This window comes from Budorcas taxicolor, chromosome 9 (assembly GCF_023091745.1).
Source record: "Budorcas taxicolor isolate Tak-1 chromosome 9, Takin1.1, whole genome shotgun sequence".
NCBI lineage: Eukaryota > Metazoa > Chordata > Mammalia > Artiodactyla > Bovidae > Budorcas > Budorcas taxicolor.
The window spans coordinates 8,935,781-9,224,138 of record NC_068918.1 but is presented as its reverse complement, the minus strand read 5'-3'; the positions used below and the strand labels follow the sequence as shown (position 1 = coordinate 9,224,138).

The window sequence follows — 288,358 nt, the reverse complement described above, 5'->3', positions numbered from 1 at the left end:
AATGTCTAGTTGCTAAATAGTTAATTCAATCAGTGAAAAATGAGTATTTTATTAAACTCTATTCTACATAAATACCTTTCTGTGCCTTAGTGTGTCTGTGATGTGTGTAAATGTGTGTGTATACTAAGTAGAGAATATATAAAGATATATACATATTTTATATGTACATGATGAATCTGGGAGAAATATCAATAACCTCAGATATGGAGATGACACCACCCTTATGGGCAAAAGTGAAGAATTAAAGAGCTTCTTGATGAAAATGAAAGAGGAGAGTGAAAATTTTGATTTTCACTCAACATTCAGAAAACTAAGATCATGGCATCTGGTCCCATCACTTCATGGGAAATAGATGAGGAAACAGTGGAAACAGTGGCTGACTTTATTTTTCTGGGCTCCAAAATCACTGCAGATGGTGATTGCAGCCATGAAATTAAAAGATGCCTGCTCCTTGGAAGAAAAGCTATGACCAACCTAGATAGGATACTAAAAAGCAGAGACATTACTTTGCCAACAAAGGTTCATCTAGTCAAAGCTATGGTTTTTCCAGTAGTCATATATGGATGTGAGAGTTGGACCATAAAGAAAGCTGAGCACCAAAGAATTGATGGTTTTGAACTGTGGTGTTGGAGAAGACTCTTGAGAGTCCCTTGGACTGCAAGGAGATCCAACCAGTCCATCCTAAAGGAAATCAGTCCTGAATATTCACTAGAAGGACTGATGCTGAAGCTGAAACTCCAATACTTCGGCCCCTTGATGTGAATAACTGACTCATTGGAAAAGACCCTGATGCTGGGAAAGAGTGAAGGTGGGAGGAGAAGGGGATGGCAGAGGATGAGATGGTTGGATGGCATCACCGACTCAATGGACACGAGTTTGGGTAAACTCCAGGAGTTGGTGATGGGCAGGGAGGCCTGGCCTGCTGCAGTCCATGGGGTCACAAAGAGTTGAACACGACTGAATGACTGAATTGATACATATACTAAGAAGAAGAGAGAATTCTCATGTCCACAAGTCTCTTGCATTTTAGACATCTTGCAATTTGCCCCTTTTCCCTGAACTCTTTTCTTTTCAAGGATGTCTATATAATAAAAATCCTTTAACGGCAGAAAAATTAACTTTGGACAAATGCAGGCTGGTGTACAGCCTTGGAAGATAGAGATAGTGTGACCTCCAGAGCAAAGGACTGGCCTGCTGTCTGTATGAAAGGTTCATATTCACTGAGCTCAGGGTTGCTCTTCTGTAAAGCAGTCTGTTGTGTGTGCCCATGTCGCCAGAGGCACACCACTGTGGAAATTAAGTGACATGCTGATGCTCTGAGCACTAAGATTGGGGCAAAGAAGGCCCTTGTCTCTGACCCAGCTGTCTTGTGTCTTTTACCAGCACCAACAAAACTGTGACAGGCTAACTCATTAGCTTACAAATGAGGTAAACCCTCAAACTTTTCTTAGGTTCTTTCCTGCTGTCTGATACAAAAATATGTCTCTTTTCTGATCTTTCTTAAGGTTCAAAAAGTAGCAACATTCTCTTATTGATACTTTTATTACTCCTTTTATTTCTATTAAATAGTGGAAAAGGCAGATGGAGGGGAACATAAAAGAGGGATGCAACAAACAAAGGGCTCAAGGAACGACAACTTGGTCAAACAGACGCAGAAGCACAGACTTGGTGACTCTGTTTCGGATGTCTTACTCTGTATTACCACTCTGGGAGCATTTAGGACTGACTAACCTGTTAACAAGCTTCCCTGGTGACTCAGTGCTAAAGAACCCACTTGCCCGTGCAGGAGATGCAAGAGACATGGGTTTTATCCCTGGGCCAGGAATATCCCCTGGAGAGAGAAATGGCAACCCACTGCAGTATTCTTGCCTGGAGAATCCCATGGACAGAGGAACCTGGTGGGTTACAGTCCATGGGGTCGCAAAGATTCACACATGACTTAGCCACTGAACAACAACAAATCTGTTAACAAGACCCATTTTCCCCTGAAAAGCACATATATCCCACCTTTCCACTTTAATCAGACCCTAAATATTTCTCCAATAAAGCATAAGCTGCCAGCATGGATATAATTTGGTAATACAAAAACAGCCCTTTAAAAGAGCTGTTCTGTTGAAAGATAGCAGTTCCCTCAAAACCAGGTAACAAATACTAACTCCCCTTTATGGCAAATGAAATTGATCTCCTTCTTAAACCCTTTCTTTCATAATACTAGATGTCTAGAAAATGATACTCCTAACAGCAATTGCTATTTTTAGGTTTATAACTATAACAGGTGCCTTCTCTGATCATGTAAATATTATTTTACTTCCACAAAAAAATCACTGATTTTTAAGGGTGATAACAATATTTAAAGATAATACTAAAAATACTTAGATCTATTTAGCTGTAGGAAACTGATCTTTAAAACATCTAGGAAAATTCAATAGTAACTTTCATGTTTTTTTATTTAGATCTGAATCAACTGGTTTATTTTGGGTTTGTTTGCATGGGTTGATTTAACTGTTTTAATTAAAGGCCAGCGCTCAAATGTTTTGTACCTTCTCACACTGAGATTAACAATGACTTGTGAAACAGTTTCTTCTTTTTCTGGAGCCCTAGGTAAAGTAGGGTAACACTTGTTTTAACAAGCCAGCACAGACGTTTCAGTTCCTTAGTACAGCAAATATTTATTTTTCAGTGATATAAGGACCTGTGCAGGTGATTTTGGTTGGTGGGGTAGAGCATTCTACTCCATAAAGCCATTCAGGGATCCAGAATACTGGAAGTTATACCATCATCAACCAGGTAGCACTATTGGTAAAGAACCCGCCTGCCAATGCAGTAGGTGTAGGAGACAAGGGTTCAGTCCTGGGTTGGGAAGATCCCCTGGAGGAAGGAACAGCAACTCACTGCAGTGCTCTTGCCTGGAGAATCCCCAGAGACAGAGGACCCTAGCGGGCTACAGCCCACAGGGTCGCAAAGAACTGGACACAACTGAAGTGACTGAGCACGCACAGCACCATCATCAACACATGTCTTCTAAATTCATCACAGACTGATATTCAGCTGGCGGAGAGAGACAGCAAAAATGCAAAACTATTCCCATCTCAAAATTACCTTGAACTAAAGTATCATATACCACAACTGTTCCACTGGCAGGAATTAACTGCAAGGCCCTACTGAGTTGTAAGGGTGACCGGCAAGTAGAATCCATGGCAAGGCAGTCGCTTATTAAAAATAACTTCAAACTACTGAAGTGGGTTATGAATATTGGATAGAAGAGCAGTCCCCACTCTTAGCAATTACTTCAGTTCAGTTCAGTTCAGTTCAGTCGCTCAGTTGTGTCCGACTCTTTGCAACCCCATGAATTGCAGCACACCAGGTCTCCCTGTCCATCACCAACTCCCGGAGTTCACTCAAATTCACGTCCATTGAGTCGGTGATGCCATCCAGCCAATCATCCTCTGCCATCCCCTTCTCCTCCCTCCCCCAATCTCTCCCAGAATCAGAGTCTTTTCCAATAAGTCAACTCTTCTCATGAGGTTGCCAAAGTATTGGAGTTTCAGCTTTAGCATCAATCCTTCCTAAGAACACCCAGCACTAATGTCCTTTAGAATGGACTGGTTGGATCTCCTGGCAGTCCAAGGGACTCTCAAGACTCTTCTCCAACACCACAGTTCAAAAGCATCAATTCTTCGGTGCTCAGCTTTCTTCGCAGTCCAACCCTCACATCCATACATGACTACTGGAAAAAATATAGCCTTGACTAGATGGACCTTTGTTGGCAAAGTAGTGTCTCTGCTATTTAATATGCTATCTAGGTTGCTCATAATTTTCCTTCCAAGGAGTAAGCGTCTTTTAATTTCATGGCTGAAATCAACATCTGCAGTGATTTTGGAAACCCAAAAATAAAGTCTGACACTGTTTCCACTGTTTCCCCATCTATTTGCCATGAAGTGATGGGACCAGATGCCATGATCTTAGTTTTCTGAATGTTGACCTTTAAGTCAACTTTTTCACTCTCCTCTTTCACTTTCATCAAGAGGCTTTTGAGTTCCTCTTCACTTTCTGCCATAATAGTGGTGTCATCTGCATATCCGAGGTTATTGATATTTCTCCCAATCTTGATTCCAGTTTGTGCTTCTTCTAGCCCAGCGTTTCTCATGATGTACTCTGCATGTAAGTTAAATAAGCAGGGTGACAATATACAACCTTGACATACTCCTTTTCCTATTTGGAGCCAGTCTGTTGTTCCATGCCCAGTTCTAACTGCTGATTCCTGACCTGCAAATAGATTTCTCAAGAAGCAGGCCAGGTAGTCTGCTATTCCCATCTCATTGAGAATTTCCCACAGTTTATTATGATCCACACAGTCAAAGGCTTTAGCATAGTCAATAAAGCAGAAATAGATGTTTTTCTGGAACTCCCTTGCTTTTTTGATAATCCAGGGGATGTTGGCAATTTGATCTCTGATTCCTCTGCCTTTTCTAAAACCAGCTTGAACATCAGGAAGTTCACGGTTCACATATTGCTGAAGCCTAGCTTGGAGAATTTTGAGCATTACTTTACTAGCATGTGAGATGAGTGCAATTGTGTGGTAGTTTGAGCATTCTTTGGCATTGCCTTTCTTTGGGATTGGAATGAAAACTGACTCTTTCTAGTCCTGTGGCCACTGCTGAGTTCTCCAAATTTGCTGGCATCGTGAGTGCAGCACTTTCATAGCATCCTCTTTCAGGATTTGAAGTAGCTCAACTGGAATTCCATCACCTCCACTAGCTTTGATCATAGTGATGCTTTCTAAGGCCCACTTGACTTCACACTCCAGGATGTCTGGTGAGTGAGCACACCGTCGTGATTATCTTGGTCGTGAAGCTCTTTTTTGTACAGTTCTTCTGTGTATTCTTGCCACCTCTTTTTAATATCTTCTGCTTCTGTTAGGTCCATACCATTTCTGTCCTTTATGGAGCCCATCTTTGCATGAAATATTCCCTTGGTATCTCTAATTTTCTTGAAGAAATCTCTAGTCTTTCCCATTCTATTGTTTTCCTCTCTTTCTTTGCATTGATCACTGAAGAAGGCTTTCTTATCTCTCCTTGCTATCTTTGGAACTCTGCATTCAGATGCTTATATCTTCCCTTTTTTCCTTTGCTTTTCACTTTCCTTCTTTTCACAGCTATTTGTAAGGCCTCCTCAGACAGCCATTTTGCTTTTTTGCATTTCTTTTCCATGGGGATGGTCTTGATCTCTGTCTCCTGTACAATGTATGAACCTCCATCCATAGTTCATCAGGCACTCTATCTATCAGATCTAGGCCCTTAAATCTATTTCTCACTTCCACTGTGTAATCATAAGGGATTTGATTTAGGTCATACCTGAATGGTCTAGTGGTTTTCCCTACTTTCTTCAATTTAAGTCTGAATTTGGCAATAAGGAGTTCATGATCTGAGCCACAGTCAGCTCCTGGTCTTCTTTTTGTTGACTGTATAGAGCTTTTCCATCTTTGGCTGCAAAGAATATACTCAATCTGATTTCGGTGTTGACCATCTGTTGATGTCCATGTGTAGAGTCTTCTCTTGTGTTGTTGGAAGAGGGTGCTTGCTATGACCAGTGTGTTCTCTTGGCAAAATTCCATTAGCCTTTGCCCTGCTTCATTCCGCATTCCAAGGCCAAATTTGCCTGTTACTCCAGGTGTTTCTTGACTTCCCACTTTTGCATTCCAGTCCCCTAGAATGAAAGGGACATCTTTTTTGAGTGTTAGTTCTAAAAGGTCTTGTAGGTCTTCATAGAACCGTTCAACTTCACCTTCTTCAGGATTACTGGTTGGGGCATAGACTTGGATTACTGTGATATTGAATGGTTTGCCTTGTAATCGGACAGAGATCACTCTGTCATTTTTGAGATTGCATCCAAGTACTGCATTTTGGACTCTTTTGTTGATCATGATGGCTACTCCATATCTTCTAAGGGATTCCTGCCCACAGTAGTAGATATAATGGTCATCTGAGTTAAATTCACCCATTCCAGTCCATTTTAGTTCACTGATTCCTAGAATGTTGACGTTCACTCTTGCCATCTCTTGTTTGACTACTTCGAATTTGCCTTGATTCCTGGACCTAACATTCCAGGTTCTTATGCAATATTGCTCTTTACAGCATCAGACCTTGCTTCTATGATTGGTCACATCCACAACTTGGTATTGGTTTTGCTTTGGCTCCATCCCTTCATTGTTTCTGGAGTTATTTCTCCACTGATCTACAGTAGCATATTGGGCACTTACTGACCTGGGGAATTCCTCTTTCATTATCCTATCTTTTTGCCTTTTCATACTATTCATGGGATTCTCAAGGCAAGAATACTGAAGTGGTTTGCCATTCCCTTTCCAGTGGACCACATTCTGTCAGACTTCTCCACCATGACCCGCCCATCTTGGGTGGCCCCACATGGCATGGCCTAGTTTCATTGATTTAGACCAGGCTGTGGTCCATGTGATCAGACTGACTAGTTTTCTGTGATTATGGTTTCAGTGTGTCTCCTCTGATGCCCTCCTGCAACATCTACTGTTACCAAGCCATGTTTAGAGACCTCTCAATATTTTAATAATGTATTCACGTTATTCTTATGAAATATGTGAATGAGCTTGTAGATCATCCTGTAGAAACACTGATTCATTATGCTACAAATAAAGTATAAACTTTCACAGGCTTAACACTGGTTATGATCAATACAGTCACAAAGGAGCAATCTGCACAAAATATCAGATATATGACACTAGTTTCATGTACCCGTGCTTATTGTAAGCATGATTTGTAGCCCAGGAGATAAACATGCACTGCTAACCCTTTTAATGTAATAGATACTTCTCTAAAACATAACTATTCTAAAAAATATCCCTTTCAGTTATCAATCTATTGTTTTTGAATGATAAGCTAATACACAATTTCAACAAAAGAGACATAATCAAGAGAGCATATTCATTCATAGAAAAACATAATTCAGCTCTCAAGATATATAGTTATTAACTAATGAATGAATCCATTACGTTTTACAGATGGGAGTTCAAAAACTATTGTCCGTTATCATGCCACCTAGGGTAAAATAAGATCTGAGTATCATCTCTTCCTACCCTCTGTTTCCTCTGAAACCAGCTGACATCTTAGGCAGGTTAAGGTTGTCTGGAGCTGCTGTGGTGGAACCCTGAGCTTTACTCTATGGCTACCTCTGAGTGTCTTTATTGTAAGCTGCAATGAATTAGAGTACCATTGGCTATGAGGATTAAAAATAATGCATTGGTTTGGTCTGGGGAAGTGTTTTAGTTGTTCATCTTCTTTCTTGCTATTCAACAAAATCTGTTTTAAAAAATGAAGAGGGTCAAACTCACAAGAGAAGAGAAAAAATATTTTCTAGATAGTCAACACCATATTCAAGTTAACACAATAGCAATGGTTCCCATTTTTTGAAGTTCGGGGGCTTCCCTGGTGTCTCAGATGGTAAAGAATCCTCCTGCAATGCAGGAGACCCGGGTTTGATCCTTGGGTTGGGAAGATCCCCTGGAGAAATAAATGGCAGCCCCCTCCAGTATTCTTGCCTGGAGGATCCCATGGACAGAGGAAACTGGAAGGGTACAGTCTATGGGGTCACAAGAGTCGGACACGACTGAGCGACTAACACACATTGGACCAGGAGGTGCTTTGCATAATGTTCTCTCAAGGAATCATCAAATAATCTTTTGCAGTACATACTGTCAGCACATATTACCTATTTTACAGATGAGAAGATGAGTAACTGAGTACATAAGGGGCAGAGTTGGGCATTCGTATTGAGGAATGTCTCACTCCAAGTCAGTCTCTCTCCCATGCTCATGCTTGACTCTCATAAATTTCAGAAGAGGACATGCAGCTAATCTGGTGTATAGTACTATTGGCGGGAGACTTGAGGTATATTGCAACAATGATTGCTACACATGCAATTAAATTTTTGGTGCTGAGGCTTGAAACACCCATTTAAATACCTAAAACATTGAAAAGATTGTGTTTCAGGAGGTGCCCTTTGATTGTCCATATGTGGTAACATGTAGGTACAAGGAAATCTTTAGAACAAGCCTGTTTAAGCAGATAGAAGTGAGATTCAATCAATATGTTCATTTACATAAGAGAGCTTTCCTGAAGGCACAATGACACTTCAAAAATTAATTTTTAGAGAAGATTTAGAGTAAAACAAATATACAGCATGAAAATGATATCCATCAGAATTCAATTTTGGGGAAACTAAGAATTGTCACTATGATCTTGAGAATAACACCCTTTGGCCAGTACCTTTATTTCCTACTTACATTAGCTATTATCCTTTTAACTATCTGTCTATTATCTGTGTGCCCAGATAGACTGTAAGCTGCAAGAGGACAGCACCCAAGTCAGTGTTAGTTATCAAGATCTCTGAACCTAGCCCAGTTTCTTCTTCATTAAGTTGGCTCTTAATAATACCTTTTAGGGATTTTCCTGGCAGTCCAGTGGTTAAGACTCCATGCTTTCAGTGCAAGGGATGCAGTTTGATCCCTGGTTGGGGAACTAAGAGCCCACATAGTACTTGGTGTGCACAAAATAATAATACCTGTTAAATGAATTGGTGTATGAGGTACAGAAAGTCATTAAAAGTATTTAAATAAATTAATACAAGCTAATGGCAAAATTCAAGCAGCACAGAAAGGTATAACATACTTCCTACCGGCCTCTATCACACTTTTGAATTCCCCAGAAGAACACCTGTTCATCATTTCTTATGAAATTTTCCAAATTTTTATAAGCATGTATTTACTTTGGAGTAGAGCATAATGATTCAGCCATTTTTCACATTATACTCCACTAAAAGCTTTAAAAGAAAAGGGCTATAATTTCCTGTGCTAGATAATATGTCAAAGGGAGACAAAAACTGTACGATATTACTTGTTTGTGGAATCTAGAAAATAAATGAATGTATATAGTAACATAGAAACAACTCACAGATACAAAAGAAAAAAACACAAGTGGTTACCAGTGGAGAGAGGGAAGGGGCAAGATGGGGGTATACATTAAGAGATACAAACTACGGTGCATAAAATAGATAAACTATGACATACAGTACAATACAGGGAATATGGTCCACATTTTGTAATAACTGTAAATGGCATATAACCTTTACAAATTCTGAATCACTATGCCATATGCCTGAAACATATATCATACATCAACTATACTTCAATTTAAAAAAGAAATACATATAAATAAAAAAGGTATATAGAACAAAGATATAATGTGTTTACTTCTTGGTACACTTAACTACCAGCTAAATATATTAACATACAATGTAAATATATTTATTTGTTTATATAGGATCAAATCAACAAGCAATTATCTGGACAAAAAAAGAGTAGTTTGGTTGAATTATTCCAGTCCCTAATAGGCCATATTCTATATATTTCTGAAAATGAAATCCTTATATCAACTCACTTGTTTGTGACTTATCTCTTTCTTATAACCTGGAGTAGGAAATGGCAACCCACTCCAGTATTCTTGCCTGGAAAATTCCATGGACAGAGGTGCCTGGTGGGCTACAGTCCTCCGGGTCCCAAAGAGTCAGACAAGTAGTAAGCTGAAGGCAGACCAAAACAACTCCGTTTCAACATCAGTTGAGTTCTCAGGTGTTTGGAGTCAGGAGAAATAACAATAGACATAAGATTTTATACACAGATTTCAGCAGAGGTTCTTGATCGCAATTCTTCGACAGTTTTATCAATGAGCAAGAAATTTGTTCTGAGTCATGCAGGCATAAATGTTAGTTCACTTAGCTAACAAGGAACCCGGTAGATGCAAACAACCCTGGCCAAAGGAGCCACAGGAGGGCGCTCTGACATTGCACAGATCTTAGGAGACAATTAAGTTTAACATCATTTGCTACTGGGTGATTAAATGCTTTGTTGTGTAGGAATAGTTTATGAATTATGACTTAAAATAATAGGACGATCAGTTATGACCCGGAAATTTTTGTCCTGTATTGGTATACCGTCGTATGGAATTATTTTAGAAGAAGCTAAACTACAGGTATAGAATTGGTAAAGACACTACTGAGTGACTTCACTTTCACTTTTCACTTTCATGCATTGGAGAAGGAAATGGAAACCCGCTCCAGTATTCTTGCCTGGAGAATCCCAGGGACGGGGGAGCCTGGTGGGCTGCCGTCTATGGGGTCACACAGAGTCAGACACGACTGAAGTGACTTAGCAGTAGCAGCAGATAGGTAAAACTATATGTAGAAAAACTAAACATAGTTTAAGTTTCTTATGAATATATATCTGGAATCACAGTAGAATTCATCTTATAGCATAGTGAAGGTCATTTATAATCTATAGAAGTTGTACACATAAGCAATGTCATGTAATGACCCATCAATCCTAAAGGAAATCAGTCCTGAATATTCATTAGAAGGATTGATACTGAAGCTGAAGTTCTAATACTTTGGTCACCTGATTCCAACAAAGGGCTGACTCATTGGAAAAGACCCTGATGGTGGGAAAGAGTGAAGTCAGGAGGAGAAGGGGATGAAAGAGGATGAGATAGTTGGATGGCATCACTGACTCAGTGGATATGAGTCTGAGCAAGTTCTGGGAGTTGATGATGGACAGGGAAGCCTGGAGTGCTGCAGTCCATGGGGTCGCAGAGTTGGACACAAATGAGTGACTGAACTCAACTGAACTGTACACATAACTTTCTTTCATGCACACCCAGATCTAAATCATGCTGGTCTCTATTTTACATACTATTTAAAAAAATTTTATTTTGTTATATGTGGCATTTCGAAGGACTGCTCCTATTTTCATTCAAAATTTATGTTTTTTTTTCAAAAATATTTTCCTAAACCCATAATAATGGAATATGTCTTAACCTGTTTGGGTAATTTGCCTGCATCCTAAGTGACTTCAGTCATGTCCAATTCTTTGTGATACTATGGACTGTAGCCCGCCAGGCTCCTCCATCCAAGGGATTCGTCAGGCAAGAATACTGGAGTGGGTTGCCACACCCTTCTCCAGGGAACCTTTCCAACCCAGGAATCATATCCTTATCTCTTGTGTCTCCTGCATTGGCAGGCGGGTTCTTTACCATCAGCGCCAGCTGGGATACCCACTGGGTAGTTTAACTTGTGTCTTTTTGCTGTCTGCTCTATATCTATGAGTTTCTCTGGTGGCTCAGTTGGTAAAGAATCTGTCTGCAATGCCGGAGACCTGGGTTCAATCCCTGGACTGGGAAGATTCCTTGGAGAAGGAAATGGCAACCCACTCCAGTATTCTGCCCTGGAGAATCCCATGGACAGAGGAGCCTTGCGGGCTACAGACCATGGGGTCACAAAGAGTTGGACACAACTGAGCGACTAAGCCCAGCACACAGTTCAGTTCAGTTCAGTCGCTCGTCATGTCTGACTCTTTGCGACCTCATGAATCGCAGCACACCAGGCCTCCCTGTCCATCACCAACTCCTGGAGTTCACTCAGACTCACGTCCATCAAGTCAGTTATGCCATCCAGCCATCTCATCCTCTGTCGTCCCCTTCTCCTCCTGCCCCCAATCCCTCCCAGCATCAAAGTCTTTTCCAGTGAGTCAACTGTTCGCATGAGGTGGCCAAAGTACTGGAGTTTCAGCTTCTGCATCATTCCTTCCAAAGAATACCCAGGACTGATCTCCTTCAGAATGGACTAGTTGGATCTCCTTGCAGTCCAAGGGACTCTCAAGAGCCTTCTCCAACACCACAGTTCAAAAGCATCAATTCTTCGGCGCTCAGCCTTCTTCACAGTCCAATTCTCACATCCATACATGACTACTGGAAAAACCATAGCCTTGACTAGATGGACCTTAGTCGGCAAAGTAATGTCTCTGCTTTTCAATATGCTATCAGGTTGATGATAACTTTTCTTCCAAGGAGTAAGCATCTTTTAATTTCATGGCTGCAATCACCATCTGCAGTGATTTTGGAGCCCAAAAAATTAAAGTCTGACACTGTTTCCACTGTTTCTCAATCTATTTCCCATGGAGTGATGGGACCGGATGCCATGATCTTCGTTTTCTGAATGTTGAGCTTTAAGGCAACTTTTTCACTCTCCTCTTTCACTTTCATCAAGAGGCTTTTTAGTTCCTCTTTAGTTTCTTCCATAAGGGTGGTGTCATCTGCATATCTGAGGTTCGAGGTTGGTCATAACTTTTCTTCCAAGGAGTAAGCGTCTTTTAATTTCATGGCTGCAATCACCATCTGCAGTGATTTTGGAGCCCAAAAAATTAAAGTCTGACACTGTTTCCACTATTTCTCCATCTATTTCCCATGAAGTGATGGGACCAGATGCCATGATCTTCATTCTGAATGCTGAGCTTTAAGGCAACTTTTTCACTCTCCTCTTTCACTTTCATCACAAGGCTTTTGAGTTCCTTTTCGCTTTCTGCCATAAGGGTGGTGTCATCTGTATATCTGAGGTTATTGATATTTCTCCTGGCAATCTTGATTTCAGCTTGTGTTTCTTCCAGTCCAGTGTTTCTCATGATGTACTCTGCATATAAGTTAAATAAGCAGGGTGACAATATATAGCCTTGACATACTCCTTTTCCTATTTGAAACCAGTCTGTTGTTCCATGTCCAGGTCTGTTGCTTCCTGACATGCATACAGATTTCTCAAGAGGCAGGTTGGGTGGTCTGGTATTCCCATCTCTTTCAGAATTTTCCACAGTTTATTGTGATCCACACAGTCAAAGGCTTTGGCATAGTCAATAAAGCAGAAATAGATGTTTTTCTGGAACTCTCTTGTTTTCTCCATGATCCAGCAGATGTAGGCAATTTGATCTCTGGTTCCTCTGCCTTTTTGAAAACCAGCTTGAACATCTGGAAGTTCATGGTTCATGTATTGCTGAAGCCTGGCTTGGAGAATTTTGAGCATTACTTTACTAGCATGTGAGATGAGTGCAATTGTGCGGTAGTTCGAGCATTCTTTGGCGTTGCCTTTCTTTGGGATTGGAATGAAACTGACCTTTTTCAGTCCTGTGGCCACTGCTGAGTTTTCCAAATTTGCTGGCATAGTGAGTGCAGCACTTTCACAGCATCATCTTTCAGGATTTGAAATAGCTCTACTGGAATTCCATCACCTCCACTAGCTTTGATCATAGTGATGCTTTCTAATGCCCACTTGACTTCACACTCCAGGATGTCTGGCTCTACGTGAGTGATCACATGATCGTGATTTTCTGGGTCATGAAACTCTTTTTTGTACAGTTCTTCTGTGTATTCTTGCCACCTCTTCTTAATATCTTCTGCTTCTGTTAGCTCCATACCATTTCTGTCCTTTATGGAGCCCATCTCTGCATGAAATGTTCCCTTGGTATCTCTAATTTTCTTGAAGAAATCTCTAGTCTTTCCCATTCTGTTGTTCTCCTCTATTTCTTTGCAATGATAGCTGAAGAAGGCTTTCTTATCTCTTCTTGCTATTCTTTGGAACTCTGCATTCAGATGCTTATATCTTTCTTTTTCTCCATTGTTTTCCACCTCTCTTCTTTTCATAGCTATTTGTAAGGCCTCCCCAGACAGCCATTTTGCTTTTTTGCATTTCTTTTCCATGGGGATGGTCTTGATTCCTGTCTCCTGTACAATGTCACGATCTATGACCAACTAGCAGTTGTTTTTGAAATGGTTCCCAAAGTAACAAACAGCATCAACACTGCCTATTATCTTGTTATGAGTTCAGAATTTCTTATCTCACCCTGACTTGTTAAACGAGTATCCACATTTTTAACATGGTTCTCAGTTTGATTAAATATACATTAAAGTTTGAGATGTGTTGCTGCCCGTATATCACTACTTATCGACACCTAAAGAACTCCTTGGTTTGGGGTAGAGTTGGTCATGCCTTTTCCTGGAAACACAGAGATGGCATGTGACCCAACCTTGGCCAATCAGAGAACTACCACTTTAAGACCTGCTGGTTTGATTCAGAGTTGATTAGGTGACCCAACTCATGCAGATCAACATCTTCCAAGAAACTGTCAGCAAAGCTCTCAAAAGCAGCTCTCTTTGTATTGTTTACTCAGTTTTCAAAATCGAGTTCCATAATTCTGATGGCTAATATTCACTATAGAGATAGAGCCTCCTAAGAATGAAGACAACCCAGAAGAAATGAAAGCCAAGAGAAGAGGAAGGAGCAATGGGAGAGAGAGAAAGGAGAAACAGGGGAAGAGAAGAGGTGAGGAGAGAGAAGAGAGAAGAGAGGAGGAGAAGAGTGAAAGAAATGAAGGAGCAGACAGAAGGAGAAATATCATGAAACCCCTGAAACTATCTGTGCCTTAAATTAGCACACCTAGGGGATGTCTCAATTACCTAAGTCATTAAATTCCATTTCTTACGTTAGAGTTGGCTTTCTGACACTTGCAAATGAAAGTGTCCTAATTGTACCGATGATAGAAGTGTTTCTATGAGGAATTCAATTATTGAACTACTAGTCAGCAGTCTCGTCCTGTGCCTTACATTTAGAAACATGCTTTAATTGTCGGCCTTAGCCTAATTTACTCTCTAATGTATTCGACAAAGCAAGATCATGTTTTACATTCCTGAATCTCAAAACATGTGCTTTATCTTGAATAATTAAAAATGCAGTTACTAGTGATCTGGTTCTAATGGCTGCCTTGGAAAGGGCTGATGAAAATGCCAGGGATTAGTGTTTTTACTTGGCTATTAAAGATTCTGAGCCTGAACTATTTATTACCATCATGAATTTTCATTCTCTTCATGCTTTCTGAAAAGCTGTTTAATGACATTGACATACTTAAGTAAGCAGACTTAAGAAAACAGATTGAAAAAACAAATCTTCCTTCCCTTTCCAAACTTCCTATATTTTGCTTTCTTCCTCAGCCTGATTCTCATCCCCTCATTCTTCACCTTCACCCTTTCTTTCTCTATTTTTATTCATGGGCCAAGTAGTGGGCATCATCAAAGACCAAATTCTATCTTTTTAATCAAATTATAATTCAAGTTTTTCATTTTTCCCATGCTATGAAATTCTAGCCATCCAATTGTCCAGGAGATGTTAGACATTACATGTCCTCTTCAGGGGAATGTTCAAATAGACAAAACAGTGCAAAAAAGAGACTAGTGCTAATTAAATATGTTTGCATCACTGAATCAATGTATTCATTTAAAAATTATATATATATATATATTATAATAAAACACATATACATTTTCCTTAATAAAATACATATATATATATATAACCATAGCAAGTCAGACTTTTGAGCGTTGAGTCAGCCTAATGGCAATATTAATTCTCAAAGCTACAGGGAGAAGGTACCCTTACCTATATCCTATAAATCCATTTTAAGTTAGAAATATATTCTCTACAGAAAGAACAAAGGTTATTTTTCATTGAGTTAGTCAAGAAGCATCTACTGAACATTGCAATGTTTCTCAGTTTTGTGATTAGAGCGAGGAGCAGCAAGACGGTTAAGTCACTGTTCTTTCTTCTAACACAATGTGATATGTTAGGGGAGTAGTAGGCGATGGAGGGATCTGGGAGGGGATGCCTCAAAAATTTTACTGGGGATTTGTATCAAAATATCCAGAAGACTGGATTTTCTCCTTTCTAACCCCAACCTAAAGATGTATCAAAATTTGGAGTGGTCTTCCTGAAAAAGTTTTCTAAGGCCTGCTTCCTTCCAATATACTCCAACACTTACCAGGATTCTCACCTATCTGCAAGCAACTGATGGTGTTTCCAAGGTGTTCTAGGAGCAGAGAATGAGACAGCAGATAGAGGGTGCCCCCAAGTGTAAAGTGATTGGAGATTCATTCGATGTGGACTAATACTTCAAGATGAGAATAGCGGGTCAATTGAGAGAGAAGCTTGGGCCCTGCCCAGATAGAAGAGACCACATGTTTCTCATTCTTGAAGTCAGGAGACCTCTCTGACTATACATGCACAGAAATGCTCCTTGGAAGTCAAAGGGGTGATTCTAACTGATGCTCTTTACCCACAGGCCTTTTCGATGGAATCCATCTTGGTTAAGAGATGAGTGCCCATACACGGGATGATCCTGAAATATTCCAAATATGGACTCTAAACCAGGCACACCAAAATGATTGTCCAAAGGAAAACCAGAAGAAATGGCCCATAAAAGTAATTCAAAACCATGAGGGAGTGACTCTCTCTGAGTCTGCCTGTGTGTCTATCCACATGTACTCTACTCTTTTTTTCCTAATAAATACTAATTTCACTACTTTCCATCTCTGTGGAAATTATTTTTACGCAAAGCTGAAGGTCCAGGGCCTTGTCACTGATCACTGGTCTAGTGACTAAGATTCAGCTCTCACTGCTGCAACCTGACCTCAATCTCTGGTCAGGAACTGAAGCCCTCCATCAAGCTGTGGCAGGTTGAAGCCATCTGAAATCAAGAAAGGGCAATTAGTTCTGTGCAGGGGGGACTTGGAGAACTTGGGAGTTTCTAAAGGCTGTTATTATTATTACTTTTGTGTTTGAAGTAGGCCTTGAAGGATTAGAACAATGAAAATAGTTGGAGATATAAAGGAAAGAACATTTCCACTGGTGGAAAGGGAGATGTGACAGTTATTAAGCTTTTTAAAGCTTTTTCCATTTGCCACAGACACTCTTCAGGTCATAGACAAGAAGATAAGGGACAGAGATGATGTGATTTTCCTAGGGTTTCATAGGAAATGAAAGATGGTGCTGGCATGTGAAATCCAACTTTCCTGTCAAAAAAGTATGTTCTAAACCTCCACACCTGGTTTCATAGAAGTTTATTGCACCAAGGTCACTCCTCAGGGTGGTTTATTTCTTCCCTGGCTTTTGTGTGCCTTATAAGAGACATCTGGGGCGATGAAAATTGACTCAGTAGCATAGCAAAGTATCAAGCTCCTAATATATTAATGTTTATTTTTGCTCTTTCAGAGCCTACTGTCTAAAGAACTTTCCTCAAAAATCTATTTCTTTGGTATGCCATATTTCTTCCTCATAATGATTTCATGTATGTTTGTGTGTGTGCGTGACTTTGTGCATATACATACAAAAGTATATATGTATGCATGTGTGGACTGTGGATAGGATCTCTACAGCTTTGATGCCAACACTCTGGCTGCTTCTGTCTGGATATATTCTATCACCAGGCAGGTGGTGTGTTATTGATGGAGCACTTGCCATGGTCTAACGCATGGACAGATGCTTAGCAGTTTGTTGAACTGGGGTTGGATGAACACCAATGAAATAATCCTTCAGGATGAACATTTCTTTTGGAACAGAAATTGGGTAATTTGGTTTTTAAAAGATTTTGATACACAATATCTACTCTGTAGAGAAAATAAATATCTGGCCTCAACATGTTGTTTTGCATGTGAAAGTCATGTCAAGGAATATTTCTTTGCTCCCATTCTTCATAAGCCACTCTGTGCCCATTCAGTCGTGTCCAATTCTTTGCAACTGCAGGGACCCACCAGAATCCTCTGTCCATGGGATTTTTCAGGCAAGAATACTGGCATCGGTTGTCATTTCCTTCTCCAGGGGATCTCCCCAAACCAGGGACCAAAACCATATCTCTTGCATTTCCTGCATTGGCAGGCAGATTCTTTACCACTGAGCCATCTGGGAAGCATAAGCCACTTTACTCAGTCCCAAATTCATTATCAAAATCTTTTGACTTTTTGTTATCCATCCCTTGATTTTATTGTAAACTTGAAGGGACAGAGGAAATTTCAAATATGAATAGAAAAAGAGTATGTGGTGGCCACATTAGACCAGACACCTTATCTAGCCCTCTGTGTGAATTTCTACCTCACAGCTCACTGAGACTTACAAAGAGGCAGATTTCACCCAGTTGGAAAATTCCACAGTCTGCCTTTATAGCCCATCCCCTCCTCTGTCAAAGATGGCTCTAAATGCAATAAGATTACGATTTAAAGGAGTGCACAGTGATATTTTAAAAGATTTTTAACAACTGAAAATAATCTGTATATTTATTGTAACAAAATATTACATTTGGCTCATTCAAAATAATTCTAGTTGGAAAAATATACTCTATAATGTATGCTAAGGTCAATGAGATACAGGAGAAATCCTCAGTAAATGTTAGTTATATAAAGTGAGGTTATTTGTACAGCTTTCATTTACTTGCACTTCCATTCCCATGATGAAAACATTTGATATCATAAGTAAGTTTAACCTTTCCATTTTAATCAGGTTTTCTTTGGGGGGCAGGCTTGTCTTATATTTTCACGTCCTGCTTGGTTATTATGTTATCTTTACAGAATTCACATGAGAAAAAGGATTGTTTTGTCTAAGTTGACTTTAAAAAGGTATTTTGTCCTGCTTTCCCATTCACATGTCATTAAAGGCCAAGCTATTTCAAGTAAAGAAGCAAGGAAGCTTGCTTCCTTGGGAAGCAAAATACCAGTGGGAAGACGAAATATTTCAGTGGAAGTAGTTTATTAGTATTCCCCATAAATATGATCATTAAGTGAGATTAGATCTGTTAAGATATGCATTTAAAAATTCTGCATGTGCAATTTCTTTCATTTGCTTCCACAATATATTTTCTTTTGGAAATAGATCTGTAGTCCAGTGAGTATGTTTTCTGTTTATAGAATTCTGCTTTCTCATGTAAATGGCTTGCACTAATGAAAAGCAAGGCAATTCTACTTCTATGCAGTAGAGAAATGGGAAACTTTTTAGGGACAGGACAAAGAATGAGAAGCCGAATAGGGAGGTGGAATTATTCTTTTCATTTGTTTATTTTCAAAATTTATTTTTTATGGAAGGGTAGTTGATTTACAACATTGTATGTTTCTGGAGTGCAGTAAGAGTGTTTCAGTTTTGTATGTATATATATGTATATATATACATATATATTCTTCTCCATATGGTTTATTACAGGATATTGAGTATAGTACCCCGTGCTATACAGTAGGAACTTATTGTCTATTTTATATATAATAGTTTGCATCTGCTAATCTCAAACTCCCTATCTCTCCCCCACCACACACACATTCACCCCTTCTCCCTTGGCAACAATAAGCCTTTTCTAAATAGACATTTCTCTAAAAAAGACATACAGATGATCCACGGGCACATGAAAAGATGCTCAATATTGCTAATTATTTGAGAAATACAAATCAAAACTATAGTAAGGTACCACCTCAGATCAATCAGAATCGTCATCATTAAAAAGTCCACAAAGAACAAATGATGGAGAGAGTGTGGAGAAAAGGTAACCTTCCTCCACTGTTGGATGGAACGTAAATTGGTGCAACCACTATGGAAAACAGTATGCAGGTTCCTCAAAAAAACTAAAAATAGAGTTACCACACCATCCAGCTCTTGGGTATATATCCAGACCAAACTAATTTTAAAATGTATACGCACCCCAATATTCAGAGAAGCACTGTCTACAATCACTGAGACACAGAAGCAACCTAAGTGTCCATCAACAGATTAATGGATGAAGAAGAAAACAACAGAATACTACTCAGTCATAAAAAAGGATGAAATTAACACCATTTGCAGCAACATGTGTGGACTTAGAGATTACCATGCTAAAAAAACCAGACAAAGAAAGATAAATAATACATATTACTTATATGTGGAATCTAAAATGTGACCCAAATGAATTTATTTATGAAACAGGAACAGACTCAGATGTAGGGAATCATTCTAATTGTGGCCAATCTTAATAGAATTAGAGAAGCTGCTACAAGGAAGTGAAGTCCTTCCACCTCTCAGGATCAGACATTTCATTTTCCACCAGGAACTTGCAGAGTATAGAAATAGTGCTTATATTTGTTGGGAAGTCAGAACTGAAAAAATATACTATTTTAGGCATGTATAGATTTGACAAGCTGACACTCACAATTTTTCATTTATTCTTGACAAAAACATTTTCATGGGCTTTGAGAGCTGTGCTGTCATCAATTATTCCAACAAATTGACCACAGTTCTCTTAGTAGATGAAATCCTCGAGAATCCTATTCACACTGCCCATCTGTAGCTATGTTACCTTGTTATTTAATCAAACTATTCTCTCAAGGTATTGACCATTTACATATGCAGAAATAAATATGAGAATTATTAGGTCCAGTCCCTCCATACATGTGTTCAATCTTAAAGACTTACCCTGTAACAGGGAAGAGCCAACTTTGGCTCCCTGTTGAATCTGTTCCTGGGACTTGAACATTTGCTGTTCACTGCTTTTGATACTATAACCATACATAATGGACTGTCTCAGAGAACTCTGCCTCTCTGCCTGACTGTTCAACTAAAGGGCCTTTCTTTAACTCACAGGGAGATAATCACACCCTGTGAAAAGAAGAGATTAACACATACTTTCTAAAGACTGACCATTCCTGGAGATATTTTGCAAGACAGGTGGCCCTTTTTACTTTACTTCCCCATTACCACTCCCTCTTTATTCTGCCTTTTCACTTTACTTCCCCACTACCTCTCTTTCTGGTTCTACAAAAGAACCTGGTCTCCAGACCACAGGAAGATGGTCATTTTGAGACATTAGTCTGCTATCTTCTTGGTCAGCTGGCTTCCAAATAAAGTCATATTCCTGCCTCAACACGTTGTCTCTTGGATTCACTGGCGTTTCATGCAGTGAGCAGAGTGAACTTGAACTCTGTAACAGTGCAACTTTAAATTGAATTCTTTTTCAACCATACAACTGAAGACTTTAGTAAAACATCAATAAATAATATAAACACAGAAGGAGAGATTAAGGTAGAAGAGAGGGATTGCAGAAAACTTCTTCAGTGTTTCTTCAAAATAGACTTTTTATTTTAGAATATTTTAGATTTACAGAAAAATTGTGAGGCAAGTACAAGGAGTTCCTGTATAGCCTACACCTGCGTTCCTCTGCTGTCAACACTTCTTATTACTGTAGTTTATCATTTGTCACAACTAATGAATTGATACCATTGTTGTTGTCCAGTCACTCAGTGATATCCAACTCTTTAATGGCCCCATGGAGTGCAGCATGCCAGGCCTCCCTGTCCCTCACAATCTCCTAGAGCCTGCTCAAACTAATGTCCGCTGAGTCAGTGACGCTAGCCAACCATCTCATCCTCTGTCATCTCCCTCTCCTCCTGCCTTCAGTTTTTCCCAGCATCAGGGTCTTTTTTAATGAGTCAGTTCTTCGAATCAGGTGGCCAAAGTATTGGTGCTTCAGCTTCAGCTTCAGTCCTTCCAATGCATATTCAGGATTCATTTTCTTTAGAATTGATCTCCTTGCAGTCCAAGGGACTCTCAAGAATCTTATCCAGCACCGTAGTTCTAAAGCATCAGCTCTTTGGCACTCAGCTTTCTTTATGATCCAACACTCACATCCATACATGACTAGTGGGCAAACCATAACTTCAACTAGATGGACCTTTGTCTGCAAAGTAATGTCTCTGTTTTTAATATGCTGAATTAAAAAATATACTGTATTAAATATGCTGGTTATAGCTTTTCTCCCAAGGAACAAGCATCTTTTAATTTCATGGCTGCAGTCACAATCTGCAGTGATTTTGGAGCCCAAGAAAATAAATTCTGTCACTGTTTCCATTGTTTCCCCATTTGTTTGTCATGAAATGATGAAACTGGACGCCATGATCTTCGTTTTTAGAATGTTGAGTTTTAAGCTAGCTTTTCCACTCTCCTCTTTCACTTTCATCAAGAGGCTCTTTAGTTCATCTTCACTTTCTTCCATAAAGGTGGTGTCATCTGCATATATCTGAGGTTATTAATGTTTCTTCTGATGTCATTACATTGTTTTTTTTTTGGCTTTAAAAAATTTTTTAATATAAATTTATTTATTTTAATTGGAGGCTAGTTACTTTACAATATTGTATTGATTTTGCCATATATTGACATGAATCTGCCACGAGTGTACATGTGTTCCCCATCCTGAACCCCCCTCTCACCTCCCTCCTCATACCATCCCTCTGGATCATCCCAGTGCACCAGTCCCAAGCATTCTGCATCATGCATCAAACCTGGACTGGAGATTCATTTTGCATATGATATTATACATGTTTCAGTGCCATTCTCCCAAATCATCCCACCCTCACTCTCTCCCACAGAGTCCAAAAGATTGTTCTATACATCTGTGTCTCTTTTGCTGTCTCACATACAAGTTACCATCTTTCTAAATTCCATATATATGCATTAGTATACTGTATTGGTGTTTTTCTTTCTGGCTTACTTCACTCTGTATCATCGGCTCCAGTTTCATCCACCTCATTAGAACTGATTCAAATGTATTCTTTTTAATGGCTGAGTATGGGATCCAAAATCACTGCAGATGGTGACTGTAGCCATGAAATTAAAAGACACTTACTCCTTGGAAGAAAAGTTATGACCAACCTAGATAGCATATTCAAAAGCAGAGACATTACTTTGCCGACTAAGGTCCGTCTAGTCAAGGCTATGGTTTTTCCAGTGGTCATGTATGGATGTGCGAGTTGGACTGTGAAGAAGGCTGAGTGCCAAAGAATTGATGCTTTTGAAGTGTGGTGTTGGAGAAGACTCTTGAGAGTCCCTTGGACTGCAAGGAGATCCAACCAGTCCATTCTGAAGGAGATCAGCCCTGGGATTTCTTTGGAAGGAATGATGCAGAAGCTGAAACTCCAGTACTTTGGCCACCTCATGGGAAGAGTTGACTCATTGGAAAAGACTCTGATGCTGGGAGGGATTGGGGGCAGGGGGAGAAGGGGACGACCGAGGATGAGATGGCTGGATGGCATCACTGACTCCATGGACGTGAGTCTGAGTGAACTCCGGGTGTTGGTGATGGACAGGGAGGCCTGGTGTGCTGCGATTTATGGAGTCACAAAGAGTCAGACACGACTGAGCGACTGAACTGAACTGAACTGAATACTCCATTGTGTATATGTACCACAGCTTTCTTATCCATTTGTTCCATGTCCTGGCTATTATAAACAGTGCTGTGATGAACATTGGGGTACACGTGTCTCTTTCAATTCTGGTTTCCTCAGTGTGTGTGCTAGAGTGCTCACATTTTTCAGATTTCCTTTTTCTATTCCGGGATCCCATTCGGGCTATCACACTGCATGTAGCTGTGATGTCTCCACACCTCCTCTAGGCTGTGCTAGTTTCTCACTTTTCCTGGCAGGATTAGATTGCAATGATGGGTTTTGGGGAGATGGGTTATGGTCAGGCCACTCAGGATGGCTCTTGTCTTGCTCTCTGTACATCCCTTGCCTAACCAGTGCCTGCTTCTCCTACCCTCTAGGCACAAAACAGACCTTCCTAACTTTCTTGCCCCAGGCCCCATCTAATGATTTTTCTTTTCAAAGGGACTGTGAGGGGTGTGCCCTTCTCCTGGCTTCCCTGGTAAATAATGAGCCCTGATATTATTTCCTTATAACAAGTACTCTCCTCCTTCCCCCAGCCACCATGTCCTTCCCAGTGTGTCCACTGCACATTGCAGAGTGCCTCTCATACCTGTAAGCTCCCCCGTCCACTAAACTACTGACATTCTGTTGCTAACTCCACATTCCGAATTTGGTCTTGACTGAGCAACAAGGAGACGGAGGAAACTCCTGCGAGTAATGAGACATCAGGAAATATGACAGGGAATGAAAAGTGGCAGGGGCTATCCACTATCATGTGGGGCTTGAAAGTTCCAGAGGCGATCCTGAAAGCAGCAGGAGAAATCCCAGGGTGGCCATCCAGAAGCATCGGGGGCCTTGCGCTGGCTGTCCTTGATTAATGGGAGCTGCCAAGAGATCTGAACAATGGCCTCTAATGGTTCTGCTATTGTATCAAAGTAAGACTATCATGATTGGTTAAGCTGGCTTTCTAGAAGGAATTGTTATTTCTCTTGTGCCTTTCAGATGTACATGATTTCTCTGGCATTTCTAGAACTTTAATCTTATGTGATTTGTAACAGTAAAGGAGAAAAAAAAAAGCTTTCAGGTAAACTCTATAGAAATAACTATGTTTTGGAAATCTCTGTCTTAAATAATCTCTCCAGATTTTGGTAACTTGAAGCTAACAAAGTTAAAGGGAGAAAATTCACTGACTCAGGAATCTCAATATTTTGGGGAGTTCTAGATGAGAAAAATCCACCAAGGCAGAGCCTGATAGTAGGCCTTTGGGCTGGCTGTCTTGGCCTTGAGAAGTCTTTTGGGAATTCAGTCTGAGACATCTCCCTCTGCCAGTGTGGAGGAACCTATGTGCTCAATTGACAGGACTTATTTTGCAAAAAGTTAGTTTTAACTTGGCTATGTTTGGTAAAGATGTGAGTAATTTTAGAAAGAATGATATTATGTTTCAGTGCAGTTCAATTCAGTCACCCAGTCGTGTCCGACTCTTTTCGACCCTGTGAACCGCAGCAGGCCAGGCCTCCTTGTCCATCACCAACTCCTGGAATTTACCCAAACCCATGTCCATTGAGTCAGTGATGCCATCCAACCATCTCATCCTCTGTCGTCCCCTTCTCCTCCTGCCCTCAATCTTTCCCAGCATCAGAGTCTTCTAATGAGTCAGCATCAGGTGGCCAAAGTATTGAAGTTTCAGCTTCAACATCAGCCCTTCCAATGAACACTCAGGACTGATCCTTTCAGTGGATGTGAAATTCTAGTTCTGTTAACTGAGGTCTGTGTTTATTTCCCTGATGCTCTCACAGAAAGAAAGTTATCTAGTACAATTGTCACAGAGTATAAATACTATGAAGTGACACTGCTTTAAGTCTGCTGCTAAAAGCACATGTGCAATGCTTGTGTGACAATTGGGTATAAGTGATAAAATGCATAGCACATGAAGTGTTTCCCCATTAACACCTGTGAGCGCATTCAGGAAATCTGGTTAGTTTTCCCCCAAGGTGAATGACTGCTGCTGCTAAGTCGCTTCAGTCGTGTCTGACTCTGTGTGACCCCATAGACAGCAGCCCACCAGGCTCCCCCGCCCTGGGATTCTCCAGGCAAGAACACGGGAGTGGGTTGCCATTTCCTTCTCTAATGCATGAAAGTGAAAAGGGAAAGTGAAGTCGCTCAGTCGTGTCTGACTCTTAGCGACCCCATGGACTGCAGCCCACCAGGCTCCTCCGTCCATGGGATTTTCCAGGCAAGAGTGCTGGAGCGGGTGCCATTGCCGTCTCTGAGGTGCATGACTAGGTGAATATAAAGGAGGCCCAGCACCTCAGGACATCATGTGAACCTGGGATAAGAACTAGCACTCCAGCACGTAGTGATGGATATTTTGATCATCAATACTTTCAACTGAAAGATTTGCAATCAAAAAGGGAAATGATGGAGACATCTGCATGTAGTAAGGCATGGGGAAGTTATTCTTCTTTATACATAGTTTAACTTAAATTTTACTGACGAGAGCAGCCTGTTTTGTGGTTTTTCAGACAAGCAGTGTGCATTTGCTTTGGCCATTGAGGACAGAAAGGCATTTGACAGTCAAAATGGAGTAGCTATCGTTCAAACTCCCGAGGTATGAAACTAGGCGGCCATTGTATACTTGATTTTGGACATGCTCTTGTATTACTGAAAACGTGAGTTTTTTTAAACTGTGTTGCGTTCTCACTTGCTCAGTCATTGCTGACCCATTGCAGCCCCATGGACTATAGCCCACCAGACTCCTCTGCCCATGGGATTTTCCAGACAAGAATACTGGAGTGGGGTGCCATTTCCATCTCCAGGGGATCTTCCCAACCCAGGGATTGAACCTGGGTCTCCCGCACTACAGGTAGATTCTTTACCACTGAGCTACCAGGGAATCTCAAACTGTATTGCAGACCAAGACAAAAAACACAGGTGAGTGTAATATTATCCCTGAACGTGGCTCATATTTTGCTTATTTGTCATGATCTCCCCTGTACTGTGCCTGTTAAATGTCTTATATTTTGTCCATAGCCTGCGAGGAGGAAACCTATTTGAGGGCTGAGCAGCAACACTGGCCTCAGTGCTGCTGCTGCTGCTGCTAAGTTGCTTCAGTCATGTCCAACTCTGTGCGACCCCATAGACAGCCTCCAACCAGGCTCCCCTGTCCCTGGGATTCTCCAGGCAAGAACACTGGAGTGGGTTGCCATTGCCTTCTCCAATGCAGGGAAGTGAAAAGTGAAAGTGAACTTGCTAGATGAGTCTAATTGCTGGTTCCACGGTGAGAGGCCATTGTCGTCCTCCTCTGGACTCCATGAAAAGTTGAGCCGGCTACTGTGGCTATGTGGAGACTACTGACAACGGTGGGAAAGATTCACCATCTTCCTGCCCCATGTGCCAATACGTCAGAAAGACCCAAAACGTTACTGTACAACTGACTGCCCAGAGCGCCCTGGACTAATTGGATTAATACTTACCATATTTGAAAGTCTTTTTATTCATTGTATTTATCTCCCCCCCACCCTTTCTGTCTTACTTCTCTGGCTTTAATTGATAATTTTATATCATTTATCTCCTATCTTAGTATATTGACTATATTAAAACTCCAGTAGTTGCCCTACAATTTGCGACTTACATTTTTATCTACTTTAAGTCCATTTTCAAACACTATACTCTTACATGTAGTATAGGTACCTTGTAAGAAAGTATTCTCAATTTCTCCCTGTTTCCCCTGTGACATTGCTGTCGCTCATTTCACCCATTAATAATTACTTAACGCTGCTGCTGCTAAGTCACTGCAGTCGTGTCCAACTCTTTGCAACCCTATGGACCCTTGCCCACCAGGCTCCTCTGTCCTTGGGATTCTCTAGGCAAGAAATCTGGAGTGGGTTGCCATGCTCTCCCCTCAGGGATCTTCCTGACCCAGGGATCCATCGAACCCACATCTCTTATGTCTCCTGTATTGGCAGGCAGATTCTTTACCCCTAGCACCACCTGCAAAGCCCAATCACCTAATGAATTGTTCTTATAAAGTTATCTTTTAGATCAAATAAGAATTTGAAAAAAAATTATTTGACTTTAATTTATTCTTTTTTCAGTGCTTTCCTTTCTTTATGTAGATTTGTTTCTGACATTTATCAGCTTCCTTCTCTCTGGATGACTCTTAATATTTCTTGCAGAGCAGTTTGCCTGGTGATGAATTCCAGCTCTTGGTTTTTAAAAATTTCTCCTTCACTTTCAAAGGATAACTTTAATAGATACAGATTTTTAGGTTGATTTACAATTTTTTTTTCAACATTAACTTACTTTCTTCTTGCTTTCCCGTTCTCTGGTTAAGAGGTCAACTATAATTCTCATCCTTGTTCTTAAATATGGGTTTTCCTGCCTCTCTTTTCTCTTTACAATTTCTCTTCTTTTCCTCCTCCTCCTCCTTCTTCTCTTTCTTGTTCTTTTCTCATCCTTCTTCATTCCTGTGCTTTGAATATGACCTACCTAAATGTAATTATTACAACCACATTGAAAGGAATATAGACCCTCTTGTTGCAAGAGTACGTCATTTGCTGAATAAATATTTGAGTAGACATGTACCTATGGAAACTACTTTGTACAATTCTTGAAAGTGATGCTCACGTGGAATGTTATGAGATCACATTTCCTGGACCTGTGGCAGCTCTGAGAAGATATGACTCATTTTCCCCAGAAATAAAACTTAGGAAGAAAAGCAAAAAAGTGGAAAGGTCATAAGCTTTGGAGTAGGATAGTCTCATGTTCAGTCTCACCCTGGATCTTATATTGATGAATCCTCAGGAGAGTCTTTTCTTCTCTGCAAGCTGTATCTCATTGTCTGGGAAATCATACTCAATACTCACGGTTATTTTGAAGGTCATAATACTATATAACATACTGAAAATAAAGCATCTGGTGCATAGCATTGATTAAAAAAAATTTAGGTTTCTCTTGTCCTCCCCGCCTCCTCCCCTTTCTCTTCATTCTAGCCTTCCTTCTTTTCTTACCCCTCCATCTCTTCCCTCTCCTACTCCCCTTCCTCTTCCTCCTCCTCTGTTCCTCCTGTTTTCTTTTGCCTCTTCTCCATCTCCTTCCCTTTATCCCTTTATCCTCTTCTTTCTTTTCTTTCTCCGTTTCCTACTTCTCCTCCTCTTCCTTCTCCTTCTGTTCTTTCTTCTCCTGTAAACTAAAGCACGGAATCTTCTTATCTGGGATTTTACTAGGAAGATAGTAAGGAGAGTAGCAAGAGATCTGATGTGCCAAGACCGTGCAGTCACCATGTAGGGGGTAGGTAGAGTAGAGGCAAATGAAAGAAATGATATTTACAACCTGTGCCTGGACTGGAAGATTGGAGCGTAATTGTCTCAAGGCAGTGGGTAGATTGGAACAAGCATGGCCGATAATCTGACTGTGGCATAGAGTTTTGAATTTTGTCAGCATGTCTGGTATTACATTCTTTGGCTCATCCTTTACTGACTTACTGTTATTCCTTCTGAGAGTTCCAGATTGCTTCTGAAGAGAACGGACATGGATCTAAGCCAGAGTGCTAGAAATGGGATCAGGGCAGTGCTCTTCTGGGCCCAAACAGGTGGCACTGGCATTATAGTGAAAAATAGCACAGCTTTATGGAGGATGTAAGTCTCAGGGTGGCAAAGTCAGAGCTGTTTAGCGTCCTACAGATTATTTTACATCTGGTAGTTTTAGGAGGCTGTGTTTTGTTTGTAATGAGCAATCCCTTTCAGGAAGTGGGTAACGCTACCACAACTCCACATCTAAATTCTGGATCCCTAAATGGCACTTGTATGCCTTCTGAAATCACAGATGGAAAAAACGAGAGAGCTTCTAATAGGGTTGTGACTTGAAAACAAGCATCTTCGGAGAATGACAGGCATGTTTACTTTGTCTCTAACTTATTTACTCAGCTATTAATATGCTCCAGTGACGTCATTTCATAGAACCTTCTTGCCTGACACTGGCACTCTCAACTTTAGTATATATTTGTATATCCTGAGAAACTCTTTAAAAAATACCAATTTTTAGGCTGACCATTTTTTTGAGGCATTGGTAGTTTTCTAAAGCTCCCACGTGAACCAATATACACCTAAGGTTGTAAACTCCTGCCTTACATACTTAGTAATATCTTCCTATGTTTATACTGGAATTTTATCCCATGGTCTTTTGGTTTGTCCTTTGTGGCAATGAAGGACGTCTGGTCACTGGTATACTAGGCCAGTTCTACAAATGTTTGAAAAAAAAAAATCCACCCCTCAGGCTTGCCTGAGCTCTATCAACCTAGAGCCTTTACTTTACTTCTTAGAAGACTTTCTACCCTTTTCATTATTTTTCTAATTCTCATGAGGAATTCTTGCAACTTTAAATCTCTTGAAAGGCAAAAGATAAAAGTTTAGAGAAAAGAATAGGCTTTACTTTAATTATAGTGGTAAAATTTATTACCAGCATTTACCCATTATTTCCTGGTCAAAACATTCTTAAAGTGTATTCATAGTTTCTATTTTTGAAATAGGCATTGCCTATTGAACACTAATGATTGGTGTCCAGCTTGCAATCTGATATAATTCCATTTTCCCCCAAACTTATGTTAGAGATTTCCCTAGTATTTTGGAGTTTTCTTGAGAAGAGACTACTTATACATTACATAAAATTTGGGAGGATAATAGAAGACACTGTTAAACAATAAGTCTCAAGGAAAGATTCTGTGAGAAGCCCGTTTCTATCTTATTACAGCAATGTTTAGGTATATTGGATTCCTGCTTTAAATTCTGCCTGAAGCTTGTCAAATGGAAGTAAAAGCAAGAGGGAAAAAGTACCTTAAATTTCAACTACTGAGTAAAAAGTAAAAATTTTCCCAAAGCAATGAACCATTTAATTTCTACCAATGTTATCTGAGGGAAAAAATATTACTAGAAGAAACTTAGAAACCAGAATACACACTCAGTCTTCAGAGACACCAAAAATTCTGGTTCAAGGGAATCAGCATAGAAATCTTATAATATAAACTTGATTGAATTTTTGGCTCTTATTTACAAATTAATTTGGCAGAAAATTGACAAGGACATATATCTCTTTTGGGAATTCAAAATCTGCTCCGAGGCCAGCATAGCACTATGTAAGCTGGACAAGCTTTGTACTGTAAAAGGGTAAGGAGACTTATCCTAAAATAAAGAGTGGATGATATTTTAAGATATCCAAATAAATGGCAGTGAAAACTTACTATACTTGCTGATGTTAGGTTTTAGGCAAGAGATCAAATAAACAATTCCTGCCTATGGGTATGCAAACTACATACTTGAAATAATAAATAAACAATAATGGTAAGACAAAGTGGATTGAAGAATCACAGTAAAATTTTTCACAATTAATTTAAAAATAACTAGTCACAAAAGACATTACTGATCACATAACAAAAAATATTTAAATGCATCCATATCTATATCTGTCAAGGAAATTTTATCTATGTTGGGCCCTTTGGGGCTTCCCTGGTGGCTCAGACAGTAAAAAAAAATCTACCTGCATTGCAGATAGACCTGGGTTTGATTCCTGGGTCAAGAAGATCCCCTGGAATAGGAAATGGCAACCCACTCCAGTTTTCTTGCCTGCAGAATCCTGTGGACAGAGGAGCGTGGCAGGCTATAGTCCACCAGGTCACAAAGAGTTGGACACGACTGAGGGACGAACACACATACACACACTGGGCTCTTTGAGGCAGATTGAACTGGAAGAGGATTCTATTTAATGCAGGGTCTGAGTTTCATGGGGGAAAGCATATAAATCAATTTGCATGATCCATAAAATTGTTATAAAAGTACTGAGATCAGTGTTGACTGAACAGATAGTATTTTGAGGATCATCTAAAATTAATTACTAAGTCAAGAACCTGCCACTTAAAAAAAAAAAAAGAATTATTGACTTTAATGTTGGTGATTAAAGAACCAAAAAAGTATCATCTACCTAGAATGCTCTCCACTGTGTGATGCCAAACTGGTGTTAATGTCAAATCTGCTGTGTTTGGTGCCTTGGAATTGAAAGTTTTAGCAGATGCTCTGGAGGAGCTGTTCTTGACCTTTTCACTGTCAACAGTTTTCCAGTCCTAATGGTGGGTCCACATTGCCCTGGTTCTCTGGAAACATCAATTGTCCCTGACGCACACATGGTCAGTCATACTTACCTCAGGAATATGAATCAAGGCACAGAACCTGGGGCTTGCATGCTGAGTCAAGTTAACGACAATACTCTAGGGAAAGACCCTCAAACTCAGGTGCTGCAAGCCCTGGATCCAGTCCCATCCTTTCTTAAGAGTTGCTTCTTTGATATTTAAAATATTTTGTCAAATATCTAATATTCTTCTCATGAATTTCCTTTTGATACTGAAAATTTCTCAGGCTGTATCTATCTTTTTGTTGTTGTTGTTTTTATTGCTCTGTCAGACTCTTTGTGACTCCATGGACTGCAGCAGGCCAGGCTTCCCTGTCCTTTACCATCTCCTGGAGTTTGCTCAAACTCACGTCCATCGAGTCAGTGATGCCATCCAACCATCTCATCCTCTGTTGTCTCCTTCTTCTCCTGCCTTCAATCTTTCCCAGCATCAGGGTCTTTTCCAATGAGTAGGCTCTTCCCATCAGTTGACCAAAGTTTTGGAGCTTCAGCTTCAGCATCAGTCCTTCCAATTGGTACTTATGGTTGATTTCCTTTAGGATTGACTGGTTTGATCTCTTTGCTGTCCAAGGGATTCTCAAGAGCACCACAATTCAAAAGCATCAGTTCTTTGGCACTTAGGCTTCTTTATGGTCCAACTCTCAATCTGTACTACTAGAAAAAACATAGCTTTGACTATATGAACTTGGCTCGGCAAACCGATTTTTTTTAAAGGATTTCTTTACTAAGTAAGCAATCATAGCAGTAGAGCTGAGGAAAGGCTTCAGGTAACCAGCTAGTTAGGAGATCCTTCATTGCATATGAAGAAACTGACTCTGTTTGAGTCCATTGTTTTTTCTTTTAATATTTATTTATTTGGCTGCATTGAGTCTAGTAGAATCTTCAGTGCATTATGCAGGATCTTTTGTTGCTGTGCATAAATTCTAGTTGTTGTTCACAGGTCCTGGAATACATGTGCTTAGCTGCCCCATTGCATGTGGGATCTTAGTTCCCTGACCAGGGATTGAACTCATGTCCCCTGCATTGCAAAGCAGATTCTTAACCATTGGACCACCAGGGAAGTCCCTGTTTGAGTCAGTTCTAACATCTACAAGAAGCAGAACTGAGGGATGATAACCTGGTTGCTACTTTCACTGGGTGTTCCATTCTAGCTCCCATGGTTTACCTCGGTTACAGCAAAGGGTCATGGAGTACAAGCCTCTTGGTCCACATATTATGTTCCCTTTTCCTTATGATAAATTTCTCACTTTTCATATTTCTGAATTTTTTCATTTTGAAGCAAAAGGACCAAAGATTTTCACAAATGCTCTATCTTGGTGAAACCCCAAGTTAAGCCTCATAGATTAATATTCATATACAGAATGCATTTGGATATGGAGAATTAAAAATTACAAATTAATCAATTAATTTTAAAATATTTTTCTTCCCTGTTATGTTGCCCTCTGTGCTTCCAAGGTTCAACATCACTCATTATCAGAGAAATGCAAATCAAAACCACAATGAGGTACCATTTCACACCAGTCAGAATGGCTGCGATCCAAAAGTCTACAAGCAATAAATGCTGGAGAGGGTGTGGAGAAAAGGGAACCCTCTTACACTGTTGGTGGGAATGCAAACTAGTACAGCCACGATGGAGAACAGTGTGGAGATTACTTAAAAAACTGCAAATAGAACTGCTTTATGACCCAGCAATCCCACTGCTGGGCATACACACCGAGGAAACCAGAATTGAAAGAGACACATGTACCCCAATGTTCATTGCAGCACTGTTTATAATAGCCAGGACATGGAAGCAACCTAGATGTCCATCAGCAGATGAATGGATAAGGAAGCTGTGGTACATATACACAATGGAGTATTACTCAGCCATTAAAAAAGAATACATTTGAATCAGTTCTAATGAGGTGGATGAAACTGGAGCCTATTATACAGAGTGAAGTAAGCCAGAAAGAAAAACACCAATACAGTATACTAACACATATATATGGAATTTAGAAAGATGGTAATGATGACCCTGTATGCGAGACAGCAAAAGAGACACAGATGTGTAGAACAGTCTTTTGGACTCTGAGGGAGAGGGAGAGGGTGGGATGATTTGGGAGAATGGCATCAAAACATGTATACTATCATGTAAGAAATGAATCCCCAGTCTATGTTCGATGCAGGATACAGGATGCTTGGGGCTGGTGCACGGGGAAGATCCAGAGGGATGATACGGGGTGGAAGGTGGGAGGGGGGCTCAGGATTGGGAACGCATGTACACCTGTGGCGGATTCATGTCAATGTATGGCAAAACCAATACAGTATTGTAAAGCAAAATGAAGTAAAAATAAAAATTTTTTAAAAAAAGAAAAACAATTTTTTTATATGTTTACTGTGTGCCAGGCAATATTCTAGTGTCTATGAGATACAGTAGCAAACATAGATAAATCCCTGCCCTCTTGGAGCTTCTATTTTAGTAGGGAAAATGACAGCTAAGATATGTATATAAAAGATAAAGACTATTGCATTGGAGTGAATACCAAGAAGTAAAATATATCAGGGAAGGGAGGTAGGTATGTGTGATGTGGTACTGTAATTTTAGAAGGGTGACCTCACTTGGAGGATGACACTTCAATAAATGCTCATAGAAGTAAAGCAACAAGTGACCTGGAAACAAGCAAACCAGAAACATAGAACAGCATATGCAAAGGCCCTGAGGCAAGAGTACCTCTGATTGGTGCCAGAGACATCAAAGAGGCTGGTATTGCTGATGCAGAGTGAATAAAGGGGAAGGTCATAGGAGATGAGGTTAAGATAAAGGTGTCTCGGAGACACAGATCGCGTAGAGCCTTATATTCTACTGACTTTTTTGTTTTACCCTGATGCAATGCCATTGTGGGAATTCAGGAGAAGAGAGAGGTCTTTATAACTGTCTCCCTGTGGCTGCTGAAGTCAGAAGCAGGGAGACAAGCTAGAAAACGGCAATAATCCAGAAGAAATAGTGATGGCAACAGAAGGGCAAGAAGTAGGACGATTCTGGGTGTATTTTACAGATAGAGCTGATAGGATTTATTGATGAATTAGATGCAGAGCATGGGCTTCCCTGGTGGCTCAGAGAGTCAAGAATCTGCCCAGCAATGCAAGAGATCTGGGTTTGACCCTTGGGGTGGGAAGATCCCTTGGAGAAGGGAATGGCTACCCACTCCAGTATTCTTGTCTGGAAAATTCTATGGACAGAGGAGTCTGGCAGGCTATAGTCCACAGGGTTGCAAAGAGTCAGACATAACTGAGTGACTAAAACATGTGAGATAAAGAGCAATTAAGGAGCCTTCCAACGTGTCTACCTAAACAACTCAAAATAGAATTGTCATTTACCAACAAATACCCAAAGATTAAAAAAGATTCTATAAAAATGAGACTGTGATGTAGGGTGCCTGCAATTAAGGATATTCCAAGTAGAATTTTTTTTAATGTCTATCACATGCTCAGGCACCACTGAGTGTGTCCTGTAAGCCGATGTCTGAATATGGATATGTTTTTATCCGAAATTCTCAGAGACATTACCATTTACAATTACTCATCTTTCTAGACAAGGTGAATTGCATGCTTTGGTTGTTTTTGAATTTACAAAATAGTCAAGTGACTCAGACACAGAAACACTGCCCATTTTTCCTGATTTTCCTGTCCAAAGCATTGGTTTATAAGTGAAACTTATTGTTCGAATGTTAAACTTTTTGTGGCAGGGCCTCAACCATGGTTGTTAAATGAAGTCCCAAACACAATCTTATTACAAATGCTTCTTGCATGATCAATCATTGTATTTAGAACTAAAGTTTATTATTTACTGTTATTTCACCAAATATAGCAGAAAAGCATTTAACTAATAGTTAACAGAAAACATAAGGAATCAGAGAAATTGATTTAAATTCAACATGTTCTCATTTTTGTGCCAACTTCAAGTACATCTGTGAAAGTGAAAATTTTCTTCCCAAATTAAACTAATTTCAGATGAGAGATTTATCTTGTTTTCCTCTATTCCAATAATGGACCATCTGCTCAATGGCCTTGACTTTCTATAAGCCCAGAAGAGCACAGTGCCACCCACGAAGAGAGAAAGAAGAATTATTTTTCTCTTGTTTAGATACAGTGCCCACTTCCAATAAATGTGAGCTATTCTTTCTTCCTGTTTCCTTTAACCCTTAAAAACAACTGGTCAGTTTTTACAGAATGAAGCCTTCTTCATGGCTGCACATTTATTTCTGGTGTTGGAACACAAGTAGACTCAGCGTTTTCAATTTCCTAATTAAAAAAAAAAATTGTTCCTTTCACTAAAAAAAGAAGGAAGTTTTTTCTTTTTGTATTGCTGTTTGGAAAGAGGAATGCATTCCCATCTGAGTTTCTTTTAACTAGATTCCAGAATCATCATATTCATTGTTTATTTACTCAATCCTTCTCTCACTCCTTCCTTCCTTCACTAAGCACTTATTAAACATCTAGTAAATGTCAGGCATTTGCTGGATTCTGACAATAAAAAATGAATAAATCGGGGTCCACCTTTAAACAATTTACAGTTAAAAAAAAAAAAAAGATAAGCAACTGAATACAAAATAGAAAGTGAAGTCGCTCAGTCGTGTCCGACTCTTTGTGACCCCATGGACTGTAGCCCACCAGGCTCCTCTGCCCATGGGATTCTCCAGCCAAGAATACTGGAGTGGGTTGCCATTTCCTTCTCCAGGGGATCTTCCCAACCCAGGGATCGAACCCAGGTCTCCTGCATTGCAGGCAGACGCTTTAACCTCTGAGCCACCAGGGAAGTGAATACAAAATAAGTGACACTGTTTCTCAGCAGGACTGATCTCCCCATGAACTTGCTACTTCCACAGACTCCAGCCTCTTCTGGTCCCTCCAGACTCTTCTCTATGCAACAGACACATTAATCTAGCAAAGAAAGATTAGATCGTGTAATTCTCATGTTTGGGAACTTTCTTTGGCCTCTTGTCACACTTAAATTCTGAAGCCCTTGGTGAGGTCACACATGACTTGGCTCAACTATCTCTCTGACTGCCTCCCCCACCATCACGGTGCTCAGAACACACTGACCTACTTGCTCTTTTTAGAGCTCCCAAACATGTTTCCACCACAGGGCCTTTGTACATGTTTCTGCATGCAAACTATGCCTTCAAGTATCTGCTCAAATGCCATCTCCTCAGCATCCTTCCTTGACTACCCAAGTCCTTTCTGTATAAAAGCTGGGGAAGGATTTTAATGCTATTGCACCACTTTATTTTAAATACCATTTATCACCTCTTGACAACATGTTTCTTTATCTCATAATCCATGTTCCAGATTTTAAGTATCATGCAGGGAGGAATTTTCTTTCTGTTTTGTGTGTTTTACATTCTTAGCTTTTGGAAATAGGCCTGACATAGAAGAAGCACTGAACTAATACAGGTAAATGATTTCACAGATTATGGAGGCACAGATGAGTAGGTGGCATGAGTGGCAAGCTAGAGAATCCAGGGAGTAATTCACTGAAGTAACATGTGAATAAGATATAAGAGATGAACAGGAATTTGATTGAGGGGGAAGGAAAGAAAGGAAATTTCATGAAAAATATATGTGTACAAGGCAATGATGTGATGACCAGCCCAGGGCATGGTGTGCTTGGGGGAAACTGTGTATGTAGAAGATGTCAATATGGTGGTCATTACTGTTAGAGAAGTGATTTAGAAGAGTGGAGTTTCTCTGAGGTTAAGCTTCAGGGAAAACCAAGAGAGATTCTAACTCCGGATAATGCCTTGAACTTCTCATTGGTGACAAATATCTCCATGAAGAATTTGCATTCAACTTTAATGAGTTTATGGTCATTAGTGGTTTTTAAGGAATGAGCCTTTTGCCATTCTCTTATTAAAATTATCCATGAATAGACAGGTATACTCTCTGTTCCTGCAGGCTTGAAATTACATCCTCTTTATCTTTCCTTCCCTCCTAGCTCCAAGCACAGTGCCTGACACATGATTAGGAGCTCAGTAGGTAATAACTAGAGAAGTTCTAAATTTTTTATTTCAAATCCAAATATTTTAAATGAGTCAGGAGCACTGTTTAGCGCATCTCTACAGTGCTTTTATAAAAGGAATAACCATCTTCATTTATCCACCTGATGGAAGCATTTAAAGGGGGCTGCTTCTGGCCAGTCCGAATGCCTAGTCATCATGTTCGCAGTGGCTTCATGTCACTGCCAGCCTTCAGTGACCAGGAGAGAGGCCATCTCCTCTGAGAGGGGCATTTTGCTTTCAACCGCTGGAGCTCTAAGATTCCTCAGCACCACTTTGGTACAAGCCACCCAACTTTTTCTAAGAGCTGAGATTTATAAGTGTGTGTTATTGACATTTCTTCTGCCACCCACCCATACTTGGAGTTCCTCAAGGGTGGGAATAGCCATTCATGATTAACTATATCTCAAGTATCTACCAAACTGTCTTTCACTTATTCAACTAACACTTATTTCTGAGGTCTTCGTAAGTTAGGCACTGTTCGTTGTGCTTTATTTAGGGTGCAAGACAATGAACCAAAAGACAAAACCCCTAGTGTTTTATATCCTAGTGGATGTAGGAAATAGAAAATTTATAACATATGTGGTGTGTGAGAAGTTGATAAATATTTAGAATATTAAAGCATGGAAGAAAGTTAGTGATGTTGTCAAGAAGAAGCCTGCAAGTTAACATAGGGTGGTCTGAGCAGCCTCAGAGAGAAGATGGCACTTATGAATAGACCTCAAGAAAGCGAGGGTAAGGACTTCCCTGGTGGTCCAGTGGTTAAGAATCCTCCTTTCAATGCAGGGGGATGTGGGTTCGATCCTTGGTCTGGGAACTAAGATCCCACATGTGCTGTGCTGTGCTTTGTCGCTCAGTTGTGTCCATCTCTTTGCCACCCCATGGACTGGGTAGCCTGCCAGACTCCTCTGTCCACACTGTGGAGCAACTAAGCCTGCACATCAAAACTAGAGAGAAGCCTGAGCGGCCAAAAAAAAAAAAGAATGTGAGGTTGAATGCTTGTCTCTAGCAATTTTCAGCTGCCTTGATACAGATGGTTATTTAGAGGGAGGGACTTCTTCAGTTATGGAAAACAACAAGTTAGAGAAGATCTGTGGTGAGGGTATGGCTGGAATGTTCTAGAATAATGAGGGCTGAGTGGCTGCAGCAGAGGAAGTGGGGAGAAGGAAAGGAAACAGATCAGACAGACAACGGGTTTTCAACAAGTAGAGCATCTTGTAAGGGATGGAAGGATTCTGATGCTTATTAGAGTCTATCTGGGTCACCAGAGGATTTTGAGCAGAGGAATGACACTATTTCACTTGCGAGACTACTCTGGCTTTTGCATCGAGGATCAGGTGCAGGTGGGTGAGGCAGGACTTCAAATAGGAGGTGCTCATGGGATGCTGATCAAGCCAGTTCTTCACCAGAGATGGGAAACGAACTGAGCATGAGAGGAGGCTTTTTATGGGCTCTTGAGTTCCAGAACTCCTTTAACTTTAGTCGTCTGGACACTTAGTTGCTTGCCCTTTCAAATCACCAAAGCCTTTAACCTATCCTGAGCTTCCTCTCTTGAAAGCTGAATCCTGGCAAGTTTCACTTCATACTTTTTTTTTTTTTTTTTTTACTTTACATGTTTTCCCTTTGAGTGTGGGCAAGGCACACCACTGATTAGCGAATTAAAATGTACTAATTGTACATGAGCTCTTCTAAGGAAAACAGATGGTTGTGTTATAAAAGAATGATTTTAGAAAAATATCCAATTGTGAATGAAAATGTGTCTGGAGATAATGCAATGCCAAGGTAGGGCCTTATTTACAATTGTGAAACTGTCAAAGTTTCCCTGGAGCTCCTGTGCCCTCATTTTTCATGCTCTCTCCTTTTCCAGGTAGCCTCCTGGATGCTCAGGGCTTGCATCCAGAATACCTCCACCTTCCTCACACTTACAGAAATTCACACATTACAGCCTATTCTTTACCCCTTGTGTTTTGCTAAGTGCCTAAGGGTTGAGATAATTTTCTCATGAGATATGGCTAAGGAAGGATTATTACCATCCTCAAACAATATCACAGTTAAAATGACTAGTATATATTTGAGGAGGTTGAGCACAGGTAGTTTTGATTTAGAAAAGTGGTTGACACCTTTCAAACCACCTAGAATGGAAATACCTACTTGGACCAAATGAATGACCATTAGTATCCTTGGGAACACTGCAACCTGGGATAAATGTAGGGCTTGTTATTAAAGAGGAAGCCAACAGATCAGGGGATGTTTGCCCTTGAAAATATAGATTATTAAAGTCACAGAGGAGAGAGGCATCACAGGGGGGACATGTAGGGAAGAAGTGGGGTTGGAGAGGAGGCTAAGGGAGAGGGAAATACAAGGACAATAGCCTTTCCTGTGGTTTCCAAAGGACAGAATGGGCGAACAGAGGAAGCATCTTCAGGCTTGGCTGGCTTGGAACATTTTAGCAGCCTCTGGGGTCCAGGGACTATTCCTACTTATCTGGCACATGGCCCTGGAGTGATTAAGGCAGGTGGATGGCACCCAGAATGTGAGAGGCCTGTGAGAGCCCGAAATGAAGTGTTGGGATGTGGGCTCTGGATCAGTTGGTTTACATATGAAGGCTGTGCACTCAGCCCAGTATTTCCCTACCTTGAGGAATTAGCTAGCCTTGGCAGGAGCAGTCTCTCAGGGACCAATAAAGAACCAGAGCAAGGGATTGGAGATTCAGAGGCACATGGTAAATACAGACACTGAGGTATATGTCTGTCTCCAAAAGAGCAGCTCCTGGACATAGTGACACACATCTGAGAACTCCCAGCAGAAAAAATATGAAGTGGATCCTCCCTGAGTTTAAACCATGATAAGCAAAATAGATGTATGGATTAGGTTTGAAATTTCCATTACAGTTCACCACCAGAGAGAATTTCCAAGGTTTCAGATTATAATTACACTACCTTGGAACTGGCCAGGCTGCAAACCTCTCTATTTGAAATAAAATCCTCAAAAGGATCTTTGAGCCGCTCATGAGGGTAGACACACAGCATGTGCGTGTGTGTGTGCTCTCATGTCTGACTCTTTGCGACCTTGTGGACTGTAGCCCGCCTGACTCCTCTGTCCGTGGAATTTTCCAGGCATGAATACTAAAGTGGGTTGCCATTTCCTATTCCAGGGGATCATCCCCACCCAGGGATCAAACTCCTGTCTCTTGCGTCTCCTGTACTGGCAGGCAGATTCTTTACTACTCTGCCACCTGGGAAGTCTAGACACACAGTTTTGTCCACAATAAAGGTCTAAGCAATTTCTGACTCATATTTGCACGTAAAAGTTGTATGTCTTCTAAAAAATCTCTTCATATAGAAAAAATAGTTGTTGTAGCTCATACTTTAATTACACCAAAGTGCTCTTTAAAAATGTGCCAGAAGACCACACTGCAACCGCATTTTAAGTCCTCCCCCTTGCTGTTTGCTGAGCTGCTTGTTATTTCTTTGTTTCACTGAACAATATCCAGGCAGCTTCAAGAGGAAATCCATTAATGCCTTCAAATTTGCATTTGTATAGCAGCTTTTCTCAATTCTTTAAACGGTATGGAGGAACACATTATGACAGCTCTCAAGCACCCCTAAAGAAACACTAAGTTGGAAACTAAGAGAGGTCTGCGGATGACCTGGAGCCACTTGAAAAAATCAGCTGAAGGACCTGCCAGACTGCTGCTAGCTATGGGAGACATGGTGCTCATTAAAAAACCCCATTGGCTCATGATTTATTGATTGCAGACCAAATGCCCTGGAGGACTCATAAATTACTCTTTAAATGGGCTTTTAAACCCCTCTCCTACATCCCACCAATGGATTAAGCTTCAGACACATTTGCACCTGATTTAATCTATATGAAAATTTATCTGTTCTTCCTATCTCATTAGTTAAATTGTTTTATAAAAAGATTATGTAGCTGGAATATATTTAAACAACAGGTTTCATTTAACAAGATATTATCAGTCCTATTAAATTCTAAAAACAATTTTCAGATAGACGTTATTTCAAATCTAGGCTTTAATATTTGAGTGACTTGCTAAAATACTTTCTGGATGTAGGGGTTAGGGCATTCAGATGGATCAAACTATGAATATATTTATTCTAAAATAGTTTTTCTTTCATTTGGAGGAGAAAAAGATCAAAGTATCAAAGTATCAGAATTTTCTCTATCTCCCCAGATATGAAGGGTATTTAATAGTTTCTCTGAATGCTTGAATCCAAAAAAACTCTCAGCATTCCGTGCATGAGGTATGAGACTTAAACAAACCAACCCTGCGTTTCCAAACAATTTAGATTTAAAGTAAAATGATTCCAAGCAAACAACAAGCTGAATATAAGTAGAAAAATAAAACAAAATAAAGAACAGATGGGCAAACAACATGAGGCAAATAACAAACAACCGAGTAATTTTTAAAACTACAAAGCTAAATAAACGCTGGACATATTTAGGTAGAACAACTAAAAACCAGAAGAAGATAAAGCATCTTCTAAGTGTTATTCATTCATTTATTCAACTACAAACTCTCATTCCAAATGGTACTACTGATGGCCTTGTTGTGTTAGATGCTGAAGAAAACAAACAAGCCAATGTTTTCTTCATCATGGAATGTAAAGACTATTTTGAGAAAACAAATGCCCGAGAATATATAAGAAAAGGAGAGCATGCGTGAACATTAAGTATAAACTACTTTGGAAGAATATAACTGCTCTGGAGGATCCAGGGATGAAGGCTTATTTCCTGAGACGATAGTGTTTAAGCAGAGATGTATAGGGTACAGGGTTTCCCTGGTGACTCAGACAGTGAAGAATCCTTCTGCAATGCAAGAGACTCGGGTTTGATCCTTGGGTCAGGAAGTCCCCTGGAGAAGGAAATGGCAACCCACTCCAGGATTCTTTCCTGGAGAAGTCCATAGACAGAGGAGACTGATGGGCTACAGTCCATGGGGTCGCAAGAGACGGACACAACTGAGTGACTAAGTACACACGCATGCTTGTAGAAGGTGCAAGGGCATTAGAGAGTGAGTGATGTCACAAGCCAGAGGCAGAACCTTAAAGTTTTCAGTCAGGAATCTCAGCTTTACACTGAGAGAAAGGAGAAGGCATGGATGGGTTTCATTGAAGAGGTTTTATATCTGGGCTTTCCTGGTGGCTCAGATGGTAAAGAATCTGCCTGCAATACAGGAGACCCAGGTTCAATCCCTGGTTCAGGAAGATCCCTTGGGGAAGGGAATGGCAATCCACTCCAGTACTCTTGCCTGGAGAATTCCATGGACAGAGGAGCCTGGCGGGCTACACTCCATGGGGTAGCAAAGAGTTGGACACGACTGAGCAACTAACACTCACACTCACTTTAAATCTATACTTAAAACCAAACAAATCAATGAAAGAAACATGTTGGCAGTAGCATGGAGCTGGGTTGTTAGGAAGTGATCACTGTGGGTACTATGTATGAGGCTACTTATGTAAGAGATGATGGCTTTTTGGACTGGAAGTGGTTCAGGACTAGAGAAACATAGAGGAAGTGAAAACCATAGCACCTGGACATTGATAGCATGTGAGTAATAGGAGATAGGAAGAATCAGGAAAGATCCTTAAGTTTTTAAATTCACCAATTATATGGTTCTTAGGGCCTTCCCTGGTGGCTCAGATGGTAAAGAATCTGCCTGCAATGCAGGAGACCTGGGTTTGATCCCTGGGTTGGGAAGATTCCCTGGAGAAGGGAAAGGTTACCTACTCCAGCATTCTTTCCTGGAGAATTCCAATGACAAAAGAGCCTGGAAGGCTACAGTCCAAAGAGTCGGACACAACTGAGTGACTTTCACACATTTCACATGGTTGTTAGAGGATGTATTGAGGCAGGAAACACTGGAGGAAGAAGAATTTATGTAAGAGTGCATGCATTCTATTTTGGACATGTTGAATTTGAAGTGTTATATGACAGCCCTGTGCCATGACTTGCAACATGTTAGGTGCATATAGTATAAAAGGTGCACGCAAAAGAGGTCTGGGCTTCTGTCAGCCAGTATGAGCTGGATTGTGTCACAGCAAAATTTCAGGAAAGTAGAATAAATTTTGTTTCTTGCTTTTGCTACACATCCATTGCAGATCGAGAAGGGAGCTTTTTCAGATTATTTGCTCAGACACCCAGGCTGATTGAAGTCTTACCTGGTTCTGACGCTGCTACCTTTATTGGGGGCTTCAGTGTTGGCCATGGCAAGGAAGATGTAGCAGGCATATCAGCTAAACAGTGTCCTGACCTCAAGTGACACCTGCCATTCCCATTTGCGTTGCATCAGCCAAGGCAAATTACATGACCCCTGTTGCAGTTTCCAATTGTTTTCTAGGAAGAGGAAGAGAGCCATACATTTAAAAAATAAATGCTTGTAATATCCACCACAGAATGGATAACATCGTTTCAGCTGATCTTAACATACGGCCCTTGTGGTGAGTGGTTGTCATGGGTGATGCCCCAATATATTCCCTAAATTTTGGTAATTCCTCACAATGGTAATCTGTCTTTCCAAGACAGAGGACAGAATATGTATATTCCAGGCTCTCTTGCAGTTTTACATGAAGCTATGAGACTAGATTTCTCCAGTCATTCGCGCCCACTTGAGATTTGCCTTTGAAAGTTAGAATTGTGAAAAGATGACCGTGAAAGGAGGAATGCACACTCTGGCACGTGTGACGACAGAGAGTTTGGTTCTTTCTGGGTGAGGAGGGGAGGAAGGCAGTGGAGCACCAGGCATCCAGTTGTGAGGGCAGTCAGTCCCCAGTGGCATGGCCATGGTATTTCCTCCAGAGGAGCCTCTTGGGTGTAGTTCATTGCTTCTTGATGAGTAGTAATGTTATGGAATGAGTAACAATGCTAACTAATTTATTGCTGCTCATCCTATTACTAACGGATGAGTAGCAATAAATTACGGAACCTCTAACTGTTTTGTAATTTATATGAGCTCTATGATACCCCTCAGAGAAGGCAATGGCAACCCACTCCAGTACTCTTGCCTGGAGAATCCCAGGGATGGCGGAGCCTGGAGGGCTGCCGTCTATAGGGTTGCACAGAGTCGGATACAACTGAAGCAACTTAGCAGCAGCAGCATGATACCCCTTTAAAAATTATTTTTCTCCTTACATAAATCAGAATATTTTATAATGTTTGCAAATATAAACCATATCAATATGGTATTTGATCCCAGGAAAGGCAACAAGGCCTCAAGGAAATGGGAATCAGTGAATGGGTTATTTAACCTGGTTAGGTTCTTAGGCATTGAAGATCTAGTTAGTAGGGAACTGGGAACTCCAGTGGCTAATGGCAGAACATGTGAAAAATTACATTCTCCTCCACAATGAAATGCCTATGGAAGACAAGACTTTGGAAAAACATATAGCTGTTGATAAAGAATGAGTAGGTGGGGAGGATTAAGGATTATAAAGAAGACTGACTGCTTCTAGCTGTATTGTGGAGCTTGAAAGAAAATGATAAGATCAAAGTTTTAAATTCTTGGCTCAAGGCAGAGAAAGAAAACTGGGGACTCACTGTGTCTCTCAAAAGCATTTTTTGCAACAGCGAAACTGACATAGCTAAGGATAAAACATCAGGCCTGATGCTCTGGGTGGCTGAATATCAGATTAGCTCGAATTCACCTCTTTGTCAGATTCTTTAGTAGTAGCATATTGAATGGAAAAAGAGTCGGACACCAGAGTCATAAAGAAGGTATTTAGGAGAATCCTAAACACCCAGACGTTATGGATTGCCTTGCAGGCAAAACAGAACCTCTTTTTCAGTCTCTTTAGGCCTCAAGACCCCTAAGATAAGAGTCCTGCAAGCAGGGCCAATTTTCCATATGCACCTTCTTGTCACTCCTTATTATCTGTAGTCTATAGTTAGAGTCAATCAGAAATTTTAATTGCTTCCTCATTTGGTTGTTTATAAGGGTAACCTGTGCTGAATGAAGTAAAGAGAGTATAAAATTCTGTGAGTTAAAGCAGAAAATCAATCTGGTAAATTATGGACATTTTTGGAGTGAATTTATCATGGGTGACTCTAACTCCCAAATTGGTTTCCTGAGAGGACCCCGAAGACTGCAATGCAGCTAGTGGTAGAAATGCATTGGGAAGGAGAGACTCAGTCTCACTGAAAAGTAGGGTGGTGGCTGTCTTTGGTAGTCTTCAAAGTCCTTTGGGACACACCTTTTGAAATGAGCTCCTGAGTTCAATAGAGTATATACAATCACTGGAGAGAGTGATTAAGTAAATTGATACATGAAAAGCACTTAGAAATGTCTTGCACAAATTAAACAATCAATAAACCTTAGCTGAGTTCCCCAATGGCGTTAATGGTAAAGAACCTGCCAGCCAATGCAGGAGACCTGAGAAGAGGGTTCAGTCCCTGAGTTGGGAAGAGCCCCTGGGGGAGGGCATGGCAGCCCACTCCAGCATTCTTGCCTGGAGAATCCCATGGACAGAGGAGCCTGGTGGGATACAGGCCATGGGGTCACACAGAGTCAGACATGACTGAAGTGACTTAGCACAAGCACAAACTTTAGCTCTTGCTACTCTTCCATTAAGGGATCTGCACCATTTATGAGGCAAACCATACAAAACAAGGAGAAATATCCAGTTTGTTGAGTTTTGGATACCAACTCCAAGTGTATACTACTGGCTGAGCCAATTCTGTAATTCACTAAAAAAACAGGGCTTATTGGATGTTCCCTGACTAATGGGTATCTTAGGCAACTTGGTCTAAAAGTGGAAGTGTTAGTCACTCAGTTGTGTCCGACTTTGCAACCCCAAGGACTACAGCTAGCCAGGCTCCTCTATCCATGGAATTCTCCAGGCAAGGATACTGGAGTGACTTGCCATTTCCTTCTCCAGGGGATCTTCCGGACCCAGGGCTCAAACTCTCGTCTCCTATATTGCAGGCAGGTTCTTTACTGTTTAAGCCACCAGGGAAGTCCATGTGCAGTATACTATAACAAAATACCACTGACTGAGTGGCTTAAACAACTGATTTTGTTCTCCCAGTTCTGGAGGCTGGGCTGTTCAAGAACAAGACACTAGTATAGTCAGCCCACTCTCATGATCTCATCTGAACATAATTCACTCCCAAAGCCTCCACCTCCAAATACCATCACACTGGGGTTTAAGGCTCCAATTCATGGACATAATCCATCACAAGGGAGGTTTTCCATGAAAATATTTCAAAGTAGACCCTGTGGGTTTGCAAACATCCTGTTGCTATTTCTATAGTTCCTTCTGAGAGTTGGAATAGTTACAATCAGTAACTGGCATGAGCCACAGATTGGATTCATAACTAATGGAGCAAACTCTACTCTGACAGGCTAAATGGAAGTTACTGGATCTTTTCTTTGTCTTTAAATTTAAAAACCAAAGTGTTATCATGTCTCAGGTGGAATTAAAGGATTTCTATTCCCACCAAAGGAGTAGTTGACACTAAACTTTCCTACATTTAATTAGGTGCTAATTCTAATTTCAACTGATCTTCTAAATTCAGCCTTATTTCATGTGGGAAATTAGAAAACAGGCTGACCATAGCACCGGGAATGCAGCTATCAACATGGTAGAGAGCAACGGAAACAGTTTGCTTTGACCTGGTGCAAACAGGTGACTATCTTCTCTCAGAACTACATTACATCTATGCCTCTGTACCATAATCTATTGTCGGAGGAACTTGATATTCTCATAATGTTAGAGAGTGTCAGCCAAGTTCAGATCATTGACAGCATCATGAGAAAAGGAATTTGAAAGGAGTACGAGAGGGCTGTCTATCTGTTTAATCCATATGCTGAGTACATCATGAGAAATGCCCGGCTGGATGAGTTACAAGCTGGAATCAAGATAGGCAGGAGAAACATTAACAAGCTCAGATATGCAGATGATACCACTCCCATGGAAGAAAGCAAAGAGGAACTGAAGAGCCTCTTGATGAGGGTGAAGGAAGAGAGTGAAAGAGCCAGATTAAAATTAAATACTAAAAAAACTAAGATCATGGCATCCAGCCCCTTTCAGTTCAGTTCAGTCACTCAGTTGTGTCCGACTTTTTGCGACCCCATGAATCACAGCACGCCAGGCCTCCCTGTCCATCATTAACTCCCGGCGTTCACTCAGACTCACGCCCGTCGAGTCAATGATGCCATCCAGCCATCTCATCCTCTGTCGTCCCCTTCTCCTCCTACCCCCAATCCCTCCCAGCATCACAGTCTTTTCCAATGAGTCAACTCTTTACTTGAGGTGGCCAAAGTACTGGAGTTTCAGCTTTAGCATTACTTCATGGCAAATAGAGGGGTGAAAAGTGGAAGAAGTGAAAGATTTCATCTTCTTGGGCTCTAACATCACTACGGATGGTGACAGCAGCCATGGAATCAGCAGATGCTTGCTTCTTGGCAGGAAAGCTATGACAAACCTAGACAGCGTGTTGAAAAGCAGAGACATTACTTTGCCAACAAAGGTCCATATAGTCAAGGCTATGGTCTTCCCAGTGGTCATGTATGGATGTGAGAGCTGGACTGTAAAAAAGGCAGAGTGCCAAAGAATTGATGCCTTCAAACTATGGTGCTGGAGAAGACTCCTGAGAGTCCCTCGGACTGCAAGATCGAACCAGTTAATCCTGAGGGAAATTAACCCTGAATACTCATTGGAAGGACTGATGCTGAAGCTGAAGTTCCAATATTTTGGTCATCTGATTCTAACAGCTGACTCATTGGAAAAGTCCCTGATCCTGGGAATGATTGAGGGCAGAAGGAGAAGAGGGTGTCAGAGGATGAGATGGCTGGATGGCATCACTGATGCAGTGGACATGAACTTGGGCAAACTTCGGGAGATGGTGAGGGACAGAGAGATCTGGTATTCTGCAGTCCATGAGGTTGCAGAGAGTCGGACACAACTGGGAGACCGAACAACAACAGCAGCAAAGGAAGGCTTTTTAGTTGTACCAGACCCAGTGAAAGCAACCTGCTTGTGAGCCCTATGAGAACTAATCCAACTTGCCAAAAGTTACCTGTGGCAGAAAGAGATGCTGTATAAAGCCTGTGTCAGATCTTAATAGGAGAATCATAGTATAGGCACCCAAGGTTATGAAGCAAAATTTTAGACCTTTTTGCAAGTAACTCTTTCCTTACAATTAACAATTTCTGGGCTTCTAATAAAAACAAGATTATAGTAGGTACAGAAGAGCTAGCAATAGAGCACCAAATGACCTGCTCCTAGATTCATGAATTTGGTGTTACCTACTAGTCCAAGCTATATAATTGATTATGCCCAGTAATAGCCCATCAATTAGAAATCACATATACATGTTTAACCTCAAGCAGGTCCCCAAAGATGAATAAGTTGCAGAAGCAACTTTGTCAATGAAAAATAAAACAATCTAGAAATTGAGGTGTGGCCAAGATGGCAGAGTAGGAATTCCCTGGCCTTACTTCCTTCCATGAGTATACCAAAATTACAACTATTTACAGAGCAACTATCTATGAGAACAATAAGACCAAAAAAGATTTTCCACAACCGAAGGTATTAATACAAAGAAGAAACCATAAAAGATGGGTTAGCAGGGTGGAAATGCAATACAGTCAAGACCTGTGCAACTGTTTCACCTTTTTGTATAGCAGGAATTAGCACAACATTGTAAACAATTACACTCCAATAAATACATTTAAAAAATGGACAACCAACGGGGACCTACTATATAGCACAGGAATTCTGCTCAATATTATGTAACAACCTAAATGGGATGAAGAATTCAAAAAGGAATAGATACATGTGTGTGCATACCTAAATCACTTTGCTGTAACCTGAAACTAACACAACATTGCTAATCAACCATACTCCAATATAAAATAAAAAGTTCTTTTTTAAATAAATAACTAAATTAGATAAATAATAAGAACCTACCATATAGCACAGGGAACTCCATTCAATTCTCTGTAATGACCTGTACTGTAATAGAATCTAAAAGACTGGAAAAAAAAAAAACCCCACAAAACTACACATTACCCAGTGTAAGTGTACGAATGGTAGCATAATCACAAGGAGTGAGGCGTCAGAGCTTCCCAGCATGGGGGCCTGCACCAGGAAGTTGAGTCCTCAGAATGTTTGACCTTGAAGGCACAGTGACTTGCATACTGGAGAGCAATCCCTATCAAAATACCAGTGGCATTTTTCACATAACTAAAAAATGTCAATTATTTTATTTTTAAAAGGGTATCAAATAGAGCCACAAAAAGACAAAAAAATAAATAAAACTGGACAGTAAAGTGAAAAAAGTCAGTTTTTAGGCCATATACCATATAATGCAGCATAATTATTGCAGTAGGGAAGGAAGTTCAAGGTAAGCTAAACTCAACTTCAGTTTTTACAAATGTGACTAGGCAGAAGAGCAGAATGCGGGAGTGCAGTGGGGGCCTGAAGAAGGCTTGAGCAAAGCAGGGAAGTGAAAAAACTACAAAGATCTGGTCATATGCACTTACGCCAGCTGTGTCTGTTAGCTGGCAATTGTTAAAGTCAGGATTCTTTCCTACCACAGAGATTGGGTGACAGTGGCACCATTATTCCTAATGATAATTAGACTTCAAAGGAATGAACTTTCAGGACCTTGAGGAGACATTCCTGAGTTGTAGGAGATACTGGTCTATCTCAGAGGAATAAGGGAAGGATTCACCATTGTAAACACATTTTTTAGTAAATACTCTAAGAAAGGCATCTACTCAGTGGCTCCGTGGGTAAGGAACTTGCCTACCAATGCAGAAGCCATAAGAGATGCTGGTTTGATCCCCGGGTTGAGAAGATGCTCTGGAAAAGGAAATGGCAACCCACTCCAGTATTCTTGCTTGGAGAATCCCATGGACAGAGGAGTCTGGCGGGTCCATAGAGTTGTAAAGAGTTGGACACTACTGAGCAGGAACACGTGCTAAGAAAGAAAGGTCAAAGGTCAACCTGATGTGGTTTTGGCTAGAACAAACAGTATATTCTTTGGGCAGCCTGGAATTTTCTTTCATCCTAGGGGTTAGGGTCATCCTCAGGATGCATCGCTGAGCTGTTAGAAATTATGCTAGTGCTGCTCAGGTCTTTTACTGTGTGTGTGTGTGTGTGTTTAGGAGACAAACAAATAATTAGTGCTTGGTGTCTTCAGTCCTTTTGGTTGAAGTTGAGGCTTTGTCAAGGAGAGCTATCATAGGAGACTGATTAGATTTTGGTTGAGGAAAGAACATTTTTAACTTCATAATTCCTGTGCCCTACTGATTTTCTCCTATCATTCCCACATAAATTTACTTTCATAACTCATGAGGAAGTCCTATACTACATAGGTCCCCACCCCCTTGGGCCACAGACTGGTACCAGTTCATGGCCTGTGAGGAACTGGGCCACACAGCTGGAGGTGGGCGGTGGGCATGTGAGTGAAGCTTCATCCGCATTTACAGCCCCTCCCTGTCACTCACATTCATGCCTGAGCTCTGCTTCCTGTCAGATCAGCAGCAGTGTTAGATTCTCATAGGCTGGTGAGCCCTACTGTGAACTGTGCATGAGAGGGATCTAGTTGCACACTCCTGATGAGGATCTCCCTGAAATCACACCCCCACCCCAAACCATGGAAATACTGTCTTCCACGAAACCAGTCCCTGCTACCAAATGACTTGAGCTTCATTCCCGTGGTGTGGCCTTGCTGGTACTAATCAGAATGGGACTGCTGTCACATTAAACCCATTCAGAGGTGGCCATGATGAAAAGGAATATCCTCTCCAAATACTGAAGTTAAAGTGACATATTTTGTGTTCTGCTCAGTCTAGAGAATGAAAAATGGAAAGCAAAAGTCTCTCTGTAGTGTCCGACTCTTTGTGACCCCATGGACTATGCAGTTCATGGAGTTCTCCAGGCCAGAATGCTGGAGTGGGTAACCTTTTCCTTTTCCAGGGGATCTTTCCAACCCAGGGATCGAACCCAGGTCTCCTGCATCGCAGGCGGATTCTTTATCAGTTGAGCCACAAGGGAAGTCCCAGTCTAGAGAGAGAGAGAGATGGTAAAGGCTGGCTCTATGCTGACTCATGAGTAATAAGCAATAATTTGACTAGTTGGCCTGACATTTGATGGGAGAAACTTGAAATTTTGGTTAAAAGGAGATTTGGGGTTAGATTTATGGACTTATTTCTCACATGTATCCCTAGTGAATACTCTCTGAAAGGTCCACACCATGAAACCAACTCTCAGTAATCAGTTGGACAGAATGACCCACCTAGTGGATAAAAGTCTGACCCCTTCATAACCACCCTAGAATCTGCCCAGTAGACTTAGGATAAAGTGTCCATGGTCCCAAGGACAGTGCCTTTCGATGTATTTCCACACAACAAGGCTGATCCAGACACCACAGCTGCTGATTACCTGATTTATCTGCAGCAGGAAACAATCTTAAGCCCCACTAGGGTTCTATACCCCAAAGAAACTTATCCAGTCTTTTGTGGTAACTCAATTACACAGGGCTGCTCCCACTATGGCATAGAAATTTGTCCTTAGTAGGATAAATGCTGAATTTGGATTTATTTTTGCTCCCCTGCTCATTCTCCTTCCTTCAGCACTCCATTCACAGAGTTTATGGAATGTCATGCTTACAGTTCAGATTTCTCACACAGCAGTTCTGCCTTTTTTTGCAAACTCATTATTCAGTAAAAGTAATAAATCAGTGGGCCAACTGTCATGAAACTCAGTGGTCCTATGAATACTATGATTGATGAAATGTTTTTTTCCTTCTGAAGAAGGTGACAATATATTTGTTTATGGGTAGTAGCAATGGGACAAGTGGTGGCATGTTGCATTTGGATGATTAATTTTGAAAGAAGGATATTAATGTCAGGTCAGTAAGCGTGGGCTGCCTTTGCCATCTCTTTGCCATTTCTGGTCACCTAATGTCTTAGAACACTCTCCTTATTTTCTATAATCTCCATACTCTGAACCCTATCCTGCTAAAAGAACAAAACAAAACAAACTCTCAAACGTGTTGACTCTTTGCAGTCTGAGTGGGGACAGCCACAGACGTGTGATCTAAGTTTCCCCAGTCAGACACAATTTGAGAGACTTGGATGCATACATGAGAAATGTGAGGAGCTTGCTGTGTAGGGGAAGCTTAGAGACAGAGCTGTCCTATTCTTCAGAGGTGGCACTAGCGTTTTCACTAATACGTCTTTCTAGTGGGGGTATTCTTTCTGGAATTAGCTTTACAGCCTGTCTGTCTGATTTTGTGAGCATTCTAACGTGAATAAATTCCTTTACTGCTGAAGATATTTGAGGTGCAGCTGTTTTCAATTAGGTCCTCTGACTCATAGAGCAAAATTACAGTTACTGAAACAATGGTGACAAATGTTTCTCCTAGAGAGAGACTGTATAAAGCAAAAAGAAATCCTGAGAGTAGACCCCCGAGGATCTTCACATGGACTCATCGTGTGGAGGAATCAAAGCCAATGAAAGAGAAGGATACGGAAGTGTCAGGGAGGTGGGGACACCACACAAAGAGCACAGGTCTGAGCACCTTGCCCCCAGCCTTGTGCTAACTTGAAGTTAGCATCATTCTAAATCCTTTTTAATTATCCACTAAACTTCCTTTTATATAGTTTATAATATCTATATGCATTCATGAAAATATATTTTTTAAAAATCATTTTTAATTCTGTAGAAAAGTTTTCATGTTGCATGTCATCTTTGGGACTGATTAACTTTTACTTTCATTCATACTGCTAAATATCATTATAGTTCCTTTGTTTCAATTGATGGACAGTGTTCTATTGAGTGAAGATATAATTTACTCACCCACTTTCTAATTATGAGAATTTGGGATTTGATGTTACAAGCAATGACACTATGAACACTCTTAAATTAAGAAATGTTCCCTTTTACACATGTGGAGAGGTCTCTTCTGTATATGGACTTAGAAGTGCAACTGCTTTATCAGAGGATATTTGTTTATAATTTCTCAGTATTTGTCAGGCTTTAGTTTTTAGGATTTAAAACTAAACTGAGCTAAAATAAAACAGTGAAGAAATAGGAAGACCATTTCTTCTTTAACGGTGCTTTGAAAATATATGATCTTTATGTGACTTGAAAGATTTCAAAGTAAATGAACATAGAAAAAATTATGGATGGGCTTGCTTGTACTTTGAGAAGCTCATGTGCTCATGGTGCTCTTTGTTTCTTTGTAGTCACTGAGAAGAAATTCACCTTAATTATAAATCAAGTATCATGTGACAGTTATAACCCAACTGCCGGAAGCCAGCACGGGAGATCCCACCCATGGCAAAGGTCATGTGGAAGAGAACTGTTAAGCAAGGCTTCAGGACTCAAGGGGCTCCCTAGGCTTTCTCAAGCATCTACCCCAAAACCAGTATCTGTCTGTTTTACTATTTCATGACTTTCACCAACTCCTCTGACACCAACAGGGGGCTATCCCCGACCACCTTTCTCTGGAGAAAATCAACTTAGGGCTATAGCTAATAAGTCTCCTGGACATGAGAAGAATATTTAGAATCAAACCCCCTCTGTTAGCATTCTAGCTTGCTTGGCAGGTATATCCAGACTCTTGCAGCTACGCATATGATTATTCACAGCCTCCCAACTGTGAGAGGCATGGGAAGCCTAAAACATAGGGCCTTTCAAAGAGTTAAAAGTTATTAGAGTATCCACCCCACTCCAGCACTCTTGCCTGGAGAATCCCATGGACGGAGGAGCCTGGTGGGCTGCAGTCCATGGGATCGTGAAGATTTGGACACAACTGAGTGACTTCATTTTCACTTTTCACTTTCATGCGTTGGAGAAGGAAATGGCAACCCACTCCACTGTTCTTGCCTGGAGAATCCCAGGGACAGGGGATCCTGGTGGGCTGCCGTTTATGGGGTCGCACAGAGTCAGACACAACTGAAGCGACTTAGCAGCAGCAGCAGCAGCAGCAGCAGCAGAGTATCATTATTGGGCCAATGCTTGTTGCTAAGTTCCCATATCTCTTATCCACTGTGCACCTGGGCGTGTATTAGTTAACATAGTTGGAATGTAAGAAAAACAAGTGTAGCCTTGAAATTAACCACATCAGACTTTTGAGCTAATTGGTTCTTTCTTGTAACTCACTGCACCTTTGCTCCGTGAGAAAGGAGGCTGACATAGATTAGAAATATAAAGAAAAAACATTTCAAGGGAAAATAAGTTTTCTGGTTGAGCAGCCTTTATCAAAAGAGGGTCATAAAATGTCCACAGGACTCCAAGGCCAGAAGATAATGTACACAACATTGTCTATGGGAAAGGTTTGCAGAAAAAATCCTGGTTTCGATAAAGACAAAACAGATGTAATGTTTGGGCTGACTCTGTATGACTTTGCATCTTTCATTTCCCTTTATGTTCAAGTAAAGGTATAAAAAACCCTTTTGAAAATAAAAATAATGGGCCTCACTCGAAGAAGCTTGGTCACCCCCATGTCAATCATTCTCTCACCTTCTCCCTTTCTTTTTTCAGGCTGATCCCTTGGAGGATAGAGGCTCCCTGCGTTCACTTATCTGCTCAGGTTTCTAAGACCTGAACGGGAAGACATTCTGCGTCTTCACTCCCTCGGGAGACCTGGAGGGCACCTGTGGCCTCCGTGAACAGGGCAAATTTCTTGTCTTGGAGTTTTATTGGCTTTCTATGTAAACCAAGGAATATCAGCCTCTTTCTCTCCTCTATTTTCTTATCTACAATATTCTTTCCTTATCTCTCTCTAAATCATCCGCCGATGCCGTTTTTCCTTCAGGTTCCCCTGGATCCTGAGGGGGCTGGACCCCGGCACCCAACATTCTGCAGGTATATGATGCTGTAAGAAGACAGGCAAGGAGGAATTATATCTGGAAATATTTAAAATATTTACTCCATTATAAAGACAATTTTCAGGAAAGATCTTCTGTAATCATTACTGTATCACTTCTTGCCTCATTTTAGCATTTTACATTTTCAATATTTTTCTAAAATGTGGTTTACTAAATGCTTCTGCATTATCTCTCCCTGATTAATCACTGCCACAATAGCTAGGATCTTCTTGCAGTGGGGATCCAAGCTAGTACTTGTTATGTAATTGCCTGTTCAGACGTGGACTTTACTTGTAAACACTGCCTTTACAGTAGATGCTTTTTGACATCCTAATGGATTTTCCATATTCCCTCTGAGCAGCAGCTTGACTTGATGAGTGTCCTTCAGACTATTAATAAATCCTGCCATCATTCTGCCATAATTGATCACATTTACAACTATGCTTCCCTTTCCCCATTTTGAGAAAAAAAGAGATAAAATATTTTCCCATATAATCCCTTCGAATGCACATTAACATTTGCTATGAATTACCCTTTGTCCTGTCAGCAGAAGTATCCAGGAGCAAGAAAGGAATTATCTGTTCTTTGAATGATTATAGGTTTAAAGCAGCCACAGTAAACATCAATTATAAGTGAAGCAAAAGTAAACTAAGCCTTTCTTTCAAACTTATGATTTTCATCCCCATTTGGTATCCCCTTCTTTCTCTTGAGCTGGCAAGAGAGGGCCCTCACGTAGTTTCCAAAGTGTAGACTAATGTAGCAACCCATGCTGGAGTGTATTGGCCGTCTGGTCCTTCTCTCCTACAACCAAATCAATAAGAAAACGTTATAAAAATATTATAAAACCAACAGAAAAAGCCCATAATATTTATTCATTCATTTATTCAAGTCAATCACAATATTATAAACCCCACATGAAAATCCTAGGTCCTTCTTTCCACTATGTTTGAGCAATACACATAAATTACTTTAAGATAAGATATTCTTTAGATGGTATTTTCTTTTAGGCATAAAGGTAAATAAATATGATACTTTGGTCACTGATGGTTATATAACTCCTGATGCACAGCTGTTCTTTTTTATTAATTTTTATTGGAATATAGTTTATAATGTTGTATTAGCTTCTGCTGTACAGCAGAATGAGTCATTTATACATGTTAACTGATATATATACATATATATATAAAATAACTTTTTAGATTCTATTCCCGTATAGGTCATTACAGAGCATTGAGTTGAGCTCCCTGAGCTACACAGGGCTCTTATTAATTATCTAATACATATTACTGTGTATATGGGGCTTCCCTGGTAGCTCAGCTGGTAAAGAATCTTCCTGTAATGCAGGAGACCTTGATTCAATTCCTGAATTGTAAAGATCCCCTGGGGAAGGTATAGGCTACCCACTCCAATATTCTTGGGCCTCCATGGTGGCTCAGAGGGTAAAGAATCTGCCTGAAATGTGGGAGACCTGGTTCAATCCCTGGGCTGGGAAGACCCCCTGGAGAAGGGAACAGCTACCCACTCCAGTATTCTTGCCTGGAGAATTCATGGACAGAGGAGCCTGGCAGGCTATAGGCCATGGAGTTTCAAAGAGTCAGACATGAGTGAGTGACTTTCACTCACTTACTGTGTATATGCCAATTCCAACTTCCCAATTTATTTTCCCCCCACCCTTTCCCCCTTGGTAACCTTAAATTTGTTTTCTACACCTGTGACTTTATTTCTGCTTTGTAAATAAGTTCATTGTACCGTTTTTTAGATTCCACATACAAGCAATATCATATGATCTCTCTCTTTTTATGACTTGTTTCACTCAGTATGACAATATCTAAGTCATTCTTGTTGCTGTAAATGACATTATTTTGTTCTTTTTCAAGGCTGAGTACTATTTCATTGCGTATACGTACCACATCTTCTTTATCCATTCCTCCACTGATGGACACTTAGGTTGCTTCCATGTTCAGTGCAAACCTGTTGTTTAGTAATCTACTTAAAAACAATAAAAAGTCATGGTTGTCAAGAGAGGAAAAGCTTTGAAGTTTCTATTGACAGTCTATATATAACATCCTGGCAGTCTGTACCTTAAATGAGTTGGGACACAAGAGTTCATTTATAAAGAGGCTAACTGGAAAGTGGAATATATTTTACATAAAAATTCTATCACATATTGTGAGACAAGATTTTTCACCAGGACCCGAAGTCAACTTACTCTAAGAGTCACCTAGTGTACTTTGTACTGTGAGTTGACCTGTAATTATTCACAATTGGTAATATTACTTTTTTCCCTGAGGAACTCACTTTCTGATTTTCAGCTCATTCTCTACCTAGCAAGTAGCATTTAGAAACAAGATTTCTACATAATAGAATATATCTGCTCCATTTCTAGATTTGCAGACCTGTATTAGGTTACTGTCTCTGAAAGTGAAGGAAAGAACAGCTGTTTAGCCTGTGGGTGCCTTGGTTACATAGTCACCCACCTACTTGTGTGTAGATCCTCCATAATTTGAGAAACAGATTGCCACTGCAGAATATGCTGCAAAGCTTCTAACTCTAATGTATGCGAATGAGGAAATGATTGTTCATTTATAAATTAATACAATAATGTAGTCACTAATTATTGATAAATTACCACGTATAGTACATAATTGTACTAAACATCAGGATCTAAGTTTAGAAAGACTCTTCTAAAGTGTTCAAAGTATAGAAGACAATATCAAGCCTACCTATGTTAATTAAAAAAAAATATCAGTGGTTTTAGCTCAGCCAGTCAACTAATTGTGTGACTTGGGCTTGCTGCTTAGTTTTTTGGCATATGTTTGTCATATATAAAATGAAGGCAATGAACTAAATGATACTGAAGTCCTTTTAAAGTTAAAGATATTTGGACATTTAAAAATATTCACAAAAGTATGAATGGTGGCTCCTCGAAGTGAATGGGGCATTTCTGTCATAAGCTCTTACATGTTATTAGATTGCAAGATTCCTGGGTGTGAGGCAGTGCACCTGATACCTATTCACAGCAGAGGAGTGAACCTGCAGTTAAGCTGTCAGCATCTGGAATCACAAGGTCCCACAGGCAGAGAGAATTTGAGCTCCATCCAGGCAGAGCAGACTGGGAGATGGTGGATCATGGTGGCTTATGCAAACTGGAGTGCTGGTCTTTAGCGTAAGGTCACTGATCAAGTTACAGGGCACACAGATTCTGGTGTGGTTGGGGCAAGTCTCAGCTCCAAGTGCTGATGGATGCTGGTAGAACCGTAGGAGGAAATACTGAAAGTGTGGTCCTGCCACGTTCTAGAGGGCGCTCATAGGAACAAACAAGCAACAGGACTGCAACCCATGGGCTTATTAGTAAGGGATCAGCAGTTCTAAGCTACAGAAATTGTCTCTGGGTAACGTAAACAGAAAATTAATGCCATTGAAGAACATCTGGTAGGTGATCAGTTTTAGAAAAAGCAGAAAGCGGGCGGCCGTGGGAATCTAGTAGTGAAAACTGTTCCACCACCTCATCACTGCGCTGCAGCTGTTGGTAAGTGAGCTACAGCTGGTTTCAGTGAGTCTGCACGGGACTCAGGTTTAGAGAGGGGTTTTCCACATGGCTCGGCTTGTGTCACGCAAACTCCTTTCAGCTAGGAAAAAAGGCTTCTTAGCTTTTCAGTATTCAATAAAGATTGTACACAATGGAACAAAGAAATTCACAAAAGGAAATGAAGATGTTCTTTCCAAAAGCAGGGGAACTAATGTCCACTTTCTTGATAGCATTTAGGACCAGGATTCAGATTCAATAGAAAACTGGAATGAAAATCAGAAATCAGTGCAGGAAGCCTGGTGTGTGAACCACACACGAAGAAGAATTGTCTGTCCAGGTTGCAGGCATGTGAAACCCAGAGTCCCTGGTTGACAGGAAAGCAAACTCCTAAATAATCCACTATTTTGGAATTTCACAGACTTCAGACTCCTGAAGGACTGATTTATTTATGGCAGGTCAGCAAATTAAATTAGAGAATATAATAAAGCATGATGCAGTTTCCAGCATGCATAAATTATGGTTAACATTTATTAATTATCATCAATATAACTGGAAGAGATTCAGGCAGAGAGTTTCATGACGGCTCAACTATGAGTCCACTTAGAATTTATGTGGAACATAAGGAATAAAAAGAGATAGGAATATAAATAAAGTTTGTTTAATATTGTCACATTCTGTGTGACTCTGGAAAGTTCTTAAACTCTGTGTGTCTGTTTCTTCATTTGTAAAATGGGGCTAATAGAGGTAGTAGTGTTGACCTGTTTTAGATGGTTGCTATGAAGGTTAAATGAGCAAATATATATAAAGTGTCTGGTGCATAATAAACACTATACATGTCTTAGCTCATCTACTTCTATTATTTTACTGTTCACAAAGTATTTTTCAAAGACGTTATTTCATTTCATTCACACAAACAATCCTATGGTTTTTGAACTTGCTCTTTTAAAAAAGTCAACAATGAAGAAACGGCGTTTTCATTTATATGAAAGGATAGAGCCAGGCCTTACCTTTAACTCCACGCACTAGACTTCGTTGCTGGTGTAAAAGTAGGTGTCACGGGAAGACCTCCCTGAAGAGAGGAGAGACACAAAACTGCTGCTGCTGGGCAGCCACACTTATTAGGAAGGAGTAGCTACACTGAACAATTTCAGTCTAATCATTTATGCAAGCATTCAGAAGAAACACGTTTCCCGAGCAGAAGTACAGACACTCTTCGTTCTCTCTCTTGTAAAACTGAAACACAGATGCTCTACATGACAGAGAGAAATTCAGAGTGTTAAATAACTTGTCCCGAGTCATGAGATGGCTGGGCCATGGAAGGCCCCTCTGTTCTCTGTCCTTCCATCCACCCCACAGCCCACCCCCCCTCTCAGCTGTGAATCTGCAGTGTCTTCCCTTCTGCGCTTCATTGCTGTCTCATGTGAGAAAAACAGAAAAGCTCTCAGATGAAACCAGATGCAGTGCAAGCTGATTGACAGGACCGAGTGCCAGTCAAGGTCCTTACATCTCTTTTCCCAGATCAAAGAAAAATGAGTCAACAAGCGCTGCCTAAACTTTTGGGGGGAACATGCCACTGAGGTGCTTTAAATTATTTTCTATGTCTTTTTCCCGAGATGTAATGAGGTATAAAGACATTTTCTTTCTACCTCATAAGATAGTTTAGAAATGTCAGCTGGATCATATCCACAAACTGCAAACATGAAATAGAGACATTTTTCTATACTTAAAACAGAAAAACATGATTGTAGAGCCAATATAGAGAAATTGTGCTTCACATGTATTATGCCTTCTCTGTCTAAGACTTAGGAATTAACTGTAATCCATACATGGTTGTCTGATCTTGATCCTCACATTTTGAAAGATTTAACTTCCTTTATCCTCAGAAAGTGTTATTCACACTGGCTTACAAAACATCAGATACAGAAAAGAACTTTTATCTACTTCATTTAAATATACTGTGTGCTCAGTTGTGTCCGACTCTTTGCGACCCCGTGGACTGAAGCCCACCAGGCTCCCTGTCCATGGAATTTTCTAGGCAAGAATACTGGAGTGGATTGCCATTCCCTTCTCCAACTTCATTTACATAAATGTCACAAATTGGATATCTCTGGGTCTTACTGAAGTTCTTTTATTCTTCCAAATACAAAGGGCTATTTTGATTATCCCCATCTTACTTCAGTTCGGTTCAGTTCAGTCGCTCAGTCGTGTCTGACTCTTTGCAATCCCATGAATCGCAGCACGCCAGACCTCCCTGTCCATCACCAACTCCCGAAGTTCACTCAAACTCACGTCCATCGAGTCGGTGATGCCATTCAGCCATCTCATCCTCTGTCATCCCCTTCTCCTCCTGCCCCCAATCCCTCCCAGCATCAGAGTCTTTTCCAATGAGTTAACTCTTCACATGAGGAGGCCAAAGCATTGGAGTTTCAGCTTTAGCATCAGTCCTTCCAAGGAACACCCAGGGCTGATCTCCTTTAGGATGGACTGGTTGGATCTCCTTGCAGTCCAAGGGACTCTCAAGAGTCTTCTCCAACACCACAGTTCAAAAGCATCAATTCTTTGGCACTCAGCCTTCTTCACAGTCCAACTCTCACATCCATACATGACTACTGGAAAAACCATAGCCTTGACTAGACGGACCTTGGTCGGCAAAGTCATGTCTCTGCTTTTGAATATGCTATCTAGGTTGGTCATAACTTTCCTTCCAAGGAGTAAGCATCTTTTAATTTCATGGCTGCAGTCACCATCTGCAGTGATTTTGGAGCCCAGAAAAATAAAGTCTGACACTGTTTTCACTGTTTTCCCATCTATTTGCCATGAAGTGATGGGACTGGATGCCATGATCTTTGTTTTCTGAATGTTGAGCTTTAAGCCACCTTTTTCACTCTCCTCTTTTACTTTCATCAAGATGCTTTTTAGTTCCTCTTCACTTTCTGCTGTATGTGTGGTGTCATCTGCATATCTGAGGTGATTGATACTTAATGGAGTGTAAATTTCCCACCACTGTAATTGTCACAAACATGTGCTGGGTGTGTCTAAAATGAATTCCTAAAAAAAGTATACACTGGAGTTTTACTGTCAGGGTAACTTTATTCTGTACACTTAAGTTTCCACTTTTGCAGAGATAGGACATGGCAGCTACAAGTAGCTAAGTGCTCAGAGTGCAGTTTTTGTTTTGTGTTATTTTAAACTCAGGTTTAGTTGCTTTACAATGTTGTGTTAGTTTCTACTGCATAGCAAAGCAAATCAATTATACATGCACATATATTCCCCCTTTTTTGGATTTCCTTCCCATTTATGTCACCACAGAACACTGACTAGAGTTCCCAGTAGGTTCTCATTAGTTATTTATTTTATACATTGTAGTGTATATGTCGGAGAAGGCGATGGCACCCCACTCCAGTACTCTTGCCTGGAAAACCCCATGGATGGAGGAGCCTGGTAGGCTGCAGACCATGGGGTTGCTAAGAGTTGGATACGACTGAGCATCTTCACTTTCACTTTTCACTTTCATGCATTGGAGAAGGAAATGGCAACCCACTCGTGTTCTTGCCTGGAGAATCCCAGGGACGGGGGAGCCTCGTGGGCTGTCGTCTGTGGGGTCGCATGGAGTCGGACACGACTGAAGCAACTTAGCAGTAGCAGCAGTGTAGATGTCAATTTCCACCTCCCAATTCACCTCAATCCCTTTCCCCTGCTTGATGTCCTTATGTTTGTTCTCCCCGTCTGTGTCTCTATTTTGAGTGCAGACTCTTGACTCAGTTGTTCATTGCCTCTTTGGATCTTGGCTCTGATTTTTGTTTCCAGCTTTGTTGACCATGAGCTAATTACTTACATGCTCTGTGCTTGCTTCCTCATCCAACTGGGCTAATAATACTTATCTCATAAGGTTGTTAGAAGGATTAAGCAAAATAACAAATGTCAAGAACTGAGTGAAGTGTCTAGCACATACCAAACTAAATGCTGAGTATTATGACCAGACTTAATAAATGATGGTACAAAGGCACATGGGTTAGCTATTACGTGTGGAAGAGACTCTATTTAAAAGGAAAGTAGGTCATAAGCCAAGGTCATACTAGCCTCAGAAATTTTTAACTTTTCACATAGAAATAATATCAATACATCAATTTGGAGCTGGAGACATTCTAACATTTATATAATTACTTCTAGCTTTTTTCTTTTTGGTATAATCAGAATTCCTGTATTTTCTCTGTCTAGTCTCTGGAACTCTTTCGTAGACTTTGTCAAGTTGCTTGATGAGATGCCTAGTCAGCTATGGCAAGCTAACTTCTTGGTCACGTGCCACTGTGGAAAGGGACAAACCACATGTGTTAATGGACTGTGGTTACTCCTCCCAGGAGAGTGACTTGGCCCTCGAGTCCTCTAGAAACTGCACTCTGTCCTCAATACAAGTTAGCTTTCAACGCTTAAGGACGACGAGGTATGTTTTATCAAATGAGAGACAGTATTGAGAGGTTTGGATCTCTTTTTACGGAAGGAATGTTGAAGTCAAGTGTGAGTCTGAAAGAGAAAGAAGAACAAATACATCCTCTTCCGTGCTGGTGGAGTGTCTGGTGTTTCGAGTGTTCCTGAAACGACTAGTCATTCGTGAGAACGTCTTAGCAAGTTGTTAAAGCTAAAAGCAGTGACGGTTCTGTTCCCTCATCGCATCAGGGGTGCTGTCCTTGGGTCACTCTGGAGATCATGGTAACTTGAGAAAGACTCAAAAAGTGGTGAAAATAAATTAAGCACAACCGTTGAGAACAGGCCATTGTTTACCAATTATTCATTTATAACTCACCATATTCCAGAAGGAGCGAAAGAAGATAGAATTTCAACTCCAGGGTTGAGAAACAACCATGTAACTAAGCTATGCTTATTGTACGTATAAAAACAGATCTCCTGGAATAAAAGAAATATTCTGATACTATTTGGGATGCTTAATATCTCATCTTATAAGCAACATCCTGTCTGCATCTCTGCCTCTTACTCCATACTAAGACTAATACAGAAAGCTATAATTAGTTTATATCTCTTAAACTCAGATGATAATAACATTTTAAAATACCACCAACAGAAAGTAATTATTTTAGTAAAGGAACTAAAAGTGTAAAGATGTTCATTTTTAAAGTGCTATTCAGGTTGATGTTTATAAAACTGCTACTCATTTTAAGTAAATCATGAACAATTTAGTTTTCCCAAATCCTCCTTTGGAATTTTAAGGCACTCACTGCTGCTGCTGCTGCTGCTAAGTTGCTTCAGTCGTGTCCGACTCTGTGCGACCCCACAGACGGCAGCCCACCAGGCGCCCCCGTCCCTGGATTCTCCAGGCAAGAACACTGGGTTCTTGAGTGAGTGAGTTGGGTTACCATTTCCTTCTCCAGTGCATGAAAGTGAAAAGTGAAAGTGAAGTCGCTCAGTCGTGTCCGACTCTTAGCGACCTCATGGACTGCAGCCTGCCAGGCTCCTCCGTCCATGGGATTTTCCAAGCAAGTGTACTGGAGTGGGGTGCCATTGCCTTCTCCAAGGCACTCACTAGGGAAGTTTAAAAATTCAGTAATTTGGGATGACTGAATTTCTACTTTCTGAATGATTTTGTATGTAACAAGCCCTCCTGTTTTTACAAATTTGGGGCTCCACCCTAGCCTTTCTGTTCCTAAAGCAAGTCTGGTGTGGGGCCCTAGAACTTGTATTCCTAATAGGTTCTCAAGTGTTGCTGATGCTGCTGTCCTGGGGCCCACATTTCAGAACCACTGCTTTATGCCAGAGATAACTCAGGTTAGTGTTATCTCTGTAAATCTTGATGCTAAAATGGATTCGCTGTGAGAGGGGATTTGCTATGAGAGGGAAATGGTAACCCACTCCAGTAGTCTTTCCTAGAAAATTCCATGGACAATAGGCGCCTGGCAGAGTGTAGTCATGGGGTCCTAAAGAATAGGATATGACTGAACATGTGTGTGTGTGACACACACAGAGAATACAACTATGGACTAAAATACATCAGAAGTTCACCACTGGTTAAATAGCTACAACATAAATTAGATTAAAATATCAAAACAAAGTATTACAAATTCAGAACATGGATCATTATAAAATCAATTTTGATGTCTTTAATGTTAGACTAATTTTTTTTTCCAAGTCTTGCTTCCTATTAGTAGTTGACTCTTAAAACAACGTAGGACACATTTGTATTAAATGAAAGACAAGAGACCAAGGTTATTTCCTATGTATCCATCATATTCTATGGTATTTAGACAATTTTTAAAAGAGTAGCCCATTTATTGGCCAGATAAATTGAGTGTTGTCCAATACTATCAATAATTTTAAAATAATGAATTGACTTTCAAAAATAATAAAAATCCTATCTATTTTTCAGTATTAGGTAAATATCATCATCCTAATAATCTCCTTCACCAAACTATTGATGTTGTTGGGTTATTATACTGTTAAAAGAAATTTGTTTTATAAATATGATAAAGGATACAATTTAGTATGCTTATTTTTCATACATACAAGTAATTCATTATCACAAAGTTGGTGCTTAATAGTTGTTGAATAAATGAAACCACATTTTCACAAATCAAAGCTGTCAATATTTTTTAAAAAATCTGCAAATATACACAAAAATCTGGAAATGTGAAAGGCTTTTTTGTTTGCCTCTTTTAGAAATATGCTGTGAAGGACCTAAGCTACTCCATTTTGTTAAAGAAGACTCCATTTTGTAAAAATTCCCGGAAAAGAGCTTTTTGGAAATCCCTTAACCTCACCCCACCACCCTGGGGCCAATCAGAACCCATGGCAAGCCTGGGAAATGGCAACCAATCAGAACCCAACACCTAACCCTTCCATAGAAGGTAACCAGTTAGACGTCTCCTAACCCGGAAACTCCTGTTTTTCAAATTTTTTGCGTGAGAATACCCTATATAAACAATGAAACCCAGAGCTCGGAGCTCCTCCCTATAGCTGCTGCATCGGTATCAGTGGGAGCCCCAGCTCAAGCTTGGTAATAAAAACTCTCTTGCTTTTGCATCAGATATCAGCTCCCTGGTGGTCATTGGGAGATTTCGAGACTTGGGCATAACAACTGCCCTTATTTATAGGATGGCAACAAACATGATTAAAAAGTACAGCAACTTGTGAAAGAACTGTATCTCTTTATAAGTCCAAGAACAAAACAATCAGATGTGTTTTCTCTCCTCACTGAGCTGAGCACAGCATGCTGATGGTCCACCTACTCTGTCTTTAGAGAGAGATTTGCAGTTTTAGAACATTATTCTTGAAAGATGCTCTATAACACATCTAAGGAGTCTTGACTATAGTAAAATGTTACAATCCAGAGAATGACAGCTGCTCAGTACAGGTTTAAGAATCCAAAATAAGCTAACAATGGACCACCATCCTAGATGAAGGCTTATCAAGCTTCAGTGACAATTACAAAGGTATTTGTGAGTTTCCTGAATTGCCAGGACAGCTGTTAAGGAGAGTGGACTGCAAAGACAAAATTCCTGGGGGCAAAACCTAAGTGGTTCCTTCCTGGTTTGTCTGAGTTCTTCATCTCTAAAATGGACAGAATAACACTACCTCTCACATAGGGTTGTTGGGAGAATCAAATGAGTAAATATACGTAAAATGCTTAGATCAGTGTATCTGTTTATTACAAATATATGTATTTCATATATAATAAATACTATATGAGTGTAACACTTAACACTTTTATGATTTCCTCCATTTTCAGTAGTCTTCTCTGTCCTCTTTATTTCCCATCCTATCCTACATCCAATTTCATTGCTGAAGGTGACTGCCAACTCTTCATTGCTACAACATTCCTAAATACTGTTAATTCTAGCTTACACCATTCTTTTTACCATTTTATTGAAACATATGTTTCTCATTTGATCATCTTTTCACTAGCAAGAGATTTAGACCTCAATACTAAATATACTGCACAATTAACAGTGTTACAGACAGAAACACAAGATAATGAAGGATTAAGCATCCGGTCTCATCACTTCATGGGAAATAGATGGGGAAACAGTGGAAACAGTGTCAGACTTTATTTTTTTGGGCTCCAAAATCACTGCAGATGGTGACTGCAGCCATGAAATCAAAAGACGTTTACTCCTTGGAAGAAAAGTTATGATCAACCTAGATAGCATATTCAAAAGCAGAGACATTACTTTGCCAACTAAGGTCCATCTAGTCAAGGGTATGGTTTTTCCTGTGGTCATGTATGGATGTGAGAGTTGGACTGTGAAGAAGGCTGAGCGCCAAAGAATTGATGCTTTTGAACTGTGGTGTTGGAGAAGACTCTTGAGAGTCCCTTGGACTGCAAGGAGATCCAACCAGTCCATTCTGAAGGAGATCAGCCCTGGGATTTCTTTGGAAGGAATGATGCTGAAGCTGAAGCTCCAGTACTTTGGCCCCCTCATGTGAAGAGTTGACTCATTGGAAAAGACTCTGATGCTGGGAGGGATTGGGGGCAGGAGGAGAAGGGGACGACCGAGGATGAGATGGCTGGATGGCATCACGGACTTGATGGACGTGAGTCTGAGTGAACTCTGGGAGATGGTGATGGACAGGGAGGCCTGGCATGCTGTGATTCATGGGGTCGCAAAGAGTCGAACACGACTGAGTGACTGAACTGAACTGAAGTATTGTAGAAATGACTGAAGTTGTTTTTACATAAAAGTGAAAAGTGTTAGTCACTCAGTCATGTCCAATTCTTTTTGACCCCATGGAATGTAACCCACCAGGCTCCTCTGCGCATGGAATTCTCCAGGCAAGAATACTGGAGTGGGTCACCATTCCCTTCTCCAGGGCTCTTCCCAACCCAGTGACTGAACACAGGTCTCCCACATTGCAGGCAGATTCTTTACCAACTGAGCCACCAGGGAAGCCCAATACCGAATGGAAATCAAATGTATCTCCATATTGTACACTGATGATGACTCCAAAATCTTATCTTTTCTTTTGTAATAAGTCTACATTTTTAGGCTAATTTTCAGGCCATGAAGCTGTGAAGACTACTGGAATTATTCTTAGGGTCATTATGTTACTGACTTTAAGCTCACTCTGCTTGCCACAAAACAGGCCAATAAGTTGGAGATGAAGTGTTGGGGAAACGAATAATGACTATTTGGAAAGCTGGCAGATCAAGAAGATGGCAGATTAATGTCTCAGCATAACCATCTTATTGGGGTCTGGATGTCAGGTTCTTTTATAGAGTCAGAGAGAGAGTGGGGTGAGGAAGCAAAGTAAAAAGGTCACAAGTCTTAGAAATATCTCCTGGAATGGCCAGACTCAGAGAGGGAATGGATGTGTTAATTTCTTCCCTCCTGTAGCCATCCACAAGTGGGCAGGGTCAGGATGTTTCCTGAAACAAAGGTACTTTGGTTTAATATTCAGACAGAAGGGCAGGGTTCATTGAGGCAGGCCATTATGTACACACAGTATCCTTTTACTGAACAAAAGCAAAAGGAAGCAAAGGTTAAAGTAAGAGAAACATCCCAACAGGGACTCAGATTTTTGTTCTTCCCTGTAACAATCATGTTGGCTGATTGCAGTGGGAAAAGGGCCACTGCTGTTGCTGGTGTATTTACCAACCTCTTCTAATTATTACGGAAGAAAGGGGATGGGGTGATGTCATGGGATTTATACAGATCTTCAGAGTTGCTCCCAGGAATTCAATACTAAAAAAAATTCCTTCTAATTTAGGATCTAAAATATCCCTCTAACGTTCAACTAGTATGTGAGGTGGAACAAATTATTTGCCCTAATTCTCCACCTTCTCATGGATCCACTGCCAACTGTCATGTAACTGCAAATATTCCTACTTAAGGCAGAGGGTACTTACCTGTCCTTTTCCCCTGGGCTTGACCCCTTGATGTACCTGGTCCATACATGTGGGCGGAAGTAACAAGTGTACAGTTTCTCAGCCTAGCCCTTTCCCTCTCGCCTATCTGCCACTACCATAGCAGATCTTCTCTCTGCTTCCACCTGGGACCCAGAATAAGCACATGTGGACGAAAACAAAGCCCTGTATACAACACAGAGTCTAACCCAGTGGGATCTGCTGACGGCAGAGAGTTTTCAGCAGGCGCAGATGAACTGATCCCCACGTGACCCACAGACATCTGAGAAAGCAACTTTTATTGCTGTATACCATTAAGACTTAGTGGTTCTTTGTTATATAACAAAGTTGACTGATAAGATTTTGTTTCAGTATTACAAAAAAAGGTTTTATCTTTTGTAGAAAGATAGAATAACTCCACAAATATGTAATAGGTAATAATAATGATTTTGTAAAATACCAATGACATTCAGGAAAGGTAATTAACTTATGAAACGATATCATATATAATTAATAAAGCAAATTTGTATTTGCTGTATTTGCTACATTGCACTACACAAAAGTATATAATGTATGCTAATTAAGTTAGTTGGTTATAATTTTAATGGAAGTGTGTAACTGAGAAATCCAACCAATACTTTAAATAAGTATAAATATACTGTTAATAAATATAAAGTATATTTCTAGACAGATGTTGGAATTTGTGAAAACGTCCTTAATGTCTTAATTACATATAATAACTACATTTTAACAGTAACAGGAATATTTTATATAATCAACAGACTCAAAACAAACATTTGTTGAAAAACAAATGGAACATTTTAAATGATTAGTATTTTCAAAAGGACTTGACAAATATGTTGATTATGTGAAATTATGTTGATTATATGAAATTAAAGCTTTACAAATGCTAACAACTTTTCTGAGAAATCCAACCAATACTTTAAATAAGTATAAATATACTTTTAATAAAGTATATTTCTAGACTGACGTTGGAATTTGTGAAAATGTCCTTAATGTCTTAATTACATATAATAACTACATTTTAACAGTAACAGGAATATTTTATATAATCAGCAGACTCAAAACAAACATTTGTTGAAAAACAAATGGAACATTTTAAATGATTAGTATTTTCAAAAGGACTTGACAAATATATTGATTATATGAAATTATATGAAATTAAAGCTTTGCAAATGCTAACAACTTTTCTGTTTCTACATGAACCCTATCTAAGACAATAGAGTAAGTGAAACTAAGAAAAAAAGTTGAAAAAAATCTTATTTATAACCACTTATTTTAAATGCTCTGTTGATTAAAGTAACAAAACATAAGACATCTTCTGTTACCTTTTAGCACCTAGTAAATGAAAATCTTTTAAAATGCAATTTTTTAATAAGAAAGACAACTAATGGTCCATTTTAGAGAATAACAGAGCTAGATTGCATTGAGTAAACATATTGCAATATACGGTTCCATAGGACTGGGGGGGGGGGCATTCTCAACTGAAACTGGCTGATTTTAGTAAAGAAATATGACTCATAATCTTTTTATACACAGTTTAAGATTATTAAATTCAATTAATGATTGTCTTTAGGGATCCATTTAAAATGATCATTTAAGAGTATTCCTGAAAACATTTAAGCACAAGATCTTCATATATTCAACTTTAGTATGCTTCTGATTATTTGGTAAACTGCTAAGGAAGTGAGTCATTTCCAACAGTTCCTATTTCTACTGAGTTCAAGAGAATGCCCAGTCTCCACAAATAAAAAGTAAATAAAGGAAATGCATCAGAGAGTTTGAAAACAGTTTCATCATGTTTCTGAAGAAATTTCTTGATTTCCTGATCCTCATGCCCCATTCTTGAAGAGTTGTCTTCTTTGTTTTCCTTTTGAAGAAGTTGCTCCAGAACCCAGAGCACAGAGAACATATTTTCATAGCGTGCCACATCATAATTGGCTTGTACCTACAGAAAAACAACAAACTCCTTTTAAAAAATACTGCAGTAGCTTAGCTCAGAAAAAGCCAAATAAAGGGATCAAATATATTTTTAACAAAAAGTAAAACACTTGACTTATTTAACACCTTCTGTCTTCCTGTTCCTTTGATTGGGGTTGGGAGAGAAAGAAAAAAAGAGAAAAAAATTTCCAAAACCTTTATGATCTTGGTGCATGAGTGTCTTTCGTTACATTTACAGAGTTCTCTACATTGTTGCTATAATTTGTTACTGAGATGAACCTGAGACCACATAGAGTTCTCTTGGCAAAGAGTCTTACACTCACCAAGTCTTATGTGTTGAATTCAACCTCTCCCCAAAGACTTTCAAAGCCTGATACTTCTGTCAATGATAATATCAGGATCTTTGTTGGCTGGATTCTAGGAACACATTTCAAAATATCAATATAACACAGTTCTAAAGCACTTAGGGTTATGACCTGTAAGCAACCAGATGTAATCTCATCCTGAGGCTATACAAGCCAGGAGGGAGTATGATTAAATTTGAATCAGATACATGGTCATGAGAAAAAACTGTGTATGTTTCTTGTAAAAATTATTATTTGGTTTAGGTGGCTGAAAGTGAGATAAATCAAAGGAAGCCCTAAAAAGTGCACAAAGGAAAACAGAAGAAAGGGAATACAAGAAGAATGTATCTTCAACAAGGCTGTCTGATAAAGAAACAAGTATATACAGATAACTGTTACTTTCTATTTTTAATTGAGGTATAATTGACATAACATCATATTAGTTTCCTGTATAAAACATACTGATACAATATTTGTATATACAGCAAAATGATTTCCACAGGAAGTCCAGTTAACACCAGCACAGTTACAAAATTTTCCCGTGCTAATAAATTTCAAGACTGATTTTCCTAGCCACTTTAAAATATGCAATACAGGGTTATTAACTATAGTCACCATGCTGTACATCCGCATTCAACCCTTTTTCATTTTACAACTGGAAGTCTGCACCTTTGACTCCCCTGACCCATTCTGTACCAGAATCTCACCTCAGTTCACTTCAGTTCAGTTGCTCAGTCATGTCTGACACTTTGTGACCCTATGGACTGCAGCACGCCAGGCCTTTCTGTCCATCACCAACTCCTGGAGCCTACCCAAACTCATGTCCATTGAGTCGGTGATGCCATCCAATCATCTCATCCTCTGTCATCCCCTTCTCCTCCTGCCCTCAATGTACGCCAGCATCAGGGTCTTTTCCAATGAGTCAGCTCTTCAAATCAGGTGGCCAAAGTACTGGAGATTCAGCTTCAACATCAGTCCTTCCAATGAACATCCAGGACTGATCTCTTGTAGGATGGACTGGCTGGATCTCCTTGCAGTCTAAGGACTCTCAAGAGTCTTCTCCAACACCATAGTTCAAAAGCATCAATTCTTTGGTGCAAAGCTTTCTTTATAGTCCAACTCTCATATCCACACATGACTACAGGAAAAACTACAGCCTGGACTAGACAGAGCTTTGTCAGCAAAGTAATGTCTCTGCTTTTGAATATGCTGTCTAGGTTGGTCATAACTTTCCTTCCAAGCAGTAAGTGTCTTTTAGTTTCATGGCTGCAATTACCATCCACAGTGATTTTGGAGCCCAGAAAAACAAAGTCTGACACTGTTCTCACTGTTTCCCCATCTACTGGCCATGAAGTGATGGGACTGGATGCCATGATCTTAGTTTTCTGAATGTTGTGCTTTAAGCCAACTTTTTCACTCTCCTCTTTCACTTTCATCAAGAGGCTCTTTAGTTCTTCTTCATTTTGTCATAAGGGAGGTGTCATCTGGATATCTGAGGTTATTGATATTTATCCCAGCAATCTTGATTCCAGCTTGTGCTTCATCCAGCCCAGCATTTCTCATGATGTACTCTGCATAGAAGTTAAATAAGCAGGGGGACAATATATAGCCTTGAAGTACTCCTTTTCCTATCTGGAACCAGTCTGCTGTTCCATGTCCAGTTCTAACTGTTGCTTCCTGACTTGTACAGAGGTTTCTTAAGAGGCAGGTCAGGTGGTCTAATGTTCCTTTATCTTTCAGAATTTTCCACAGTTTATTGTGATCCACACAGTCAAAGGCTTTGGCATAGTCAATGAAGCAGAAATAGATGTTTTTCTTGAACTCTCCTGCTTTCTTGATGATTCAACAGATGTTGGAATTTGATCTCTGGTTTCTCTGCCTTTTCTGAAGTTCACGGTTCATGTATTGCTAAAGCCTGGCTTGGAGAATTTTGAGCATTACTTTACTAGTATGTGAGCTGAGTGCAATTGAGCAATAGTTTGAACATTCTTTGGCATTTCCTTTCTTTGGGATTGGAATGAAAACTGACAGTTTCTAGTCCTGTGGCCACTGCTGAGTTTTCCAAAATTGCTGACATATTGAGTGGAGCACTTATACAGCATCACCTTTTAAGATTTGAATACCCCAACTGGAATTCCATCACCTCCCCTAGCTTTGTTCGTAGTGATGCTTCCTAAGGCCCACTTGACTTCACATTCCAGGATCTCGTGCTAGGTGAGTGATCACACTATCGTGATTAACTGGGTCATGAAGATATTTCAGTACTGTTCTCCTGTGCATTCTTGCCACCTCTTCTTAATATCTTCTGCTTCTATCAGGTCCCTACCATTTCTGTCCTTTATTGAGCCCATCTTTGCATGAAATATTCCCTTGGTATCTCTTAATTTTCTTGAAGAGATCTCTAGTCTTTCCCATTCTATTGTTTTTCTTCTATTTCTTTGCAATGATCGCTGAGAAAGGCTTTCTTATCTCTCCTTTGCTATTCTTTGGAACTCTGCATTCAAATGGGTATATCTTTCTTTTTCTCCTTTGCTTTTCACTCGTCTTCAGTTCAGTTTGGTTCAGTCGCTCAGTCGTGTCTTCACTCTTTGCGACCCCATAAATCACAGCACGCCAGGCCTCCCTGTCCATCACCAACTCCCAGAGTTCACTCAAACTCACATCCATCGAGTCGGTGATGCCATCCAGCCATCTCATCCTCAGTCGTCCCCTTCTCCTCCTGCCCCTAATCCCTCCCAGCATCAGAGTCTTTTCCAGTGAGACAACTCTTCGCATGAGGTGGCCAAAGTACTGGAATTTCAGCTTTGACATCATTCCTTCCAAAGAACACCCAGGGCTGATCTCCTTTAGAATGGACTTGTTGGATCTCCTGGCAGTTCAAGGGACTCTCAAGAGTCTTCTCCAACAACAGTTGAAAAGCATCAATTCTTCAGTGCTCAGCTTTCTTCATAGACCAACTCTCACATCCACACACGACTACTGGAAAAACCATAGCCTTGACTAGGCGGACCTTTGTTGGCAAAGTAGTGTCTCTGCTTTTGAATATGCTATCTAGGTTGGTCATAACTTTCCTTCCAAGGAGTAAGTGTCTTTCAGTTTCATGGCTGAAATCACTTCACTGCTATTTGTAAGGCCTCCTCAGACAGCCATTTTGCTTTTTGCATTTCTTTCCCATGGGGATGGTCTTGATCCCTGTCTCCTGTACAATGTCATGAATCTCCATCCATAGTTCATCAGGCACTCTATCAGATTTATTCCCTTAAATCTATTTCTCACTTCTACTGTATAATCATAAGGAGTTTGATTTAGGTCATACTTGAATGGTCTAGTGGTTTTCCCCACTTTCTTCAATTTAAGTCTGAATTTGGCAATAAGGAATTCATCATCTGAGCCACAGTCCACTCCTGATCTTGTTTTTGCTGCCTGTATAAAGCTTCTCCATCTTTGGCTGCAAAGAATATAATCAATCTGATTTTGTAGTTGGCCAGCTGGTGATGTCCATGTGTAGTGTCTTCTCTTGTGTTGTTAGAAGAGGTTGTTTGCTATGATCAACGTGTTCTCTTGGCAAAACTCTATTAGCCTTTGCCCTGCTTCATTCTGTACTCCAAGGCCAAATTTTCCTGTTACTCCAGGTGTTTCTTTCTACTTTTGCATTCCAGTCCCATATAATGAAAAGGACATCTTTTTTGGGTGTTCATTCTAAAAGGTCTTATGAGTCTTCATAGAACTGTTCAACTTCAGCTTCTTCGGCATTAGTACTTGGGGCATAGGATTGGAAACCGTGATATTGAATGGTTTGCCTTGGAAACGGATAGAGATCACTCTGTTTTTGAGATTGCATCCAAGTACTGCATTTTGGACTCTTTTGTTGACCATGATGGCTACTCCATTTCTTCTGAGGGATTCCTGCCCACAGTAGTAGATATAGTGGCCATCTGAATTAAATTCCCTCATTCCAGTCTATTTTAGTTTGCTGATTCCTAGAATGTCGATGTTCACTCTTGCCATCTCCTGCTTGACCACTCCAGTTTGCCTTGATTCCTGCACCTAACATTCCAGGTTCCTATGCAATACTGCTCTTTACAGCATCGGACCTTGCTTCTATCACCAGTCACATCCACAGCTGGGTGTGGTTTTTCTTTGGCTCCATCCCTTCTTTCTTTCTGAATTTATATCTCCACTGATCTCCAGTAGCATACTGGGCACCTAATGACCTGGGGAGTTCATCTTTCAGTGTCCTGTCTTTTTGCCTTTTCATACTCTTCATGGGGTTCTCAAGGCAAGAATACTGAAGTGGTTTGCCATTCCTTTCTCCAGTGGACCACATTCTGTCAGATCTCTCCACCATGATCCGTCCGTCTTGCTGGCTCCACATGGCACGGCCTAGTTTCACTGAGGCTGTCGTCCGTGTAATAAGAGGGCTAGCAGTCTGCTTCGTGGTTTCAGTCTGTCTGCCCTCTGATGGTCTCTCTCAGTGCCTACCATCTTACTTGGGTTTCTCTTACCTTGGACGTGGGGTGTCTCTCACCTCAGGACACCACAAATCTGTTTTGTATTTGGAGCTCCGTTGTTTGTCTGGTTTTTGGTTCTACATATAAAAGGGACCATACAGTGTTTATCTTTTACTATCTGACTTATTTCTTTTAGCATAATGCCTAAGGTCCATTTACGTTGTTGCGAACAGAACAATACCTTTATTTTTTTACGGCTGAATAACAGTCAAATTCATACATGTATATGTACCCAATCTTTATTTATTCATCCATGGATGGCATTTAGGTTGTTTCCGTGTCTTGGCTATTTGGCTATTGTAAATAATGCTGCAACGGACGTAGGGGTGCACATACCTTTTTAAATTGGTGTTTCAAGTTAGTTCACACTAATACTCAGGAGTGGGAACTGTTGGATCACATAGTAGTTCTATTTTTAAGGTTTTGAGGAAACTCCAGATTGTTTTCCATAGTGGCTGCACCAGTTGAGGTTCACATCAGCAGTGCACAAGGGTTCCCTTTTTCTCCACATCCTCACCATCATTTGTCTTTTGATACTCTGGGAGTTAGTGATGGACAGGGAGGCCTGGCGTGCTGGGGTCGCAAAGAGTCGGACACGACTGAGTGACTGGACTGAACTGAACTGAATAACCATTCTAACAAGTGTAAGGTGATATCTCACTATGGTTTTAAGTTTCATTTTTCTGATGGTTAGTGATGTTGAGTATCTTCTCATGTACCTGTTGGCCATGTTTATGTCTTTGGAAAAATGTCTATTCAGCTCTTCTCCTATTTTTTAACTGAACTGATTTTTGATACTGAGATATATAAATTCTTTATGTATTTTGGATATTAGCCTCTTAACAGGTATATTCATTGGAAGCCGCCAGTTTCCCTGGTGCCTCAGATGGTAAAGAGTCTGCCTACATTGCGGGAGACCTGGGTTCAATCCCTGGGTTGAGAAGATCTCCTGGAGAATGAAATGGTAACCCACTCCAGTATTCTTGCCTGGAAAATCCCATGGATGGAGGATCCTGGTAGGCTACCGTCCATGGGGTCGCTAAGAGTTGGACACAACTGAGCGACTTCACTTCACTTCACTTCATTGGAAGGACTGATGCTGAAGCTCCAATACTTTGGCCACCTGATGCAAAGAGCCGACTCACTGGAAAGGACCTCAATGCTGGGAAAGATTGGGGGCAGGAAGAGAAGGAGGTGACAGAGGATGAGACGGCTGAATGGTATCCCTGTCTCAATGGACATGAGCTTGAGCAAACTCTGGGAAATAGTGAAGGACAGAGAAGCCTGGCGTGCTACAGTACATGGGTTCACAAGGAATCAGCCAACAATACGATTTGCAAAGATTTTCTCTTTGTTAATTTTCTTTGCTTTGCTGAAGCTTGCCCCATAATGATTTCTGATTTTGGTATGAACCTCAGAAAATAGCTGCCGAGACTAATGCCAGGGAGCTCACTTCCTATGTTTCTTCCAGGAGTTATAAGGGTGTAAAGCAAGCAGAGTGTGTCTGGGTTCCGTTCTACCTGCTTTGAGAATCTCTCTTTGGGCATGGCTAGTTCTGCTTCAAGGTGGGCTGGGGTCCCCTGAAGTGTCCCACTTTTCTATGCTGTTGTGGACTTTACTTTTACCAGAATTTGTCTGCTTTGGGTGGTTCCACTTTTACCCTAAATGCTCATTCTTATAATAATTAAATGGATGAACTCTTGCTCCAAGATGTTTACGTCACATAAAACATTAACTTGACATTAACTCCTCTCTTTGGAGAGTATATATTTAACTTACAAGCTGCAGTAGCCTTCCTGCTCAACGTGACTAAGATGGCATCTCTGAGAGGGGAGGTCTTTCCTATAGTTCCCAAATTTTATCACATTGGCAGCTGCCCACTCTGCCTAATCATATGTTCAGAAGCTTTCTGAATTAGTGCATAAGCTGAATAAAAAGTAAAATAACTGGTATTAACGTAACAGTTGATACCCTTCTACTGTATTTTGGGGTAACTTTTACATTCTTGGTGTCAAATTAGACTGAACCACACCAACACAGGAAAATCCCCAACAGAGATAAAATATAGTCACCTGGAAAATGCTTAAGTGCTCTGCCTGAACACATACCAGGAAGGTAGAAGGAAACCCAGAACACAAGCACGATGGCTCTGCACATTCTACAGAAGGCGATCAGCTTGTCTCTCTATCTCAGTCTTTTAAAACTGAAGGAAAGTTGAGAGGCAGCTTCTATAGTCCCATGACTGCTTATTACGCTCCCATTTCGTAAACTAGGGGGCCTTCAGAAGAGGAAATACTTCTCCAGTAGGAAAATCATCATATATTTTTGTAGGTTACTTTCAGAATTAAACATGTCTTATGTCTATTTTTCTATTTCTGAGTTGGGCCTGTGTAAGTCAAAGTGTACTAACATTTATTTGGGTAGTAAAGAAATATTAACATTTCTTTACATGCTGCAGAATGTAACTTACATTATGAAATTCATGCTACAGACAAATGGTGCCTGTTTCCTAACTGTTGTTTCAGTTGAAATTCAGTCTAGGTTAACTTGACATTTTTGTAAACATTTATTATCTTTAAAGCAGATAAAGCTACTTGTTTACCCTCTTCCCATTCCTCCCTCCTTTGTCACCAACAGAACCTCAGTTTTGTTCAGAATGACAATGGATCAACTAAAAATGTCTATTTTCCAGTCTCTCTTAAGGCTAATTCTGGTCAAACAGATGTAAATATAAGTGGCTGGGTAGGGCTTCTGGGAAAGCTCTTTAATAGCAGGAAAACCCAGTGGAAGCCCTTTTGCTTTCTCTCTTCACCACTGTTCCTGCTTGAAAGAAAAGCTGCAATACTTGGAGGTTTAGCAGCCGTGTTGTGAACATGAGGATGAAGGCTGCCCATGGATCAGTAGCAAACGCCAGATTCTAGAAGAAGGCACTGTGTAGCTCGATTTACCCATGAAGGATGACTGTATCTTGCTGCACTGTGCCGGGGTTCCCTTCTTCTGTTTTTGTCTTTTAAAATCATAACCTTGAGACTTCATCTAGGCAGGAAGGAAATTAAATTTCCTTTGTCTCAGAAAGGTGCTGTCTGCTGTCTCCGACACAGAAGGACAGAGCTGCCTAAAAGGACAAAGCTAGGCACCCCTTGGCAGCCATCACATAACAAAAGTTACTGTACATTGAGCTGTGGCTCACAGTTTACTGCTGAAAACTGAGAATGTAACAGTTCATTACATTCAACAGTCTGATAATTTATGTGGGCTAGCCAAGAGCACACAGAAGTACAGTCCGACACTTTCAGAAATAAGCATGCAGCTACGGAAAGGATGAAAACGCAACATGACATCATTCTAACCGCTACAAATGCAAGAGATGAAGGAGAAAGCTGGATCATTACAGGGCAGGAGGCAAATCAAAGAGTCTAGGTGCCTAATCTAAACGTTACATTAACTGTTCACGGAATATAATATGCCACTGGCTCCCTATCCCACATGCCAGACTTTATTAGACGAGGCAATAAGTAAGATGCAATTATAATAAGTCGTTTCTAAGAGAATGAATTCAACACAATACTATAAAGGAAAAGGTCAGTTGTCACCGTGATGATTAAGTGAAAAACATACCCCTCAGTTTTAAAAACTCAGCCTTTTTTAACCATGAGAAGGCAGTAGATTTCAGTCAAGGAGCTGAGGAGGATGAAGTTAACTCTCTGTCAGCTACTTACTATGCACCTTTAGCTTCTGAAGCACAGGAAAAGGCAGTGAGAGAGCCCAGCACGATACTGCACGCGGCCCAGGTACCAACAGTGCCTGAGAACACAGAAGAACCACGTGCATAACACACACACATATCACACACACACACACACGACACACACACACATGACACAGACAATCAATGAACTTATGTTCGCAGCAGAATTCTACAACCTTGGTGCCAGATCCATACTGAGGGAGCAGAAGGCAAAGGCTGATCAGAGCTGAGTAGTTAATTACGGAAGATTTCTTAGAGATGAATTGGGAGCCAAGGTTCAAAGGGAGTGAAGGATAGAGACTGGTCAATGACCTTTTGATCAAAGTGCCAAGTCAAAAAGAATAAAAAGGATTCAATGGGCATTAATCCGTCTTGCTTCATCCAGATAATGGCATAGTTAATCTGCCTAAAACGCTGCATTCCGGAGACTGGTTCCAAGGGGCTTATGTCTAATTTGTAGGTAACTTAGTTTAAAACTTCTAAACTATTAAAGGGGCTAGCATTTGGGATCTTGACATTTTGCCATGTTTCCAATAGGAAGTAGTTTAATAAGTGTGAAACATGTATACATAAAAATATCAATTAAAGGGATATATATGACATAATTAAAAATCTGTCTTCATTAGCCTTGTTTAAAAAATGATGGTTTTCTCATTAACCAACTTTACCTATTTCTCCAAAATCTGTTTCTTGAGGCTCAATACTAAAGACAGCACAGGATCACAAACTTTCAAGTAAGTATTACCTATCATCATCATCGTCACTATGTTTTTTACCCAAAATGAAAAAGTTATCACGTTTTCCATAAGGTTCTCTGAAGCTAGAGGAAAGCTACTGGTATTACTCAAGTACTGTACCATGGTCAACTGTTGGGAGCATTTCAAGCTCATTGTGAACTATTCCTGTAGAGGTGTGTAAGAGTCTGATGATGCACCTTTATCTTCTTTCCTCTACCAAGGAAACCCTTCATAGATAGCAGTCAGCCAGCAGACAATTCCTTTTAGCACAGAAGCATCATAAGTGTTAGTCATTTAGTCATGTCCATAACAAGAAACCTAAATGTACAATTATTTTAACATCTTTCTGATATTAGAAGGACCAGGGACGAGGAGTATGATTGGGTTAAACACAGCATTTTCAAGGAAATATAAAAAAGGTCCAGTTATTTGACTTGTGTGAGATGGATCAAACTGTCCAAGTCTCATTGTTGTTGTTCGGTCACTAAGAGGTGTCTGAGTCTTGTGACCTCATCAGCATGCCAGGCTTCGCTGCCCTTTTCTACCTTCAGGAGTTTGCTTAAACTCATGTCCACTGTGTCCATGATGCCATCCAGCCATCTTATCCTCTGTTGCTCCCTTTTCCTCCTGCCCTCAGTCTTTCCCAGCATAAGGATCTTTCCCAATGGGTCCGCTCTTTGCATCAGGTGGCCAAAGTACTGGAGTTTCAGCTTCAGCATCAGTCCTTTCAGTGGATTTTCAGGGTTGATTTCCTTTCAGATTGACTCCTTGATCTCCTTTGATCTCCTTGCAGTCCAAGGGACTCTCAAGAGTCTTTCCAGCACCACGGTTCAAAAGCATAAATTCTTTGTGCTCAACCTTCTTTACAGTCCAACTCTCACATCCATACATGACTACTGGAAAAATCACAGCTGATGAGGGTGAAAGAAGAGAGTGAAAAAGTTGACTCAAACTCAACATTCAAACAACTAAGCTCCTAGCATCCAGTCCTATCACTTCACGGCAAACAGATGGGGAGAAAGTGGAAGTAGTGACAGATTTTATTTTCCTGGGCTCCAAAATCACCAGGGACAGTGACTGCAGCCATGAAATTAAAACAGGCTTGCTCCTTAGAAAGAAAGCTATGACAGATCTAGGAAGCGTATTAAAAACCAGAGACATCAGTTTGTCACAAAGGTCCATATAGTTAAAGGCATAGGTTTTGCGTTAGTCATGTATGTGAGAGTCAGACCACAAAGCAAGCTGAGAGCCAAAAAAATTCATGCTTTCAAACTGTGGTGTTGGAGAAGATTCTTGAGAGTCCCTTGGACAGCAAGGAGATCAAACCAGTCAATCCTAAAGGAAATCAGTCCTGAATATTCATTGGAAGGACTGATGGCTGAAGCTTAAGCTCCATTACTGTTGGGAAGAGCTGACTCATTTGAAAAGACCCTGAGGCTGGAAAAGATTGAAGGCACCAGGAGAAAGGGGCAGCAGAGGATTAGATGGTTAGATAACATTACTGACTCAATGTACAGGTATCTGAGTAAACTCTGGGAGACAGTGCAGGACACAGGTTCCTGGTGTGCTAGAGTCCATGGAGTCCCAAAGTCAGTCATAAATGACTCAGAGGCTGAATGAGCAACCATTCCATTCTGAGAAAACTTTTTTACTATTTTATAACACAATGTTAAACTTAGTCTCAGGCTGGAAATGGCTTCCAAGCATTTTGAGAAGCAAATAGATAATTTATTTGTCTGGACTTCCATCACAGTAGTTCTTGACAAAGTGGTATAAGCCAGATGACTTAGTTATTACCACAAGAATGTATTAACTGAGAGAACAGGGCTCACAGACAGGAATGAAAGCAGGGACGCTCAGGTTTCTGTCTGCCTCACACGCCACTTCTCACCCTTCAATCCTATGGCAAACACAGGCTGGGTACCTTCCTGTGCCAGACCCCACGAAGTCTGGGCGTTCAAAGAGTAGGACTGGATCGCTATCTATACTAGGAGAACTCTTTGTATGCATCTAAGGAGACAAAGAGTTCTCCCAGTATAGATAAGGATCCAGTCCTACTCTTTGAATGCCCAGACTTAGTGGGGTCTGGCACAGGAAGGTACCCAGTCTGACATGACTTAGCAGCAGCACCAGCTGCAGGGAGAGACACGACTGAGTGACACACACACACACACGGAGACAAAGAAGTAAAAAATAATGGCAATGCAGAGTACGTGCCTGCTCTAAGGGCTATCAGTTCAGTTTAGTTCAGTCACTCAGTCGTGTCTGACTCTTTGTGACCCGTTGGACTGCAGCACACCAGGCCTCCCTGTCCATCATCAACTCCCAGAGCTTGCTCAAACTCATGTCCATTGAGTTGGTGATGCCATCCAGCCATCTTATCCTCTGTCGTCCCCTTCTCCGCCTTCCTTCAATCTTTCCCAGTATCAGGGTCTTTTCCAATGAATCAGTTCTTCGCATCAGGTGGCCAAAGTATTGCAGTTTCAGCTTCAGCATCAGTCCTTCCAGTGAAAATTCAGGACTGATTTCCTTTAGGATGCACTGGCTGGATCTCCTTGCAGTCCAAGGGACTCTCAAGACTCTTCTCCAACACCACAGGTCAAAAGCATCGATTCTTTGGCTATCAATTCTAAAGGGCTACGGGGGCTCTAAAGAGAGCTGACTCTTGTGGTGTGAGAAGACACAGAAGGGCAGGAAGTGAGCCAGTAGTGGATGATGACCCTGCGGGCTCACTGCCTCCTTGGTTCTTTTGGAGAGATGACTTGAACGTTACTGTCACCACAAGCTAAGCACCTGGTGGGCTATGGCCGCAGGGCCCTCGGTGCCTGGTGGATCGGCTGCCTGAGGCACACGGAGAGGCAGGGAGCTTAAAGGAGGCGGGGGGTGATCTTGGCAATCTCTGAAACAACTCACTGGGCAGAGAGCCCGCCCCTCCAACTGCTCTAAGGTCGTGCAACCAGACTCATCTGACTGGCGCATGCAGTCAAAGGCCAAATCAGGTCTATGTGTTAAAATCTCAAAGACTGTGTTTGGTTCTATAGGGTCTGCTGCTGTTTTTAGTAGCTAAATCGGGTCCAGCGCTTTTGTGAACCTATGGACTATAGCCTGCCAGGCTCCTCTGTTCCTGTGATTCTCCAGGCAAGAAAACTGGAGTGGGGTTGCCATTTCCTTCTCCATGGGATAGTCCCGACCCAGGGATTGATCCCACATCTCCTGCATTGGCAGGCAGATTCTTTACTGTTGAGTCAACAGGGAAGCCCACATGAGGTCTATGGTCTCTTGAATGTCTGATGCTTATCTTCCTGAAGGAGAAGGCAAAGAGAACAAGAGAAATCATGAAAGTAGAACTGGGAGAGGATATAGTGCTTCACTAAGTGAGGCCACCCCTACCACATAATTCAGACAGAGCATGAGCACAAGAAACAGGAGCTGGTAAAATGTCTGGTGTATATTAGAAACAGAGATCCACACAGCCATTATTTATGGCAAACATGTGTCCAAAGAGCCAGTGGGGATAAAATCAACAAGCAATCTTCTTCTTTAGGACTGTAAAGATTATCCAAGACAGCATCAAAACCCACCTAACCAGGCAGAATGCAGGCACCAGATTTGCTGGAATAGAATCAATGACCACCCAGGCCAGAAAACACTCTCCTAGAGGCTGCTTAGTTACGCTTTGACCAGTCTGCCAAAGTAGTAAGAAAAGAAGATATATTTTTAAGAGCACTTTATCCAAAGCCCAGGATTAGTGACAGTAAGGGGGTGGACTCATAAGTGACCAGATCCTTTCTAATACTTTTGTTTGGAAACGGAAAGATAAATTTGGCCCCAGATAAACTCACTGATTAACTCACAAAGCACAACAAAATGGGGTTGTATTTACAGAAATTAAAAGCTTCAACACATTTATCCCTTTTTTACCCGTTTTCAATATCTGTCACCAATGATTGAATTAAACCAGTTTACCAGAACTTGCTTTCAAAGGTTAAGTGAAGCTGCACAACAACACAGAAAAGTTTGGAAACACAAGAGAAAAAATGTATGTGTTCTCATGAACATTTTATCTTACTACTGACATAGAGACTGGTATATAGCAAAGTGAGCACTACATTTCTTGTTCTTTTGTTTTTTTTAAAAATCAACTAACCACCATCTCTTCTTTAAAAATCAAGTTTTTCTGAGACATAATTTGACATATGGTAAAATTACCCCTTTTCAGTTTTTATTATCATGAATTTGGTAAGTTACTTTTAAGAACAAGGAAACGGCATAATAGAAACAATCTTTGAATAAGGAAACGGCATAATAGAAACAATCTTTGAATAAAAGAAAAAGCAATAATGCTATAATCATGTGATATTGTTTAACAACATTTTAAATGTTTTGCTGCCTTCTAGTTGATTTTTATTAAATATATGTATAAATTTAGTGGGTATTTTTTACTACTATATGAAGTACTTATATAACTGTAACTATAATAACTACAATTTTTACCTGAAGGTACTCTAGCAAATTTTTAAAAAATGAAAGATCCAAATGGAATGCAGAAAATTTAGAAGAAGGAACTAGACTTCAAACTATGAAAAAGTTAATCTGGTTTGACTTTTTTTATTACCTTTGTGCGGAGAAGCTGTTGGGGAAATGCATCTATTACAAAAGCGCTAAGTGGTCCTAAGGAAACCTTTGGTATCTAGAGCTGATGAAAGTCTCTACCTGATGGCAAATGTAAAGACAGGAGCACAGAAACAGAGGACCTAGCCTTGCACACTCTCCTTCAAAGAACGTCTCAGTAGGTACTGCCAACGGTATCAGCGTGCGTACATGCTGAGATGGAAACTACACAACAATGACAAGAAGCATGGCTTCATACTGGAGAAGGAAACGGCAGCCCACTCCAGTATTCCTGCCTGGGAAATCCTGTGGACAAAGGAGCCTGGCGGGCTAGAGTCCATGGGGTGTTAAAGAGCTGGGCACAACTAGCAACTGAGCACATGGCTTCAATATACTTTAAACGTCACAGGTTCAAGGTGGAATTACATACGTGAATAATTATACTCTAAGAGTCTTATTGTATTGGCATTGCTCCTGGATGAAAGTGAAAAGTGAAAGTGAAGTCACTCAGTCGTGTCCGACTCTTTGCGACCCCATGGACTATAGCTTACCAGGCTCCTTGGTCCATGGAATTTTCCAGGCAAGAGTACTGGAGTGGGTTGCCATTTCCTTCTCCAGGGGATCTTCCCAACCCAGGGATTGAACCCGGGTATCCCGCATTGCAGGCAGACGCTTTACCATCTGAGCCACCAATGTGCTCAGCACATAATCTCAATGGAGAATGCTGAGTACCTGTTTTAAACTAGCAATGGCTTATAAAGAAAATAAAATAAATTATGGGAAATGAAGTTAATTTAAATGCGTTGAATATGAAAAATCAGAACAACTCGGTATACATATATTAATACACAGGTTATAAAAGTGCTTCTCAACTTTTTTCATATATGCACTGCAAAACAAAAAATCAAGTGTTCTGAGGCGTACTCACATTTGTAAAACAGATCAGTTAGTTCATTTAACCAGTACTATATGTACTTGGTTATATGTTTATAAGAAATTATTTTCAGAAAAAAAAATAATGTTCCCAAGTAAGTTGATTATCACTGTTTAATTTCAAAGAAGTTTTTAAAATAAACACTGAACACACTTTAAATGTAACTATATTTGTTTCTTAATTTCAATCTGAAATTACAATAAATTTTACCTTTTTTTTAGAAACTAAACTATGCTGCTAACATTAGAAAACTGATTGATTCTTTATTGAAATTCAACCCCAAAATGTAATATCTGGATCTGTTATAAAAATGACATTAAATGCTTTAAAATGATACATTCACTAATACAACCAAAAACTCTCCAAATACTTCAAGAAAGCGGTTTCAGCAATTAAAAAAACATGAATATCTTACTCAAAAACATTTTCATACTTGAATTCAAAATGTAAAGAAATGCAGCCATTTCTTGTCAAATGTTCCACTCTAGGAGAATAAAGTCCACTTCTCTGGATGTCTAACTTCCAGACATCAACTATCTTTGGAATTTGCAGACCCTGAGACAGAAATGGCCACCAGGAGACTGTTTATGGTGGACTGTGCATGTGACTGCAGTAGGGTCACTGAGGGTAACTACGGACAAGGACTATGAGTGTAGTCCTCAGTCAAACCCTCGGAATTCCCCTCAGGAACGCATTCTGATGGTAACAAGGACAGAGGAGAGAGTGCTGCTCCACAAGAGGGAAAGTGAGAACGGACAGCAAAGGAAAGACTAGAAAACCCAGACTGGGTCTTCCAGAATGGAAAAGGAGTTCCAGATGCTTCAGTGTGCCTCTAAGGACATAACTGAGGCAGCACAGTTCAACAGCAGGTGCTGGTTCTTAAAAATGTATAAATGATACTTGATACATTCAGTTTAATAAACTGAATTTACTATAGCATTCCAATAACACGTTAAAGTTTAAAAAGTAACTTTTTCATGTGGAAAATTTTCTTATGCAGAATAGTTAATTTTTGTAGTGATCTTAGAGGATGTGATGTACCATCAGAAACATTATTTATTTTAGCATAACTAATAAGTCCCTGGGCATTATCCATAGAAATTTACTACAAAATAGTTATTCTTGGCAGTACACTAGAAAGTTTAGTAGCAGTGTCTTTTCAAAGATATATTTGGGTTTTAAGAAAACTCAGAGAAAAAGTACCCAAACTAGATACACAAATTATTTTAGAAAAAGGTATACACACATATACAGATACACACACACACATTTATATATATCTGTGTATACAACTGCATATAATTAATATGGACATAATTACTTCCTTTTAGGATTCATGAGTATGCATATAATATTTCAGCAACAATAATGTTTTAAATACATAGTCTTGAATCAGTTATGGAAAAACCTGCACAGCCTTCCATGAAATAAGAACTCTGGTTTAAAGCTATATTATTTTTCATAAAAGTGTAGGAAAAAGAAATTCAGTAAGCACGTATTGTATAATGAAGCATTTGTCTCAACTTTGTCCTTGGAATTTCCCGAGTGAAAGGAGTGTCTTGTGATTCATGGTGGGGTCCTTGGCCGTAACACCAACCATGTAATTAGAAGACTGAGGCCTGAGTCAGCCTGACCTCAGGGAAGGTGGGGACTGAAGACTGAGTTCAATCAGGTGGTCATTCATTCACTCAATCATGTCTACGTAAGAAACTCCAATAAAAACCCTGGCGAATGACGCTGTGTAGAACTTTCTGATTGGTGGACACACTGGTACACCCTGAGGACGCTGCATCCTGATCCCAGGAGAGGAGGTCGTATAAGTTCTATGCTTAGGACTCCCTTGAACCTCCCATTGTATCTCTCTCCATCTGGCTGACCCTCACTGGTATGTTATAATAAAATAAATATAATACTTTCCTGAACTGTGACTCATTCTAGTAAATTATGAAGCCCAAGGGAGTTAGCAGAAATGTCCCCTTCCCCCACATTTGTAGCTAGTTAGTTGGAGGCACAGACCCCTACCCCCGTAGTCGCTGGCATGGGAAGTGAGGGCAGTCTTACTGGAGACCACGCCTTGACTCTGTAGGGTCTGCACTAAGTCCAGGTAACTGGCATCAGAACTTAACTGAACTGGAACCCAGTAGTCTGTCTTGAAGCAGAGGCGAGTTACACAAAAGTATTCAAAAGATCTAAGGAGTCACAAAAATGTAAGATAAATTTCAAAAGATGTCCCCCTCAGCTTTCACACTTGTTTTTACTGAGATATAATAACACACAATGTTCTATTAGTTTTAGTTGTACAACATGATTCAATATCTGTAAGTATGGGAAATGGTCCCCATAGTAAGTCTAATTAACATACATCACCACCATAGAGTTACAAATATTTTTTCTTGTAATGAGGACTTTTAGCATTTGTTGTTTTAGCAACTTTAAAACATACGGTGCAGCTATTATTAACTAGTTACCATGCTGTACACTGGAGAAGGAAATGGTAACCCACTCCAGTACTCATACCTGGAAAATTCCATGGACTGAGGAGCCTGGTAGGTCCATGGGGTCACAAAGAGTCGGACATGACTGAGCGACTTCACTCACTCACTCATACTATACATTACATCCTCATGATTTACGTGTTTTGTAACTGGAAGTCTGGACCTGCTAACCGTCTTAATCAGTATCATCCACACCAGCCCCCTGACCTGTCATTTCTATGAGCTTGTGGTTTTCTGTTTGCTTCATTTTGGTCACCATCCATCACCACAGAGTTGATCCCTTTTACACATTTTGCCACTTCTTGTCTCATTCCTCTCTGATAACCACTAATCTGATCTGCTTTTGTGGTTTATTTTTGATTCCAAACACAATGAAATTATACAGTATTTGTCTTTCTCCATGTGACATGTTGCATTTAATATAATACCTTTAACTTACATCTGCACAGTACATCATGTGAAATGTCAGGGTGGATGATGCACAAGCTGGAGTCAAGATTGCTGAGAGAAATATAAATAACCTCAGATACGCAGATGATACTAGTTTAATGGCAGGAGGTGAAGAGGAACTAAAGAGCCTCATGATGAGGGTGAAAGAGGCGAGTGAAAAAGCTGACTTAAAACTCAAAATTGGAAAAAGCTTAAGATCATGGCATCTGGTCTCATCACTTTAAGGAAAATACATGGGGAAAAGTGGAAGCAGTGACAGACTTTATTTCCTTGGGCTCCAAGATCACCGTGGATGTTGACTACAGCCATGAAATTAAAATACACTTGCTCCTTGGAAGGAAAGCTATGACAAACCTAGGCAGCGTATTAAAAAGCAGAGACATCACTTTGTCAATGACAGTCTGTGCTGCACTCAATAGGCCACCAAATCTGGAAAACTCAGCAGTGGCCACAGGACTGGGAAAGGTCAGTTTTCATTCCAATCCCAAAGAGAGGCAATGCCAAAGAATGTTCAAACTACTGCACAATTGTACTCATCTCACACGCTAGTAAAGTAATGCTCAAAATTCTACAAGCCAGGTTTTAGCACTACGTGAACCGGGAACTTCCAGATGTTCAAGCTGGTTTTAGAAAAGGCAGAGGAACCAGAGATCAAATTGCCAACATCCACTGGTTCATCAAAAAAGCAAGAGAGTTCCAGGAAAACATCCATTTCTGCTTTATTGACTATGCCAAAGCCTTTGACTGTGTGGATCACAACAAACTGTAGAAAATTCTGAAGGAGATGGGAATACCAGACCACCTGACCTGCCTCTTGAGAAACCTATATGCAGGTCAGGAAGCAACCGTTAAAAATGGATATGGACTTTTGGACTCTGAGGGAGAGGGAAAAGGAGAGGGTGGGATGATTTGGGAGAATGGCATTGAAACATGTATACTATCATGTAAGAAACGAATCACCAGTCTATGTCCGATGCAGGATACAGGATACTTGGGGCTGGTGCATGGGGATGACCCAGGGAGATGCTATAGGGAGGGAGGTGGGAGGGGGGTTCAGGTTTGGGAACACATATACTCCTGTGGTGGATTCATGTCAATGTATGGCAAAACCAATACAGTACTGTAAAGTAAAATAAAGTAAAAATAAAAATTAAAAAAAATGGATATGGAACAACAGACTGGTTCCAAATAGGAAAAGGAGTACGTCAAGGCTGTATATTGTCATCCTGCTTATTTAACTTATATGCAGAGTACATCATGAGAAATGCTGGGCTGGAAGAAGCACAAGCTGGAATCAACATTGGCAGGAGAAATATCTATAACCTCAGATATGCAGATGACACCACCCTTATGGCAGAAAGTGAAGAGGAACTAAAAAGCCTCTCTATGAAAGTAAAAGAGGAGAGTGAAAAAGTTGGCTAAAGTTCAACATTCAGAAAACAAAGATCATGGCATCTGGCCCCATCACTTCATGGGAAATAGATGGGGAAACAGTGGAAACAGAGTCAGACTATTTTTTTGGGCTCCAAAATCACTGCAGATGGTGACTGCAGCCATGAAATTAAAAGATGCTTACTCCTTGGAAGGAAAGTTATGACCAACCTAGATAGCATATTGAAAAGCAGAGACATTACTTTGCCAACAAAAGTCCATCTAGTCAAGGCTACAGTTTTTCCAGTAGTCATGTATGGATCTTAGATTTGGACTATGAAGAAAGCTGAGCGCCGAAGAATTGATGCTTTTGAAATGTGGTTTTGGAGAAGACTCCTGAGAGTCCCTTGGACTGCAAGGAGATCCAACCAGTCCATTCTGAAGGAGATCAGTCCTGGGTATTCTTTGGAAGGAATGATGCTGAAGCTGAAACTCCAGTACTCTGGCCACCTCATGTGAAGAGTTGACTCATTAGAAAAGACTGTGATGGTGGGAGGCATTGAGGGCAGGAGAAGAAGGGGACGACAGAGGATGAGATGGCTGAATGGCATTACCGACTTGATGGATGTGAGTCTGAGTGAACTCCGGGAGTTGGTGATGGACAGGGAGACCTGGCGTGCTGAGATTCATGGGGTCACAAAGTGTTGGACGTGACTGAGCAACCAAACTGAACTGAGCTGATAGTCAAAGCTATGGTTTTTCCGATGGTCATGAACTGATGTTAGAAATAGAGGAAAACAACAGAATGGGAAGAATGGGGCTCTCTTCAAGAAAATTAGAGACACCAAGGGAACATTTCATGCAATGATGGGCACAATAAAGGTCAGAAATGGTATGGACCTAACAGAAGCAGAAGATATTAAGAAAAGGTGGCAAGATTATACAGAACTATACAAAAAAGATCTTCATGACCCTGATAACCATGATGGTGTGATCACTCACCTACAGCCAGACATCCTGGAGTGTGAAGTCAAGTGGGTCTTAGGAAGCATCACTACAAACAAAGCTAATGGAGGCGATAGGATTCCAGTAGAGCTATTTCAAATCCTAATGATGATGCTGCTAAAGTGTTGCACTCAATATGCCAGCACATTTGGAAAACTCAGCAGTGGCCAGAGGACTGAAAAAGGTCAGTTTTCATTCCAATTCCAAAGAAGGGCAATGCCAAAGAATGTTCAAACTATCGCTCAATTGCACTCATCTCACATGCTAGCACCGAGAAGGAAATGGCAACTCACTCCAGTATTCTTGCCTGGAGAATCCCATGGACAAAGGATCCTGGTGGGCTACAGGCCATGGGGTCACAAAGAGTTGGACATGACTAAGTGACTAACACATACAAACGTGCTAGCAAAGTAATGCTCAAAATTCTCTAAGCCAGGCTTTAACAGTATGTAAACTGTGAACTTCTAGATGTTCAAGCTGGCTTTAGAAAAGGCAAAGGAATGAGATCAACTTGACAACATCCTCTGGATCATTGAAAAAGCAAGAGAATACCAGAAAAACATCTACTTCTGCTTTATTGACTACGCCAAAGCCTTTGACTGTATAGATCAAAACAAACTGTGGAAAATAGAGATGGTAATATTAGACCACATGACCCCCCTCCTGAGAAATCTGTATGCAGGTCAGGAAGCAACAGTTAGAACTGGACATGGAACAACAGACTGGTTCCAAATTGGGAAAGAAGTACATCAAGGCTGTATATTGTCACCCTATTATTTAACTTATATGCAGACTACATCATGAGAAATGCTGGGCTGGAAGAAGCACAAGCTGGAGTCAAGATTGCCAGCAGAAATATCAATAACCTCAGATATGCAGATGACACCATCTTTATGGCAGAAAGTGAAGAGCAACTAAAAAGCCTCCTGATGAAAGTGAAAGAGGAGAATGAAAAAAGTTGGCTTAAAGCTCGACATTCAGAAAATGAAGATCATGGCATCTGGTCCCATCAGTTCATGGGAAATAGATGGGGAAACAGTGGAAACAGTGGCTGACTTTATTTTTCTGGGCTCCAAAATCACTGCAGATGGTGACTGCACCCATGAAATTAAAAGACGCTTACTCCTTAGAAGGAAAGTTATGACCAACCTAGATAGCATATTCAAAAGCAGAGACATTACTTTGTCAACAAAGGTCCATCTAGTCAAGGCTTTGGTTTTTCCAGTGGTCATGTATGGATGTGAGAGTTGGACTATAAAGAAAGTTGAGCGCTGAAGAATTGATGCTTTTGAACTGTGGTGTTGTAGAAGACTCTTGAGAGTCCCTTGGACTGCAAGGAGATCCAACCAGTCCATTCTGAAGGAGATCAGTCCTGGGTGTTCACTGGAAGGACTGATCCTGAAGCTGAAACTCCAATACTTTGGCCACCTGATGTGAAGAACTGACTCACTGGCAAAGACCCTGATGCTGGAAAATATTGAAGGTGGGAGGAGAAGGGGACGACAGAACATGAGATGCTTGGATGGCATCACTGACTCAATGGACATGAGTTTGAGCAAGCTCTGTGCGTTGGTGATGGACAGGGAGGACTGGTATGCTGCAGTCCATGGGGTGTCAAAAAGTTGGACACGACTGAGCTACTAAACTGAACTGATGAACTGATGTGAGACCTGGACCAGAAGGAATGCTAAGTGCCACGGAACTGATGCTTTCAAACTGTGGTGCTGGAGAAGACTCATGTGAATCCCTTGGATAGCAAGGAGATCAAACCAGTCAATCCTAAAGGAAATAAACCTTGAATATTCATTGGAAGGACAGATGCTGCAATTGAAGCTCTGATACTTTGACCATGAAAGCTCTGATACTTTGACCTGATATGAAGAGCTGACTCACTTGAAAACACTATGATGCTGGGAAAGACTGAAGGTAAGAGGAGAAGAGGACGACAGAGGATAAGATGGTTGAATGGCATCACTGTCTCAATTGACAGAAGTAGAGTAACTAGATCATTCTTCATTTTTTGAGGAATCGCCATACTCTTTTCCATATTTGCTGTATCAATTTACAGTCCTTCCAAAATGCACAAGGATTCCGTTTTCTTCACCCCCTCATCAACATTTGTAATTTCTTCTTTTTGATGACAGTCATTCTAGCAAATATGAAGTGATTTCACTGTAGTTTTGATTTGCATTTTCCCAATAATTGGTGATGTTGGGCATCTGTTCATGTACCTGCTGGCCATGTGTGTACCATTTTTGAAAAAAAAAAAAAAGTTCTATTCTGATTCTCTGTCCTTTTAAATTGTTTTTACTGTGTTGTATAAATTCTAGATATTTTGGATACTAATCCCTTAATGGATATATAATTCATAAATATTTCTCTGATTCAGCTGGTTGTTTTTAATTTTAATTATGGTTTCTTTCACTGTGCAGAATCCTATTAGTTTGGTGGAAACCCATTTGTTTGTTTTTGCTTTTGTTTCCCTTAGGTTTGGAGCTAGATCCACAGAAACATTGCCAAGACAATATAAATGGGTTACTGCCTATATTTTCCTCTAGAAATTCTATCGTTTCTGATCTGACACTTAAGTTTTTAATTCATTTTGATTTAATTTTTATGGATAGTGTAAGATAGTGGTCTAGTTTCATTCTTGCAAGTATGTCTGTCAATTTTCCCAACATTTACTGATGAGATTCTCCTTTCTTCATTGTATGCTCTTTGTTCTTTTGTCATAAAATAATTGTTCATACACGTGTCGGTTTATTTCTGGGCTCTCTGCTCTGTCCCATTAATCTGTGTTTGTGTGTGTATGTTTGCGTGTGTGTTTGCACCAGTACAATGCTATTTTTATTACTGTATCTTTGTATTACCTTGAAAATCATGCAGTGTTATACCTCCAATTTTATTTTTTAATTTTAATATAAATTTATTTTACTTTATTTATTTATTTTTTTAATTTTTATTTTTACTTTATAATACTGTACTGGTTTTGCCATACATTGACATGAATCTGCCATGGGTATGCATGTGTTCCCCATCTTAAACCCCTCTCCCACCTCCCTTCCCATCCCATCCCTCTAGGTCATCCCAGTGCACCAGCCCTGAGCATCCTGTATCATGCATTGAACCAGGACTGGCGATTCGTTTCACATATGATAATATACTTGTTTCAATGCCATTTTCCCAAGTCATCCCACCCTCACCCTGTCCCACAGAGTCCAAAAGACTGTTCTAGACATCTGTGTCTCTTTTTCTGTCTCACATACAGGGTTATCATTACCATCTTTCTAAATTCCATATATATGCATTAGCATACTGTATTGTTTTTCTTTCTGGCTTACTTCACTCTGTATAATAGGCTCCAGTTTCATCCACCTCTTTAGAACTGATTCCAATTTTGTTCTTTTTTTTCTCAAGAATGTTTTGGCTATGCAGGGTCTTTTGTGGTTCCACACAAATTTTAGGATTATTTGTTCTAGTTCTGTGAAATACACCATTGGAATTATGATAGGTATTCAACTGAATCTGTAGATTGCTTTGGGCAGTATGGGCAACATTTTAACAGGACTAATTCATCTAATCGAAGAATATGGAGTATCTTTCCATCTGCTTGTATCTTCTTCACTTTCTTTCATTAGTGTCATATTTTCAATATATAGTTCTTTCATCTCCTTAGTTAAATTTATTTCTAGGTATTATACTCTTTAATGCCATTATAAATGAGATTTCCTTAAGTTTTCATCCTGATAGTTCATTATTAGTGTACAGAAACACAATGATTTACATATGCAGATTTCATATCCTGTGACTTTCCTGAATTCATTTATTAGTTCTAACAGATTTTGGGTGGTGTCCTAAGGGTTTTCTATATGTAGTATCATGTCACCGTCAAATAGTGAGTTTTACTTCTTTTCTGGTTTGGATGCAGTTTAATCCTTTCTCTTACATAATTACGGTAGCTAAGACTTCCAAAACTATACTGAATAAAATTGATGGAAGTGGGCATCCTTGTCTTGTTTCTGATCTCAGAGGAAATGCTTTCAGCTTTTCACCATTAAGTATGTTAGCTATTGGTTTTTCATATATGGTTTTTATTTTGTTGAGATACATTTCCTCTATGCCCAGTTTGTTAATGCTTACTATGACAAATGGATACTGAATTTTCTCATATCCTTTTTTTTTGCAGTTATTGAGATAATTTTTATTCTTTATTTTGTTAATTTGATAGATTATGAAGACTGGTTTATAGGCACTGAACCATCCCTGTATCCCTGGAGTAAATTCCACTTGATCATGTTGTTTGAGCCTTTTAACGTACTATTGGATTGTTTGCTAATATTTTATTGAGAATTTTTGCGTCAGTGTTCATCAGGAATATTGGGCTGGTTTTTGTTCTAAGTCATAAGAATACATATAAATTTTGCAAAAACTTTCCCTCATATCTCATATTTTAGTGACCTGACACAATTTAATTAGATGCCCCTTGCTTTATAAAATCCTTTCCTATCTGTTAGATGTTTCTTCCTTCTGCTCAAAAATTCCTTAAATTTGAACCAACTATGGCATATGCAGTACAAAAGGTAAATATAACTAACAAAGGAGTTAGGAATGGAGAGATAAAACTAACAGATCAAGACTACCCTCGAATAGATCTACTTGCTGTTCCTATTAAAACCAAGGTGTAAGAGCAGCAGCATAAAGCTCCCAATGTTGAGAAATTAAGTTAGCAGTGTGTTTTTACAAATTTGATCTATGCTATCACTCAAAGTATTCAATGAGTTAGAAGTCATTAGAAAAAATTTGATTTCCATTTGCCATGATTTTAGATAATAAAATTTTAAAATTTAGTTTATGTCTCAAGTGTCTTTTGCTAAACACTAGACCCAGAAAGTCGCTCAGTCATGTCTGACTCTTTGCGACCCCATGGACTGTAGCCTACCAGGCTCTTCCATCCATGGGATTTTCCAGGCAAGAATACTGGAGTGGTTGCCATTTCCTTCTCCAGGGGATCTTCCCGACCCAGATAAAGTGTCTGCCTACAATGCAGAAGACCTGGGTTCAACCCCTGGGTTGGGAAGATTCCCCTGGAGAAGGAAATGGCAATCCACTCCAGTACTATTGCTTGGAAAATCCCACAGACAGAGGAGCGTGGTAGGCTACAGTCTGTGTGGGGTTGCAAAGAATCGGACACGACTGAGCAACTACACTTACACTTTAGACCCAGAAAGAATTCTATGATTGGAAAATTTGGAAAATAGTACATACTACAATTTTCCTCTCCTAATTGATATTGGCACTTTCAGAAAGTTTCAGCAAATTAATCAGTTTAATATAGCATTTTGAGCATAGAACATTTTTTTTAATATATTCATGGAGAATAAGCATTCTGCAGAAAATACTGTTGATATTGCTAAACAACAATAAATGTCCAAACAGTCTTTAAAATACAGTGATGTAATCACAGGAAAAAAAAAATTCAAATGCTGAAAATATGGGATCATATTGATGATCATCTAATAATATCATAAATATATTTATTCCAAAACTGAGAAACCATTTCCACAGGCTGCATATTTAATTTTAATGAAAAACTTAACCTACAGTCAATGCGATTTTCTAAGAGTAGAATCTAGCCATTTCCTTCCCCAAGTATTTTCTAGTGCAAGCTAAAAGGCCACTTCACTAAGGTGAACAACTCAGAAAGGAAAATTTCTATCCATTTTCCCAGAATTGTTTTTTTGTTTTTGTTTTTTTAAGAGAAATACATTTGTTAGTTTCCAAGCATTTTCTTTATGCTTCAGAAAGACATTTACCTTCCCCCAGCACCAGCCTGGTTCTGAAGTGTATGGAGCGGGGATGGGTGGTGTCTTCTTCGTAAGTAGCGTCACTCAGAAGGTCAAGAGCACTCTGCTAAGTTCTTTGCAGATTCTTTCAAAGTAAGCAAACAGAGAAGTGGCATGCTTTTCTTTTTGTTCATACTTTTTATGTTTAATATAAGTCTTCTGGAAGTGTGGAAATTTTCTATTAATTCTCCCCCAAAAAGTTATAATTATTAAAACACATTCTTCATGTAAAAAATGGCAGAAATACAAAGTTGTATAAATAATTTTAAAATGAACATCCACAATAATGTCCACAAGAGAAACACACACAGCTCTTGCCATGATAGTCATTGTACTCTAGCAAAGTAGACACAGATATTTAATGAGGGAATTACCTCAAGAATTTATCATTCCAGTTGTGTTCAGAGTTGCAATGGAAAAATGTAATTCTCTGAAAGTAGAAAGAGCTCCACTTATTTCTACAGTATTTACGTCTGTTTGTTGTTCTGCTTCTCAGTAGTTTGTTTTTCATCAATAATAAAATCTATGTCATTCTAAAGCACAGATGCCCCTCCAGAATAGACTGTTCTGAGAGAGCTGAAGTACATCGAATAGTGTCTGTTCTCCTTGCTCTGGGTTTGCTCTAGACACTTCAGGAAACAAATTTGGATTTGGAGCGACAGAATGTGACGTCTCAACTAGTGAGGGAAGTGTGCGTGTGTGCTAAGCCACTTCAGTTGTGTCTGACTCTGTGCGACCCTGTCCACAAGGATACTCTGTTCATGGGATTCTCCAGGCCAGAAGAAGGGAGTGGCTGGCCAAGGCCTTCTCCAGGAGATCTTTCTGACTCAGGGATCGAACCTACGTCTCTCAAGTCTGCTGCACTGGTAGGCAGGTTCTCTACCACTAGACAACCTGGAGGCTTGTTTGTTAAAACAGACTGTGGCCCTCACTCTCATGTACTTCCCCAGATCATTTCTATCATGGCATATCCTCACTGTACAGATGGAATTGAACTGCGCTTCTAAAGCAGCAGCACAAGTCTATACTGCAGATGACTTCAAAGGTCACAGGTAGCAGGGGATTCTTCCCCAGCCCAGGCATGGGGCAGTTGCAGAATGGAGACGAGGACTTCCCAATCTGTATATGAGACAAGGGTGCTGTTTGCTGTATGATGGGTGTGAAAGATGTAAGTTTGTGTGCTCTATGTGGTCTAAACTCAGCCTTTTGTACAGCTTCAGAGAATACCTAAAATTCAATTTAAAGAGGGAATAAAACACATAATTAATTTCTAGTTTGGTTGAATTTAAGCCTTGTGATTTGGTGTTTTAACTTGTTGATGTGCCTGGTATTGTCTACATAAAATGCAAGTTAATTCCAATGTCTTCTAATTCCATTTACCTTTCATGTCTTCATTTTCTAATTCTAATAACTGCTTGACTCAGTTTTAGAGACACAAAAGTAGACAGCTTGTACTGACACTCTGAAAACTTTTATAGCCCTAAATACAAAACAACATTACATTTTGTGTAAAATATTTATATGAGGAAATGCCGTATACACATTTTTATCTTAAATTAAAAAAAAATATTTTGTGTGTGTTTCCTTATTCATTTTGGTTCATTTGTTTCACCAGGTTACTTAGGTTTAGAGAGACATCATAGCTTTGCCATACCAAAGGAATATCCAGTCTCCTGAACAATTCTACTCTCAGTATCATTGAATAAATTTGGGTTCTGATTGTTTTTAAGTATTGACAATTGTAGAACAGATACTTGGGTCAGTGACTATAAGATGCTCATGAGGCTTCAAATGCTTTCCACCTTAAGTGTCTATATATTATCATATCATACATGTTTTTACACAAAAACCTGGAGTATAACCTAAGTTTTAGGAAGTCCATACCTAGACCTAGACCCCTGTTGTATTAGGTTAAACCACATAAAATTTTCTGTATTTGACTGTTGTGACCCATAAACCAGCAACTTTATATGGTTCCATGTAATACTATATGTATCTTTATACCAGAAAATAAAATTTACTTTAATGGTTCATTTGATTAAAAACAATATGAAACAGAACAAAACAACAAACCTCTGAACAAATATCTGTAGGTCATTTGAAATCAAATCATCCATTATAAAGTGGGTATTTATGACTTGGCTAGCTAATGGTCAACCATCAGTTGCAACATTTTCTAAGTTTTTTTAAATTGTAGACTATTTTTAAAGTTTTTTAAAATTTATTACAATATTGTTTCTGTTTTATATTTTGTTTTTTGACTGCAAGGTTTATGTGATCTTAGCTCTCTGACCAGGGATTGAACTCACATGCCCTGCCTAGTCTTAACTACTGCACAGCTAGAGAAGTCCCACAACTTTTAAAAAGATTGCTATCTAAAGATTTCGGGCTTCCCGGGTGGCTCAGATGGTAAAGAATCCGCCTGCAATGCAGGAGACCTGGGTTCGATCCCTGTGTTGGGAAGATCCCCTGGAGGAGGGCATGGCAACCCACTCCACTGTTCTTGTCTGTAGAATCCCCGTGGACAGAGGAGTCTGGCAGGATACAGTCCATGGGGTTGCAAAGAGTTGGACATGACTAAGTGACTAAGCATATCTAAAGATTTCACCATGTCTCTTAAAAATGCATTATAATGCTTATCTTTTCTGAAGACTTATATACTTGACTCGACCTATTAATTGTGAACTTTAGCCAAAAACCTATTTCATATCATTTACAATATTCATTAGGAAAAGTCCTGAGTGGATTATTCACTGTTGAACACTTCAAGTTAGGAAGACTGACAATCAATGGTACTTAATTTGGGTACTTCATAATTAATTCTTTATTTGTCAGCTACAGGTAGTCAGGCTTTCACACCAGGGGGCTATTTATTTATTCCAGAAGTATGTATATGTGTTGGGGGGCTGGGGAGAGAGAGAACTATAAATGACAAAACACAGGCAGAAGCCCATTGGATCACCTCTTTCCCACTGAGTGATACAAACACTACTGCCCCAGTGACCTTCAGGGCTTGGTGCAAAGAAGTCTTTCAAAAGTGGTCACAGCAAAAAAATTGCTTGCTTGCTGCATTTTATTGCTAATTTGCTATATTAAATTTTAATTATTAAAGATGGAACATCATTAAATATTCTCTTCCCACTTACTTTCATCAGGTTCAACATAATCTGATTTCACCACCTCCGTTTCACTGTGGAAAATATCAACAGCAATGCCGTTTTCAAAAAACTCATATCATGCATTATCTTTTTCCGATTGTCACTTAAATCTCTTTGTTTTCAGTTGTGTTTCAACAGGAATAAGAGACCTCTGAGAGAAGGGAGAACCACACTTTCCAGTGCCTCTTCCAGTGCTCCTTACCCAGCGAGCTTTCCAGAAAAGGGAACTGACTACTCAGTTTCTGGAGCATTACTTTTTTGTCTCCAAATCAAAACCAGCCAGGGGACAGATTGAGTCAATCCGCCCCTCAGTCACAGAAACTGGTATTTCAAAACACTCACTTTTCAAGTGGCTAGATTTGACATTTCTAATAATCAATATTTAAGATGGTTATTCAAGTCCGACCTAGGAGCCATCTACTTGAGTATGTATGTGAATTAAAAAGGCTGACAGATTTCAGCGTGTGAGGGAATCTTCTCTCATCAGCCATCAATTGGATGACACTTAGGGAAAATGGCATAATTCCTCTTCCTTTTGAATGCTGGCATTTCAGCTGTCAAAAGATTATCTTCTGAAATATTTGGCCATGGAAATCTGAGCAGTGCCATTGGTGAACTGGATCTTATCAACACTACTTGGAAGAATAGGGAATTATCTTCTATTGAAGCTAGTAACATTAAGAGTTATATATGTATATATATAATTACTTGTTTAGCAGTTAAATTCAAAGTGGGTATTTCTAGGATTTCCATCAGAATGTACTTTAAAACTCAATTTTTTCTTAATGTTTAATAAATATTCCACATTCTATCCTAAGCCTTAAATCTGTGGCTGCTTCATAAGTGGTATTCACTCTACAAAAGATGAACAGAACTCTTGTACTAATGGAGCCTAACATGAGCCTGACATTTGAAAATTTCACTGTGCCTTTCCTTTTCTTTCTCTTCTCTTCCTCTCTCTAGGTCAATTTTTTTCCTACTATTTCTCTTTCTAATTTTAGAAGCACTGTCTGGGACAGTTTGTCAGTGAAATTGTTATGGTCTGTTGCCTCATATTTTGCTAACTCAAGATGATTTATATTTTTATTTGCTTTAACTGATCAATAAACAGATTGTCTTGGCAGCAACAATATGGGGTTGCTACTACTGGACATATTATGAGGAGAGGTCATATTCAGAAGAAGGCAGATTCATTGTCAGGCTAGAGAACTGACATACAAATTTTTATTTAAACCATAATGGGTCAGGTAGGAGATCTATTTTTATAGATCAAGAAACAGTGAAGCTGACCTCGGTCATCAGGTAGCTATGATTTTCTCCAGGCCTCTATGGCTCTGAAGTCTGTGTTCTTTTCTATCCTAAACTCCAGTACCTCATGGTGTGACCACGATCTTTACCATCACATTTCAGAAAAAAAGATTTGAAGTAGATAAATTACCTAATCCCTCTGGATTACAAACTGTCAAAAACTGAGGATTACTCATTTTTCAATTATCTCTTGTATACTGTGGTTTGAGAACTTTTGAAACGTGCCCCGATTATATGACATATGCATCTCTTGTGCTGTATGCTTGGCATTTTGCCATGAAATGCGTATTTCAATACAATTCTTAATTCGTTGCACAGTCTTGGAATAGAAGGAACATACCTCAATATAATAAAAGCTATATATGACAAACCCACAGCAAACATTATCCTCAATGGTGAAAAATTGAAAGCATTTCCCCTTAATTCTCACCACTACTATTCAACATAGTTTTGGAAGTTTTGGCCACAGCAATCAGAGCAGAAAAAGAAATAAAAGGAATCCAAATTGGAAAAGAAGTAAAACTATCACTGTTTGCAGATGACATGATCCTCCACATAGAAAATCCTAAAGACTACTAGAAAATTACTAGAGCTAATCAATAAATATAGTAAAGTTGCAGGATAGAAAATCAACACACAGAAATCCCTTGCATTCCTATACATTAATAATGAGAAAACAGAGAAATTAAGGAAACAATTCCATTCACCATTTCAATGAAAAGAATAAAATACTTAGGAATATATCTACCTAAAGAAACAAAAGACATATATAGAAAACTATAAAACAGTGGTAAAAGAAATTAGTCAGTCAGTCAGTTCAGTCGCACAGTCGTGTCCCACTCTTTGCGACCCCATGAATCGCAGCACGCCAGGCCTCCTTGTCCATCACCAGCTCTCGGAGTTCACTCAGACTCACATCCATCAAGTCAGTGATGCCATCCAGCCATCTCATCCCTGTCGTCCCCTTCTACTCCTGCCCCCAATCCCTTCCAGCATCAGAGTCTTTTCCAATGAGTCAACTCTTCGCATGAGATGGCCAAAGTACTGGAGTTTCAGCTTTAGTATCATTCCTTCCAAAGAACACCTAGGGCTGATCTCCTTGAGAATGGACTGGCTGGATCTCCTTGCAGTCCAAGGGACTCTCAAGAGTCTTCTCCAACACCACAGTTCAAAAGCATCAATTCTTCGGCACTCAGCCTTCTTCACAGTCCAACTCTCACATCCATACATGACCACAAGAAAAACCATAGCCTTGACTAGATGGACCTTGGTCGGCAAAGTAATGTCTCTGCTTTTGAATATGCTATCTAGGTTGGTCATAACTTTTCTTCCAAGGAGGACCCTAATAGACGGAGAAATATACTGTGGTCATGGATCGGAAGAATCAATATAGTGAAAGTGAGTATACTATCCAAAGCAATCTATCAGAGAAGGCAATGGCACCCCACTCCAGTACTCTTGCCTGGAAAATCCCATGGATGGAGGAGCCTGGTGGGCTGTAGTCCACGGGGTTGCTAAGAGTCGGACACGACTGAGTGACTTCACTTTCACTTTTCACTTTCACGCACTGGAGAAGGAAATGGCAACCCACTTCAGTGTTCCTGCCTGGAGAATCCCAGGGATGGGGGAGCCTGGTGGGCTGCTGTCTATGGGGTTGCTAGAGTCGGACATGACTGAAGCGACTTAGCAATAGCAGAAGCAGAACAAATAATTTCACAGTTTGTATGGAAATACAAAAAACTTTGCATAGCCAAAGCAATCAGGAGAAAGAAGAATGGAACTGGAGAAATCAACCTGCCTGACTTCAGGCTCTACTACAAAGCCACAGTCATCAAGACAGTATGGTACTAGCACAAAGACAGAAATATAGATCAATGGAACAAAACAGAAATCCCAGAGATAAATCCATGCACCTATGGACACCTTATCTTTGACAAAGGAGGCAAGAATATACAATGGAGAAAAGACAATCTCTTTAACAAATGGTGCCGGGAAAACTGGTCAACCACGTGTAAAAGAATGAAACTAGAACACTTTCTAACACCACACACAAAAATAAACTCAAAATGGATTAAAGATCTAAACCTAAGACCAGAAACTATAAAACTACTAGAGGAGAACATAGGCAAAACACTCTCTGACATACATCACAGCAGGATCCTCTATGACCCACCTCCCAGAATTCTGGAAATAAAAGCAAAAATAAACAAATGGGATCTAATTAAAATTAAAAGCTTCTGCACAACAAAGGAAACTATAAGCAAGGTGAAAAGACAGCCTTCAGAAAGGGAGAAAATAACAGCAAATGAAGCAACTGACAAAGAATGAATCTCAAAAATATACAAGCAACTCTTGCAGCTCAATTCCAGAAAAATAAATGACCGAATCAAAAAATGGGCCAAAGACTAAACAGACATTTCTCCAAAGAAGACATACGGATGGTTAACAAACACATGAAAAGATGCTCAATATCACTCATTATCAGAAAATGCAAATCAAAACCACAGTGAGGTACCATTTCACGCCAGTAAGAATGGCTGCTATCCAAAAGTCTACAAGCAATAAATGCTGGAGAGGGTGTGGAGAAAAGGGAACCCTCTTACACTGTTGGTGGGAATGCAAACTAGTACAACCACGATGGAGAACAGTGTGGAGATTCCTTAAAAAATTTCAAATAGAACTGCCATATGACCCAGCAATCCCAATGCTGGACATGCACACTGAGGAAACCAGAATTGAAAGAGACACATGTACCCCAATGTTCATCGCAGCACTGTTATAATAGCCAGGACATGGAAGCAACTTAGATGTCCATCAGCAGATGAATGGATAAGAAAGCTGTGGTACATATACACAATGGAGTATTACTCACCCATTAAAAAGAATACACTTGAGTCAGTTCTAATGAGGTGGATGAAACTGGAACTGATTATACAGAGTGAAGTAAGCCAGAAAGAAAAACACCAATACAGTACAATAATATATATACATGGAATTTAGAAAGATGGTAACAATAACCCTGTATGCGAGACTGCAAAAGAGACAGATGTATAGAGCAGTATTTTCGACTTTGTGGGAAAGGGCGAGGGTGGGATAATTTGGGAGAATGACATTGAAACATGAATATTATCATATGTGAAATGAATCACCAGTCCAGGTTTGATGAATGATACAGAATGCTCGGGGCTGGTGCACTGGGATGACCCAGAGGGATGGGATGGGGAGGGAGGTGTGAGGGGGGTTCAAGATGGGGAAAACATGTACACCCATGGCAGATTCATGTCAATGTATGGCAAAACCAATACAATATTGTAAAGTAAAATAAAAAAAAAAATTTCTTTTTCCAACTCAAAAAAAAATTTTTTGTACAGTCTTAAGATCTGTTAAATTCTGTTGCCACAGTACAGTATTCAGACATTTGTTTAGTAAAAAACAATATGGATCAGTATTAACTCAGAGCTTGCCATTTAATACAGAAACCCCATTCCCAGACTGAATTTCTGATCTATTAAAAGACATGGACAATGGCTAAAATTACTCTCTGTCCAGTCTGCAGACCCTTTTCAAGGCTTGTTTCACAATTTCAGAGCTATATAATGTGATTATATAATGGGAAAGACTAGAGATCTCTTCACGACTATTAAGAGATACCAAGGGAAGGTTTCATGCAAGGATGGGCATGACGAAGGACACAAAAGGTAAGGAACTGACAGAAGCAGAAGAGATTAAAAAGAGGTGGCAAGAATACACAGAAGAACTACACAAAAAAGGTCTTAATGACCCAGATAACCATGATGGTGTGGTCACTCACCTACAGCCAGACATCCTCGAGTGTGAAGTCAAGTGGGTCTTAGGAAGTGTCACTACAAACAAAGCTACTGGAGGTGATGGAATTTCAGCTAAGCTATTTCAAATCCTAAAAGATTATGCTGTTAGAGTGCTGCATTCAATATGTAGGGAAATTTAGAAAAAACAGCAGTGGCCACAGAACTGGAAAAGGTCAGTTTTCATTGCAAACTCAAAGAAGGGCAGTGCCAAAGATGTACAAATTAACAAACAATTGCACTCATTTCGAATGCTAGTAAGGTTATGCTCAAAACCATTCAAGCTAGACTTCAGCAGCACATGAACTGAGAACTTCCAGATGTAAAAGCTGGGTTTAGAAAAGGCAGAGGAATCAGATATCAAATTGCCAACATTTGCAGGATCATAGAGAAAGTAAGGGAATTCCACAAAAACATCTACTTTTGCTTCACCTGACTACGCTAAAGCCTTTGACTATGGACCACAACAAACTGTGGAAAATTCTTAAGAGATGGGAATAAAGATCACCTTAGCTGTCTCCTGAGAAACCTGTAGGCAGGTCAAGAAGCTTACATGGAGCAATTGACTGCTTCAAAACTGGGAAAGGTGTATGTCAAGACTGTATATTGTCACCCTGCTTATTTAACTTCTATGTAGAGTACATCATGCGAAATGCCAGGCTGGATGAATTGCAAGGTAGAATCAAGATTGTCATGGAGTATTACTCAGACATTAAAAATAATACCTTTGAATCAGTTCTAATGAGGTGGATGAAACTGGAGCCAATTATACAGAGTGAAGTAAGCCAGAAAGAAAAACACCAGTACAGTATACTAACACATATATATGGAATTTATTTTTTTGGGCTCCAAAATCACTGCAGATGGTGACTGCAGCCATGAAATTAAAAGACGCTTACTCCTTGGAAGAAAAGTTATGACCAACCTAGATAGCATATTGAAAAGCAGAGACATTACTTTGCCGACTAAGGTCCGTCTAGTCAAGGCTATGGTTTTTTCTGTGGTCATGTATGGATGTGAGAGTTGGACTGTGAAGAAGGCTGAGTGCCGAAGAATTGATGCTTTTGAACTGTGGTGTTGGAGAAGACTCTTGAGAGTCCCTTGGACTGCAAGGATATCCAACCAGTCCATTCTGAAGATCAGCCCTGGGATTTCTTTGGAAGGAATGATGCTAAAGCTGAAACTCCAGTACTTTGGCCACCTCATGCAAAGAGTTGACTCACTGGAAAAGACTCTGATGCCGGGGGGGGGGGGATTGGGGGCAGGAGGAAAAGGGGACGACAGAAGATGAGATGGCTGGATGGCATCACTGACTTGATGGATGTGAGTCTGAGTGAACTCCAGGAGTTGGTGATGGACAGGGAGACCTGGGGTGCTGAGATTCATGCGGTCGCAAAGAGTCGGACATGACTGAGTGACTGAACTGAACTGAACTGATATATGGAATTTAGAGAGATGGTAATGATAACTCTGTATGCGAGACAGCAGAAGAGACACAGATGTATAGAACAGACTTTTGGACTCTGTGGGAGAGGGAGAGGGTAGGATGATTCGGGAGAATGGCATTGAAACATGTATACGATCATGTAAGAAACGAACTGCCAGTCTAGGTTTGATACAGGATACAGGATGCTAGGGGTTGGTTCACTGAGATGACCCAGAGAGATGATATGGGGAGGGTGGTGGGAGGGGCATTCAGGATTGGGAACTCATGTACACCCATGGTGGATTCATGTCAATGTATGGCAAAACCAATACAGTATTGTAAGTAAAATTTTAAAAAAAATTAAAAAAAAATAAAATAAAATTAGAAAAAAAAAAGATTGTCAGGAGAGAAATCAACAGCCTCAGATATGCAGATGATACCATTCTAATGGCAGAAATTGAGGAGGAACTAAAGAGCCTCCTGATGAGGGTGAAAGAGAGGAGTGGAAAAGCTTAAAACACATTTCAAAAAACTACGATCATGGCATCCAGTCTCATCACTTCATGGCAAAAAGAAGGGGGAAAAGTGGAAAACAAATAGGATGCTGTGCAGATCAACTCAGGAGATGAGGGGTTTCCCATGATGGGACCAGCAGGGGAAGAGAGACTCTGGAGAGGCCACCTTTGGGAACCAAGGAGGCAGAGCCCTCCAGTAAGATGAACTGGGCTGAGTGACTGGGTCCATGTACAACCCAGACAAGCTGAACCGCCACCCTTCAGTCATGAGCATTTATAACAAACAAACAAAACAGGTACCTCCCTGCTTTCTTCAGGGCTCACAAAAGACAATTTTGCTTCTCTAAATAAACATTTGTCCTGAACGGAACTTTTTATGTTATAGTGTACCATGTGTATCTAAATCTACAAAATTAAACTGAATTTAAAATGAGTATCTTACAGCATGATTATAATTTCACAAGTTTCTTTTTTTTAATGGACTTACAGTTCTTTCTTGTGTGTGTGTGTGTGTGTGTGTGTGTGTGTTTTCTCTTCTTTTTCTAAACAGGACAACAGTGCACTGCATGTCGAAAGCTTCCAATTCTAGTCCTGGCTTTGTCACTTGCTCTGGAAACGTTCTCACTCTCTCCTGAGTCTTATCTCTTCATTTGTTAAAAAGACTGGCTGTGAAGTACGGAAGTACTTTAACCATCTTCAGCTGTAAAATTCTATGGTGATCAAAAAAAAGGTAAGGCTCTATCTGAACATTAAGAAATCCAACTCCTGGCACTAAGTCTACAAATATGAAAATATGTGTGGGAGATGTATTATTCTTGGTATAGAAGTCTTCTTTAAACATGATTCATAAGCATTTGCCAAAAATGATAAATTAACTGATGGGATCTCCTTCGAAGGAAACCTACAGTTTTAAACCTAATCTAAAGCAATGGTATTGTGGTAGTTAATTTAAAAGGAAGAACAAGCTTTAATAATTTATTATCAGAAAGCATTATGCTAAACAGATATTCACTACAAATTTAGGACACGTTTTAGAAACTACATCCTCTGTTGTAAAAAAGAACTTTTAATAATGCAATTACCTGATGAAAACTAGCATATCATAGCTTCCCTCAGAGTATAATTATAGTTTGGCTGGCTGTGTAACATTCAGGTTCCTAGACAGCTTGGATGGCATGTAATTAGCTGTTTTCTCCTAAATCTCTCCATGAACCTCTCTGTTAATGCTAAAAAAAAAGGTTCTGAAATTAAAGAAAGCCCTATCAAGGCTATATCCACTTAACTTTACAGTTTGGACATAATGCTTTATGAAGTAAAGCGCTATTCAGCAGAGCTCACTCTACACTTAGCTGGTGGCTCTTTTGTTCACTCCCATTGGCATTCTAAACGTGGGTAAAACACGCATCGTTAAAATGCTTACATTTGAAGGGAGCCACTTGGCCCGGGTCCTTTCTGCCGCCCCTTCATCCCAGCTGCTCTTCTGCCTGAAGTCCGGCACACACTTCAGTCCTGCCCACTTGCTCTCCAGCAGATGGTGGGCTCGCCCTCTGAAGTCTCAGAAGCATCACGCTGTCCAGCCTGACCTCTGGTGCCCTGATCCGACGGAGTGCCCAGCGTGGGGAGAGTAGGTAGGCGCTCCACCCAGCCCATATCTCCCGATTCAACAAGCATGCGCTGCATACCCACGTCCACCCACGTGACCAGCCATGCACGGACTCACCAAATCCTCTTCCCCAGTGTCTACAGCCAGACAACCTCTTGTGCTCGCTGCCTTCCTCCGTGATCCTCTCGTCACAAGTATTCAGAGCCCACTCCTTCCCCGGCTGGTGTTCAAATGTCACATCTGCGGAGAGGTCCACCCTTCCTGAAGCCATGGCCATCTCCTCACTGTGACTTACTTTTATTCATAGAACTTATTACTTGACATTATCTATATGTATCTTTTTTTTTCTTTTTCTGGTTTCTTCCACCAGCATGTAAGGTCCAGGAGGCACTTTGTTTGGCTCACTGCGTATTTCCACCATGTACGCCGGTCTCTGGCACAGAGTCACCATTCAGTATATAAATGCTGAAGGGGTGAGTGACTTTTCTGAGGACCTCCTCTGCCTAAGGCACTGGGCTAGGCCAAGAAGGAGATACAGCCAAGAAGAAGCCACATCCCAACAGCAGGGGAGCAGACTCCAAACAAGGACACCGCTGCACTAAACATAGGGCTGCTCTCCAGTTGCAAATCCCTGCCTTTCCACCCCCGGGGGGGGGAAGGGGGGCGGGCATGCTGTGCTTCATCTGGGGATCAGGGGTGATCACAGAATCTGCCCTGTGACTGCCTACTCCATATACAGCCAAGATGCTTTTCCAGTCTTATATTCATTCTCTGGAGAGTTTGTTCAGTACCTTTTTCTGTCTTCTGACCTCAAAGACAGGGGCCAAGAGGTTAAGAAGTAGGCTCTTATCTTCCTTTCTTTCTCATTACCTTCAACATCTGTATTTTTTCTACTTTCAAACAGAAATCACATAACAATTCTTTAGGAGAAACAAGGGGGCATGGAGAGGACAGTGCTCTAGACTGTGCTTTTAATAAGGCTTGCTTGTTTAATTCTGCAAAGTAAAAAACTATGGTTTTAAATATATATACGTATATGCATGGAAGATTTTATTTACATGTATACTACTGCTGGTGTATAACGGCTTAAAATACCCACATTTTTTCCTTTCTTTTTAAGTATAGGTACTGCTGATTTGTTCACAGAGATGCTGTAGTCTTATTGACAAAAGCACATAACATCAGTCTGAATATACACCAGGGAAAGCAAAGCAAACTAATACATATTCTATATTCTGAGCTTTCTTATACAACCTAACAATTCAGAACTACTGTATTTACTTTTATAACTAATGAAATCAGTATAAGACCTGTAACCAGCTCCACTTATCAACTGCTTACCTGTCCTGCTATTCGCACTTTTCTCTTTCACTTTTTTCCTGCGCATGTACCTCGGCTTCTGAAACTCACTGGCCACAGAGTGGTGTCAGAGTGGTGTTTCCCAAACTGTGTTTGATGAAAAGATGTTTCATAAAAAGATTTCATGGTCAATAAGTTCAGAAATATTCATAGTAAAGGACCTGATAGGCTCTGCAGTGAATACATATGAATAAATTTATTTAAGCCAACGCTTCCTATACCTTCATTTTGAATGTCTTGTTCACAGAGTGAGAGCTAGTGAGACAGTGACTGGGGAAATGCTAGTTTCCAGCCTTTTGGATCATATTCCTCTTTTGTCATCATTCCCCGCCTTTCCTTCTTCCTAGTCTCTTCCCCCGTGATGACACTGCTCATCACTCAAAGCCCACTGCAAGCCCTCTCCTGGGGGATGACCCTGTGTTCCTGCCTCCATCCTCCCTGACCTTCCTTCCAATCTTTTCCCATATCGACTATGTAGCAGACTCTGTGCTTGGTTCCCAGGATGGAAGGCCAAGAGACTCATTAAGGACTTAAGTCCTCATTAAGTCCTCATTAAGTCCTCATTAAGTCCCCACCCTTGAGGACTACTGGGGATGTGGAGGAATACATTTTTTCCTTTCTTTTTAAGTATAGGTACTGCTGATTTGTTCACAGAGATGCTGTAGTCTTATTGACAAAAGCACATAACATCAGTCTGAACATACACCAAAGCAAAGCAAACTAATATATATTCTATATCCTGAGCTAAGCTAAGTGGATAACTGGGCTGAACTAGGAATAGTTAAGGAAGTGATCCAGATATGAGGGAATATAGGATTGTATATGTGTGTGCCTGGAGGAGTCATTGGGGGAGGGTTATTTAATATACGTGACACATTATGTGCAAACACAGTTTAATGTATAAGAGTCTTCCGATTTCCCTGCCTTCTCTAGAACCCAGGGAGAAAGAACAGAGGTGGAGTGTAAAGTGAGAATTAGTGTGGGGAGAGGTAAGACTTAGCATGATCATGGAGGGCTTTGCACATTAAGCATATTGAATTTATCCTTTAAGCCAGAGGTTCTCAACCTAAACTGCGCTTTTGCATAACCTGGAGCTTTTAAAAAATGCCCACAGATGCACCCAGCATCAATTTAGGAGGCACTGCTTAATGCTCTAGAGTTTGTCTTTAATTGCTTGTTTAATTTTGCAAAATTAGAAAAAAAAGGTTCTATATATCTTTTCTGGCATGGAAGACTTCTTTTATTTACAAGTATTAATATATTATTGTTGGTGTATAACGATTTAACATGCCCAAGATCTTCCTTTCAAGTATCTGTATTGATTCTCTGTTCATAGAGGCCCTGAAGTCTAATCGCCAAAAGCACAAAATATCAATGTCTGGAGTAGGGCCTTTTTTTTTTTTTTAAACTTCACAGTGATTTAATATGCAGCCAGTGTTGAAACCGCTGCTGGATTCCTTGGAAACTTTTTGAAGGGTACTGAAAGATTCTGAAAAGTATGAAACATGATCAGGTTCTATTTTAGAGATATCACTTTAGAGGAAAACAAAAGATACACATGATTACAGAATGATGTTTAGTCCTGAGAATCCCTGGCACTCACAAACTATCCCAGAAATATTTTGTGAAAGAATAAATTGGAACCAAACAAAACATGTGTGGCAGACACTGCAGACCTGGCTTCTCAGGCAGACAAAGGGAGGAGAGGCAGCAACAGGGGCAGAGCCCTCTAACAGGAGGGAGAGCCACACAGTGCCGCCTCATCTCACCTCTCGCCTCTTCCGGCAGCACCCTCGCTGTGGACTGTCTGGCACACAGATTAGGGGCGTGAGACTGGAATTAAACAGACCTGGTTGCTAATGCCCATCTGATACGTGCAACTGTTTACTTTGGGATAAGTTATTTATTCCCATTAAGCCTCAGCCTTGGTATCTGTAAGATGGGGATGATAACAAGAGAGATGAGGTAATGGTTAAGAGCCACTAGTCTGATGCTTGATATAGAAAGAAAACTCACTATTAAGTGTTCATGGATAAACCTTTACAACTGACATGCACCTCCTGGGAATTAGTCAAGGTATGTCTCTCCCATTTCTGTTCTCTGTTTGGCCATCAAACACACTAACTATAAAGAAAAGTTTCACCTACAAAGTATAGCTGTAAGCACACCACAGGCATATGGACAGTCTCTTTTAAAGCAATGCCAATACAGCAACATAAAAACGTACATAGCTCAAAACGTCACTCAAATGCACTTCCAAGTGAACCGTGAATGAGCAGCATGATGAAGAGGGACTGTGAAAGGTCAGAAAATAGTGTGGCATACTGCACGACCAAGTACCAAAGGGCCCCAAAGAAAGAAAGCTATAGAGAATACAGTGACTGTTTTAATAGTACTAAAATGTCAAGCCTTACAGAAAATATAATATTTAACTGTCAATCAAATATTCACAAAAGGTGATCATATATAGATGATTCAATATATACAGTAAACCCTAAAACACACAGACCACACCATCTAACCAGAACACAACATAAGTTGAAATTAATAATACAAATATAAATAATAACCAAAATATAATAATTAAGATTAGCTAAAGAGAACAAATTCTGCCTTGGGCATTTTACGTGTTTTTGCTAATTTAATGCTGGCAAACACCCCTTGAAGTATTTAGACTGTCTGCATATTACAGATGGAGCTTTAAAAAGATGCATGACTTGTTCAGCTAATTAGAGGTGAAAACCAGCACTGAAATTCAAGAAGTCATCTGTCAAAACTTTAACTACTATTCTGCACTGCCTCTCAAACTCTCAGAAAATAAATTTTATTTCTCAGAGTGAAAATTTAAAACACAGTTCAAAAAAAAAAAAAGAAAGGCAATTCATGAAAGAAGAAAAACTTAATGAAGTCAAAGTAGAAATTAATGATTAATGATTGATAACCAATATATATACTAAAGATTCATATTATTTATTTTTAATTTGTTTAGTTTTTAATTGAAGGATAATTGCTTTTCAGAATTTTGGTGTTTTCTGTCAGACCTCATGAGGGCGATCTGGTTGTGACACCTGTCACCCCACTGATCGCCAGGGTGGATTCTGCTGATCTGGCTGGCTAGGTGGGTGTCCCCTTCTTCCCTCACATGCCACGTGCTTCCCTCCTGAGGTTATGCACTTGGTTGAAGAGGACGACCATTCCCAATAAAGGAGGACAGGTCTTCGGTCAAGGGTATAGGACCAGCTCCACTCCCCTGCTAGAACCTCCAAACAAACTCTGAAGATTCACTTTTTATTTTAAAGGTGTGTACAATAATAACAAATGACCACACAGTCTAATAAGAAATACAGTTAGCCATATCACTTCTAGTAGGAAGAGCAGTAACAATGTAACAGCCTGCTGTTATGCAGAATTTACTATGTACCAGGCACAGAGGTAAGCACTTCAATTTGTATTACATCAATTAATCCTCACAATAAACTTTTATAACAAATGCCCTACATGCATGCCCAGTTGCTCAGTCTTGTCTGACTCTTTGTGATGCTGTGGGCTGCAGTCTGACAGATGCCTCTGTCTGTGGGATTCTCCAAACAAGAATACTGGAGTGGGTTGCCATTTCCTTCTCTAGGGGATCTTCCTGACCCAGGGATCAAACTCATATCTCCTGTGTCTCCTGCACTGGAAGGTAGATTCTTTACCACTGAGCCACCTAGGAAGCTTGATAAATACTCTAGCAACACTCAAATTATAAGGAAACTGAGTCTCAGAGAATTTAATTAACTTGTTTAAGTTCACCTCATTACTAAGTGCCTGCATCAGGTTTTGAACTCATGGCCTCTTGACTCCAGAACCCAAACTTGTATTATATTGTACATGTAAACAAATATCTAAAATTAAGAACAAGAAAGTACATGTAACACAGTAAGTGAACAATATTACAGTTTATTAGAGAATGTTAGGATACATTTTGTGGCACAGAAGTTAAAATCTCTATTAAATGACTGATTTTACCTGGAAAATGGAATTGATCCAAGTTGATATATGAATTCATTTAAAAATGCATAACCATAAAAAAAATTGGAGCTGCTGTTTTAAAATAAAGCAAAAATCTTTCAATGAAAGAACAGGTCTAGATCATTTTATAGGTAAGTGTCATCAAGCTTTAGGAAGTAGATAATTCCATTAACATGTAAACCTTTGCAACCCACCAAAAGGGCACGAGAGACCAAGACAGACAAACGGGGATGGCATTCAGAGGGTGAGGCAGACGATAAACTAACTGCTACCATGAAGAATGACAACTTCAGATAAGCTCTATGCGTTTGATGGGGTAGAGAGGAATTCTGCTTCAGATGACTGCCAGCCCTCTCTGAGAACGGGACACTTATGGGAGCAATGATGTGACAGGCTAGAAGCAGCTAGATGGGATAAGACAGGCAGAGAGCTGCATTCAAGGGAACAACAAAGAGAGTAACATGGAAAAACACCCAGAGGCAGGAGTGCAAGGAACACGCGCAGGAAATAGAAAAGAAGACAAAACAAAATATTAGCCGTGAAGAGGGAGAAGGGGAGGAAGGTCATTTTGGAGATGCGATGTCAAGCATCCAAGTGGCAGACGGCAGTAATGGGGGAGATGGTGACGTGGAACGTTGCGACTTGTCTTTTGGAGGTGGTGGCATTCAACATACATGCGTAATATGTTATATATATTGTACATGTATTGTACACACACATATATTTATTTTACTCTTAATATGATCAGGGAGGCATAATAAAATGCAAAATGAAAACTCTTCTAGAAGTGGTTTCATGTAACAAAACAAAATGTAATAAAAGAAACTGAGGTTGGACAGATGGATGAGGTTTATTAATAATAAAAAGATGCTGATACAAAATCATCCTACGAAATCATTTCAATCCATCTTGATGATCCCTGTTAATACCTCTTTGAGTGTGAACAGATCTTCTAGTAAAGTATGCTGACCAAAATGCTTGCTGAATCTTTCTAAACTATATTACAGCCCCCTTTTCCACTGGAATCATAAACCAGCTAAATAATAGGCTTAGGTACTGGCAGCTTTGACCAGTTTTCCAGAGATCTAGGTGGTGGGTGGTTTCAGGAAGATTCAAGGGCATTATATTTATTGTGTGCTTTATTTCTATTAGTATTACACCAGCTCTACCTCAGATCATCAGGCATTAGATCCCAGAAGTGGGATGTGGGGTTCTCTAAATCTTGCAGTTCAAGTGGATCTCTGAGTACATGAAACCAAAACCTCAGCTGAAACCAAGAGATTGTCTTCTCCATGATTTAATTTTCATATTGTTCAACTGATAAATCATGTCCATGAACATGCAGCTCGCCAGGCCTCCCTGTCCACCACGATCTCTCAGAATTTGCTCAAACTCACATTCATTGAGTTGTGTGGGTTGCTTCAATAAAAATTCTTTCCTCACCAAAGTCTACTAAAATCCTACTTATTTCTCACTAGAAGTATTTAAGAATTCAGAACACTTGATTAAAAGAGATTACTGGAAACTTAAACTTTATCCTGTTTAAACTGTATCCATTCATATGAATTGTAGGCAACTCCTTTCCAGCAGGCAGGAAGAAAGGTACTATCAGAAACTCAAAAATAACATACAATGGAAATACATAGAAGGGACTTAAAAATAACTAACTATGCTGCAGTCCAAACTGTTCTAGCTAGCCAGAGATGTTACTTCTTTCTGAGGTCTATGTAGACTTTTTAAGATTCTCATATTCAGTAAACGTGTCTTCCTAACTGTAGTTCATTAAAAGCTTTCTTAACTGTCTTTAAAAAAGCAACTGTTGTTCTTGAACACTGTAATTACTCAATTAATGTTATGGAAATCTGATCTAGCAGGATCATTTTAACTAAAAGAAGGAGAAAATTTTCTGGTGATGAACATGTAATTTATTGCTTTAAATAGAAAAACTGCTATGTTATAGCAAACAAATTAAATTCACTAATAATATTTGATCATTCTGGCATTGAAGTTATTTTTGCAATCAATATTGTTAAAGTGCATATTAATTTAAACTGTTCTGGACAACTGAACATGCCTCTGACCATTAGTAACTATATTCATTTTTGGGAAAGTGTTAATGTGTATCAAAGACCAAGTGCATTTATTAGGTGACTTACTTTTAATATACATTGATGGTTAAAAAAAGTCTCAATCTTTTGTCCAAACATAACAATGGAAACCAGTCTCATCAATTCTTATACAAGAACATTTCTTTACAACTGATTAAACAAAAATTCCTAAACTGCTCTGTTAGTAACTAAAGCAAATTTATCATTTTAGACAGAAACAATCATGTTCTGTCTACGTGACTAATAAAACTATCCTTGAAAGTGATTCTTTTCATAATTTTAGGCATTATTTTCTAATATGAAAATATGGCATTTCTGTATTGCACAAAATGCTAAAAAATACATATACAAACGCTATTGTTCCCTATGTGGTTTACTTAGCAGTGACTATTATTAGCACTGTCTCCCACTCTGCACAGTGTTCCCTCTAAATATGGCTAAAATGTGGTTACATCAGAAGGAATTTTGCATTTTAAAAATGAAGAAATTCTTTATCAACTGTAGCATTTTCATATCATTTTAGAAAAGAAATTCACTTGGTAAAATTATTTTATGGAGAGAGAGGAAAAAAAAAACAAAACCTGATTCAAAAACTTTGAAAAGGAACTTGAGGCAACTGAGACTAGTAAATTTTGCAGCTGGGATAAGCATTCTGGATTATGTGGTCACAGTGGCCGCAATGCCAAACGTGACAAGGTCAGATGGGCCAGAAAGACAGATAAATACTAGGTAACCCGTGAGGAGGGCTAATTTCATCACAACTCATCTAAACATATGACTTTGTTTTAAAGGGGGAAAAAATAGGCAACAAACTATGCCATGGAATCTTCAAAACTGAGAATTCTAGGGAATCGTCAAGAGTACCTTCAAATTATTATCTGTGTAATCAGATAATTTGTATCAAATCAACAGGAATCATTCTATGGTGAAGTCAACATCCTACTCCTTTGAACAATGCTTTGTTCAATCAATTTATCAGTGACAACCTTTTGCTCCTTTCTTCCAAATACTAAATAGCAACCAACATTAAAATATATCCCTATTTTTAAAATATTCTCCTCTGTAAGTCTTTTACGGTCAGTGATTACCAACATGAGAAATTCTGTCCTGAAAATGAATCACTGTACTATAATTTCACAATATATAGATGTTCCATATTATCACAATATAATCTGAAATTTCGCTCATAAGAATCTAAAAGAATTGCTTGATGATGTGCTTCAGCAAATGGAAAAAAGGATCTAAAAAACTGTAGATATAAAAACAGAATACACACACACTCAGACATTTATACAGACAACCAACCAATCAAGCCCAAATTGTGGTGAGCAAGGAGACAAGCACAACGCAGTATTTAGTCCAAATAATTGAAACATATGATGCAAAGTACTGAATATATGAAACTAAGATCTTATTTGGGTTCAATATGAGGGTAACAATCAGTGCTCAAGGTAGCAGCAGGTGGGAAGAATGTGAATGTTTAGGCCCTTTTTCTTTTGGGGGAAATGATTAACTGTAGTCACTGACTCAAAAATTATACATTTCAACATATTTATAAATAGAATGTATAATTTCAACACTAGTAGAAGGAAAAATACCCTCTATGTGTTAACAAAAATGAATATCAAATTATGATGATAAATAGAAAAAGTTAAAAGATGTCAGCTTTAAACTCTTCCCCTTAGCACACTTTGCAGATATTGCGTGTGTTTAACAAATCAAGTTTGTGGTAATCCTGCATGAAGTGAGTTCTGTTGGAGTCATTTTTATAACAGCATGTGCTCACTTTGTGTTTCTGTCACATTTTGGTAGTTCTCACAATATTCCTTTTTCATTATTATATTTGGGAGGGTGATCTGTGGTCAGTGATCTTTGATACTACTACTACAGCTCGAGCAAGGTTCAGATGACAGTATTTTTCAGCAATAAAATAGTTTTAATCAGGGTATGTACATTGTTTTTAAGACCTAATGCTATTGTACACTTAATAGACCACAGTATAGTGCAAACATAACTGTTATATGCACTGAGAAATCAAAAAACCTGTGTGACCGGCTTTACTCTGGTGGTCTGGAATTGAACCTGCAGTGTCTCTGAGGCCTGCCTGGGCCTAACGGTAAGGCACAAGGCAACACATCACTGTTCACCTTATTTAACCTGATCTCCAGTTAGAGCCCCAACTGCTCTCTTCATGAGGCTTATCAAAATGTGTTATTCTTTTATTCTTTATTCTTCAGGTCTCCCTGTCACCATGTTCCACTAGAATGTAAGCACCTCAAGGGAAGGAATTAACACCTTTTCATTCACTAGTATATCCTTAGTAACTTGCACAGTGGTATATGCCACTTAGGTAAGCATGAAATCAAACTTAGCAAAGAAAAGTGCAAAAAGACTGGTTGGAACACAGATACAATGGGATAACGCTAATAAAAATCAGGCAAGCATGGACATACAATAGGCAAAATAGAGCCAAGATGAAAAGTACTGAATAACATACGAAAATATTTTTTTTGTAATGAGAAAAACTGTAATTCACTACAATGATATACTGATCATTTACCAACATAGCTGCAAAAAATGACCAAACATAAAAACCTGCCCCAAATAGAAGCAACATATGCGTCTACAACCGTAGTAGAATAATTTAACATTTCTAAGGTCGTGAAAGATGAAGGCAGACATAATTAAGCCTATAAATAATTTGGCCAGATGACTATCACACATGGCACTTGTTACCAAACAGAGAAAGCAAAGCCAGTGCTTGCATTCCTGGACGCCACATCTGTGGATTCAGCCAGCTGTTGGTTCAACCAGCTGTACGTGCAGAGCTGGCAGATGTGGAAGGCCAGCTGTACTGCACCTGTGGATATTAGTATCTGGGGTGGGGGGGAAGGGTCTTGGAACCAGCCCCCCTGGATACTGAGGGGTGACTGTATATTCTTTTGAAATAATCCTGAAATAGTGTTTTTAAGTCATGTATTAGGTTATAAAGAAATTACAAAACACACCAAAAAGTGTAAGTCATAAAGCCCATACTAGACTATAATGCAATTAAATTGGAATTTAAAATGAAAAGTATAGCAACAGTGCCCGCAACTAATTCAAACCACTTGGAAATAAAGATACATGGCATGTGGCTGGAAGAAAAGAAAATTGTGGAAGAATGGATTATCTTTATATTAAACTGGAGAATCACTGCAGTACCAGTGAAAATCCTAAGGGGATACTTTAATGATTTCACCAGGTTGGTTGTAAAGTTCACTAGGAAGAGAAAATCAAAGTTATTAATAAATAGTTAAATAAAATTAAAAAAAAGGAAGCATATTCACACAAATGCAGAGTGCTACAAAGCCTCATGTTAGCCATCAGATACATGGCAAATCAGCTGTATTGAAGAGGCCACACACCATTTAAGATTCAGTTTGAGACAACTTTATAAAAGCAGTTACAGTATCTACCAGTTGGTGGTAGAAGTTAAAATTTTTAAGTATTCTAAAAATATAAAAATTAGTAATTTCTTTGAATTCTATATAACCTGATTAAATAACATGTCCATTAATTTCCTGAATTTTCATTATTCGTCAGGTATTTTCTCCTTAATACAAAATGACCTTCATCAGAGTCATACTGCAGTTTCCAGTGTTTTTTTTTTCCACATACCTGATTTTAACATCTGTGTGCAATAGGTACATTAGTATCACCCTGCTTCATAGATAAACCCACAGCCCCAAAGTTTAGTTTGCTCAGTCTAAGTGGCTGTGACACAGGCCTAAGCCTAGCTCTTGCACTCCATACGCTGCAGCCCTGAAGAGGCCAAAGGAGACCCTGATACGTGGCTGGAGATGGAAGGACATTCCTGCAACCACGTGACACGCTCCTGAGCTCACGTCCCTAAATGGGTTACATGAGTTTGCTTCCCTTCTCCATGTCTCCATTTCTCGAATAGTTATCAAGGTTAATGTCATGAAGCCTGTCCTCCCTGATATATCTGAGCAACCTTTCAAGTACAATGGCATACACAGATGGGATTTCATGGGAACATAAGACAGGGGTACCCAATTGAGCGAGAGTCAGGTAGGCACGTGAACTGAAGAATGAGTCAGTAAAGAGAAAGAAGGCTGGACTTAGGCAACAATCTCCTAGTGAGGGAGCATCAGCCAAGGCAAGCATGTCAGAAAGACAAAACTGCCTGGACACCCTGTGCCCAACGAGGCTGGAAAGGCAGATGGGGCCAGTTCATATAGCAGTTTGTCTATCACACAACAGAGCTTGGATTTAGCCTTGGAACTAATGAGGTGCTGGGGAATGGATGCAGGTGGAAGAGAAGTACTGCTGACAGAGCCCTGTGGAAGCTGGGTGAAGAACTGATGCCCGGGGTAAGATCATCAAATCAGCTGGCAAAGAATCTGCCTGCAATGAGGAGATCCCGGTTTGATTCCTGGGTCAGGAAGATTCCCTGGAGAAGGGAGAGGTTACCCACTCCAGTATTCTTGGGTCTTCCCTGGTGGTTCAGCTGGTTAAGAAAACACCTGCAATGTGGGAGACCTGGGTTTGATCACTGGGTTGTGGGAAGATCCCCTGGAGAAGGGAACAGCTACCCACTTCAGTATTCTGGCCTGGAGAATTCCATGGACTGTACAGTTCATGGGGTCGCAAAGAGTTGGACACGACTAAGCAACTTTCACTTTCACTTTCAGGGAAATCCTATTAGGAGAGAAACAGCAAATTCTTCTCACAAGAATGCACAGCACTTATTTTGAATTCTAATTCTTTGTTAAAGTTCTACTAAGCCAAATGACTCAATTACAACTCCCGATTCTACTGAGATGAATAAACCATCACAGTTATCTTTCCTCGATAATGTGATTTCTTTTGGAATGTGGAGACTTTTTTGAAACTATCTTTTAATGGCAGAGTGCTCCACTGTATTTTAGCAAAGTCTTTTAAATCTATGTGCTTTGTTCCTCTTCAAAGAATTGAGCATATTATCTAATGGCCTAGAGTTTGGAGTCAGACAGACTAGAGCCTTAGTAACCAGGTGACCTAGAACAGTTTATCCACCCTCTCTGAACCTCAATTCCAGAGTGGTAATGTAAAAAGAATATATATCTCAAGGGGGTTGTAATGTTTAAATGCAGTAATTTTAGTAAGTATCTAGCATAGGTCCCACAAATACAAAGGGATCAAAAAATAGTATTAAAAGCAGCCATCACCACCCTTATGAGGCAGCACAGATTGATATTTAAAATCACGGGGCTTTGTAACCAGTAAGGTTTGAATTCCAGCTCAGATACTAGTTTCTGATCTCAAAAATTATCTACCATCTTATCTACATAATTTTAAAAAAATGGTACCTTCACCAGAGGTGTTCTGAGGACTGAATGAGACAATGTAAGTCAAGTGTGTATCTCTGGGCTGGCATCCGGCAAGCAGTCAGGGCATGTTTACACCACCGTGGTTATCACCACGACCACTACCCCCACCCCCATCAATGTCAGTAACCTCTCCTGGGCTCAGTTATAAGGGTAACAGGCCAGACACAAATGTCAGTCTTCACATGTATAAAGTCTTCACATAAAATATGCAAACATGTATTTTAACTAAAATTACTTTCTTCCTTATCTTTTTTACAACAATCATGTTTTAGTCTTCAAATAAAAATGATACTTCTTTTTGTCCTTCTTAAAAAAGATATACCACATGATCAATGAGATAAATACTTGATAAGCTAGACTTTATTAAAATGAAAACCTCAGCTCTGTGAAAGACATTGTCAAGAAAAGAAGGTAGGCCACAGAGGCAAAGAAAATATTTACAATAGACGCATCTGATAAAGGACTATTACCCAAGATATACAAAAACTCTTAAAACTCACCAAGTATGAAAAAACTCAATTAAAAAAAAAAAGGGGCCAAAGATTTTAACAGACACTTGACCAAAGAAGGTACACAGGTGACCAGGTAAGCACATGAAAAGATAATAACATCCTATGTCATGAGGAAAATGAATAAGACAACAAGAGATCACCATGCACCTACAAAAATGGCTAAAATCTAGAACACAACAACATTAAGCACTTGTGAGAATGTGGAGCAACGGGAATTCTCATTCATTACTGGTGAACAGTGGTAGAGATACTTTGCAAGACAGTTTGGTGGTTTCTTGCAAAACTAAACACATCCTTATCACATGTTCCAGCAATTGTGCTTCTTGACATTTACCCAATGGAGTTTAAAATGTATCTACACAAAAACCTGTAAAAAGATATTTAGTGCAGCTTTATTCATAATAGCCAAAACCCGGAACCATCCAAGATGTTCTTTAGCGAATGAGTGGACAAATAACCTGGAACAGCTAGACTATGGAATACTATTCAGCACTAAAAAGAAACTGTCTAGCAAGCCACAAAGAGATGTGGAGGAACCTAAATGCAAATTACTAAGTGAAGAAACTCAGTTTGAAAAGGCTAAATACTGTGTAATTCCAACTGTATGACATTCTGGACGTGCCAAGATTATGGAGACAGTAAAAAGATCAGTGGATGGCAGTGGTTTGGGAAGGGGAAGGGATAAAGTAGCAGCACACATAAAATTTTTAGATCCTGAAACTACATTTTATGATGCTATTATTGCAATGGTGGATACATGTCATTATACATTTCTCTAAACATATAGAAGGCACAAAACCAACAGTAAACCCTAATGTTAACTATGGACTCTGGGTAATCATGACATGTCAATGTACGTTCATCAACTGTAACAGATGTACTACTCTGGTGCCAGATGTTGACATTCGGGGAGGCTACATATGAATGGAAACAAGAGGGGACATGGGAAATCTGTGTACCTTCACCTCAATTTTGCTCTAAAAAGAAAGTCTATTAAAAAAAGGTACATGTATGGTATAATGGGAATTTAGACAATGTCGATTAACAAAGAATAAATAAAAACCATTAATCTACCATTCTACAATTACTGCTGATATTATTTTTTAATCTGTTTCTGTTTTTTTTTTTTTTAAAATAATATTTCTTGATAAAAGTCTTATATTGAGCCCAATGGCCAATGCTTTAATCTCAAACACTGAAGCAAAAGTTGCAGGTCAGTGACTGCATCTCTTGCTCAGACTTAAAGGGTACAATAACTAGCATGTCTTTAATAGAGCAAATTCTCAAATACAAACCTTAACCAGAATCCAAATGATTCAGAAACCTCAATTAACTCATTCCCCACCTCCATGTTGTACTTTTAGAAGAAACATGAAAATAAGAATAAGAAAAAAAACATATATTTTTAAAATAGTTTATGGTCACATAGAATTACTATTAATGCAGTCTCTCTAGTTCAGCTGAAGCCCAAGGACTAGAAAATATGTAATTATGCTGAACTTATTCTTAGTTAAATATAAAACCCAATTAACAAAGATAGTCCATTACTTGGATATTCCAATAAAATATTACAGTTTTTGAAGAACAAGAATCATCAAAAACCGATGTTCTCAACATAGTTACCTTTTAGATTGTACTTTCTATGGCTCTGTTTTATTTGCGAATCTTCTAACAGAAGCTAATTGATTGATTACTTTTTTGACTTTTTTTTTTCTTTTAGCTTACAGGATCTTAGTTCTCCAACCAGGGATGGGACCCATGCCCCCTGCAGTGGAAACATGGAGCCCTAACCTCTGGACGGCCAGAGAATCCCTTAACAGAATCTACTTTAGATCCTGATACAGAAAATATGCGAGACATGTGTGCAAGGACTCAGGCAGGGCTTTGAATTTAACTCTTCCAAAGAGACTGAGCTTTAGTATTAGTACTTTGACAGAGAATCTATGGATTCTGCAGACCTTGATCTGTCAGTTTCAATACAGTTTTCAAAGCACTCAGATACACACTGTCTCATAGGCCTTTCATGGCCATTTAAGTATGTGGTGTAGATATTGTTAACTTTGACTTAGAGAAAAGAAACAGAGATTCAAAAGTATTAAATGACTTTCTTCCTATGGCTCAAAACACTGAAGCTGTAAAGTTTGCACAGCATTCTTGTTTTGGCTACTGTAAGAATAAACAACCTTGAGCAAGTCACAGAACCTCACTGGAGTTCTTTCACTAGTAAAATGCAGGGATCAGTCCAGATGATCTTTCCTTTCCCACCCAGCTCTACTACTCTAAGAGTTGTGGCTTTCTACTGCACAATGCTCTTAGGCCCTAACACTTGGTAAGTTACAGGAAATCTTATTTTGCTGAAATTAACTCATCGTATTGGCTTTATTACTTTACTAGCGTGTGAGATGAGTACAACTGAGCAGTAGTTTGAGCATTCTTTGGCATTGCCTTTCTTTGGGATTGGAATGAAAACTGACCTTTTTCTGATCTCTGGCAGAGGAACCAGAAATCAAATTGCCAACATCCGATGGATCATGGAAAAAGCAAGAGAGTTCCAGGAAAACACCTATTTCTGCTTTATGGACTATGCCAAAGCCTTTGACTGTGTGGATCACAAGAAACTGAGGAAAATCCTGAAAGACATTGGAATACCAGACCACCTGACCTGCCTCTTGAGAAACCTATATGCAGGTCAGGAAGCAACAGTTAGAACTGGACATGGAACAACAGACTGGTTCCAAACAGGAAAAGGAGTATGTCAAGGCTGTATATTGTCATCCTGCTTATTTAACTTCTATGCAGAGTACATCATGAGAAACGCTGGGCTGGAAGAAGCACAAGCTGGAATCAAGATTGCCGGGAGAAATATCAATAACCTCATATATGCAGATGACAACACCCTTATGGCAGAAAGTAAAAAGTTGGCTTAAAGCTCAACATTCAGAAAACTAAGATCATGGCATCTGGTCCCATCACTACATGGGAAATAGATACGGAAACAGTGAAAACAGTGTCAGACTTTATTTTTGGGGGCTCCAAAATCACTGCAGATGGTGACTGCAGCCATGAAATTAAAAGACACTTACTCCTTGGAAGAAATGTTATGAGCAACCTAGATAGCATATTGAAAACCAGAGACATTATTTTGTCAACAAAGGTCCGTCTAGTCAAGTCTATGGTTTTTCCTGTGGTCATGTATGGATGTGAGAGTTGGACTGTGAAGAAAGCTGAGCGCTGAAGAACTGATGCTTTTGAACTGTGGTGTTGGAGAAGACTCTTGAGAGTCCCTCAGACTGCAGGGAGGTCCAACCAGTCCATGCCAGGACATGGAAACAACCTAGATGTCCGTCAGCAGATGAATGGATAAGAAAGCTGTGGTACATATACACAATGGAGTATTACTCAGCCGTTAAAAAGAGTTCATTTGAATCAGTTCTGATGAGATGGATGCAACTGGAGCCGATTATACAGAGTGAAGTAAGCCAGAAAGAAAAACACCAATACGGTATACTAACACATATATATGGAATTTAGAAAGATGGCAATGATGACCCTGTATGCAAGACAGGAAAAAAGACACAGATGTGTATAACGGACTTTTGGACTCAGAGGGAGAGGGAGAGGGTGGGATGATTTGGGAGAATGGCATTCTAACATGTATACTATCATGTAAGAATTGAATCGCCAGTCTATGTCTGACGCAGGATACAGCATGCTTGGGGCTGGTGCATGGGGATGACCCACAGAGATGTTATGGGGAGGGAGGTGGGAGGGGGGTTCATGTTTGGGAACGCATGTAAGAATTAAAGATTTTAAAATTAAAAAAATAAAAAACTAAAAAAAAAATAAAATAAAATAAAGGAGATCAGTCCTTGGTGTTCTTTGGAAGGAATGATGCTAAAGCTGAAACTCCAGTACTTTGGCCACCTCATGCAAAGAGGTGACTCATTTGAAAAGACTCTGATGCTGGGGGGGATTGGGGGCAGCAGGAAAGAGGACGACAGAGGATGAGATGGCTCGACGGCATCACCGACTCGACAGATCTGAGTGTGAGTGAACTCCGGGAGATGGTGATGGACAGGGTGGCCTAGAGTGCTGCAATTCATGGGGTTGCAAAGAGTCAGACATGACTGAGCAACTGAACTGAACTGAACCCTTTATCAGAAATATGATGTGCAAATATTTTCTCCCATTCCATGGGTTGCCTTTTCATTTTCCTGATGTTTTCTATGCAGGAAGCTTGCTAATTTGGTGTAGTATCAGTTTATTTTTAACTGTCTTATTTTTGTTTTTGGTGTCAAATTCATTCCTTTCTATTTCTTCTATAGGTACTTTATAAAATACCAAATATGTGCTTCACAGTAAAATACAGAGAGCCACAGATCAGCCTTTCACCTGAAATCATTCTTTTTACATATTCAAAGGATTACTGCACAACGTGAGGAGATCTAGCTTCTAATATTCTTTTCTTTCCTTTTTAATTTTGAGTGAATCAGAGTTTAGAAAGTAGTGTGTTTTAAGGTCAGTGAGAGTTGTTGATTATGGGTTGATTTCTCTCTACTTAAAGTGAAAAAATTCTGATTTGAGCAACACATTCTTTTCCATAGGTGAGATATAGAGAGAAGACAATGGATAAGGCATTTTTGCTAGCTTCAGTGCATTAGAAAAAAAAGACAGATAAATGATACTTGATTATAGTTATTTCTAGTAAAACAAATTAATATCTATCATACAGAGGTAGGACTGGGAAGGATTTGGGTGCCTTTGCTTATGGTAATCAAATATGACTGGTAAGAAGGTGTTAGGTTTCAACTGCATCACAAAATTGTTCAGAACAAACAAAAGTTTACTTGCCAGAGGGAGCAAAAAAATCAGGAAAGGATCCATTATTGAAATATACTCGGATTTTCTCATGACACTGAAATGACTCTGATAATCTCTTTTCAGTACTGACAGACCTCAATCTGACAGCTGTGGCAGCAATACGTTCTCTCACTTAGAGGAAAAAAGTAAGAATTAACCATGTATAATTGACATTTTATTGCCAGCCTAGCCAGATACAGCAGAAATAATTGGCTTTATTTTCTATACTTACTGAAAGCCTCTTGAATTAATTATACTTTAAGGCACAGAACTGTTGTGACAGCCGCTGTACACCTGGTCCCCCTGCAACTGTTTGCTCCTGTATGAGACAAATGACTCTATACTCCTCCTCAGAACTTGTAGAGAAATCACCACTGATTCTTTTATTTAAGCACAGTTAATTTTTTTAAAATTAACTCTCAAAATAAATTAATAAGGAAATGTTCCCTCTCTCCTTTCAATTCCGAGTAAGGACACAGAACCCTTAAAAAGTGATAGAGATTCTTGCTACAAATGACTTCCCCTAAGAGTCCTCCAACTTGGCACTAACGAATCTGTGAGGGTAAAAGAAACTCTATGTGAGAAGCTGAGGAAGGTGAAGACAGAAACATAATCCATAACCTTCCTGCAAATTTTTCTGTCCATGCCAAACGACAGGCTGGGGGTCAGGGAGCACCACTGCATGGCGAGAGGTGCAGAAGCCAGGGACGCAGCTGGCGCTGAGCAAGCCAGTCCTGCTTTCTGGTAAGGGTATCAGAGTGGCCCAGGGTCTCACAGTCCATGCTGGGTCAGCAGAAAGCAATGGGCATGAGTGCCACAATCTGCTCCCCTGGACAGGGTTGAGAGAGGGGCTTCTCCTGTCACCCAAGTGAGTGCCCTCACCAGGGACAAATGACACAGGCATCTGTGGGAAAATCTCAGGCAGATCCAATGACAAGTTCCTCATAAGAAGATGAGGAAAAATGCAAACAAACCAAAATGCAGATTCCATGAGAAACACTGAGAGGAGACACAAGAAAAGGCAAAGAACCCAAATATTAATACAAGGAGGAAGAACATGAAGAAAAAGACTTACTGAGGAGGCGCAGAGTAAACAGAGGGAAGCTCTGAGAAAGGAAAGGACGCATGCCAGTTATGAAGGGGAGAAGCCAAGAGGAGATGAAAAGGCAAGAGGACTTAATTATAGAGAGCATATAAAAATGAAATAAAATGGAATGTGGTGGCATGCGCCAAATTTATGGGAACTCAAATTCCAAAAGGAAAGCTGAAATCTGTGCTGAAGACAATAAACCTAACAAGCACTATTACAGAAAAATCAAATAAATGACAAAGGAAGAACTTGAGAATTTTTAGTTGACATAAAATAAGAAAATATGATACATATAGAGAACATCAGCTATAAGCTACAATGATTGGTCTTTTTGAAGACGTAATTTTTAAAAACATTTCCTCAAAAAAATCTCAATGAAAACCTACGTAGTTTTATTTTTGAACTTGAAAAAGTTATTGTCAAGGCAATTTAGGAATATGAACAGGAAGAATAATTAATGAAAAGTAGCTGTAACAACTGTATATTAAAATATGTACTAAATCTACAGTAACTAAATTAGTGTAGTAGTAGTGTGGGAATCCACAGGTGAGATTAATGAATAAACTCTATATGTGAAAACAAAGTATATACTAAAGGAAGCATCATAAACCACAGGAAAGGCCCTAGCCTTATTCAACACATAACAGGAAAGTTGAATTCTTTTCCACTTAGAGCCTCAATTCACTCCATGCATCAATATATTTTCCAAATATATTAAATAAACATAGAAATCCAAGACAAAAGATGAATCAATTTCCAACAATATGATGGACCAGGTGACCAAATTTACCCTCATGCTATGAATATCTAAAAGCATTAAATGAACACTTTCTCCCTCCCACACTCATTGGTCGTTGTCGTTGTGCAGTCTGTCCACAGGATTTCCCAGGCAAGAATACTGGAGTGGGCTGCCATTTCCTTCTTCAGGGGAATCTTCCTGACCCAGGGATCAAACCTGGGTCTCCTCCATTGGCAGGTGGATTCTTTTACCACTCAGGCACCAGGGATGTCCCAAAGAATTTTTCATATTGTGATTTAAAAAGCTATGGGCAATGACGGTGACAAGAAAAAGACAAACACAGATTCATGGGTCATTCTAATGAGCATCAGCGCTTAGCTGTGCTTTGTGTGGGCATCTGCTCTTTATAAGCCTTGAGATGCTCTCCAAGCTAAAATGGCAAAACGGCCAGAAAAGTGGAGTGATTATGACGCAGTCCGTCTGAAGAGTACCCATAAACCACATGGTGGGTTGGCTGCCACTCTAAGACTCTGATTCGACTGACTGAGGACAAAACAAACAAACAAAAAAACATACTTCTCACCAAACAGCAACTGCATCCGATTTTAGAATTAGGCTTGGAAGAGTGGATTTTCCAAAGCCACTAAACTAGTTATTGATGCAGTCAGAACAAAAAGTGGCTCCCCGCTAGCACTCGGCTCTGTCCCCATATTTCCACAATTCTATCAGATCTCTGTCTTCATACATGATCAGACTGTAAGTAAATCCACGATTATTTTAAAACATCAGTGCATCAATTCTAATAACTCATTTTCATATTTTGAGAGGCCATTATAAGCAATCATTCATCCTGGTCTTTTATCGTACATTGATTATGCCCTCTAGCACGAACTAGACAGAAATTCAAGTGCTTATTTTGAACAATGTTTTCTTTAATAGGTTAAGGAAGTCTGACTATATCTTTATAGTTTTCCCGTTGGTTGTTTTTTCTCACCAGGCCTATAACTCTAAATTTAAATAGAATAAGGGTGCAATTAAAATTACCAAACACTTTGAAACTATTTTGGTTAACAGAGATTTTGCAAAATAAGACAACTTATACATAGACCAGAAGAAATTTTACTTTTAGGCAAAGATAAAACAAAACATCCATTTATTTATCCAGTGTTCAGTGAACTGTGGTGTTGGAGAAGACTCTTGAGAGTCCCTTGGACTGCAAGGAGATCCAACCAGTCTACGCTAAAGGAGATCAGTCCTGGGTGTTCACTGGAAGGTCTGGTGTTGAAGCTGAAACTCCAATACTTTGGCCACCTGATGAGAAGAGCTGACTCAGTGGAAAAGACCCTGATGCTGGGAAAGATTGAAGGCAGGAGGAGAAGGGGATGACACAGGATGAGATGGCTGGATGGCATTACTGACTCAATGGACATGGGTTTGGGTGGGCTCCGGGAGTTGGTGATGGACAGAAAGGCCTGACGTGCTGTGGTTCATGGGGTCACAGACAGTCGGACACGACTGATAACCGAACTGAACTGCAGTTCTCAGTCTATCATCTGAGTGGAAGTTGTACTCTGCAGAAATACTGTAATGGTGTTCTACTTTAAAATGTTATCATCTACATGCCATGCGACTATAAAGCATGCATTTGAAGTAAGCACGGTGTCCGAAACTTCACCAGGTTTCTAAAAGGCTAAGTAAATATTTTTAAAATCAACATCAATAGCACACCACCCCACAAACTTACAACAGTCAAATCTGTAAAAGCAATTTTGGAAACAGAGAACACATCACATGATACCTAACGTCTCTCCCAGACACAATCAGGATTTTCACTGCTCCCCTCATCTCCCCCGACGTCCGTGCTCTCCGCTCTCCTAGTCTCATTTCTCACTGCTTTCTGCCATACACTGGGCTTCTTTCAGTTTTAACCATTCATGCTATCAGCGCATGTTGACATGACCGTGATCATGATGGAAGGCACGGGAGAGACAGCAGATACAAAAACAGACACCTCCAGGATTCCTTCCACAGTCTCCAGCTCCTCAAGGGCCTGCTCTCAGTGCTGGCTGAAGATGATTTTGCCCAAGCTTCTGGGAAGATGCTGTCCTAAAACACAGCCTCCTCCTTCCTCTCTTTCTCCCCATTCCACCTCTTCTCACCATAATACAATTTATTTGTTGAAGAAAATAAGTTGTTTTTCCTATACAGTCTAGATTTTTACCAAAGGCATCCTCATGGTTAACTTAAAAATCCTCTGCATTGCCTGTAAGTTTGTAATTCATTATAGAGCCTTCAAATTTGTTAACAAGACAGAGTACTCCAGAAGTCATATGGCATTTAAATTTTTTGAAAAAATTTTTAATTGGAAAATAATTGCTTTACAATATTCTGTTGGTTTCTGCCATATATCAACATGAATCAGTCACAGGTATATGGCTGTCCCCTTACTCTTGAACCTCCCACCCACCTTCCACCCCATGGCACTGATGAACCTATATGCAGGGCAGCTAAAATGGGGCTCCCCTGATGGCTCAGTGGGTAAAAAATCTGCTTGCCAATGTAGGAGACTCAGGAGATTTGGGTTTGATCCCTGGGTCAGGAAGATCCCCTGGAGGAGGGCATGGCAGCCCACTCCGGTATTCTTGCCTGAAAAATCCCATGGACAGAGGAGCCTGGGGGGCTACAATCTAAAGGGCTCCAGAGTCAGACACGACTGGGGCCACGTGGCATTTTAATCAGGCATCTGATTCAAAGGCTAGGCTCTTGGCCAAAATGACTGAGCTTACCTTTGGAGACATCTCCTAAAAATATCAAGCCTCCATGCGGCAAATGCTCAAGCTAATTTTCATCTCCATTGTCAGCTGAGCTCACAGATAGAAGTTTTATCTTAATAAGAAGTAACACTGAAACATATATGTTACCATATATAAAACAGCCAGTGGGAACTGGCTATATGACGCAGGAAGCTCAAATCTGTGCTCCGTGATAACCTAGAGGGGACAGATGGAATGGGAGGTGGGAGGGAGGCTCAAGAGGGAGGGGACAGAGATATACTTATGGCTGATACATGTTGATACATGGCAGAAACCAACACAATATTGTAAAGCAGTTATCCTCCAATTAAAAATAAACTAATTCATTAATTTAAAAAAGTTAGCTATAAAAATGCATTCAGTGATGTGGAAGTGTTTAGGCCCATAGTACATTCTGATAACTTTTAAGCCTTATTTCATCCTTACCTGGTAATTAAATAGCTACTTGCATAAACAACACTGGTAAAGACAAAACTGCCCTGATCTGAAATAGAGCTCATGGTTGAGAATTTCTAAGTCCTGGTTAATCAATTCAAAATTAAAAGGGAAAAGCCATGCTGAGGAACCCTAATCCCGATAGTGTCCACTTGAGCATAATTTGATGCAATATCTATTCTTCCCGATGGACTGACTGCCGACTGCACCAGGCTTCCCAGATCTTAGACAAGATCAAAATATGCATAATTGCAGAAAATAATATGGTTCCTCTCTCAGCTGAAATAGGTCAGCTGTTTCTGGCTCTGAGCTATGATTATTTTTTCTTTTTATTTTATTAAAAATGCTTATTTTGTTGCTATATTTTGCACTGATGTAAAAAACTAGTTTACTTTGAAGAAAGTATGCATAAACTCATTCCATATTCAGAATCTTTAATTTGTATGTTCTATTTTTATAAATGAGTTGCTTAGCTTTGATTTAACAAGTTAAATAGACATCTGAAATGTAAAAATGCCTCCTGATGTAAACAACCAAGTTTTTACTTTTCTTCTGCTAATAAGCTTTACTTCTGCTAACAGGATTTACTTACAATTAAAAAATCTATTTTCATGCAGAAATTTCATTTACTGTGTAAACATTAGACTTAAAAAGTATTTAACATGAGTATGCATATAATATTCTAAATTCAGATTTCACCCTAACCATAGCACTATTCTAAAAGCATAGTCATTTTTAATAGCTTGGTCACTATACCTCAAAACATGCTGAGAATTATGAACTATTAATACATCAAAGGAGAAAACATTTCTGTAAAAAAGCCATTAAAAATTAAGGTTTAATTTGAAATGAATATAGTTCTGATACCCAAGGAGACTCTTTATTTTAGAATCTATTTTATATTTTTAGCTCTGAAATATTTTTTCAACATAAAAATATTTCACAATGCAAAAAGCATAGATCTGGAGTACACAAATTATATATTTTCAATACTCATTAACATTTTCTTACATTTATTTCAGATTTTGTATTTGTAAAAGAAAAGTTAAAAGTATGAATATACTGGAGACATGTTTTACGTGTGTGGTGTATGTTAAAGTCTTGTAAATAAAACTGTCAAGACTGGTATATTTGGGTCTCTTTCCTTCTTAAATACTTCCTTCTTCCCTGCAAATCAAAATTATGTTTCAAAGTGTATCAGTGTTGATACATGAAGACTTAATTTATTCATTTTAACTGCTACAGAATATTCATGTTTGCCCTACCACACCCAGCCATCTTTTGACAATGGACACTGTTATTTCCAATTTTCAGCTATGACAAAAATGCTAACACACACACATCCCTGCAGTGTCCTTTGTACAATATACACAGTTGTATGTGTGTGTGTGTGTATTTGACTTTACCAGGTGATGAACTCCACTTTCCCACACAATCATTAACACCTGATATTGTTGTCAAATTAAGTTTTTTAAGTTAATGTCAATACAGTCAGTATGAAACAAACTGCTTTTTTCTAGACTTGCATTTCCTGGCACTGCTGAGGTCGAACATCATTCACTCATGTTAGTTTTCCTTTCGTGTTTCCTCTCTATTAAACTGCCTTTTCATATTGTTAGCTCACTTATCCTTTCTACTGAATTACTTACCTCTTCCTATTGGAATATAGTTTATTGTATAATATATAAAATTATATAATTATAATTATAAATTGTACAGCTTCTTTGAATGAAATACCATAACCCTGTTGACTTTCAAATAACTGAAATATACCTTTATAAAATTCTTTTCTTTCTCAGTTGACTCTGTTCCATAAACAATTCTAGCACAGAGAGGCTCCAGGAACTTGACAGCCAGCTGGGAGGAAGAAGATAAAGCTGCTGGTACTTACTGGGGATATGCCCTGAGAGAAAGAAAATAAATTGATGACCAGGCCTATCTCCTCCTCAAGTGGATCTCCTGGCATTTGTTATTAGAAGGAAATTTTATCTAGTGAATGTCCTTAGTGGGGAGTTCCTAGCAAAATATTACTTAGCTAAGCTGACTCAGAATCTATGAGACACAGCTCCTTGAAGGCAGCCGTTTGAGCTGTAAAATTCTCCAGGCTATAAAACGGAAACGTTTAACAACATAAAGCTCCCTCTGTGTGAGATCCCCACACAATCTCACCTGGGGACCTCATCTATTGTTGGAGGCTAGAGAGACATGTCTCACAACAAGGATCTTAGGAAACGTACAGAATGTCCAACGTCTCTTTCTGCTTCACCTGTGCCCTTGCCTATTTCTGAAATAATTAGTAAAGCTGGTATTGAATAAGGCCTCTCTGATTCACAGGATTCAACCTGAGAGTCTAATCATGAGTATGCTCACAAGTGTGGACAGCAATTCCAGCCCTCACTGAATCTCCGTACTGCCTATTTCTGCCTTGTCTCTGGACTCCTATCGGATTTCACTTGACACATCATAGAAAAGGTCTATCTATTGATTTCAGCTTCTTTAAAAAATACTATCTTTGCCACTTTCCTACTTATTCTCACCTCAAGACAACTGGTTGGTTTACAGGGCTCTGATGGGTAGCCAGGATTGCAGTAGGATTCTTTAACAACCATATAAAGTATAAACTAAACAGTTATGCCTCTTTTTCCATGTTGCCTTTCTAATGCCTTTCTATTAACAAAACACTCTGCTTTTGCTAAAATTTAGAAATGAAATATACTGACAAACCAGTAGGAGAAAATTTTTATAACACCTGATAAGAAGGATGATTCTGTGAAAATCGAGGACCATCTAGATATCTAGACAAACTTATAAACTTATTAATAAAATTCTAATAAACAAAACAGAAAACTTACTAAAAACGTATCTATTGTTTTTTTTACAGCGAGAATGCCCCCATGTTTTCTCTGTAACAATTTGTGAATTGGCTGGCTTTTCCTAAACAATAGCTGTTTGAATTCTATCTGAAAAGAGGAAGTCATTCAAAGAAGAAGTTACTCACAAAATTTTCTAACACAGAGACCCACTGGCACAATGTAAGAAAATTAAAACCAATGTCTTGATTTTGTTCTATTCTGAACAAACAATGCAAGTCCTTAGAAAATCAACATGTCAGAAGTCTGCGTATTCCTATGGGAGTAACTTTTCAATTTATTTTAAAAACAAACAGAAAACCAAGGTGACTAGTACAAGAAGGTGAATACACAACAATCATGATGAGAAGACTCTGTCACTCCTAATGAAAGACAGATATAAATGCTGAATTTTAATCAACTGATAAGAAAAGACTCCAAGCAGGAGAATACAAATACATATTTGTCAAAATATTAGTAAAGTTTTATATTCAGCATCATGGAGTTTCTTCAAGACCTAAGAAAACTGCATTCTTCTAAATAAACACAGCTGTAAAAAAGATAACAACATTAGAGGATACAAACCCAATTGTACATAAATCTAAATCACTGTAGATTACATATGAAGAATATATATTGAAATTGAGTTAAAACACTCGCTTTAAAAAAGTATTGAGAAAATTTTACTATTACACCTATTTTGGATTCAGAAAAAAACTGTTAAATTTCAAATGCTATGTTTTAATTGAGTTATAGTTTACAGACAGTGGAGTGTCCAGAAATTCGGTGCCCATTTTGATGAATTGTGACAATCAAACTCAACTGTCCTTGTAACCACACTCTACTCCTTCCTGTTCCTTTTTAGGCAATCCTAGAGCCATCTCCAAATCAACCACTACTCTGGTATCTTCCACCATACATTAATTTTGCCTGTTTTGGAACTGAATAGAAACTTAATAAACCTTGTATGTTCTTTTAGGACTGGTTTACTTTTCTCAAGACCTTTCAGAACTAACACCCAAAAAAAGATGTCCTTTTCATTATAAGGGACTGGAATGCAAAAGTAGGAAGTCAAGAAACACCTGGAGTAACAGGCAAATTTGGCCTTGGAATACGGAATGAAGCAGGGCAAAGGCTAATGGAATTTTGCCAAGAGAACCAACTGGTCATAGCAAACATCCTCTTCCAACAACACAAGAAAAGACTCTACACATGGACATCACCAGATGGTCAACACTGAAATCAGATTGATTATAATTTTTGCAGCCAAGGATGGAGAAGCTCTATACAGTCACCAAAAACAAGACTGGGAGCTGACTGTGGCTCAGATCATGAACTCCTTATTGCCAAATTCAGACTTAAATTGAAGAAAGTAGGGAAAACCACTAGACCATTCAGGTATGACCTAAATCAAATCCCTTATGATTATACAGTGGAAGTGAGAAATAGATTTAAGGGACTAGATCTGATAGATAGACTGCCTGATGATCTATGGAATGAGGTTCATGACATTGTACAGGAGACAGGGATCAAGACCATCCCCATGGAAAAGAAATGCAAGAAAGCAAAATGGCTGTCTGGGGAGGCCTTACAAATAGTTGTGAAAAGAAGAGAAGTGAAAAGCAAAGGAGAAAAGGAAAGATATACCCATCTAAATGCAGAGGTCCAAAGAATAGCAAGAAGAGATAAGAAAGCTTTCCTCAGCGATCAGCCAAAGAAATAGAGGAAAAGAACAGAATGGAAAGACTAGAGATCTCTTCAAGAAAATTACAGATACCAAGGGAACATTTCATGCAAAGATGGGCTTGATAAAGGACAGAAATGGTATGGACCTAACAGAAGCAGAAGATATTAACAAGAGGTGGCAAGAATACACAGAAGAACTGTACAAAAAAGATCTTCACGACCCAGATAATCATGATGGTGTGATCACTCACCTAGAGCCAGACATCCTGGAATGTGAAGTCAAGTGGGCCTTAGAAAGCATCACTACGAACAAAGCTAGTGGAGGTGATGGAATTCCACTTGAACTATTTCAAATCCTGAAAGATGATGCTGTGAAAGCTGCACTCAATATGCCAGCAAATATGGAAAACTCAGCAGTGGCCACAGGACTGGAAAAGGTCAGTTTTCATTCCAATCCCAAAGAAAGGCAATGCCAAAGAATGCTCAAACTATCACACAATTGCACTAATCTCACATACTAGTAAAGTAATGCTCAAAATTCTCCAAGCCAGGCTTCAGCAATACGTGAACAGTAAACTCCCTGACGCTCAAGCTGGTTTTAGAAAAGGCAGAGGAACCAGAGGTCAAATTGCCAACATCCGCTGGATCATGGAAAAAGCAGTAGAGTGCCAGAAAAACATCTATTTCTGCGTTATTGACTATGCCAAAGCCTTTGACTGTGTGGATCACAGTAAACTGTGGAAAATTCTTCAAGAGATGGGAATACCAGACCACCTGACCTGCCTCTTGAGAAATCTGTATGCAGGTCAGGAAGCAACAGTTAGAACTGGACATGGAACAACAGACTGGTTCCAAATAGGAAAAGGAGTATGTCAAGGCTGTATATTGTCACCCTGCTTATTTAACTTATATGCAGAGTACCTCATGAGAAACGCTGGACTGGAAGAAGCACAAGCTGGAATCAAGATTGCCGGGAGAAATATCAATAATCTCAGATATGCAATAACACCACCCTTATGGCAGAAAGTGAAGAGGAACCAAAAAGCCTGCTTGATGAGAGTGAAAGAGGAGAGTGAAAAAGTTGGCTTAAAGCTCAACATTCAGAAAATGAAGATCATGGCATCTGGTCACATCATTTCATGGGATTAGATGGGGAAACGGTGGAAACAGTGTCAGACTTTATTTTGGGGGGCTCCAAAATCACTGCAGATGGTGACTGCAGCCATGAAATTAAAAGATGTTTACATCTTGGAAGAAAAGTTATGACCAACCTAGATAGCATATTCAAAAGCAGAGACATTACTTTGCCAACAAAGGTCCGTCCAGTCAAGGCTATGGTTTTCCTGTGGTCATGTATGGCTGTGAGAGTTAGACTGTGAAGAAGGCTGAGCACCGAAGAATTGATGCTCTTGTGGTGTGGAAGAAGACTCTTGAGAGTCCCTTGGACTGCAAGGAGATCCAACCAGTCCATTCTAAAGGAGATCAGTCCTGGGATTTCTTTGGAAGGAATGATGCTGAAGCTGAAACTCCAGTACTTGGGCCACCTCATGCTAAGAGCTGACTCATTGGAAAAGACTCTGATGCTGGGAGGGATTGGGGGCAGGAGGGGAAGGGGACAACAGAGGATGAGATGGCTGGATGGCGTCACTGACTCGATGGACGTGAGTCTGAGTGAACTCCGGGAGATGGTGATGGACAGCGAGGCCTGGCGTGCTGCAATTCATGGGGTCGCAAAGAGTCGGACACGACTGAGCAACTAAACTAAACTAAACTAAACTTGTTTTTCTCAGCGTAGTTAGATTTATACATGCTGTTGACTCAATACATTTTATGGTTGAACAATATTCTGGTAAATATTCTGATTTACTTATTGATCCTCCTGTCAGTGTAATGGAGTTATTGTCAGATTAACATTCTTAAAATTAAAGATACTATTAACATAGCTGCTGAATTGTTTGGCCATATGGTAACTGATTTTACAAGGAACCGTTAGTCTGTTTTATATTCTCACTAGCGAGAGAAGATTCTACCCATGGACATCACCAGATGGTCAACACCAAAATCAGATTGATAATATTCTTTGCAACCAAAGATGGAGAAGTTCTATAGAGTAAGCAAAAACAAGACCGGGAGCTGACTGTGGCTCACATCATGAGCTCCTTATTGTCAAATTCAGATGTAAGTTGGAGAAAGTAGGGAAAACCACTAGATCATTCAGGTATGACCTAAGTCAAATCCCTTACAATTATACAGTGAAAGCGACAAACAGATTCAAGGGATTCGATCTGATAGAGTGCCTGAAGAATTATGGATGTAGGTTCGTGACATTGTACAGGAGGCAGTGATCAAGACCATCCCCAAGAAAAAGAAATGCAAAAATGCAAAATGGTTGTCTGAGGAGGCCTTACAAATAGTGGAAAAAAGAAGAGAAGCAAAAGGCAAAGGAGAAAAGGAAAGACATAACTATCTGAATGGAGAGTTCCAGAAAGTAGCAAGGAGAGAAAAGAAAGCCTTCCTCAGTGATCAATGCAAAGAAATAGAAGAAAACAATAGAATGTGAAAGACCAGATTTTTCTTCAAGTAAATTAGATACCACGGGAACATTTCACGCAAAGATGGGCACGATAAAGGACAGAAATGGTATGGACCTAACAGAAGCAGAAGATATTAAGAAGAGATGGCAAGAATACAGAGAACTGTACAAAAAAGACCTTCATGACCCAGATAACCGAAATGGTGTGATCACTCACCTAGAGTCAAACATCTTGGAATGCAAAGTCAAGTGGGCCTTAGAAAGCATCACTATGAACAAAGCTAGTGGAAGTGATGGAATTCCTTTTGAGCTACTTCAAATCCTAAAAGATGATGCTGTGAAAGTGCTGCACTCAATATGGCAGCAAATTTGGAAAACTCAGCAGTGGCCACAGGACTGGAAAAGATCAGTTTTCATTCCATTCCCAAAGAAAGGCAATGCCAAACAATGTTCAATTTATAGCACAATTGCACTCATCTCACATGCTAGCAAAGTAATGTTCAAAATTCTCCAAGTCAGGCTTCAACAGTATGTGAACTGTGTACTTCCAGATGTTCATGCTAGAGTTAGAAAAGGCAACGGAAAAACAGAGTGGTTCCAAATTGAGAAAGGAGTACATCAATGCTGTATACTGTCACCTTGTTTGTTTAACTCATATGCAGAGTACATCATGCAAAATGCTGGGCTGTATGAAGCATAAGCTGGAATCAAGATTGCCAGGGGAATTATTAATAACCTCAGATACGCAGATGACACCACCCTTATGGAAGAAAGCCAAGAACTAAAGAGCCTCTTGATGAAAGTGAAAGAGGAGAGTGAAAAAGCTGGCTTAAAACTCAACATTCAAAAGACTAAGATCATGGCATCCGGTCCTATCACTTCATGGCAAGTAGATGGGGAAACAATGCAGACATGAGAGACTTTACCTTTTTGTCTCCAAAATCAGAGGATGGTGACTGCAGCCATGAAATTAAAAGACGCCTGCTCTTTGGCAGAAAAGTTATGACCAACCTAGACAGCATATTAAAAAGTAGAGACGTTACTTTGCCGACAACTGTCCATCTAGTCAAAGCTATGGTTTTTCCAGTGGTCATGTATGGATGTGAGAGTTGGACTATAAAGAAAGGTGAGCACCAAAGAACTGATGCTTTTGAACTGTGGTGATAGAGAAGCCAGTCCATGCTAAAGGAAATCAGTCCTGAATACTCTTTGGAAAGACTAATGCTGAAGCTAAAACTCCAATACTTTGGTCACCTGATGTGAAGAGCTGACTCATTTGAAAAGACTCTGATGCTGGGAAAGATTGAAGGCAGGAAGAGAAGGGGATGACAGAAGATGAGATGGTTGGATGTCATCACCAACTCGATGGACATGAGTTTGAGCAAGCTCTGGCAGTTGATTGACAGGGAAGCCTGGCATCCTGCGGCCCATGGGGTGCAACGAGTAGGACACAACTTAGCAACCAAATTGAGCTATTTATGACTTCCCAGAACCTCTTTAAAACTTGCCACATTAATCTTTTGACAATTTAGCCATTCTTGTCACTGTCCATTGCATTTCTCTGCCAACTAATCAAATCACAGTTTATTCAGGTATTTGCTGTCCATTCCCTTGTAGCTTAGTTGGTAAAGAATCTACCTGCAATGCAGGAGACCTGGGTTTGATTCCTAGGTCAGGAAGATCCCCTTTGGGAGGAAATGGCAATCCACTCCAGTATTCTTGCCTAGAGAATCCCATGGACAGAGGAGTCTGGTCGGCTACAGCCCATGGGGTCGAAAGAATCACATACGACTTAGTGACTAAACCACCAACATTACGTATTCGTTCATGCGTTTAAATATTTTGCTCATTTTTTTTACTGAGTTGTTGATCCATTCTTTCCTGATCAAATTATCTTAAGATATGTCTAAAATCAGTAGGCCATAAGTATGTGCTGTATTTCAGGCTTATCTACTTGGTAGCTTTTCGGTAAACGCTAGGATTTTCTCTGTTTCTAAACATGTTGACTCTAAATACAGTTTTACTGTTTCCTCTCAAAGTACAGCAGCCTTATTGCAATGGCAAGGAGGGCTAGCGCAAGGATAACTGCAAGTGAGAAGACAGAAGATCCCTTCCTTGTTCCTTTCCTTTGGTGAAATGCACTCAGTCTTTCACCATGGTATATCCATTAAGGTTTTCACAGAAAACAAAATTTACTGTGTTGAGAAAGCTTCCTTCTGTTCTTACTTTTGTATTTTCTCGAAAAACTCATGAATGGGTGGTGAATTTTGGCAACTGATTTTTCTGCATATACTAAGATAATATGGGTCTTCTGTTAATATGAATTATACAGATTGTTTTATAAATGTGAAAACAACTTTTCATTCCTGAGATAATACATGAACATCATGTATTTTTTTATTTTTTTGTATGTTGCTGGGTTCTATTTCGAATACACAGTAAGGATTTTACTTGTGTGTTCATGTGAGAGAGTCTGAGTCTGTTTTCAGTTTTGCTTTGTTTTCCTGCAATGTCTGTCTAGTTTTGATACAAAGTAACGATAGTCTCAGGAAATGAATCAGAAATGTTCCTTATTCTTTCAGTCTCTAAAGAGAGTTTGGGTAGTTTCTTGCTTAAATGCATGATATAATTTATTTGGCCCCAGAGTGGTCTTTGTAGAGAGGTTCATAATTTTAAATACACTTTATTTAATCAGTGTAATTTTAGGTTTTCTACTTTTTCTTGAGTCAGTTTTGGTAATTTTCAGCTTTCAAGGAATGTGTGCATTTAGTCTATATTGTTGAGAATACTGCCTAATTTTTTTCATATTTATATTTACTTATTTTCACAGTTTTCTTGGTATATACTGCTTTTATATTTATGTTGAAATTTCCTGTTTGTCTCCTTCTTATTCATGTATTCTTTTTTCTAATTGAATGAAAAGCTTCCTTAAATTCTGTAGTGCTTTACAACTTCAGAAGTTTCACACACATGATTTTACATAATCCTATAATAACCACTTTTTCCTCCTACACCTATATGTCCCTCCCCCTACCTTCTCCCCACTGGTAACTATTAGCTTCTTCTCTTCATCTGTGAGTCTGTTTCTTTTTTGCTATATTCACTAGTTTGTTGTATTTGTTTACATTCCATATGTAAGTGATATATTTGTCTTTCTCTGTCTTACCTCACTTAATATACGGTTCTCCAAGTCCATCCATGTTGCTATAAATGGCAAGATTTTATTCGTTTTGTTATTGCTAAGTAGTATTCCAGTGGGCGTCTGTGTGTGTGTGCAGTCACAGCTTTATCTACTCATCTCCTGATGGACACTTAGGTTGCTTCTATAACTTAGCAATCATAAATAATGCTGCTATGAACATCAAAGTGCAAGTATCTTTTAATTAGTATTTTTTGGATATACATACCCTGAAAGTGGAATTGCTGAGTCATATGGTAGTTCTATTTTCAGTTTAATGAGAAACTTTCATACTGTTTTCCACAGTGGCAGAACCAATTTACATTCCCACCAAACTGTGTACAAGGGTTTCCGTTTCTCCAAATCCTCACTAACACCTGTTATTTGTGTACTTTATGAAGACTACCATTCTGAGAGGTGTGAGATGACATCCTACTGTGGCTCTGATTTACATTTGCCTAATGATTAGTGATGGTGAGCATCTTTTCATGTGCCCATGAGTTAATCAGCTATTTTTGATGTTGAGCTGTATAACTCCTAATATATATTCCATGTTACACACACACACACACACACACACACACAGATTAAAGACTTGGACCATAAAGAAAGCTAAGTGCTGATGAATTGAACCTTTCAAATTATGGTGCTGAAAAGATTCTTGAGAGCGCCTTGTACTGCAAAGAGATCAAACCAGTCAATTCTAAAGGAAATCAGTTCAGTTCAGATGCTCAGTCATGTCCAACTCTTTGCAACCCCACGGACTGCAGCATGCCAGGCTTCCCTGTCCATCACCAACTCCTGGAGCTTGCTCAAACTAATGTCCATCGAGTTGGTGATGCCATTCAAACATCTCATCCTCTGTTGTCCCCTTCTCCTCCTGCCTTGAATCTTTCCCAGCATCAGGGTCTTTTCCAATGAGTCAGTTCTTCACATCAGGTTGGCCAACGTATTGGAGCTTTCAGCTTCAGCATCAGTTCTTCCAACGAATATTCAGGATTGATTTCCTTTAGGATGGACTGGTTTTATCTCCTTGCAGTCCAAGGGACTCTCAAGAATCTTTTCTAGCATCACAATTTGAAAGGATCAATTCCCACTTAGCATTCACACCCTGTATATTCACAGGAAGGACTGATGCTGAAGCTGAAGCTCCAAAACTTTGGTCACCTGATACAAAGACCTGACTCATTGGAAAAGACCTTGATGCTGGGAAAGATTGAAGGTGGGAGGAGAGGGGTCAGCAGAGGATGCAATGGTTAGACAGCACCACAGACTAAATGGACATGAATTTGAGCAAACTACCAGAGATAGTGAAGGACAGGGAAGCCTGGTGTGCTGCAGTCCATGGGGTCACAAAGAGGTGGATGCAACATGGCCACTGGAACAGCAACGATAATGTTCTTCCAGCAGCCAGCTACTTTACCTGTGAATCAACAAGTTCTCTTTATGCTGTGTTTCCAACTCTCTGTTAGAATCTGTCTAAAACAGTCTTTATCCTAGAACTATTAAGTACTATAGTGCTAAGGTTCAACATCTTAGGGTCTCCACTGAATGCCTTATTAAACAAGGTCTTGGTTTTATAGCTGAATAGAATTTGATCATCCCAAGCACTATTGTTCTTTGCAGTATTTCTTTTCTGAGCAGGTTTTCTTTATTTGGCCTTGTGAAGTATCCTCCTATACACATGCAGCGTAGTAGTCAACAAGAAATCAAGAAAACCTCTGCAGAAATTACTTGAGCTCTTCCTTTTCAGAGTTTTCTTCTCTCCATGACCCTGACCCAGAATTTCCCTACATCAGTTCTCTGGAACTCCAGACTCTGACCCACCAGTTCAGCGAGAGCACTGGGACTGGTGGGCCTTCAGGCTAAAAGTCAAGGCAATCATGGGCTACACAGCTTGTTTACTTATCTTAAGAATCACAACTCTGTATTGCTTATTGTCTAAAATTCACTAATTCGTGTATCTGTCCAGAGTTTTAGCTATTTACATTGGGAAGGGTACTCTGTATATCTTTCTAATAAACTCTTTTTAATAAGTTCAACAAATTTTATTTTAAAAAGACAATTTGTTACATTCTTTCCAAAAATTCACCTTAATATGCAAATTTGAGATGCAAATCTCCAATAAGAATTGTATCAAAGGAGCTTGCATAACTCAGTGAAGCTACAAGACATGCCTTGTAGGGCCACCTAAGACAGAGGGGTCACAGTGAAGAGTTCACAAAATGTGGTACACTGGAGGAAGAAATGCCAAACTACTTCAGTATTCCTGCCATGAGAACCCCATGAATAGTATGAAAAGTCAAAAATATATGACACTGGAAGATGAGTCCCTCCAGGTCAGAAGGTTTCCAACATGCTACTGGAGAAGAGCAGAGGGCAATTACTAATTGCTCCAGAAAGAATGTAAAACAGCTGGGCCAAAGTGGAAATGACACTCCACTGCGGATGTGTCCAGTGGTGAAAGTAAAGTCTGATGCCATAAATAACAATACTGCATGGGAACTTGGAATGTTCAGCCCATGAATCAAGGTAAATTGGATGTGGTCAAGCAGGAGTTAGCAACAGTGAACATTGAAATCTTAGGAATCAGTGAACTAAAATGAATGGGTTATGGACAAATTTAATTCAAGTGACCAGTACATTTACCAATGTGGGCAAGAATCCCTTAGAAGAAATGGTATAGCCCTCTGAGTGAGCAAATGGGCATGTTCAGACTCTCTTACCCCACGTTTTGTAAATAATGATTATGTAACAGCTGAGATCATTCACAGTACTGCGCGTGCACGGTGCAAGGTGCTCACTTGGTGTGGTATGTGCATGTGAGCTCCATCGAGAAAGCGGCGGCATTACTGCTGCGTCACACCTGTGTCCACTGGGTCAGCCACAAGAGGAGGGAAGCTGTTACGGCTGCCATGCCAGCAAGGAGACAGCAAACATGCCTGCAGTTCCTATGGCTCCTCAAGTCTCTTTCCAGCCTCTTAACTCACACCTTGCCTAGGCTGGGTTCAGCGAACAGTACGAACAGCAAGATAACTGGCGCCATGAACAGGATCAGCAGTACACCCTTACAGTCAACAAGAGAGTCCAAAAGTGAAACCTCAAAAATGACAGAATGATCTCGATCCGTTTCCCTTCAACATCGCGGTAATTTAAGTCTAGGCCCCACCACTAATGTCAAAGTAGCAGAAGTTGGCTAGTTTTGTGAAGACTGACAAGACTTTCTAGAACCAACACCAAGAAAAAAAGATGTCCTTTTCATCATAGGGAATTGGAGCGGAAAATTAGTAAGTCAAGAGATACCTGGAGTAACAGACATGTTTGTTATTCCAGATACCTGGAATAACAGAGAAGCCACCTCGGGCTTCCCAGTGGCTCAGCTGGTAAAGAATCCACCTGCAATGCAGGAGTTCTGGGTTTAATCCCTAGGTTGGGAAGACACCCTGGAGAAGGGAACAGCTACCCACTCCAGTATTCTCGCCTAGAGAACTCCATGGACTACACAGTCCACGGAGTCACAAGGAGTCGGATTCGACTGAGTGACTTTCACTTTGGCCTTGGAGTACAAAATGAAGCAGAGTAAAGGCTAGTTACTAGAGTTTGTCAAAAGAATACGCTGGTTATTGCAAACACCCTTTCAACAACCCAAGAGACAACTCTACACGTGGATATCACCAAATGGTCAATAATAAAATCAGACTGATGGCATTTATAATTTCATCTAACATCTAATAGTAAAATAAAGCTGGTCTTTCCTTGCTAACTCTCCCACTTCACAGCACTTTTCTGAGTCCCTGTTCTCTTTCTGACTATGATTTCATGATTGCCATATAGTGACAGTCCCCTAATTTTTATGTAGGTCCCTCTTTCTCTCAAGCTTTAATTTCACATTTCTACATTTGACAACTTCAATGTTTCCTCATATTCAATATATACAAAATAAACTTTTTCTGTTCTCCAAGAAGCATTTCTTTCCATTTTCCTAATTCTACTTAGTGACATTCATTTTTCCTCTTAGTTTTATAATATTAATTTTACACTGATTTTCCTATCTCCTTCACATTAAACATTTCCTGAGTCCTTTGTATAACAGCTCTTGTATACAAGTGAGTATTTCTATTGCTGCTTGTAGAAGATTTATTGCATTGAGTGTTCCAAATATATGGCTTTCTTACATTCATGCCCCTTATATTCCCTTCTACTCTAACTCCATCTCTTACCACTGTTTTACTGAATTTCTGAGCCTTACATGTAGTAGATACCTTGAACTGACTAATCGTTAGTCATTATATACCCTTTTATAGTAAAAAAAAAAAATCTGGAAAAGCATAGAAGTAAATTTTCTATATTTCCTTGCTGCTTTGGTTTTGAATATGTTGTTAGTTTAGAAATAAACGTACACAGGAAAACTGTATTAGCTGAAACTGAATCACACAGTGAGATTCAGTGTGTGAGGGCATATAGTGAGGGCATCTATGTGGCTGGTGTACACTGTGGCCAGGCTGTTTTATGGACCCTGTGTCTATAGGAGTAGCTCCTGGAGTCAGCCAAGCTACTTTGTGATCATGATGGGGAAGGCAGCAATTCCGCTGAAACTAGACTTTGCTCGGTGATTGTGGGAGGTTGCTGTTGTTCAGTCACCCAGCCGTGTCCGACTCTGCGACCCCATGGACTGCAGCACACCAGGCTTCCAAGACCTCTACTATCTCCCGGAGCTTGATCAAACTCATGTTCATTGAGTTGACTGTGCCATCCAACCATTGTTGCCCCCTTTTTCTCCTGCCCTCAATCTTTCCCAGCATCATGTCTTTCCCAGCAAGTTGGCTTTTCCCATCAGGTGGCAAATAAAGCATTGGATCTTCAGTATCTGCCCTTCCAATGAATATTGAGGGTGGATTTCCTTTAGGATTGATTGGTTTGATCTCCTTGCTGTCCAAGGGACTTTCAAGATTCTTCTCTAGCAACATAGTTAGAAAGGACCAATTCTTTGGTACTCAGCCTTCTTTATGGTCCAACTATCACATTTGTACGAGACTAATGGAAAAACCATGGCTTTGACTATAAAGACTTCCACTGGTAAAGAGATGACTCTGCTTTTTAATATGCTGTCTAGGTTTGTCATAGCTTTTCTTCCAAGAAGCAAGCATCTTTTAATTTCATGACTGCAGTCACTGTCCACAGTGATTTTGGAGCCCAAGAAAATAAAGTTATGGAAGGGGCCTAGGCTTTTCTTCAACAATTCCATAGCTTTTCATGCATTCTTTTCTTTGTCCTTAAATTGACTGGAGTAAATTCTGTCATCCATTTTTAAGAATGCTGATGAGTAGTTTCCTTGTCATTAAACAGTAATACTAATATCTTGAAAGGTTATTAAAAGAATTGAACGGAACAATTCAGGTAAAGCATGTTAAGACATATTATCTGCCCAAAAACTAACTCTTGTTTTTGTGTTTTTACGCTTGTTTTAAGGTTGCTTAACAATCAGAATGCCTGGTTTTGAATCATGGCTTGTAGCGTGTGTTCTTTCTGCAAGCTTCATCAAGCTGCTTAACTTTTCTAAGGTTTGATTTCTTTATCTATAAACTAGGTAAAAAGCAAAACTACTTCATGTAGTTTGGCAAGGGAAGCCCGAAAATTAAATGAGAATATGTTAATAATTTCTTTTCCTGTACTTTGTTATTCTCCACACAAATCTGGTTCCATTCAAACTAATTTCCCACATTAATTCCTGTTTTAATGCCATGAGCTCAACCTGTTTCCTCAGAGTTCTGGGCACACCTTTTAAAAATAACACTCGGTATCCTGACATTATACATTCTCTGTTTTTCAATTCAAATCCATTTTCAAGCTGTTCCTTTTTCATGCAATCTTTTCAAGGACCTGAAACCTACCTTGATCACTTTCTTGGTCTTGCAGATCCTACAAACAGCACCATGCACTTTAAACCAATTTTTTCCATTAGTAAAGGTGCCTTATTTCTTTCTTAAGAGGATTTTTTGCTCATTGAGATCATTAGTAACAACTAATTAAAAAAAAATCTAACAGAGCTCTTACAAGAGTTCTCCATTTAACAGTGACTTGAAAAACTACTAACTAGGTAATTTATCATGTCATTGATTGAATGACAATTAGATTATACAATATTTTGTTATTAAATGTAGAAAACTTAGATGTATGAATTTGGTTAAGTGTTTAATATTATACATACATAATTTTCTTAATATTAATTTTTTTCTCTTTACCAAAACATTTCTGTCTCTAATTTCCTTTGATTGTGCTTACTTCTACCACAGAAATAATAATATTAGATTAACTGACAAAATGAACACATAAAATATGTCACTGTCAACGTTAAAACATGAGAATGACTCCTGTTCCTTAGATACATTTGTTAGCAGTGACGTAAGACTCACGGATAAAAGGGCTGAGAGAATCGTTTTCAAAGTTGGCTGCACAATGGAATCACCTGGTGAGCTTTAACAATGTCGATACAGTAAGTCCCCTACATGTGAAACTTCAAGCTCGTATGTCGAATGACATAAGTTAGTTCACGTGCCTGGTGTACACTGTCACATGCATGCATTCTCTACAACTGGTTGTGCTTTTGTGCACATTATTGTACACTACTGCATTGAATACAGAGTACAGTATCTTTATTTCAAGCCCAGGGTGTCCCGAAGCAAGTGTAAAAGCAGGGGTGAAGTAGCTGGCACTACTGTACTTTTCAAGGTAGAATAAGGTTTAAAATGTTTTACGTTTTTGTGTTTGCTTTTTATGTATATATTATTTGTGTGAAAAGTGTTATAAATGTATTACTGTACAGTACTGTATAGCCAAGCCAATTGTGTTAGATGGCTACCTGGGCTAACATTTTTGGACTTAGAAAAAACTGGACTTATGAACATGCTTTCAGAATGGAATTTGCTTGCATGTAGGGGACTTAGAGTAATGTGTCAGCATGCTAAAAAGCAGCAATATTACTTTCCTGAGAAAGTTCCATCTAATCAAAGCTATGGTTTTTCCAGTAGTCATGTATGGATGTGAGAGTTGGACCATGAAGAAAGCTGAGCACTGAAGAATTGATGCTCTTGAACTGTGGTGTTGGAGAAGACTCTTGAAAGTCCCGTGGACTGCAAGGAGATCCAACCAGTCCATCCTAAAGGAAATCAGTCCTGAATATTCACTGGAAGGACTGATGCTGAAGCTGAAACGCCAACACTTTGGCCACCTGATGTGAAGACCTGACTCATTTGAAGAGACCCTGATGCTGGGAAAGATTGAAGGTGGGAGGAGAAGGGGGTGACAGAGGATGACATGGTTGGATGGCATCACTGACTCAATAAACATGAGTTTGAGCAAGCTCTAGGAGTTGGTGATGGACAGGGAAGCCTGGAGTGCTACAGTCCATGGGGTCACAAAGAGTTGGACACAACTGAGCAACTGAACTGAACTACGGTACCTGCATCTTAACCCCAGAGACCTCCATTTAATTCGATCGGCATATGCCTTGGCAACTGGATATTTAAGTCAGTCAGATAAGTCTCGTGAGCAATCAGAAATAAGAACCATTGGTCAGAGGTTATTCTCCATTTAGCATCCCCTCTTGTTAACTCTCCTCTCACTGCTTTGCTTTAGGAACACACTACTTACTTGCAGAGGCTTAATGCCACTCCTTTGCCGTTACTAGTAATACCTTTGACACATATATACCAGTAAGGGTGATAAAATGGTATTATTTTGAAAACTATCTTATGAAAATATCTTTCTGTAATTTCAGCAGGCAGTAGCAATAGTCACATATTACTAGAAATAAGGTAATGACGAAAATATCTGCCTGGCAGAAAAGAGAGAGGAAGAGAGAGTGAAAACAAGTTTACAGCTGCATTAATTAACTATAAAAGAAAGTTACAGTTTCAAGTTGTATGTACCTGGTCGATGGCACCCAGATCATCAGCAAAGCTGTTTACTTCTGACAGAAGCAGAGATATTATAGATCTTCTCAACAAGCTGCAACTTCCCAGCATTACCAGACTCTGCGAGACATAACGCTGCACCTGAAACTACAGATCAAGATAAGTAGGCTTCTACTTTCTGTCAAGTCAGGTCAGAATATATTTATTGGGCATTTTCTAAGATTTACTCCTGAGCTCCCTGCTGCGGGGAGCACAGACAGTGTCAACATAATTCTGGGTCAGTCTCAAGCAAAACTGTGAAGTGGATTATCACGATAGAAGCAATGAAATTTTATAGCAGTTAATATTTTGAAATGTGTGACAAGGTGCTAAAATGGAAGTTTTCGCTGAAGGACCAAAAGATCATATCATTTAGATGACACACTACATACAGAATGAATCAAGGGGATGACAGAACAAGACTCTCAGACCCTTAACCATTAAATACGGATATGGAGCTGTAGAGGCAGAGATGATAAAAAGGGAAAGAGCAAAAGGTTTGAAGATGTCTTTGGGAACAGGCCCACCTCCGCGCTGCAGAGGGACGGGTGTGGGTGTCTATTCTCCACAAATCAAAAGAGAGGTCATTTAGAGGGAGGAGAAAAAAATGTGGAACTCTGATTTTTCATCTAGAGGTAGCAAAAGAACTTATCATTCAATAAATTTCAAAGGACAGTGGGAGACAATAAACTGTATCCCTTAGAGTTATTAGGGGAAATGCCACTTGATTATTATTCACATTAAGGTACATATAACTCATGCCTCAATTTCCATTAAATCTTTTCTTTAGTGTATCTGGGAGAAAGGAGCCTTCAAGGAATATCTCAGAACACAAAAACAGCATGTACCTTGCCATTGCTCTCTATGAGCTTAAAATCATAATGAGGAGACATTACTTGACTATATAAAATATTTAAATGACAATGCTAAATAACTAATGTCATATGACACTGAAAAAATGCCATCTGTGTCCTTCAGGATAAACACTTAATGTAGATATTTTTCAAATTGATATTTTAGTAATATGCTTTAAAAGCTAATCAATGACACTAAGAAACTGAATAGATTATAGGCTTCAAAAAATGTCTATTATAAATCCAGATGTGTATAACTAGCTGTTAATAATAACTTTCTAAGTCAACTTATCAAATTTACAAATAAAACCACATCAATTTATTATCATAGGAAATCAGTTATTTATCAGTTATTTCCTAATAACGTAATTAGCTAAGACTCCCATCTTTTGTAACTCTTTAATACCATTTATTCTATGTACCATTTTTTATAACATTTTTCTTTGTACCTGAAATAAAAAGTGCTCTTGCTGCTGCTGCTAAGTCGCTCCAGTCGTGTCCCACTCTGTGCGACCCCACAGACGGCAGAGCACCAGGCTCCGCCATCCCTGGGATTCTCCAGGCCAAGAATACTGGAGTGGGTTGCCATTTCCATCTCCAGTGCGTGAAAGTGAAGTCGCTCAGTTGTGTCCCACTCTTAGCGACCCCAAGGACTACAGCCCACCAGGCTCCTCCATCCATGGGATTTTCCAGGCAAGAGTACTGGAGTGGGGCGCTCTTTAGCTAAGTTCTAAAAAACTTCTGTTGAGTATTTCATGGATGATGTAGTTATTTACTTACCATTTTTCCTTAATATCTAATCTTTAGGGAATAGCTTAAAGAGAAGATAAATTTCACAATAAAATGGACTTTATACAGTGGGGATGAAGTGAAGGTATGACAGGCTGCAGACTCTGGAGCCCAACACTTGCCTGAGTTAAATCCCAGCTCCACGCTTATTACCTGTACTAACGACTTACTAATCTTTCATTTCTCAGATTACACTTCTGCAAAATAGTGACTGGACAGCAGCACCTATATAGAGGCTTCCATATGAAGTTAAGACAGCAAAAATGATTAACATAGGGCCAGTCCCCTAGTATGCCAGCAAATTTAGAAAACTCAGCAGTGGCCACAGGACAGGAAAAGGGCAGTTTTCATTCCAATCCCAAAGAAAGGCAATGCCAAAGAACGCTCAAGCTACCACACAATTGCACTCACCTCACATGCTAGTAAAGTAATGCTCAAAATTCTCCAAGCTAGGCTTCAGCAATACCTGAACCAGGAACTTCCAGATGTTCAAGCTGGTTTTAGAAAAGGCAGAGGAACCAGAGGTCAAATTGCCAACATTCAATGGATCATGGAAAAAGCAAAAGAGTTCCAAAAAAACATCTATTTCTGCTTTATTGACTATGCCAAAGCCTTTGACTGTGTGGATCACAACAAACTGTGGAAAATTCTGAAAGAGATGGGAATACCAGACCACCTGACCTGCCTCTTGAGAAACCTGTGTGCAGGTCAGAAAGCAACAGTTAGAACTGGACATGGAACAACAGACTGGTTCCAAATAGGAAAAGGAGTACGTCAAGGCTGTATATTGTCACCCTGCTTATTTACCTTATATGCAGAGTACATCATGAGAAACGCTGGGCTGGAGGAAGCACAAGCTGGAATCAGGATTGCCGGGAGAAATATCAATCACCTCAGATATGCAGATGACACCACCCTTATGGCAGAAAGTGGAGAACAACTAAAGAGCCTCTTGATGAAAGTGAAAGAGGAGAGTGAAAAAGTTGGCTTAAACCTCAACATTCAGAAAACTAAAATCATGGCATCTGGTCCCAACACTTCATGGGAAATAGATGAGGAAACAGTGTCAGACTTTATTTTTTGGGGCTCCAAAATCACTGCAGATGGTGACTGCAGGCATGAAATTAAAAGACACTTACTCCTTGGAAGGAAAGTTATGACCAACCTAGACAGCATATTCAAAAGCAGAGACATGACTTTGCCAACAAAGGTCTGTCTAGTCAAGGCTATGGTTTTTCCTGTGGTCACGTATGGATGCGAGAGTTGGACTGTGAAGAAAGCTGAGCGCCGAAGAATTGATGCTTTTGAACTGTGGTGTTGGAGAAGACTCTTGAGAGTCCCTTGGACTGCAAGGAGATCCAACCAGTCCATTCTGAAGGAGATCAGCCCTGGGATTTCTTTGGAAGGACTGATGCGAAAGCTGAAACTCTAATAATTTGGCCACCTCATGGGAAGAGCTGACTCACTGGAAAAGACTCTGATGCTGCGAGGGACTGGGGGCAGGAGGAGAAGGAGATGACAGAGGATGAGATGGCTGGATGGCATCACCAACTTGATGGACATGACTTTGAGTAAACTCGGAAGTTGGTGATAGACAGGGAGGCCTGGCGTGCTGCGGTTCATGGGGTTGCAAAGAGTCGGACACGACTGAGCGACTGAACTGAACTGAAGGCCCCCAATAAGTGTCCATTAAGTGTTAAATGTTACAATGTAGGATAGTAATACAAAAGCATTGAAGGTTTTATGTTTAATTCTTTGACCCTTGAGATGTTAAATACTAGAAATAAAATCATTTGTCTAGAGTTAATACAGTCGTTTTAGAGGACACCGCTGAGAAGGAAAGTTCATCACAAAGGGTTTTTCCACTGTATGGCTCTGAAGTAAGACTGTCTCCTCGATGTGACTGAGATCCATAGGAGAGCAAAGACCAAGTATACAGCCATTAGGATGATTTAAAGTTCTGTGAATATTATTATAAAATGGTCTCTATTCTTCCTTTCATTTTAACTGACACATGCCCTGTTGTAAATGCAGGGAACTTTGAGAGAGGCTGAACTGGAGCCTGGGCTTTTATCATGTTATGAGGTGACTGCAGTAGAAACCAGAAAAGGGCTTGTCAACACCTCCACCATCCTTTTCTACTCTATAGCGCCTCTTAGATATTTCAGGGACAGGAGGGCTAGAAATAAATTTCCCAGATTCCTCTGCAGTTAGGATATGGGATGTGATCTGACCTCTGCCAGTCAGAGCACTCATTTGGGAACTGGACGCAGCAGTGCATTTTGGAATAAGAGAAGCAGGGCACGGGGCATGCACTTTGTTGGCACAGTCTGTGGCAGAAGTGGCATGATTCTGGCTTATCTTGCAGCTGGTTCAGAGGACTCCTTCATCTCCAGGTTCTTAAACCCAGTAGAAGCAGTAGGATACTATTCTGGTGACCCACTGGCTTAGGGAGTCATTCCTATTAACTCAAGGTTTCCCAAAGTTGCCTGGATCTATATATTCACCTGGAGGATTCACAGAGCTCAGTGCCACACTGAAGTACTGGATTATCCAGGAGTGGAAATGCCTACCCATGTGCCCAATAAATTTGCCTATTTGACCTGCACAGGAAATTGAAGGTCCCTGGAGAATGCTAGTGAATTATTATAAAATTAGTCAGGCAGTATTTCTAATTACACAGTGCTGATGACGGTTCCAGATGAAGCTCCCTGCCTCTGACACTCGGTACCCAGGCAGGTCCTGATCGGGGGAGTTTGCATTTGCCTAGGATACTGCAGTGTGCTTCTCCTGTCCTGTTCAGGCTATGTCAACTTCCTGGCTCCATGCCATCATTTTGTTCACAGGATTCTGATTACTGAACTGGTCCACAGGACATCATGTCAGTGCACTGGACTGATGACACCATGCTGATATGGCAGGGGTTTTGAGGGCCCTAGTAAAAACACATGCATTTCAGAGAATGAACCCCAGAAATTCAGGTGCCTGGTGCACTTGGGAAGTTTCAGGGTCTGACACATGTTGGAATACACTCCCCAAATGAAAAACATGTTGCTTTAGATGTAGCTCCCATCACTAATAAAAAGATACAATACTTGATGTGCCTCTGGATATCTGAGGCAACATGTATCCCTTTGGTTTTTCTCCTTAGATGTGTAGATTGAGAAATCACAAGGCTGTGAACTTCAAGAGGGGCCCAGAAGAGCATATAAAGATCTCTAGAAGCTGAGGAAGAAGTTTGTTGCTCTAGGTGACTAACAAGAATGTATCTCATGACCAATAAAAGCCAATATCTCTGGAGTTAATCAGTATACTCTGTGAATTCTGCAGCTGTGACCCTAATCAGATAATCACAAAGGGGGTTCTTTGTTTGGGGTTTGGGGAGAAAGTCATACCTTTCTTGACAAATAAATTTTATCCTTTATAGAAAAAAAAAAGAAGAAAGAAAGGAAAAAACTCTTTGCTTATGCTATTTGGCCCCAGTAAAGATTGAATGAGTTCCTGACTGTGGACACCAAGTGACCATATACCCAGAGCTGCTCATCTCAACTGGATGTTACCTAAAATCAGGTATACATGGCAATATTTCTTCATTAAGTAGTTGTAATAGATCAAAATAGGGATCAAGCAGGAACGGAAAGCATGGGTAAATTTTCCTTGGGCAGTTAGTTCAAACTAGAATACCATTTCATAAAAGGTTGAATAATAGGAAACATGCTCTAAACTGTGACCAATATGCAACATTCCCTCCCCCACAGCCAAAGTGTACAAGTTCAGGAATCAACATATGAAAGTGAGACTGGGAACTCTCAATAGACATCTAGTGATTTATGGGCAAAGCGTTATTCCCATCCTTGTGGCACTGGATTTCTCCCTAGAGGTCTACATAACCAAGTGAAAATGCTTCTTACTGACTGACCCAGCAATAGTTTCATGAACTCGAAGTTGAAATTTCCACCTGGCTACATAGATTTCTTCATGCTACTATGCCATTGGCAAAAGAGAGGTTCCTGGTGCAACTGACTTCAATGTGGAGGAAAACAGGGATTTACAATGTGATGAAGCAGGGAAGGTTATACCTGGAAGCCAGGGATTGCCCTGTAGGGCTGACACATCCAAGTGGTAGAAGTAAACAGAATACAATAGCCAACTTCATGAGGTCAGACCCTTCAAAGATGAAACTGTGTATAAATCAACTAAGGTTCTGGCTGAGGACAAAGGGGAATGGGATTGGCAGTAGAAGAAGAAAGTCAATACAAATCATAGACTCATAACCAGCTGTAGAACTTAAGGCCATGATGGGTCACTTTTTTCTTCCTCTGTGCGTGTGTGTGTGGGTGTGTGTGTGTCTGTGTGTGACTGTGTGCATGTATTTCATAATTTAGTCCATGAATTACACAGTATCAAACTAGAATTGTGTCTGAACTAGCATGGAGATGATTACCATTACATCACATCACACCACATCAAAGGACCAAAACTTTGAATCTTTCCTTTTGAGAAGAGGTCTATAGATTTTTGTTTCCACAGAGCTGATACATTGTTTTCATAACACAGTGCTGTTGCTATTGAGATTTGAGGGAAGTTCGAATATGGGAAAAATGGAGTATATGAATGTTGAATAATTAAGAGGAGTGGTCCACAGCTGATAGACTGGAATCACCACTCAAATATTGTTTAAGCACACTTCAAGCACTAAAAAGGCTAATACTCTCCTTCAGAGATGGTTCTGGATATAATTTAAATGTTTGTAATTAGTACATCTTATTTAAGACATAGTGGAGAATTATTAATACTTGAGGAGAAAGGCAGGTTGTAGGGCATTCCTTTTGAATGATGATACAGTTTCCTAGAAGATACAGCAGGATTCTGGAATAGCTGGAAGAATTCTTCTTGAATCAGGAGATTCCTGATGATAAATCTCTATTATCTGGGACTGGAAGCTTTGGAGACTTTCGTCTCTGGGCTGTCTCCATCAGGGTAAAAGCAGCAGGCCTGATTCCATGGGTGTGTTTTACAAGAAGGGATTTTAAGACAAGTATTAAAACTGGGCTTAATGCTGTACTAACCCAAAAGATATAGATTCAGTAGAGAAAGAGAAAATATTAAAAAGAACCAAGTAAAGATTCAAGAATATGTGACATAAAAACTCTAGGTGGATGAGCTCAGGAGAATAATGAAGACGACTGAGTAAACAGTTGATATAGTTGAATATAGGTCAGTGGAATTTATACAACCTGAAGAACGAACAGAATCTCAGGGACATGTGGGACAATATACACAGCTCCATCGTAAGTGTAACTGGGATGCAGAAGGAAAAAAGGGTCAGAACAGGCAGAAGATGTTTGAAGAAACAATGGCTGAAAACTTCCTGAATCTGGTGAAAGATAGATTAAATCTACATTAAATGTACACATTCAAAAATCTCATTAACCTCAAGCAATTAGTATTAAAAATAAAAGCCTAGGCATATCAGGGCTAAATCCTGAAAACTGTGGATATGGAGACAAACTTGAGAGCAATCAGGGAAAAATGACATTACAAATAATTGTGGACTTCCCATCTTAATAATCGGAGAAGGCAATGGCACCCCACTCCAGTACTCTAGCCTGGAAAATCGCATGGATGGAGGAGCCTGGTAGGCTGCAGTCCATGGGGTCGCTAAGAGTCGGACATGACTGAGTGACTTCACTTTCACTTTGTACTTTCATGCATTGGAGAAGGAAATGGCAACCCACTCCAGTGTTCTTGCCTGGAGAATCCCAGGGATGGGGGAGCCTGGTGGGCTGACGTCTATGGGGTCACACAGAGCCGGACACGACTGAAGTGACTTAGTAGCATCTTAATAATATAACCCATGAACATGAAATGTTTTAACTACTTTTGTTTTAATTTCTTAATGTTTTGTGTTTTAAGCAAAGATACCTTGTATTTTTCTTGAAAACATTATTTTGCTATTTTTATGCTAATACAAGTAAATTCTTCTCATTTCATTTTAGACTCAATCACTTTTTAAATATGTATGTAATATATAACTTTTCTGAGTATGTATTTTTCTTAAACATGTGCAAGAACCTTAGATTAGAAACAACTGAATTATCAATATATCCTAGGGTAAATAAGATAAATCAACAAACCTAAGAATTGTGGGTGGGAAGTAAAAGAAAATTATATACATCTCCTTTGACTTCCTTTTAGCTTAAAAAAAAAATCAGTCATTAAAGACTGGAAATAAAATATGTACTCAAGCTATCATTATTAAAGTGGTAGAACTATGCACAATTTTCATGGACTTTCGGGACACACTGTGGGTCCTATAATCAGCTGTATGTTCTCTAGAATTCCCATCACAGAGCCTCTAAGGATGCTCCCATAACTTAGCACAGCTTGTCTATCTCTGCTGCCGCAACTACTATATGACACTTACAAGTCTTACTACTACACTTTCCACCTCAGAGAGGTGAGATCATTTAGTCATTTAGAGTTCAGACTCTGGATCCAGACTCCTGATTCAAAACGCGACTCTGGAAACTATTCCCTATGTGACCACTGTGAAGTTACCACACTTCTCTTTATCTCAGTTTTCTCATCTGTAAAAGGAGGTTAAGAAGAGTTACAATTTCACAGACTTGTTCTGAAAAATAGATGAGTTAATAGGTAAGACTTGTAACAGTGCTTGGCACACAGTAATGCCCAATGAACATTAGCTATTTTCAACTTCAAGAAAAGATAACAAAATGGCAGTATAGAAGAACTTATCTACAACACAGACTCACAGAGAGACAAACTTATAGTTACCAAGGGGGAAGGGCAGGAGGGATAAATTGGAAGATTAAGATTGACATAAACACACTACTATATATAAAATAGATAATTAATAACGACCTACTATATATTGTGTATCAGAGAAGGCAATGGCAACCTGCTCCAGTACTCTTGCCTGGAAAATCCCATGGAGAGAGGAGCCTGGTAGGCTGCAGTCCATGGGGTCACGAAGAGTCAGACACGACTGAGTGACTTCACTTTCACTTTTCACTTTCATGCACTGGAGAAGGAAATGGTAACCCACTCCAGTGTCCTTGCCTGGAGAATCCCAGGGACGGGGGAGCCTGGTGGGCTGCCGTCTATGTGGTCACATAGAGTCAGACATGACTGAAGTGACTTGGCGGCGGCGGCAGCAGCATATACGGTGTATACTGTGCTTATAGTGTTAGTCACTCAGTCGTGTCTGACTCTTTGCAACCCCATGGACTGTAGACTACCAGGCTTCTCTGTCCATGGAATTTTCCAGGCAAGAATACTGGAGTGGGTTGCCATTTCCTTCTCCAGGAGATCTTCCCTATCCAGAGACTGAACCTGGGTCTCCCACATTGTAGGCAGATGCTTTACCATCTGAGGCACCAGGGAAGCCTTCTCTGATACACGGTATATAGTAGGTCATTATTAATTATCTATCTTATTATACTGTGCTTAGTCATGTCCAACTCTTTGTGACCCCATGGACTGTAGCCCACCAGGCTCCTCTGTCCATGCGGATTCCCCAAGCAAGAATACTGGAGTGGGTTGCCATTCCCTTCTCCACGGGATCTTCTCAAGCCAGGGATAGAACCCAGGTCTCCTACGTTGCAGGCGAACTCTTTACCTTCTGAGCCATAGCACATGGAATTCTACTCCGTGCTCTGTAATGGCCTATATGGGCGGAAAATCTTAAAAAGGTGGACATATGTATATGTATAACTGATTCACTTTGCTGCACACCTGAAGCTGATACAACAGTGTAAATCAACTATACCCTAATAATTATTTTTTTAAAAATGGAAGTATAAAAATGCCTTAAAACGATCCCAGCTGCAGCTTGATGAAGCCCTTACATCTCTTCTGTCCCATTGCTTCTCTCAAGGAGGAGAAGCGCAGGCATGACAGGGTTCCCGATGGATGGGCCAAAGAAGGAGCAGGCTGGGTAATGGCATACAGGACCTGCTTCTTCGGTCTGAGTTCCCAGGGAACTTCATCTCTTTGTGATTACAGTGGTAAGACACTCTCAGAGGTGTCTATCTCCTAAGAGGAGTACTCAGTTTACAAAACAAAACAAAGAAAAAAAGCAGGGGGGAAGGGTGATGTTAGGAGAAACTAGGTATGGCCAAGAACACCGAGATCAAGCCCTATTTTTGGCCAGAGATGTGCACATGTGTCTGACACAGGTACATACCAACCCTTTAAAAGAAACTTCCACGTAAGCCTCCATCATAGTAGGATTTTTGCTCTAAAGACTGTGCATAGTCTATCAGCAGAATTCTGCAAACCTCAGAGATACCACTAAGTGAAAATCTGTAAGCTAGAGCTTGACAAGTTTCCAAAACGGAGACCTAGCTTTGATAACACTGGTCAGGGTGGGTAGTGAGGCTTATAAGACCAACAGAGTGTGTTTAGAAAGACAGTAATAGTAAGACAAGTTCAGACCTTGTCAGAAGAACAGCAAGAAGTAACAGGCACTCTGGCAAGCAAGTTCAACACACGAAAGGAGGATCTGAGGAGAGGTCATGGTTTGAAGAACCGTGATCCAGCTGTAGACTGCAGGAGCTCAGTTTTGAGGATAAACTAAGAAACGGGGAAGGCTGACAATGCAGGGAACCAAGTAGAGGGAAGTAAGACAGGACTCAGTTCCTGTGCCTGCCAGAAAGAGGCAAGGCCCAGCATATGTTTACTGAACTAGAACGTGAGGTTAGCAGTTCTAGAAACAACGACTGACTGAAATGAAATTATCCACGGCTCCTGAAATCCTTGCCATAGGACGGCTGGGAGCCCAGGGCTTGAGGAAGAGCTAAGCACACAGATATGGGTCAACTGACTGCTGGGCAAACAGGCAGAAGGGGCAGAGCCCAACTACGTGATGACACTCGAATACTGCGTGTATCATGGAGCTTCAAAATAAAGCAAGGCTTCTAAAAAAAAATCAAAAGACAGGCAATTATTTGATTAGGTTTAGAGCAATGAGGACACAGAAGGGGCAGTTTCACTGTGAAAAAATGGTGGTATTGGGCTAACAAATGACAAAAAAGTCATGTATTTATTCTACTTTCCATTTTTTCCATTCAAAGGGATGATCTTCAATCTGGAGATAATAATAATAAAAATAGGAGATAATATGAAACAGAATTAGAAGTCAAATTCAGTGATTACTGAGGTAGAGAAGATGTAAGTACTTTGTAAAGCTGCAGATGGGATGGAAAAATACTGTGAGAATTGAACTAATTGAACCAAATTCAATGTTTAATGAATTTTATCCTAAAGTATACAAAGTACTTGAAGATTAATTGACAATATATTCATGATAACTGCTGAGAACTCAGAAAAAGGCCCTTATGAAATAGAAATGAGCAAGTGATACATGGGTTTCAAAAAAATATGAAAGTAAATGTCTCAAGTCATAGAATAATATATATGTGGATGGTGGGACAATTCTAGGACATTACTATGCAGAAAATTTTTGATAACTAAGAGAAACATACAGAGTCCAGGAGGAAAGTACATCAATTAATAAATATCAAGTATACTACCCTGATATAAGCATGCTCCCAGAGCTGGTGATGGGCTGGGAAGACTGGTGTGCTGCAGTCTGTGGGGTCGCAAAGAGCTGGACATGACTGAGTGACTGAACTGAACTGATACTACCTTAACTCCTATCCTATTAAGACAGAGTTGCTATATTCAATCAAAAGAAGTCCCAGACATAAAATGCATTGATTTCAACAAAGGCTCTGAGGAAGCCTTTAGGATTTCTTGTAGATACAATTGGGGCCACATGAGTTTCAGGCTGGGTGAATAAACTGCATATGAACTATACGACCGGATTGTAACTGCAGAGCCTCCTGTAACATCATGTTACACCATTTGACCCTTTAGTCACATTTTTAATTAAGATTTTCAACAAAATATTGTAAATCAAAATTTAAACCATGTAATACTAGGCAAGAGAGCTGGTGATGTGATGGTACGGGGAGGGAGGAGGGAGGGGGTTCAGGATGGGGAACATGTGTATACCTGTGGCAGATTCATGTTGATGTATGGCAAAACCAATACAATATTGTAAAGTAATTAACCTCCAATTAAAATAAATAATTTATAAAAAAAGTAAAACAAAATGATAATAATAATAGATACAAATGAACTCCCTAAGCTATAATCACTAGTCCTAACTAAGTGAAATTTAATACAGATGTATATGAAGTTATGTTTATTTAAATTCTTATAGCCTGCTGAAAACAAGAATTGCAATTATAGATACTGAACATATCTTTTTTTAATATGCTAAGAACTTATCCAGGATGCAGCTAAGGACAATTAATGTCCAGAAAAGTCCAAAAGTCCCCCAAAAGGGAACAGTGGCACCTTCATAAAATTCATTATATTTCCCAGAAGATTTCTTCTATAGGCTTGGACATGGGACAGGCAATGGTTTCCATTAGACTTTGTCATTTTGTTCAAGCCAGTGTGACTGAGAATCTGGAAAGCTCTGGGGGCCTACCCTATAAACTTTAGAACAGCCAGCTGCCTATATGCAGAGTGGATCTTGCTTATTTATGACCAACTTCTCAACGGCAGCAGATTAACTGAACAAATTTTCATTTCCTTATCACTGGGGACCGTGTGACATTTGAATGGAAGTCACAAGTAAATAATAATAAAAACATGGCATTTTACATGCTCAAAATGATCTGAGGGGGCTGGGCTGTGGAAATCATCTGCCTTCTCACTTAATCAGCTGGTTTGCATCCTTGGGTCGCTGACATGTTTTTTAGAATGCACACACACTGCTAGTAAGAGGTACACCCTATGGCACTGCAGGAAAGAACATCAGCCAACGGGCGGGCGCTGGCACGCTCACACCTGAACTCTGTCAGGCGAATTCTGAAGAAATCAGTTTGAGATCAAAGGTATATAATTTTCACTGAATAACCGAACACGTGGTATAGACTGGTTACATGGAAGGACTGCCCTGCACATGCATTAGGTTGCTGAACCATGCCTTCTATTTCCATGATCTCTATTTGCATAACTCTGCTAATGAAGGAAACTAAGTTAAACCAACTAAAAACACCTATCAGAACAAGAACTATGCTGGTTTCTTCTAAGCATATTCTTAGAAGAATATGCTTCTTAGCAAATTCTTAGCAAAATCCTCTAATTTGCCTAAGAATTTTGATAAAAGAGTGGGGATACTCCATCCAAGAACGCATTCCCCATTTTTAACAGTATTTAAAAAATCAAGCAATCTAGACCCAGAAATGTTAAGGTGACATGGTGAGTGGCAGAGTCTAGTACTAAATTCAGACTTTTTAAAAACCTGAATGCCTTTTATTGTTGCTGCCAGTAATGAACCTTATAGGATAACACAGCAACAGAGTAACAGAAAATAATACCAGTAAAACTACCCTACAATTTATTAAGCTTTTATGTTGCATTGTACAATGCTTAGTATTTATACATCATTTAATCTTCAAAACAACCCTAGGAGGTATAATCTTAATCGAAATAAGAGGGTCTCAGTTGAGAGAGAGTAATTTGTTCAAAGTTAGGTATGTGTCCTAAGAGCCAGAATTCTCTTGTGCTATTAACCACTGTATGCCTAAAGCTACCATGGAGACATAATGATGTGGAAGACCCCAAGAGCATGCAAGCGGAATGCTCAACCACTTGCCACATTTTCATAAGAATGGTATTACCACACTGAATTAAGGAGACAACTGCTGTGCTGTGCACCACCAATTTTTGTTAACAGACCAACACTGGAAACAAGCAGAACTGTGAGGTGAAAAGACTCAAATACACAGGTACAGAAGTTATCAGCCTTAAATATGGGTGGACAATGAACCGCTTCCTACTTCCTGAAGCATATAACATTATACTTCACCCCTTTTGTTGTTTTCCTCGTTCAATCGCAAAGTCATGTCTGATTCTGTGACCCCAGGGACCGTAGGACGCCAGGCTTCCCTGTCCTTCACTATCTCCCGGAGTTCGCTCAAACTCATGTCCATTGAGTCAGTGATGCCATCCAACTGTCTCATCTTCTGTCACCCACTTCTCCTGCCTTCAATCTTTCCCAGCATCACGGTCTTTTCCAATGAATCAGATCTTCGCATCAGGTGGCATCAGCTGGTATCAGAAGATACCAAGGGAACATTTCATGCAAAGATGGGCACAATAAAGGACAAAAATGGCAATAACCTAACAGAAGCAGAAGAGATTAAGAAAAGGTGGCAAGAATACACAGAAGAACTGTACAAAAAAGCTCCTGATGTGGTCATGCGCCTAGAGCCAGACATCCTGGAGTGTGTAGTCACGTGGGCCTTAGGAAGCGTTACAACCAACAAAGCTAGTGGAGCTGATGGAATTCGAGCTGAGCTATTTCAAATTCCAAAGATGATGCCGTTAAGTGCTGCACTCAATATGTCAGTAAATTTGGAAATCTTCACCCCTTTATTTCCCTATTTTTCTATAGAAAACATGCATTAATCACACAAAAGCAAGAAAACCAAAGTCTGTTTAGAACAAGTATGTATATATATGTGTGTGTGTGTGTGTGTGTGTATATATATATATATATAAGTTCTAGGTAATCTTCCTCTAGGAAATCTGGGAAAATAAACAGGCATGATAACCCTCTTCCCATAAATGTTACAAGTACATCTATAAAACTTTTGGAACAACCCAATATTCAGCCATATAAACTGTAGCTATTAATATAAATCTGGATTATCAGGTTGGAGGTAACCTAGTAGTCAAGCAATTTAGAGTTAGAAATGTCCAGGGAATTGACCTCTGGAACTAATCAAGGCTTATAAAACATAAGAAGGGCCCTGCCACCGCCCCAGCTCTCCAGGGTCTGAGCAGTATAGACCTGTGCTGGGGAACAGAAGTTGTTTTACAAAGATCTTAGAAATTCAATGCAACAAGAGTGAAGGTAAATAATCCAAACTCAATTAAAGTAAGTCACAGTAAACAATTTTCACAGTTTCTCACTCAAATGGAAAAATATATACTACAGAAAATAAATATGCTGTATAGTTTAGAGTAAAAGTTATGCTACATTAATTACCTAAAATGATGTGATTTTTTGGTTGTCTTTATGGCTGCACCGCACAACGTGCAGGATTCTGATTCCTCAGCCAAGGATCGAACTTGTACCCCCTGCACTGGAAGTGTGGAGTCTTTTGATACTGGACTGCCAGGAAAGTCCTAATATGATGTTCTTAAATAACTGGATGTGTTAAGATTCCCTATGAGGTAGGAGAATATTTATGAATGTGCCAGGACTATAAATAACGGGGCACAATAAAAAATTATTTCTTTAACAAATTAAAGTTCTAATAGTCAAAAGGAAATGGTTATACATGTATTCATTCTTCATAGCAAATATTGACTGAGTGTAGTCATGTGCTAGTGCCTGAGCTGGTCCCCACTGTCACTTAGATTCAATGAAGGAGAAAATAAGATTACTTTTGCTTCAGTATTTACTTCTCCTTACAGTTGGCAAGATAAGCTTAAAAGCTTTCAAAATGAAATCTGGTTTGATTCTGATGTGAAAGGATTCTTCTCAAAAACTCTGGAGTGAACACGTCACTGGTGTATTTGTATCATCAACAAGGGTAGAGAACATTTGAGAAATTGAGCATTGGCTTTAAAGAAAGAACACTGTAATAACACTGCTGGATTAGATATAAAACTGGTTAATATCTTATAGGACAAACCCCTATCATAACCGCCAGGCTAATCGTTTTGTTTTCTTTTTTTAAAGCTTTGAAAGGTTTTATGCATATATGCATTAACGCAAATGGCTATGCCTAGCATGGCTTACCTGTTAGCTGTAAAGAAATCATTTGCAGCTATACTAGACAGCAATCTATGTGTTAATATGGAGTTTTACAGAGTCAGGGCTCTGACGAAGTACATTCCCAGACATTTCAATTATCCTTGGGTTATTAGCCTATTAGATAAGGCCCTAGTATGTCACTGAGACGATTAGCCAATCATTTGCCTTATTCCTAGTCTTTGGTGATGTATCTTAACACTATATAAAGCAATAACGCAATATAAAGCAATATATATAAAGCACTATATAAAGCGACCATTTTAATGCATTGTTGAATTCTTAAGAGGGAAAGAGGGATCCTCAGAAGCCAAGAGAAAAAAAGAAAATACAGGAAAATAAGACACAATCAGATAATTATCTTTTAGAAGTGGGTAAGGTGGGGATGCCTGTCAGCAAACAAGTACTGACAAAGCAGAATTCTCAAGTAATGCCCAGGCCCTTCTAACATGCAGGAAAGTCTGAGATTCCCTAGGAAAAGTCCACAGGGCTTAAGTACTAAGGAAAGGTGGTCTGGAGAACATCTACTAGCAAGACAATCTTCCAGATTAGTAATAATAATACTAGTGGTAGCCTAGTAATAGTCACCTGGAAGAATGTGCAAAGTCAACTATGTTTACATGGAATCTGTATTTTAAAATTATACTCCTGAGTATCCCATGAACATCAAACTGAGAACAGCTATTTCTTCTGGCAACTAGAAGATGCAAACAGAGAAACACTTTAAGATGTATAATTTGATTATTTGATACACTTGCATACTGTGAAATGATTACCACAGTAGGGTGAGTGAACACCTCCATCATCTCACATAATCACCCTTTTTTTTTTTGGTATTGAGAATTTAAGATCAACTCTCTTAGGGAATTCCCTGGTGATCCAGCAGTTAAGACTCTGCACTTCCACTGCAGGGGTTATGAGTTTGATCCCTGATCCCTGGTTTGGGAACTAAGATCCCATAAGCAGCGTGGTGCAGCAAAAAAAAAAAAAAAAAAAAAAAAACTCTCTTAGCATCTTTCAAGCATATAATACGATATGACTAACTACAATCGCTACGCTGCACATTAGATCCCCAGAACTTGTTCAACTAATGGCTGGAAGCATGCACCCTCTGACCAGCATCTCCCAAGTTCTCTACTCATATAACTTGGTAAATGCCATTCTACTCTCTGTTTCTATGACTTCAGCTTTTTAAGGATCTGCTTATAAGTGATACCATATGGCATTTGTTTTTCTCTGACTTATTTCACTTAGCATAATGCCCTCTGGGTCCATCCATGTTGTCAAAAACCGGCAGGATTTCCTTCTTTCTTATGACTGAATAATATTCCATTGCATGTACCTGTACCACATCATCTTTACCCATTTATCTGTAGGCAGAACCTTAGGTGCTTCCTTCTTCATCTTGGCCATTATGAATATTGGTGCAAATGAACACAGGAACACAAACATCTCTTCAAGACCCTGATTCCATTTTCTTTTGGATGTGTGCTCAGAAGTGAAATTCACAGATCACACGGTAGTTCTGTTTTTAACTTTTTGAGGAACCGCCAAACTGTTTTCCATACTGACCGTGTAGTTTACACTCTCACCAACAGTGCACCAGGATTCCCTTTTATTCTACATCCTTACCAACACTTGCTATTTCTTAACTTTATTATTTTTTTCAATGACAGCTGTTCTAAGTGTCATATCTTATGTGTGAGGTGATATCTCCTTGTAGCTTCTGTTTTGCATTTCCTGATGATTTGTGATCTTGAGCATCTTTCCATGTACCTGCTGACCATATGTATGCCCTCTTTGGAAAAAAAGTCTGTTCAGTTCCTCTGCCCATTTTCTAATCAGTGTTTTTTTTTTCTATTGAGTTGTGTAGTTTTTTTTTTTTCTCCTATTCTGTAGGTTGCCTTTTCATTTTGCTGATTTTTTCTCCATTTCCTGCACAGAAACATTTTAGTTTCATGTAGTCTTACTGTTGAATTTTGCCATTGGTGCTTGCGCTTTGGTGCTTTGCTTTTGGTGTAAGTTATGGGTCTAATTTCAGTGTTTTGCATGTAGTTATCCATTTTACCCAACACAATCTGTTGAAGAGACTATCCTTCCCCTATTGAGTATCCTTGTCCATTGTCAAATACTAGTTGACCACATATATGGGGGGTTACTTCCTCTCTATATTCTGCTCCATTGGACTATGTGTCTACTTTCATATTAACACCATACTGTATGAATCAATGCAGCTTTGAAAATGTATGATGCCTCTAGATTTCTTCTTCTTTCTCAGGACTGCTTTGTTATTTGAGGTCTTTTGTGATTCCCTATGGATTTGAGGATTGTGTTTTCTATTTCTGAGAAATATGCCATTAGAATTTTAATAGGGATTCCATTTAATCTAAAAATGGCTTTGGGCAGAATGGGCATTTTGAAAGTATTATTTTTCCTGATTCATGCATATGGATTATTTTTCAATTTATTTGTATTTTCAATTTCTTTCATCAAAGTCTTATAGTTCTCAGTGTACAGATCTTTTACTTCTTTGGTCACATTTATTCTATTTTATTGTTTCTGATGCTTTTGGGAATAGCACTGTTTTATTTTTTTTCAGGTATTGCACTGTCTGTATAGGAATACAAATGATTTCTGTTTATATCATGTAACTTTACTGAATTCACTGATTAATTCTAATTCTGCTTTGGTGGAGTCTTGGGGATTTTTTATATATAAGATGCATCATCTGCAAATGGAGAAAAATTATTTTTCTTTTATGATTTGGATGTCTTTTATTTCTTTTTTTGTCTAACTGCTTAGTTTTAGAAGAAATATTTTCAACTTTTCACTGTTGATGTTGGCTGTGGGCTTCTCATCTATGACCTTTATTGACCAAGCTAAACAGCATATTAAAAAGCAGAGACATTACTCTGCCAACAAAAGTCAGTCTAGTCAAAAAGACCCCGATGCTGGGAAAGATTGAGGGCAGGAGGAGAAAGGGATGACAGAGGATGAGATGGTTGGATGGCATCACTGACTTAATGGACATGGGTTTGAGTGGACTCTGCGAGTTGGTGATGGACAGGGAGGCCTGGCGAGCTGCACTTCATGGGGTCACAAAGATTCAAACATGACTGAGCAACTGAACTGAACTGAACACTGAGGTATGTTCCTTCTATATGCAATATACTGAGAGTCTTTATCATGAAAGAATATATTCTGTCAAATGCTTTTTTAGCATCTACAGAGGTAATCATATGATGTTTATTTTTAGTTCTACTAATATGATGTATCGCATTTATTAAATTTGCACATGTTGGCCATGCTTGCATCTCAAGGATAAATCCCACTGTATCACAGCGTATGATTTTTCTAATGTGCTGTTGAACTAATTTTGGTAATACTCCGTTGAGAATTTTTACACATACGATCATCAGGGATATTGGCCTGTTTTCTTTTTCTATGGTGTCCATATCTGGTTGTAGTATTAGGGCAATGGTGGCCTCATATAATTAGTTTGAGGGTATTCCATCCTTTTCAATTAAATGAAAGACTTTGAGACAGACTGGCATCAATTCTTCTTTAAATGTTTGGTAGAATTCACCAGGGAAACAGTTATAAGACTACTCTCAAAGAAAACAATCCAATTTAGTTCCTCAAGATACCTCAGATTAAATTCAAATAAATATGGGCTATTAATAAAACTGACCAAATAAACTTGAAAATAAGCCATCATTCATTAAACAGTAATAATAACAAATTTGGATCTCTGAAGACTTCAGAAATTAATTATAAAATACAAGCTATAAAGCAGGAATAAAAAGATGAGGTTTGCAAAAAAAGAAAAGCAACTGGAACTCAGAAATTAAATATTAAAAATTAAAAACACAGTGAAGCTGATGAACAGCAGATTAGTCACAGCTAAAGGGAAAGGTAAGAAAGCTGGGAATGGATATAAAGAAATCATCCAGAATATAAGGGTTTGTTTTCAGGCTGTACTACATGGCATGCAGGATCTTAGTTCCCTGACCAGAGATTGAACCCAGGCCCCCTGGAGTGGTTGCACTGAGTTTTAACCACTGAGCCACCACCAGGCAAGCCCCAAGGATGTTTAAGACAAGAATACAGGTTAAGAGATAGAGAAAATAAAATGAAAAAGAAAAAACCCAGAATATATGTTAATATAGAGTTTTGATTTTTAAAAGAGAAGCCTAGAGAAGAAACAACATAGGAAAATATAAAGGAAGAAAGTTCTCCAGGTTTAAGGAACAACAGGAATTTATAGACAATAGAAGCATAATTATATTAACAGAAAAGAACATCTAGACTGGTACCATAATTCCTCAAGAGCAACAATTAAAGTCATTGTCTTTGGTATATTACCTTCAAAATACTTAGAAAATAGCACATACAGAACCATACTGAAGGGACCTCTGAAGTCTGGACACTTCAAAGGGAAGACAGTCTCAGGAGTCTCTTCTTCTCTGGCATTCTGAAGAGGTCTGTTTCCCTTTTTTATGTCAATTTAAAGTATTTTTTAGACATACTTTTATATTCATTTAATCTGCATCAAAAGAAAGCTTATCCTGATTCTGACATTTATTGGATATGTTAGTAAAATTACAAAGTGCATAGTGAGAAAAGGGATAAAATAGGGAAAAAGTAAGTAGGATTCAGGCTCTTAGAAAGTGCATGTGAAGAGCAAACTCAAACTTAATCAATTCATGGAGGAAATAAATGAAGAGGACAAGGTAAGCAAAGCAGGTACATAGAAAAGTTAGATAAATCATTCTCGAAGAAGAAAACAGAAACAATGAATCAGAATAAATCCTCAAAGTTCTAAGTAAAGAAATCTTGCGAGAAGATTTCTAAATCAAACAAAAGATCAGATACAGAAGGGGTCCCCAAGCCCTCGGCCATGGACCAGTACCAGGCCACAGCCTGTTAGGAACCAGGCCACACAGTGGAAGGTGAGCAGGGGTGCACAGGCAAAGCTTCATCTGTATTTACAGCCACTTCCCATTACTCACGTTAGTTCCACCTCCTGACAAATCACAGTGGCATTAGATTCTCTTAGAAGCGCAAAGCCTACTGTGAACCGTGCATGGGAGGCACCCAGGTGGGGCACTCTTTATGAGGCTCTAATGCCTGATGACCTGAGGTGGAGCTGAGGTGGTGATGCCAGTGCAGGGGAGCAGGTGTCACTGGCTCCCAGCCCCCCAAAAACGGCACCATCCAGTTGCAGGAAAGCAAGCTCAGGACTGCCACTGATTCTGCATTATGGTGAGCTGCAAAAGTATTTCATTATATATTACACTGTAATAGTAACAGAAATAAAGTGCACAATAAATATAATGCACTGGAATCATCCTGAATCCACCCCACCCCCAGTCTGTGGAAACAACTGTCTTCCATAAACTGATCCCTGGTGCCAAAAAGGTTAGGGACCACTGAGATACAGGAAAGAGAAAGATTCCTTCAAAATCAACATACTGAAACCAACACCAAGATATATTTAGTAAACATGAAACCCAGGTAAAAAGAAAGGCCCTTATTTCCTAGGGCAGTTGTTGGATCTCTTTAACAAAGGAAAGCTACCAGCCAGTTTCCAGTTCTAAAGCATCATTTTAAAATATTTCCCTTATCACAGTTTAATGTACTCACTGGAGGAATAAAAGGGCAAAGAGAAGAAAACTTTGGATAGAAAGATCTTGGTGATCAATAATCAGTTATCATATTATATCATATTACATTAAAAGTAGATTAAAGGGTAATTTCTTTTAAATCCTAGGAATAATACCAAAAAATAATACTAATATTCATTAGAGTTCTGGTCAGGTAGTGATTTTTTTTAAAATTTTGAGCAATAAAATGATTAAGACAAAAAATCACTTATATAAGAAGTTTAAACTACAGTACCAAAACATTGAGTAGAAAAAAAGTGAAAAAATATTGTAAGAAAAAAAACTATCAAATATAACATAAAAGAGTTAATGGTTAAAAAAAAAGAGTTAATGGTGCTAGTCAAAAATACTTAAACCATTATTTTAATAATGGTTTTAATGTTTTAACCATTATTTTAATAATGGTTTTAATAATATTTTAAACCAAAAATACTTAAACTTAAAAAAACTTAAAACATTATTCAGTACCCAAAAGATTAATAGCAAAAAATATTATTAACTATTTCATACAGAAGTGGAAATAGGAAATACTAATATACATGCAGAAAATGTTCTATACTGCAAAATAACCAAATTAAACAAAGTATCATCTTATACTTATTAAATTGGAATATAATATTTAAATAATGTGAATGAATGAAAATACTGTATATTTACATTGGAATTGTATTTTTTAAATAGTTAAATATCCAGCAATGTGGGAACATGTAAGATTAGGTTTATCCACCGAGTAAATATCACAAATATTACAATTATGTAATAAAACAAAATTCTTATAATACACATCAGGAAAGCAAAAAAAAAAGTGATGGTTTTATAAATAAATGTTTTCAAACGTGTGTATATTTATGATGACCAGTAATGAAGTTTTAAACTTTGGAGAAGAATTTTGAAAATGAATTCAATTTAATTTGAGAATTATAATGATGTTGATGTTTCTGTTTAAAAAGCTCCAGACAACGTGAAATTAAGAAACCAATTAAACTGATATAAATGTAACTCATACTGTTGTGTGTCTAATGAGACATATATTATCACTTTATGAAAAGATACACAAAATAAGACTCCTATTTTGACAGGTACTCTAATGCTTTCCAGATATGATATAAAGGAAAATTAGATTTAAATAAACTTTTCCAGGTATACTGATTATAAACATTAGTTTCAAATAAAACTTAAGGCAGTAAATGTACGAAGTACCAAAAGATGATGCAATCTTGAAACATACGCTATGCAGTAAAGTAAATTTTCCAGACTAATGGGTACATGGCAGCACTCATTTTTTAAAATAAGAAAAACAAAATGAGCTCCAATTTAACAAAACTTTGAGAAAGCCTTGTTCTGTTGGCTTCAATGACTTGGTGTATAGACTGTGATGAGCAGGTTCTTCCACACTGACTATGGGCTCTGCAGCTCATGGATAACCCAGTTCAAGCTAACAAGCCACTGGGCAGATGGAAGCGAGTACTGCCCAAGTGAGGGATGGGGTCTGCCTGGGGCAGCCCTGAAGAACTTGGTAAGCCTTGGGATATATGAGATCTTGCCGTTTATTGTCTAAGCCCTGTACCGTAAAAGCCAGTCTGCCCTCATTATTCTGTCCTCTATCAGGGAGGAAAAGAAGAGAAAAAGAGAGTGAAAAAGTAAAATCATTTTTCACACTGGACTTAAGAAATGAAATCAAGGGATCCTAAGCTCAAGGGACCTCAAGGAACTTTACCATGCTATCTTCACAGAAGGCTACATCTTTCAGAAGAATGCAGAGGACTGTCAAGGAGGAAAATTCAACACAAAGATGGGCTTTTATTGCCTATTTCTTTCAATACCTGAGTTATGCTAAAGATAACGTACGTATGAGAAGAATAAAACTGAGCTACAGATAAAATGCTAGAAAGCAGGACTATTTCAAAAAGCAAAAACAAGAAAATACACACACACACACACAAACAAACCAGTGTCTTCCAACAACAAATACATGATGAAGTACAACTTCACTCAATAATGTAATGAAATCTTACAGACAAAACACTGAGCAGAGCCAAAGCAAGACTAAAGAACACTCACAGCATTTTACCTGCAAAAATTTCCGAACAGACAAAGCTAAACTGTAACAAATTCTTTACAAACACAAACACTGGTGTTATAGCTAGGAAGTTACTGGCATAAAAGTCAGAAAAGTGTTTATGTCCAGAGAGAGAGAGGTACAGGCGGAGTTTTATTTCTTGACCTGGTGTAGTGGCTACATGGGTGTTCATCTTCTAAGGATTTTTTAAATTGTGAATGCTTATGTGTGTGAGTGTGTGAGTGTGTGTGCAATAAAGCCCTTTTTAAATTTAATGCTGTTATGAAGAGGCCTTAAATGAATAATGCAGTCATCATACTCTTGCAAACTTGACAGCACATGACAAAAACTCGGCCCAGGAATATATGGGTCAGCAGAAAGGGACAGGCACTAAGAAGCCTGGTAGGAGAACCAGGTCTTTAGCACATTCAACAGTTGAGTTTTCTGGTGAGATGATACCGAGCACTGCTCTAATGAGGAGAACAGAGAAGTCCTGACTCATAAAGTCAAGGAGAAAACCACATTCAGGGCTGAAGTTTAGGTGCCTGCTCTTTTGAATACTCCTGACAGACTGTGTCCACGGTGCAAATCTAGAGTGTCGGCACATGGCGTGGTTTCACTCAGACAGCCCCGACGCCCCTTTGCCACCCCACTAGGGAAGAAGCAACAAGGGGTCTGTTTACAGCTGGATCGCAGTCGAGCTCCTTTCAGGAAGCCACCTATCTTCTCAATCAGCGCTCTCTGTAACTGGTCCCTTGTTCTTACAGATGAAAAAAAACAAGAGAAAACTCGATAATGGTTTTAACAAGAGAAAGTGATGCTGGTTAATATCAAGTATGAATAACTTATTTTAAGTATCAGGGGGCAGCATAGGCAGGGCCTGGGGTCAAAGGCTTCCCCAGTATCCTAAGGCAACCAGCAGAGACGGTTGGGGAAGCTCTTCAAGAGAGGGGCATGGTGAAGCCTGGGGTGATTTACTCTGATTCCTGGGGCTTGGTGTGATTTTCTTTCTCCTCATCTAGGTCTTCACTTTTATTTGGTCCATGGGTTGACTTCTCTTGAGCTGAGGCAGTCATTGTACACCAGAGGTCAAAGCTAAATTCCAAATCTCCCCTCACTATACAGGGTGGCTCAGAGCCCTACTGAGCGTGTTGGTAATTCCTTTTACATCACTTCTTTGGAGCTAATATTTTATGACCAAGATATTTTTATTACCAAAAAGTGTTAGTTTCTTTTTATTGATATTTTAAACTAAGCAGTTTTCTTATTATTTATAAAACTTCATTTAATTTTGCCCTTGATTTCCACTTATTTTGAGTAACATCTTACTCCTTTTCAATCTTGTAATTTCTGCAAGGCATCTTCCTGTCTTCATTATGGAGCTTCAGTTTTGGTTTTTCCTCCTCATCCATGCACAGCAATGTGTACTGTTATTCTCCCTTCTATAGGCGCATAACTATAGATACAATATAACTTGCAAAACAATATGAGTAGATGAATTAAACTAAAGCACCACTTTGCCTAGATGTTTTCATACACTGTCAACCTGACTTTGGCTTTATATTCAGTCTCTTCTAAGTAGATATTTTAAATTATTATTGTTAATAGTAAATATCTGAACTATTATTGGCATTTTTTGAGCCGAAAATTTATCATTTTAGATTTAAATAAACCATATCCAATTCAACCTAATCCAATTTGATTGTTATTGAAAGAAAATGAAAGTCGCTCAGTCGTGTCTGACTTTTTGTGACCCCATGGACTGTACCATCCATCATATTCTCCAGGCCAGAATACCGGAGTGGGCAGCCTTTCCCTTCCCCAGGGGATCTTCCCAACCCAGGAATCAAACCCAGGTCTCCCACACTGCACACAGATTCTTTACCAGCTGAGCCACAAGGGAAGCCCAAGAATACTGGAGTGGGTAGCCTATCCCTTCTCTAGCAGATCTTCCAAACCCAGGAATCGAACCGGAGTCTCCTGCCTTGCAGGAGGAATCTTTACCAACTGAGCTATCAGGGAAGCCCCTGATTATGTTATTAAGAATACTTAGTCAAACTTCAGATCAGGTAAGAGTCAAAGAACTGTCAACATAAGTACTCCAACGTGACTTCAAGTAAACATTTAAACAGTTTATTCTATACATGATGTTTTTGGCTATGCACTTACTGCATTTGTGAATACCACAGATTGAAACACTCTATTGTTTAATGGTCAATTCAAACTTGCCTTATGAAATTCTTGCCATCATTGGAATGCCATTATTATCATATTTATCCTATAAAGACTATATTTGCTTACCCCATCAGATTATAATTTATGTAACAGTTCTTTTTCACAAAGAATCAAGGACTCCACTTGTTACCTGGCTAGGGACTACAGAGAATAAAAGGTCAACATTACCTTTTCTATGCTGTAAAAAGTAAACACTAACTGTGTAAGCCAGGGGTGGCCAGGCCCCGAGGACATTTTGCGCCCCAGCACCTCCTGACCTCATGAGGCCAGCAGGGCTGGAAAGCAGGACCTGGGGTCAACATGATCCCAAACAATGACTCCACGTGTGAGCGGTATTAGCCCCACCTTCAACAAGATGGCAGAGGAGAAGGACACACGCACATCTTCTCCTGTGAGAACTCCAAAACTGCAACTAACCGCTGAATAACCATCGACAGGAGAATGCCGGATCCCACCAAAAATAAGACACCCCATGTCCAAGGGCAAAGGGAAACCCTAACAAGACGGCAAGAGGGGGAAATCATGTTTAGAATCAGACCCATACCCATCAGAGATGCTCAGAGGGCTCAAACAAAACCGTGTACACACCAGGACCCAGAGACGCTACAGAGACTGGGCCAGACCTGCCACTGAGTGCTTCAGCGTCTCCTGTGGAGGCACGGGTCATCAGCGGCCAGCTGCAGGGACAGGGTTCCAGCTGCAGCGGAGCTAGGAGGCATCACATGTGGCACAAGTGCTCTTGGAAGAACTGAAAGGTGAGCTCCCCAGATTGGCAGGTGCCCCAGATACTACTGGAGAAGAGTGGAGAAACAGCTCCAGGAAGAATGCGGAGGCTGAGCCAAAGAGAAGACAATGCCAAGTTGTGGAGGTGACTGGTGTTGGAAGTAAAGTCCGATGCTGCAAAAACTATATTGCATAGAAACCTGCAATGCTAGGTCCATGAATCAAGGTAAACAGGAAGTGGTCAAACAGGAGATGGCAAGAGGGAACACCGACATTTCAGGAATCAGTGAACTAAAATGGATCTGAATAGGCAAGAACTTGCACATGTTCAAGCTGGATTTAGAAAAGGCAGAGGAACCAGAGATCAAATTGCCAACATCTGCTGGATCATGGAAACAGCAAGAACGTTCCAGAAAAAACATTTACTTGTCCTTCATTGACTATGCTAAAGCCTCTGACTGTGTGGATCACAACAAACTGTGGGAAATTCTTCAAAAGATGGGAATGCCAGACCACCTTACCTGCCTCTTGAGAAATCTGTATGCAGGTCAAGAAGCACCAGTTAAAACCAGTTAAAACAATGAACTGACTCCAAACTGGAAAATTAGTACATCAAGGCTGTATATTGAAACTTGCTTATTTAACTTAAAGCAGAGTACATCATGAGAAATGCCGAGCTGAATGAAGCACAAGCTGGAATCAAAGACTGCTGGGAGAGATATCAATAACCTCAGATATGCAGATGACACCATCCTTATGGTAGAAAGCAAAGAGAAACTAAAGAACCTCTTGATGAAAGTGAAAGAGAAGAGTGAAAAAGCTGGCTTAAAACTCAACATTCAAAAAAACCATGACCATGGAATCTAGCCCCGCCACTTTATGGCAAATAAATGGGGAACCAATGGAAACAGTAGAGACTTTATTTTCTTGGGCTCCAAAATCAGTGCAGATAGTGACTGCAGCCATGAAAATAAAAGATGATTGTTCCTTGGAAGAAAACCTATGAACAACCTAGACAGCATATTAAAAGTAGAGACATTACCAACAAAGGTCCGTCTCGTCAAAGCTACATTTTTTCCACTAGTCATTTAAGGATGCAAGAGTTGGACCATAAAGAAGGCTCAGCATTGAAAAATTGATGTTTTCCAATTGTGGTGCTGAAGAAGACTCTTCAGAGTCCCTTGGATTGCAAGCAGATCAAACCAGTCAATCCTAAATCAACCCTGAGTATTCACTGGAAGGACTGATGCCGAAGCTGAAGCTCCAATACTTTGGCCACCTGATGCAGAGAGCCAGCTCATTGAAAAAGATCCTGATGCTTGGAGAGACTAAGGGTAGGAGAAGAAGGGGGTGACAGAGGATGAGATAGCTGGATAGCATCACTGAGTCAATGGACATGAACTGGGCAAACTCCCGGAGATATGGAAGAACAGGAAAGCCTGGAGTGATAAAGCCCATGGGTTGAAAAGAGCCAGACATGACTTAGCGACTCAACAAGAATTCACATCCAAACGTAACTACTCTAAAAAGAAAAGCTTTGATTATGTGGACTTTTGATTATGTGGCCAAGTGATATCTCTGCTTTGTAATATACTGTCTCGGTTTGAGGTAGAAGTATATGTTCTTCTGGACAATGAATGTTAGCAATCTGATCTCTGGTTCTTTGGCTTCACTGAAACCTCGCATGTACATCTGCAAGTTCTCAGTTTAAGTACACTGAAGCCTAGCTTGAAGGATTGTGAGCATAACCTCACTAATGTGTGAAATGATCATAGCTGTACATTTTTTAGCATTGCTCTTCTTTGGGATTAGAATTAAAAACTGCTCAGTTATTCAAACTTGCTAACATATTGAGTATAGCATTTTAACAGCATCATCTTTTAGGACTGAAAATAGCTCAGCTGGGAATTCCATCAACTCCTCTAGCTTTGTTTGTAGTGATGCTTCCTAAGGCCCACTTGAATTCACGTTCCAGAATGTCCGATTCTAGGTGAGTGACCACACTATCGAGGTTATCTGGGTCATGAATACCATTTTTGTATAGTGCTTCTGTGTATTCGTGCCACCTCTTCTTAATCTCTTCTGCTTCTGTTAGGTCCTTATTGTTGCTGCCCAGATCATACAAAAAGTCTTAAATTTTTAAAGACTGAAATCATACAAAGCATCTTTGCAAACCACAATGATATAAAGCTAGAAATCAATTACAGAAAACCTAAAAACTTCATAATATACAGAGATTAAACAACTATTCGGATCTATGAAGAAATAAAAATCATGATAAAAAGTATCTTGACACAAATAAACACTGAAATACAACCTACAAAATGTATATGCAGCAAAAGCAATCCTAAGAGGAACATCCTTAGCATAAATGGTTCCCTTTAGAAATAGGAAAAATATCAAATGAACAACCTAATTTTACACCTCTAGGACTGCAAGAAGGACAAAGCACAATGTTAGAAGGAAGAGAATAACAGATATTAAAGCAAACATCTAGACTGAAAGAACAGGATAAAAGATCCATAAAACTGAGAGTTCATTCTTTGAAAAGATAAAATTTACAAACACTTAGCTAGATCAATCAAGATAAAAAGATAGATTCAAGATAAAAAAGATAAAAAAATATTATAAAGAAATGATGTTACATTAATGCTACAAAAATACAAAGAATTATGTTACTCTGAACAACTATACACCAGTGAACTGGACAACCTAAAATATGGATAAATCCTTAGAAATATACAATTTTCCAAGGTTGAAACACAATAAAGAAGAAAATCTAAATAGACTGACTGCTAGTAAGGAAACTGAATCAGTAATTAGCACTCTCTGAAGGAACAAAAGTCCTTTGGATGGTTTCACTGGTGAATTCTACCAAACATTCAAAGAACTAATAAGAATCATTTGCAAACTCTTCTAAAAATATTAGTAAAGGGAACACTTCCAAACTCATTTTATGAGGCTAATACTGCTCCCCTACCCAAACCAGACAAGGACAACTACCAGAGAAGAAAACTACAAGGCAATATTCCTGAGGAACACAAATGCAAAAATCCTCCAAAAAATACTAGCAATAATGATATATTGATGATACTGTTAATAATACATTAAAAGGATCATACACCATGAAAGTGTGGAATTTATTCCATGGATGCAAGGATAGTTCAAAATCTACAAATCAATGTGATACATCACATTAACAAACTGAAGAACAAAAATCATATGATCAAAATGAAGACTAAAAATCTTAATGATCAGCTCAATAAATCCCCAAAAAAGCATTTGGCAAATTCAGCATCCATTTACGAGGAAAACTCTCACCAAAATAGTATATGGGAACGTACATCAACACAATAAAGGCCATTTGACAAGCCCACAGCTAACACTATATTCATCAGTTAAAAGTTTAAAGCTTTTCCTCTAAGATAAGAAACAAGATGAGGACGACCACTCTTGCCACTTTTATTCAACACGGTACTGGAAATCCTAGTCAGAGCAAGTAGGACAGAAATAAACAAAATACATCTAAACTGGAAATGAAATAAAACTGTCGCCACTTTTGGATGACACGGTATTATATACAGAAAACCCTAATGAATCTATCAAAAAACGGTTGTAACTAATAAATGATTTTGATAAAGTCCCAGGTTACAAAAATCAATATATTAACATATATTGACCAGGGGATTTTTGCACAAACCTGTGACCAGCGATTAGTTATGTAAGTGAATGTTATAACATCTGCATTAAATAATATTCAGATAATAAAAGACTTATTAATATATCCCTGGTCAATAATGTGTTAAAATCTGTTGTGCTTTCCTACACTAATAACAAACTATCAGAAAGAGATTAAGAAGACAATTTCATTTACACTTATATCAAAAAGACTAAAATACCTAGAAATAAATTTGAGCAAGGATGGTGAAAAATGTAACATTAAAAACTGTAAAACACTGATAAGAGAAATTGAAGACAACACAAATAATTTGAATGGGAGCCCATGCTCATGGACTGAAAGAATTTATACTATCAAAATGTCCATAGCACTCAAAGCAGTCTACAGATTCTGTTCAGTTCAGTTCAGTTGCTCAATCATGTCTGACTCTTCGCGAAACCATGAACTGCAGCATGCCAGGCCTCCCTGTCCATCACCAACTCCCAGAGTTCACTCAGACTCACATCCATCGAGTCAGTGATGCTATCTAGCCATCTCATCCTCTATCATCCCCTTCTCCTCCTGACCCCAATCCCTCCCAGCATCAGAGTCTTTTCCAATGAGTCAGCTCTTCGCATGAGGTGGCCCAAGTACTGGAGCTTCAGCTTTAGCATCACTCCTTCCGAAGAAATCCCAGGGCTGATCTTCAGAATGGATTGGTTGGATCTCCTTGCAGTTCAAGGGACTCTCAAGATGTATACTCGTGGTGGATTCATGTCAATGTATGGCAAAACCAATACAGTATTGTAAAGTAAAATAAAATTTAAAAAAAAAAAGCAAAAAAAAAAAAAAAAAAAAAGTCTTCTCAAACACCACAGTTCAAAAGCATCAAATCTTCGGCGTTCAGCTTTCTTCACAGTCCAACTCTCACATCCGTACATGACCACAGGAAAAACCATAGCCTTGACTAGACAAACCTTTGTTGGTAAAGTAATGTCTCTGCTTTTCAACATGCTATCTAGGTTGGTCATAACTCTTCTTCCAAGGAGTAAATGTCTTCTAATTTCATGGCTGCAGTAACCATCTGCAGCGATTTTGGAGTCCAAAAACATAAAGTCTGACACTGTTTCCACTGTTTCTCCATATATTTGCCATGAAGTTGGAACCAGATGCCATGATCTTTGTTTTCTGAATGTTGAGCTTGAAGCCAACTTTTTCACTCTCCTCTTTCACTTTCATCGAGAGGCTTTTTAGTTCCTCTTCACTTTCTGCCATAAGGGTGGTATTGTCTGCATATCTGAGGTTATTGATAGTTCTCCCGGCAATCCTGATTCCAGCTGTGCTTCTTTCAGCCCAGCGTTTCTCATGATGTACTCTGCATATAAGCTAAATAAGCAGGGTGACAACATACAGCTTTGACGTACTCCTTTTCCTATTTGGATCCAGTCTGTTGTTCCATGTCCAGGTCTAACTGCTGCTTCCTGACCTGCATATAGGTTTCTCAAGAGGCAGGTCAGGTGGTCTGGTATTCCTATCTCTCTCAGAATTTTCCAAAGTTTATTGTGATCCACAGAGTCAAAGGCTTTGGCACAGTCAATAAAGCAGAAATAGATGTTTTTCTGGAACTCCCTTGCTTTTTCCATGATCCAGCGGAATTTGTTGGCAATTTGATCTCTGGTTCCTCTGCCTTTTCTAAAACCAGCTTGAACATCAGGAAGTTTACGGTTCACGTATTGCTGAAGTCTAGCTTGGAGAATTTTGAGCATTACTTTAGTGTGTGAGATGAGTGCAATTGTGTGGTAGTTGGAGCATTCTTTGGCATTGCCTTTCTTTGGGATTGGAATGAAAACTGACCTTTTCCAGTCCTGTGGCCACTGCTGAGTTTTCCAAATTTGCTGGCATATTGAGTACAGCACTTTCACAGCATCATCTTTCAGGATTTGAAACAGCTCAACTGGAATTCCATCACCTCCACTAGCTTTGTTTGTAGTGATGCTTTCTAAGGCCCACTTGACTTCACATTCCAGGATGTCTGGCTCTAGGTGAGTGATCACACCATCATGATTATCTGGGTCGTGATGATCTTTTTTGTACAGTTCTTCTGTGTATTCTTGCCACCTCTTAATATCTTCTACTCTGTTAGGTCCATACCATTTCTGTCCTTTATCGAGCTCATCTTTGCATCAAATGTTCCCTTGGTATCTCTAATTTTCTTGAAGAGATCTCTAGTCTTTCCCATTCTGTTGTTTGCCTCTATTTCTTTGCATTGATCGCTGAGGAAGGCTTTCTTATCTCTCCTTGCTATTCTTTGGAACTCTGCATTCAGATGCTTGTATCTTTCCTTTTCTCCTTTGCTTTTCGCTTCTCTTCTTTTCACAGCTATTTGTAATCCTCCCCAGACAGCCATTTTGCTTTTTTGCATTTCTTTTCCATGGGGATGGTCTTGATCCCTGTCTCCTGTACAGTGTCATGAACATTCGTCCATAATTCATCAGGCACTCTATCTGTCAGATCTAGGCCCTTAAATCTATTTCTCACATCCATTGTATAATCATAAGGGATTTGATTTAATTCAATTAAATCTAAATTGACTACAGATTCAATTCAATCCTTATCAAAATTACAATGATAGTTCATGCAGAAATAGACAATTGTAAAATGTGTATTAATAGGAAAGTATGAAGAGCCAAAGTCCTCCTCATCATCATAAAGAAGAACAAAGCTGGAGATATCACACTCCCTGATTTCAACCTATATTGCAAAGTTATATTAACTAACAGAGTATAATATTTGCATAAATACAGACACAGAGATTAGTGGAGCAGAAGAGACAGTCCAAAAATAAACCCATACATACATGGTCAATTAATTTATGAAAAAAACCAAGACTATATAACGGGGAAAGGACAGTTTCTTCAATGAATTGTGCTGGGAAACTGCACACGGTAAAGAATGAAACTGGACCACTACCTTACACTGCACATAAAATCTGACTCAAAATGAATTAAAGATTTAAATGTAAGAACTGAAACCATGAAACTCCTACAAGACAACATAATTGATAATCTCCTTGACACTTGTCTTGAGGATGACTTTTTTAGATCTGACATCAAATGCAAAGGCAAGAAAAGCAAAAGTCAACAAATGGACTAAATCAAACTAAAAAGCTTCTGCACAGAAAAGGGAATCATCAACAAAATAAAGGACCATTGTCAACAAAATGAAGAGGCAATTTACTGAATAGTAGAAAATATTTGCAAATCATAATTAGACTTAATATCCAAAATGTATTAAAAACTCATGCAACTCTATATCCAAAAAACACTTCCACTGAAATATAGGCAGAGGCTCTTAATAGAAATTCTCCCCCAAAAGACACAGAAAAACAACTACATGAAATAATATTCAGTATCACTAATCATCACAGAAATGGAAAGCAAAACCACACTGATATAACACCTCACAGTTAGCCAGAACAGCTTTCACAAAAAAACAAAACACAGGAAATGATAAATTTTTGGTGAGAATGTGGAGAAAAGGAAACTATTATCCACTGCAGGTGAGAAAGCAAATTGGTGCAGTCACTATGTAAAAGAATATGGAGTTTCCTCAAGAAATGTAAAATACTGTATGATTCAGCAATTCCACTTTGGGGTATTTATCCAAAGAAAATAACAGCACTAACTCAAAAGGTACATGCCCTCTATGTTCACTGCAGCATTATTTACAACAGCCGATTTACATAAAGATGTAAGTGAATGCATAAAGAAAATGTGACACACACGCATGCACGCATATCCACAGGAATATCACCCAGCTACTTGGAAAGAAGGCAATCCTGCCACTGACGACAACACGCATGAGCCCGAGGGCACTGTGCTAAGTTGGAAGTCAGATAGAAACAGACCAATATTATATAACCTCACTTATATGTGGATCTGAAAGTAAAACAAAATAAAACCCAAGCTCATAGATACAGAGACCATACTGGTGATTGCCAGAGCTGAGGGTGGGAAGTGGGCAAAATGGGTGTTAGGGAGTCAACAGGCACAACCTTTCAGTTTTAAAATAAATAAACAATAGGGATGTATCTACAGCATGGCAACTACAATGAATACTATACTGTATATTTGAAAGTTTTAAGAGTGTAAACCTCAGGCATATTCTTCCGTATATCTTTTTATTTTCTCCTTCAAAAGTTCTATCTGCTTACATTTTTTCTCACTCAAATTAATGTATTAATAACCAGTGATCAGTATGCATTGTATAATTAAAATAATACATAGTATTCTACATATTTAAACTTCTGATAATTAAGGAATATAAGAAACATTTATTTGTGGACTCTTCAAAGAAGAGTTATCATATAGAATGACAGCACCTGTTATATATTCCAGTGTTGTGCTTTCCAAGAATCATTCATAATTAACCAAAAACTGAAGCACAACTACTCAGGGAAAACATAAGTGGAAGAAAATAAAAGCTATAAGTAATATGTTTTAGCTTTAACTTCACAGAAAATCATTGTTATCATTATGTAATACCCTCTTTTGAACAGGAATAAGATGTATTTCCATACATACCTCGCAGGATTCTAAAATACACAGTTTCATAGAGTGTAAAAGCTTATTAATTGCCTGCAAAAAGATCTTAGAAATCAAGTATACACTTTAAATAGTTATTGTGTAGTCTAAAATTAGCAAAAAATAGCTGATTGCTGCATATCCTTAGCTGCATAAACAAACACTATTTAAAAAATACTACATAGGCATTTTTATCAAATATACCTTCCTGTCACTAAAATATATTATTAAAGGTTTGCTCTTGTTGCTGTTTAGTTGCTCAGTAGTGTCCGACTGTTTGCAACCCCATACAGTACTGCCTGCCAGGCTCCTCTGTCCATAGGATTCTCCAGAGAAGAATACTGGAGTGGATTGCCATTTCCTTCTCCAAGGTTTGCTCCTAGGGTGGCTTACTTTAAATGTCCTTCCATAGATTACTTTGAAATTGCCTCATCATCTATGGAAGCTGTAAAGTTTATCATAAACAAAACATCAAAATATACTTTATAGAGTTCATTATCCTAGAATGCATTCTGAGTATTCTCTGTAGATTAACTCATTCAATACTCTTAGCAAACTTATGAAGTAGGTATGATTCAGTTCAGTTCAGTTCAGTCGCTCAGTCGTGTCCGACTCTTTGCAACCCCATGAACTGCAGCACCCCAGGCCTCCCTGTCCATCACCAACTCCTGGAGTTCACTCAAACTCACATCCATCGAGTCAGTAATGCCATCCAGCCATCTCATCCTCTGTTGTCCCCTTCTCCTCCTGCCCCCAATCCCTCCCAGCATCAGAGTCTTTTCCAATGAGTCAACTCTTCGCATGACGTGGCCAAAGTATCGGAGTTTCAGCTTTAGCATCATTCCTTCCAAAGAACACCCAGGATTGATCTCCTTTAAAATGGACTGGTTGGATCTCCTTGCAGTCCAAGGGACTCTCAAGAGTCTTCTCAAACACCACAGTTCAAAAGCATCAATTCTTCGGCACTCAGCCTTCTTCACAGTCCAACTCTCACATCCATATATGACCACTGGAAAAACCATAGCCTTGACTGGACGGACCTTTGTTGGCAAAGTCATGTCTCTGCTTTTGAATATGCTATCTAGGTTGGTCATAACTTTCCTTCCAAGGAGTAGGCGTCTTTTAATTTCATGGCTGCAAATCACCATCTGCAGTGATTTTGGAGCCCAAAAACATAAAGTCTGACACTGTTTCCACTGTTTCTCCATATATTTGCCATGAAGTGATGGGACCAGATGCCATGATCTTCGTTTTCTGAATGTTGAGCTTTAAGCCAACTTTTTCACTCTCCTCTTTCACTTTCATTAAGAGGCTTTTTAGTCCCTCCTCACATTGTGCCATAAGGGTGGTGTCATCTGCGTATCTAAGGTTATTGATATTTCTCCCGGCAATCTTGATTCCAGCTTGTGCTTCTTTCAGCCCAACGTTTCTCATGATGTACTCTGCATATAAGTTAAATAAGCAGGGTGACAATATACAGCCTTGACATACTCCTTTTCCTATCTGGAACCAGTCTGTTGTTCCATGTCCAGTTCTAACTGTTGCTTCCTGACCTGCATACAGGTTTCTCAAGAGGCAGGTCAAGTGGTCTGGTATTCCCATCTCTTGAAGAATTTTCCACAGTTTATTGTGATCCACACAGCGAAAGGCTTTGGCATAATCAATAAAGCACAAGTAGATGTTTTTCTGGAACTCTCTTGCTTTTTCGATGATCCAGCAGAGGTATGATTACTTGCCCTCTATTACAAGACTAAGGAATTCAAGTTCAGAGGGGTGAAGTTACTTTTCCAAGGTCACACAGTAAACAGATGGTGAAGATAGCATTTAACCCAGACCATCTGACATCTGATTAAAGAGACTGTTTTCTTAACTATAGGCCAACCTACCAAATATATGTGTATGCCTAAAGAAATTTGTTTTATAATACTGGAGATGCATCTATAAACAATGGAATAATGTCTCTGACATCTATTTACACGGCTTTGATCAACTGTTAGAAGAAAATTAGAGTACAACTGAGCTTTAATTAAATACTCTTGAATATCCAATCATGCAATCAACTTCAATATAAGCAGGTCTGATTTTAAGTAAATAGATTTTCCCCCTCTCTTCCTACTCACAGCAAGAGATCTAATCAAGAAGATATATTCAAATGCATTAATTTGGAGACAGATCATGGATTGTGATATAAAAGGAAACCATTAGTAACATACAAAAAACAAAGTCAAATAAGGATATATTATGATGCTTATGTAGTAGAAAAAAATATATTTCATTTCTGAACATTTCTTTTTTTATTTTGTGACCTATTTATGTATTGACTTTTGTTTTTAAAAATTCAGAGTATCTATGATTTTTATTTTCTCTTTAATAGCAGTAATCCTCCATTAATGGGGCCAAATAATAAAAAGGCCCCCAAAATCTGAGATTTAATTCCTTTTTACATTATAAAAATAATACCCTTGGCACTCAGTATAAGCTTTAGATTAACACATTATTGTCTGTGTTTACAGATTATTGTCTAGGGGATTTTTGTAGAAACTAATACCTGTGGCGTTAATATGTCTCCAGTCTATAGTGACATTAAAGCTTGTGAAATGGTACTGACTAACCTGCCTTTACCTTTTATTCTCCGGCATGAGGCAAGTGGCTTCTTCATCTCTCGTCAAGCTCATAAACAGCTGTACTTCTATGGCCATACTCTCCAAGATGCCTTCTCTGGCAGCTGCTGGCCTAGGGATCAAGGTCCAACCCTGGGAACTGGGACACATTGCTCCTATTCCCTTCTTTCCAGAACAGTCACTGTTCTGAACTCAGAACAAGGCTGCCAGAGCCAACAGGTGGCCTGCAAGAAGAGATCTGGAGATCTACTCAAGAGTTAACCACAGAGATTGCTTCTTGGCACAAAAAAACACACAAACTGCTAGAACATCTGCCAGGTACACCTCCACATGCAAGAAAAACATCTCTTCACTTGGGAATATTCAGTGGACATTACTGAGATTCCACATCTGACGGCGGGCAACATACACAAGCTGGACTGGATCAGCAGGCACTGACTTAGCTCACTCTAACCTATACTGCAGTCCACGGGGTCGCAAAGAGTCGGACACGACTGAGCGACTGAACTGAGCTGAACTGAACCTACATATGTTGATGCATGCCCAGCAACAGGGGTCTTCTGCTTGGCTGGTCTTACATTTCTAATGTCACCCACTGCAAGTGCATATGCTATGCATTAAACTCTAAAGCTCTAAAGCTGAGAGCTTAATGAGCATTTTTTTAAAAATAAGGTGTATGGGGTGGGAGGTGGGAGGAGGGTTCAGGATTGGGAACTCATGTACACCTGTGGCGGATTCATGTCAATGTATGGCAAAACCAATACAGTATTGTAAAGTAAAATAATGTAAAAATAAAAATTAAAAATAAGGTGTAAATATAAAAATTAGTCAAAGGGCTTCCCTGGTGGCTCAGATGGTAAAGAATCTGGCAGCAAAGTAGGAGACCTAGCTTCAGTCCCTGGGTCAGGAAGATCCTCTGGAGAAGGGAATGGCAACACACTCCAGTATTCTTGCCTGGAGAATTCTACGGACAGAGGCGCCTGGGGGGCTACAGTCCAAGGGGTTGCAAGAGTCGGACACGACTGAGCAACTAACACACACACACATGCTCTGGGGAAATCCTTTCCTTCCTTCCTTCCTCCCTCCCTCCCTTTCTCTGTTTTTTTTCAGCAAAGACTATAAAGGCAGCAAATCTCATGGTGTCATACAACCACAACTGCCAGAGTTAGCAAATTAATATAGGAAATCCAGATACTTTGAACTTCAGGTAAACAAGAAATAGTTTTTTAGTATAAGCATGTCCCAAATACTGTATTTCACTTGGTAACTCTACATGCAACATGATTATCTAAATTTGATAAAAGATATTTAAGCCATGCTGATTAGTAGGTCAGCCTGATTTAATAGAAAGACTGGGAGACAGTACCTCAAAAGATGGCATTCTCAGCCTAATTCTCCCTCCTCCCATACAATGACTCTCAGAATACTCCCCACCTTCTGTGAACTCCATTATCCCTACTTATAAAATAGACAGAATGATGCTTTTCCTGTCAGTCTTACAGGGAGGAGGATCAACTAAATGAATAGAAGTGAAAGAATTCCAAAAACTGAATTTAAGACAACCTTAAACTATGAGTCATTATTAATCAGTATGCTTTCAATAACAAAAGCTGACATGTTATGTTTTCAAATAGAAACAAATCACAACTTAGCTGTTTGAAAATAAAACTATCCCATTAATTGCTCAAACTATTTCGGTCTGTTTCTACCCAAACCATGCCTCTAAATTACTACTGTAAAGATCACAAGGGCCTCCTTAAATAAGTAAATCCCAAACTGTAGTCTTCAGTTCTTAATTCTGTTCTCTTATTTCACTACAACTTCTTACAATGTGTAAAACTGTTTTGCATATTTATCCACCAGCACTTAGGTCACTGCCTGGCACATACCCTCCGTAAGTAAATACACGCATATGCATGCTCAGTTGTGCCCTAGTGTGCAACCTCATGGACATAGCCCGCCAGGCTCCTCTGTTCATGGAATTTTCCAGGCAAGGATACTGGAGTGGGAAGCCATTCCCTTCTCCAGGGGATCTTCCCGACCCAGGGATAGAACCTGCATCTCCTGCACTGGCAGGCAGATTCTTTACCTCCTGAGCCAGATGGGAAGTCCCAAATAAATAAACAAAGGTCACCAGTTGGTCCTCACCTAGACTGTCCTCTGTAGCAGACGCTAAGATGGGTCACCCAGATCCCTGTCCAATGAAACAGTTGTTGCCCCAGCTGTTAGGAATGCTCTTGGCAGATAGCCTTCAACTGCCGGGCCTTCAGATGCTGCCTCAGCTGCAGGGAGCCACGTTATGCAAAGTGCCACCCCTTCTTAGGGTGGCCCACAGTCCAGTGGAAGTACAGGGACCTGGCCTTTGGCCCAGCCTAGGAGAACTCTGAAGGACCCTCCTAACTCCAGAGCTCCACTGAGAGGTCACCAAGGTTGCTGCTGGGCCCACACAGTGGCTCCATTTCTCGCTAATCCTCCTTGCTAGACCCTCCTCCACAGATTCTGACTCCAAAATCATCCTGCATGAACATCCTGCACATGACACTTCTTAGAATTTGTTTCCCAGAGACTTCAATCTGTGATAAGTCTCACAACATCACCTCAGTTCAGTTCAGTCGCTCAGTCGTGTCCGACTCTTTGCGACCCCATGGACTGCAGCACACCAGACCTCCCTGTCCATCACCAATTCCCGGAGTTTACTCAAACTCATGTCCATTGAGTTGGTGATGCCATCCAACCATCTCATCCTCTGTCGTCCCCTTCTCCTCCTGCCTTCAATCTTTCCCAGCATCAGGGTCTTTTCAAATGAGTCAGCTCTTCGCATCAGGGGACCAAAATACTGGAGTTTCAGTTTCAACATCAGTCCTTCCAATGAATACTCAGGATTGATCTCCTTCAGAATGGACTGGATGGATCTCCTTACAGTCCAAGGGACTCTCAAGAGTCTTCTTCAATACCACAGTTCAAGAGCACCAATTCTTCAGTGCTCAGCTTTCTTTATAGTCCAACTCTCACATTCATACATGACCACTGGAAAAACCAACATCATCTAACAGGGATGAAATTCCCTCCTTTGAGGTTTTCATTCCCTGCCGGTCCTCTTTTCCCCTCTTATAAACATTAAGGTGCCAGAGTTACCAGAGTCAAGCCCCCTGCTTCTCTCGCTTTAAATTTTTTTTAATTTCTCTTCAGTTGATCTCAATCATTTCTATATCTCTTGATGTTAGGCGCTCCTGCACTGATCTCTAGCCCACACTGCTCTTCTGAATTTCACATTTGTACCGTGTGATTCACATTTGTCATCTGAATGGCATCCCCATTTGGAACTGTCATCTGGAAGCTGAGACACTCTTGCTGCCTTTCAATTAATTCTCCACAGGCTGACCACTGATCTTTTAAAGACATAAATCAAACCACAGTATTCTTCTGCTTCAGTGACTTTCCATTGTATTTTTAGCTAAAAATTCAAATTATTTTCCATGACCTAAAAGGAGGTTGAATACTTCTCATATTAGTCAACATTTGCACTCCATACTCAATGATATTCAGAATTATTCAAACTGGGATGCTTTTAAGAGAGACACAGAGTGCTATTAGCAATTACTCCAGGTCAACAGACAATAGCCAGAATGAGCTCAGGCACTTGGAGACATATGTTCATTCCACGTAGAAGATGTTCACTACTTTGTTTTGAAACTTTCTGAAGTTACAAAATGTCTACAGCTAGTTTCAATATCTTAATGTTCACAGCCTTGGAAGTGACAGATCCCAAGTAATGAAATGGTCAAAAAAGCAGCATTGTGCGAGTGAAACCCATGAAGATAAGATGTCTCATGGAGTGGTGATATTTAACCAAGCTGGTCCTTCAGAGCCTTTGGGGCTCTTCTACATCACCCCTGGGAATCAGTTCTGATGAGATGGATGAAACTGGAGCCGATTATACAGAGTGAAGTAAGCCAGAAAGAAAAACAGCAATACAGTATACTAACACATATATATGGAATTTAGAAAAATGGCAATGATGACCCTGTATGCAAGACAGCAAAATAGACACAGATGTGTAGAGCGGACTTTTGGACTCAGAGGGAGAGGGAGAGGGTGGGATGATTTGGGAGACAGGCATTGAAACATGTATACTATCATGGAAGAATCGAATTACCAGTCTATGTCCGATGCAGGATACAGCATGGTTGGGGCTGGTGCATGGGGATGACCCAGAGGGATGTTGTGGGGAGGGAGGTGGGAGGGGGCTTCATGTTTGGGATCGCATGTCCACCCGTGGTGGATTCATGTCAATGTATGGCAAAACCAATACAGTATTGTAAAGTAAAATAAAATAAAATGCATGACAACAGGCTCTTCCCAGAACCACAAAATCAAAATGCCTAGGATGGACCCAGGCATGTGCATTGTGGAAAACCTTCCCAGGGTGAGATCCGTTGCACTAATCGATGACAGACACTGTTTCAGCCACTTTTTAAGTTAAAGAGGTGAGTGCTCTAACAGTGAATGTGCAGCCTTACCTGCAGTGAGAGTATTGTTAGACTCAGCAATACCGAATACACCAGATTACTGAGCACACTTAGCTCGCTTTTTCTCTAGAATACTCAGCAAATAGTAGTCATATTTTTAGGAGCGAAGATAGAATATGATTGGCAAACGTTGACTGTTTTGAGACCAGGGGTTCATTAAATGGCTGTCTATCCTTACTTTTGCATGCATTTAAATTTTTGATAACCAAATGCTTAAAAAATAAGAGCCACTGGTAAAAACAAATGATGGATTTACTAAAACAACCAAGTCCAGTTAATTCTATTTTGCAAATGACTTTAACTTAGAACCTCTCTTTACTACCCCTCTTGTCAGTATCCTTACTTCAGACTTTTATTAACGCTCATCTGAAATCTGAATTTAATTTTTATTCTGATATCCTGTAATGAATATACTCACTCATTCACTCATTCATTCTTCAAAATCCCTCTATGAAACAGTTCATCTATTTACAAAGAACTAGGATACAAGAAGCTACTATCCTCTTAATGTTGCCAAAGTGAGTCTTAAATCTGATCACACCATTTCCCAGGAAAATGAGAATAAAAGTATCATCTATGAAAGAGGCAAGCAAATCTTTTCTGTAAAAGGTCAGATAAATTTATTAGGTTTTGTAGGCAAGGTTTCTTTTGCAACTATCCCATTCTGCCATTATAATGTAAAAGCAACCATAGGTAATATATAAACAAATGTGCTGAAGTCTTTCAATAAAACAAGATGACAGACTGGATTTGACCCAATAGCACAGTCTGATAGCCAATGACCTGTACTGGGCTTCCCTGGTGGCTCAAATGGTCAAGAATTCTTAATACAGGAGACCTGGGTTCAATCCCTGGGTTGGGAAGATCCCCTGGGGGAAGGCATGGCACCCCACTCCAGTATTCTTGCCTGGAGAATTCCATGGATAGAGGAGCCTGGTGGGCTACAGTCGATAGGGTTCCAGAGTTGAACACCACTGAGTGACTTAATACACAGACCTGTGTATTAAAAAACCAAATTCCTTTAAAATACCAACTCAAATTATACCATAACTATGACCACAAACCACCCTGGTATTTGTACTTCTTTCTACAATTGCAAGTCTGGAAGCTCTTCCACATTTTCTGTGTTGCCACAGACTTGGTAAATCTTTGACTTGAGTACATATGAATACTCCAATACCCAGAACAAATTATAACTCTCTAGGTGAACCCTCCCTGTATTCTATGCTTCCCTTGAATTTTGGTAGAGTTAATAGCACCCCATATGTGTATTATACATAAAATGCCATGAAGGTGCTTATCACATATTATATATTCTCTCAATTTTTATCCCCACCATCCTTACTGACCCTGTTAATCTGTAATTGCAGGGTCTGTGGGGGGCATTTCTGGGTGCTTTAAAACACTAATAAGAGTAGAATGGTGGACTCTGCCACTTCAGCCTCTCAGAGGAGATACTGCACTTCTCCAAGGAAAAGACAACCAAAGAGTACAGATAAAATTGAACCTCAGTTCTCTTTCTTAAAGCCCAAAGCAATAAATATGCAAAAATAGAACTCCATGGAAATTAACAGCATGACTTATGTGTACTTCATGTATAAGCTTTCTAAAATCATTCCTTTAGTCCTCTTTTTTTTTTTTTGGCTAAGACCCTAATGAGGTTTTGACCACATTTTCTTACACACAGTAACTGAAACTGGCCAGATGAAAGGGACAGTTAGAAGTCAGGTTACTCATCCCTCTTCTCTTAAGAAGAAGCATTCCTAGCATACCAGGAAAAGGAGAAATTATCCTATTTTTAGGAGTCTCAGGAGGGAGTGATTTTACAACCTGCTCTGGTAATCTGGTCTAATGCTTAACAAATTTTGCTGTCAGAAAACAATCTTCCTAAGTCCCTTATGCTGCAGAATAAAATCATTTTTCTTGCCCTGTTCTTGGGGGAGATAGAAAATAGTTTACATTACCTTGTGAAAGAGACCTGAATATGTTTAAAAACTGTATAAAATTATCCCAACTGCACTCATCCTTTTAGATATTTTCATTTCTTGAAGCAATAATCCTGTTTCCAAACTGCAAGTGTTTGAAATATAATTTCACATATTTATTCTTTTGTCTAACTTACTAATACTGAATAACAGCTTATGCAGACTGGCTTTCTTTCCCTACCTTTTATAAAAATAAGAATTATTCATCAGAAGGCACAGTTTTAATTATTATTTAAGTGGAATTTTAAAATTAGAATTGAAAATTCACCTCCTATCATTTGCTTAGCCCCTGAGCAATAATGTTCCCTCGACAAAGTTTTTCTAAACTGAGAAGACTCTTCAGATATCCATTTTATATAGCAATATCTCAATGAAAATAAATAAACACGGTGTTATCTATACTAGGAGATTTGAAAGTTCATGAAATTTTAATGTTTCACCTTGAAAGTGAAAAACGTATAGCAGGAATGGTGATAATTCACAGAATACCATTTCTTTCATGTTCAAGGCACCCGGGTTCACTTTAATCAAAAGAGTGAAGGAATGACTGAGAGAAGGAATTCTTACTTGTGTCCAGGTCTTATTCTTCTTAATTATTCTCTCTTTGCCTTCCCAACCTATGAGACTTCCTTTATCTTTCTCATTTAAGATTAAAATACCTTCTGGAGAGTCCCTTGGACTGTAAAGAGATCAAACCAGTCAATCCTAAAGGAAATCAACCTTGAGTATTCACTGGAAGGACTGTTGCTGAAGCTCCAATGCTTTGGCCACCTGATGTAAACAGCTGATTCACTGGAAAAGACCCTGATGACGGGAAAGACTGTAGGCAAAAGGAGAAGGGGGGCAGAGGACAAGGTGGTTAGATAGCATCACTGATTCAACGAGCATGAATCTGAGCAAACTCGGGGAGACAGTGCAGGACAGGGAGGCCTGACGTGATGCGTCTACGGGGTCACAGGAGTCAGGCACGACTTAGTGACTGACCAACAGCAACCTGATGACTCCGCTTGGCTGCACTAACTTACATCCCTGCCAGCAGTGTAGGGCCTTGTACTCAGTCGCTCAGTCATGTCTGACTCTCTGCAACCCCACGGACTGTAGCCCACCAGCCTCCTCTGCCCAGGGAATTTTCCCCTGCAAGAATACTGGAGTGGGGTGCCATTTCCTATCCCAGGGGATTTTCCCAACTGAGGGACAGAACCTGCATCTCTTGCATCCGCTGCACTAACAGGAGAATTCTTCACCACTAGCACCACCCGGGAAGCCCAACAACGTAGGAGGGTTCCCTTTCTTCCACATCCTCACCAGTATCTATTGTTTGTAGATTTTTTGATGAAGGCCATTTGAACTGGTGTGAAGTAATATCTCATTGTAGTTTTGAGCTGCATTTTTCTAATGATTAGCAATGCTGAACATCTTTTCATGTACCTCAAGGCCATCTGTAAGTTTTCTTTGGAGAAATGTCTATTTAGGTCTTCAGCCCATTTTCTGATTGCTTTCTTTATGTTTTGAATATTGAGCTGCATGAGCTGTTCATAAATTTTGAAGACTAATTCCTTGTCAGTCACATCATATATTTAAATATTTTCTCCCAATCTATGGGGTGTCTTTTCATTTTGTTTATTGGTTCATTTGTGCAAAAGCTTTTGAGTTTAAGTAGGTCCCATTTGATTATTTTTTGCTTTTATTTCCATTATTCAGGAGACAGATACAAAAAATACTGTGGTGATTTATGTCACAGAATGTTTTGCGTATGTTTTCCTCTTGGGGTTTTATAGTGGTCAGTCTCCTATTTAAATCTTTAGCCCCCCGTGAGCTTGTTTATGTTCATGTTGTTAAAGGCTGATCTAATTTCAGTTTTTTTTTTTAGCTGTCCTTTTTTCCTGGCACCATTTGTTTCCATATTCTTTGACTTCTTTCATTAGCATCTTATAGTTTTCTTAGTACAGGTCTTTTATCTCCTCAGGTAGATTTATTCCTAGTTATTTTATTCATTTTGGTCTAATGATAAACATAACTGTCTCCTGAATTTCTCTTTTTGACCTTTCACTGTTAGTGTATAGAAATACAACAGATTTCTGTGTATTAATTTCATAACCTGAAACTTTACCAAATTCATTGATGAGCTCTAGTAGTTTTCTGGTAGCATCAATGTATAGTCTCATATCATCTACAAACGGGGCTTCCCACGTGGCCCAGTGGTAAAGAATCCGCCTGCCAATGCAGGAGACACAGAAGACGCAGATTCAACCCCTGGGTCAGAAAGATCCCCTGGAGGAGGAAATGGCAACTCCTTCTAGTATTCTTGCCTGGAAAATTTCATGGACACAGCAGCCTGGTGGGCTACAGTCCACAGGGTTGCAAAGAGTTGGACGTGACATGGATTTGATCCCTGGTCCGGGATGATCCCAAAGGCCTAGATGTGTGGGCTTCAGCAGTTACGCACACGCGCTCAGCAGTCACAGCCTGTGGGCTCTAGAGTGCTGCCTCAGCAGTTGTGGTGCACAGCCTATGTTTCTCCATACCATGTGGGGTCAAACCCACGTCCCCAGCACTGGCAGGCAGATTCTTAATCACTAGGCCACCAGGGAAGCCTCCCATTGCCTTCTTGCCTCTTGTTTTTAATGAAAAACCAAATTCATGTCATTATGTCACCTCTTGCTGCTTTAAACACATTTCTCTCTGCTGTCAATAGGTTGGCTATATTGTGTTTCTGTGTGTGTGTATTTGTACTTATCCTATTTGACCTTCACTGATTCTTTTCAAAGTGTCAATGAATAGTTTTCTTTTTTTTTCATCAAATTTAGATTTGTTTTTTCCAGAAAGCCTCCATTACCAGAATTAAGAAGTGACTCCCAAAATTTTAACTGGAATCATTTATAAATTGACGAATCTAGTTCACAGAACATAAAATTTCACCAAATATATATATTTACAGATCAACTGGAGAGAACTGACATCCTTACCATACCAAGTAAGCTATTGATACAGCTGCCCATTTAATTATTTTACATCCTTTTGTTTTTTTTCCATAGAGATCTTACATAAATCTTCTGGGTTTCTTCATGTATGTTTTATATTGCCAGTGTAAGTGAACTTTTTTCCCTATCTAATTTGTTAATTGGTCATTACTGGTATGAGAAGCTTTGAATCAGAATAATGACTTTATAGCTAAGACATTTCTAAAATTCTGACTTTAAATCTAAGAACCTGGTTAAATTCTTATTTTTCTAATATGTATATTCTCTTGGATTTACATCAATTAATCATACTAACTACAAATATGGACAGTTTTATCTCTTCTTTTCCAATTCTTAATACGTATTTCCTTTCCTAGGTAATGCAATATCACCTAGTATCTCCAGTAAAATCATGTATAGAAGGAGTAATACCTGGCATCTCTATACTATTTCTTTTCTTTCTTTTTTTTTTTTTTTTAGTTTTAAGATCTTTAATTCTTCCATGTGTTCCCAAACATGAACCACCCTCCCACCTCCCTCCCCATAACATCTCTGTGGGTCATCCCCATGCACCAGCCCCAAGCATGCTGTATATTTCTTATTTTAAAATAGGATGGTTTGAAATTGATTATCCAACACCTCTACTTTAGAGCAATGTTAGAGTATTAATTGATATAGCTGATTCAATAGTATAGCCTCTAAAGGAAGATGCTGATAATTTATTCAATATATATTATTACAGATATTCTGCAATCAAAGTTAGCATTATTACAATTTTCTCTTAGTGAGGGTTTGCTAATAATTAAATAATCAGGCAAGAACACAATATGAGCTGTCACTATGACAGTTATTCAAAATTTGGTTAATGTCTTATATATTCCTCATGAAAAGCTCTTCACTATTTCTCCCTTTAGTGAACTTTCTCAAACTGTTTCAACTTAAAAAACTAAGGAAACAGTTTAACCAAATGATTTTCAAGCTATACTTGTTTGCTTTTTTTCTGCTCTGAAACAGAAATAGTCAATGCTTAAAGAGACATTTCAGTTTGTTAAGCAAGAGATGTCAAAGGCAGAAACAGAACGAAACACTGGTGCATCAAATGTTTTTGCACCTCTCATGCAAAACTAAATAAAACTAAATATGCCACAGATACTGAGCTTCAAAAGATGCAAATCTGATGAGGACTATGAGGGCAATTCTGAGGTCCAGGGAGAACTGGGGATCTGGGACAAAATGAACAAAACTGATGTAAACTTACATCAACTAGAGGAAGAAGGACAGCTGCTTGCTTTCTATCTAGCTCCTTATTTCTCCACTTTTTCCTAATCCATTTCCTCCAAGCTACATTTGCTATGTTATTCTTATCCTAGGGCCAAAGGATTTCCTTATAAAGAAAATTAAACTGAGAACTCTACTCACCTTCCCTGCTCCCCAAAACACAAAACTAGTCATTTCTCCCGTAGTCTTGCAAAAATAAACTAGCCAATGTCCAGTAGTACCTGCATGCACAGTCTCCTGCACGTCCTGCTTTTGCTTGTCCCTTTTACCGCACTCCTTTACAGAATTATGTAAGAGAGTCTGATTAGAGGAAAGAACAGTGAAACATGAGAAGTTAGTTTCTATCCTGTGTCCTGCTGTTTTTTTCCTCAATGACCTCTTACTCTATTTGCTAGGCCTTCCCTCATTCCTTTATTAAGCCATGATACCTCTGCGTTATGTGTTACACATTAGTCGCCCAGTCATATCCGATTCTTTGTGACCCCTTGGACTGTGGCCCACAAGGCTTCTCTGCCCTTGAGATTCTCCAGGCAAGAATACTGGAGTGGGTTGCCTTTCCCTTCTCCAGGGCATCTTCCCCACCCAGGGACAGAATCCTGATCTTCACTGAAGGTGGATTCTTAACTGCTTGAGCTATATACAGGGAAGCCCTTATGACTCCTCTGGACAAAGATGCTCAAACTACTGCAGAACTGCACTCATCTCACACGCTAGTAAAGTAATGCTCAAAATTCTCCAAGACAGGCTTCAACAGTAAGTGAACCGTGAACTTCCAGATGTTCAAGCTGGTTTTAGAAAAGGAAAAGGAACCCGAGATCAAATTGCAAACATCCGTTGGATCATCGAAAGAAATAGCAAGACAGTTCCAGAAAAATATCTACTTCTGCTTTACTGACGATGCCAAAGCCTTTGATTGTGTGGACCACAACAAACTGTGGAAAATTCTGAAAGAGATGGGAATACCAGACCACCTGACCTGCCTCTTGAGAAACCTGTATGCAGGTCAGGAAGCAACAGTTAGAACTGGACATGGAACAACAGACTTGTTCCAAATAGGGAAAAGAGTACATCAAGGCTGTATATTGTCACGCTGCTTATTTAACTCCTATGCAGAGTACATCATGAGAAACGCTGGGCTGGAGGAAGCACAAGCTGGAATCAGGATTTCTGGGAAAAATATCAATAACTCAGATATGCAATGACACCACCCTTATGGCAGAAAGTGAAGAACTAAAGAGCCTCTTGAAAGGTGAAAGAGGAGAGTGGAAAAGTTGGCTTAAAGCTCAACATTCAGAAAACTAAGATCATGGCATCCGGTCCCATCACTTCATGGCAAATAGATGGGGAAACAGTGGAAACAGTGACAGACTTTATTTGGGGGGGCTCCAAAATCACTGCAGATGGTGACTGTAGCCATGGAATTAAAAGATGCTTGCTCCCTGGAAGAAAGGTGTGACCAACCTAGACAGCATATTAAAAAGCAGAGACATTACTTTGTCAACAAAGGTCTGTCTAGTCAAAGCTATGGTTTTTCCTATGGTCATGTATGGATGTGAGAGTTGGACTTATAAAGAAAGCTGAGCGCCGAAGATTTGATGCTTTTGAACTGTGGTGTTGGAGAAGACTCTTGAGAGTCCCTTGGACTGTGAGGAGCTCCAACCAGTCCATCCTAAAGGAAATTAGTTCTGAATATTCATTGGAAGTACTGATGGGAAAGCTGAAACTCTAATACTTTGGCCACCTGATGCGAAGAGGTGACTCATTTGAAAAGACCCTGATGCTGGAAAAGATTGAAGGCAGGAGGGGAAGGGGATGGCAGAGTATGAGATGGCATCGCTGACTCAATGGACATGAATTTGAGCAAATTCTGGGAGTTGGTGATGGACAGGGAGGCCTGGGATGCTGCAGTCCATGAGGTCGCAAAGAGTCGGACATGAATTAGTAACTGAACTGAACTGGACAGCGACTCAGGCCTATTACCCACAAGCTGTGGTCCACAGTTCTGATATGCTTTGAGACAAATCCTCACCAGGATTTTTAATGATGAATTGGCTTTTATGTGTCATCTCTCCCTCCAGAGAGAGCTGCATTAATAATAAATTAATATAATTTGCATAAGGCTTCAAAAATTTACAAAGTGTCTCTTACAAACACCATTTTATCCTTCCCTAATCCATTTTCAAATGATAAAATGCAATTGCACAGAAGTTACATGACTTGCTGCTAAGTGAAAAACCCTCTCACTTCCCACTCCTAATCCCTAGTGATTTCCTATATTCTATAGTAGCTTCACCCAAATGTTTATCTGATGGATAAATTGTGGGGTGTGTGAAAGTCACTCAGTCATGTCTGACTCTTTGTGACCCCGTGGACTATACAGTCCATGGAATTCTCTAGGCCAGAATACTGGAGTGGGTAGCCTTTCCCTTCTTCAGGGTATCTTTCCAACCGAGGGATCGAATTCAGGTCTCCTCCATCACAGGAGGATTCTTTACCAGCTGAGCCACAAGGGAAGCCCCAAATTGTAAGGAGAATATATTATTCATAAAGGTAACTGGATAGGAGAAAAAAGTATGGACAGTTTCTAACAATCTTCAATCCTGAGTCAGCAATATGCCTTGCCACTGATTTCTTGGAAATTCTGGATAATTAGCTCATTAGAAAGTAAAAGGAATTAAGTAGGATTTATGAGAGTTTCCTAGGATGGCAACTGAACACGACCCAGATGGTTGGTTATATTTCCTCTTCTATTTATCATAGGGTATAAAGGGAGCAATAATGCATGTAAATATGGTACTCTGAAAAAACAACCTCGGGCAAGTCAATTCAATGTGACATTTACATTTAACAACGCTCAGCATCCAGTCATTTGCTGTTACTTACCAGACTGCAAGTTTTAGAACAGCTTCTTAATAACTTTTGTGATTGAACTGTTATTCTGCCAGCTTTAACTGACACTCCTGCCCCTAAGAACGTACACTATTTCTTCAGTATTAATTTCCTTTGTATTTAATTAATTCATGGAGAATGAAGCCTTGTGTTCATAGACTTGAAATGCTTTAAGGAGATACATTCATCTATTTTAAAATAGCATTTGCCCATGAACGGAAAATCTTTCCTGGTTGCTAGGTCAGGTCATGTTAACCTCTTGCTGCTGCTGCTAAGTCGCGTCAGTCGTGTCCGACTCTGTGTGATCCCATAGATGGCAGCCCACCAGGCTCCCCTGTCCCTGGGATTCTCCAGGCAAGAACACTGGAGTGGGGTGCCATTTCCTTCTCCAATGCGTGAAAGTGAAAAGTAAAGGCAAGTGCTCAGTCGTGTCCAACTCTTCGCGACCCCATGGACTGTAGCCCACCAGGCTCCTCCGTCCATGGGATTTTCCAGGCAAGAGTACTGGAGTGGGGTGCCATTGCCTTCTCTGTCATGTCAACCTAATAGCTGCCAAAAACAAACCACAAGAGATGGCTAACAGTGGGTGCTTTAACTAGCCAACACACAAACACAACACTGAGAGATGAAGTGTTTATTTCAGCACCTGAAAACTTCAAGACTCAGACCAAAGCTTCTAAAAAGCTGTATCTGATCAGTTACTAAATGGTATGTGTGTGTGTTTGTGTATACACACGCATGTACATTTCATCTTTTAAATAGAACACCTCTAGAGCTCAGTGGTTCTCCATGATACTAAGCATTAGAATCAAAGTCAAACTTTTAAAGATATCAGGTGCCCCCAAATTCCATTTCAATGGGCCTGGCATGAGATTCAGGTACCAGTATCTTTAAAAAAAAACAAAACAGGTTAAGGACTTGTCCACTTTGTGCCAGTTAGTAGCAATTGTGTGAAGACGAATTCTACAGTCAAATTCTCTACAATTCTGTCCAACTTGATGTCTCTTCTGTCATTGAGATTAGTTTGCTAAAAAAAGGAAGTTTCAGTACTGTTTTCTAAGGAACTCATCTCTTGGCAAAAGACTGAAACTAAGCATGCTGCTGCTACGGCTAAGTCGCTTCAGTCTTGTCTGACTGTGTGCGACCCCATAGACGGCAGCCCACCAGGCTCCCCCGTCCCTGGGATTCTCCAGGCAAGAACACTGGAGTGGGTTGCCATTTCCTTCTCCAATGCATGAAAGTGAAAAGTGAAAGTGAAGTCGCTCAGTCCAACTCTTAGCAACTCCATGGACTGCAGCCTACCAGGCTCCTCTGTCCATAGGATTTTCTAGTCATGAGTACTGGAGTGGGGTGCCATTGCCTTCTCCGAAACTAAGCACAGGTAAATATATTTATAAGTAACTATGTATGTCTTCAGTTAAACATACCGCCAATTCACGTTTGTAAAAAGTTGCTCAGTCATGTCCAACTCTGTGACCCCATGGACTATAGCCCACCAGGTTCCTCTGTGCATGAATTCTCCAGGCAAGAATACTGGAGTGGGTTGCCATTTTCTTCTCCAGGGGATCTTCCTGACTCAGGGACCAAATCTGGGTCTCCTGCATTGCAGATAAATTCTTTACCCTCTGAACCACCAGGGAAGCCCCCAGTTAGTGTTTAAGTGTTCTTATTTTATTATTTGATTTTACTTTGAAGCAATGAAAAAAAGATAAGATTGATGCCATTTACTTTCTAGTATTTTCCTTAACTTTGTGTTCTTTTTTTTTTTTTTAAAGTACTTCTCATAAAATAACAGAAATATTCATGAAAATGGCTAACATAAAAGAAAATCTTACTCTGGACAAAAATTAATGTCATATTTCCAAATAACTATCTTCTACAATACAAGGTAAAACTCCTGGTGAAGGAAATGAAGAGACCTTTCTAAGCCTATTCTGGTTTCAATCATTTACAAAGCCAAGATCGGAGTAGATCTTATTGTTATATTTTCTGTTTGCCTTACCATCTGAAACTATGTTGAGAGATCAGCTTTATCAGATTTTTTCATAGTTTTTAATTTATTAAGACTCACGGGAAAAAAATGGAACACATCTGAAAAGTAAAATAAGCTGTTCATCAGAGGGGAGGTGTGTTTTTAAAATTATTTTGCCATTTTCCCCTTTTATAAACTTAGGTATATACATCTCACAGACTAAGTATATTACCACATATATGCTCATCTACACTCCAATTCATACAACTATACTCCACTTAGACGAGCCTACACTGTCCTCTGATAGGAAATAGTTTGGAGGAGAGCCTCCATCTTTCAGACAGTTATCCCTGGAGCGTACAGAAAGCTCAAGTCTCCTATTTCCCAGACAAACGCACACCGTGGTTTCCTCTGAAAGTGCGAAGCTGCAATAGACAACAACACAGGACTGGAGGAAAACAACAGATTTACATAGAAATACGGCGACTCCTCCCGAATTTCAGGTAAACGCCCTAAAGAGAAACAAAAGCCAGCTAAGGAGGAGGTCTGCTACTATACGTGCTATATTTAATCAGCAATAGGCTGAGACGAATTTGAAGTTGCTAGGCCTTTGATGAAAAATAGTAAGTGATTGTACATATGTGCGTGTGTGTGTGCTCAGTCATGTCCGATTCTTCATGACTTCATGGCCTGCAGCCCACTAGGCTCCTGGGTCCATGGGATTCTCCAGACAAGAACACTGGAGTGGGTCGCCATTTCCTTCTCCAGGGGATCTTTCCAACCCAGGGATCGAACCCGTATCTCCTGCATCTCCTGCACTGGCAGGCAGATTCTTTATCACTAAGCCACTTGGGAAGGCAGGTTTACATATGCTCAATACATATTCACTCAAAACTCATAATTTGTTACTTTAATATGCCAAGCACGGATGAGCAGTGACGGCCATGCTTCTGGTTCAGCCACAGCTGCATCCAGCAACCCTTTTGTCTACACACATGAAAATAAATGAGCTACAGCTGTCAAACTAGGGAAGTGGCCCCAATATTCCCTTATTCCAATCTCAGGTGCACCCTGTCCATTTCCGCTTGAAGTCAGCCTGTGACTTCTCTCTTCTAGACTCCTTCCCTTATCAAAACAGCAAGATTCAACCGTTTGGCCAAGATCTCAATCACTAGGCTGTAAACTTTCCACATAATTCCATTTTCCTATTTTGTAATGTAACAATGTTTGTCTCCTGTGAAAACAGCTGCAGACAAATAAATGAAAATTTATCAAACTGTGTATTTTAATATGTATAGCTCGTAACTCAGTGAAACTTCTTTAAAAACTTGAGATTAGCATATTTTTCTGAAAAAGAAATCCTTCCCCTTATGTGTAAAATCACGTCTTCGGCGGATATGAAGGATTCATCTCCTTCCACGGCTTTAGGATATGTTGGGCTTCCCTGGTGGCTTAGTAAAGAATCCACCTGCAATGCAAGAGACCTGGGTTTGATCCCTGGGTTGGAAAGATCCCCTGGAGGGGGGCATGGCAACCCACTCCAGTATTCTTGCCTGGAGAATCCCATGGACAGAGGAGCCTGGCGGGCTGCAGTCCATGGGGTCACAAAGAGTTGGACACAACTGAGCGACTAAGCACACAGCACAGACCCACAGGGACTTGGACTCTCCTCTCATCTTCCCCTTAACTCTAACCAACCATTTCCTAAGAGATTTACAAATGCCAGAATCCAGACCATGTTCATAACATTTCCCCTGCTCCATTCTGTCTGCCTCCTCGTGGCTGACACACAGCAGGCACACAACCCATGCACACGGCTCTACAACCCTCTGGTAACAAGGGTGAACATCCCCCAGGGCAGACAGAAGGTGCACATTCTCCTCAAACACTTTTCCAGCTAAGGTACAGGGAAGAGAGAGATTCTCTGAGCTTAAATGACAGACACCACACCAGGGGAGCACAGGGTGCTGAGTGACCAGGAGCTGGGAGTAATGAACCAGAGCTCTGGGAACGCAGGGACTGTCTTGTCGAAGAACAGAGCCTGCTGAGCAGGACTGCCTGGACCGGATCCAGGGTCTTCCCAGCTATGTCTATGGAAGTTTTTAGAACTCTTTATGGCTCAATTTCTCCATCTGCAAAATAAGGATAATAAAAAATATCTTTCTTGGGTTGTTATAAGGATTAAGTGAAATAATCTCTGCAAAGAACTTAGTAATAAATCAATAAATACAGGCCTTCATTACTGGATAATCAGAATCAAAATTTACCTTTTAATTCAGGGCACCTCAAACTTTAATATGTATATGAATTGCCTAGGGATCTTGTTAAAACGCAGAATTTGATTTCAAAGATGGGGGTGAGGGGTGTTGAGATTTTGCATTTCTCAACACAGAAAAAGAAAGACGGTATCTGCCCAGCTCTATAAAAACAATCTTCAATTATCATGTGGCGCAGAATCAGTCTACTTCACCAAGATTCACCGTAAAAGGACATTCTACATTTAAGTATTAATCTTCATTTGGGAGGCTTTTTGAGTACAGCTGGTGATTCTGGCATGCTGACTGTCACATGTATTTTTAATAGAAGGAACATTAGCTACTTACTCATTAATTCAATTATTCTGTTCAGTAAGACTATATCAGAATTACAATTATTTAATTTAATTAGGCTTTAATACGGCAGAGACTAGACTTGACCCTTAGTTTCAAGCATAGGAGAACTGAAAGGTCACGACACAGTGAAAAGATAAAAGACAGGAAGCCAAAATCACAAGTCAGCTAGAGAAGCAGGTGAAGAGATTCACGCCCATGTAACCTAAAAAGAGACACCATGTGACCAGCGTTCCACGGCCTGTCTGCATTCATCCCTATCGTAACCTGCTCTTCCTTAGGTTGAGCTGAAAGAGTCTTCATGCTTTGCAGTCTCCCAAGAATGGCTATTATTTTCCAGGACACATCCCTATTAAGGTGACTACTACTCAATACTCAGACTCCCGTACATTCCCAAGGAACCTGAAGTAACTACCAGGCCACCCCCAAGTGGTCACAGGAGCTTGCAAACCTTCTGTTTGCAAGTGTTCAGAACTCTTCATGTGAAAATGAACAACTGCAGCCAACTCAATGCCATGCTCTTTTGCTTTTTCAAAGAGTTTCTGAATAAAAGTGTAGAAATAAAGCATTAAAGCATAGTACTAAGCGGGGGTTGGAGGGGGATGAAAATAGCACTGACAGAGAACTGAGAGATGGAAGCCTAGGGAACTGACAAATTATCAACAAAAAAGTCATTTCTGGTAAATGTCATAACATCTTTCCATACAGACCAGTCATGGTAAGGCCAATCGACAGGTTCCAATCAAACTCAAATCCAAATGTGACAGCATACCTTAAAAGAGTATATAATTTTTTAATTATTATTTTGAATTTTCTACATGTTTTCCTAGCATTAACTCAAATATTAAGGTGTTTGTGTGCAAGCCATAACATGACCACCAGCGTGTTAAGATTGAGGACATCCTCAGTAAACGTATACGGCACTAAGTTCTATGAAAAGTGAAAGTGAAGCCGCTCAGTTGCATCCGACTCTCTGCGACCTCATGGAATGTAGCCTACCAGGCTTCTCCATCCATGGGATTCTCCAGTCAAGAGTACTGGAGTGGGTTGCCTTTTCCTTCTCCAGGGGGTCTTCCTGACCCAGGGATCGAACCCGGGTCTCCCGCACTGCAGGTGGACGCTTTACCATCTGAGGCACCAGGTAGCACGAAGTTCTGTAGAACCACAGTTACATACGCAGAGCTCTGAGTGCCCTGCAGCAAGAGGACCAGCCTCTGCTCTGTGAAAGACCCTCTTCTCTTCTCTTCATGACAACACTTGCTAACTTTTCTCCTACCCTCAGTCCTCTGGCTTCTCCTCTCCTTTGCAGGCTCCTTCCTCGATACCAGAAGCCTGAACACCCAGGGCTCCAGGGCTCATGCTGGGCCCTCGTCCATGTCTTCCTGTGACCTGTCTTCCCGCAGCTAAAAACAACCTCTGTATGCCGATGAAAACTTAACATGCCCAGATCAGTTCTCTCCTGTGGGATCCAGACTGATAAAGCCAACCTGCTTGCTAAGCACATCATCTTACAGTCAACATAAAACCCACCTTGCCCCGAAAGGAGCCTGCTTTCCTCACCCCCACCGCCAGCCCCACCGCCCCAGTCTCAGTCTGTCCCTCCTCCCATCTGTCTGTCCTCCTTCAGCCTGTAAACGGCACTTCTGTTCGCGGGCTTGTTGAGGACCAGGAATACTGTTTGATGTCTACTTCTTCCTCACCCCCAACATCAAGCCCATAACCAAATCCAGTGGATTCTCCCTCTAACATACTTACGTTTCGGTTTTTACTTTAATAAAGCATTTCAAGCATATATTTTCCATGATAGTTGCACAGCATTTATCCCAGAGTAGTACTCTATCACCCTCTAACGTCACTCTCATTTGAAACTCTTCTAGTTGATTCTTTTGGTTTTTACCTTCACTATTATAAATACCATACTTCTTAAAAAATAATGGTTTTCCCTTCTATGGAAGGGATTATCTGTCTTTGCCTGCATTCATCTCCATTCTCAACCTCCTCCTCCTCTCTCTTTCTCTGTCTCTCTCAAATACATATACTTTTTATCCATGATTTTGGACTGATATTTACTCTGTCCTTACATCATGGCAACTATGTAAACACCATGCACAGCCAAGCCACACAGATTACTATATATTTTTCCTACTGATGCACATTTACCTGAAATTAATAATTGTTTTTATCCATTAATTTTTATGCATCTAATAAAATTCCACCCCCAATTCTTCTACAACTGTCTTAATTCACTCTGAAGATATTCCTACACTGTGTATTCTGCTTACGTTCTTAAAGGCTCTCTGCTAGAGTCTCTGACTTCAGTCCCTGAGGTTGCTCTCTAAGCCCTGTGCCAGACAGTCATCCTGAAATTTCCCTCAGCATCAGAGCCTCCCATTGCGTGTGGTTCTTCAGTTTCCTATATTTCCTGCTTTCTATTCTTGGTTCACCAGCTCATTTTGTGAGACAATACCATCTAATAGTGCCCTGAGAAAGAGTACATACATGGGAGATATTATTTTAGACCTAATATGCCTGAAAATACCTTCATTTACTCTTACACTTGATTGATAGTTTGATCAAGTACTAAATCCTAAACTGGAAATAAACTTCCTGGAAAATATTTGATAAGATTTCATTGTCTTCAATTCTTCCACTGTTTTTTCTTTTGAAAACTCTGAAATATGTATATTCCTGGTATTTGGCTTATAAACTTTAAATTGTTTCCTCTTCTCTCTGGTAGCACATCTTTTCTTTGAACTAGTATTCTGAAATTTCATGGTGATAACCTCAGTTTATTTTCATCCAAGAACAGGGTACTTGGTAGGCTGATAATCTAGAAATGCAAGTTTTTTACTTTTAGGAAATTGCTTAAATTGTATATTCAATGGTTTCTTCTTATTTTCTCTTCTTCCCTCTTTTTGGAACTCCATTACTCAAATGTTCAACTCCAAAAATCAGCCCTTCAGTTTTTTTTTTTTTTTGGCTCACTGATTTTCTATTACTTATTTCCCTTACATTCTGGAAGATTTCCCCTGCCTCTCTGTCTGCTCTTTCAATCCACCCAATTATTTTCAGGATCTAACTTCTGTATTAGACACTTCCCTCAGAAGTCTGCAAATCGTGCATCTTAGGGCCAGGACTGAAAGCTGACATAGCTCTGGCTTGTGGGCAGAGTCAGTGCACCAAGCCTTAGTGCAGAGCGCCCTGCTGCTGTTTCCTTTAGGGAAACTCTGATTTCAGTACATCCATGTGTTTCCTCCAGGGATGTTTAATGTTCCCAGAAAAATGTCTCATCTGCTGTCTGAGAGTTAAAGGTCTTGTTGCCAGTGTTTTGGAATCAAATAGGATAAGAAAGCTAGGGAGGTATCAACAATGGTACATGTGTGTTTATTTAATTTCCATTTTAAAAATACAGCACTTGTACTCTCAATTCTAATTTTCCCAGTAAGATGCTTTATGGTTATTATTAGTACTACTACTATTTCCAGAGAGTACATCTCCTGGCTTCCTCCAGTTGTGGGACTGACACATCCCTGCCATGGGAGGTGCACAGGGGTGGGGTGAGGGGGGCGTGCAGGGGGTGCTCTCCTTGGTCCTGGGCTCTAATGCTTCCAGAGTACACTTCCAAACCTCCACTTCTGACCAAACCTCCTTATCTTACCTTCCAGCACCTGGCCTCCATTTTCTCTTCTAGAGGTAACTAACAAAGCTAATTTCTAGGTTGTTGGCAAGTCTACTGTGAAAATTAGTTTGGATGATAGCTTTCTCAAAAGGTCCTTACCATTCTGTTTTCTTGGATCTCCTAAGGCATTCACCAATTGTTCAAGTCCTTTCCAGCTTCTAATTGTTGCTATTGTCTGGTTTCCCATATCGCCCATATGATTATGCCTTAAAAAAAATTTCTTTACTATTGTTTTAATCAGGGTAGAAGCCACATTAGATATCTGTTCTCAGTTTACCAACTTTAATGAGAAATCCTGTAGTACATACTTTTGTCTTCAGTAAACCTGTATAACTGTTCTCATTTCTACCTTTACCATTCTAGTGTAAACCACCATCCAGTCACCTGGACTGCAACATGACTTAAATGGCTTCTCTACTTCCACCTTTTGTCCCTTCTAATCAGTTATCCCCATTCAGTGAGGCTTTGAAACCTAAATCAAAGACTTCCATTTCATAGCAAATAAACTCCAAATTCCTTGCCACAGCCCATCCAAGAGATGTTGTGGGCTGCCAGCTGCATGAAACCCAACTCAAACCACTTTAAATGCCAATGAAATGCACTGACTTCTATGGATGGAAATCCAGAGACTGTGAAGGCTGCAGGGGCTGACCAGTTCTGGCTGGATTCCCTGTGATTCTCTGGAGTTACCCTCCTTTACCTATCTGTTCTGTCCTTCAGATGAGAGCATGATGACTGTGAGTCCCTGCTTTGCATCTTCAAAAGACAGTAGCCAGAGAAGGCATGGAGACTTGTTTTTAGGAATCTTTCAGAGAATGAGAAGACACCTCCCCAGAAGCCCAGAGAAAGCCTCTCCTGGGACCTCAATGGGCTGAAATGCCTACATGCCTATTCCAGGCAAGGGAGATGAGATGAGACGCATCCTTGGTTAAGGAGTGAAGCATGCGCAACACATGCATGGCCCGCATGTAGACCAAGAAAGATATTTTAATAAGGTCAAAGGGTAAGAGAGCAAATAAACTCCAGATCGGTGTGGTAGGCTGATAAACGCCCCTCAAAAGATATCACATCAAGTCCCTGTAATCTGTGAATGTCACCATATTATTTAGGAAAAAAGAAGTCTCTGTGATGGTGATTAAGTAAAGAATCTTGAAATGAAGAGAGCACCCTGGATTGTTTTGGAAGCCCCTAAATGCCATCACCATCATCCTCAGAAGTCAGAGGCACAAGGAGCTCGGACATACAGTGAAGATGGAACAGAGCCGGATGCAGCCACTACCCAGCACTGCCAGAAGCCACCAGGATTTGGAAGAGGCAAGGAACGCATTCTCCCCTACACCTCCACACAAAGACACTTTTATTTCAGATTTCTGGCCACTGACAATGAGAGAGAATAAATTTCTGTTGTTAAGCCTTCAAGATTGTGATCATTTGTTTCAGCAGCCCCAGGAAATGAATACAGGATACAACCTACAAATGCCTTCCAGTCCATACTTTCCCAAACTTATTATACAACTCTGCCCATCCCGCTCTCAACTGGAGCACCCGCCTCCTTCCCATCACACACCCATCCTGTCTCAGGGACATACCGTGACCACTGGCACCAAACTCCTTGCTTCGAACTCCCTCTAATTCTATTTAAAAGCTTCTTCCTCGATGAGGCTTTGCATGTCTCACCAGTTTAGATTAGGTCTTTTCTTTTACTCTCTCCCATTTCCCCTTGTCATTTCTCTTTTTACATACCTGTTATTTTATGTGTGTGTGCTAAGTCACTTTGGTCGTGTCCACCTCTTTGCGACTCCATGGAACGCAGCCCACAAGGCTCCACTGTCCATGGGATTTCCAGGCAAGAATACTGGAGCGGGTAGCCACTCGCTTCTCCAGGGGATCTTCCCGACCCAGGAACTGAGCCTGCCTCTCAAGTCTTCTGCACTGGCAGGCGGGTTCTTTACCACTAGCGCCATGTGGGAAGCCACGTTACTTTATAGCTATCCAGATTATTAGCTGCCCTCACTTTCAAGCCCGAGACTGTGTCTCATTAGTCAAGGACAGCACATCCAGTATCTCTGACAGAGCCCAGCCCATGAGAGCGGTCCCACTTTTTATATTATAGGCCCAGCACATGAAAAATACCACAGGAAAAACAAGTAAACAGGTTAACAGTTCATTTTATGCTCAAAGTAAAATGTCCTGCTTCAAAATTATTGTTCCTTATAAACAATGAGAAAGCAATTTTAACGTTCTCGAGATTGTTTGATTTTTCCAAGTCTCATATTTGAAAGCTTTGATTTAAGCTTTCCCAACCCTTAAAAGATTGACAACTAAGTGCGGTGGGTACTTGATGCAGATTCAGAACTCAATGGGAAAAATATACCCAAAAAAAAATGATAGCTTCAAATTCCTATTTATAAATTTATAAACATCAAAATATAAATGTACTTCATACAAATTATTAAAACAGGAAGGAAGACATTTTAATTTTTATGCAGACACAAGCAAAACCACATAGTTTATATTCAATTAGAAACTAGTGCTGTAAGCCTCAATATGCTATTATAAAGTCTCCAACAGAGTGTTATTTATAGCCAATAAAGAGAAAACCAAGGGACAGTGACCTTATATCATAACACAGAGCAGTAGCTTTATTTTCCTTTCGATAAATATAACCTGTGCACAGAATAAAATGCAGAAACTTACCCTGCTACTGCTGCTAAGTCACTTCAGTCGTGTCCGACTCTGTATAACCCCATAGACAGCAGCCCACCAGGCTCCCCCATCCTTGGGATTCTCCAGGCAAGAACACTGGAGTGGGTTGCCATTTCCTTCTCCAATGCATGAAAGTGAAAAGTGAAAAGTGAAGTCGCTCAGTCGTGTCTGACTCTTAGCGACCCCATGGACTGCAGCCCACCAGGCTCCTCCGTCCATGGGATTTGCCAGGCAAGAGTACTGGAGTGGGGTGCCATTGCCTTCTCCAGAAACTCACCCTAGGAAACTATAAATAAATTTTCTTGTTATAAAATTGACAGAAATACTGCTAAGGTCTTTGATTTCAAATGGATTTTTTTGCTATCCCATAAACTGAAGTCAGTTTACTTCCTTTTGTATGGTTAATTTTTTTAAACTAATGATGGAAATAAGATATAGTACAAAGAGGGAAAGAATCTGTAGTCACAACTATTGGTCTGAGATCCAGCTTTTCCATGACTGGTTAATTAAGTACCTAATTAAGTAAATTAAGTAACGAGTCCTTTAACCTGCCTATGTTCAATTTTTTTCCTCTATAAACTGAAGACAGTAATAACAACCACAAACACAGAGTTGCTATAAGAAGAGATAATAAACTCCTGGTGAGGGTGCTTCTCAAGCTATGAAGTCTTAGGAAGAGATAAACTGTACCTTGAAAGTAAACTGAACCACATTCTGTTCTGTCTGGTCTTCTGTCCTCCTCATGAGCACTGCAAGTTAAACACTTCTTCGTAAATCAAAGGAATGTCTGCTTTATGCAGTTATCAAACGAGTATCAAGGTTTTAGTTTATGTTACAACTTGTTGCAGTAAATGCCTATTAAATTAAGTACAACTACAGGACTGGAAAAGGTCAGTTTTCATTCCAATTCCAAAGAAAGGAAATGCCAAAGAATGCTCAAACTACCACACAATTGCACTCATCTCACATGCTAGTAAAGTAATGCTCAAAATTCTCCAAGCCAGGCTTCAGCAATACATGAACCGTGAACTCCCTGATGTTCAAGCTGGTTTTAGAAAAGGCAGAGGAACCAGAGATCAAATTGCCAACATCCGCTGGATCGTGGAAAAAGCAAGAGAGTTCCAGAAAAACATCTATTTCTGCTTTACTGACTATGCCAAAGCCTTTGACTGTGTGAATCACAAGAAACTGTGGAAAATTCTGAAAGAGATTTGAATACCAGACCACCTAACCTGCCTCTTGAGAAATCGGTATGCAGGTCAGGAAGCAACAGTTAGAACTGGACATGGAACAACAGACTGGTTCCAAATAGGAAAAGGAGTATGTCAAGGCTGTATATTGCCACCCTGCTTATTTAACTTCTATGCAGAGTACATCATGAGAAACGCTGAACTGGAAGAAACACAAGCTGGAATCAAGATTGCCAGGAGAAATATCAATAACCTCAGATATGCAGATGACACCACCTTTAAGGCAGAAAGTGAAGAGGAGCTAAAAAGCCTCTTGATGAAAGTGAAAGTGGAGAGTGAAAGAGCCGGCTTAAAGCTCAACATTCAGAAAATGAAGATCATGGCATCCGGTCCCATCACTTCATGGGAAATAGATGGGGAAACAGTGGAAACAGTGTCAGACTTTATTTTCTTGGGCTCCAAAATCACTGCAGATGGTGATTGCAGCCATGAAATTAAAAGATGCTTACTCCTTGGAAGAAAAGTTATGACCAACCTAGACAGTATATTGAAAAGCAGAGACATTACTTTGCAGACTAAGGTCCGTCTAGTCAAGGTTATGGTTTTTCCTGTGGTCATGTATGGATGTGAGAGTTGGACTGTGAAGAAGGCTGAGCGCTGAAGAACTGATGCTTTTGAACTGTGGTGTTGGAGAAGATTCTTGAGAGTCCCTTGGACTGCAAGGAGATCCAACCAGTCCATTCTGAAGGAGATCAACCCTGGGATTTCTTTGTAAGAAATGATGCTAAAGCTGAAGCTCCAGTACTTTGGCCACCTCATGCGAAGAGTTGACTCATTGGAAAAGACTCTGATGCTGGGAGGGATTGGGGGCAGGAGGAGAAACGGATGACAGAGGATGAGATGGCTGGATGGTATCACAGACTCTATGGACGTGAGTCTGAGTGAACTCCGGGAGATGGTGATGAACAGGGAGGCCTGGCGTGCTGCGATTCATGGGGTCGCAAAGAGTCGGACACGACTGAGCAACTGAACTGAACTAAACAGGAATATTAGCCCAGATTTTTTTTTTTTTTAACACAACCCTGCACAAGGATGCAAGGAGGCATGAAGCCTTAGCCTTAGACATAACTTCTGTTTCCCAGGAGTATCCTAAAACAAAGCAGATTGTGGGTACCATTAAAAATCCACAAGGCAAACTTCAAGAAACTGATGAAGACCTGTAACAAAAACAGAAGGTAAAGCTTTCTGGAAAGTCAGTGCAGGAGTAAAAGTCTGTGTCATTACTACAGGGATGCCCTAACTCACCAGGCAAAGGTAAAACAAATACTGCTACCCGAACACGAGTGAATTAAAAAATTAATATGTTTTACCAATTGATATGATTGTGGCATGACTGAGCTTTAAGACACAACTAGGAAACACATACTGGTGAAAAAAGACGTCTGATTTCATAAGACATTATCTTCAGATTTGTCTATAAATGACTGAAGTCTACGGCATCAGGGATCTAGGCAAAAATGACAGTCTAGGGGGAATCAACAGCTACCACACCCCACAGCAGGGACTTAATACAGCTCAGCAGGAGGGGAGGGGGAAAGAGCAAGTAAAAGCATGACAGTTGAATAGTTATTACTAACTAACACAGATTTTCTATACTTAAAATAGAAAAATCAATGAAACCCGCTAGTAAGCTTATCAGTCAGTGGGAGGCTGTGGTTGTTGAGAGTGATTTTAGTGACACCACGAGGTGATGCCCCTCTGCCTGCTACGTGGCGGTGCTTCAACATCAGTTAGATAGAGCTAATGCTCAGAAAGGTTTAACTTTATTCATTTATGTTTTTATTGTTGGAGTATAATTGTTTTACGACGTTGTGTTAGTTTCTGCTGTACAACAAAGGGGATCACCTGTATGTGTACATACGTCCCCTCCGTCTTGAGCATCCTACCCCCGCATCCCACCCATCTAGGTCATCGCAGAGTGCGGAGCTGAGCTCCCCTCCTATGCAGCAGTGGGCCACTGCTATCTGCTTTACACTGGGTAGTGTACGGATGTCAGCGCTACTCTCCCGGTGCAGCCCACCCTCTCCTTCCCCCACTGCGGCCACAAGCCCGTTCTCCATGCCTGCGCCTCTTTTCCTGCCCTGCAAATAAGTTCACCCGGGCCCTTTTCCTCGATTCCGTATCTATGCATTCATATATGATACTTGTCTTTCTCTTTCTGACTTTCACTCTGTATGACAGACTCTAGGGCTATCCACATAACTAAGCTTTAAACACACACACACAAAAAAGATCAAAAGACAGAAGATGGTACTTGTATGTATGGCGGTATGTAAAGTTTAACCTGTCATTTGTTTTCATTGTCTTCTTCAATTCAAAAAGATACTTCCTTCTGCTCCTAAGATGAGCTCAGCATTATATAAGGAATAGTGCCTCTTCCTCAGGAGACTACATGGTACCAGGTATCATGCTAATAAGCACTTCATGTGCATCTCAGTTCAGTTCAGTTCAGTCACTCAGTCGTGTCCGACTCTTTGCGACCCCATGAATCACAGCACGCCAGGCCTCCCTGTCCATCACCATCTCCCAGAGTTCACTCAGACTCAAATCCATCGAGTCCGTGATGCCATCCAGCCATTTCATCCTCTGTCGTCCCTTTCTCCTCCTGCCCCCAATCCCTCCCAGCACCAGAGTCTTTTCCAATGAGACAACTCTTCGCATGAGGTGGCCAAAGTACTGGAGCTTCAGCTTCAGCATCATTCCTTCCAAAGAAATCCCAGGGCTGATCTCCTTCAGAATGGACTGGTTGGATCTCCTTGCAGGCCAAGGGACTCTCAAGAGTCTTCTCAAACACCACAGTTCAAAAGCATCAATTCTTCGGCGCTCAGCCTTCTTCACAGTCCAACTCTCACATCCATACATGACCACAGGAAAAACCATAGCCTTGACTAGGCGGATCTTAGTCGGCAAAGTAATGTCTCTGCTTTTCAATATACTATCTAGGTTGGTCATAACTTTTCTTCCAAGGAGTAAGCGTCTTTTAATTTCATGGCTGCAGTCACCATCTGCAGTGATTTTGGAGGCCCCAAAAATAAAGTCTGACACTGTTTCCACTGTTTCCCCATCTATTTCCCATGAAGTGATGGGACCGGATGCCATGATCTTCGTTTTCTGAATGTTGAGCTTTAAGCCAACTTTTTCGCTCTCCTCTTTTACTTTCATCAGGAGGCTTTTTAGCTCGTCTTCACTTTCTGCCATAAGGGTGGTGTCATCTGCATATCTGAGGTTATTGATATTTCTCCCGGCAATCTTGATTTCAGCTTGTGTTTCTTCCAGCCCAGGGTTTCTCATGATGTACTCTGCATATAAGTTAAATAAGCAGGGTGCATCTATTCACTGAAAATTCCCGACACTCCTATAAGGAAAGCACATTTACTGTCTTCCTTTCATAGATGTGGAACCCGACATATTACCTCTCGAAGGCCAGTGTTAATAAACTAAATCAGGGGATGCTAACTTCAGCTACTCTTACCTGCAATACAAATATCTGACAGGTCTAATAAAATATTTTAAAAATCTGGGCCATACTAGATAAGCTAAAATGAGACAGCATACGGCAAACTCAACAGTGAATTACACAGATAATTACTGCTATAGGAGTTCAAAAGATGAGCCCATTTCAGGATCAAATTGATGAAGAATTTATGAGTGAAGTGAGATTTGAGCCATGTTTTGAAAAGGGGTAGAATGTGGATGAAAGGGTATTTATTTGGGCAGGCTGTGCAAATGAATCTCAATGGTTTCCCAAGTGACCTTTACTTTGGGGATCACAGCATCATTTCACCAACATGAAAATGATGGGTGCCTTCCTAGGAACAAGAACACATGTTCCTACAGACAAAATTGTGCGTGCAATTTTAAACTGTACATCTCAAGACCTCAGGCTTATAGAAGAACCTCAAGTATTTAACAAAACATGCAAGAACCATCATTACTTGACCTTCTCCATCATGTTAGGGACATGTCTCGCTAAGCTCCACTCCTTCCCAACCAAACCCTGCAAGCTGAAGCAGCTCCAGGGCTCTCCCAGCTGCCCCCTGCCTCAGTGCCCCTGCAAGCAGCATGCACACTTCCTCCAAGTGATCTGTCAGGTGGCCCCCTAAATCTGCCCATCTTAACAGGTTACTATGCTTCAAGGCACTGGAAAGTCTCAACTAGGAAAAACAGTGATCAATGCAGATGGGGAAATAAAGACCAGAAGAAAATAGAGGCAAAGCAGGACACGAGGAAAATATAAAATATTTTACATATTATCATATAGAAAATAAGAACTGGGAGCTATAAAAAGGAACAATTAAGAGGACAGTCATAGAAACTAATAATTTTTGAGTAGAAATATGACTTCAATTGATTGGCTAAAAGAAAAGCTGAGGAAAGAAATCTCCTAGGAAAAACAAAAATAAAATGAATAAACAACCCAAGTTAAAAAGAAATCTAGAGAATTAGACCAAGAACTGTCCCAATAAAAAAAGGATACAGAGGAGATAAAAGGCAAAAATATGTGAGAAAAACTGTTCAAAACCTTTTTCAGAACTGAAAAATGAAATCCCTGATTCAAAGACCCACCAAGGACTCAAGAAAAAGAATTTCAAAAGACCCACACTGAGCTACACCATCCAGTGGTTGTGGTGGTTGTTTAGTCCCTAAGTCATGTTCAACTCTTTTTCAGCCCCATGGACTGGAGCTCTGTCCGTGGAATTTCCCAGGCAAGAATATTGGGGTGGGTTGCCATTTCCTTCCTCAGGGATCTTCCGGGCCCAGGGATCGAACCCGTGTCTCCTGCTTGGCACACAGAATCTTTACCAAATCAAATTCTTGGATCGGATTCTTTACTGATCCAAATAGGAAGCCTGTGGCTACAAAACAATAAGAACAAGAAGGATCCTAAGTGCTTCTCTGGGTGTGTGAGCATAGGAGAAAGGCCGCATGCAAGGAATCACAACTGAATTATGCTGAAAATATCAACAGCAACACTAGAATTCAGAAGTAAGTATAAAAGTGTTTCACATTCTATGGAAAAAAATGATTTCCAACCAAAAAAATCTATCCTAATCCACCAATAAAATTTAAAGTTGGGATAAAAATATGTTGAGTTAACAAATATTTTTAAAGTTTACATCCCAGGTATCCATTCTAAGTGAGCTCAAAGAATGTGCATCACCTAAATGAAGTTATAAATTAAGAAAAGGAATATATGAGGCCTAGAGACTCTGAGATACAGCATAAGAAAGCAGCAAAGAGAATCCCCAGGGTGGTGATTGAAAGAAGCCCCTGTGGAGTAAAGCTGGGCAGAGACACAGAAAGCTCAGCCCAGATTAGAAGAGGAAGATGGAGGGCTCCAGAAGGTGTGCCTTAAAAATAAATAAATAAAAGGTGGAACTGATAAATGACTTAATTTGTTTGGCCATACCGAGAGGATGTTTACAACCCTGTCAAAGTATCTGAAAGAGGCATCAATTATAGGTAAGCAAATGGAAAAAAAAAATTCGAAGAAAAAATAAAAAGTTGTACAAAAAGGAAATGAAAAAGGATGTCCCAGTGCTAAAAATTTACATATTTATATAATATACATATGTTATATGTAATATTGATTTAACCACAAGTTATGATAAAACTATGACTGGAAGAGGGCAGCCGTAAGACATAAATTTTTGTCTTCTATGATAGAAAGTGAATAGATGAAAAAAAAAATAACCTTAGAAACAGCAGCATAAGCCTTTTACGTAAACGCACAGGTCTGAGTGGCGGCAAAACAGGAGTACAGATCTGGCCGTGGCGTCTCAGCAGGATGGAGGGCTGGGTGATGGCAGCGGGCTAGCTCTCGGTCCTTACAGCACGCAATGCATTTTAAAAACACAGGCGTGGGTTTCCACTTCCGGGAAGTGGACTTGGGCATCTCTCATCCTCTCACTAAGTACAACTAAAAACCCTGCGCATTGCATTTAAAACACACCCGAGAAGACTTATAGGCAGACAGGCTATGAACCTTAGGCCCAAAGGAAGGACTAGGTGGTGAGTTCTCTCATTTCCTTTTCCCTTTTTTTTTTTTTTTTGTTATTCCTTAGGTGTTTTTTTTTTTTAATTGAAGTATAATGATTTACAATGTTGTGTTAGTTTCAGATATATAGCAAAATAATTCAGTTACATATATATGTATAAATAAAACATATATATATATATAAAATGTTATATATATATAACATATTCTTTTATAGACTCTTTTCCCTTGCAGGTTATTACAAAATATTGAGTATACAGTTTCCTGCACTATACAGTAGATACCCGCTGGTCATTTTATATATTGTGCATATATAATATGTGTATGTCAGTTCTAACCTCCCAGTTTATTCCTCCCACCACCATTTCCCCCATGATAACCTTAAGTTTGTTTTCTACATCTGTGGTTCCATTTCTTTCATAAATAATCCCATTTGTGCCACTGTTCTAGATTCTAATATTAACAACATATGATGTCTTTCTCTGCTTTAGCATGGTCATCTCCAGGTTCACGCACGTTGCTGCGAATGGCATGACTTCATTCTTTTTCATGGCTGAGTAATGTTCCACTATAGATATATACATTCCACATCTTCTTTATTCATTTGTCCGCCAATGCTCATTTTGGTGGTTTTCATGTCTTGGCTATTGTAAACAGTGCTGGTAGGAACACTGGGGTACATGTACCTTTTTAAATTCTGGCCTTCTCTGGATATATGCCCAATAATGGGACTGAGAGGGTATAGATAAAAGGGAACTCTCTTACACTACTGGTGGGAATGTAAACTGGTACAGCCCCTATGGACAACAATATGGAAGTGCCTTCAAAAACAAACAATAGACCCGGTTTCCTTTTGTCTCGTTTATCCCAGATTTGGAGCTGGAAAAAAGCAAACAACGTGGAGATGCCAATGGGCACAGACAAATTCAACAACAATAAAGACTGCTCCCCCAGCCAAAGGATGGAAACGGGGTATCCTAGCAAGATAGAAAGCTTTAAAAGATAATCTCCCTAAAGCTGCCAATACCATAGGAAAAAACTGTGGCTCGGCCCACCAGGGCAGCAAAGCCCAGTGAGGAGCCTAAACTCTCGACCCACCCCAAGTATAACCAGACCCCCCACCTTGTCAGCAGACGGCACACAGAGCAACGGGGACATGGGGAGAGGACGGGCTGGCCTGAGGCCTGGAGACCGGATTCTGCAGGGGGACGAACACACTCAAGAGCTCCTGCAGAGTGTGCAGGCAGTGAATTCACGGTAAGGGGACTTCATCAACAAGAGGAAAGGGAGACAGAGGCAGGGGACGAGGGAAGGCTTCTCTGTGAACCCATGCTCCATCTGGAATGCCAGGGGGAACAGCTGGAGAACAGAAGGCTCAGCAGGCCCTGCGACACCGGTTTAGGGACAGAGCAGCAAGGCCTCATACAACCACACACAGCTCTGTCCGACCCAGGGAAGAGGGTTCAGGGTGGACTGGAAACAGGAGAGGCCGAGGAGACTGGGCGGACATCTCACAGAGGCAGGGGATTCCAGCCCTTGTTAAGGTCCCTGACAGTGCTGAGGCAGGGATGGGGAAGATTAGAGGAGGGGGCTCAGAGGAGTCCGGACTCTGACGGGAAGGGAGGAGCATCAGAACTCCGCCAGGCAGGGGCAGGAGACTCTGCAGGTGAAGCGGCAGACACCTGGAATCCGGTCGGCTTCCTGATGTGTGGGCTCTAAGGGCTGAGCATGGAGAGGGCACGGCCACGTGCGAGCCTGTCGCGAGGGCCAGTGTTAACGGCGCCCAGACTAGCTGTGTGGCCTCGGGCAAAACTCTCTGAGCCTCATTCTTCCTGTCTATCAAATGGAAATAAGAACGGCAACCATGCCTATCTCACAGAGTTACCGTACTAATATATTATGAGGTAATACTTTGGCCACCTGATGTGAAAAACTCACTCATTCGAAGAGAGCCTGATGCTGGGAAAGATTGAAGGCGGGAGGAGAAGCAGGCGACAGAAGATGAGATGGCTGGATGGCATCACCAACTCGATGCACATGAGTTCAAGTGAATTCCAGGAGTTGGCAATAGACAGGGAAGCCTGGTGTGCTGCAGTCCATGGGGTCGCAAAGAGTCGGACATGACTGAGCAACTGAACTGAACTGAATGGATGTGAAAACACTATAAAAATGGTAAACACAGTCTATATATTTTTCTGTTTCTGTCGTATCAATCTGCCATAAACTTAGTGGCTTAAAAACACACACATTTATTCCATTACAGTTCTGGGGGTCAGAAGTCTGAAGAGGTCTCACTGGATCAAAGTGAATGGGCCAGCAAGCTTGCACTCCTTGTGGGGGTCAGTCCCCACTTCCTTTTTCCAGCCTGCATTTCTTGGCTCATGGTCCCCTCTTTCATCTCCACAGGTCAGCTCAATTCAGTTGCTCAGTCGTGTCCAACTCATGTAATGCAGCATGCCAGGCTTTCCTGTCCATCACCAACACCAAGACTCAAACTCATGTCTATCAAGTCGGTGATGCCATCCAACCATCTCATTCTCTGTCGTCCGCTTCTCTTCCTGCCGTCAATCTTTTCCAGCACCAGGGTTTTTCCAATGAATCAGTTCTTTGTATCAGGTGTCCAAAGTACTGGAGTTTCTGCTTCAACATCAGTCCTTCCAAAGAACACCCAGGGCTGGTCTCCTTCAGAATGGACTGGTTGGATTTCCTTGCAGTCCAAGGGACTCTCAAGAGTCTTCTCCAACACCACAGTTCAAAAGCATCAATTCTTCAGCGCTCAGCTTTCTTCACAGTCCAACTCTCACATCCATACATGACCACTGAAAAAAATAGCCTTGACTAGATGGACCTTTGTTGGCAAAGTAATATCTCCGCTTTTCAATATGCTGTCTAGGTTGGTCATAACTTTCCTTCCAAGGAGTAAGCGTCTTTTAATTTCATGGCTGCAATCACCATCTACAGTGATTTTGGAGCCCCCCAAAATAAAGTCTGACACCATTTCCACTGTTTTCCCATCTGCTTCCCATGAAGTGATGGGACCGGATGCCATGATCTTCGTTTTCTGAATGTTGAGCTTTAAGCCAACTTTTTCACACTCCTCTTTCACTTTCTTCAAGAGAACAGAAGATATTAATATTAACAGAAGCAGAAGATATTAAGAAGAGGTGGCAAGAATACACAGAAGAACTGTACAAAAAAGATCTTCATGACCAAGATAATCATGATGGTGTGATCACTCACCTAGAGCCAGACATCCTGGAATGTGAAGTCAAGTGGGCCTGAGAAAGCATCACTGCAAACAAAGCTAGTGGAGCTGATGGAATTCCAGTTGGGCTCTTTCAAATCCTGAAAAATGATGCTGTGAAAGTGCTGCACTCAACAAAATTTAGAAAACTCAGCAGTGGCCATAGGACTGAAAAAGGTCAGTTTTCATTCCAATCCCAAAGAAAGGCAATGCCAGAGAATGCTCAAACTACCACACAATTGCACTCATCTCACACGCTAGTAAAGTAATGCTCAAAATTCCTCAAGCTAGGCTTCAGCAATACGTGAACCGTGAACTTCCAGATGTTCAAGCTGGTTTTAGAAAAGGCAGAGGAACCAGAGATCAAATTGCCAACATCTGATGGATCATCGAAAAAGCAAGAGAGTTCCAGAAAAACATCTATTTCTGCTTTATTGACTATGCCAAAGCCTTTGACTGTGTGGATCACAACAAACTGTGGAAAATTCTGAAAAAGGAATACCAGACCACCTGACCTGCCTCTTAAGAAACCTATAAGCAGGTCAGGAAGCAACAGTTAGAACTGGACATGGAACAACAGACTGGTTCCAAATAGGAAAAGGAGTACATCAAGGCTGTATAGTGTCACCCTGCTTATTTAACTTCTATGCAGAGTACATCATGAGAAATGCTGGGCTGGAAGAAGCACAAGCTGGAATCAAGATTGCTGGGAGAAATATCAATCACCTCAGATATGCAGATGACACGACCCTTATGGCAGAAAGTGAAGAGGAACTAAAGAGTCTCTTGATGAAAGTGAAAGAGGAGAGTGAAAAAGTTGGCTTTCAGTTCAGTCGCTCAGTCGTGTCCGACTCTGCAACCCCATGAATCGCAGCACGCCAGGCCTCCCTGTCCATCACCGACTCCTGGAGTTCACTCAGACTTACGTCCATCAAGTCAGTGATGCCATCCAGCCATCTCATCCTGTCGTCCTCTTCTCCTCTTGCCCCCAATCCCTCCCAGCATCAGAGTCTTTTCCAATGAGTCAACTCTTCGTATGAGGTGGCCAAAGTACTGGAGTTTCAGCTTTAGCATCATTCCTTCCAAAGAAATCCCAGGGCTGATCCCCTTTAGAATGGACTGGTTGGAAAAAGCCTCTTGGTGAAAGTTAAAGAGAAGAGTGAAAAAGTTGGCTTAAAGCTCAACATTTAGAAATGGCAACTATAGGTTTTAATATTTAAATTCAAGTCATCATTCACTTTCCTAAATGAGAATTTAAGACAAAGACACTATTGAAAAATCTAAAGACAACTGTAAGCATTCTAGTGTTAAACTTCCATGATGATACCCTGGCCTCTGAAGAAACAGTGTACAACACTAGGATTAGTTTATGCTATTTCATATCACAGAAATTAACACCTTTTGATGTCTAGAAATATAGGAAAGGTTAGGTTGTCAAACAAAGGGCATTAAATAACCCCAAGGGAAATGTTCCTGACCCCAAGAAAGCACACAGGTGAATGAGGAAAGGGCCATACTGGAGCCTATAAGTAGAGGACAGCTCAACCCAAGTTAAGACTGCTTCCTGCCAGGAGCCAGCGTGAGGAACTCCGCCCATGGCAAAGGTCATGAGGAAGGAGGCTTCAGCATACGCAAAGGCGGGATCGAGCCTCAGGAAACCCCCTGTTCCTGAGCATCTACCCCCAAAACCAGAGTCTATCTACTTTACTGTTTCATGCTCTCACCTATACCTCTGACTTTACGGGGGGCTGACCCCCATTACCTCTCTCGGAGAAGGAGTTAACTTACAGCTCCAAGTCAATAAAAATTCCTGGGCGTGACAAGAGTGTTTCAACTTACGAACTCCTCTGAAGGTTATCTAGCCTGCCTGTACACGTTCGTCCCGCCACATGTGATTGTTTACAGCCTCCCGATTGTGAGAGGCACGAGATGTTTTGGACTTGCTAAAGGCAGATTCTTTTGGGAAGTTGGAAACTGTTAGTATAGTGGGTTGGTTAGGAATTATATTGGTGAAGGGTTTTTCATTTATTGTGCTAATAATTGCTGCTAATTCCCTGCCCTGGGTGTGACAAGGGTGTCTGAGGTCAAACCTCTCTGCTGACAAACTAGCTTGTGTGACAACCTCTCAACCATAAACAGCACAGAGAATTTGGAGTATTTTGAAAGTCTTAATTAGCATAGGGCTTTTCTCATTGCTGAGACAATGATTGCCGCCAGGCCTCCATATCCTTAGGCACCTGGGAATATATTAATCCATATATTTGGAATATAGAAAAGGAAATATAGTAGTTTTTGATGTTAGTAATACTAGACTTTTTGAGTTAATGAATTTTCTCTTTTGTTATAGATCACTGTACTTTGTTATAAATCACTGTGTCCTTGCTATGTAAAAATGTAACTTGATCACTATCTTAAGACTAAATAGATCTTAAGGGGAACATTGTGAAGGGTTTTCATTTGTTGGGCTGATGTTTGTTGCTAAATCTCCATATTCCCTGCCCTTATAATGACTATATTAGCATACAGGAGAAATAAGTATTCACCTTTAAGATTAATCCTGTTAACCTTGGGTTAAATAAATTCCTTTCTTAGCTGTAGCCCACTACACCCTCACCCTATAGGAATGCAACTTTATCTGCTACCTTCAGAGGGTGGTGCCTCATTTAAGAAAAAACACCCCTGGAAAATAAGTTTTTTGGTTATCAGAAAGAAAGGATAGTAAAATGTCAACAGGCCTCATGACCAGAAGCTGATGTAAAACCCCTAAGACCTTTTTTTTATACATTTATGTGAAGCACCTGATTTTGATAAAGGTCAGGACTGCTGACCCCCACATGACTCTGTATTCATCCCTATGTATAACAAAAGGTATATAAGCAAACCTAAAAAATAAAGAAATGGGACCAGTTTCTGGAAAGACTGATTCCCCCATGTCATTTCTTTCTTGCTCCCCGTTTTTCTGGCTGAATTCCCATCTGGAGCGTGGGTGCCTGCCATGTCTACTTACTTGCCCCAGTTTTTAAGTCCCATACGAGAAGGAGCCCAAGGAGGGGCACCTTCTGATATTCAAGTGGCACTGGTGGCCCAACGTAGATGGTGCAAACTCCTTGTCTTGGAATTTTATTGGTATCCCATGTAAACCAAGTTATTCAGCCTCTTTTTCTCCACTAGTATTTCCTACTACACTATCCGTTTCTAATCTCTCTATATATCTGTAATTAAATAAGTTTTTTCCTAGGATGCTGATTCTGTCCCCACCTTCGAATTACCCTAGATCCACCGGGGCTGGACTCCGAGAGCTTCCTGGGACCTCGAGAGCAGGAACAGTGCAGATTCTGCAGGTGACCTGGTTTCATGCCAGGTATCTTTGATACCTGTCAAATGTCAGTGTAGATTATACCTGCAAGTCCTACTACTGGTTATCCTAAAAATATAGGACAGATATGAAACTAAGACAATAATTCCTTAGAAAAATGCTATTAAATAAACGTAATGCAAAGTTATATTAAAAAAGCACAAAAATAAATCAGACTTATCCAAATCTAAAAAAAAGTCATGAATCAAATATCTTACCTTACATTTATTAATAAATTTTAACCAAGCTACTATCAGAGAATTATTCGAAACAGTCTCCAAGATATCTCATTCCAGTCTCCTCTTTCTTGAACATATATATGTATATATATTTTGCATATATATATATATGTACCCACACACAGTTCAGTTCAGTTCACTTGCTCAATAATGTCCGACTCTTTGTGACCCCATGAATCGCAGCACGCCAGGCCTCCCTGTCCATCACCATCTCCCGGAGTTCACTCAGACTCACGTCCATCGAGTCCATGATGCCATCCAGCCATCTCATCCTCGGTCGTCCCCTTCTCCTCCTGCCCCCAATCCCTCCCAGCATCAGAGTCTTTTCCAATGAGTCAGCTCTTCGCATGAGGTGGCCAAAGTACTGGAGTTTCAGCTTTAGCATCAGTCCTTCCAATGCAGTACCTTTCAAAATGTCAAAAGCTAAGTTGTGAAGTTTTATATAATACTGATCAAGTTAACACCTTAGTAGAGAGGAAAAGAATAGATGGATGTGCAACAAACTGGATTATGAGTTCAACTCTGTCAGAGTTTGGAAAATTCAGGTAAAGCCCTATGTTGTACAAAAACCCTAAGCATTAGATGATGACATGGGGAACAAACATGGGACCCAGAGCTGTCAACAGAAACGAAGTCCAACAGCCCTGTGAACCTTTTACCCAGTGAAATATCATAAATAAGTTAGATGGACCTCTTGGTCCTCTTTGATATTTTTAGTAGTCAACTATAAAGGATTAAAATGTGAAGGCATTTACAAAGGACCAGATATTGAGAAAGATAGCAAAGTTATGCAAAAAAAGATGCTCTCCATTATGTCTCAAGAGCCAAGCAGCAAAACAACTTCAGGTTACCTGAAATGTTACCTGCAATAAAAGAATCCCTGAGTCAACCTTTGAAAACAATTTAAAATAAACAAGGGAAGCAAAAAAAAAAAATAATGAAGCCATATTATTATTAGGAAGCATCACTATGAACAAAGCTGGTGGAGGTGACAGAATTCCAGTTGAGCTATTTCAAATACTAAAAGATGATGCTGTTAAAGTGCTGCACTCAATATGTCAGAAAATTTGGAAAACGCAGCAGTGGCCACAGGACTGGTAAAGGTCAGGTTTCATTCCAACGTCAATGAAAGGCAATGCCAAAGAATGCTCAAACTACTGCACAATTGCACTCATCACACACGCTAGTAAAGTGATGCTCAAATCTCCAAGCCAGGCTTCAATAGTACATGAACCATGAACTTCCATATGTTCAAGCTGGATTTAGAAAAGCAGACGAATCAAAGATCAAATTGCCAACATCCACTGGATCATTGAAAAAACAAGAGAGTGCCAGAAAAACATCTACTCTACTTTACTGACAACACCAAAGTCTGACTGTGTGGATCACAACAAATTATGGAAAATTCTTAAAGAGATGGGAAGACCACCTGACCTGCCTCCTGAGAAATATGCATGCAGGTCCAGAAGCAACAGTTAGAACTGGACATGGAACAACAGACTGGTTCCAAATAGGAAAAGGAGTATGTCAAGGCTGTATATTGTCACCTTGCTTATTTAACTTATGAGCAGAATACATCGTGAGAAATGCTGGGCTGGATGAAGCACAAGCTGGAATCAAGACTGTCAGGAGAATTATCAATAACCTCAGATATGCAGATGACACCACCCTTATGGCAGAAATTGAAGAACTAAAGAGCCTATTGATGAAAGTGAAAGAGGAGAGTGAAAAACTAGGCTTAAAGCTCAACATTCAGAAAACTAAGATCATGGCATCCAGTCCTATCACTTCATGGCATATACATGGGTAAACAGTGGAAACAGTGGCTAACTTTATTTTTTGGGCTCCAAAATCACTGAAGATGGTGACTGCAGCCATGAAATGAAAAGACACCTACTCCATGGAAGAAAAGCTATGACCAACCTAGACAGTGTATTAAAAAAGCAGAGATATTACCTCACCAACAAAGGTCTATGTAGTCAAAGCTATGGTTTTTCCAGTAGTCATATACGGATGTGAGAGTTGGACTATGAAGAAAGCTGAGTGCCGAAGAACTGATGTTTCTGAACGGTGGTGTTGGAGACGACTCTTGAGAGTTCCTTGGACTGCAAGGAGATCCAACCAGTCCATCCTAAAGGAAATCAGTCCTGAATTTTCACTGGAAGGACTGATGCTGAAGCTGAAACTCCAGTCCTTTGGCCACCTGACATGGAGAACTGACTCACTGGAAAAGACCCCGATGCTAGGAAAGATAGAAGGTGGGAAGAGAAGGGGACAACAGAGGATGAGATGGCTGGATGGCATCACTGACTCAATGGACATGAGTTTGAGTAAACTCTGGGAGTTAGTGATGGACAGAGAGGCCTGGCATGCTGCAGTCTATGGGGCCGCAAAGAGTCAGACACAACTGGGCAACAGAACAACAAAGCAGAGAAGCACAAGCTTAAAACACAGGCTACATAGAGAACAAAGCCATTACATCAGACGCTAAAGCTGGGTCGTGAGGACAGGTCAGAGCCGCAGATGGCTACAAAGCAATGTCCAACTGGAAATTCTGGGCCATGAGGCTAAGCAACCACAACAGGCATTACCCACTCGGTGTGCTCACCCAAATCACTGACATGTTATTTCATACATAAAAGAAACGTACTACTTACCCGATTGATATGGTTGTTCCTTAAAATAACCTGTACCAGGGTCTTCTCAAACTCTTCCAACTTTTTGGAACACTTTCTAAGAATATGATTAGATAAGTTACAATCACCAATCAGTCTAGCTAAAGTATCAATAGCTTCTGTCCAAAAGCTTGAACAAGGAAGTTTGGGTGCTCGGTAAAAAGCAATCAAGCCCTCCAGCAACTGAAAAACAGAATCCGATATTGTGGCAGAGGCATTTTCAAAGTGGCTTAAGTCTGTTTTAAGATACTCTGACTCAGTCAAGTTCTTCAGTCCAAGCAGATGTTGCAAGAACTGCATGTGAGAGGACAGAGGCTCTTCTGGGGGAGCACAGGGTTTACTCCCAATAGGCAGTGATGAGAAGGGGGTGGGGATCTGGCTCTCCCCACAGCACTGGGGCATCTCTGAGGGCGTCTGCTGCTCACTTGATAAATAACACCCGGAATCCTCCAGCAGAGTTGGTGTATTTTCAGAACTTTTAGGTTCCTGAGCCTGCAACTGGGAAGATGGGTCTCCTGAAATGGAAAAGAATGTAAGTGTTATCTTTTTGTGGCTAACATTTCTTCAAACTAGACACTGACTTTTCTAACTCAAAACACTAAATGAAGCATGAAATACATTCTTAGACATCTGAGAAGCAGTAGTGTAAAAATTACATGGAGGAGAAATATGAATGAAATTGCTGGGACTGACTATAGAAAAGTTCTGTATCTTCGGGAAAGCACGGGTGATTAACCCCACATATTGTCAGGTCACTATCTTTCATCAAGGCCATGCCTGAAAGACACAGAAGAGAGACCACAAAAGCAGACAGAAGTCACCATCTAGTACAGATTCCAACAGGTACCTGCAAAATAGCAGGTATAGCCAATGAAAATAGGAGGACCACTGCACATCCCACCCAGCTTAGGTCAGTGCCTCCTGGAAGAGGTGACAGAACTAATTTGTAAGCCATATGCAGGAGTTCCAAGCTAAAAGTTCAAGGAACAGGGGTAAGAGCAGAGAATTTCACTGACCAAAGGGTAAGTAAAATGCACAGACTTAAAAAAGCAAAGCAAAACATTGTACTTATAAGAACCCACCAGTAGTTTCATGTTCCTTTTACAGAAAATACAAGGCAAGAGATTAAATTATACACATACATAGAGCCCAAATCACAAAAAAATCTTAAAAGAGATATTAAGAACCTCAGAATTCATACATTCTGTATAATTGTATTTAAAATTGTATTAGTATGTATAAATGTGTAGAGTAAGTGCAATTAGGAAAAATTATGTATATATGCACACATATACCTAATATACAAAAATAAATAACTTATATATATGCATGTATATTTGTTTATAATTATCCAAGTATATGTATCTATATCTATCTGTGTATATATATATTCACACATATACGTGAATGTGTTTTATATATATGCATGTGTATGTATGTGTGTAAATCATAGATCTTTGAAACTATATATATAACCACCAGAATCAGCTGAGACATACTGCAGTTAAGGCTTAACTTAGTAACTTTATGTAACTCTTTGGCAGAGATGTCATCATAAACGCAAAGGTTATTGTTTGTGAAACGATTATCAGTAAAAATGGTGGCTGCAGCCATGAGATTGGAAGACACTTGCTCCTTGGAAGGAAAGCTATGTCAAACCTGGACGGCGTATTAAGAAGCAGAGACATCAGTCTGCCAACAAAGGCGTATAGCCAAAGGTACGGTTTTTCCATTAGTCATGTGCGGGTGTGAAGCGTCAAGAGCATAAAGAAGGATGAGGACTGAAGACGATGCATTTGAACTGTGGTGCTGGAGAAGGCTCTTGAAAGTCCCTTGGACTGCAAGGAGATCAAAGCAGTCAATCCTAAGGGAAAATCAGTCCTGAATATTCACTGGAAGGACTGATGCTGAAGCTGAAGCTCTAAAACTCTGGCCACCTGATGAGAAGAACTGACTCACTGGGAAAGACCCTGATGCTGGGAAAGACTGAAGGCAAAACGTGAAGGGGGCAGCAGAGGATGATAGCATCACCGACTCAATGGACATGAATCTGAGCAAACTGCTGGAGATAGTGAAGGACAGGGGAGTCTGGCGTGCTACAGTCCATGCGGTGGCAACGAGTCAGACACAACTGAATGACTGAAGAACAAAAACATACCCACAATACTGAAACCACTGGCCATCCTTCAGCCCACTCACGTATCTATGAAACCGTCTTCAGAAATACTGATGTCAGCAGCGGAAGCAGGAACGGGACAGCATATGGTGTGGCTCAGGGAAGTGAATGGTCATCTCTTCATATCACAGATCATTCTATGGGTTCTGTGAAGAGCGTACTGGAGAAGGACTCAATCAGACACTGAAGATCAGTCCACAGTGGCCTCTGTGATATCAGGTGGTGAAAGAAATGAACCAATAAGTTGCAGTGGGAAACTAGAAAGGAAGGGACTGAGTAGGGAAAGAAGCACCAGTGGAAGCCAGCTGATGGACTGGACACAGAGGTCGGAGTGGACTAGGAATACACGCATCCTGTGCTTCTGACTTAGGCGCCTGGGTAGGCGACGGTGCTACCAACTGACCAGCACAAATACAGACAGAAAAGGGGCTTAGGAGAAACCCTGAGAACCAGAGAAGCAACCCAGAGAAGCAAACCCTGAGAAGCAACCAGAGGAAATCTAGGCTAAGATATTCACCTGGAAATTGGCCACAGCAGCCAAAGGATGTGGAAAAGGTCTAGACTGCAAAGACACTTCAGGAGTCATCAGTGTGCGGCGGGGGTGGTGTTGGAAGGAACGGTTACGAGGCTCCAAGAGGGACCCTGAGGAATGTCAGTCTGAGGGCTGAGTGGAGAGAATGGCCATCAAAGAGACAGAGAAGGGACAATGTAAGAGGTGCAGGAAGAAAAACAACAGTGTCACGAAAGACAAGTGGAGTTTCAAGGAGAAATTACATGCAGGTGGGAAGTCTGATAAGGTAAAGTACTAATAAAAAATTTGTCAGAATTACCAGTTAAAAAATCACCCACGATCACATTCTGAGCAGTTTTCGGTCAGCTGGGGTGGTGAAGGGAAGGGCAGAGTGAATGGGAAAGTCACAAACACAGGGAAGGGTGGCCAAGGCTCGTGAGGACCTGGGCGGGAGAGCTTCATGTGGGAGCAGCTACCGGTGAACATAGCAACGCACATTGGGAAAGAAAAAGAAACTCAAGCAATTACAGATTACAATGGAAAGAAAAAAAAAAAAAAAACGATAAGCAAAAGCTACAGATAGGACAGAAAATAAAACCGGTAGGTGGGGGCGTAGCCAGCGAGCAGGTGAGAGATGGAGTCAAGGACCCACGGAAGGGCACTGTTTACTGATGAAGAAGAAATTTTTTACCCCAAGGCTGAAAGAAGTAGGATGAGAATGCACAGGGATATAAAAAATAGCCCAGACACATAGGAAATTAAAGGAGACCTCACCCAACAGTCATTTTTTTTTTTTTTTTTTTTAAGTTGGAGACAGGTGAACACTAGTTAAACGGGGCAGAAGAACAGTAAAGCAGCATTCTCTCCCTGCCCCACCACACTTGAAATCTAAACCATTGCTCCTTTGTCCTTCAGTAAAATTTGAAGCTGATGAGGCTGAACCAGAGGAGAGTGCCTCAGTTCAGAGAGCATTCATTTAACAAGTGTCTACTGTGACCACCACAAATGTGCAAAGATGAGGTTGTGAATTATCACTACAAAATCTGTACTGCAAGTCAGGGAGGCGATGAGGCAAATTCACCAATGTGGTGGCACCCAGAACGGTGGACCGCCAGCAACAGTTTAACTGCATGCTGCTATCTCTGCATTACAACCAGCAGACGGCATGGTCATTTTAAGCTGACAGACACTTTCGTTTTCTTATAAGCAAGGATAAAATAACTTCTCAAGACATCCATCTTACTCCTCACAAAAGTAGAGCAGAGGGTACTATGGTAATTGTTCAGGTAGATTACATATTTCTTTCAGGGAACTCAAAAGAGTTCTCTGCTAAGAAAGTGAACGTAAGTTTAAATATTTCATTAACCTACTCAATTTTCCATCAAAGTAAGCTAACTTCACAGGTGATGACTTCAGGAAGAATCATAAAACAAATTCTCCCAACAAGCAAGTTGAGAGGCAAAAGCTGCTTTCTTGTTACTGCTTCTCCATCCCTCCTCACTGGTGCTCAAAAATGCAAATCTGAGGGCAGCAGTTCTAACCATGCACGTGGCTCTCGTGACAGGAACTGCTGTTGTTCAGTCGCTCAGTCGTGTCCGACTCTTTGTGACCCCATGGCCTGCAGCACGCCAGGCCTCCCTGTCCTTCACCATCTCCCAGAGCTTGCTCAAACTCATGTCCATTGAGTCGGTGATGCCATCCAACCATCTCATCCTCTGTCGTCCCCTTCTCCTCCTGCCCTCAATCGTTCCCAGCATCAGGGTCTTTTCTAATGAGTCAGTTCTTGGCATCAGGTAGCCAAAGTATTGGAGCTTCAGCATCAGTCCTTTCAATGAATATTCAGAGTTGGCTTCCTTTAGATTGGACTGGTTGGATCTTCTTGCATAATTCGAAGCACTGTGACAGGATTACACAAAACAGAACACCACTGTTTCTGCCGGTGTGTTTCTGTGCTTTCAGAAAAGTGATGAGGGCATATGCTGGAGAATCCCACCTGTGTGGACCCCACACAGGCAGCAGGTTCTCAGTGTCCTACAGGCACGCCTGGCTCCAGGGAAGGATCACGCTGACGTGGGATACAGTGAGGCTCACAGTATGAACCTCATGCTACCAAAGAGAATCTTTTATTCATATTTCACTTTACAAAGTGGTTTCAGGAACTAATTCAACTGATGTTCAGAGCAACCCTGGAAGGTTACGTGACTATCCCAAATTTACCAATAAGGACCTAAGCATAGGCTGAACTTGATGAAGAGGCCAGAGAAAAGCCACAGGGAGTACAAGGGAAACCAAGCCCTCCATCCCAAACGCCTGCCAACCACGGCAGAGGTCTGTGTGTTTCCATATCAGATTCTGGACATTTCCACGATGGCATTCAGCAACTTCTGTATGTTAGCCACTTGTTCATGAGCTCCCGGGTGGCAGAAGGTCTGGCTCTGTGGTTCCCTTACCCAGTAATGTTCTCATCTGTAGGAGACGCCCTGTGCCTTCTTGTGTGTGTACTCAGTTGCTCAGCCATGTGCAGCTCTGCGACCCCACAGACTGCAGCCCACCAGGCTCCTCGGTATATGGGATTTTCAGGCAGGAAATACTAGAGTGGGTTGCCATTTCCTACTCCAGGGGATCTTCCTGACTCAGGGATCGAACCCTCGTCTCTTACATGTCCTGCACTGGCAGGAGGATTCTTTGCCACTGTGCCACCTGGGAAGCCCAGAAGATGCCTTATCAGGGGAAATGCTTAGTGGGACAACCTGCTGCTCACTGAGACAGATCTCCTCTGACCCTACAGTATTCACAGTGCACCATGATCTTACACCAAACCACAACAATTATATATGTACATAAGAGAGATCAGACAGAATAGATAGAAAGACAAAAAGAGTGTGGTTTTTCAAAAGTAACTCATAATGTCTCAGAGTACTTGTTAACAAGAGTCAATAATTTACTTTTTAAAATATCTACTACCTCTGGTAACCAATTAATGTCCTCTCCCATTTGTCCTCAGTAATGAAACTTTTAAGAACACAAACAGTATTTGCATTGGAAACCAACAGTTTCATGATGGATATCCCTCATTGCCTAATAAGTAAAGTAAATAAAACAGTGGGCAAATGTTACTATTGTATATTCCTTATAAAATGGAAAAGAGAAATGGGGGAAAACTTTCCTAGAGAGAATTAAACATTTTCAGTGATAATGAATATTAACAGGTTACAGTCTTGCAACAGTCATAAATAAGACTATTCATAGACAAGTTTTTTAAATGTCCATCCTTCTTTGTGTAACACAGAACATGAAAACAGAGAATACTCCGGTCTCTTTAAATGAATTTTTTCATAACCACGGATTCCACTCATTGGCGTATATGACTTTTCACAACATTAATCTCAAAGCATGGCTAACAAAGCATTTTACCCAAAGGAAAGGAAAGAAAATGAAGCCATGCTCCTGCAACTTTCTGTAATTCTTGCTTTTTCCAGGAGGCGTTAAGGTAAAGCAGAAATTAGAGATGCTTCTTTCTTGATTTCTTATTAGGCTGAAGGGACTGAGGACTGTAATCTCCCTCCTAGTCACTGGGATATGATATAATTAACATGTGTATTATCAGATTTAAAATGGACAATAAACTACACACACACACATACACACACACACACAAGCTGATCAATCACAGTCTAGCACACATGAAATACAAATAAACATTATCATTATTAAAAGTTATAGGTATCAAGAAGTCTAAATCATGCTAAAGTGTGAAATCACATACAAAAATACATGAAATAAGATAGCAATTAAAACTACACATTTGCTGTAAAAAACATTCTGTAGTCTCTCCCGTGCATTAGAGCCCACAGACTTGATATTCCCCTTTACTGGGCCCTTTCCTCTTTCATTTCCTTGCAGTTGGTAATTTCCACTTTCACTCCACTCACCATTTCAGAGTGGATCACAAGCACACTTAACAAAACACAGCCAGTGCCCTCCTTGCACACACAGAGCCCCAGAAACGCCCACTCCTAAACAGGAAATACATTTTCTGCTGCCCCCAAAACAGTCACATTCCACATCAATTTTTCATGCCTTTCTTCATCCATTTCCACAGTTCCTACTTCATTTATAAAATCAGGCCTATGGAACCAGCTGCTTAAAATGCATCTTTCTGTTTGTCCTACAAACACCATGAACTTCACGTTTATAAAACCAAACAAGTAATCTTCACGCAATGCACACACCAACATACAGCGCATATGTGTCCCACATGCTATCCACGTCAGCCGACAGCAGGACTGTCCCTCCAGTCACCAGGCCGGCTGAAAAGGGCGCATCCTCACCCCAGCTCTGCTCCATCCCCCACGCACACCCAAAGGCCACGTCATGCCAGTTCTATGCTCCGTGTGTGTGTAAGTCAGGACACTTCAAGGAAACGGGACCAACAGGACAGAGAGCGAGCGCAAAGAAATACATTTCTTATGGGGACTGGCTTGTGCGAGTATGGAAGCTGAGCCTTCTCAAGATCTCAAGTCAGCAAGGAGACCCAAGGTGTAGTTCCAGTCCAGCTATGACGCCCCAGAATCAGGAGAGCTGACCGTGCGCATTCCCATCTGACATTCAGCAGGTTCCAGACCCAGAAGGGGCCAAGGTTCCAGTTCAGTGCGAGTTTAAAGGCCGGGGCACACCGACGTCCCAGCTCAGAACCAGTCAGGCAGGAGGGCTTCTCTCTTACTGGGCCTTTCTGTTCTCAGAAGGTGAGCAGCACAGATCAGTCCCGTCCACACCAGGGAGAGCAAGCCGCTTCACTCCACCTACTGACTCAGACGTTAGTCTCAGTTACGAACAGCCTGACAAATGCATCACAACCAAGTTTTGACCAAACGTCTAGGCACCCAGTGGCCCAGCCAGGTTGACACGTGAAATGAACCATCAAAGCCGTGTCTTGAGTCTTCTCCAGCTCCTTCCACCAGCACCAGCTCCTGCGCCGATTCATACCCTGTACTGGCCTGATTGACCCGCCTGCCTCTGGTTAGTTTTGTCCTCCTCTAGGCTCCATTAGGAAAGTCAGTCTGCTAAAATGCTGGCTTGATCACAAGACTCTCGTCCTTAACACCGTCCAAGGGCTTCCCTTACCTGACATAACAGTGTCCTCTCAGATCCTCAGCATGGCCCCCAAAACCACTCTGGCTACTTTCCCAGCCTCACTTTCATCCTCATTGTATTTATATGCAAGCAAATTTAAACCGGGAAATCCCATGGACAGAAGAGTCTAGCGGGCTACAGCCATGAGGTCGCAAAAGAGTCGGACACAACCTAAGAGACTCAACAACAACAGACACTACTACTTACAGTTTCCCGGAACATACCGAACCAACTCACACAACCATGAATCCGCACAAGGTGTTCTCACCACTGCCTGGTATGTGCTTCTACTACAACCCAGAGGACGGATTCTGAAAACCCTCCTCCAAAATCCTCTGGGAAGCCCTCACTGCTCTCCCCAGGGACAGGAAATCACTCCTGTCTGGGCATCTTTCACTTTGCTTCTATTACTGCACTCATCAACCTGTTCTGAATTTATTATTGTTATTGTTCAGTTGCTAAGTCATGTCCAACTCTTTGTGATCCCATGGACTGCAGCACACCAGGCTTCCCTGTCCTTCACTATCTCAAGGAGTTTGCTCAGATTCAAGTCCATTGAGTCAGTGATACTGTCTAACCATCTCATTCTCTCCTGTCCCCTTCTTTCTTTGCCTTCAATATTTCTCAGTAACAGGGTCTTTTCCAATGAGTCGGCTCTTCTAATCAGGTGGTCAAAGTATTGGAACTTCAGCTTCAGCATCACTTCTTCCAATGAATATCCAAAGTTGACTGTCTTTAGGATTCACTGGTTTGATCTCCTTGCTGTACAAGGAATTCTCAGGAGTCTTCTCCAACACTATAGTTTGAAAGCATTAATTCTTTGATGCTCAGCCTCCTTTATGGTCCAGCTCTCACATCCATACATGACTACTGCAAAAAACATAGCTTTGACTTTACGGACCTTTGTCGGCAAAGTGATGTCTCTGCTTTTGAATATGCTGTCTAGGTTTGTCAAAGCTTTCCTTCGAAGAAACAAGCGTATGCTAATTTCATTGCTGCAGTCACTGTCTGCAGTGATTTTGGAGCCCAAGAAAATAAAATTTGTCACTGCTTCCACTGTTTCCCACATTTGCCATGAAGTGATGGGACTGGATGCCAAGATCTTAGTTGTTTTTTTTTTTTTTCATGTTGAGTTTCAAGCTATCTTTTTCATTCATCTCTTTTAGCCACATAAAAGGCTCTTTAGTTCCACTTCACTTTCTGCCATTAGAGCGGTATCATCTGCATATCTGAGATTGTTGATATTTCTCCTAGCAATGTTGATTCCAGCTTGCGCTTCATCCAGCCTGGCATTTTGCATGAATGCATAGAAGTTAAATAAGCAGGGTGACAATATACATCCTTAACATACTCCTTTCCTAATTTTGAACCAGAATGTTGTCCCATGTCCAGTTCTAACTGTTGCTTCTTGACCTCCATACAGATTTCTCAGGAGATGGGTAAGGTGTTCTAGTACTCCCATCTGTGAGAATTTTCCAGTTTGTTGGGATGCACACAGTTAAAGGCTTTAGTGTACTCGATGAAGCAGAAGTAGATGTTTTTCTGAAACTCCCTTGCTTTCTCCATGATCCAACAAATGTCGGCAATTTGATCTCTTGTTCTTCTGCTTTTTATAACCCAGATTGTATCAATACACCTGGAAGTTCTTGGTTCAGGTACTTCTGAAACCTAGCTTGAAGGATTTTGAACATAACCTTGCTAGTATGTGCAATGACTGCAATTGTATGGCAGCTGGAATACTTTTTGGCATCGTCTGTCTTTGAGATTGGAATGAAAAGTGACCTTTTCCAGCCTTATGGCCACTGATGAGTTTTCCAAATTTGCTGGCATGCTGAGTACAGCACTTTAACAGCATCATCTTTTAGGATCTGAAATAGCTCAGCTGGAATTTCTTCAGCTCCACTAGCTCTGTTTGCAGTACTGCTTCCTAAGGCCCACTTGACTTCACACTCCAGGATGCCTGAATCTAGGTGAGTGACCACATAATAATGGTCACCCCAGTCATTAAGACCTTTTTTGCATAGTTTTCTGTCTATTCTTGACACCTCTTCTTAATGTCTTCTGCTTATGTTAGGGCTCACTGTTTCTGACATATATATATATATGTCAGAAACATATATATATATATTGTTGTTGTTGTTGTTGTTGTTGTTGCTAAGATGTGTCTGCCTCTATACAACCCCACAGACTGAAGCCCACCTGGCTCCTCTGTCCATGAGATTTCTCAGGCAAGAATACTAGAGTGGGTTGCCATTTCCTTCTCCAGGGGATCTTCTCAACTCAGGGATCAATTCCACTTCTCCTGCATTGGCAGGCGGATTCTTTACCACTGAGTGACCTGGGAAGCCTATATAGAAAAAGTTAAATAAAATAGCATATCTTCAAATGCAGTCAAATGTTATCACAGGTATATATGTTTTGTCCCTACCATGATTTCTTAACAGTAATAATCACTCACTTGTACTAATGCAGTGGACAATTTATAAAAGAATTGTTTATGCCACCTGGTGGTCAATTTGGAAACACTACTTTAAAACGCTTCACAATTCATATTCTAATAGACAATTTTCACTTAAAAGCAATTGTTCGACTTCTGCTTCTGGAAGGATATATTTTAGCTTATTGCAAAGCACGTTTAAGACATTCTGACCAAGAAAAGACTGCAGTTTTTTGTCTTATCTTTTTGTTTTCTTTTTAGATTCTTTTCCCATACAGGCCAGTACAGAGTACTGAGAATAGAATTCCCTGTGCTATACAGCAGGCTCTTATTAGTTATCCATTCCATCTATAGTAGTGGGTATATGTCAGTCCCAATCTCCCAGTTTATCCCTCCCAGGCTGCATCTTTATTTAAAACCACACGAGAAGCCTGCATCACAATTTAACTTTGAAAACACCATGAGAGACCGTAATATCAAATGCATGAGATTACAGACTAATGAAATAACTGTCTCAGCTGAATTGTGTTCACTGAGATTCACAAAACAAAACAGAGTACTTGTGTGTCTGGCTGGTCCAGGACTATTTGAGTGTATAGTTTCTCCTGACTTCAGATGCTCAAACTCTGGGCTTTCCTGGTTATCCCCATCTCTTTCCTTCAAGCCATCTTCTAGTTCCCCAAATACACCATCCACATGCCCGCATCTTTGGCTTTCTCCCCTTGTTCCAACCTCCTGGACATCCCTGCCTTTCCTACAGCCTCAAAGAATTCCTCTGGGCAGAAGAGTCTCAGATCTCTATCTCCAATCCTACTCCTCCACCAAGCTCAATCTCCTAGGTAAACCGGTATTACTTGACCTCAGGACACTAAACCCCAAATGCCCAAAACAAATCATCACCTTCACCTATACCGGGGTAGGTGCAGGTATATACCTGTATACCTGGTACAGCCTCCAAAGAAGCCTGCTGCTGCCCTCTGTCCAACGCTTGAACTGCAAGTCAACTCTGACCTCTTGCTGGATCCCCTTCTACATTCCACTGACAAGTACCATAACCCTGCCTCACCCTTCCGTTCCTTGGAATCGCTGGCTTTTACAGTTAAAAGTTTACATGTTTCCTCTGCCTGCGTTGCTCTCTCCCCAATCCAACCCCAATTTTCTCATGGCAGGCTCCTCGTTATCATTCCAGTGCCTTTTTAAATGGCACTTCTTCAAGCAGGCCTTCCCTGACCAATCCAATCTAAAGCTATCACCAGACTGGTCTCTGTCCCATCTCCCTGTTTTAATTCTCTGCATCTCACTTGTTACTGTCTGACCACCTTGTGCTGGTGAAATATGTCTCACTCACAAGAATGCGGGCTCTACAAGAGTCTGGCTGCCTGCAATACTAAGAACTCAATAAGTAAAACCCTTTTTCCACCATGTCTTTATTTCTACGCCAAAACAATTCATCCAAGACCTGGGCTATGGCAGTGACTTCTCTGTCTCCAATCTCCTCCCTCCTCAAACAATTCTAAACACGGCTGCCCAATTACTCTTCCTGAATAATCTTATCCTTCAGGTCAACTAAAGGAAGCACTCTCAGAAAGTATACTGCTTGGCACATGAATGGCACACACCCAATAAATGCTAGTTCCCCTGCTATGCTCCTGCTGGAAAATCTCCAAAGGCCTCATACTGCCTACAAATAAAGTATGTTTTCCATTGGCTGTCACATCTGTTATTAATAGGCTCCAATCTAGTTTTTCATCTTATTTTCCAGAATAACTCTTCATGCTCTGCATGCCACAGTCAAATTAAACCATTTGCCAGTAGATTCTTATGTCCTTAGTTTACACTGTTCCTTGCCTGAATTGCTCTAGTATCCAGAGCTTTCTAAATCCTACCGATCCTTCAAGGTCAGTATCTTCCTCCAAAAAGACTTTTTAAAAGTCCTGGTTCTCTAAAGCGAAATAATCATTTACCCTCTCCTCTGAACATCAGATCAATCTCTGGACCACAGCGTCTCACTGGGTACGATACGTGATATGGTTTTGCCCCCAGCAGCAGACTGTGTGATCCCCTGGGCAGGGTTCAGACCTTATCACACTCTGTAATCCTCACACTGTTTGTACCTGACCACTAGTGAATAAAAGAGGCTGAATAAGTGAAGAGAAGAATTTCTCCAAAAGGAAAAGAATTAGTGGGATAAAATTAGGAGCTGATAAGAAGAATTAACTTCTCTCTGGATGCAGCCATTTAGGGGCACAGTCCAGGGAACAAGCAGTGTCCTAACTCTACTTCCTAACAAATGGGAAGTATCAGGTTGAGAGGTGGTGGACGTTTCTATTGATGCCAATGTCACAGCCCAACAGAGAAACATCAAAACCATGAAAATACAACCCACCATCAAGTGAACCAATGACTCCACCAGCATAATGTCCACTGGTCAGGGTGTGGATTCTCTAAACACCATGAGAATGGCTGACCTCCACAATATACCACGCTCACTGGCCTCCCAGCACCGTGGAGGCCAAACCGCATAGCTCTCTACCATCTCACCCGTGTTCCCTTTCCTCTGACCTCCAAGCTCTCTTTGGCCAAGCCTCTTCCAAAAGAACTTGCCTGAATGTGTCTCCCAGCAAACCGCTGAAGGCCCTGCTATGACTTCCGCCCTTGGCCCCAGGGCCCCAGCTGCTCACAGACAAGCTGCTGAGATGGCACCCAGTGCTGGCTCGGTCCCCAGCCCCCTTGCTAGAAAACAGGCTGGCACTCATTTTCACTAGATGTGTCCACTTCACTTTGTCAGAAATTAGGAGCACTGAGATCTTTTACCCAACCTACGTGACCATAAAGGGAACATACTAAATGCATGTCGTCCTAGGCTCAACGTTTCCATGGGAGGACTCCAGGAATCTGATTTCACATGAACATCTCATAGGAGTCCCATAACTGAGTGACTCCCAAAGGAAAGGCTTTGCTTCTCCCATATCATGCCCTTGGCCTGCTGTGTTTTGTTTTTGTTTTTTTTTCTGCTGGACTCTGAGAGGTTACACTGAACGATCTTACACCAGTGAGTTTCAACCTTGCCTGCAGGTTACAGTGACTTGCACACCAGACCACACCCCATGCCAAGGACATCATAATCTCCAGGCAAGGCTGGAGGCCAGATATCATTTTTTTTTTTTTTAAGTTCCCCAGGGCTTCCCTGGTGGCTTGGATGGTAAAGAATCTGCCTGCAATGCAAGAGACCTGGGTTCAATCCCTGGGTCGGGAGGATCCCTTGGCGAAGGGAATGGCTACCCACTCAAGTATTCTTGCCCGAAGAATTCCATGGACAGAGAAGCCTGGCGGGCTACAGTCCATGGGGTCACAGAGAGTTGTACATGACTGAAGTGACTAACACATTACTACTGGTGATCCTAATGTCAGCCTTAGCATCTAACCTAAGGTCCTAACCACAGCCTCAGGCGAGTCCCTGCTTGCTCCGCTTTCTTAGGAGAGCAGGTGAGTGACCTGTGCCCACTGTATGCCATCTCCACTACCAGCTTCCAACCTCCCCAAAAGGCCTTTCTCCTTCCTCTCTACACATTCGTGTTTAATTCATGGTGAATCTTTCAAATTTCTTTGGGGATTCCACTCCCTTCTCAAGGGTCACCTTTGCCACTGAATGCTCTCTTTGGCAAAGGGAAGGGCCTCATATATTCCAGCTGTCTGAGGGGCACTGCCCTAAGGACTGCAGCCTCAGACTCTCCCCAGGGGCCCTCTCTCGTTTCTCATTGACATTCTCCACTCAGTAGCCAGGGCACGAAGCTCACAACTCCCACTCAGGGCCAACCAAAGGCTTCCCGCTGAACCTAAAGTCCTACCCACCGGGTCAAGCCCGACACGCCCTGTGCTTCTGCCCTGCCTCTGGTCTCTCCCAGCCCTCTGCTCCTCACTGACCTTGCTCCCCCAGATACACTGGCCACTTTCTGCTCACTCAGCAAGAAGGCTAATTCCTGCCTTGGGGCCACTCGAATGACCCTGCTCCTCCAGGAGACAGCTCTGATACCTCCTTCTCATGGCGTCTCACTGACCGCCATCCCCAGACACTCCATCGCTTTAGCCTGGTTTAGCCTCTCCACACGTTTTAACACGCTCTGAATTTTTCTTGCTTATTGGTTTACTTGTTATTGTCTGTCTCCCCCAAAGGAATATAAATTCCACTTCTTCTTGTTTTTATCACTACTCCAAAAATCACAATTTTTGTGGAGTAAACTTATCAATTAATCAATGAGTGAATAAACATGAATAGACAGAACCTGAAACACACCTCTATACGTCACGTGTAGGATCTTTACACGTGACGATCTCAGGGGCTCCTGCCTCTCTAAGCAGACACCATAAACTCACCATGGGCAGCAAGTAAACCTTTCCCCCTTTTCCAGCCTTGAAGGTCAAGCACAGTACTGAGTAAATACCATGTTTCAGTATGTTCTTATTGATATTTCTGGCTATTTTAGAAGATTCTCAGTATTGTATTAAAAATGATATATGTTTGTGTGTGTGTGTGTATGGTGTATGTATGTATATATATATATATATAGTTTAACAAACTTTCAGTTACCTCTAATCCTCTGACCCCTGAACGTCTGCTTACTGTATCATATCTGAAGGAGCACAACAAGGAGTCTCTGATCTTAATTCACCTTCCAGTGTTTTCCACTTCATTCCCACTCAACAAATTACATCCATCTTATACTGTACCTGTGAATCTGCAATGGCAGGCTTTGACAGGATGTGACTACTGATCTGTCTGATAACAGAGTCGGGCACATTTCTGTCTAACTGACATGTACCTGTTGAGATCAAACAGAGACCTCAACCAGGAAACTTCTACAGAGATGCTCCAAGTCTAAGCTGCATCTCTGGGGATAAGGCTTCCTCCAACTAGGACATCTCCTAAAGCCTACCTTAGATGGGCTATTGGTTCTGGTTTCAAGAGTTTAGTGTATTTGTTAGTTTCCACTGGACATATCAAGACTAGTCTGTGAAATCTAGACTTTATTAAGAATCAATCAAAAGCTTACTGGGCAAGAAGATAGTCATCTTCTCCACTAAAACCTTACTGACAATCTCAGACACTAAGGAAACTACTTTCAATGAAATGAAAGAAAAAACCAAAACTCAGGCAATTTTGCTAGGATCACTTAAAATATAATTTGCTTTATGCCCACAGTGGGCAGTTCTACCTTTCAATGTCCTCTAATTCTTATTTATCTCAGAATCAATAACAGTTCAGTCTTTCCCCAGCTAACTGCTAAACAAATATCTTTGGATAACTCAGGCTTCTCCAAGGAAATAATCTCCAAGTATCTTAGGATACATAAAACATTCATAAAATTCCCTTTAATCTTCAGTTCTGATGACTAAAGATAACATTTGTCCCCAATAGGAAAGATTACAATAAGCCATAAAAGACACCGTCCTCCTACCGGTGCCTTTCAGAGCTTCGACATCTTTTACCTGTCGTCTCCCAGGTTCTGGGAGTCCCCGTCAATTCTGACGACCCAGGTCAGGGCTCAGAAATCCCCACTCATGCCCTAGACATCCTCTCTCCCTTTCACATGGAGGTGTCACTCCACCAGGAGTCTGACCGTGGAACTTGCTGGTTCGAAAAAGATATATTTAGATGTTGGTTCTTTAAATACATGTTCCTTTTCCCTCTCAAAATGTTAAATGGTTTTGACTTCATACTCAACTAAATCAGTAAATAGCCTATACATGTGTCCCTGTTATCACTGTTAAACAAAAAGTTCTTCCTTCAAACTCCCAAATTTCACAATCTTGACTCCAACTTTGGGCACACTGTTTTTCTTCTCCCCCTACAGCCAGTTAGTTATTCCGTCGGCCACATCATTTTTGTTTGTTTCAAAATGCATCAGTTTGGCACCTTTTCATTCCCCATGCCGGCGTCCTAGGTCACGTCCTTCCCATTTCATGCTTAGAGCACTATCATCTTGTCCTGTCAGGCTTCTCCACCTTCTGATTCTTCCCTTTTCTCCTGCAATCAGCACCTTGCTGTGGGATTCACACCAGTCCAAGCATATAGCTTTTGATGTCTCCTCATTACTGGAAAACAAAGCCTCAACACTTCCTAAGAACAACCGTGTCTTCTAGTTGTGGGCACATCACCTCCACCTCTGGCTGCCCTTCCCTCCCTGGGCTGTGTTTACCCATTTACTGAAGCTCAACGTGCCCTCGGAGGCTCACTTACATGCTCTCTCTTCCCTTAAGTGCTTCCTCATCATGTTACACCTGTTACTTTCTATTAACATCCATGATACCCACTGCCTCCTGCATGTGGATGGTCTTCCATATATATTCGACCACTCTCAGAAAAGTTGCTGCTGAGCGCAGGAGCTCCTGGCCCCTGAACTAAAGTGCAGCCGTCAGTTTCTGCCTTCCTTGACCTCTCACCTCATGCATTTCCTCATTTTCAAGTTACTATTTTCATTTGGTTCATGTGATACTAACTTGGGATTTTTCTCCTAATGAATTTCCTTTCTGCCAGCTGCTGCGGTTTGAATGTCTGTGTCTCCTCTGAAATCCCTAGGTTGAAAGCCTAAGCCCCATGAGCTGGTTTACAAAGTGAGGCTCTGGGAGGTGAAGAGGTCACACAGGCGCAGCCCTCCCAAGGGGCTCCGAGTCCTTCCCAAGGGGCCCCTTCCATCATGTGAGGACTCAGTGGGAAGGTGCAAGCCCACAGCAATGCCAGCTCTGCTGGCGCCTAGATCTGGACTCGTGAGCCTCCCGAAGGGTGAGAAATCCATGCCTGCTTTATGAGCCGCCCTGTTCACGGGAGCTTTGCCGTAACAGCCGGAAGAGATGAAGACGCCGACTTTTCCTCTCACCACTGTCCTGCACCCTGGCTGACACTGAGCTGCCCCTCCCGGAAGCTCGGCTCACAGCACCGCCTCTCAGTGCGTCTGTGCAGTCTCAGCCCTCTCCAGTCTGTCCAGGGGGAAGTCAGGGGTGTTCTCCCACAACCACACTGGGTCACTCAACCTGCTGAAAACACCTCAACGTGGCTTCCCAAGTATCCAGCAGTCTCCCTCAGAATGGGATCGAAGAACTGACCCTTTCAAAACTCTTCAGGCAATTCCAATGTGCACCTAAGTTTGGAAACCACTCCTCTAGCTGTATTCACCTCGGTGCCTGTGTGGGATGTTTTGTTTTTATCTAGAACATTCTCCTACTCCTTTCTAAACTCACCTGTCCTGAGTGACCGCTATCCAACCTTCACATTTTCATTCAAATGTCTTCTCTGATGCTTAGATCAGATCAGATTCCTCTGAAATAGGATCCATGGGACCTGTTATTATATATTAACTGTCTTCTCTTTTTGAACTGTAAACCTCAGTCTTACTTTGTAGCCTAAGCACTCAACACAGCACCAGGTGCAAGGTGGGTGCCAGAGGTCCCTGCTAAACGGACGTTATAACGTGTTACAAGAAAAGGGTTATGGAAACTCAGAGGGGAAAAGATAATTTCATCACGGAATCACAGAAATTATTCTTTTCTTTAAAAACTCACAAAACTATCTGAAGATACGGATAACAGCCCTAGACTGACAGGCAAGCCCAAAATAGAAAAATACTGTAATTGGCCAATTTTGAATTTCATTCCACTGTGGAATAAAACATCTGACGGATGACATAACAGCTCATCATATGCCTTAAGTAAGTGAACTAATTATAGGCTTGTTATGAAGACCAGAGGCATTCAACACCACTGTCTGCAGACATACACATTTCCAGAGCTAACAGTCTTTTTTTAAGTAGAGTCTATCTGCCAGTAAAGCCCCAAATGACAACTCTGTAAGAATATATGGATATGGCCAAAAGTCACATACTTAATTCTGCAGAGTCTGTTCTCTAGTATAAGGAGACAAAGTAAAGATAGTCTTAATTCTCAGTAAAGAGGTATAACCAGAAAGCTCAAATAGTCAATTATTACACTGTCCATTATGATTAAAAATACATTCTTTGGTAAAAAAAAAAAAAGCTCAAAGTCAGTTTTCTGCAGACATCTCTTTGCTAAGCAAGCAGAAATCATTTCCACTACTTTTTGCTATTGTAATATTCCTGAAAATAAAGTCCATTCTGGGGGTTCATGTTTCCGTAACTTGCAAGGCTGAGCTATAAAGCAGTACAGCACAGCTTTAGTTCATCCATCCATTACTCACTGTAAAAATCAATGGTCCAGGAAATTAAACAGATTTGACCAAAGGAGCAGCATAATCTCTTACTCTTAAAAAAAGGGAACTGACACCCATTTTCAGGGCACAAATAAACCAAACCAAGTATATCCTAACTTGTCAGATCAGATGATTTCACAGAGCTTATATGCTATTCAACTTAAATGATCAAATATATATTGGGTGCCACAATCGTTAGGCACTAGAATGAGGGGTGAGCAGCCTCAAAGAGTAAATAGGCAAGACCTCCCAGCATTGGGGGATAAGAAAAGGCAGGCCAACACTAGCTCTCAGTTCAGTTCAGTCGCTCAGTCGTGTCTGATTCTTTGTGACCCCATGAATTGCAGCACCCCAGGCCTCCCTGTCCATCACCAACTCCTGGAGTTCACTCAAACTCATGTCCATTGAGTCGGTGATGCCATCCAACCATTTCATCCTGTCATTCCCTTCTTCTCCTGCACCCAATTCCTCACAGCATCAGAATCTTTTCCATTGAGTTAACTCTTCGCATGAGGTGGCCAAAGTATTGGAGTTTCAGCTTTAGCATCAGTCCTTCCAATGAACACCCAGGACTGAACTCCTTTAGAATGGACTGGTTGGATCTCCTTGCAGTCCAAGGGACTCTCAAGACTCTTTTCCAACACCACAGTTCAAAAGCATCAATTCTTCAGGGCTCAGCCTTCTTCACAGTCCAACTCTCACATCCATACATGACCACAGGAAAAACCATAGCCTTGACTAGACGGACCTTTGTTGGCAAAGTAATGTCTCTGCTTTTGACTATGCTATCTAGGTTGGTCATAACTTTCCTTCCAAGGAGTAAGCATCTTTGAATTTCATGCCTGCAATCACCATCTGCAATGATTTTGGAGCCCCCAAAAATAAAGTCTGACACTGTTTCTACTGTTTCCCCATCTATTTCCCATGAAGTGATGGGACTGGATGCCATGATCTTCGTTTTCTGAATGTTGAACTTTAAGCCAACTTTTTAACTCTCCTCTTTCACTTTCATCAAGAGACTCTTTAGTTCCTCTTCACTTTCTGCCATAAGGGTGGTGTCATCTGCATATCTGAGATGACTGATATTTCTCCCAGAAATCTTGATTCTAGCTTGTGCTTCTTCCAGCCCAGCGTTTCTCATGATGTACTCTGCATATAAGTTAAATAAGCAGGGTGACACTATACAGCCTTGATGTACTCCTTTTCCTATTTGGAACCAGTCTGTTGTTCCATGTCCAGTTCTAACTGTTGCTTCCTGACCTGCATATAGGTTTTTCAGGAGGCAGGTCAGGTAGTCTGGTGTTCCCATCTCTTTCAGAATTTTCCACAGTTTCTTGTGATCCACACAGTCAAAGGCTTTGGCATAGTCAATAACGCAGAAATAGATGTTTTTCTGGAACTCTCTTGCTTTTTCCACGATCCAGCGGATGTTGGCAATTTGATCTCTGGTTCCTCTTCCTTTTCTAAAACCAGCTTGAACATCTCGAAGTTCACGGTTCAATGTATTGCTGAAGCCTGGCTTGGAGAATTTTGAGCATTACTTTACTAGCATGTGAGATGAGTGCACTTGTGCAGTAGTTTGAGCATTCTTTGGCATTGCCTTTCTTTGGGATTGGGATGAACACTGACCTTTTCCAGTCCTGTGGCCACTGCTGAGTTTTCCAAATGTGCTGGCATATTGAGTGCAGCACTTTCACAGCATCATCTTTCAGGACTGAAATAGCTCAACTGGAATTCCATCACCTCCACTAGCTTTGTTCGCAGTGATGCTTTCTAAGGCCCCCTTGACTTCACATTCCAGGATGTCCGGCTCTAGGTGAGTGATCACACCATCGTGATTATCTTGGTCATGACGATCTTTTTTGTACAGTTCTTCTGTGTATTCTTGACACCTTTTCTTAATATCTTCTGCTTCTGTTAGGCCCATACCATTTCTGTCCTTTATTGAGCCCACCTTTGCATGAAATGTTCCCTTGGTGTCTCTAATTTTCTTGAAGAGATCTCTAGTCTTTCCCATTCTGTTCTTTTCCTCTATTTCTTTGCATTGATCGCTGAGGAAGGCTTTCTTATCTCTCCTTGCTATTCTTTTGAACTCTGCATTCAGATGCTTATATCTTTCCTTTTCTCCTTTGCTTTTTGCTTCTCTTCTTTTCACAACTATTTGTAAGGCCTCCCCAGACAGCCATTTTGCTTTTTTGCATTTCTTTTCCATGGGGATGGTCTTGATCCCTGTCTCCTGTACAGTGTCACGAACCTCCATCCATAGTTCATCAGGCACTCTGTCCATCAGATCTAGTCCCTTAAATCTATTTCTCACTTCCACTGTATAAGCGTAAGGGATTTGATTTAGGTCATACCTGAATAGTCTAGTGGTTTTCCCTACTTTCTTTGATTTAAGGATGAATTTGGCAATAAGGAGTTCATGATCTGAGCCACTAGTCAGCTCCCAGTCTTGTTTTTGGTGACTGTATAGAGCTTCTCCATCTTTGGATGCAAAGAATAGAATCAATCTGATTTTGGTGTTGACCATCTGGTGATGTCCATGTGTAGAGTCTTTTCTTGTGTTGTTGGAAGAGGGTGTTTGCTATGACTAGTGCGTTCTCTTGGCAAAACTCTATTAGCCTCTGCCCTGCTTCATTCTGTATTGCATCAGAGGGCAGACACACAAACCATAATCACAGAAAACTAGTCAATCATTCTCTAACACGAGCTCTACCATGAGTCAAAAACGTGTCACTGTCAAACTGACCTTGAGGTGATGCCACAGGGACCTGAAGGAATCCATTCAAATGAGGGAAACTCCAGGAAGACTTCATTCATGCGGTGTGAGCGTTGAGGGATCACAGAGCTTTCTCCAGGGCGTCTTCTGCATGAGGAAGGACCGTGAACAAGACACAGAGGCAGGCACGTGGGCAAGGGCTCTCTGATGGTGGAGCTGGGGCAGAGCGAACAGATAGGCACCCAGGAAAGAACACGTGGGGCTGAGGAGAAATGTTGCATTCATGATGAGAAAGGACCTGAACGCGATCTGTTCCCATGCAATGGAACATGATCATGGCTGCAAACAATCTTAACTGTGTCTCAGGAAAACCTGCAGTGGCAAAATGGGTGGCAGGCTACCTATAAGGTGTTCCTGTAATATTCAAAGAGAAACAATGTTTTGCAGAAAAGAGAGAACTCACAGGGCTCCCAGTGGAAAGAGAAGAACATTGAAAATTATAGGACTGAGAAATCAGAACAAAATAATCAAATGAGACTAGAATTTTTAATAACAATATATAGAGAGGATGGCTTCCCTGGTAGCTCAGATGTTAAAGAATCTGCCTGCAATGTAGGAGACCCTGGTTCCATCCCTGGCTCAGGAAGATCCCCTGGAGAAGGAAATGGCAACCCACTCCAGTATTCCTGCCTGGAGAATTTCATAAACAGAGGAGCCTGGTGGGCTATAGTCCATGGGATTGCAAAGAGTCAGACACGACTGAGTGATGAACACTTTCACATAGAGAGGGCAGAGAATTAAAATCTAGTTCCATTGATGTAACTGCCAAAACAATGACAGAGGGTAACAGCTAGACTCCCACAGAATGTTCCAAGACTCCTAACAGAATCAGACTGCCAGGCCTGCTGCACACTGAGGAACTCAAACTTTTGCTGCTGAACTGAACCGAGAATACGGCAATTATGTCAATCATTCTGTTTTACTACACGAGAAAGGAAAACTTACACACACCCTAAAACCTTTGTTCTTTCCCACTGGAATAACCTGCTAAAAAAGCTAGATCCAGGTGTCTTTGCAAGACAGAATTAGGCAATAAAATTCTCAAGTCAACAAAAATATAAAAAGCAAGACACTTAAGTTCTTCTGCTGTTAAGGAATCAATGATAACTCCCACGAGCCTCTCAAGCCAGTGAAGAAAATCAGTTTTTATCTTCTGTGTGTCAGGAAGCTCGGGGCTAAGCGTTCCTCATTAAACCTCACCACTGCCCATCATTGCCCTCCGTCTCCTCATTTCACAGAGGAGGAAAGTGAATCTCATAGGGGGTAAGTGACTTTCCCAAAGAAACTGAGCTAATGTCAGCAGAGCTGAGACTCAATCCAGATTCCTCTAACTCCAAATCCAAGCTCCTGCCAATAAGCTTTCCACCTCCAGAACTGCTCCTCAGCAGCCTTTCCCACCCCCAGCAATAATGCCTCTTCTCCCTCTGTTGGTTCTTTTTTCATTCATTTTTATATGATCATTCTTAAATTAATCATCGAGTACCTACTGAGCACTAGCCTTGGATGATGACCACTCGTTAAGTGTTTCAAGTGTTTTATATGAAGCATGGTGCTCCTAAGCATGGTCATTTTTCTTATCCAAACATGTCAGAATGGATATAAAAATCATATCACTTTCACTTACTTCCATATCACAAATCCATGATACTTAAATCATTAGAACTCCGTGTCTCCTACCTTCCAGTAAATACTGAAGATTTGAGCTAGCTGGAGGGGGAGAATTACTTCAGAACTATGCAAAAGCTAATATCCTAATTATTTAGGTAATTTTAGTAGCTGAGAATTCTTGGTAAAGTTGTCAACAACATTAAAAGCAGAGCACATGAATGAAGACCATGCTGCTAGTTTATAGTGTAATTTTAAATAAAACATTATGAAATGTGTGCATATATATTAGGAATCCTATTAATTAATATTTACTTATAAATCATGCAATAATAAGAACCTCTGCATCAATTGGTACAGAGTTTCTCAGAAATATAACACAGATTGCTGATAAAATTCCACCTCCAAATATAAGTAAAAGAAGGCATGATCCTTGATTCTTTCCAAAGAGGTATCTTAACCCACCATGGACTGTGGAATATTACTGCTAATTCAAGGACCCTGAACAGTATAGTAAATACAGCAATAAGCCAAGAATAAGCATTTAAAAGCATATCACATAAACTGTTCAATAAGCCATATACTAAAGTGAGCAAATAATACTGAACCAAGAGCAAAAATACAAGTATTTCCTAATTTTTAAAATGATATGCCTGTGGGATACTGCCAGGAGAAACATCAATAACCTCAAAGACGCAGATGACACCACCTTACGGCAGAAAGCGAAGAACTAAAGAGCCTCTTGAGGAAAGTGAGAATGGAGAGTGAAAAAGTTGGCATAAAACTCAACATTCAAAAAACGAAGATCATGGCATCCAGTCCCATCACTTCATGGAAAATAGATGCATAAACAATGCAAAGAGTGAGAGACTTTATTTTCTTGGGCTCCAAAATCACTGCAGACGGTGACTGCAGCCATGAAATTAAAAGATATTTGCTTCTTGGAAGGAAAGTTTTGACCAACCTAGACAGCATATTCAAAAGCAGAGACATTACTTTGCCAATAGAGGTCCATCTAGTCAAACTATGATTTTTCCAGTAGTCAAGTATGGATGTGAGGGTTGGACCATAAAGAAAGCTGAGAGCCAAAGAATTGATGCTTTTGAACTGTGGTGTTGGAGAAGACTCTTGAGAGTCCCTTGGACTGCAAGGAGATCCAACCAGTCCATCCTAAAGGAGATCAGTCCTGAATATTCATTGGAAGGACTGATGCTGAAGCTGAAACTCCCAATACTTTGGCCACCTGATGCAAAGAACTGACTCACTGGAAAAGACCCTGATGCTGGGAAAGACTAAAGGCAGGAGGAGAGGGGACGACAGAGGATGAGATGGTTGGATGGCATCACCGACTCAATGGACATGAGTCTGAGCAAGCTCTGGGAGTTGGTGATGGACAAGGAGACTTGGCGTGCTACAGTCCACGGGGTTGCAAAGAATAGGACACGACTGAGTGACTGAACTGAACTGAATTGCTTTTAGCGTCTAAAAGAGGCCATCTACTATAACTCCCTATCCTTACAGAATAAAGAAAAGAAGCTTGGAAAGATGCTGTTTCATTTAATAGTGGCTCACAATTAATACAAAAGGGCTTGTGATCCCCACCAAGGGCCCAGGTGCAACCTTAGTCAGGCCACCAGCACATCCAGGCACGTGCACAGGCAACGGAGAGCCCTTCCCACAGCTGCTCACCCACCATCCCCACCACCACGCTCCCAAATCTCATACTTAGAGTAGACTCCTGTGGAATAACTCTACCACCAGGTACCTTCCCCATAGGGTTAATATCAGTGTGTTCCACTCTTTCTAGGCCTTAACTGCAGCTTTCTACAGAGGATACTCCAAGAAAGCAAGGGGATTAAAACTATGCAGGCTTAACCATGAAAACTGGAAATAAGGACATTTGGGTTGAATACAGAAAATAAAAGTTGGCCTTAAAGCAGTGTTTCTCAATCCTGGCCCTACTTCAGAATAACGGAGGGACAGTCAAAGAATACGGATAACTCAGTTCAACCCCCAGAGATTCTGACATTGCTCATCTGGGGTGCAACCCAGGCCTCAGAATTTTTCACAGCTCCCAAGGGATTCGAATGCAGGTACGGGATTTAAGCCATTTCAAAATAAAATATAAATGTTAAAGTCGTGTGCTGCACATCTGATTGACGGTACTTTCCTTTCTTCGCACAGGCCTGCGGGTACAAAAGGCCGAGGTGCAGAGAGCACTGGCTGTGGCCACCGTGCACACTCGTGCACGACCGAGTGCTTCCTTAAAGAGAAGCTCCAGAGGGCCGGAAAGTACAGCTTGCTGAGCCCGCGAGCCCTTGCCCTGCCAGACGTCAGAGAGCTGTGCAGCCACACGGAGCAGCTGCCAGCGTGGACTTGGCCTACTTCAGACCAGCTCCTGCTTGGAAATTACAGGTAAGACAAGAGGCCTTGTGGTTCACAGAGGAAAACCTCATCAGATGAGGATAAACACCATATAATGCCCAGGCAGAGGTAACTGCAGAGCTATTACAGGCACAACTATTAACAAAATTAGATATTAAATAAGCAAAATGCCACTGAATCTATGTGACTTGGATTGAAGAATAAGGCCGTTCTACTACAAACTATTACTTCAGAGAAACAACAGACAAATCATGCTAACTTCCGGGTGAAAAAAGTATCTGTTATTTAATAACAAGGGAGGGCAGAAGATGCTTAAAGTCTGCATATTCTATTTCATTGATAATTTGAAAGACTCCAAATACAATGAAAGGCACACAGGAAGGATCAGAGGCATTACTTAAATTTCTGCCAGTTACTTTTCCACCAAGTGGTTACCATTTAACTTGCTACAGAATATTAACATTTTGTCTGTACTACATTTTACACATGAAACTTCAAAATTATTTCTGCTACAAAATCTTACAAGCCTAATTACAGACAATAACTTAAGTATCAAGCCAAGAAGCGGCTTTGAAAATCGACTGTGTATAAGATCGCACTGAATCAAGCACGGAGGGAGGGCACAAAAGCAACTGAGTCTTTGTTCTCCGTGTGACTTATTAATTAAAAGAGGAACGAGGAAGGTTTAGACCTGCGCTTTGAAGCCATCAGAACCAGCCTGCTCTGGAAGCATTCTTTATCTTGTTTATGTCAAAACACAAAACCTGGCATATGTGGTCTGACTGAATTAAAAACACACAGGCAGTATTTCTCTCTGACTCTGAGAGCAATGGGAGAGACCAAAGAGAAGAAAAATTATCACATGTTTACCATGAAATAACTGACGATGTGAAAGGATGGATCTGTGGGCGCTTAAAGCAGCTCCCTGTCTCAGACACCCATCCACAGCACACACCCAGCGAGCACTCTAATCCATGAAACACAGATTCAGTCTTTACAATAACTTTAAGAAGTGTTTATAAGCAATATAATTCTTTAAATTCCAGAAATGAGGTCTCTAAAACAGGAGGTTCAACTGAAAATGCAATGATTTACGTGCGGCAAAAGAAATGGAATAATGTCCTTCCTCCCGAATGAGGGTTGTGTTTCCATTTTTAATTTAGGAGTTCATACAGCTTCACTTGTAATTCAGGTTAGCCGGTTTGCCTCTTAGAGCTACTCAGAATACAATGCAAGCACCTGGGCTTACGGGGCACCTGTGCGACAGACTTCATGATTCAGCGTCTTCTGTCTTGTTGCCTGCAAAGTGCTAGCATTCATCAACAACAACCTACTTCTTCTTAGCTATGTTACACTCTATACTTTTTGAAGGATTGGTATAATGCAATCAGAACTTAAGGGTTTCTACTGGCTTCTAAAATACTGTCTACTGGTTCTCCTACGCAATATTTCCCCTACAATATATCTCCAAAATGACTTGAAACAGCTTTAAGAAATATTTTCCCCTGCAAAAATGGGGGAGGGGTGTGCCTTGCACAGCTGAACATCTTATACTCAGGGAACATGGCACATATACAGGATGACACAGGATGCTAATGAGGAAGAGGGGAGCAGGATGGAGTGACAAGAAGAAGGGATAAAAACGGAAGAGAGAAGTTCTAGAAGAAAAATCTACAAGACTCCTTCCTTGGATTCCTATTATGTTTACCGCTAATTTCACTGAAGAGTACGGAATAGCATCAAACATGGCTGCTAGAGTCAGTTTAGTTCAGTTCAGTCGCTCAGTCATGTCCAGCTCTTTGCAACCCCGTGAACCTCAGCACGCCAGGCCTCCCTGTCCATCACCAACTCCTGGAGTTCACTCAAACCCATGTCCATCTAGTCGGTGATGCCATCCAACCATCTCATCCTCTGTCGTCCCCTTCTCCTCCTGCCCTCAATCTTTCCCAGCATCAGAGTCTTTTCCAATGAGTCAACTCTTCACATGAGGTGGCCAAAGTATTGGAGTTTCAACTTCAACATCAGTCCTTCCAATGAACACCCAGGACTGATCTCCTTTAGAATGGACTGGTTGGATCTCCTTGCAGTCCAAGGGACTTTCAAGAGTCTTCTCCAACACCACAGTTCAAAAGCATCAATTCTTTGGTGCTCAGCTTTCTTCACAGTCCAACTCTCACATCCATACATGACCACTGGAAAAACCATAGCCTTGGTTAGATGGACCTTTGTTGGCAAAGTAATGTCTCTGCTTTTGAATATTCTATCTAGGTTGGTCATAACTTTCCTTGAAAGGAATAAGCTTCTTTTAATTTCATGGCTGCAGTTACCATCTGCAGTGATTTTGGAGCCCCCCAAAAATAAAGTCAGCCATTGTTTCCACTGTTTCCCCATCTATTTGCCACAAAGTGATGGGAGCGGATGCCACCATCTTTGTTTTCTGAATATTGAACTTTAAGCCAACTTTTTCACTCTCCTCTTTCACTTTCATCAAGAGGCTCTTTAGTTCCTCTTCACTTTCTGCCATAAGGGTGGTGTCATCTGCATATCTGAGGTTATTGATATTTCTCCCAGCAATCTTGATTCCAGCTTGTGCTTCTTCCAGCCCAGTGTTTCTCATGATGTACTCTGCATATAGGTTAAATAAGCAGGGTGACAATATACAGCCTTGACATACTCCTTTTCCTGTCTGGAACCAGTCTGTTAGTGTTAATGTCACTATTTTATCTTTGGTTCGTTTTCCCTACATTCTACTACCTGCCTCAGCTCAGTCAGGCTCTAAAGGAACACTTCCTCAGTTCTTTGGTGACCGAGAGCCAAACATCATCAGCTGGTATTAAGAAGTGTTTCAGAGTCTTGCCCACAACTTCCTTGATGTGTGACAATCAGGTGGCTTAATCCCCTTCCTGGAGAGATCCCATTACGCTCTCTGAACACACATTTCACATTTCTGTGTTCAAGTTAGTGCTTTCAGTGGTTCTCAAACTTCAGTTTTCGTCGGAATCACAGGGCCACAATATTAAGCCACAATATTCCATTAACATCCCCACTCCAAACTACAGTCCACAGCTCTCCACCCGGATTCTCTTCACTGCACACTGAACTTATCTAAAAATAAAAAATTAATTTTAGGATGTTTAGTAGCCAAGTATTAAATCCAGAATCCTTGAGGTAACATCATCTTTCTAACAGAATCTTGAAATTTGAAAACCAGACGCAGGGTTCAAAAAACACAAAACCTGTTTAAAAAAAAAAAACTAAATATAACCCTAAATGGAAAGACAAGATTAACATCTGCTACAGGTTAAACTATTCCAAACGCATTACGATGAGCCATGACCTAGGAATGCACATGTACTTTGGGCATTTTTAGCCCTTGTTCCACAAAGGGTCGGTCGACATCTCCCCTCTTCACTTACTCTGTTCTGATTCCACCACTGTGTGCACGCACGGCTCCCGCAGAGGAGGAGCCCTGATCCTCACCCTACTGAGCGGGTCCCCTCCCTAGGAGGCTGGATCTCACTCTCTGATCCTCCTCCCATCACAACGGGGCTCTGGGAGATCTCCAGAAACGACAGATCAGCAAGGCCACTTTGTTCCAGGTATGAACACTCACATAAAACCCTCTCTAAACATGCTCATTCAGTAAATGTCACCAAAGTGCCCCTCCCTGCGAGGGACTGTGCTAATCTAGGAATACAGGGGCGATGAGAAAAGACACTCCCTGGAAGCATGGAGTGCAGGCCCGATGGAGAAGACAGGCTGATTCAACCATCTTAATTTCGTTCACGATCTCTGAACAGTACAGGTTATTATCAGGATCCCCAGCAGGAGAATCTGTTCTAGTCTTGGAAGGCAGTCGACGAAGGCAGAAGAGATTTTAAACCTATGTCAGCAGAGAAGAAGACTCTATCACACAACTAGACCAAAAGGAGACCAAAAGGGAAGCATCCTCCAGAGAGAAAACACCTGCCTAAAAGCTTGGGGCCGAGACAGAACACGGTGGATGCAAGTGAAGTTGAAGAAAGTTCGTGCATCACAGAGCAGAACGAGGGGGGCATGGTGCTGAGGGGCTGGGCTGGGCTGGAAGCAACTACTGCACTGCGGAGAGGCTCAGGGTCCATTTTATGGGGAGGGGACTTCACCCGAAAGTAAGTGAGAGGACCTGAGACCAGGCTGCAACGTGCACTTGAACACCACAAGGCTACGACCACAGACGTGAAGTCCGGTCGGGGATTTTCAGACAAAACCGAGGCAGTGGTCACAGGGATGCAGAAGAGGGGAGGGAGTCCAGAGACGCCCAGCAAGTAGAGATGCCCAGCTGGGGCACTGCCTGGACATGCCAGATGCCACCCTGAAACCCAGCACAGGCTGCACCACACAGTGAGACTGGAGCCTGGCACAGGAAGGACTGAGGGTCTCCATCTGGAACACTCCATGCTGAGGAATGCCTGGCTGCCCCACCCAAGCCCAGCCTCAGAAGCTCCTGGCTCCCTCAGGCCCAGCCCCGCACCAGGACTTGGCAGGTCCTCCTTACTATCTCCACAGTTCCTCTTAGAGCCGGCTCCTCTGATGATAAGGAAGGTACTCACATTCCTAACTCATCACCTTGTCTCTGTGAAAGCCATTCAATATCCTGAGCTTTTTTCAGCCTTCACTTTAATATCTTTGTATGCTGACTGTCTCTAATATCTAAAGTTTAATTCAATTTTTATATATAATGAGTAAACCAATTCTAATGTACAATTATAAATGAATTATTTTCCAGGCTTGCCTCAGACTCCTCAAAATTATTCAGGCCACATTCTCTGCGGTTGATATACATTATGCCTGTGTGTTTTAAATCACCTGCAATTTGAGACAAACTCCCATTCTAATATAGTTGACAGTTTATATTACAAGAGCTTATGTGAAGAAGGAAATGCTTAGGGCTTCATTTTCTGTGCTCTTTCAGCATCTGTAACACAGGGAGGGCCCCAGCGTATAAATGCTGAGCCCACAACTGCGTCTGCAAGTCTGTTATTTGCTGTGTCTCTCCGGTACGTGGTCTGCAACCAGGTGAGAAGGAAAGGACGGGGCAGAGGCTGGGCAGACAGGGCCAGCAGAGAGGCAGCCGGCAGCCAAGACGAGCCCCAGACTGGGTGCCGTGCTGACACCTGGCCCCTGCTCTGAGGCTTCATCAGCATGGTGAGTCCAGCTAAGAACCTCCGCCTGGATGCAGACTTACAGGAAACGAGATGTGTGGTCTGCCTGGGGGAGGCAGCGGGTAGTGAGGGTTTGCTCCTCCAGGTGTGAAGCAGTAAGGGGGAGTTAGACTAACTTGAGCAGAGTCAGCAAGAAGGACAAGGAGGCTTCAGAAGCCATCTGGCTGGGCCAGTTGTTTCCCAGGACCCACAGCCAGAAAGAGCCAAATTCAACCTAAACAGACAGCTGCCCTGCCCACCACACTCCCCAGCCCGCAGCATGTGATACCGAAGCCACAGATGCCACGTACGTGCGTGCTTGGTCCTGTCTGACTCTTTGCCACCCCATGGCCTGCAGCCCTCCAGGCTCCTCTGTCCATGGGATTCTCCAGGCAAGAATACTGGAGTGGGTTGCCATTTCCTCCTCCAGGGGATCTTCCCGACCCAGGGACTGAGTCCAGGTCTCCTGGGTCTCCTGCATTGACTGGCGGATTCTTGACCACTGCGCCCCCCGGGAAGCCATGAGCATTTATTATATAAACAGATACATCAATGAGTTAATTTGGTTTGACATCCTACTTTATTTTTACTTTGGCTCGTTGTTAGTCCGGTAACCTGTATATCATTTATGAAGGTACTGAGTACTTAAATTTTAGGAGAAAAAGCATTTATCTGACATCTCCATTCTTCCTAGCAACTGTCCAGACACCCCTTGCCTGCCCCATACCCTCACGCACAAACACAAACACATGCTGATTTTAGATCTAAATCTGCTCACTGAAGTCTTAGGCCATCGTTTCCACTAATAACGTCCTGTGCCTGACAACACACTCCATTCAAACCCTGGTCAACATTCAAGAACAGCTACTAACGCCTTCCTGTCTAGTTTCCATGCTCTGGGTCTCCCTCACCTACCTACTCAAGTCCCAACTAAATCCTTACAACATCATAAGGCTGTCATTTAACAGGAAGCTATTGTATAGAACACAGTTTTTGCCTCTTTCTCATTTTCTCTCCTATAAATCAAGAAGATTCTTGGGGGAAAAAAAAGCAGCTCTCTAATTTGCTTGTTATCTCCCCCACTTCTCCACTCTTTAAGTTAGGATGAGCTCAGTTACAAGGAAGAGAATCCTAGTATAATAATGGCTTAAACCATCAGTTGCTCAGTAATGTCCAACTGTTTGCAACCCTATGGACGGAGGCCCTCCAGGCTGCTCTGTCCATGGAAGTGACCACTGTTCACCTTTGAAAAATTCTTAATAACGTCACCCTAGAGTTGCTTAGGTTGCTCAGCAATGACAAGAAGGACCAAGGCTCTTCTTACCCTCCTGATCCATCACCCTTACCACGCCGATGTAAATTTTTCAGTATTGCCTCATGGCTGCAACGTGGCTACCACCGTTTGACGCTCACATCTTCAAGTGGCACCGCCCACATAAGAAGCAAGCAGTCGAGGTAGAAACATTTTAAAGTTTGCAGCATTCACGGACTTCAATCTCTTTATACAAAGTGGCAAATGTTTATCAAAAGCTCCCAAGATTCTCTTTTAGTTTCCATTGGTCCCTGTCTAACCTTAGGACCATACTGGCAAAACAAGTCTCAGCATTTCACAGGTGAACAAACATGGGTGCATGTCTGCCAAATCAAAACTGTAGTATTTTAGTCAGGAAGAAGGAACTAGGCTATTGTGCAGAAAATCAAACTGTCTGGCACACATCACCTAGAAGGCTTTGAGAAATGTGACACTGGATGTCCACATTCCTATGGTCCATACCCCCTCCCTCCCTATCCCCTACCCTTCTACAATCATGGCATATGGTCCCATGCCATTGGGACTTTATTTTGGGGAGCTCCAAAATCACTGCAGATGGTGGCTGCAGCCATGAAATTAAAAGAAGCCATTTGCTCCTTGGAAGGAAAGTTATGACCAACCTAGACAGCATATTGAAAAGCAGAGACGTTACTTTGTCAGCAAAGGTCCATCTAGTCAAGGCTATGGTTTTTCCAGTGGTCATGTATGGATGTGAGACTTGGAGTATAGAGAAAGCCGAGCGCCGAAGAATTGATGCTTTTGAACTGTGGTGCTGGAGGAGAGTCTTGAGAGTCCCTTGGACTGCAAGGAGATCCAACCAGTCCATCTTAAAGGAAATCAGTCCTGAATATCCACTGGAAGGACTGATGTTGAAGCAGAAACTCCAATACTTTGGCCACCTCATGCGAAGAGCTGACTCATTAGAAAAGACCCTGATGCTGGGAAAGATTGAAGGTGTGAGGAGAAGGGGACGACAGAGGATGAGATGGTTGGATGGCATCACCAACTCAATGGACATGAGTTTGAGTAAACTCTGGGAGTTAGTGATGGACAGGGAGGCCTGGCGTGCTGTAGTCCATGGAGTCGCAAAGAATAGGACACGACTGAGCGACTGAACTGAACCAAACTGATCCCCCCACCCTCCCTATCTCTCTACCCTTCTTTCCTCCCGTCCATCCTTCTGTTCTTCCTAACTTCCTTTGAGAATCTATAGAAAAATAAATCAGAATAATGAAATAGACAAGTTCTTTAAATGCTGTATAAACCATGTCACGCTTCCTTATTTGTTTACCATGCCATTTCATCTCTGCCTTATTCAACCCTGGTTCTCTCAGCTGTTTCAGTGTCTAGCGGAGGCTGTAAATTGAGTTCCCCAGTCCCTTGGTCAGGAAGCACTCCATTCACCATTTATCGAGGGTCTGTGGTCCCTGAACACTGGCAAACAGTTGCCAAGTATAAAGAAGCCCAAACAACTACAGACAGAAATATTTAACAACATAAATCACCTACGCAATAGTTTGACTTTCAGGGCTGGCACTTTCTTAGGGCAAGGTGTGTCAGTCTTTTCAATCACATGTCTTCAAACAGCAGCGACGTTCCTCCTTTATTTTCCTATCACTCTAATAACCCCCCTTGTAGTTTTTTCCTTTTTCCCTTTCAGTTCAGTTCAGTCGCTCAGTCATGTCTGACTCTTTGCGACCCCATGAATCGCAGCACGCCAGGCCTCCCTGTCCATCGCCAACTCCCGGAGTTCACTCAGACTCACGTCCATCGAGTCAGTGATGCCATCCAGCCATCTCATCCTCTGTCGTCCCCTTCTCCTCCTGCCCCCAATCCCTCCCAACATCAGAGTCTTTTCCAATGAGTCAACTCTTCTCATGAGATGGCCAAAGTACTGGAGTTTCAGCTTTAGCATCATTCCTTCCAAAGAAATCCCAGGGCTGATCTTCTTCAGAATGGACTGGTTGGATCTCCTTGCAGTCCAAGGGACCCTCAAGAGTCTTCTCCAACACCACAGTTCAAAAGCATCAATTCTTCAGCGCTCAGCCTTCTTCACAGTCCAACTCTCACATCCATACATGACCACAGGAAAAACCATAACCTTGACTAGACGGACCTTAGTCGGCAAAGTAATGTCTCTGCTTTTCAATATGCTGTCTAGGTTGGTCATAACTTTTCTTCCAAGGAGTAAGCGTCTTTTAATTTCATGGCTGCAGTCACTATCTGCAGTGATTTTGGAGCCCCCAAAAATAAAGTCTGACACTGTTTCCCCATCTATTTCCCATGAAGTGATGGGACCGGATGCCATGATCTTCGTTTTCTGGATGTTCAGCTTTAAGCCAACTTTTTCACTCTCCTCTTTCACTTTCATCAAGAGGTTTTTTAGCTCCTCTTCACTTTCTGCCATAAGGGTGGTGTCATCTGCATATCTGAGGTTATTGATATTTCTCCCGGCAATCTTGATTCCAGCTTGTGTTTCTTCCAGTCCAGCGTTTCTCATGATGTACTCTGCATAGAAGTTAAATAAGCAGGGTGACAACATACAGCCTTGACGTACTGCTTTTCCTATTTGAAACTATTTATCTGAATCTATCCATTTATTTCTCACTTTTTAAGTTTAAGCTAACAGATGGTGAGACAGATTATTCACAAACATCTGCACTGAAATGTTTTACCTGCAACTCCTGATGTAAGCAAAAGAGTATTTAACTACATGATACATGAAAACTTATCTTGCAGGTACTGTAAGGGAAAGAGTCCAGACTAAAAACAAGTTATCACTGAGGTCCACTCATGTCCCAAACAAATCACACACACACCACTGTCTTGGTGTTGTAAACAGACGCTCGATGGTAAACAACAGCTGGGTACTGTGGATGTTATGATATTCACAGTTTGGTATTAGTGGGAACTGCTGCATGTGTGCCATTATACCAATCACATGACTGTACAAAAAAGGTATGATATATTGACTGTCTGCTATTCATAGATATTCTCAAAGTGACCACTGCATAGAAACCAGAGGGACTAAAATGTGGCTGTAAATCTTCTAACAGTATTTTTGCTCAGACAATAATGAGACTTTAGTTACATACGGATATTCAGTTCAGTTCAGTTCAGTTGCTCAGTCATGTCTGACTCTTTGCAACCCCATGAACTGCAGCACGCCAGGCCTCCCCGTCCATCACCAACTCCTGGAGCCCACCCAAACTCATGTCCATTGAGTCAGTGATGCCATCCAACCATCTTATCCTGTCGTCCTCTTCTCCTCCTGCCCTCAGTCTTTCCCAGAATCAGGGTCTTTTCAAATGAGTCAGTTCTTCCCATCAGCTGGCCAAAGTATTGAAGTTTCAGCTTTAGCATCAGTCCTTCCAATGAACACCCAGGACTGATCTCCTTTACGATTGACTGGTTGGATCTCCTTGCAGTTCAAGGGACTCTCAAGACTCTTCTCCAACACCACAGTTCAAAAGCTTCAATTCTTCAGATATTAGTTCAGAGTCTTCCTGAAGTTAGCTGGTACTGTTACCCACAGCAGGCAAAGGTTCACTGTACCGACGCATCCTACCATGGCAGCCACACTCTTTCCACGGCTCCTTTCCTCTTTCCACCCTGGAATGTCGGAACCTGCAGCCTCCCCATCAAAGGCCCACCCACCCTATAGCCTCATCCACAGTGACAAGGTCACTATCACTTAGATACCAATGGATCCTTGCTGTCAGTCTATATTTCCAGGCTGCTTATCCCCTCTGAGTTTAAGGACCCTACTTCTTTCCTTCTAGGTATATCTCCCTGGACTCAACCTTCTATCATATACCCTGATTTCTGTGTTCACTGTCTGGATTTAAAGCACTACAATCAAACCAGTCCATTCTAAAGGTGATCAGTCCTGGGTGTTCTTTGGAAGGAACAATGCTAAAGCTGAAACTCCAGTACTTTGGCCACCTCATGCAAAGCGTTGACTCATTGGAAAAGACTCTGATGCTGGGAGGGATTCAGGTGCAGGAGAAGAAGGGGATGACAGAGGATGAGATGGCTGGATGGCATCACCGACTCGATGGACGTGAGTTTGAGTGAACTCTGGGAGTTGGTGATGAACAGGGAGGCCTGGTGTGCTGCAATTCATGGGGTCGCAAAGAGTAGGACACAACTGAGCAACTGAACTGAACTAAATCAACTTAATGAACTAGAGACCTCAAATGCCCTCCACACCTCCAGCTGCCTTAACCCACTTTGAACTCATTCACAGAAGTCTCAAGTGCTTATTCTGGAATCGTTCATTTTAGTTCTAACAGTCACAGATCTAGCCTGACTCCTTACTCTTCACATAGCCTTAGGTAAACCCTTTCAGAACCTGCCTCCTTGCTTCCCATCACGGCTCGCATCAAAGCATACTCTACATTCCACTTCATTTGATGAACATGGATTTAGCACCTGCTGTGAGTCAGGCTTCGGGGTGGGTATTGAGTAGAGGGTGCTGAGCAAATCAGAGACCCTCTACTTAGCAAGGCTGGACTCAAGTCAAGGAGATAAGGAAGGGACCACCTAAGCAAATAAGCAAATAACCAACAGGGGGGTGTTTGGGTGAAAAAATAACTGTGGGCGCATGCATGTAGAGTGGTCACTGAGCAAGTATGGCTTAGAAAAAAGACCTCTACGAAGGGGAGAGGCAATCATATGTCAGCACCTGATCAGAGCAGAGATTCACTGCAAGATGAGCCCACAGCAGTCAGTGGGAAGCCCACAGTGCCCAGAGCACATGCGCTATGCAGGGAAGCAGAGGTGATATCATGGTGACATCACCAGCCAAGCCACCAGTGGGAATCTGGTGCGAGGCACAACGGGGAGTCAGGAAAAGGTTTTTGGCAAAGGAGTAAGATGATCTGATTTATGTTTTCAACAGATCACCAAAATTAAGTTTTACTATCGCAATATGAGGGTCATCCCTCGGAGTCAAGAAGGTAAAGGGATCCTGAGGAAGGAGGTGCCCATGTGCTCTGGTCTGTCCTGGGGGGGTGCCCATTTTCCCTGCCATTCTCAGATCATTCTTATGGCCCCATTTCACTCTCTCATAGGGGTCTTAAGGGAACCACCCTGGCCAACTCACTGCAGGGATATTCCTCAGGCTGACACCCGGAGTCTTTCCAAACCTGCTCCCCATCAGATCTCTACCTCACAGTGTCCTGGGCTCTGGAATACAAAACTGGCCTGCTGGATGGGACATGGATTATCCCTGCTGCCCTGGCTCTTGTTCTTCCTTCTGACCACAGGCTATGATCACCTCACTATCAGACAGACCCTTGAGGGCCCAGACCCGAGGAGCCTCTCCAAGGACCAGAAGAATGAATGGCTTCCTTTTCTGCACTTTCTCTATGGTAACAGTCATCACAACTAGGTTCGTTATCGTAGGTCTGCTTTCTCTGCTGGAATGGTCGGTACTCCATGGTAAAGGCAGCAGCTTTCCTGTGTATTTCTGGGTCCTCGCCACCCACTGCACAGAGCTGGGACTTGAGACAGCACTGCTGGACGAATTATGCAATGTAAAAGCAACATATAATACAGAGTAAGATATAAGGATGACTGAAGATTTTAAAATTAATTTCTCCAGGAGGCTTAAAGCAGTATTGCCTTCATCTCTAGACAATTTTCAGTCTCCAACTTCAGCCTCATCCATTAGAAAGTGACAACAAGCTATTTTTTTTTTTTACTTTTAATAAATGACTAAAAGCAAAAAATCTTTATAGTGCAAGAAGTCTAATTTTAGGAAACCGAACAACTTGAGTGTTTTGGTAATGCGTTTCTAAGTAACTGTGAAGCTGACATAAAACAGATTGACACATCCCCAAGTTACATCCACTTACCACTCTTAAATGATCCCGAAAAAATCCTGCTCAGGAGTAGTTTCTGACGTAATTGTAGAACTTCAGCTTCCAAGGCTTCGACTTTTGATCTCCACCTTGATTCCTGCCCGGACACCATCCTCGCAAGATGCTCCGTATATTCTCTGCTGCTTTTGTCTGCTGGTTTGGAGCGGATAATTGCCAAGGCCAGGGCCAGCTTTGAAGTTCTCAGATACCATGTTTGATTATCCATCTTGTTTTTTGTCCCTGTCATGTAATTAAAAAAAAAAAGTTACAGAAATCCCTTTTAACTTTTACAGTACATTTCATTTAATCAAAATTGATTGCATGGAATGACACTAATTAATAAGTTTACATTGGAAGCCATCTAACAGAACAATTTCTCAAGAAGTGAAGGCAGTGTGAAAAAAAAAAAATAAAACAGAAGAAAAACGCAAACACATGCACATTAAGTGTATTAAGATTCAAAGCAGTAGATCCAGATAACCTGACAAATTCTTGGACTGCAGAAAAAGAGATTAATTCATTTAGTGGTTTCTAACCAGAGGCACACATAGGAATCTCTGAGGGAGCTTTACACATACATAAATGCCTGGTCTCATCCCTCCAAAATTCTGATTCAGCAAATCTTGGATAGGACTGAGGCTTTTATACATTATAAACAGTTCACTGAGTAATCAGAGCCACTAACTTAAATCGTTCATTTAAATTTAAATCCTTCTCCCCTCTAATCCACCCTAAGTCCTGAAGTCCACGCTTCCCAAGCCTGCATTCCTTTACCTCCTGTTTGTGTCTCTAACCAGGCCCCTCGAATCCACATTAAGAACAATCTTGCAAATATTTGCACCATTTAAGCTGTGACTCTGCCTTGAATCCGCACCTCCAAAGATTTCCAACTGCCACCGTGAGCAAACTTTTCCAAACCAGCACTGGACCACAGCCTGACCGTCAAGAGGACAACACGACACCGCATTCAGCGGCTCAACACCATCACCCCTTCTGAAGTATAAACCCCTGAGGACCTCCACCGTGACTGACTGAGTTTCAGGGTTTTGCACGTAAAATGTGCGACATTAACATTTTTAATCGATGGTTGAAAAGGACAATGGTGCAGAAAATTCAGGACTTTAACTGCCACATCTACCTGCTAACACAATGTCAAATTCCACATCTCAGACTTTGTTCCCATCAGTTTCTCAAGGCTATTTCTTCCACTGTGGTTGGATCTCAGTCATACAAATAGATGTACACAGTCCCAGGTCACTCAAATTCACATCTCCGCTCCTGAATTTTCCCAAATTATGACGCTCCAACTCTTACAGCTGCCAAGGCCCTGTGTACACCTTTCAAAGAACACTGCATATACCCGCATATCCAGTCTTACCAGATGCTTGCCCTCCTCTGCAATGATTACCTATCTGATATCCTACAAATTTTTACTGCCAATATACAATCTAACAGGTAGCATAATGCTGTTTTACTATAATCAGAGATGAACACAAGAATGTGTACATATATATATAAAATACAATGTATATTATAGGAATATTTATAGTATTTAAATTGGACAATCAAATAGTTAAGTAAATAATGGTATATTATATAAATAATTACACATCCATTTAGTATCAAATTTTTCAAAATATCTTTATTATTAGCACATGGTGTTAACAATGTACTGAACGGAAAAACAGTGAGTTTATGAAATTATACGTATAATAGATTGCTCTTAATTATGTGTAAAATTGAAAATACAAAAATTAAACAGGACTCCTCTCTACTGGAGAATTATTACTGATTTTTCCATATTTCTCTAAATTTTCCTGATTTTCTACACTGACTACATATCAAATTGTAATCAGAAAAACATTTCTAAAAGATGGATTTCTAAGAGCAAAGTACAGCTGCCATTTTCCCAACCTTTCACAGCTGTAGAATGTACCATGGATTAGCTGCTGTTAAGATGGACACACTAATGAGAGCTGTGGCCCCGCTTGCTTCAGCCCTGGCATCAACCGTCTCACTTGGCTGGCGCGCCCTCCATCCGCGGCGCTGGCCACGGCGAGCGGGAGACCACGCCTCTCAGCGCTTCTGAAGGCGCCCTGGGCAGAGCGCACGCAGGTGTGGACGCCGCTCCCTAAGGAAGGCTGACACTCACACGCAACAGTGCTGAGCACAGGAATAATAAGAATAAGCGACCTGCGTAAAGTGTTTCTGTTAGAAGAGAATCTGCCACCCAACTATGAATCGTGGGAATCCTGACCAAAAAAAAAAAATATATATATATATATCAGCTTATTAGCATAAGAAGACAAAGTTCTCCGGATAATAAAAACACAGCAAACTCCTGTCATTTTGTGGAGATATTTAATTAATTGATTTAAGCAAGCTCAAGCTGATTAATTAGATGTTCTGATTTTTAAGTTATCTGATGAGATGTTAAGGGGCTTCCCTGGTGGCTCAGATGGTAAAGGATCTGCCTGCAATGCACGAGACCCAGGTTCAATCCCTGGGTTGGGAAGATCCCCTGGAGAAGGGAATGGTTACCCACTCCAGTATTCTTGCCTGGAGAATTCCATGGACAGACCTGGCCGGTTACAGTAAACGGAGTCGCAAAGAGTCGGAAACAACTGAGCAGCTAACACTTTCATGTGATGTTACCAGTCTTAAAACCATGCTGAGTATCAGTCAACAAAAAAAGATCAAATTAGAAAGTCTTCCTGGATCATATGTATACCACGGTCATTTTTCTAAGCATTAATAAGAATGAAACGTACCACAAATAAGCAGAATACAGGTCCCAATAGGCATCTTTGGTACAGACTTCCACGGTAGAAATCACATTCAAAATGCACACAGACTACAACCTATATCCAAACAGAGAAGGCTTTTATTAATAAACCCCTTCCTGATGTCTTTAATTTTTTATATGTGTATATTATAAACACATGGTTCTTTATTTTAGAATAGCATTCCTATCCTCAAAGTGCTATTTGCAAGGTGAAGGTAATTCTATTTCCCTTAAAATTTCATGGAGAAAATGATAAGCTTCCTAGATATATCCTCTGTTTGTTTAATTGAGAAAAGAATTAGTAGTAACTTTCAGAAAGTCTTTTGTACCTTCATTTGATGTACAAATAATTATAGTAAATAATCAAAATGAACACTTAATGTTCCCCAAGAAGGTATTTAGTGTCACTGAATTCTTAACAGCTTAAAATACAAAATTTTAACGGTCTTTTTAGAATAGCACATTTGATCAAATGGGCTTTCTTTTCTTGCATTTGGGAACAGTCCCTACCATAGCAAAGTTCCCCACAGGGTAACAGAAAAATCCTCTGACTTCTATTCTGTTTCAAGCATGCATGCAGCAACAGCTACTCAATAAAATAGTATTCTAGCAGTTTTTATCTACCCTGTATCTGCTACCCCCATTTTCCCCTACTGAACTTAAATATGTTATCAACTAACCAATTCTCCATACTGTCAAAGCTGTTTTGAATTATAATCCTGAATTCTGAAGTTGGTTCACCTCCAAGATCACTGATGAAAATTCTATGAAGCAAAGAGCCCCAGGTCACTCATATATAACTAGAGAACAATTCAGGAAAATATTTTCCTAATATGTACACAACATCTTCAAAATATTTATTCCCCTTTAGCTCAGCAATGCAAGTTCTAAAATTTTATCTTGAAGAAATGACCAGAACTACTGTACAACAAAACTTTATGCCCCTAAATGATCATACAGAATTATTCATAACTACCAAAAAGACAAAACAAAACTTGTCACCAGCCTGAATATACACACAATAGAAACACATTAATTAAACTATCAAATATTATAAAATTTACCTGAAAACGTTGAGGAAATTTTAAAGTGTGGGAAACTATTCCCCACATGCTAACTACAAATGCAAATATTAACTACTATATGCAAAACCACAAGGGGATAATGCCCCACACCTGTCAGAATTCCTATCATCAAAAAGAGCATCAACAACAAATGTCGGCTGATGGGTGGAAAAAAAAGGCAACCCTTGGACACTGTTGGTGGTACTGTAAATTTGTACAGCCACTGTGGAATAGTATGGAAGTATCTCAAAAAGCTAAAAACAGAACTAGCATGTGACCCAGCAGTTCCACTCCCAGGTATATATCCAAGAACAAGAACAGTAATTTGAAAAGCCACATGGACCCCAATGTTTATAGCATCATTATTATAATACCCAAGATATATGCAAAGCATCCTACTTGTCCATCAAGAGATGAACGCATAAAGAAGATGTGGGGTACGTGTGTGTGTATAAATAAATAACATGGACTATTACTCAGCCACAAAAGAGAAAGAACTTTGCCGTCTGCAGCAGCATGGATGGACTTGGAGGGCACTGCGCTCAGTGAAGAAAGTCAAATGAAGACCAGTGCTGCATGGCATTACTCATATGTAGAATCTAGAAAATACAACAAACCAGTGAATCTAACAAGAAAGATGCAAGCTCACAGACAGAGAGAACAAACTAGTGTGGTACAGACCACTTGGGAGGAGAGATAGCAGAGGGGGAGATACAAACTACTGGTGCAAGACAGGCTCAAGGATGTACAACATGGGGACTATACCCAATGTGTTGGAGTAACTGTAAATGGAATGCAACCTTTAAAAATTGTATAAAATAAGTATAATTTTAAAAAATTATAAAAAAGAGTAAATGCAAAAAAATCAGGGAAAGAAGAACGAAATCACACACATTAAACATGCTCAGAAACATGTAAATCTCCAGGTGTTTTCAGAATTGAGGAAACATGCCCCAAGGATGAGAATTCTGCCTCCTAGGTTTTCTAGTCTCCCCTCCTAACCAGCCTTGACCAAATTCTGGTAATGAAATCAAGTCCCCCTGAAATCGAGTTCCCTTACTGAGTTTTTACTAATCTCTTTCCAAATCTTTATTCCCTTTCTGGTGCACTCTGACCTCAAGCCTAAAATAACTGAACAATAACTAACCAGAGTCAGAGAACAAATAGTGTTATTGTCAATAAAATTGTTAAAATATTCAAATTCCCTAATAGGTATGATCATTAATGTACAAACTCAGGTTGTTTCTCCTAACAAGCCTCTAAGCCATGAACCACTTGGCCAGATAACCACAAACCAGAGACATCCTGACCTCTGAAACTATTATTAAGGATTAAGAAATGTCACAAGACATTTCTCCAAAGAAGACATACAGATAGATAATAAACACATGAAAAGATACTCAACATCACTCATTATCAGAAAAATGCAAATCAAAACCACAATAAGGTACCATCTCACACCAGTCAGAATGGCTGCTATCAAAAAGTCTACAAACAATGCTGCAGAGGGTGCGGAGAAAAGGGAACCCTCCTACACTGTTGGTGGGAATGCAAACTGGTAGAGCCACTATGGAGAACAGTGTGGAGATTCCTTAAAAAACTGGAAATAGAACTGCCATATGACCCAGCAATCCCACTGCTGGGCATGTACACCAAGGAAACCAGAATGAAAGAGACATGTGTACCCCAATGTTTATTGAAGCACTGTTTACAATAGCTAGGACACGGAAGCAACCTAGATGTCCATCAGCAGACAAATGGATAAGAAAGTTGTGTTACATGAACACAACAGAATATTACTCAGCTATTAAAAAGAATGTGTTTGAGTCAGTTTTAATGAGGTGGATGAAACTGGAGCCTATTATACAGAGTGAAGTAAGTCAGAAAGAGAAATACCAATACAGTATATTAACGCATATATATGGAATTTAGAAAGATGGTAATGATGACCCTATATGCAAGACAGCAAAAGAGACACAGAGGTAAAGAACAGACTTTTGGACTCTGTGGGAGAAGGTGAGGGTGGGATGATTTGAGAGAAGAGCATTGAACCATGTATATTACCATATGTGAAACAGATGACTGGTGCAAGTTTGATGCATGAAGCAGGGTACTCAAAGCCAGTACTCTGGAACAACACAGAAGGATGGAGTGGGGAGGGATGCAGGAGGGGGTTCAGGACGGGGGCATGCATGTGTGCCCGTGGCTGATCCATGTCAATGTGTGGCAGGGGGCACCACAGTGTTGTGAAGTTACAGTCCTCCAATTAAAATAAATAAATAAAATTTTAGAAATGAAATTAAAGAAAGACTAAAAAGGAAAGGAAAGAAATGTCATAAGATGATGATTAGTCCCAGCACCTTTGTTCTTCCCCTTTAAAAAGTCCCTAACTCAAAGCCCAGGGCTTCCCTGGTGGCCCAGCAGTAAAGAATCTGCCTGCCAGTGCAGGAGACATGGGTTGGGACAATCCCCTGGAGAAAGAAAAGGCAACTCATTCCGGTTTTCTGGCCTGGGAAGATCCATGGACATAGGAGCCTGGTGGGCTACAGTCCATGTGGCCACAAAGAGTTGGACACAACTTAGCGACTAAACAACAACTCAAAGATCAAGCTAGAATGGATCTGACGCTTGCCTCCCACTGCCTTGCCTGGCGCCCTGCAGCAAACGCTGTGCGTCCTTCACAACCCGGGCTCAGTAGACAGGGTTTGCTGCACATCAGCTGAATGGACTCAAATTTTGTTTGGCAACATTTAGCCTGTGGACCTCAGATCCTTCCATGTCTGCGAGAAGATGCATGCCTCCTCATCAGATGTGTTTTGTGTTCCTGCTAATTCAAAACACACAGTGGATTTGGACGCAGGGGGCAGGGTTAGCCTTCCAGTAAGACTAGGCAGCAGGATACTTGCCACTGTATTCCCAGCGCTAAAATCTGCACCTGGCTCACAGCAGGCCCTCTACCGAGTACTCGACGGGGTGAACGAGTGGCTGAATATACCAGTGCAGGTCAGACAGTCACAGAGAGCTGCCTGGCCGGCAGCTCAGTAAGACTGTCAATTACATGCTAGGGAGAAGAGCACTGGAGGGAGAACGGTTCAGGAGGGGAACTTAGTGAACCTGAAGGTCACATCTGTCTCTCTTCACTTTATGAGGCATCTTTCTCAACTGCACCCAATGAGTCTACTCCCTCTAAACTTATGTCATTCAACAGTATACCCTTAAGCTTTCACCAATGTAATTCTTGAGTAAGAAAATACAAGATAAAATCTAGTTTATACACAGGATTAGGTCAGAGGGAAAGCTATAAGGAAGAAAACTGTGTTTTTATTTCATGTGAACCCTTCCCTTCCCAAAAACTGAAGAACACTGGATGAATGCTCCCCAAACGACTGAGCTGAATACAGTAAGCCAAGATCTGGATGCTGGAAGAAGATCCCAAGGATCAGAATGCAACGTACATTTATCAACTATCAGTCTAGGGACAGCTGAGCTATGGCCATGCCAGAATAGCAAATCATTACTTTTTCAACAGGTTCAGCAAAGTTTGGAAAACATTTAGCATGCAATTTTTATATCAGATCCAGCTGGCAAATTCCCTAATTATTGTTACAGTTTCAGTACATACTGTACTGTGAAGTATTCTGCAGATTAACATCACGTGAAATTTTACACAGAAGAATCAGGAGTTACTCAACATCTCCAATCTCTTCACTTTCATGATTAATGGGGCCTTTGAAGGCCTTCTCAGCAGAGTCTGTGTAAAACAAGAGACTTGAAAAGATGAAAGAATACTTACTCTTTTTTTTCTGTTTCATTCCCATCATAACAGGCCAACTATGTGTAATTTTCCTGCTGTTGAAGGACTTAATTAAACATAGACTTAAATTGTCTAGTTTCTTACCATGGTTTTCTTTTCATGTAACCACCCAACTCTCAACTTTTGATTCCTCAATGCCTCTTTTTTGGCATAGGAAAGATTCCCTCTGAATTCTGGTAAGGACTATTGCACACAGGGAAAGTGCAAAACACATTTTGTAAGTCAGCAAAAGTACACTGATTCAGAAATGCAGAGTTATGTATATTGTGCACAATCAGTAATCATCTTCCATTATGTGAAACCAGAGAAGGAAAGGGGACCTGATACCTACTATTAACACATATTTAGAAAATAAATTAGAAGAATTATAAGTTTTTCCTAGTTATACTATTTCAAACACTTTATAAAGACACAATCCTTATCACAAAACAATCATATTGTTCGGTTAGAAAATCTGAAAATCTACACGATTTAGATTCACAAACTGGGCAAATTTGGAATCTTTGTCAGGCTGTATTCTGGAAATGGAAAAAGTCACATGTCATAAAATGAGGAAGACTGTAGGATGGAGCCAGTAACCAAAGCAAATACCAGAAGAGATAACTGAGAGAGATTCGAGCAGTGTTAGGAGAGTGGGGCTTCTGGGACCAGATGCACCAGGCCCTGAGCTTCAAGGGAAACAGAAGACTGAACGTGGGAGATGGTGGGCACGGAGTCCTCTGGGAAAGGCCCTAACCAGAGAAGCCCCCTTCTGTAAACGTTAGGAAGTAAGACGTGTTTTCTAACTGCTCTCATGCCCCACCATCTTAAACTCCATTACTGAGCGCACTTGAAGTAAGAACTCGGGGAAGCAGCAGCAGTCGCACAGAAACATCTCCTCTGAGGGTCATTTTTCACCCTGAAGAAGCGCCCTAATTCCCATCTGTCTCACTCACAGACGCCTCACCAAGGAGACCGCCGCAGATTCCAGGGCGCATCTGATAAGACTTCAGGGCCTCTCACAGGACCTCATTCCACAAGTCTTTTCTTTACCAGGGAGAAAGTTCTTTTACTTTCTACTTAGATTTGCATTTAAAAGAGATTGGAGGCCTACTTTCTTACTAGCCTGGAACAGCCTATAAGAGAAGACAACCATTTCACAGATATTAAGCACTTTGATTCTAGACGTCCTCTAGCAGGTGTTCTTCGCGCTTTTATCCTCTTTAAACTCAGCCCCTCAAACGGATGTAATGTTGTTCTGCGTTTTCCAAGACTCCTTTAAATGTGTTATCATATTTTTCCTAATTTAAAAAAAATAAGTTAAAAAAAAGAATAAAGACAGGATTTTAATCTCAAAAAAAGAACAACAACAAAAAAAACCCTCAGCACCTCAACTTCCCACAGCAACAGATACAGAGTCAACGTAGCCCACGCTGTAGGGCCCCTAAGCAACTAAGGAATACTAGAAGCAGCTGCAGGCCATTCCAAAGATCAGCATGCTGCCCTCTAGACTGGTTCCAAATAGGAAAAGGAGTGCGTCAAGGCTGTATGTTGTCACCCCGCTTATTTAACTTCTATGCAGAGTACATCATGAGAAACGCTGGACTGGAAGAAACACAAGCTGGAATCAAGATTGCCGGGAGAAATATCAATAACTTCAGGCATGCAGATGACACCATCCTTATGGCAGAAAGTGAAGAGGAGCTAAAAAGCCTCTTGATGAAAGTGAGAGAGGAGAGTGAAAAAGTTGGCCTAAAGGTCAACATTCAGAAAACAAAGATCATGGCATCTGGTCCCATCACTTCATGGGAAACAGATGGGGAAACAGTGGAAACAGTGTCAGACTTTATTTTTCGGAGCTCCAGAATCACTGCAGATGGTGACTGCAGCCATGAAATTAAAAGATGCTTACTCCTTGGAAGAAAAGTTATGACCAACCTAGATAGCATATTCAAAAGCAGAGACATTACTTTGCCGACTAAGGTCCGTCTAGTCAAGGCTATGGTTTTTCCTGTGGTCATGTATGGATGTGAGAGTTGGACTATGAAGAAGGCTGAGCGCCGAAGAATTGATGCTTTTGAAATGTGGTGTTGGAGAAGACTCTTGAGAGTCCCTTGGACTGCAAGGAGATCCAACCAGTCCATTCTGAAGGAGATCAGCCCTGGGATTTCTTTGGAAGGAATGATGCTAAAGCTGAAACTCCAGTACTTTGGCCACCTCATGAGAAGAGTTGACTCATTGGAAAAGATTCTGATGCTGGGAGGGAATGGGGGCAGGAGAAGAAGGGGACGACCGAGGATGAGATGGCTGGATGGCATCACGGACTCGGTGGACGTGAGTCTGAGTGAACTCCGGGAGTTGGTGATGAACAGGGAGGCCTGGCGTGCTGCGATTCATGGGGTCGCAAAGAGTCGGACATGACTGAGCGACTGAACTGAACTGAACTGAACTGAACCTCTAGGGGAAGAAAAGACAGAAGAAGGCACATGCCTCTGGGTACCAGGTGAGGGATGGAGCAGGGACTGGTCCCAAGCTTTCCTTCCACCACTGTATCTAAGACTGCCTTTACCCATGTAGCAGGAACCATTCCAGGTCAAAAGTGTCAGCAATCCTGTGACCTAACAACTATGTTGTCTGATTTTCCCAGGCAACTACACCAAACTCTACAAACTCCCTGTTTCTTTTGCTCATCAGAACCTGCCTTCATTCTTAAAATTTAGATCTGGCCAATCTGAGATCCACCAACCCAAAGTCGTGACAGCTAAGACTTGGCCTCAAGGTGACAACATGACCAGGTCTGAACCTCAGTGCCCATGAGAAGTATAGGCAGAATAGTACTGTACCGTTTTTTTTAAGTAATATCATTTGTATGAAGAATTTCAAGAATCTTTTTTATCGTGCTATGCTGAAGCCAATAAAAGGTCTTCTACTCAAAGTAATATCAACCTACTTCTATAAATAGAAGCTAGACTTCTTAATGGGTTCATCAGGGTTCAATTTTACTCTGGGGTAAACAAGTAAAGTTATTTGTTTAAAATGACAGGAAATTCTCAAAAGTAGCTCAAGCTATAAGATAAATTTAGATCTTCAACTCATAATTTCTGTATGTAAATCTATTTGTCCTTTCAATTGCACCAAGAAAATTGTAAGATTTGGGTTTCACTCCCTTAAGGAAGATCATTAATTTACACATATATTTGGCAACTTATCTCAAAGTAAAACTTCTACTTAGATGCTCCACCTAAGTTATTTAATTTGTATCTGAAAAGCTGAATTGAAAATATGAAGGTTAAAGCAACTGTTTTCAAACAAATATAGGTTGAAAGTAACTGAAAATGCAAACAGTAAACATAAGAAATCTGAGATGGGTAAGTTGATGCAGACCAACGTCATGACAACAAAATATTACCAGAGATGTAGAGGAATACTTCATCAGGATTTTAAAAGGTCAGTTAATCATGAAGACTAACAATCCTAAACCTGCAACAAACAAAAGCAGTAACCGAACTTCCAAATACATGAAGCAAAAATTCTAAGGATAGACAAATCCACAATCATATGCAAAGATTGTAACACACTTCCTTCAGTAACTGACAGAATCACTAAGCCTTGAATAAAATGATGATTATATAAAAGACTGAAAAACTACTGCCAACCATCTTGAACTCACTGGCATTTATAGAACATTATGCCTTATAAATGCAGATGTATGCACATTCTTTTCGAGTTCTCATGGGACATTCGACAAATCATATGCTCAGATAAAATAATTCTCATTAGATTTTGTAACTATAAGAAAAACAATTAGAAATGTTCTAGAAAATCAACTTTGTGGAAAATAAACAATATATTTCTAAATAAAATAGGGGTCAAAGAAAAATTATAAATGTAATTAGACTACTCTGAAATCACATTTCAAACTGAATGGTAATGAAACAACATATCAAAGTTTGAAGAAGGAAGCTAAAATAGCTTGTGAAGGAAATTCTATTTTAAATATTTATTTTTATAAAAGAAAAAGAGTTTAAATTCAGTGACCAATTTTCCCACCTTAGAAAATTAGAAAAATAATAGCAAGTTAAAACCAGAGGAAGTAGAAGGAAGGACATCATAAATATATAATCAGAATGCAGTTAAACAGAAAACAAACAAACATTTAAGAAGCAAAAGTTAAATATTAATAAAATTGATAATAGTCCAGAAAGAATTATCAAGAAAAGAGAAATAACACCAGTCATACTATGATCAGGAATAACGGAAGTGATTTCACTACACTGTACCTTCAGCTAATAAGAAAATAATAAGGCAAAATTATGAATGATTTAACAAATTTGAGAACTTATGATGAAGTAAATATATTTCTTGAAAAAAATATACTGACCAACACTGACAACAGACAAAGAACTCTGGCTAGCCCTACATCTCACACATGCACTTATACAAAAGTTTCATTCCCATATGGTTTCATTAGCAGATTCTATTTAACAATGAAAGAAGAAATTGTACCAAGTTTATACAAAGTCTTTCAAAAACTAATGGAGGGAGCATAAAACAAACTTTATAAACTCCTTTTGTGAGAAACAGAAGAAAGAGAAAATACCACATCTTATTTTATAATTTGATATGTATATGGGCATAACACTGATACTAAGATTACAAAAATATTATACGGGAAAAAAAACACTGCAAAACAATTCATGTAATAAACACAGATTCGAAAATCCTTTGCACAATATTAGCACATCAGAACACATCATTTTATAAAGAGAGGAATCATTATCACCAAGGAAAGTTTTTCCAAGATTGCTTTAACATTCAAAATTAAAGTCATACAGAGTGAAGCAAATTAGAAAGAGAAAAATACATTGTATGTTATCACATATATATGGAATTTAGAAAAACGTAACTGATGAACCTATTTGCAGGGCAGGAACAGAGATGAAGACATAGAGAATGGACTTGTCAAGGCAGGGGAAAGGAGACTTTGGGAATAATTGAGATAGCAGCACTGCCATGTAAACACTGCCATGTGTAAAACAGACGGCTAGGACCTGGATGCAACACAGGAGGCTGCTTTGTGATGGCAGCGGGATGGGATGGTAGGGTGCGAGGGAGGCTCAAAAGGGAGGGGAATGAATGCATACTTACAGCTGATTCATGCTGCTGTAGAGCAGAAATTAACACAACATTGTAAAACAATTATCCTTCAACTTAAAAAATAAAAAAATTAAGTTAAACGATCACATAACTCAACATATTAGCAAAATAAATTATTTCAAAAACAAAATATAATCATTTAAATAGTTTTATAAGAAATGTTTAAAAAATTCAAACTGGTTCATAATTGAAAAAAACTTCATAAGTGAAAACAACAAAAGAATACAAGTGAATTTACTCACTGTGATAAAGTTATACAAAAATCCACAGGAAATATTATACTTAATGATAAAACACTGAATGCCTTATCATTAAGACTGCAAATATAACTAGGATATACAGTCTCCTCAATTCTATTAAATACTTTACTGGATATAACAGGAAGTAAAAGTCACTCAGCTGTGTCCGACTCTTTTGCATTGTACTATACAGTCCATGGAATTCTCCAGGCCAGAATATTGGAGTCAGTAGTCTTTCCCTTCTCCCCTGGAGAGATCCCAACCCAGGGATCAAACCCAGGTCTCCCGCATTGCAGGCAGATTCCTTCCCAGCTGAAGGGAAGCCCAAGAATACTGGAGTGGGTAGCCTATCCCTTCTCCAGGGGACTTTCCCGACCCAGGAATCCAACCAGGGTCTCCTGCATGGCAGGCAGATTCTTTACCAACTGAGCTATCAGGGAAGCCCAACAGGAAGTGAAATACAGAAATGAACAGATATGTAGATTGGAAACACAGAAGTAAAACTCTGCGTGTGTGTGCTCAGTCAGTTCAGTCCCATATGACTCTTAGCAACCCCATGGACTGTAGCCCGCCAAGCTCCTCTGTCCACGGGATTCTCTAGGCAAGAGTACTGGAGTGGGTTGGCATGCCCTCCCTCCAGAGGATCTGCCCAAACCAGGGACTGAACCAGTGTCTCCTGCATCTCCTCCATCACAGGCGGATTCTTTACCCCTGAGCCACTAGTGAAGCCCAGTAAAAGTCTACTCATTACTGTACAGCGCGAGTGTCTAAAGGAAACCCCCAGGAATCTGAGAACAATTGACAGAATTTATGAATCAATTTAGCTAGGTCTCAGGACACAAGGTCAATATGCAAAAATCAATTAAAGTTTTAGAATAATGATGATGATGAATAAATTTAACAGCAGATACGAAAGACCTGCAACTTGAAAAGTATAAAACATTCAGTTTAGTAAAACTGAAGACCTGAATAAATCAAGATATTACAGTGTCCATGGACTAGAAGATTTAATATTATTAAGATCTTAATTCTCCTAAAATTGACCCAATTAAACAATCCTAAATCAAAATTCTGATCAACTTCACTGTAGAACTTGATAAATTAATATGAAATTTTACACTGAAATTTTACAAAAAACTAGAATAGCAAACATAATTTTGAAAACGAATAAAGTTCCCTTGTGGCTCAGCTGGTAAAGAATCTGCCTGCAATGCAGGAGACCTGGGTTCTGTCCCTGGGTTGGGAAGATCCCCTGGAGAAGGGAAAGGCTACCCACTCCAGTAATCTGGCCTGGAGAATTCCATTTACAGTCCATGGGTTCGCCAAGAGTCAGACACGAATGAGCCACGTTCACTTTCACAGTAAACAAATCAAACTGCTTAACTGCAACACAATATGCAGCCAAAGCAATCAAGACAATGTGGTATTAGAATAATGATATACAAATATATCAATGGAACACAACAGTGAGTTTAAAACTTGATCCAATCTTTTCAACACACAATCCTAGAACAGTTCATTAAATACATGGGAAAATGAACACTGCCATCTATTCAGATGTTACACAATAATCACATCTAATTGAATCACAGACCTAAACATAAAAACCAAAACTAAAAGGAAACAGAATGAATTAGGGAATGAAAAAGATTATTGATATTGGTCATAAAAAGTATTGATCATTAAACACTGATAATATACACATCATCAAAATTAAATCTGCTACTCATCAAAAAACACCATTAAGAAAATAAAGAGCCAAACACCAACTGGAAAGAAATATTCACTATATATTTACCTAACAAAGGACTTGGATACAAATCTATGAAGAACAGATAAAAATCATTAAGGAAAAAAACAACTCTACTAAAAATGGCCAAAAGCTATAAACATATGTCATAAAAGAAGCTAGAAAAATAGTCAAGATATGAAAAGATATTCAAAGTTATTAGAGAAACACAAACTAAATCACAGTGAGACACCACTTCACATCCACAAGAGCTAAAATTAAGAAGTGTATGAATAAGTGAAACTCTCACACATGGCTGGTAGAAATGTAAAATGGCTTGACCATTTTTGGAAAAAGTTTCACAGTTTCTCAAAAAACTGAACGTATAATCTCTCTATAACCCAGGAAATCCATTCTTATTTACCCAACAGAGAATATAAAGATATGTGACAAAAGAAGCATAAAAGAATGCTCATAGCCACTTTATTTGTAATAGCCCCAAACTAGAAACAGCCCGTGTGTCATCAGTTAACAGGACGGCATAAACAAATGCTGGCATATCCACACAATGAAATACTACTCAGCAATAAAAAGCAACGAACTACACATGCACTCACCTCCATGGGTGAATCTCAAAACATTATACTGTGTGAATAACAAAAACACACACAGAAGTATACAAACTCTAAGCTTCCATTTAAATGAAGTTCTAAAACAAAGCACTGAAAAACATGATTAATGTTTTCTCTATGAGATGGAGGAGATTATCTGGAAAGAAGAATGTAGGGATTTTCCAGGGTGACAGTAACATTCTGTATTTCATGGGGCTGATATACATGGGTGTGTTAAGTCATCAGAGCCACGAATGATATACTTCATGTTTTCCATTTCCTTGTATTTAAATTTCATTCCATCAAATAGGGGGTTGCTAGCAAAACTAGAATTGAAACGACCAGATTTACACTCTACCTTAAACAAGTAGACAGAAAAACAAATAAACAATAAATAAATAAACAAAAGTTTCCAAACACTGGACAGAAAGCATGTAGGGTTCTAATTTCCTAGAACAGAAAACAGAACGGAAACCAGGTGAACCTTGCTATGCACCAGCTTCTTGCCTGCAGGCAGTTTCCAGGCCACAATGCAAGGAGGGGAAGCCAAACAGAGCCTGAATATCTCAGAGAGCTGAGCAGACTGAGGTCAGATTCAGAAGCCAGGAATACAGGAATTGTCAGGGCAGAGTCCCAGAAAGAAGGGAAGGGCATGGAAAAACAGCTCTGAAAATCTGCAGGAGTCCCTCAAAATGTTAGCTACTTGTTTGTGCATGTGTGAGAGCAAACTGGGGCTTCCCAGGTGGCTCGGTGGTAAAGAACCTGCCTGCCAATGTAGGCTCCATCCCTGAGTCGGGAAGACCCCCTGAAGTAGGAAACGGGAACCCACTCCAGTATTCTCGCCTGGAAGATGCTATGGACAGAGCAGGCTGCAGTCCACGGGGTCGCAAAGAGTCGGGTACAAAGGAGGGACTGAGCACACAGGCACGCACAAGAGTAAACTGTCTCAAGTCCTGTTTTCCAATGATTTTCCATTAAGAACGTAACAAAGGCAAATCCTTCAAAAGGAGCACATGAGAAGAGATTCAGTTCAGTTCAGTCGCTCAGTGGTATCCGACTCTGTGACCCCATGAACCGCAGCACGCCAGGCCTCCCTGTCCATCACCAACCCCCAGAGTCCACCGAAACCCATGTCCATTGAGTTGGTGATGCCATCCAACCATCTCATCCTCTGTCGTCCCCTTCTCCTCCTGCCCTCAATCTTTCCCAGCATCAGGGTCTTTTCAAATGAGTCAGCTCTTCACATCAGGTGGCTAAAGTATTGAAGTTTCAGCTTCAGCATCAGTCCTTCCAATGAACACCCAGGACTGATCTCCTTTAGGATGGACTGGTCGGATCTCCTTGCTGTCCAAGGGACTCTGAAGAGTCTTCTCCAACACCACAGTTCAAAAGCATCAATTCTTCGGCGCTCAGTTTTCTTCACAGTCCAAATCTCACATCCATACATGACCACTGGAAAAACCACAGACTTGACTAGACGGACCTTTGTTGACAAAATAATGTCTCTGCTTTTGAATATGCTATCTAGGTTGGTCATAACTTTCCTTCCAAGGAGTAAGCGTCTTTTAATTTCATGGCTGCAATCACCTTCTGCAGTGATTTTGGAGCCCAGAAAAATACAGTCAGCCACTGTTTCCCCATCTATTTGCCATGAAGTGATGGGACCGGATGCCATGATCTTTGTTTTCTGAATGTTGAGCTTTAAGCCAACTTTTTCACTCTCCTCTTTCACTTTCATCAAGAGGCTCTTTAGTTCTTCTTCACTTTCTGCCATAAGGGTGGTGTCATCTGCATATCTGAGGTTACTGATAATTCTCCCAGAAATCTTGACTCCAGCTGTGCTTCCTCCAGCCCAGCATTTCTCATGATATACTCTGCATAGAAGTTAAATAAGCAGGGTGACAATATACAGCCTTGACATACTCTTTTTCCTATTTGGAACCAGTCTGTTGTTCCATGTCCAGTTCTAACTGTTGCTTCCTGACCTGCATACGATTAGACAAAAAATAATTAACCACCTGCAGCATTCCACTTTGACCACTGTGGGCAAAACATCTGAGAAAGGAAGGCCAAGAAGAGGCAATAAATAAAAAGACAACCCATGGAAATGCTAAGAACACAAAGTCCAAAAAATAACAAAACTGATGTTTCCTTCTCCTTTATTCTATGTTTCAGAAGTTCTCACAGTTGAAGCTGCCATGGAATCACCTGGAATGCTTGTAAAACACAAACTCCCTAGACTCCATCCTTGGAGTTTCTGATTTAATAGGTCTGGAGTTGGCCTGATAATCTATTTCTTACATGTTCCCAGGTAATAGTGATGCTGCTGGTGTCAGGACTACACTTGGAACATCACTCACATACTCCATCCCTGGAATAATACCACATTTGAAAGTCTGTAAATACTAAGCCATGGTCTATTCCAAAACTGTTAGGATTTTCAGCCCCAAAACAACAATAAAACAACAATAAAAAGTACTCATATTTTAGTTAGCTTCATAGTTTATCTCACAATAACCCTGAAAATATTTCTGACTTCCACTCCTCTCTACCATGTTTTTCTTTTTAACAGATTAGGAATCTGGAATTCAGAGATATTTTTAAGAACCCATCCTTCATCTACAGAGCATCTGATACCAAAGCATGCGCTCTTCTCTGTATGTCATGCCGTTACCCTCTGGAATCCCCAAGTGCCATGCCTCTTACGGGGGCTTTGGCGGTTGATACTCACCCACCTGGAGGCTGCACCTAGTCCTTCACTGTATGAAAAAGTCCAAATTCCACTTTGCACTGGAACAATACATATTTGACTAAACTATTGAGAATGGCAGGAGAGATTCTGTCACATCTCACAAAACCACAACTTCATGAAAACTTACTTAAGGTAGATCTTTACTGCTCCTATCCCAAGAACTGATATTAGCCAACATATAATGAGTGCTTCCTATGTGTCTCGTGTGTGTGTGTGTGTGTGACCGCGCGTGTGCTCAGTCGCTCACTTGTGTCTGACTCCTTGTGACCTCAGGCACTGTAGCTCGCCAGGCTCCTCTGCCCATGGAATTTTCCAGGCAAGAATACTGGAATGAATTGGCATTTCCTCCTCCAGGGGATCTTTCTGACCCTGGGGTCAAATTCACATCTCTGGCATCTCCTGCATTGGCAGGCATTCTTTAACCACTGTATGTGTTTCTTAGCAACTTTCAAATATACACTACAGTAATTTTAACCATAGTCACCCATGTTGTATATTATATCCCAATCAACTGTTATCTTAATATAAACCTCAGAATATTTCTCATAGCGTTTTCTAGGGTAAGTGGATTAAAGTAATGCAAAGGTCTTAAGCATAAACACAAACAATCTGCCATTCTAGAGACAATTAACTTCATATTTTTATTTACAAAGACTAAGCATGTGGTCAGTGTTCTGTGTTGTATATGAAGACTTGGTGAGAGCAGTTCAGCACCCCAAACATACCCTGAGTGTATACAACACTCAAGGCCAAAACTGTATTAGAAGCTGACCAAAGATGAATTATATTTATTGTTTTTTAAAAGTTCATAATGTTTATTTTTGTGTGGGGGTGGTGTCCAGGAAAGAGAGAAAAGCATAAATCAGTCTGATAAGAGACTTAATCAGAGTATAAAAAATGATACCCATGGGATCATCTTAACCTCTAGGCTCCCCACCCAAAAGTCCCAAGAAAGCGAATGCCTGGAGTACTGAAGCCAACATCCCATTACATTGCTGCTTTATGACAAAGCATGCCAAGGTCATTTGGAAATCCTACTGAGGGTGTCACTGGGGTTTTTTTTTTATCCTCTTCTGAAATACAGTGGTAGTTTAAATTTTATTAGTAATGGTAAGTCATCACAACAATTGTAATCACTGCAGAGAAAACTGAAGCTATACCTTATAACTGGTGATGACTTTTTAAAAAGGAGATAAAACAAGTAACTGAGACATGACAGATAAATTCAAACACATCTAGAGATAAACTAATGGTTTTTATGAGGATCTCTCCTTACAAGACCATACACTTGTGAATGGTTCCAAGAAAGACAAGATTTCAGGAATTCTGGACACTAATCATTAAATCAACACAGATCAAATATATCAGAAAAAAGATGATGATGAGTAAGTATAAAAGCTTGAGAAGGCAACAAGAACAATCATTAAGAATGAAACACATCAAGTTCACTCCACTGAAATTATATCCAAAGCCTCTTCTTTCATTACAGCTACCAATGGCCCATCTGAATTACTTACGGTTACTATGAGCTTTCTGCACAGAAAATAATATGCACATGTATGAGTGAACACTTTACTATAAACAAAACTTTACTGTTAATGAACAGACTGACAATTCTGTAAATATTGATGTTTTACCATGGCTTCTCTTCTCTAAGCTCTCATTTTATGAAATGATTACTGAGTTTGGACAGAAAATTTATATACACAATAGTTATGGTATAATGGTGGGCTCTGGTTTCTTTATTTTTAATTGGAGGATAATTGCTTCACAATGTTGTGCTGGTTTCTGTGAATCAGCCATAAGTATACACATGTCCCCTCCCTCCTGAACCCCTCTCCCTCCTCCACCGTGCTCACCCCTCTTAGGTCATCACAGAGCACCGTGCTGAGCTCCCTGTGTTAGACAGCAACCTCCCACTAGCTATCTGGTTCACACATGGTAATGCGTATGCTTCAATCTACTCTCTCAATTCGTCCCACCCTCCCCTTCCTCCGCCATGTCTACAAGCTCGTTCTCTATGTCTGCATCTCTCTATTTCTGCCCTGCAAATAAATTCATCAGTACCATTTTTCTAGATTCTATATATATGTGTGCTAATTTATGAAATATGTTTTCCTCTTTCTTACTCCATGCTGTATAACAGGCTCTAGTGATGTTCATCCACCTCACTAGAACTAACTCAAATCCATTGCTTTTTATGGGTAAATAATATCCCACTGTGTATACCTATATATCACAACTTCTTTATCCATTCATCTGTCCATGGACATATAGGTTGCTCTTGTGTCCTTGTTATAAATAGTGTTGCAATGAACACTGGGGTTACATGTGTCTCTGTGAATTATGTATTTCTCAGGGTATATGCCCAGTAGTGGGACTGCTGGGTCATATGGTAGTTTTATCTCTAGCTTTTTAAGAAATCGCCATACTGTTCTCCATAGTGGCTCTGGGCTCTGTTTTGAGTAGACTGGTATTGATAAACGATATGTCAAACTGCATTGAGACAATTTGACTTCCAACATTTAAAAAAAAATATTTTCCATCTTTATATTTAAGGAGTACCTTTACATTACATTTTATTCCCTCAATATGAAAGAATTCTTAAACAGACACGTGGTATAAATGATAGAGGGCAAAACAACAAATTTTACTATATCAGCAGTTTAAGTCTGTTCAGAATAAGACACTACAAAAAAACGAATAGTAAACCACAGTCTATCGAAGATACTTTCAACATATATAGTCAACAAAGGATGAATATTCACAATCTATTAAAAAAAAACTCTATAAATGAGTAAAGAAAAGATTATGCATTAGAACAGTAGGCAAAAGAGATGAACAAGCAAGTCACAGTAAAGGTGAGAAAATGGTCTGTAAACATATGAAAGATGTACATATATATATGATGAGACATGTTCAAAACTATTCACAGCTTCATTGTTTCTGATGAAAATTACAACTTAAATATCTGCTAATAGAAAAATACCTAAATAAATTGAAATAAACTGACACAATCAAATATTACTAAGGGATAAAAAACAAATGAACTAAAGCTATACACATGAAAATGAAGGAATTTCATAGTTAAAAGAATAAAATAGAATTAAAAATGCATATTACTTGATGTAATTTACATAAAGAGTACTATACATTTTTAGATATATAACCACTTATAGGAAAAATACAAAGGCATGCATCGGGTAATATATTCCAAATTTAGAACTGATTATTCATGCAGGGGAAAAAGGGGTGAAATCAGAAAAAGGAAGGGTTTTTCCTGCCTTGCAAAGATCTAGTTTTTTAAGCTGGACTTAAAAAACTAGTATTTGTTGCATTATTCTTTATGCTTTTTGTATGTCTTAAAATGTTACAGCATTCGTGTATTTTAAAGATTTTATTTTCTATTGCAATGACTGTATGATCTTACATACGATTTACATAGAAGGGTTCAGGGATTCCCGGGTGGCCCAGTGGCTAAGACTCCATGCTCTCAAAGCAGGTTCAATCCCTGGTCTGGGAACTAGATCCCACATGTTCCAACTAAAAAGACCCCGCATGCTGCAAATGACTGAAGATGCTGCAGCTAAGACCCAGCACAGCCAAATAAATAACTATTTTAAAATAACTAAAAATAAATACAAACAGAGTTCAAAGGTGAAGTTTTCAAATTCATGAAAATAGTTAACATAGTCAAGGCCAACCCAACTGCTAAAGGAAGTATCTACTGTGGGTGTCACCATGAAACATGGAAATCGGTCTACCAGCTCTCAGTTTTTCCTACACACCTCTAATGATCTCTGTTTTTTCCACATCCCTCTGAATCCTGTTTCACATCTATACAGAAGGCAACATTAATAAGCTAATATCGTCTGCTTCTTCTTTTAGGAGGCACAATCAATAAGTTCTATCAACTGTCAGAAATGAACTATATGCAACACTGAACATATGCACATATTTGAACTATTTTTTAAAAATGTAAAAAACCCACTTAAAGATAAACAAGGCTAGAATTTTACTTGGGTGCAATTCATAAAATTATCAGAACCGGAACACTAAAGGATACAATGTGTGTGGCCAAAAGTGTTACTAAGCACTTAGGGGATAAACCCCCTCTTCCAGGAAGCCTTCCTTAATCATTTCAGCCAATAGTCATTTTCTTTTTTCCCAACAGTTGTTGAGTGGTTCCTCACCTGAACCACTGATTCTGACTCTTAATCAATAACTATCTGCTTGCTTTTTTTCTCTCTGGTAGGATTAAGTACCTGGGGGATCACGGGTTATATCACCTTCCCTTTTTTCACTCCTTCACCAACACTCCCAAAAGGGTCTGAATAAATTTTCTCAAATGAATTAGACAGCAGAGGGACTAAGGGCCAGATGTCAGAATAGAGAGCCTGCAGTCTGAATCAGCTCTGCCCTTTGCCAGCTGAATGACAGCGTAATGGCTACATCTCACTTTATTCATACAATGGAAAATATACTGGTAACATTCTCATAAGATTGTCTTAAAAACTAATGTAAATCAAAGTTGAAAAGCACATAC

At 40.4% G+C, this 288,358-nt stretch overlaps 1 protein-coding gene across 1 annotated transcript; it reads right to left on the bottom strand.

Annotated features, from left to right (window-relative positions):
- Positions 1-70,007: 70,007 nt before the first annotated feature.
- On the bottom strand, positions 70,008-268,545 carry MEI4 (meiotic double-stranded break formation protein 4). Its single transcript, XM_052646102.1, has 5 exons — positions 268,454-268,545; positions 265,677-265,922; positions 228,059-228,591; positions 149,630-149,761; positions 70,008-70,277 (listed from the first exon to the last, which is right to left on the bottom strand). The coding sequence occupies exons 1-5, from the start codon at positions 268,485-268,487 to the stop codon at positions 70,008-70,010; spliced, it is 1,215 nt and encodes a 404-aa protein (XP_052502062.1). The 5' UTR covers positions 268,488-268,545.
- Between the last annotated feature and the right edge of the window lie 19,813 nt (positions 268,546-288,358).

Excerpts from the sequence above, each read along its gene's own strand:
- MEI4 (XM_052646102.1), bottom strand. The coding sequence starts at position 268,487 with ATGCCTATTGGGACCTGTATTCTGCTTATTTGTG. Across the intron at positions 265,923-268,453 it reads CTGTATTCTGCTTATTTGTG|GGACAAAAAACAAGATGGAT; the intron begins GTACGTTTCATT and ends ATTACATGACAG. Across the intron at positions 149,762-228,058 it reads GGAACAACCATATCAATCGG|TTTCAGGTGCAGCGTTATGT; the intron begins GTAAGTAGTACG and ends CTTGATCTGTAG.